Genomic DNA, 244789 nt, shown 5'->3' on the forward strand with positions numbered 1-244789 from the left:
GGACTTGAGGTAAAACAATTCTGTGTAGAAAACCTCAAACCTGCCATAGTGCTCCCTCATAGACTGCAATGGAATGCTGCCTCTAGTGGACACAAAACATTTTTAAAATTTGAAAAATCAATACATTATTTTTAAAATAACAAAACCTATTTTTTTTTTTTTTTTTTATAAGAATTCATTCATAGTTAAGTTCCTTTGATGATTCACCTGGAAAGTTTTAGACAAAATTTAAAAAACAAAATGGACAGCAAATGCCTTACTTCAACTACTGCTAATCCTTTGATATAGCACAAGATAGAGGTAAAGAACTTCATCCTTTTAAGCCAGTATTTGGGATTTCAAATTTGAAATGCATAATATGAAAGGAGAACAGCTTTACAGGAACATGAAGAGACTTGTTTAACAGCACATCACAAAATGTGTCCTGACTAAACAAAGCAATTGTAACATCTCCCGTCCATGAGAACATTTATCTAGAAGATTTCAGTATCTCCGTTTTGTTAATTGTTTTTCATGCAGAATTCAAACATTTCCTTCCTTCTATAAGGACATTTGCAGTGCTTAAAGGGCTTTATAGTAAAGCTGTCATTTCAGGTCTCTGTGATATGGTACAATGAAAAGGTTCTCTTAAGGTGCATATACACGTAACGATTTTTTGAACGATTTAACTAGAACGACGTCGTTATCGTTCAGAAAAATCGTTCCGTTTCTGAGTTATAACGATGATCGATTATAGTTCATGCGCGTTCCCGTTCGTAGTTCATTCTGACTGGCCAACTGAACGATTTTCATTAAGGGAAGTTACAAAAATGGTTTGTAGTTCAAAAAAATCGTTCATTACACTTTAAAAAAATCTGACAATCTGACAGAAAATAGTTCATAAAATCGTTGGTAACAAAATCATTGTGTGTGTATGCAGCTAAAGTTTCCAGGTATGGTTCAGTCAAACTAGAACCTAGAGCTCTACTTCAGGTGAGACAATGAATGTTTCATGATCGTTCAGTCTTATTCCTACCAATTAAATTCAGTGAGCTTTCTTGACACACGGGTCAATTCAGATTCACCTTTTAACCGTTACTACAAATAACACAAATATTGAATTTGGAGTTTGAAAAATTACTTTCAGAGCCTACAGGCTCGCAATAAAAACACTGTCTGGAACAAGCTGTGCAAGTATAATATGTAATACAGACAATACTGTTGACATTAGGGTGATGAATACTTATGTAGACCATTATACAGTATATAGTCATTGAGAATAAAGGCAGAACACAAAATCCATTAAAATATCGTTAATCAGGGCCAGATTAAGGTTTGTGGAGGACCAAGGGCACGGAACTAGCATTGTCAATGTGGTTAAACGTATAATGTGTCAATACTCCCAGCACCACAAATCTGTTGAACACACTGTAGTGACCCAAGTTCATTGTGCCACCCATATCCCCCAGTTAACATTGTGCCACAGTGCCCCCAATTCACGTTATGCCAGTTTCATTTGTTGCAGCCTATGCCCTGCCCCCAACAGAGACCCATCCAATATTTGGGATGTAGCTTTGCATGTGGGGCCCATGGGCGACACTCACCCGCTCTGGCAGGAATAGGAAAGATCAGCACTCACTTCATGAAGAATGTGAGCAGAAATTAACTATGACTGCAGCCTTGGGGGGCTGACCGTGGCTCTGAGGCTCCGGGTACTTTACCAGAGGAAACAGACCTTGTGCATCTGCCAGCAGCTCATTGAACCTGCTCTTCTATAAACTAAAGGTTTCATAATATAGTGAAACATATTTAAAATTCATACTATTTCCATATATTTTGTTTTACAGATGATCTTAATCCTGATAAACTCCCAAAACATTTACATAATTCTTATATCCGGTAACATGTATTTTACATTAATTGGTACTTTAAAGAAATTGCATATAACGCTTAAATGGCGGTTTCTGAACTTACCATATGCCGCCCTCTGCTGCACAGAATGAGCCCTCCCCTTTCCAAACTTTGATCGCCCCTACCACTTTCAGGTGCTTGGCCAATCAAGTACAATTAAAATTAATTGTCAATTTGATCAAACTGTCGCAATGAAAGAAAATCATGTCAGTGATTTCTACTTCAACAATTTAACAAGTATAATATTAAAATTGTCACCTTATTACTGTCTTTTTATATAGTATAGTGTACAAAAAGGTAAACCAGATGCCAAATTGGTTGCTGTGTACAATAGTAAACATTTTCATTATTCTTTTACACCCATTTTCTTGTTTGTAGTATGATTTATCTACAACCCCACAAAGACACATTATACCAGCCTGGATATCTCTGTGCATTAGTTAAAAGGAAACTTGTTGAGTTCCTTTCAATTGATATTGTTGCCAAAACAAATCACATGAGGACCTGCCAAATATGCTGCCAAGTCACAACCTTATCTAGCGAAAGATATTAAAAAATAATGTTCTTTAACATTGACCGGAATGACAAATCACAATCCATTGAATCAGGTAGTAAGCTCCCGAGCTGCATTAAAAGTCATTTAGGATATGTTTAATGTCAACAGGTGGAGATTCCAAGACCAAATGCCAAACAGAAAACAACAGCAATATTTTCATTCCAACGTGTTTTAATACCTTTGTTAATGGGCAATTAGATTGTTACAATTTTAAGGCATTCATATACATTTTAGGTATCCAGTAACCTCCCTTTGTTGTCAAATATACAAGGTAAATTGACAACATAAACTATGTTATATAGTGTTTCCAAAAAAAGAATTGCGTCAAATAGTCAAAAATTGGGAATGTCTTAATAAGCCGATACACAAAATATCACATGGTCAGAGAGCATGGTGACCGGTCTATAAACACATCAGTAAAAAATAGAATTTTTAAATAAATAAGTATAAAAAAATAAATATATATTATAGATATATGCATATTAAGTCCACAGATTGGAAACTGCACCTTTTTTTTTTTTTCCAAGAGATACATGTCTAAAGGGAAGTACTGAACTGCAGTTAATCTGTTTACATTTAAAAAAGTTTCACGCATCTCAAGTATTTGTGGGCAATATTGGCATATTTTATTTGCCTGTCCTATGTTCTTGACCATTTTTCTGGAGTGGGATATGCCATGCAGTTTTCTAAAAGGCCTTGTAAGTCCGTATATAAGCGACACTGGAATCTTGGCTTTCTGTCTTATACACCAGGTACTGCATCCTCTTCCATGATGTACTGTAGGTTGTTCCTACAATGACTATTGAATTTCTTGGTCCTAGTCATGCAAGATATTGGTGACTTTAGTCCTTTAACCGGACTTTGCCTCATGGAAAGCATGGTTTTAGCATAGAAAGCCTTCATTCTTTACATGAATTCTCAGCTATATCCCATGACATCTTTATAGAGTTGAGGAACTTTTTCAGGATCCACTGGTCTGGGCAGAAAATGAGTAAATTTCTGATGTCTCTTAGCTCGGGCACCATCTCTCGGAGTTCCATCTTTATTAAGTGCTACAAAATATCGCCTCCCAGAGTCCCCATGCTTGTATAAGTTCGATGAATAAGTATTATACCAATTTTCTTCAAACTGTTCCCGGAAAATGCACTCAGAAGTCAGTTTCTCCTATTAAAAGACAAAGATAAAAATAAAATGAAGACAACTTGTAAGACGTAGTAAATATGCACATCACAAATATTATTACCTATTAATGTAAAATAATACAGCAAAATTGACATTTTCTTAGAGTGGAGTCATTAAAATGGTTCTGTAAAGTTAAATCAACTTGAACTTTGTAGTATATTTTTGGGGAAAATAATGTCATTTTTAAAATATAGATTTTTATTTAAGAAGTTCAATATATGCTTGGAGTTTACCAATGTCATTATTGCAACGGTGATCTATAGCATTAATTCTCAACCTCAAATCTTCCCAACAGGTCATGTTTTGATGATTTCTGTCTGTGGAACAGGTGGGATAATTACTGACCCAGCAAAATAGATTAGCTCACCTGTGCATGATTAAAGAAATCCACAAAACATGGCCTGTTGGTGGTACTTGAGAACCACTGATCTACAGAAAAGATCTGACATAACTACATATCTCCAAGGACAGCATTGAGAATAGTGACACCTACAGGCTAAGAGAAAGTATTTTACAAAGGCATTAATAAATGTAATGGTAGTGCATCATTCTTACCAGTTGGGCTAGCTGCTCTACTACCAATGTATATGCATCAAATAGTGGTACAGCCTCTTTAAAAGAGTACTACAGTATATGGTACATACAGCTCAGTGCCAGGACAGCACGTGTACTGTAAGCATGGGAAACTGGTCTTCAGTCTATAATATCCTAGTCCTAACTTTTTTTTTTTTTCAGTGCTGGATGATATAATAGCTTTAGTTCTGTCTAGGGCTAGGCTAATTCAAACCACAATACAGTTGAAAAAATGCTTGTCATTCAAAAAGTATGAGCACTTATTATTCCTTTGTCTGATCATCACATTATAAAAGGAGTAATTATTAAAGAATTTGGTGTATTTCCTGCTAATGCCTTTATCTATCCCTGCAGTGCTTCACTTAGGGACAGTTCCTCCTAAACCCATCTTCAAATATGTTCACTGGGAATGTGCATATAAATTATATATGTCCTTTCCTATTAGTGTGTGTCAGAAACGTGTTACTTACCGATCCAAAGAGTTCTCCTTTATCATTCATTCCAAGGTATAGACCGCTGTCCACTCCTCTTATACTGACCAGACCAATCGCCACACTGATGAATTCAAGAATACCTGTTCATTAATAAAGAAATAATGCGTCACATGAAGGATTAGGTTTCATAAGCACAAGCCTAACAAAAAAAATGATCACTAATACTACAATTATAACTAATTATAACGTACAATGCAGGAGAATATTTATAAACACACCTGGTCAAAACTTTCAGTTTGTCACTTTTTTTTTACAAAAAGATTTTTCTGTATATATGGGATTTAATTTTCAGCAGTGCTATTTTCCAAAGTAAAAACTTGGAAACTTTACTATGGAATTTATAGTGGTATTTTGTCTTTATTCTGTTTTTGTTTTTTTTCCTTTCAAAGCACCTCTGAAAAAATAAAAACACAATAAGCAGGTGAGTCAACCCAGCCAGAGACCACATCAGAGGAAGTTGAAATGAGAATAGGGGTTATATAAAAGAGAGCTGTATGAAAGGACAACAGCACATGTTTGATCCCAACCTAATAATTCTTGTTACAAAAATTAATCATGTTTACATACATTATGTTTCTCACTTCACCTACATGCACAAATTGAACCGCACACATCTCAGTTATAATTGCATGTTACCTTCAATTTTTTAAAGGGTTTGAAAGATTAATTAACCCTTGGGCTGACAGCAAGAACTATGTGATGTCTAGCATCAAACGAGTTACAAATAATTGATATGTATTGTCTCAGCTATGGGAAAGTGGTAGAAAACATTTTAATCAGCTTTACAGCAGCTAAATCAATACAGGGGGTAAAAAGTGGTTGTCAACAATAGTTAGTTTGTTCAGATAAAAAGAACATTGAATAAATACCCAGATCATTATTCACTCTTCCTGTCAGATAAGCATTTACATCCTTACCTGTCCTCTGAGTGAAGGCAGAGGTGCCAGTTCCATGCCCATTGTACAATGCCAGAGAGCAAGGTGAGGTGGTGGTGGTGGAGTCCTTACTTTTATTACAAGGCCATAGTTCTTAAAGGGCATTTCAGAGGTGGTTATAATGAATTAAACCTTGTAAAGTTTTCATCCTAATATTATAATGAAAGTGAATAGCAGCTTTGTTTCAAATGAACACTTCTCACCTTTTATAAAAGGACCCTGATTGTGGAATGTGTCTTTTCTCACACATTTTCTTAATTAAAGAGTGTGAAAAAATTACACACCACCATTATGCAACACAGAATGGAGGATTGGTACCAATATCTATGCAAATGTGCCCTTATATATAGGAAAGGTGTAAATAAAAATCAATTATAATGCTATTCTGTCCACGCCTGAAATTGTAACACTACACCTGCATGTAAAGAACGGGCACTATAGTAAATATGCTGCAATACTGCTTTGCAGCTGCACTTTGCTATTTGCACAGAAGTACACCTGTGTTGTATTACAGGATTTGCTAATATCACATCTAAATCATCTCATGGAGCAATACATCCTTAATACAGATAAACATAAATAAATGAGTATTAATAATAATAATAATAATAATAATAATCCCTCTGATAGGATACTGGATTGATCAGACTAGAGGAGCCCATATACAAGACTTAGAAAGCCGGCTAAGGGGTACATACCGAAGCGGCTGTGATCCTGCCGGGTTCCCTGGACGATGCCGTCGGGTAGAATCTGGAGGTGGAATCCCGTCCTGCAGTAGAGCTGGCGGCGGCGCAAAATGCCCTGGAGATGCGCCAAGTCGGAGGGGGCGCCCCGCGATAGGCGATCAGATTGTCCGAGCGGATCGTTGAACAACAGAGGGTTCTCCCGGGCAGGCGGCAGCAAGTAATGAGAACCAACTTGTCCCAAGGCGTCAAGCCCGGCCAAATAAGTGCCCACTTCGGGCACAGGAGCCATGGGTGGCAGGAGAAGAAATGCAGGGCAGTGGGGAAACCTCTTTGTGATCTGACCCAAAGGTCCCTAATGTGGGAGAGAGATGGCCTGAGACCTTTAAGTGCAGACAGTTTGTATATTGGCCAAGTTGACATATGTTAATGCAGCAGGTTGTAGGTCGGTGAGTCTTTAGGTCTCCTCTTCACACTTCGCAAGGCTTGTGTTTAAAATGTGCAAAGTGTCTCCTTCCCAACGCAGGCCCATTCACATGCAATGCTAATCATAATGATCACCATAATCCACATTTCCCTGCAGACTCCCCAGGTTCAGCCCATGGGACATGTTAGGGCCTGGATCTGACTACTCGTTGAGATGCTTTGTAGGAGATTGTTCACATCTGGGATGGAGTGGAGGAGAAATCTCTCGCCGTGATCTGCCGATCAGATTGCAGGTGGCCGCAGCAGGAGAGAGCTGTGCTGCTGGCTGCAGGAGGTCCTCCTAATGCAGAGCCTGGACAGGTGCAATGAAAGGTAGAGAGGGAGGAGGGCGGGCCCCACCACTTAGACCTTCCCAGACTTACAAATTATACAGAGAAAAGCCTCCTAATGCCATGCAAGGTGTTCTGTTCCTTATTCAGCTGCACTTGCATCAGCAGCCATCCCCTGAAATGTGATATTGCATAATTCAAAATGATGTGGCTATATGGCAACTTTGGCACAATCATATTATAGAGGAACTAGATAATAAGAGAGAGTGTAGCAAAATTCACTGAAGGAAGAACGAAATGTGCTTGTTGTCAATATCAGAATGCAGCAGGATAATAAACTACTCACAGGCACTAGATTTACTGTACAGTACTATCCCTATTCTGCACAGATGTATGTTGTCATTTAATAATATAGTGATTATTTATTTTGTTAGTTAAGGTGGGTTGTCACGTGTTGCCCCCTATCAGTATTCAGTTACTTACTGATGTGTTGTTATGTAAATATCTTTAGAGTGGTATCTTAAATGATGTATAATGTTAATCACCCATTTATTAATGTCTTCATTGTATCTGGAGAAAACCAGATTGTACAGTTCTATTTATGAAACAATTCAAAGGGATGCCTGTCAATTTGCAATTTTGTTGCATGAGGAATAAAAACTATCATTAGCATATGGGGTATGCACAGATCTATTGCTGCAGAAATGTCATTCTTAATTTCATACAAAAAAATATCTATTTGAGAATCCTTCATTTTAATATGATTGAAGTTATAAAAATCTATTTAAATATTAATACAACAGGAAAATAATAGTGCATACTTATGTTTTTCTTTTACAACAGAAACCAGAAATGAATAGGCATATCTATCTATCTATCTATCTATCTATCTATCTATCTATCTATCTATCTATGTCACATCTATCTATCTATCTATCTATCTATCTATCTATCTATCTATCTATTTATGTCACATCTATCTATCTTACATCTAGCACTCTATCTATGTCACATCTATCTATCTATCTATCTATCTATATCTATTTATGTCACATCTATCTATCTCACTCACATCTAGCACTCTATGTCACATCTATCTATCTATCTATCTATCTATCTATCTATCTAGCTATGTCACATCTATCTATCTATCTATCTATCTATCTATCTATCTATGTCACATCTATGTCACATGTATCTATGTATCTATCTATCTATCTATCTATCTATCTATCTATGTCACATCTATCTATCTATCCTAATATATATATATATATATATATATATATATATATATATATATATATATATATATATATATGTCACACCTATCTATCTCATATCTATCTATCTATCTATCTATCTATCACCACATCTGCAATCCTGAAAGGACAGTAAAATAAGTAAGTGGAATGCTAGATCCGAGAGATCAAATAGACTTTCATTTTAATGCAGTATGAAATGTTGGTACTAATTATAGAGCAGGTAATGTTACACCTTTCCATCCTTTCAATGCTGAATAGTGCACCTGAACTATAAACTGACTCTTTTAAAGCAGCAATTCTCTCTGTGAGACAGGGCTAGCTCACTAACAAGCTGTAAACTGATAAACCATCCCTCAAAAATGTTTCAGGTTGTCATTGGAATAGCTGTAACAGATATATGTTACATTATTTACCTTGCAAATGACAGGATTCTGTCATGTGGGGGTATCTGCTATACAGTATAGTCGTGATTTCAAAGCACATCTGTGTCAACATTATCACATCAGTGTAAAACACCAGCCAATGAGTTTGTGCTTTGAACAAAATCTGCTTAATTGCTCTGCTAATTCAAAGACACTCAGATCAAAGTTATTGCTCCCAAGCACAGCAATTTCTCCAGTGCTTTGTATCCAAATGAATAGAAAGTGTAGATGTGTAGCCATTTATAACTCACACCAGGGGATCTTTATTGATATTGCTCCAAATAAAAAATAAGGCTTAACACCACTTCAATAAGGTGACAGCTACTGGATGAATTCTGCAGTTGAGAGCTCATATCACCTAGAGGGGCTTTGCCTGCTAATGATATATATGGTAAGAGCAGTTGAGGTTTTTGGTTAATTACTTTTACTGAAACAATAAATCCTGTGACTATACAGTAAAATAGTCTAATGCTCAAGGAAATATAATCAAAGGTAACTAGACTAATACATCAGAAGACATATTTCATATATTAGTCTTTGGATGTCAGTGAGCTGTGCATCTGATGCAGGGTTGGTGGACAATGAGCATAAATGACTCTAAAGTAAAACAGAACACAAACATAGTGTATTTTCACTCATATATGGAGCCGTATACTGGAGATGCTTACTGCGCCACATCGGCAGCATGTTCGCCTGGTGTACTATTAGTCATCATCCTCACTGTGTAGCTGCACCTGCCCTATGGCAGGTGCAAAAGATACACCTCCTAAACGTGCAAGTGCATGTTTCTGTAGGTCCACACAATCTTCATTTGCATATACATGGCCTGCATTAGAACACCCCTTTCCCAGCAGAGCTGAATTAAGGCTTTAGGGGGGCCAGGGGCACTTAAGACTGGGGGCCCAAAATAACAACATTTGGGACCTGGGGATGGAGTCTTTGTGCACAAGCCTTCAGTGAACACACAAAAAAGGGGCAATGGTCACACATTATACCCCCAGCTCATTTCACACTGGAGGCGTGCATATCTCTTCCACCAGCCTCACAGATACAGCATGTGAGAGAGTTAACGCCCTACCTGCACTACAGCCCATGAGTGGGACAGTACCCAAAAACAGGACTGTCCCACCTAAATAGTGATGGTTGTGGGGTATGCATACATACATAGTCACACACATATACACATACATATATACAGTCATACAAATCACACACATATACATATATATATAAATATATATATACATACAACATGTATGTGTGACTGTATGTAAGTATGTATGTGTGTGACTGTATATATGTTTATGTGTGACTATCTATAGATAGTCACATAGATGGACGCTCCATCGTCCTAGTGTCCCTAGACCTTTGGGCAGTGGCACCGGGCGCACCAGCCTCCTCCTCACACACAGGGGTGTATTAAGAGAGGAGGGAGCCTGTTCAGTCTCTGTCCGGGGCCCCCTACTCTCTACCCTGTGGCCTGAAGTGCATTGAGCGCAGCAGTAGACTCTGGGCACTAGTCTGTGCTAGAGTCTACTGTGCATGCATAGGTAACCGGGGAAATGGTGCAGCAGCCAATTTTCCACTGGTTTCCCTACTGTGCAAAACACTGGGAAAATGGCCGCAGCTGCCATTTTCCAGGTGATTTGTACAGCAGTGTAAGTATTAAATAAATGGGTGCAGGGTGTGCGGTGTGGGCCCAGCTGGATTCAGGGCTCGTGTGCACCGCACACCCGGCACCTATTATAACTATGCCCCTGGTCACACATATACATACACACATACAGTCACCCACATACATACAAACATAAAGTCAGACACACATATATATATACAGTCACACACATACATACAGTCACAAAGTTATACATACAGATAGACAATATACTGTACCCCCTCCCTCTTACCACACAGTCTGGTACACACTATCTGCAGCTGCTCCTCCCCTCCTCTCTCCCATGTTGCTGGCAGACTGTACAGTACATTTAGCCCCACCCTGCTGCTCGGACTCCACCCTGCTGCTCGGACTCCACCCTTCCTGTTCCCTACAGCTGGCAAAGCACTGTTGCACTGCTACTGTAATTAATCACAATATTCTGGGGAAGGGGAAACGTGCCCCTTGTGGCCACCCACTTAATCCGGATCTGCTTCCCAGCCACATTACACTTGCCCAATGGAGGAGTTCTATGCGACAAATGTGTTTGGCTCTGCATTTATGCATTTACATGTGTTCACTTCCCGGACATGCTCAGTGCGATAACATACAAGATAGACTATGCATACTGGCGTAGTACTCACCTGCTAATGTCTATGTTGTCTTTACTTAGACAGCATCCTTTTATTCACCTATAACCTCACAAAATAGACTATTTAAATTATTCTATCTTGACACAAACATAGAGGTTCCCAAAGGCTCAAGCTAAACTGTGATGGACTAACATTTAGGACAGATAATATTTTTTGTTGAATACAGTTTCCAAACATTATTATACTGCATCTTGGGAAAGTTTTTAAAAAAAAAAATAGACCATAATTTGGATTGATTCAACTGATGGACGGGCCCTTTCTAAGGGTTTTTATTATTATTATTATTATTTCAAATGTATTTTAATCTAGAGTTCAGTGTGGTAGATTACCAAAAAACAATATTAAATTAATATAAGGAATAATGTCACTATATTTATTTTAAGTCACTTTTAGTAGTAAGAAATGTAGCATGTAGTTGCTGAGGAACAGGCATCGCTCTAAATATAGTGGGGTACCATTCTCAATATTTTATTTTGGCTACAGATCAAGTCCAATACAAACTAGTTTTGATAATGAAAAGAGCTCAGTCAGTTTGCCCTTAGGAAGTACCAGTTCTCTTTCCCACATGAGATCTTTATATATCATATGTCACCTAAATTGTCATTTTACATAACAATTTTTCTGGGTAATAGGCTTCATGGAGGAAGTTTATTATTTTTTTGTCACGATTTTAGTCTATCCTGCCAGCCACCAGTGCCATGATTCCAGCGACTTCTATGGAAATAGAGCTCTAGTGCACCAGCCTCTGAGTTTCTGCGCATGTACTAGTGCTAGTTGTTTCAAGGGGAAGTCCCCACGGACATATGTACATGGGTCCACTCCTGTCTTAAATCGCCACTTAAAGAGCTCTTTGTATTATTTACAGTTGGGAGTGAATTACCTCATGTACAATCAACCCCATACTGCATTTGTAAACCATGCCAGAGATAAATATAGATAGATCTACAATTCAGAAATCTTTTTATTTCCACCATTAAAATGTATCTATTTATAGGTTCCATTCCATGCACAGCACAGCACAGCACAGGCCGGGGAAATGGCTTCTGGCCACTGGGGCAGAGAAAGTGCCGCCCCATGGGCCTAGTGCCTTTGGGCGGTGGCACCAGTCGCACAAGCTTCCTACAGTTATTGTTGTGTATTATCTAATGACTCATTTAAAAAATATAATCTTTCAGCATTTTTATACATTGTTTCCAGTGGCGGCTTTCATCCTCTTGGGTAAGGGGGGCAGTCTGCAGACAGTCACGGTGTTGGGTCTGGCACAATGTGCACAAGCAGCAGTGGGTCCAGCGCATGAACACAACCACCGGCTTCTAGGGACTGCATCGGCTGCAGCCCCTGGAAGCCAGGTAGTGCTGTTGGAGAGGCAGAGGAGTGGCTTCCTATGGGATGCTCTCTTTCTGTTAATCGCAGCCTGGAGTGGCAGTCCCAGAGGGGGAAAACACCTTCCCTAGCACTATCTGTCCTGTGTGTTATTAGCAGATAGTACTTCCTATGGAAAGTCACTGCCAGTGAAGCTAGTGCACAGATTAACTGGCTCACTAGGGGTGGCAGAATTTACAGCGAGGTCTGCAGCTGCAGCCCCTAGGTAAAATCCGCCGCTTATTGTTTCCATCTACTAAAATAAAGGTTTATTCAAATGTATTCCCCCCGCATATCGTCAAGCCAACCTACTGTATTTTGAGTAGTATTTTGAGTAAACATAGAAAGAACATACAAACTGTACACAGCTTATTAGTGAGACTCAAACCAAAGGACCCAGCAAAGCAGAGCTAACCCTTGTGCCCGCATGATGATTATACTGAGAACACATGAGGTTTCTATTATACACAACTAAAGACACATGAAAAGACAAAACTTGTGAGGTCCTGAAAGCTTCTGTTTTACAGTAACTGTGTTGAGTGGTAATTTATGCATGGCCATTGCAGGTGCAATTCCATCAAATTGAACTGTTGACACGTTTATGAGGCTTCAGTTAAGTGATTAATACCACAAAAAAAACTTAACATTTAAAAATGTTAACCCATTGTTACAAAATGGATTTCATTACACCACAGGTTAAAAATGACATAATGGTTTTTTTTGCATTTAGCTCAATGTTGCTTGTCTTAAATCCTTTTTATTATTAATAATAATAATACATTTTTTTGTACTTGCAATATAAGTATTACCATTTATGATCAGCAGGAGGTGATGGTAAAATATAGCTTTTATGCTTTACTAATGTAATATTTGGAATGGGATTGTAAAACCAGTGGCTGTTTAGCCGCCAGTTCACAGACGGTGTAATGGTTAGCGTTACTGCCTCACAGCACTGAGGTCATGGGTCCGATTCCCACCATGGCCCTACCTGTGTGGAGTTTGTATATTCTCCCTGTGCTTGCGTGGGTTTCCTCCGGGTACTCCGGTTTCCTCCCACACTCCAAAAATATACTGCTAGGTTAATTGGCTCCCAACACAAATTACCCCTAGTGTGTATGTGTGTGCGTGTACATTTGGTAGGGAATATAGATTGTAAGCTCCACTGGGGCAGGGACTGATGTGAATGTCCAGATCTTCTCTGTAAGCGCTGTGGAATATGTGTGCGCTATATAAATAACTGGTAATAAATAAAATCCCGACAACGTGAGGCCGAAAGGAGGAAATGTCGACAGCGGAGGTAAGTAACGCAAACCCTCCCCTCCTCCCCCTAACCCTCCTTTAGGGGTGCCTAACCCTAACCTCCCCGCTAGTGCCTAACCCTAACCCCCCCCTGGTTGTTTATAAACCTAACCCCCCCTCCCTGCTCCCTGATCCTAACCCTCCCGGGGAGGGGGTGCCCAACTCTAACCTCCCCCGGGGGTGCCTAACCCTAACCCCCCCTTCCCCTAGCCTAACCCAAACCCTCCCAGGGGAGTGCCTAAGCCTAAATCACCTCGGGAGCCCCCAAGCCTAACCCCCTTCTCCCCGCTCCCTGATCCTAACCCTCTCGGGGAGGGGGTGCCTAACCCTAACCTCCCCCCGGGGGTGCCTAAACCTAACCCCCCCTTCCCCTAGCCTAACCCAAACCCTCCCGGGGGAGTGCCTAACCCTAAGTCACCTCAGGAGCCCCCAAACCTAACCCTCACCCCCGTGGCTAAGAGGACGGGCGCCTGGACTTACCTCGTTTGGTCCCGCGTCGTCCTGTATTCTGACATTCTGGCATCGGGATTGTGACCGGCCGCTGGTCACATAACTACATCCCGTAATATTTGTTGGAGAAAGCACTCTCTGTGCTTTCTCTCTTCTCTTTAGTCTGGGCACTAGGACCCAGAGGCGCGACCTTGGACCTGCCAAGTGCGCTACTGCACTTGAGCGGTCCTCTGCGCATCTTTCTGCTCTCAGCATCCCAGTGTATAGGACGTGACCTCGAGCATACCTGCATAACGGAGGATATATAGGAACCGCATACACCACTGTGTCACCACCACTGTATAATACATACATCCCACTACCACCACTGCATATGTGCTTACAGTGTGTGTGCATCACCCCTATATGCTCCTGGCTGCAATTGTATATCTTGCATCCTGTACCTGCTGCATATTGCATTAACCCTGTGTTATTCTGCATCTGCTTTCTACTGGTTAATAAACCAATCCCTGGTTAAGTTTATCTGCGATGTGGACTAACCTCCATCACTATCACCATCAGGGTCGGACTGGCCCACAGGGCTACAGGGAAATCACTGGTGGGCCCCAGTGACTGAGGGCCGACGCCTTCCTCTAGGGGTCAGATTCCAGACTTTGCACTTGATATATACATTGTTACTGTATTAGAGGGTGAGTTACTTGGTGGAGCAGGACCACTGATGAACATAGGTGCTTGTTTTACTTCTATAGAAACTACACCAAGATTTGCCCTCCTGCCAATCAAAGTGTGCGGTCATGACACAACCCTGTCCTCTTCTCTTGTTGGCTGTGGGCTATAGGATAATGAACACAATTCTTATCAGTTATTGGAATAGAATTGTAGCTTTATACTCATTCACTAACCTACTATTAAGTCATCCCAGTGGTAATGCTTAGATACAGTAGTTGAAATTATTTACAATGCCATGAATTTTGCCTTTACAAGACCTAATGCAGTTCTCATTGAGTTTTAGACACTGGTTGGTCAGACAGAGACAGAGGGGTCAGGAGACTGGAGTGACAGGAGGCAGGAGGCTGAAGAGACGGGGCAGGAACCTAGAGTAATAGGACATAGGGCTGGAAAGACAGATGGATAAAGTGACAGGGGGCAAGAGGCTTGAAAGACAAGGCTGGACTGAAAGAACACTGGAGAGACTTGAGTCATGAGGCTGGATAGACAGGGGTCAGGAGGCTGGAGAAACAGCGGCAGGAAACTGGAGTGATGAGGCAGGAGGCTGGAGAGACAGGGGGCAGGTAGTGGGAGAGGAAGCAGGAGGCTAGAGTAATTGGACAGGCGGCTGGAAAGACAGGAGGCTAAAGTGACAGGGGGCAAGAGGCTGGAAGACAAGGTTGGAATGACAAAAGGCTGGAGACACAGGCATCAGAAGCTGGAGAAACAGACAGGGTTCAGGAGGCTAAAGAGACAGAGGGAGCAGGAGATTGGATAGGGGAAGGAGGCTGGAGAGATGGGGCAGTAGGCTCAAGAGATAGGGGCAGGAGGCTGGAGTGACAGGGGGGGCAGGAGGCTGGAATAACAGGACTGGAGGCTTGTGTGACAGGGGGCCGGAGACTGTAAAGACAGGAGGCTGGAGAGACACAGGAGGCTGGAGATATACAGAGTCAGGAGATTGGAGAGACACAAGGGTCAGGAGACTGGAGAGACATGGGGCAGGAGACTGGAGAGACAGGGGCAGGAGGTTGGAGGGGACAAAGGGCATGAGGTGACATGGGGCACGAGTCTGGTGATAACATTAGTTATATTCCTACTCAAACAGACATTTTCCAGACCATGTGATCTCCTATATGAATAGTGAATACCAACTGAAGAAACTAGGGGGTAAATTTACAAACGTGAGAGTTTTTAGAAGCAAGTTTTAGAAGAGATGTTACCCATAGCAACCAATCAGATTCTACTTAACATTTAACTAGCACCTTCTAGAAGATAATAGCTAGAATCTGATTGGTTGCAATGGGCAACATCTCTTCTAAAACTCACTTCTAAAAACTCTCATATGACCAGAATAAAAAAAGTCTCCCTTTTGCATTCCTTATAAAATAGGACCAGACAGAGCTGCACCATATTTCCATGTATGAAACCTCTGGCAAGTGCCATCAGGGCCAAACCTGACCATTTGGTCTTCAAGCTGGGAGACAGGCATTATAAACTAATGCTATTCACAGGTTATCTTAAAGCAATCATTACAGGCTTTTCCTGTTGTGGCAGAATTAATCAAAGATGAATATATTCGTCAAAATATTATGAAATTTATAAGCTATATTAACTTTTCAACAATTTTCTTGTTCTACTTAAGGGCCTATGCATCATCACATGAAGATTATCACCTGCAATTGTAAAAATTAAGTATTCGGGACATTCATCAAGAAGGTAAAACAGGAGATATCACAGACATCTCCTGCTTACCTTCCTCTGGCAGAATGGCCCACTGTCCCCATACACTAATATGGGGACAGAATTCATCAAGCTCCGAAAATATTATATCTTCGGAGCTTGAGTGTGGGAGCATTCGCCATCTTCAGATGGCGAGTGCTCCCACTTGTGTATCGCAACCCACTCTTTCCCTATGGGAAGGAGGTCTGGGTTGTGAAGAGGGAACCTTTCAGATCCCTCCGCCCCTGTCTGGCTCCTTCCGTCGGACATCGGGGCTCTTGTGTGCATGCGTGACCTGAAGGTCACGCATGCGCACTAGCGTCACTGCTCCAAGCAGTGATGCACTTCGGGGAGACAGCTGATTTTCGGATCAACTGTCTCCACGCCGTAGCAATGATGAATTGCTACGGCGCTCACATTGATTTAGAATGTTATTTATCTGGGTCCGTTTGGATATTAACATCATAAATAGACCCCCTCAGAGCTTTATAGTAGTGGGTAGGTGACCAAGGTTTCCAAAGATATTTCATGTATGAGAAAGTTCCAAGGAAGGCTGCAACTGTCCCTTCTCTCGGTATAATCAAGCTGTTATGTTCCCCACCATACTTAATTAATCCATGATCATTATGGACAATGGGTGGAATATGAGAATACTTTGGCAACGCAGCTTCAATCTACATCTTGACTTCTAAAACGTCCCTTTATCACAAAGACTGTAATCAGGGTCGGAGTAGCCCACGGGGAAAGGGAAATCCCCAATGAGCCCCAGTCCCTGGGCGCCTCTCCTCCTCCCTTTATAGGTCTTGTTCCAGATTGTGCACTCAAATAATATATTGTTACTCTACTAGTGGGTCAGTTACTTGCCAGAACAGGACTATGTACTGGTGGCTGATAAGGTTCCCTATCACTGCATTCCCCATGGTGGGTCCTTCATGCCCCAGTCCAACACTGGATGTAATCAAGGAGAAGCCTACTCTATGACAGTGACAGACTCCCTGATTAGCTCAACTGTGAGGGTGAAATCGGAGTGTGGGCAGTGGATCATCTATATATAGGGCTTTAATGAGAGTGAGAGACACAGACCTCACTGACGAGTCCTCTTTTAAGGCTGGGCAAAGGGCCCAATTCTTAGCAGGCAATTCTGAGAACTTGGTAAACAATGACTTGGATCTGGGACCTGTAGCAACGGCACCACCTGCACCCACTATAGCTACACCCATGATCCAAGGTGTTTTTCACTCTGGGATACAGAAAACCTAGAGTTGCCTGCCTAAGAAAGCAATAAAATCTAGTACTGCAGTATGTTTCTAAAGCCACAGTAGGTTAAGATGCAAAAGAGTAAAGGACATGCATATGATTAAAAAAAAAGGAAGTTTGATTAAGGATACCCTGGGCATGTCTTTCGCTTTCTCCCCCGAATGGGCAATTTGGGACATCTCTGACTCCCCGACAGTCTAGACTTTCTTTGGGGCATCGAATTTTATTAGCTAAAATTGCCGGGGGCAGGAAAGAAAACAGCTCTTTCTCAATGGGTTTCCTCAGACACTCTGACCCTTTGTTAATGCCACAAATTCCCTACTTATTCCGTATGGATTGGCTGGAAATGCTGATTAGAATGTGAGCTCTTACGAGCAGGGCCCTCTACCCTCTTGTGCTTTTCCCTTCTTTAGTTTCATCTACTTCTTACTCACCACTAGGGCACCTAACACTTGGTTGCTTATGCTCTGTTGCTTATCTGGATGTTATGGTCGCTAATGTAGCAATATATATTATCCATGTCCTGTATTGTATTGTTCTGTAAGTCACTTGTCTACAATTTGTTTATGTACTTGTAAGGCGCTGCGGAACACTTGTGGCGCCATGTAAATAAATTATAATAATAATAATGAATAAAGAAAAAAGAGTGGATAATTTGTTTGCAGTATGGCTGCCATATACAGTATATGTACTTTTCCTTCATCTGTGAAGGAAACCCTCTGCAAAGCTGTAGTGAAAACCTCATGGTACAATTTAGAAACGCTTTACCTGGGTTGTCCCCCATTTTAAAATACTTGTCCTTCATTTCTCTAATATATCCTCCTTTAGACCATATATGCTCCTACATGATTTGTTAAATTGCATGCGACTCTCACTCTTTTTGTTTATTTTGTTATATGTGTGAATGGTATTTGTCATTTCCAAGTAGTGTTGGAAACATGTTCATTTTTTTTTACTTTTATTTTTTCTATATGTAAGTACTATGTGGTTCTCCAATAAAATATTTTTTTTTAAAAAAGGAAGTTTGCCCCTTATATAGAATGACATCTTAAAGAATAAGAGAAACAATTTCAATCTGAACAGAACCACCAGTTAGTTAAGCCTTGTTAATATCCCTATGCTGAACCAATTTCTTGCACTATGCAGTGATCCAGAAATGACAGCATATTTGTATAGTACCATCTGTGCCAGAAGTGGTGTTTGCGGCACAGTATTCATGGTATTAGCCAGTTATTTGTGCGTTATTGCACGTGGGAACTCTCTGCACTGGGAACATAGGTGCAGTAGATTCACACTTTTGAGTAAAACTATTCTAGGTGTGAAAACTCACTTTCCCAAAAAGTATTGTATTATGTGAACATCGTTGTAATGCAAAGTGTGAACACACAGTATTGTTTGAAACTAGGTGTCAAAATTAAGTATTGTGTAAAGCTAGGTGTGAACAATCAACGTTGATTAAATCAAGGTTGGAACACTACTGGGTAATGCTCTGTGATCTATTGTATTGTATGGCTATACCACAACTGGACTTGTTGCCTTCTCTACTGCAACCTAATTCTGTGTGGCATATTAAAGGCCGTATTCAATTAAAGGCGTAAAGTCTGAATCCGCGGAAAACTATTGCAGATGACGTCATTTCGCCAGGCGAAAAGTTATCCCTGTATTCAATTACAAAGACTTTTCGCGTACAAGAAAAGTCAATGCAATGTAATTGGCGGAAAAGTTTCGCCTATGAATAGCAGGCAGAAAAAAGTGCAGAATTGCGGATTTGGGGTGCAAACTTCGGGAAACCACCCTGCACCCTTGGATCTGTCCCCCAAAGATAAACTGTGTCAAAAAAAAAAAAAGACTTTAGAACACCCCAAAAAGTACTTTCATTTTGGTATTGGAAAAATTGCAAAGTTGGGGACAATCTTAAAAACTAGCGAAATAGACTTCTGGGGGGTCCCAAGTATGGGGCAGGTGCTTGCAGCAGGTGTATTTTTTCCGTAGTTTAAAACTTCACTTTAGCAACTTAAAAATATGCTAGCACCCATTTTCAAGTACCCCAAATTTGCTGGAAGAAGTTATTTTCTAAAAAAAAAATACTGTTTAATGCTATTCTTCACCACTTGTGTTAATGCGCTAATTGGCACCAATTGTCACAACTTAAGTACCCCAAATACCTTCATTAGGGCATCTATAGTGATCCACAATGCTAGTGCATCTTTTGGGGGGTGTCAGACTGAGTTCCCCATTTTTACAGGCCTTTTCGTCTGTTTCAGTTTCGCCGGGAGCCGTTTTTGCGTCCTTTCTAAATGAATACGAGGAATAGCGGGAGTGCGTCTGAAACCTTCCCGCATGCAAAACATGCGATGTAGGCGAAAAGTCCGGCATGCGAAAGTATTGCGGGTGGGAAACTAATTGAATACGGCCCTAAGTGCTGCAGAAAAACTGATCTTCCTCTCTCCTGCTCCACATCTGCCACACTACTCTGTAAATCCCTACACGGAGCCCTGTGTCTTCTAGAATCCATTTCAAATTACTCACCTATAAAGCCCTAAACAACAACACCCTTTCATATGTCATAGGCTGGGTATATATTATGTGATATATTGAATGAAATGTTTTCAGACAAAATGGAACAACATATCGTTCACATTGCATAGTGGGCCTGATTTATTATGGATTGCTATTGCGGTCGTAGCTGCGATTACTCACGCAGTTCTGTTTAAAAAATATGCCAATACTTTCTCTCACCCCTCTAAGGTCTACCTCTTCTTTGATGAACATCTGTCACTCCTTCCTACAAGGCTTCTTCTGTGCCACTATACACTGATGGAATTCCATTCGGAGCACACTGTGCCGGCTCTCTAGAGTGTGCCCCAACATTGCGCGGCTTTGAAAATGGGGGCGTGGCCTAATTACCATAGACCATGCCCCTACATGACGTTATTTGGAGGCGTACCCGCATGGCACGCCTCCAAATAACGTCAGGCTGGGGGGAGCCTCACTAGCTGGTCTTCCCCCAGCCATCTCCCATCAGTTATTGGATGCCGTGTGCATGCGCGCAGCATCCATTCAAACTCCGGGATCCCCAATCTACTGATTTGACCACCCGTGGGCCGAAGAGGCCCACGGGTGGAACAGCGGGACAGTATTGTCCCGCTGAAATCGGGATGTTGGGGAGGGGTGCGACTTCTATGGGTGGCGCCTCTGTTCGACAGCACTGGTCGAACACTCCTAGAGCCGACCCTGTCCATAACACACACTCTCCTATGTTCTTCAAATCTTTAAACACTCTCTGAAACCCCAATTTTTATATTCACACCTATATTACTTCCATTGGTGCATTGCATCCTCTCAACTGATCCAATTGCCATATTGCCAAGCGGCTGTGCAATTCCGTCCATTTAAAATGCAAATGCAGAAAGTGGTGTCAGACACCTCCTTGTTGCATCTGTATGATTGCAGCACTGCGACAGAGGATGCAGCCTGGAATCACCATCGGAACAATTGCAACCATCAATCGCGATTGTTGTCCCTTCAGCCAGGCCGTGGTAGCTGGAGCTTACCGCAGCCTGACCGGGTCCTGGCAACTTGCGAGGCCAGGAACTCTGCGTGCACCCATGCAGACCCTGGCCTCATCCCTCCCGGAAAATGGAGGGAACATGCCCCCCTTTCCAGGAACGCTGCACAGGAACGCCCCTGCTCTGCCTCCTAAACGCTGCAGCCTGTCAATCAGGCTGAGGCTGAAGACCTGCGAGCACACTCGCAGTCGGAAGGCTGCACATGCGCAGTCCTCCCACCATTTTAGATGTGCACCAACCATCGGGTTAGCGTACATCTCGGAATCAGGCCCTCTATTAGGATCAATCTATGGAATTGGAAAGTATTTTATTTTTATGCAGCTTTTTATTGATAATTATCTCCCAAAATGTTTGAGGTTTGATCATTCTCTTGTATAGATTAACATTATTTAAACTTTTTAACTTTTTGTTAAAATGTTACTATGACAGAGGGGCCTATTCATTAAACGTAAAAATTCAATGGAGATAATTAGCTTTAGAACTCGCATGGAGTTCTAGCTAATTATAGGTGGAATTCATCATTCCACCTCTCCATAAGTATCTATTCCGAAAAGCTTTTCGGGAAATAGATACTTTTCCCTGCCTACACTACCTTATCGCATCTGGAAACAGTGCTGCGCATGCGCTGTTACATCTGTAAAACCAGTGCATGCGCAGCACTGCCTACAGATGCGTTAAGTTTCGTATCCCCCCCGACCCCCCTCCGCTCACCTTCCCCACCCCCTGACTTACCTGTCTGCGCAGCAGCCTCCGGCTCCGTCCTGCTGGTCTGTCATGTGGTTTCCCAGCAGACCACATGACAGATTAGAAGAAAAAAAATTTTTTTTTTTCTTTTTCTAAACTTTCTTGTGCTCTGCTGGGGAGCACACATGTCCGACCAGCCTCCGGAGCCTGAGGACGGAGCAGAGCGCCGGAGGGACTCGTCGGGGGACCTGCACACACGGATACAGGTAAGTGGATTCTGCTATTCGCCACCTCACAGTGGCGAATAGTAACTGCATCAAATTCCGAAAATTGATAATTTTTGGAATTTGATGAATACCACAATTTCCACATCCCTATACTAATGTATGGGGAGTGTGGAAATTAACGCAGAGGAACTTAGCAAGGAGATATCTGTGATATCTCCTGTGTTAAGTCTGTTCATGAATACCAAAATAACGTTATTTAAGGAAAATGTCCTTAAAAACGTTATTTTAGTGTTGATGAATAGGCCCCAGTCTGAATTAAAGACACCCTTTTACCCAATGTTTCAACCACTAATTATTATCAGGTGAAGAGTTTAAATGAGCCCTGATCACGTTTAGTTACCACTTCCTGATGAAGGAGATTAGTGATGCACGAAAGATGGTTAGTGAAGATTTTCACATTTTCTTGAGCTGATTTGACAAAGCTCATATTTATGTTGTGTTTGTTCTCCATGTTTTTGGAATAATTTGGTATTTTTTTATGTCAATATTTTGAAAGTGTTGCACCAATAAGTTTTCTTTATTTCAGAGAAGCTTTTTTTTTCACCCAAATAAGTCTGTCGACTAACTACCTCCCACTTCAAGATGCTTTGTATCCTGTGACTACCAGATAAGCGCCAAACACATCCCCTCTCTGGCTGTCCAGAGTTTGAGCCCAGTGTCTCAGAGGTCAACCTCTGCTCACTACCACAGCAGACGGGTCCACAGTAAGTGGCCAGTGGAGAATTAGCCATCACTACTAAAATAGTGGAAGAGAGAAATCTCTCCTCCTCCAGAGATCCCTGCAAGTCCTGTAGCGCATCAGTCTGGTGCGGAAGCGATGCATCTTGTCCTGATGTGCAAGGCCTCGTATAAAAATGTGAAATATCTTTCGGAATGGACAATGAATGTATGAGAATACTGGCGCCACTGTTCTGGCAGGCACTGCTGGACCCCCTGCACATACTGGCAGGTAATCCAGCTGATAAGTGAAAAAAACCAGAAAGTGTACTTATAGTTGTTTTTAAATAATAGCAGCCTGATTTATGTCAATATAAAACAGTCTGGCGACAGCGAAATCGTTAGTGCTTTTCTCTATGTTATCTCCTTTCATACATGTGTTATTTTTTATAGTGCTTTTAAATATACCCAATGATCTTTTACAGGTGTTAACACAAAGTTTTGGTAGGTGTAGTGGATTTTCAGTTTGGAGCAAATTATTTCAGATGTGAACATTACATTACGTTTTTCTCTAAGGTGTGAACACTGAGGTCTAAGCAAACGGTGTGAACACAATATTGTGTAAAACTAATATAAACACAGTATTGTGCAAAAGTGTGAAAAATTAGTGCAAGATAAGTCAAGCTGGGAACTAAAGATCACTATGGAGCTGCAACATTTATTGATGTGCAATACAAAGGGGACAGTCACAGTAATGTATCTAAATGCTAAAATATTTCATGCTGCAGGATGGGATGCTGAAATAAATGTAAAAAGGTGGAGGCTGCACATTTAGGGGAGCGGTCCTGGTTGAGCTGAACATTATAAAACAAACTTATTTTTATACATCGTCAAAGTATTTGGGTTTTCCTATTGGTTATCACCACTAGGGGCCTATTCATCATTACTAATGGGCCCGTTACACATGTGGAAACACTAGAGTGAGCCCAGAGTCTACTGCGCATGCGCAGATCGCCGGGGAAATAGCGTGGCCAACAATTTCCTGGCGATTTGCTCACTGTGTTTGTGCAAAACGCCAGAAAAATGGCCACCTCGGCCATTTTCTGGAGCAGCGCTAAGACACCCGACGCGGGACCTCAGAGAGGTAAGTTGTAGATAATATGGGTGCAGGGTGTGTGGTGCGGTCCGCCCCTGGACTCAGGGGCTCATGTGCACCGCACACCCTGCACCCATTATAGATATGTCCAATAGTCCTGGGGAGACAGTATAATATATGTTTAAATTAAGTACATGATGTACATAATGGTGATCCTGTCTATATATACCTTATATATTAAGGCATTGTTAATGTGATAGGGACCCCTGCTACTGACGGCCCATGTCTAAAACTCAATGAGAACTGCATTAGGTCTAGTAAAGGCGAAATACATTGCCAATGTAAAAGCTCTTACCACTGGGGTGACTTGATTATAGATCAGTGAATGAACAGCTACAACAAGTGGCGGGCTGGGCCGGGGGGCAGGTTGCCATCTGCCCCCTAGGCCGGTATAATTTCAGTGTTACGGGGCCAGCCAATACGTCGATCGCGATCTACCGGTAGCTCGCGAAGCTCCCGTCGGTAGATCGCAACTGACTTGCTGCAGTACCTGGGAACGCTGGTCTCTGAAGTGATCAGAGACTAAAGAAGCCTCTGATCGTTTCAGAGGCCAGCGTTCCCAGTAATACAGTGTGCGGGTCTCCCGCGATGTGAAGAGCCTGCGCCTGCTGTCCAGTCAGCAGCAGGCATCGGACGTCTCCGTGGGAGCGCTTCCCAGCGTGGAGAGATGAGTACTGCACAGGGGAGGGAGCACAGCATAAGGGGCACTTCTGGGGGCATTCGGTATAAGGGGCACTACTCTGTGTCATAATGTGAAGAGGGGAAAAAGACCAAAGGGTAAATGTAATATGTTGCAATTTGCTTTTTTTTGCAAGTTTGACAGTAAATTAGCATTTTCTGGCTAATCGCAAATGTAATACAGTATGAGTACAGGCATTTTCGCATTTTTCCCCCAAATTTGGCAAATTGACAAATCGCATCCAGATGTTTTTCTAAACTTACAGCTCTTCAAATGTGATAGGTTGTGATTTACAAAATTGCAACCCAAACTTGACTAAAATTCGCCAGAATTTTAGACCAGGTACAGATAGGCGAGTTTAATGACATTTCCCCCCACCCTCTAATTAACCCATGCAAAGTATATAAATCATCAGCACATGCCTAGATAAACCACACATACAGCCATTGCCCCTGTGAGGAGAAATGGAGTTTGTACAGTCTTCATTGGAGCTGTATGCTTGTGGGCTGCTTTCTATGGAGGAGCTGCTAAGGAGGAGGGCGCAGGAGCATCACCAGATCCAGGTCCCTATTCTGCTTCGTGCCAGGCGAGGTTATCTACTAAGGATGGACCTGGACTCCCTCTCAGATCATGAGGTGGTTCAGTTATTTAGATTGAACTGCACAAAGCTCATGACCCTATATGAGCAGGTGAGAGATGATTTGGAGCCTTTGGCTGGTATCAGCTATGCAGTGCCTGGGCTGCATAAATTAATGTGTGCCCTGCATTTTTTTTGCACTGGCTCATTTCAGCCAGTGAGCACTAGAGTGGTGGGTATTACACAAGCCACTTTCTCTAGGCATTTATCTCAAGTGTTATCTGCCCTGAAGAATTTGTGGTGAACATATATCTCATTCCCTCATTGTGAGTCAGAGTGTCAGGACCTTAAGGTAGCTTTCTATTGGCTCTCAGCATTGCCTAATGTGCTGGGAGCCGTAGACTGCACCCACATTGGGATCAGGTCACCACACTTGAGGGGGTATGTCTATGTAAATAGACATGGCTTCCACTCCCTCAATGTGCAGGTGGTCTGTGCTGCTAACCTCAAGATTCTTAGTGTGGTTGTAGGTTACCCAGGGTCTTGCCATGATGCCTATATCCTGTGCCAGTCAGCCCTGTGGGAGAGATTTCAACAAGAACACATGCCGGAGGGCAGGCTACTTGGTATGTTATTTGTCAAGTTACTATTAGTTTACACTAAATTTGGATTTTCTGTGTGTTTCTCTCTATTGTTGTACTCATAGTATGTGTATGTGTTAGCATTGGTTTTAGATCCAAAAAAGGCCAGTAATGCAATTATTACTGTGTTTACATTTACATGTATTCAAAGTGTTTGTCTTGTTACATTGCTATTTTTTTATGTTGAAATTAAGTAATTTTACTCCCTTTTTCTTCATTTAGATGACTCAGGATATGGGTGTCAGACTTGGCTCATGACACCTCTGTTGTGACCACGAGGCCCTTCACAGCACCGGTACAACAACGCACACATTGCTACAAGGTCAGTAATAGAGCGTACCTTTGGGGTGTTGAAAAGCAGGTTTCGTTGTTTGGACCGGTCGGCTGGCATACTCTTTCACTATGTGCATAAAGTGTGTGACATCATCCAGTCGTGCTGCATGCTCCATAACCTGGCCCTTGGGGAAAGCCATGATGACCTTGGGGACATTGCAGCAGTTGTGGAGGAGCCGGACCCTTTCCTATCAGAGGGCGTTGTCAATACAGAGGGCGGGAATGAGGTTCGACAGAGGATCATACAGCAGTATTTTTCACGTACGTTTTTTAGGACACAATGTAAGAGAATGTGTATGTGTAGAGATGTGTAAAAGTTAATTCAAATGTATGTACATTGCACACGGGTCTGAGCTGGAACCGGTGGAAAAGCTGCATGACATACCTTCTTTTTTGCCCAGGAAAAGGCGTCTGATGTGTGACGATTGTACTGACCATTTAAAGGCGTGAGGAGGTGCGATTCCATATGTGCTAAAAAACTCACACCCTATTACATTTGGCCCCAAGATGGGATTGGAGAAAAAGAAATAGCGGAGGGAGAAGATATGGAGAAGAGACAGAGCGGGAAGTGAAAGGGGTGTGGATTATTAGACCATTAAATGGTTGACCACGTTAGTTCGACATGTAGTTTAAATAGACAAAGTATAGATCGACAGTAACAAGTCAGACAGTAATATAGTCGAATGGGACATTAGATTGATATGTAATGTAATATATTGAATATGTAAGATCGAAAGGTATATAAGGGCGACACAACGTAGATCGACAACTAATAGCTAGACAATGTTCCAAGTTCAAAACCAAATAGGTAGACAAATAATAGATCAACAGTTAATAGATCGACACCACACAAATAGACATAATAACAGATCAAAATCAAAGATCGACAGCTACTAGATCGACAGATAAAAGATCGATAGTTAATAGATCGACAGATAAAAGATAGACTAGTCCAAGATCAATGCCAACTAGGTCGACAGTTGATAGATCGACAGATAAAAGATCTACCCGTTACTTTTAGACAATACAAAAAGGTATACATATCCTACACGCTGCCCACTAATAGCGCATCCCCCAACGCTACTTTCAATCGTGGTACTACAGGTCTCAGCCAGCCCTTTCATCCATGCAAGCGCTCCTGGCAATGCTAGCCCCAACGTACACCTTGCAGGCCTTGTCCCTAATTGCTGGGCACCCCCATGCGCTGCAGTGCACCCCTTCATCAACCCCCCCTGTGCTCCCCGCTATCCTGGATGTCTGGACATGGGCGCATCTGTCTAGCTTAAGACGCTGCCTGCTAATAGCGCATCTCCTGATGCTACTTTCAACCGTGGAACTACAGGTCCCAGCCAGCCCTTTCATCTATGCAAGCGCTCCTGGCAATGCTAGCCCCAACATACACCTTGCAGGCCTTGTCCCTAATTGGTCTCAATAGGAGCTATTTAGCGTTTTTGAGCAAGTGGTGAAAGAGTGTTGGGAGATGTGCTATTAGCAGGCAGCGTCTTAAGCTAGACAGATGCGCCCATGTCCAGGATAGCGGTGAGCACGGAGTGGGGGTTGATGAAGGGGTGCACTGCAGCGCATGGAGGTGCCCAGCAATTAGGGACAAGGCCTGCAAGGTGTACGTTGGGGCTAGCATTGCCAGGAGCACTTGCATGGATGAAAGGGCTGGCTGGGACCTGTAGTTCCACGGTTGAAAGTAGCGTCGGGGGATGCGATATTAGCGGGCAGCGTGTAGGATATGTATGCCTTTTTGTATTGTCTAACTGTAACATGTCGATCATTTATTTGTCGATCTATTAAGTGATGATCTATTTAGTTTAGATCTAGGACTCGTTGATCTTTGATATGTCGATTTACTGTCGAACTATTTGGTGTCGAACTTGGATTCGTTGATCTTTTATATGTCGATCTATTAACTGTAAACCTATTTATATGTTGATCTATTAACTATCTATTTAGTTTTGATCTTTCATTATGTCTATCATGTGTATTGTCGATATGCTATGTTTCAGTCATATGTAGTGTCGATCTAATATCCGTGTCGATCTCGTGTTTTTTCGATATAGAGGTGTGGTCGATCTATAGTTTGTCGACCTATAGTACCTGTCGACTTCGATGGAGTCGATATACAGTGGTCGATGTATGTATTGTCGATCTAACTGAGGTCGATCAGACAACCAGATACCAAGTGAAAGATGGATTGAGAAGGGAAAAGTGGAGAGGAGAAACGTGGGTGGAAGAGAGAGAGAAAAAGAGAGAGTTTAAAAATGTAAAAAGAAACCTAGGCAACTTGAACATTAAATCTAGTGTGTGTATAGTGTATATATACAGTGTGTGTAGATATACAGTATATATATGTGCAGTAAGTTTTTAAATGTTCATTCTTGCGTGGATATTTTTTTTGCTGTAATGTGTTTTGGGAAGCCAAATCCATTCTAAGTATACTGAATGCCGATACACACACACACACATGCAAGATCGACACTAAAGGGTCTGTGTACTCATCCTTACAGAGAGATAAAGTGATTGGAGATAAAGTACCAGCCAATCAGCTCCTGTCATTTTACAGGCTGTTTTTGAAATTTGACAAGAGCAGATTGTTTGGTACTTTATATTCATTCACTTTAACTCTCTACAGGGCTTAGTACTGTGCATTGTGATCTGCAGTGACTTAGGGGTCTATGTACAAAGCTTTGTTAGGAGATAAAGTGAACGGTGATAAGGTACCAGCCAATAAGCTCCTGCCATGTCACAGGCTGTGTTTGAAAGATGGCTGATAGGCTTGTACCTTATCACTGTTCACTCTATCTCCTAACACAGCTTAGTAAATACAGCCCTTAGTCACCGATGCTGCTGTGTGCCGGTGCTGCCAGTAGCTGAGGACAAGGGGGAGACTGGGAGCTCCTCTCTCTATTCCGCTCTTCAGCACCTGCAAGTTGAAGTGGCGGTAACTAGTAATTTTGCTGTGTGAATTTGAAAGGTCAGGTCACACTTTTGGAGGGAGGCATGGGCAATGAATGTGTTTTATTTTTTTTCCTCTGAGGGCCATTGCGTTTGATTTGTTTTTCCTGTAGGGGACAATGGGCCTTATTCAGACCCGCTCGCTAGTTGCGACTGCTCACTCCCAACGTATGGAAATTCAGCTAAGTGACGTCAAGGCAGGTGATCACATGGCAGGGCATAAGCACGCCCACTAAGTCTGGGCGAGCGATCACCTTTTGTTTCTAGACGCCCACCAGCCTGTCTTTAGCCGCCCACTTGCGTACGTCATTTCCAGGAAGTATATACAACCATCGGTACATCGGGGATCCATCGAATCTGACTGTAGCACTTGCGGTTGTCTGTACCCTACCACAAGCACAGCGAGCAGTTCAGTGTACAAATCAACCAGGTGACGTGAACTATGATGCTGCCTGTTAATTATGCACGCCCCAGTGAAAACACTCTGACACGCCTGCGTTCGCAACTCCACTCCCCCGTTACTACTGGCCTGGCCCTGTTACCACCCACAAACAGCCTCTCCTGTCACTCATTCCACTGGGCTGTCTTTGCTGGGCGAGCAAGAAATTTGTTACCGCTCGTACTAGTTTGCGCACGCGCACTGCGAACTACATGCATGCACATTACTGAACATTGTCTGCAACGAGCGGCCGCTTGCTAGCGACCGGCTCTGAATGAGCTCCCATGTGTTTTATTTTTTCCATTGAGGGCTATTGTGTTTTACGTGCGACCTCAGGTCGGGGTTGACAACACCAGGGCCACTTGCTTGTGTTGCCCCCCCAGGCTGAAAGTTGCCTCCAGCCCCCAACGCCATTCCAATCACTGGCAGGAACAGGGGTGTATAATGACCACCCACTTTGATTGGCATGAGGGAGAATCATGGGAATCTGTATGATATACCGACGGACGGGATGCCGGCGGTCAGAAGACCGACAGCGGCATCCTGATGGTAAAGATCCCGACATGGGCCGGCAAGTAACCCCCCCCCCCCCGGTGATGCCTAAACCTAACCCTCCCTGGGCGGTGCCCTTAACCCTAACCTCCCCCCGGTGGTGCCTAACCCTAACCACCCACTCCCTGCAGCCTAACCCTCCCCGGTCAGTGCCTAACCATAACCCACCCGGCAGGTCGCTAAACCTAACCCCCTATCCCCAGCCTAACCCGCATACTTACCTTTGTGATGCTGGCGGTTGGGATGCCGACGTCGGCATTCTGACAGGAGCTGGGATTCCGGCGTCAGTAACCTGACGTACGGCATCCCATCAAACAGCATCTTGACTGGATCCCAAATCTTGGTGTAGTTTCCATAGAAGTGAACCAAGCCCCCATGTTTATTTGTGATAGTTCTCCACAAGGTAACTGACCCACCTAATAGAGTAACAATGTATAATATGAGTGCACAGTCTGGAATCTAACCCTTAGAGGAGTGGTGTGCTCCCAGGCAGCAGGGCCCATCAGGGATTTCTCCTTTACCTATATGGGCCAGTCCAACACTGGATGAGGCACACTCTGGGATAGAGCATGGAAGGCTGAGAAACACTGGGGTACAGCAGAGATGAATGAGGCACACTCGACGATAGATCATGGAAGGATGTGGAACACAGGGGTACAGCAAAGATGAATGAGGCACATTAGGATACATCAGGAATAAGACATACTGAGGTACAGCATGGATGGATAAAGGACACTGGTATATTAAAGGCATGGATAAAGTACACTGACTGGGATATATCAGGGAAGAATGAGGCACACTGGGGTACAGTAGGGATGAGGTACAATGACTGGGCTAAAGTAGTGATGGATGAGGCACACTGACTGGGATACAGGGACACTGGGATAAAGTAGGGATGAGGCACACTGACTGGGATAAAGTAGTGATGGATGAGGCACACTGACTTGGATAAAGTAGGGATGGATGAAGCACACCAACAGATACAGCAGGGATGGATAAGGCACACTGGGTGGGATACAGCAGGGATGAGGCACACTGACTGGGATATAGGGATACTGGGATACAGCAGGGATGAGGCACACTGTCTGGGATACAGGGACACTGGGATACAGCGGGGTTGGGTAATACACTGACAGGGCCGCTGATTTTCTTCTCGCGATTTTTCCTCCTCCTCCCCCTCCCTACCCTACTCTCCTCTGTTATTCCCCGCTCATGGCTGCTCTCCGCCGGCTTCTCCGGGGTCTTGGTGCCCAGCAGCAGCAGCTATGGCCCACAGCACCCACACGCCTCATATCCCTGCGGACCACCACGGGGCCCTCTCCCCCTGCCAGCTCTTCCTCCGTGCTACTGCTGGTGTCCGGGGCGGCCGGGGCAGGGCTGGCGCTGGCTTGTTATGCTGCCTATCGCAACGGTAGCTTTCAGCACAGGGGAGAGCGACACTATCGCGACATGGAGCCGCGCTACAGCGGTGTCACGGAGACAGAGGAAGGGTCGCAGGGTCGGAGGGGAGCGAGCATCCTGGTGCCTGTCAGTGCTGCCAAGGAAACGGTAAGAGGAGGAGGTTATAGTACACAGGTCACACAGATCGTTTATCCAAGGGGGGAGGTATCCTATATGTATGTGTCTGTCTATCACCTCCTGGGATATGCACAGAGTGACCCTGCCAAATCCGTGTGCGTGCCTTAAATCCGGTGTACAGGGTCTGTTATTGCAGAGCAAGGACAAAGTGCACATAAAGCAGATGGATGGATACAATGTGCTTTGCTAGTGACACATCCCTTGGTGTAGAAGACACTTGTCATACTGCCACCCACCCCTACCTTCTCCTGTCACTTCAAGCTGTCACCTGTCATCAGTCACCAGACCATATTATTACTAACATCATATTATTTACTCCTATGTGTCACATGTTTATTTGATTTGTATATCTTGGGCAGTGGCGTAACTAGGGTATTTGGAGCCCAGGACAAATTTGAAAAGGGAGCCCCCACACCCCCCCCCCCGATGTGCGCGTGCAGCATAAATTGGGCGTGATCACTTTAAAATGGGGCATGTCAACATGACACACCCCTTTATTTTCACACTGAACATTCCTATCCATATGCACCTTAACCCCAGTAGTACCCCTTATACAGTACCCCCAGTATGCAGTTGTGGTCCCTCTTATGCAGGCCCATAGTGGTGCCCCTTATACAGTATCCCCAGTAGTGGTCCCCCTTATACAGCCCCCAATTAGTTCCCCTTACTCAGTACCCCCAGTAGTGGCCCCCCCAAATGCAGTGCCCCATGTAGTGTTCCCCCTTATGCAGTGCCCCCAGTAGCAGTCCCCACAATGCAGTGCGCCCAGTAGCGGTATCCCCTTATGCAGTGCCCTTTATCTAGTGCCCCCAGCAGTAGTCCCCCCCATGCAGTTTTCCCAGTAGTGGTCCCCTTATGCAGGCACCCAGTAGTGTTCCCCCCTATCCAGTGCCCCCTGTAGTGGCCCTTCCTATTATTGCCCCCCAGTAGTGGTCCCCCGAATGAAGTGCCTCTAGTAGTAGGCCCCTTTTATAATGCCCCCAGTGGTAGTTCCCCCCCCCAAAGTAGTAGTCCCCAGTAGAGGTTCCCCCTCCCGATTAAGTGCCCCCAGTAGTAGCCCCCCCCTCCAGTAGAGGTCCTCCCAATAATGGTGCCCCCAGTAGTAGCCACCCCTCCCCCGTTGTGCCCCCACCCCCAGTAGAGGTCCCCCCAGTAGTAGCCATCCCCCTCCCCCGTTGTGCCCCCAGTAGTGCAGATAGGTTAAAAAAAAAATATATATATAAAAATATACTTACCTGAATCCACGCTGCTGCTCCGGTCCGCGCTGCCGCTCCCGCCGCCCGCCAGTCCTCCCGGGCTCAGCATTATGGGACAGGTGTCATGACGTCTGTCCCATTACCCACTGCAGGAGCCGGACGGAAGCCCGGCTCTTGCAGTGGGTGCTGCAGCAGTCAATGAGAGTCTATCTGCAGCAGTCAATGAGAGTCATCCAAGCGTCCACTTTCACGCCAGAAAAGCCGGGTCTATGCAGACCTGACTGAGGTGCGAGCGGCGCCAACTCGGGAATATCCAGAGTCAGCGCCGGCTAAATTCCGGGTCTGATCTGGATAGGAACCTGTTCCAACTCCGGGTCAGACCCGGAATTTTGTTGGAAAAGGGGTATTAGTGATGTGTTGATGCCTGACTCCGGCAAAAGACACAAGGGCGGACGCAGCAACGTCCACCTCTGAATCAGGCCATTGGCAGTTGTGCAAGGTCACTGAAAGCTATGCAGACATTAATCCTAAGTAGCAGTTTTTTATTGTCATACTTATTCAGTCAGTGAATATAACCATGGATGTATTATATTCCAAATATACTCTTACGTTATACTCTACATTAGTTTTTTGACCTGTCATTTGCCGATTAACCCCCCCTCCTCCTCACACCAGACGGCAACATCTACTTTCCCTGTCCAGCTTGTGGCGGGCATATACTTCTTTATGCTGTTACGGCTCCCACTGCGCATGTTGGAGACAGGATAGACCATCCACGGTTGTTATTATTATATACATTATAACTGCAGAGTGCACATATATTCTTTATACCAGAGTCACACATGCGGGAGGTGACATCTTCCAGTTTGCTCTGGCAGTCTATGCATAACGTGTAAACAGATGCAGCTGTGTGCAGAAAATAGAGACCTATATAGCCATAAATCTCCCTGACAGTTCTGGTGGTGTCAGGCATTGGATGGTTATTTAATCCTAACTGAAGGAAAAGTTGTAGGTAAACTTTAGAAAGAAACATCCAGTAAGATTGTCCTGATGTTTTTGGTGTCAGTGATATATTATATATAATGTGAATAGTAGTTATGGGCACACTGAATTATTTAAAAAGTTAATGTATTCCACTTATAAAAGTAAAACAATATGATTTTGTGACTGACAAAGGATCAGTGTTACGCCGGCTTAAACATAACGGTGTACCCCTTGTCATTGTCTATATTCTGACTGTTGATAGCTTGACTCCATCCTCTTGGCATACAGAGGCCCTTTCCTATTATGGTTCTGTTATATTAGTAAAAGTGTGATTTATATTTTGAAACCAGGAAGTTTTTATTAACTTTTGCATGATGCATAACTAGTTTGTATCATTTTAATAGTTTGAATTAATAATATATTGCACTTAAGCCATTAATGTAAATTATATTTACATGATTCATTGCTACAGTAATGATGAGATTTCTGTTGCTGACTCTGTGACATTTGATCCTTCTGTCAGTAGAGTTAAAGTTGGAGTTTGCATTATTGTTGCTATGGAGTTTATAATAACCCAGAAACAAGGAAGGTTAATCCTCGATGCGTTTGGAGAATGAAACATCAACAGTAAAAAGGTCGACAAGCAATAAGTCGCCACAAGATAGTTGACATTGACAGTTAAAGGGTTGACCGAGACACAAGATCGACACACAAAATGTCGACATGGATGTAGGTTTTCGATGTTTTGTTACCTGAGCCACTAAGTTATCACTTTTGCCTTATGGCAAGGTGCTCCATCGTGATAACTAAGTGGCTTGGGGAACAAAACATTAATCCCATTGAGAACTTGTGGTCTATCCTCAAGAGACGGGTATACAAACAAAAACCCACAAATTCTGACAAACTCCAAGCACTGATTAGGCAAGAATGGGCGGCCATCAGTCAGTATGTGGCCCAGAAGTTGACTGACAGCATGCCAGGGCGAATTGCAGAGGTCTTGAAAAAGAAGGGTCAACACTGCAAATATTGACTCTTTGCATAAACTTAATGTAATTGTCAATAAAAGCCTTTGACACTTATGAAATGCTTGTAATTTTACTTCAGTATACCATAGTAACATCTGACAAAAAGGTCTAAAAACACTGAAGCAGCAAACTTTGTGTGAAAACCAATACTTGTGTCATTCTCCAAACTTTTGGCCCTGGCTGTACATGACATTTCTTGTCAAGTCTTACAATATGATGACAGACCTAGGGACAGTCCTTGTTGTGAGTAACCAGACCTTGTTATTATTTATGAGTGTGGCATAAGATTTACTATAGTCAGAGTTCACATGTTAGTATTTCACAAGCCTTTGTAATCAGATAGTCAGCTTCAAATGTTTGCACCTGAAAGGGAACCCAGTGTAGAATCCCTGGTAAGATCAGGTAGCACACTATGAATAATTCTAATATTTCCATAGCGGTTGGGCGGAAGTGCTCCTATACTGTGGTAGGAGACATTAACAGCACTTTTACAATTTTAATCATATCAAATACATTTAATTTAAAAAAGAGAATTATAATTTTTACCTTTCTATTTTAATGTAATACCCCTTTTACACCAGAGCTAAAACCCGGGTTATTGCAGGGTTAACCTGGCTAGCTCCTTGGTGTAAAAGGGGACCCAGGATTGGATTCCCGGGTGGAGTGACACAGCAATCCAACCCAGGCAACTTGCAGGGTTTAACACAGGAATAACCCGTGAAACCCTGCAGTGTAAACAGCGTGATCCGGTCATGATGACTTGGATCGTGCCGCATGCCTGCCGATTGGCCGGCTTCAGTGGCGCTTGGAGATGACGTCATCTCCAAGCGTCCACTTCAACGCTGGAAAAGCCGGGTCACTGCAGACCGGCTCCGGTGTGAACGGCGCCAACTCAGGAATATCCTGGGTCGGTGCTGGGGAAATTCCGGGTCTGATCCGGATTGGAACCCTGTTCCAACCTCTGGGTGAGACCCGGAATTTATATATAAAAGCAGTATGACATATGAAAACCGACGGCCAGATCTCATTGTTCACATGGCAGAGTGGAGATCTAGCTATTAAGTCGGGTACACACTACAGTTATCAGGTCGATCAGCCGATAACTGGCTGATTGCAGGGCCATAACTAGGGGTGTGTGTCCATGTGTGGTCTCACAGAGCGCAGGACTCTGGGCCTGATTCAGCAAGCAACGCAAAGGAGAGAGCGCACGCACCCATCTACTGCGAGAACACGCTAATCAATGCATACGCACGGAGACAGCAGCACAAGATGCAGACGCCCAGCCCCATACTATGCTGCCCATCTCCCTTTACTCAAAGCCTGATCAGTACGCAAGATAGTGTAAACATCGGTAACATCGAGAACCATCGACCACATTTGCATAATAGTGGTTGACCAGACCTCGCGCAGGATATTGGCAACTTTCGGTGTGCACGGAGTCTCATCACTGCATCCGTCGCCGCACTGGCTTAATTATGGATGCCCCTAAAACGGCACAGACGCGCCTGCGTTCGCCCGACCACCCCCCGTCACCACCCACAAACTGCACTTTCTGTCAATCAATAACGGTTACGCTTACCCGATTGCACTGGCTAGTTCCCGCACACACATAGCGATGCATACGCAGTACAAAAACATCGGCCAAGTGTGTGCGTTCTCTCCTTTGCGTTGCTTGCTGAATCAGGCCCTCTATGGACAGCACTGTCGTTGCCCCACGGCCCCTGCATTTGGCTGGCACATAGAATAGCTGCTGCATTGCTGGCCAGAGCTTCCTTTGGACACTAGGCAAGCACTTTGCATGTTGTACAGCAACCTGGAGCGTACTCAGGACAGTCCGGGCTGTACTGTACTTCCCGGCGCTGGTAGCTCCGACCCCTCAGCGCAATGGCATGCGGTCAAGAGGCAGGGAAGGCACAGGGCGCTTTGCCGCTGTGTTAAGGCACTGGCTGATCCGCCCGATTGTATAGTGTGTATACAGGAGTGTTAGCCCATAAACGGCTTAGAACTCTCCTGCAGCGGTCAGGTCTGATGTGCTGCAAATGCTGTCTCATTCCCTACCTCCCGATCCCATTGGAGAGATCTGAAGGAAGTAACACTGAGCTGGAAAGTGCTCAGGGCCTGATTCAGAGCTGCTCGTAAGTGGCCGCTCGTTCGCTCCGAGCGATGTTCGTACAACTGCGCATGCGTATGGGTTGTAATACGCATGCGCGAACCATTCATTGCGGTCGGAAATTGTGTGCTCGCAAAATAGCGAATGTCTGCTAATTTGAGTGACAGGATGAGACGTTTGTGGGTGGTAACAGGGGAAGGTGCTTGAAAACGGGGAGTGGTGATCCGAACGCAGGCGTGCCTAACGGTCAAAACGGGCGTTTTAAGGGTGTGCATAATTAACAAAGCAGCGTCATCGACCACGTCACTTGGTTGTTTCTTAGCCTGAACTGTTCGCATGATTGCGGTAGGAAAATCCAACCACAAGCACTGCGAGCAGTTCAGATGCCTTTCGATGTACTCGATTAATCAAATAAATAGCGGAGAACACGTATGATGCGAGCGGCCAGGGGGCGTCTTTACAAAATAGCGAGCACATATTTCGTTCGCTCGCTCAGACATAGAGGCGTCAACAGACCGCAAAGAGCGAGCGCTCAATTTAAATAGCCGGCCCCTTTTTCTGAACGAGCGAGCGCAAATAGCGTCCGGCTCTGAATCAGGCCCTCAGTGTGTGCATGTGCACGCCAATCTGTTAATCGCTCTGTCGGATCAGAGCATTTATTGGATTCGCAGAATTTATTTGCTAGTGTGTACACAGCATTACGCTAGTGTAATCCGTCTATCTTCTGCATGTAACCAAAGCTTCTCACTTGTGCCAAATTATTTATTTATGAAGTGTTTCAGGAGGTAACTGTCATTAGTGAAAGTAAAAAACATGAGGGCGTGCAGGTCTTTTCATTTTACAGTAATGTGCCTTGTGCACACATAGGTGCAATCTCACATTAATACCCTGAGTCTGTACTTACTGTATTTTGCAGGATTGCGATTCCAAATGGAAATGTTTCATTTCTATGCATTTTTTGTTATGATATTTCATGCATTGGTTTTATTGTTGCTATATATTAAAGTAGACAGTTTGACTTATCTGTTACTAAATATAATGGATTATAGAGGAAATGGGGTAGGGTACGCGATCCTGGTGCATCCAACGCATGCAGGTAGGTAACGCTACCCCTAACCTTAACCAACCCTTCCCACAGCCTAACCCTAACCCTTCCCACAGCCTAACCCTAACCCTTCCCACCTGCAGCCTAACCCCTAAACCTATCCCTAACCATAATACTAAAGGTGCCCATCCACTAAACGATTAAGTTGAGCGATTGAACGATAACGATCGTTCAATTGTTCATAAATCGTTTGCAAATCGTTTGCAAAAATGTGTAAAACGACCAGCGATGCGCATGCCCGCTGGTCGTTTCCGACATCTATCATCGTGCAAACATGCTGGTCAACCTGACGATAACGTCAGGTTGAGCATGTTTGCAGATGATTGATGAGCCTGCACTGAATGACTGCTTGTTTAGTGCAGGCTCATCACAGACTGACAAATGACTGCATGATTACAATCTTGTTATCGTGCAGTCCTTTTCATGTCTGCTAGTGGATGGGCATCTTTACTGTACGGATCGCAGCCACCGGGATTCTGTGCATTGCGATGCCGACTACATCTCAGGAAATATATCAAACATTCTAACAAGTGGAGAAGATGCTGAAAACATGCCAATCATCTTCTACCTATCATATAATGTACATGATAAATGCTAGCTAGCTAGAAGATGCTCCTCTTGTCCCCAATGCTCCACTCTTTTTGAAATCTTGATACATCTCCCCCTATATCCCTGGTTGCAGAGTGTGATTAAACATTGTCTTTGTTTTGTTTTTGTTCCAAATGATACAAGAAATCATAACTTTGAGTCCATTCGGCAACCATGTGAGAACCACCCCTCTCATCAATTTCATAGTTTCCATGTTTATCCTAAAATACTATTTGATTTCTCCTTATTTATGAACCAAATTGATCATATGAGATGGCCGATCTGCAGTGTCTTTATTACATGTGTCACTTGTGTGTTTATTTTTTTTTATATAGGTTGAAATGCAACAATAAATGTTTCTTTTCTTTATAATGGGCCTGATTCAGAGGTGGATATAATTCATGCATGGCTGCGATTACTTAAGGATTTGCAATTGCAACTGGAAAATATACAAATGCATGTTTCAGCATTCACCTGTAGTAGCGTGCAAGTAAACCCTGAGGCCCACTGCCATTACCTGAGCACAGTGCAAATCAGAACATTCCATCTTCAATGCACAATTGGTCGCACTATCAACCCTTTGCACAGCCTATGGGTCACACAGTGTATCCATACTTGCCTACACTCATGGAAGTCGCGGGAGGCTCCCGATTTTTCCTAGTGAAGCGGGCAGGATGGGTAGATTTAATGTTGAATTTGCGGGTCCGCGAGGAGGGGGCGGGGCGATTTTCATAATTTAGAACTGTCCCTCCCCTTGAAAACCCGCGAATCGAGGATTTTACCAGTTAAAGGGTGGGGCCTAATTACGTCACCAATCCGGCCTTTTCTAAGGATACCGATCTCGTACACAACTGCAACCGCTGTCGTACAGTTATGTTCATGCGTGCACAGTATGGGTTTATCTGAATTTTCGTGCATGCGCAGTAGCAAAACATTGATAAACTGCGCAAACATCGGCACTGCGTCATAGAGCCATATTCAATTTGAGCGGACCCGCAATACTTTTCCACCTCCTGGACTTTTCGCCTACTTCGCCTGTTTTGCGGGCGGAAAAGTATCGCGTGCATGCCCGCGTATCCCTGTATTCAATTTGAAAGTACGCGAAAACGGGACCCGGCGAAACTTGAACAAGCGGAAAGTCTTGTCAGATTTGGGGAAATCAGCCTGACACCCCCCAAAAGATGCTCTGACATGGGGGTTAGCTATGGTACCCCCTGATTTGGCTTGCTGAAGGTATTTGGTGTTTTTAAACGGGCTTAATAGCTGCTAAATTGTGTTTTTGTATAAGTGGTGAAGAATAGTATTCAGGAGTATTTTTTGCAGAAAAGTAACTCATTAAGTTGGTGTATGAATAGATTGCACTTTCTAAACATATGGGGCAGATGTATGAAGCTCTGGGAAGTGATAAAGTGGAGAGTGATAAACGACCAACCAATCAGCTCCCAACTGTCATTTTTCAAACTCAGCCTGTAACATGACAGTTGGGAGCTGATTGATTGGTCGCTTATCACTCTCCACTGTATCACTTCCCAGAGCTTCATACATCTGCCCCACTAGTGTTAGCAGCATGACCGCTTCAAACCAGGCTGAAAGCAGAGTGTGACTGCACTCTGGGCTGATTCTCAGATGGACGTAAATGCCATCGCAGCTGCGATCTCTCATGGATCGCAATTGAAAAAGTATGCCAATGACTTACTCGCCGCTCAGTGCTTAGAGACGCCAGAGTATCTCACATGTGAAGCTCATGCACAAAACTGGAAACATTGAGCACTAGCGGGTCTCCAGATGCGCGGAGGGCTCTCCTACTGCGAGCAAGAAAACACAGGAAACAGTGTTTAAACGGTCTGATACACCTGTGTTTTTCCTAAAACAACACCCGTTACCTCCCTCAAACACTGGCTATCTGTCACTAACTTTGCGAGTGAATCCTCTGTGTGAGCGTATTCGCAATTCAATCACTGCATGTGTGCAGTGCAGCTTACACTCATGCGCAATGGCAAATAATCGCTCAATCTGTGTGAATATCAATACTGCGTCCATCTCTGAATCAGCCCTCTGTACGATGTATATGATGATCACAGAGACCGTGATCAGAGAAAGAGGTGGAGATCGGGGGAACACAGATGAGAGAGGTGGGGTGGAGGAGGAAGATCACAGAGATGGAGAGAATGAAAGAGACACGGGGAAAGGGCATAAGGTTTAGAGACACGGGTGGCATGAGGCTAGACAGACAAAGTGGCATAAGGTAGGAGAGACACGGCAGCCACACAAGCCTATATATATATATATATATATATATATATATATAATATACATATACAGTACCAGTCTAAAGTTTGGACACAACTTTTCATTCAATGGTTTTTGTTTATTTAAATTATTTTCAACATAGTAGATTAATACTGAAGACCTCAAAACTATGAAAGAACACATATGGAATTACGTTGTAAACAAAAAACTTAAACAAGTCAAAATATGTTTTATATTTTAGATTCCTCAAAGTAGCCCCCTTTTGCTTTGATGACAGCTTTGCACACTACCTCATGAAGCTGATTGAAATTATGCCAAAAGTGTGCAAAGCTGTCATCCAAGCCAAAGGCGGCTACTTTGAGGAATCTAAAATAAAAGCATATTTTGATTTGTTTAACACTATTTTGTTTATAACATAAATCCATATGTGTTCTTTCATAGGCCCTCATTCAGAGCCGCTCGTTAGCGGCAGTACGCTCGTTCCGAGCGATGTTTGCACATCTGCGCATGCGTACGCTTTTTAGTACGCATGCGCGAACCAGTCAGTGCGGCCGAAAATCCTTTGTACGCTATATAGCGAGTGCCTGCTATTTTGAGTGACAGAATGAGGCGTATGTGGGTGGTAACAGGGGAAGGTGCTTGAAAATGGGGAGTGGAGATCCGAACGCAGGCGTGCTTAAAGGTCAAAACGGGCGTTTTATGGGTGTGTATATTTAAAACAGCAGCGTCATTGACCACGTTACTGGGTTATTTTATAGCCAGAACTGCACGCAAATTTGTGGTAGCAAACACCAACCACAAGAATAGCGAGCAGTTCATACGCTGGTCGATGTACTCGATTAATCTAATAAATAGCGGACATGACGTAGGATGCGTGCGGCCAGGGGGCGTTTTTAACAAATAAACGAGCGTATGTTTTGCTCGTTCGTTCAGACTTAGAGGTGTGACCACACTGCAATGTGCGTACGGATCATTTAAATAGCCACCCCTTGATTTTAAACGAACGACCGCAAATAGCGTGCGGCTCTGAATGAGGGCCATAGTTTTGATGTCTTCAGTATTAATCTACTATGTTGAAAATAATTTAAATAAACAAAAAACATTGAATGAGAAGGTGGGTGTGTCCAAACTACTGCTACCGCTGTTCCTGCGAGTTCCCGGTAATACATAACCGGGCGAGTTGGACTGTTAATAATTGCGGCAGTACCGCGAGTATTAATTAATACATAGGCCCTTTAGCCTTTCAATTTAAAGTACCAATACAGGTTGAGTCTTCCATATCCAAAATGTTTGGGACTAGAAGTATTTTGGATATCGTATTTTTCCATATTTTGGAATATATGCATACCATAATGAGATATCTTGGGAATGGGACCAAGTCTAAATACAGAATGTTTTTATGTTTCATATATATCTTATACACAGCCTAAAGATCATGTTATACAATATTTTTAATAAGTTTGTGTACATTTAAACATCAGAAACATCATCAGCATCTCAGTTGCGCTAAAATTATTCTGAATTTTGAAATATTCCGTATTTTGGAATATTTGGATATAGGAGACTCAGGACTATATTCAATTAGCCTGCGAAAAGTCGGAATCGGAGATAAATTATCGTCGATGACGTCATTTTCGCAAATTTCAATTATCCCCGTATTCAATTTCAAAGACTTTTCGCCAGTGCGAAAAAAATGGGGATAAGTTTTCACCATGTTTTACATGCCGAAAAAAACTACAGAATTGGGGTTTAGGGGTGCAGGCCTTAAAAAAAAAGCCTGCACCCCTGGGATTAGCCCCTAAAAATGAAGTGTATCAAAAAAAAGATTTTTTTTTTCAAAACTAGGAACACCCCAAAAAAATGAGTTCAATTTTGGGGTTAAAAAATATGGGGAGCATATTTTAAACTAACAAAATAAATTCAGGGGAGATTCCCAAGTTTGCGGCAGGTGTTTTAAATTATGCGGCAGGTGCATTTTTGAAGAATTTTTAAAATGCACCTTAGGGATTTAAAAATAGGCTTGCACCCATTTTCATGTACCATAAATTTGATTTTTTTGTAAAAAGAAAACCTAAGTGCTCTTCTTCACCCCTTCTTCCCTGTCGGGAAAAAACACCTGCCGTAAGATGCAGATGGATGGCTCAATAGGTCCAAAAGAAAGTGCACTGACGCGTTTTGCTCCACAAATCTGGGGCTTTATCAAAGAGTTTCACTCTTACATTGGTCTTATCATCCATTATCGGAACGCGAGACCTGCGGTCCCGCTGGACACTAGCCGGCAGCTGGAGTAGAGGCAGGATTGAGATGCGGCCAGATCGATACCAACAACACCTGACTATTAAGGAGCCGCTAACATCCCGTCTCTCCGGAGCCTCCTCCGCCGCTTGTACAGCTATCAATTCTCTTGGAAATACATTTTTATTAGCGCAGATATTCAGTATATTTTTTACATTATGCATTTGACACCTTCGCCTCACAGGATGCTTCCTTCGGGCGACGGATTCTCCTTTCAGCACAGGAGCGTCCCCACCCTTGAAGGATACTGCTTTGGGACATCCCCAAGGTATCCTGTGGATACCCTATGGACCCTGAAGTAGAAAATATGAGATATGGTAAGAACTTACCCTTGTTGTCCCTATTTCTATTGCGCCCTGTCGCACCTGTACTGCAGATGGGTTTTGATCTGGTCACCGGTTTTTCCGTCTCCTTCTGGTGAAAATGTGATTCTTGTGTGTTCCAGACTTTCTTCTCTCTCTTTCTTCTCCTCCTTCGGCCTGTGGCTTGTTACGTAACTGAGATGCTTTGGCTCGGGGGTGGGGTATTGGAGAGGGATCCCAGTGCATCCTGGGAGGCTGAAATTTAACTCTGAGGTGCCCGATGTCTGCGCCATCGCCTATAACCCAAGGTATCCTGTGGAACCCTATGGACCTCGTAGAAATAGAGATAACAAGGGTAAGTACTAACTATATTTCATATTGTTGCACTTGTTTCCACCGTGTATTGATAGGTCAAAACTTTTTCGCCTATAACATTGCATTGCGCTTTCGCACCGGCCAAAAGACGCTAAATTGAATACGGGGATAAATGAAATCGGCAAAAATGACATCATCGGCGTACAAGTTTCGCCGAAAACGGGATTTCACTCCTAATTTTTTTATTTTGCGCTTATATGACAAAATAGAAGCTGCATTGTCGGCGTGTGTAGGTCATTGGTCGTCATTGTGATAAAAACAGACACTATTGTTTTTATGTACGGTACATTCTTAATCCACTTATAGTATTATTGTTCTACCTTCAACACTGTACAGGTGCAAAACAAGAGCACCTGACTTCTAAAACCGATGTAAGCCTAATGTACAGCAAATATCAGATTTGCAACCATTTAACTAAAACTCGCCAATCTATTTACTTATAGATTCATTATATGTGTTAAGTCTTATGTCAGTGTTAAACTGTAGCAGGGCCTAGGTGTTAATCTGCAAGTGTTACTACACATTCTCACTATTCAGTGCAAATCTTTACTGACCAGTAGCTTGTAGTAGTTTCCTCGCTTCACCTGTAAATCTAATTACCATGCTTTTATCTACTGCAAAGCTGCTGCCAATTAGTGATTTAATACACATCTAAAACAGTATAGTCTGGCCCCAGAAATAGTGTGTGGAACTCTTTGTCATCTAGCGTGGTACTACAAGAGGATTTCTAATAATCTGTATCACAGAACTAAATTGGCCTATATGTGAATCTTGGTCAGCACTCTAATGACATAAAAACATGTAAAGTCACCCCCAAACCTTCCATCGTGACCCTTTTTACCTGTCACTTACAGATTTGCCCTTTATTGCAGTAACCAGAGCTGAATTAATTGCTGTTACTCAGCCCTAATTGGTGCTATATGAATATAAGTAGGAACAGGGAAAAAGGAAAATAAATTGTATACAGTGAAATGAGTCTTGCCGGAAAGGTATGGGGAAATATTCTTAAAAAGTCCTGTGAGTGAGAAATACAGCCGTATTCAATTTGAGCCGAGCCGCGATACTTTTTCGTGGCCCGGACTTTTTGCCTACTTCGCCTGTTTTGCAGGCGGAAAAGTATCGCGCGCGTGCCCGCTTTACCCCGTATTCAATTTGAAAGTGCATGAAAACGGGACCCGGCGAAACTTGAACAAGCGGAAAGTACTGTCAAATTTGGGGAAATCAGCCTGACACCCCCCAAAAGATTCTCTGACATGGGGGTTCACTATGGCACCCCCGATTTGGCTTGCTGTAGGTATTTGGTGTTTTTAAATGGGCTGAATAGCTGCTAAATAGCGTTTTTCTATACGTGGTACAGAATAGTATTCAGGAGTATTGTTTGCAGAAAATAACTTATCCCAGCAAATTTGGGGTACTTGAAAGTGGGGGTCAGCATATTTAAAAGTTGCTAAAGTGAAGTTGAAAATATCGTGAAAAATCCACCTGCCGCAAACACCTGCAATCCAAAAAAACACATGGGGCATAACTGGGGACCCCCCCCCCAGAGTCAAGTTCGCTAGTTTTTAACTTTGTCCCCCAACTTTTTTTTTTTTTGCCCCCTTTTTCAAAGTCATTTTTTGGGGTGTCCTTAAGTGTTTTTTTTACATTTTTTGACACAGTTTACCTTTGGGGGACAGTATGAAGGCTGCACAGGGGTTCCCGCAACGTAAACCTAAACCCCAATTCTGCTGTCGATGGTGATTGACAGCGCGCCCCCTTTGGTGGGCATGCCGGAGGTGTGGCTGCCCAGACGGAGGCGTTCCCATGGGAACGCCTACCGTCTGGGGCTGGCCCCACTGACATCACTAGTGATGTCAGTGGGAGTGCTTTTGGCTCTGATAGAGCCAAAAGCACTCCAAGGCTTGCGGCAGCGAGACCCTACCGCAGGGTCTCGTCGCAAGCCCGATGGTCTTGACCATCGCGACCATCATTTTGGCCGCTCGCTATAGCTGTGGGTGGTCACCCACAGCTATGCAAGCGGCCAGGAGGCCGCTCCAAAAAGGAGCAGGGACGGCCCTGATTCAGAGCGAGCTCTCTGTCAGAGCGTCCAGCTCTGAATCAAGGTCCTACACATTGTGTAGTGTGTACGGACGGTGTGATGTATTGTGCCGTTGCTGGGTACTCACATTGGGTAGTGTGTACGGACGGTGTAATGTATTGTGCCGTTGCTGGGTACTCACATTGGGTAGTGTGTACGGATGGTGTGATGTATTGTGCCGTTGCTGGGTACTCACATTGGGTAGTGTGTACAGATGGTGTGATGTATTGTGCCGTTGCTGGGTACTCACATTGGGTAGTGTGTTCGGACGGTGTGATGTAATGTGCCGTTGCTGCGTACTCACATTGGGTAGTGTGTTCGGACGGTGTGATGTATTGTGCTGTTGCTGGGTACTCACATTGTGTAGTGTGTACGGACGGTGTGATGTATTGTGCCGTTGCTGGGTACTCTTATTGGGTAGTGTGTACGGACGGTGTAATGTATTGTGCCATTGCTGGGTACTCACATTGGGTAGTGTGTACGGATGGTGTGATGTATTGTGCCGTTGCTGGGTACTCACATTGGGTAGTGTGTACAGATGGTGTGATGTATTGTGCCGTTGCTAGGTACTCACATTGGGTAGTGTGTTCGGACGGTGTGATGTATTGTGCCGTTGCTGGGTACTCACATTGGGTAGTGTGTACGGACGGTGTGATGTATTGTGCCGTTGCTGGGTACTCACATTGGGTAGTGTGTACAGATGGTGTGATGTATTGTGTCGTTGCTGGGTACTCACATTGGGTAGTGTGTTCGGACGGTGTGATGTATTGTGCCGTTGCTGGGTACTCACATTGGGTAGTGTGTACGGACGGTGTGATGTATTGTGCCGTTGCTGGGTATTCACATTGGGTAGTGTGTACGGACGGTGTGATGTATTGTGCCGTTGCTGGGTACTCACATTGGGTAGTGTGTACGGACGGTGTGATGTATTGTGCCGTTGCTAGGTACTCACATTGGGTAGTATGTACGGACGGTGTGATATATTGTGCCATTGCTGGATACTCACATTGGGTAGTGTGTACCCAGCATAACATTTATCTGCATAGTACCAACATACTCTTCAGTGCTTTACGGTTGTGAACAAACCCAGAAAACAAATAATGGTAATGTGCATTCCACTCCATAGCAATTATTAATACTCTGGCAAATGTCTCCACTTTGATTTGTAATGATACTTTAGAGGTGTCTTGTTGACTTGAGCCATCCTCCCAGAAAATGTATAGGACAGTTATGTACAATGTATTATCCTGTTATATAATTTCATCTGTATTAGCGTTATTTTATCTTATAAAACACCAGCATATTACGCATCTCTGTGCATTGAGGGGTTTACCATGCAAGTTAGTTACATACAATGACATGAAAAAGAATATTGATGACTCTGGCCAGATGAGCTGACAACCTAAGAGGTGTGGGTAACACTTGATCCATAACTTTGTTAGTTGGTGTTTAGGAAAGTGTATGTGGCTACTGTTAGGCAGTAGTATTATCAGCCACCAATAATGACACAGCCATTGGTGATTTCAGGGGGTACAATACTGTGGCATGAAGGAGATTGAGGAGAGACCAATGGGGAAGTGAAAGATGAACCAGTTATTGTTGAAATTTACAGACAGCTACTGGTTTTGGATAAGCTGCATAGGCACTCGTGTGGTTATCTTCCCGCTTGTGTACCAGGTATATTTGTCTGACATCATGCTCATTAAAGTAGGTATATAAGTCTATCTGATGCCTTTCTCTAGCCTGAATATTTTTTCATTTAAAGTAGCGATTGATCTTCGCATATAATTCCTTTACTACCAGATCTGAGACAAAGTTTCCCAGGATTTAAGTAATGATTCCTGATTTATTGTTCAACTCATCTTCACATTTTTTGTTTACCTTGGAGAGCTAATCTGGGATACTGAATATTCAGGGGCAGGTTAATTTAATTAGCCTGCCTACATTGAGAATGCTTTCAAATGCAAACTGACATTAACATTAATCTGTTTTGTGTGTATTTTAAATTCGGTTCTTTCATTTGTGGGATATACCTAAGTGTCCTCTTTATAAAGGGTTCACTTTAGTCAGCCATTCATTGTCTACAGTTTGTATATTGACCTCCAGGAAAGACAGACAGCTGGGGATGTCTAAGTTCACATGAAGTGAGAAGACTTTGTTGTCGCATTATTAAGCTGTTACCGATTGTCAGGGTACTTGTACTCTAAGCAGTTTGTAAAACCGCATGAACTCTTTTGTAACAAGCTTTGGTGCAAATTGTCGCAGTGACTTTTATTTCCAAATGACTCAGGACAGGAGGAGCTGACAAACCAGTGAGAAACAGGATTTTGTAGAACCCAGACATTTTTTTATGAGGTGCTACTTTTGCCAAGGTAGATATTTGGGAAATATATAGTAGAATACAATATATTCAGACTGAATACCTCAGTCTCCCTTTAATTTTAAGCTATACAGTGCCTAGATGAAGAAAAACAAGGCAGGACGGCCTATTGGAAAGATAACATGAAATATAGGTTTTGGTAAGTAGGGTAGTTTGTAAAGTATACAAGGGAGCATACGGAGAAAGGGTTGATCGGGTGAGGCTGGGTATGCGAGTGGTATGAATCCAGGTCATGGGGATGTTTCCAGAAAGAATCAAAATAGTAACTACACGGTTACAGTTACATACTATTGGCAAATGTAACATATTGCAAATCCACCAGCACAGACATCCGTAAAATTCAGCAATCTAACCAATACTGACACAACCCTTGACTAATCCGCACCCCGAACATTAGTAACACCCATGTTATGCTACAATACGCAGCACTGACAAATTACGCTACAGCCTACATTGCGGAATCAGTATGATTTACCGGCGGACGGGATGCCAGCTGTCAGAAGACTGACAGCGTTATCCCGATGGCGAATATCCTGACGGGCCGGTAAGTAGCCTAACCCTCCCCTTCTCCCCCCCTAACCCTAACCCTCCCCTGGTAGTGCCTAACCCTAACCCTCCCCTGGTGGTGCCTAACCCTAACCCTCCCCTGGTGGCGCCTTAACCTAATCCCCCTTCCCGCACCCTAAACCTAACCCTCCCTGGGCGATGCCTAACCCTAACCTCACCCTGGTGGTGCCTAACCCTAAACCCCCTCCCCCCTCCCCGCAGCCTAACCTTCCCCTACGATGCCTATCCCTAACCCACCCAGGCAGGTCCCTAAACCTAACTCCCATCTCCCCAGCCTAACCCTAACCCGCATACTTGCCTATGGGATGCCAGTATCTTGATCCCTTTGGGATGCCGGCGTCCTCATTCTGACGGGCATCGGGATTCCGGCGTCAGTATCCTGACGTCTGGCATCCCATCTGCCGGCATCTTGACTGGATCCCTACATTGCACTACCACAACATAACACAGACACCTAGACTATGCTACAACCTACACTACACTAGTATGATCAAACAGTACCAATACCCACATTATGCTGTACTATGTACAATATGATCCTACAATGTAATTACACTTTCAGTATTGTACTATTGCACAGGTGGCCAATAATTTAGTAAATTACAGCAGTAACCTGTGCAGTACACATTGACAATTAATGCTGCATTTATGTAAATATACACTTGTGTACAGGGCCGGCTCGAGGGGTAGCCGCGCCCTGTGCCGGATTGATATAAAGCGAGCGGAATTGGGGGTGTGGTCTAATTACCCTAGGCCACACCTACCCTAATGTCAGGCTGGGGGCGAGCCCAGCACTCCGTCACTAGCTGGGTTTCCCCCAGCCCTCTCCCTGCACTGAATGGATGCCGTGCGCATGGCCGTTCCGGGGTCCGACACTGCCTCACATCTGTGGCGGTGGGGGTACCCAGCCTCCCGACCAGACCACCCGCGGGACACTTTGGCCCATGGGTGGAACAGCGGGACAGTGCTGTCCCGCTGAAAACGGGATGTTGGGAGGGGTGCGCCCTCTATGGGGTGGTGCCACTGTTCAACCGCACTGGTGGAACACCCCAAGAGCTGGCCCTGCTTGTGTACCTACTTTATGTAATTGTGGTGTCCATGGGAGTAGCTATAGTGGGTACAGGGGGTGCTTAGGGAGCCCTGGGCCTAGCTCATATCGTTCTCTAACAAGCACCCAAAAATTGACTACTAAGCAATTGGATATGGCTCTTTTGCCCAGCCTGAAAAGGGGGACTTGTCAGCGCACATATGGATGGTGGTCTCTGTCTCCCCCCTTTAGTAAATCTCCACATTGATATGATCCATAGCCTGCTCTCCCGCTTCACCGACACAGACACAGCTGAGCTAATCAGTGCTTGGCACTGTCAGAGAGTGTCCTTGATTACAGCCTCTAAGTGAGTTAGGTGCCCATTTATTAAGGATCGCATTTTGCAATGCGATCAGGGCATGCAGTACCGCCCATGATCGCATTGCAAAATGCAATCATACCGGCCGAATGTATGACCTGGCACATGCAGGGAGTCGGGCTCCGAAAAGAGCCCGTCCCTGCGATGTGGCTGGAGCGCATTCCGGGCTGCTGCGCAACACCCACCTCCGTGCTATCACGGAGGTGGGTGTTAGTCGGCGGGCCGGGGTACATGGTCTGGGTGCAGCAGCAGTAGGATCACACACTCCATTACAAAGAACAAGATAGCAGAAGGCTGTATGTGCTGTATATGCCTTTTGTGTAATAACCTGGGCACCTACATCAACAGCACTCTGCAGCACCCCAGCAGAGCACACAGCGGCAGCAGGGATCGTAGTGCACCTCTCCTTCCAGCACACACTTACACCTCCCCCTCCAGCAGCACACCAGCAGAGCACACAGCGGCAGTAGGGATCGTAGTGCACCTCGTCTTCCAGCACACACTTACACCTCCCCTTCCAGCAGCACCCCAGCAGAGCACACAGCGGCAGCAGGGATCGTAGTGCACCTCTCCTTCCAGCACACACTTACACCTCCCCCTCCAGCAGCACACCAGCAGAGCTCATAGCGGCAGCAGGAATCGTAGTGCACCTCTCCTTCCAGCACACACTTACACCTCCCCCTCCAGCAGCACACCAGCAGAGCACACAGCGGCAGTAGGGATCGTAGTGCACCTCTCCTTCCAGCACACACTTACACCTCCCCCTCCAGCAGCACACCAGCAGAGCACACAGCGGCAGCAGGGATCGTAGTGCACCTCTCCTTCCAGCACACACTTACACCTTCCCTTCCAGCAGCACCCCAGCAGAGCACACAGCGGCAGCAGGGATCGTAGTGCACCTCTCCTTCCAGCACACACTTACACCTCCCCCTCCAGCAGCACACCAGCAGAGCACACAGCGGCAGCAAGGATCGTAGTGCACCTCTCCTTCCAGCACACACTTACACCTCCCCCTCCAGCAGCACACCAGCAGAGCTCATAGCGGCAGCAGGAATCGTAGTGCACCTCTCCTTCCAGCACACACTTACACCTCCCTCCAGCAGCACACCAGCAGAGCACACAGCGGTAGTAGGGATCGTAATGCACCTCTCCTTCCAGCACACACTTACACCTCCCCCTCCAGCAGCACACCAGCAGAGCTCACAGCGGCAGCAGGAATCGTAGTGCACCTCTCCTTCTAGCACACACTTACACCTCCCCCTCCAGCAGCACACCAGCAGAGCTCACAGCGGCAGCAGGGATTGTAGTGCACCTCTCCTTCCAGCACACACTTACACCTCCCCCTCCAGCAGCACACCAGCAGAGCACACAGCGGCAGCAGGGATCGTAGTGCACCTCTCCTTCTAGCACACACTTACACCTCCCCCTCCAGCAGCACACCAGCAGAGCTCATAGCGGCAGCAGGAATCGTAGTGCACCTCTCCTTCCAGCACACACTTACACCTCCCCCTCCAGCAGCACACCAGCAGAGCACACAGCGGCAGTAGGGATCGTAATGCACCTCTCCTTCCAGCACACACTTACACCTCCCCCTCCAGCAGCACACCAGCAGAGCTCACAGCGGCAGCAGGAATCGTAGTGCACCTCTCCTTCCAGCACACACTTACACCTCCCCCTCCAGCAGCACACCAGTAGAGCACACAGCGGCAGTAGGGATCGTAGTGCATCTCTCCTCCCAGCACATACTTACACCTCTCCCTCCAACAGCACACCAGCAGAGCTCACAGCGGCAGTAGGGATCGTAGTGAATCTGGATCCCGGGCTGAAAGATACCGTCAGCTAGTGAAAAAGTAGGCGGACACTGCCAGCCAGCGTCTACCCACTTATCGTCCAGAATGATTAGTTTAGAAAAATCAATCCTGTTTGATTTTCCCAACTAGTTGGAACAACCGTTATTTGGCGTTTTTCAGCGTGTGGGAGCAAAGGAATGATTGTTTGCTCCCACACACTAGACAGTTGTCATTCCAACCAGCCAACTAGTTGACTGGTTGGGACATTATTCTAGTGTATTGCCATCTTAAGTATCCCCCTTAGTTAGGAGCTGTTTGGTCCCCAGTCTTTACATTCACAGGAAACTGCAATCTTCTCAGCCCTAAAGGCCCTGCAGACGTGGGTCTGCCATTTAAGATTCAAAAATTGCCAATAGGGATGGAGTACTTGAAGTATTGCTATCGGCAAATAAGGTGAGATAAATGAAGAGGTTAATGGTAAATAATCATTTACCAGACTCTATGTAGGATAAGACTGCCTAATGCAGTAACAATCTATTTTCAGTAAGTAGTGTGTATACTGGATGTTATCATGATAAGAGGGTGTGTATACTGGATGTTATAATGGTAAGGATGTGTGTGTAGTGGATGTTATAATGTACTGCGGGTGTGTGTAGTGGATGTTTTAATGTACTGGGGATAATATAATATGAAATGGACGTCGTAATGTTAAATAATATGAACTGGGGGTACTATAATGTTTGCATAGTACAAACTGGGGGGTACTAATGTGACACAATATGAACTGGATGCACTATAGAGTGACTTAATATGAAATGGGGGCATTGTAATGTGGCATAATAACTACTAAGGAGCACTGTAATGTGGCATAAAATGAACTGGGGAATTGCAATGTTGTATGAACCGGGAGCACTACAATGTAGCATAATATGAACTACGGCCACTTCCATGTGTCATGATATGTACTGGGGACACTGGACCTCATTCAGAGTCGGTCGTAAGCGGCCGCTCGGTCGTACGCCTAACGACCGCAAAATTGAAAAAGGAAGCAATCGCTTGGCCGGTTGGTCGTAACCAAAGTGACGCCCATACGTGAACAATGCACCTCCTCTAGCTAACGAATGATAGCAGCTAGTGATCGAGTCAATCGTTGTCAGTCATTGTCAGTCGCTGTATGTTAATTTTCTTCTGATGCTTGCGGCCGCTTGTGTTGTGTGCAAATTACTCCAAAAATTACCAAAAAAAAAGCATAGAATTCCCCTGAAATTGATTTATTCTTATTATTCTCTAATGCAAATGCAGCTGAATCAATTACATGCCAATTAGCAGTGTTATTAGCTACAACAAACGATTATTAGCCGCTTGCATTGTGTGGCTCAAAATAGAAACACCTCTCCGAGCATCAGTAACATTCGATAGTATCAATTGTACTCTGGGGCTTGAGAGAGCACATACCCATCCTCAAGCTGTATGATCAGCCAGGCCTCTAACCTGCTCGCAGAGTTACGTTTTACTACCTCCGGCCTTCTATGTCGGTCGTAGCAGGTAATTTATGTACGCCCCTAAAACGCCCTGAAAACGGTGAGGAACGCCTGCGTTTTCAGACCACCATCTCCGTCACCACCCACAAACGGCCTTTCATGTCAATTAACTCTCGGAAGCCACTTCCTGCTCGGAAGCCGTATGATCGACAGCATTTTGGATCGCAACGTCTCGTACACACATGCGCACAACTAACCGTACGCATGCGTGGTTTGGAAGCATCGGATGCGTAGGACCACCGAGCGGCCGCTTACGACCGACTCTGAATGAGGTCCACTGTGTGGGATAATGTGTACTGGCAGAACTACAATGTGCCATATTGTTTACTAGGAGCAATACAATGTGTCATAATATGAAGTAGGTGCACTGTGTGGTATAATGTGAATTAGGGTACTACTATGAGGCATAACATGAACTAGGACACTACTATGATTCATAAAATGAACCAAGGCACTACTAATGAATGGGACATAAACTTAACTAGAGCACTACTATAGTGCATTGGGAATGAAGCCCCTTCAAAATGTTGCTATGTTCTGGCGCGCACTCTGTACCCATTCACAATTCTTAGCTTGCCGTCTGCGCCATAGATATCATCGGGAACACAGCACAAGCACCATGTTTCTGGTGATCAGAGCATACGCAGTAGACTCCTTGACAATCTACTGCAGAAATCCTCCAGTGAGAGAGGAGGGTCCTGCATGGAGGCTGCATGTGGGTTGTCCACTCTCTTGATCCGTCCCTCTTATGGGCACTTTTTTGTGATTCTGGAATATTAGTGCAATAAAGGAATTTTCTCAAGTTGTCCTTGTATTGTATATGCATGTCAAAGAATAGTTATAGGGTAGAAGGGTATAATAGTTTACTATGTTTAAATTGTACAGTAGTCCAGGGGGTCTCAGATATTTTTTGTTATTGTAAAACACATAATAAGAAATAACTTCTCATAGTCATTGAAGCCTCCTTTTGCACCTTGCATTGCCACAGTTACAGGTGGGATGTAGATGGCATCCTGACAGTTAGGATGCTGATGGTCACAATTGTATAGGTAAGTATTAGGGTCAGGGGGAGACTTAAGGTTAGGCGATAGGGGGAGGGTTAGGCTGCGATAGGGATGGGTTAGGGTTAGGCTGCAGGACGGGAGAGTTAGGGTTAGGGTGTGGGATGGGAGGGTTAGGCTGTAGGAAGGGAGAGTTAGGGTGTGGGATGGGAGGGTTAGGCTGTAGGAAGGGAGAGTTAGGGTTACGGTGTGGGATGGGAGGGTTAGGGTTAGGCTGCGTGAAGGGTGGGTTAGGGGGAAGGTTAGGGTTAGGCTGCGGGAGAGGAGGGTTAGGGTTAGGCTGCTGGATTGGAGGGTTAGGCTGCAGGACGGGAGAGTTAGGGTGTGGTATGGGAGGGTTAGGCTGCTGGATGGGAGGGTTAGGGTTAGGCTGCGGGACAGGAGAGTTAGGGTTAAGGTGTGGGATGGGAGGGTTAGGCTGCGGGACGGGAGAGTTAGGGTTACGGTGTGGGATGGGAGGGTTAGGGTTAGGCTGCGTGAAGGGTGGGTTAGGGGGAAGGTTAGGGTTAGGCTGCGGGAGAGGAGGGTTAGGGTTAGGCTGCTGGATTGGAGGGTTAGGCTGCAGGACGGGAGAGTTAGGGTGTGGTATGGGAGGGTTAGGCTGCTGGATGGGAGGGTTAGGGTTAGGCTGCGGGACAGGAGAGTTAGGGTTAGGCTGCGGGACGGGAGAGTTATGGTTAGGGTGCAGGACGGGAGAGTTGGGGTTAGGGGATGGGAGGGTTAGGCTGCGGGAAGGGTGGGTTAGGGGGTAGGTTAGGGTTAGGCTGCAGGAGGGGAGGGTTAGGGTTAGCCTGTTGGACGGGAGGGTTAGGGATAGGCTGCTGGACGGGAGGGTTAGGGTTAGGCTAGGGGTCGGGAGGGCTATGGTTAGGGTGTGGGAGGGGTGGGTTAGGGTAGGGGTTATAATACTTACAAAAATCTATAGGGTTCTGACTTTCTGGATGCCGCTGTCTGTATTCTGACCGTCGGGATTCCGTACCCAACCCTTACAGGTAAGCAGGTCTGTTAATCATTAGTCTAGCTAGTGCTGCATTTGCTGTTATTATCATTATCCTGGTGTGACCAGATTTTACCCAAACCTGCGCATGCATTTCCACTAGAGATATTATACTGGTGTATTTTGCAATTGTAAATAAAACCGTAATACCTGTAGATCAGTAATAAATCAAGACTGGATAATAACAAACAGACAAACATGTAAGAGGGACCTGCTCACAAGCTTATAATCAATAGGATATAGTAAGTTATACTCATCAAGTGTAATAGAGATGTTCCATAATCCCAGGTATGTTTATACACAGAACACATTATTTTTGGATTATGTAATTGTGACATTCCATGGTCGTATTAGTACATTAGTATAACAGAACTGATTTTTATCATTTCTGTTTGTATTCAAGGTAATTGGCATTACAGTGCTGCTTGTTCAAGTGCTTTCTTGCTAAATATAGAAATTAAAATTTATTTTTGTTTGTTTATGTCTAAATATTACACTCTCGTTACTAAATGTGTAATGTGGGCAATCCTCCCATTACTCAACTGGCTAGACTAGAGCCATACTTACTTTAAATAGAAACATATTTGTCATTAGGCCTGTATATGTTCTGATGTATCAAAGAACCACTAAATATAAAATATAAGCTCCATTATAGAAAACATATAAATTAACTATTTATACCTTTCACAAATATGTATGTAAATGTCCTCATAGATTTCAGGACTTGTTATAGTTAACATTATATGTATCTTTGTTGTGAAATTGCATACAATCTATTTTGTGTTTTCAGCCATTTTTGACTCAAGATGGCTAAAGGTAAAGTGTCCTGCTGGGATTACTGACAGGTCTGCCGTGTGTCAGGAAATATCTTCCCCCCACAATTACAATATTACTTCAAATGTCTCTCATTCTGAGAAGCTCCTGATTCCTTTGCAAATATATATATATATAGATATATATATATATAGATATATATATATATATATATATATATATATATATATATATGTGTGTGTATTTCTGAATGTTACTAGTAACTTGTTAATAATACCTGATTTGGAATTTAGGTTTAGTGGTCTGTTAAAGTACTAGAAAGCCTATAATAAATATGTTAGATTTTTTCATGTTAATAATATTTAATTAAAATAAATGTTCTCTCAAAATGTTGTATGTGTAAGTTCTCAGTTGATCCCAGGATAGTGTGTAATTCATATACAGTGGTGAAAACAGGCCTGGTATGCTATACCGCCACTTCTTCCTCTGCGTTGATTGTCAAACTATTAAATTCCATTCAATTCCGTTTTCTATACCGCCACTTCAATGGGCTGTATTCTTTTATGGTGTATACCATACCATGCAAGGAAAAGGGCTGTAGCCTCAGACTTTTACGCCCAGAGCTGTTCAATTACAAACCCTTTTCCTTACCCAGTAAGGAACAAAATAACAGCGCTGTCTTGGAGGTATCCTGGACTCATCTCTCTCCTTCAAACCACACATTCAGACCCTCTCGCAGCCCTGTCGTTTTCATCTCAAAAATATTTCCAAGATCAGACCCTATCTCACCCAGGATGCTACTAAAACCCTCATATACTCACTGGTCATCTCAAGATTGGACTACTGTAACCTCCTCCTATCTGGCGTCCCTAAATCCCATCTATCTCCTCTCCAGTCTCACAGACTTGGGACTGCAAGATGCAGAAATGGATGACGACAAGCTGACAGGATTTGTAAGCGCACAGTTGCCAGATATGTTATTATGAAGCTCATAATACTGTCATTCCATCCCTTTTGTCCCGATTTTGTTTTGAATATGGTCATGGACTTTCATAAACATCTTGTGCAGAGACTTTAACTTGTTCACGACTTGCTGCTGGGACCTTTTTATTTCCCTTGTTGCCAGGATCTTTGTAGTGTTGTGATACACATGGGCATCCTTTACCATTCCCATCATCATATGTCTCCTAATTTCTACCTCGCCTCTCATGCTTAAGAGCTCGCGGACTTCCTTATCAGACCACATTGGCACGCTCTATCTCCACACAGCCTCTTCTCTCTGGGTCTGCCCAGCTCCCTGCCTCCAGCTCTCCAGAAGCCAGCCTCTCCCAGCTCTCTGGGCCTGATTCAGAATTGGGAATAGAGAGAGATATCTCTCTCAACTGTGAACCTGAACAAACCATATTGCAATGTAAGGGGTATAAATAAATAATTTTTTGTACATGTGGGGTAAATACTGGCTGCTTTTGTATGTAGCCCACAAATACTGCACAGCTTTATTATTACTCTACAATTTAGTTGTCAGTTTGGAAACACTCCTCCCAAATCTAAATCTCTCTGCACATTTTAAATCTGCCACACCTGCAGTACAACATGGTTTCACCAAGATGATCAGTTGAGAGAGATATCTCTCTCTATTCCTAAGTCTGAATCAGGCCCTCTGTCTCCACACAGCCTCTCCTCTCTGGGTCTGCCCAGCGCCCTGCGCCCAGCTCTCCAGAAGCCGGCCTCTCCCAGCTCTCTGTCTCCAGCGCCCTGCGCCCAGATCTCCGATGCCTGCCTCTCCCAACTCTCCCTCTCAGTGGCAAACGCAGGATTTTTAGGGGGGGGTTCCAAATCTCTCTCTATATATACAGACACACACATATATATATATATGAGAGATACACCCCCATTTTTAGTTATGTTTATATATATATATATATATATATATATATGTGTGAGATACACTCCCATTTTTAGTTATGTGTATCTGTCTGTATTGTTACTCTTATACAGTGCCCCTAATGCTGTGCCCCCAGTAGTTTTGTCCCATATGCATGGCCCCCTAAAGTGGCCCCCTTAATTAGTGTCCCTTATGCAGTGCCCCTAATGCTGTGCCCCCAGTAGTTTTGTCCCATATGCATGGCCCCCTAAAGTGGCCCCCTTAAGTAGTGTCCCTTATGCATGGCCCTCTAAACTAGTGCCCATTATACATGCCCCCCCTCCGCCCAGTACTTACCTCACCACCACGCTGTCTCCCGCTTCGCCGCTGCTTTGGCTGGATCAGGCTCTTCACATCGCGCGGGTGACGTCATGACGTCCCCCGCGCAGTGCATCACTGGGCACGCTGGCCTCTGAAGCGATCGGAGGCTTCTTTAGCCTCCGGTCTCTTCAGAGGCCAGTGTTCACAGTGCAGGGAGCCACAGAGGTCGGAGACGGAGCGCTGTCTCCGTCTCTGAAAAAAATAATTTTGGATCATCAGGGGGGGTTTCTGGGTACTCAGAAACCCCCCCTGCGTGCGCGGGTGCCTCTCCAGCTAACTCTCACCGATATAGCTCTGCAATGGCCTCTCTGTCTCTCTCCCAACATGGCCACGTGTCCTCTCGGGTCTCTGACTGATGACATCACCAGACAGTGCCTAGGAAGGACCAATCAAGTGGCCTTAGTAGTTACCCGGGAGAGATAACCCGGGTACAGTAGGAGCTGTTTCCACTTCTGAGTTACCAGTTCTTTCCCTGCTCGAGACCCGGGAAGAAATGCCGGGTCAGTCGACTAGGGAATTTGATCTGAGAGTCATTTTCACTGAACCGCTACCCGGGTTGACACGGCAATATCCCGGGTATTTTGGCCGGTGGAAAAGGGGTATTAATCATAGAAAGATGCTGGCACATGAAAATATCGGAGAGCCAGCAGATGCTGATTCAAATGTTGGATATGTTGAAAACACGTTATAAAACATATAATTTTTTATATTTTAGCTGTGATTTTTTTTTAAGTTTACAAAATAACACAAGTACATTTTGTTTAATTTATGCCAACAGAAAGTTTAACTTATTTCTTAATTACATATGTTGAAAGTGTACATATGTTCAAGTAGTTTTTTAGGGAATTTTGCCTGCAAACATGTTATAGTCGATCATGGAGCACCTCAAGGTAAAATAAGATACAACAACTGATTGTAATAGTAATGAGGAACTGCGCGAATATGAATAAAAACCAACCCGATATGGCAGATACTCAAATTATCAAGACATGTTGGATGCACATTAAATATTTTAAAAAATAGTATAAATATAATACAGAGGTGTGCAAAACTCTTTTTGACACACTGTTTACAACTATTAATACTTTGTATGATATCCTTTGTTGTTTATTATCACTTCGCTACGGTTTGGCTGCTGTTCATGAGAGTTTTACAGTTTCTCTTGATGTCTTCATCCCTATGTCACATTCGGATAAGTTCTTCTATGAGACCAGTGTTTGTGGTGGTCGTCTTCTTCATGAGTTTTTCTCTTTACATTTGTCCAAAGATTCCCATTGAATTTGCTTCTGCGCTGTTATCTGGCCAAGGAAGGACTTTACGCTATTTTCTACCAAGGCTGCCACCTTCAAAAAACAAACTTTCCCTATCAATTTATTTTAAATAGAAGACCTAGAACCTTAGGTAACACATGAAAATATCGAATTGCATTGCGAAACAGTTTTACAGTCTAAAACCCCTTTCAGACAGAGAATTTGACCCGGAAATTGTCGGGACAAGTGTGTCAACACGTGTCCTTTGTCTGTGTGGAAGGGTCTACCTGGGCCCAAATTGTCGTGGCTTTGACCCTGGTCGCTACCAGGATTACTCCCAGGTCTGACCCGGGTTGCCTGCTTTCTATTACGACCCGGGTTTTTTCTCCCCGGGTCGTGCTGAAACAAGCTGATTGGCTGAGTGGGCGGGGCGCTGGTGGGTGATGTCATTAGAGAGCTGCACATACACAGACAGCATAGCACACTGGAAGGAGGAGGAGGTCCGTGAGCTGCTGGCAATCAGGAGGAGGAGATCTGCAGGCAAATAACTGGAACTGTGAACGATGCCACAGTCTATTCCAACATGGCATAGATACTGACATCCAGGGGTGTAAATAGGACGCAACAAAAGGTTGGGAACAAGTTATTATGAAAGTACTTCAATAAGGTTCACGAGCACAACCGAAAAAAGAGCAGTGCTGCAAAAATGAAGTGGACATAGCTATTTGGGAATTCTGCACTTATAAATCCTTTTGCTCTTTCATAATCCATCTGTGTTTCATCACGGATGGTGACACCGGACAACAGCCAATGCAGCCCACATTTGATGATGTTTCAGAAATTAGCGACACTGAATCACTGTCTGTGGCCAGTCGATGAAGACATCTGTAAAACTGAAAAGTATACGTATTAGCTGCGTCTTACAATACACATCATGGGCACTGCATATAACTAACATTCAAATACAGCATTATGCTTACCAATATTTGTGGTCCACTACAGCCTGTTGGATGATGGAATGCCAGTATTTCCAGTTATAGTAGCCGCCAGGTTTTCTCTGGGGGCAATAATGGGGATATGTGTCCCATCGATGGCTGCAGCACACTGTGGATATCCACATCGCAGGAAACCTTTTATGGTGTCATCTAGACTCTTACCTTGCCGTAAGGAGATGAAGTGGTGGTAAAGGGTTTCCAGCAATGCCTCCTGTCTGAAAGGCGTCTGAGGTGAGTCGCATCCGGGTTAGAACCCGCGTTCAAAATAGGGTATAAGAAAGGAAAACTATGAAAGGTAAAAATCTGGCGTAGAGTCTAATAATTGGCACGCCTTTTGCCTTTCGCCTCTAACCTTGGAAACTTTATCAAAGACAGAGACACTGGCAGAGAGGAAATAGGGCCTGATTCATTGTGGATTGCTTTTGCGATCGCGGCTGCGATTATGCACGCAGGTGTGCAGCGGAAATATGCTAATGAATGCAATCGCACAGCCAACATAGAGACACATACTACCGCTATCTCACATTCGTAATACCTTGCAGTCCTGCGTGTACATCGGGAATATCCAGTAACATCGGCCCCTCACGCACAATTACAACAGGTCTGACCTTACACAGAAATTGCTAATCTCGCACGCAGTAAGTACTCAAACTGTGTATGCCGTCGCAGTGGGTGGCTAATTTATGCATGCCTATACAACGACGTCCAAGCAGACAGGCACGCCTGTGTTTCTCCAACCACTCCCGCCACCACCCCCAAACTCCGGCGTCCCGTCACTCACTGCGATGGCTTTGTAGGTGATTACTGTGCGATCGCAATGCTAACTAAAGCACACGCACACTGCGCTGCATACGCAGTACGCACCATCGGCCGATCTACGTACGCTGTTGCAGTTGCTATCCCTGATAAAACAGACCTGTAATCCTATTATTCTCCCTCATCTGCTGAACGTGTGTTAAGATTTTCATGATGACTCCCACAAGTCATTAACTTTAGACAAACAATTTAAATGATTGCTTCAAACACAGAACTATTTTTATTAAAAAACACAGCAAATAGCAATCCTCTGTCTCCCGTGCGTTACCTGATTTCCCATGGTGCGACTGAAAGATGTGACGTTGGAGAAAGAAATTATTGATTTGTGTTAGACATAACTGGACACAATTTGCTTTGTGACTGGGACAAAACCATTGCTGCTCCAATCTAATATCTGAATGGCAATGTTCAGGAACAGACCTCTGCTTCCCATGTGCAGTCCTTCTCTTACCACACTAGAAGGGCCCCGTGGTCATTCAATGGTCCTGAATGGCCTGATCTGCACCGTATGGCAATATATAACATATGTTATAAAGAATTTCTTTAAATCATTTCCCCAATATATTATAATCGAAGCACTGTTTAATCATTCCTAAACAACTTATATGAACTTACATGGTAACAGTATATCCACCAACATTACCAAAACTCAACTATAGATTACAGTTTATCACTTGTAATTCTGATTACAGAAGAGTGGCCAGAAAAGGTAGTGAGGGAACATACATACGTAGGTTATGACTTATTATGTTTGTATTTCAGTAGCAAATGTCTCATAATACACTATCATTATTATTTATGTAATACCGAATTCAGAAAATGTTCATTCATGGTACCAGCCCTACTTCATTAATACACTTATACAGTGTCATTGTCCACATAAACAGAATAGGCCTGAAGCATGTTACTAGGCAAATCGCTATGTGCTCGTATCTTATTTTATTTCTGACCAGTACAATTATTACTTTGAACTACATTTAAATATGTCCAATATTAAGGGCTTTGGAAAACAATCCGTGTCCTAATGCATGGGTGACCATCAGAATAAAGCAGCTAGTGTTCAAGTGTGGTTCATTATACCGGACAGTAACTTTACACTAATTCTAGATGAGTACTTTACTGCAAAGTAGGAAGTGATTGTATGTACTAATCCAGCAATTGCATTTTGACACTGCTTTAATGTATTTCCAAGGGCTGACTGAGACTGATAACTTTGTATTAGAACTACACTTGAATACCAGTAACACAGGCTTTATTGTAATAAAATAGGTGCGTGCTGACATTACTTTATGCCAATATACAAAATATTTATTTAAAGGTCAGACAGCAAGAAAAATGCCCGACCATTGTTTTTGTTGTTGGAATGTATGCACTCCTGCTCCTTCAGGTATACGTTTAGGAAGCCGGCGGACGGAATGCCGACCGCCGGCTTCCAGACAATTTAATCCCGACGAGGAACGCATGACAGGCGTCTAAATCTAGAAACCTGTCATTTTACCGACGCTGGGAGACCGGCATCCGGCATCCCGATCCAGCGGATGCCGGGCGCCGCAGCGGACAGCCGCAGGGGGGGGAGGTTAGCTTTAGGGTTCCGGGGGGGGGGGGATTTAGGGTTAGGCACCCCCCCGGGAGGTTAGGGATAGGCTAGGGGGAGGGAGAGTTAGGGTTAGGCACCCTCGGGGGTAGGTTAGGGTTAGGCAGCCCCCTGGGGGACTTAGGTTTAGGCGGCGGGGAAAGGGGGGGTTAGGTTTAGGCACTTAGAGGGGGGATTAGGGTTAGGCACGGGGGGGGGGTTAGGGTTAGGCACTCTAAAGGAGGGTTAGAGTTAGGGGGAAAAATAGGTTCGTTTATACTTACCTAGGGACGATCGGGATTTCCTCCTCTGTCGGCCAGCCGCTGTGGGGATGTGAACCGCCGGCCAGGGGTCCAGTGGTAATTCATACCGATTCCCTCCTTCAGCATCTGACAGGTAGCTCTGAGCCGGTGGTCACTAGGACCTGCCAGAGTCAGACAGGCCCGACCTCCGACGTGCGCAACTGTGCATGTGCGTCTCCACGCCTCTCTACTCCCTTGTGTCCCATCAGGATGGATGGTATATACAATACCACCACCGTTATAGTACAGGGCATCACTGCTACCTTCCACCGGTGTATTAGTCACTACCACGCTAAAATGATTGTAACATACCACTGCAACAAATTCTAAAGCTGCATTCTAAAGCTGATTTTTTTAATAAACGATTTTAGTAAACGATTTTTTCCCTTGAAAAAATTAACTAAAATCGTTTACTAAAGTTGTTCATTTACTAAATGTCATGAATGATTTTTATGAACTACAAACGATTTTTGCATATTCCCTTAATGAAAATCGTTGAGTTGACAAGTCTGACTGAACTACAAACTACAAACGACAAACTACAAACGTGAACGCGCATGAACGATAATCGTTCATCGTTTGACTCAGAAAGTGAACGATTTTTGCAAACGATTATCGTTAAACGATATCGTTTAACGATAATCATTAAAAAAATCGTTGTGTGTGTATGCAGCTAATGGGGTTGATTTTACTAAAGGTGAAAGCTTATTCCAGCTTTATAGATGTATGTTTTATCTCTGTCTTGACCAATCAGGTGTTGGTAAAAAAAATAAAACAACTTTTTTTTCACCCAAGATTAGAAACACAAGTTATTCTGTTTTCTTGGCTAATCCTATTATTTTACTAGTCTTTATCCACTTTTTACAGCAATGTAGATAATGAAGACCAGCGACTAGTCTTATTGCAAATAGAAATGTGAGTTTAACCCACCTCAGTGCTACTTGGGTGAGTGAAACCAGCTCTGAACATGTGGGTGATATGAGTCCAACATCTTTGTCAGAGAATGGGTTTCTATAGCTAGATAAGTGTGAATATACAGTACACCACTATATGTACACTAGTATAGAGAGTCAAACTTGTTTTTTGGCTATCTTAGGCCAGTGATGAACAACAGGCAGCCCTCCGGGCCTGATTTAGACCCAGTCGCAAGCGCTGAGTGCTCGCAACCGGGTCGATGGTGGCCCAGAGTGCATGCGCACGACAGAGCCGGCTGCGTCGTGTGCATGCACGAGACCCGGATAGCGACGGGTAGTCCGTCGCTCCGGGTCTCTCACCAGAGGGGGCGTGCTGTCGATGTTGAGTGACAGCACGCCCCCTTTGCTGGGAGGGTCAGGGGGGTGGCTGCCCAGTCGGAGGCGTTCCCATGGGAACGCCTACCGTTTGGGGGCGGCCCCACTGACATCACAAGTGATATAAGTGGGGGAGCTTTCAGCTCTGTTTGAGCTGAAAGCTCTCTGGGGCTTGCGGCCATGAGACCCTACCACAAGGGTCTCGTCGCACATCGCGACCATCATCCTGGCCGCTCGCATTAGCTGTCGGTGGCAACCCACAGCAATGCGTGCGGCCGTGAGGCCGCTCCATAAAAAAAAAAAAGACGCCCTGATTCAGAGCGAGCGCTCTGTCAGGGCCTCCATTCCTTCCTGCTTGTTGTTTTTTATAGCTTGTAATGCCTGCTGATAGCTTATTATAGAAAGGTGTCCTTTACAGTGATCAAATGTATTCATTTAAATTACTATTAAGATTAAGAGTAACATGATGGGGCCTTTTTGAAGGTTAGAGGGATGCCCAATAAGGCCCCCGAAGTGAATCAGGTTACCTAGGCCACAGGTTCTCAAACTCGGTCCTCAGGACCCCAAACAGTGCATGTTTTCCAAGTCTCCTCACAGAATTACAAGGAAAATAATTTGCTCCACCTGTGGATCTTTTAAAATGAGTCAGTGAGTAATGACAACACCTGTGCACCTGTTAGGTGACCTGGAAATCGTGAACTGTGTGGGGTCCTGAGGACCGAGTTTGAGAACCACTGACCTAGGCTATCACTGTCTTAGGCAAAACTACGTTTTAATACTTTTAAAATTAAATATATGCTATCACTTAGAAAATAAGACCATAAATAAACAATAAAAAACAAGTCAAATATAATGAGTCTTAGAAAGGAAGATTTTAATTAGCATTTTTGCAAATGTACTGTATGTAATGGAAATCGCTGCATTACTATTATCATGTAGTATAAGTCCCTTTTGCTGGTCCTTTGCAGTGTGTTGGGGGAATTTGTATGTTTGTTTCTTGTATCGATTAACCCCTCCCTTACATGCACCTGTGATGGGCCAATAAATTGATTTGAGTAACTACCATTCTTTGGGCGGAATTCAATTGATTTCGCGGCCCGCATCTCCCGTCTAAAGTGACAGGAGATCGCGGGCTGCTATGCAATTGTGCCAGTTTTTCACGCTGATCGCGCCCATAGAGGTCAGGTTTAGCCGCGTAAAGCAGCTAAAGCCGACCAAAGTGCTGGGCGCGATCGCGAAAAGTGATGTCTGGGCGCCCAAACATGTCACTTTTCGCACATTTCAGCTCTCATCCCCCAGGGGCTGCGAGCTGAAATGTAGCACTTGGCAGCTGATCGCGCCCGACAGGAGCAAGAATAGAATAGCTCCATCGGGCGCGATAGGGGCTGGAAAGAATTGAATTCCGCCCTTTGTATCACTGTTCTGAGTGGCATACATGGGATCAGTAGCTAGAGGGAATGCTGATCCTTGTAGTGCCATACTGGAGGATCCTGGGGTGCATCGGCTCTCAATTTAAAAATACATAAAACAAAGTGGTGCTATCAGGGCCGGTGCTAGGTGTCTCGGCACCCAGCCCCTTCCCGTGCTCCCCCCCACCCCTTCCCTCACTGCGCCCTCCCCCAGAGCATAAAAAATAACAGAAGCAGGTGGGTGGAGGACGGGGATCTTCTACAGCTGGACCCTGGCGCCCCTGTGCGGCCGCACGCACAGAGTTTGCCTTGAGCCGGCTCTGGGTGCTATTATCATGTAGTGTAGGACCACCAGATCAGAGACACCTTGCCATGGATGGTGGCTTACCATATGTTTGAAAATATATGTGATACCACTTTTCCACTGCTGCAATAACCCAGGTTATTGCTGGGTCTTCCTGGGTAGCAGCTCAGTGGAAAAGGGTCCCTGAAAAATAACCCGGGTCAAGTGACCTAGCAATCCAACCCAGGCAACTGGGTAATGGTGCAGTGTAAATGGCACGGCCCGGGTTATGCCTGAAATGAGTTGATTGGTGACTGTGGAGCAGCCACCTCCCACTTTTTATGACCTCACAAGTTTAGCAGGGCAGACCCGGGTTCAGTGTGAACGGGTCTGACCCAGGAATAACCAGGTCAAAGGTGCAGTGTAAACAGGGTCTGACTTGGGTTGGAACCATATCAGAAAACCCAGGTCAGACCTGGGTTTTTGGTGGAAAATGGGTATAACTGAGATCTCTGCAATGCTATTATCATGTAGGATGTAGGTCTCTTTTGCTGGCCATTTGCAGTGTGTTTTCTTGTCTAGATTAACCCTTCCCTTACATGCACCTGTGATGGGCCTACACATTGATTTGAGGAACTACCATTCTTTGTATCAGATTTTCATCTGCCAAATCCACATTTTGTACTTCTGTTCAGTTATATAACTAATAGATCTGTTTTTACTTTTATGGTACAGACATTTTCGTTTAGTCTATTTTTTATATATTCTTGAAAAACAGACTGATGCTTGCAGGATTTCCAGTGCTTCAGTTATTTTCTGTAGAATATACAACAGCTTTTGCTTTGGAATGGTTCTGTCTAACCTCATGTGCTGTGAACGCCGGCCACTCTATCCTATTAAGGTTATGTAAAGGCAAGAGTAACATAATCACCCAGATACATGCAGTGGGTATCCCATGCTTGTTTCCTGACCCTTTACTGCACTTTTAAACCTGGGCTTTCAACCTGATCTCTAGTTCAGAGGAGCACCAGCTTTTTAGTATTGTGTTCAGGGAATAGTCTACATGTTAAGTGGGTTAACCAATGAATTGCAAATAAAAATAAATACATATATAAATATATATACTGTGTGTATATATATATATATATATATATATATATATATATATATATATATATACACACACACACAGTATTATGTATATTATATATACACACAGTATTATATTTTATAAACAATTTTGCACCAAGCCTGTTTTATTAAAGGTACTAAGGGATCATTTTGTAGACCTTGGCTGAATGTACTGTAGTACAGTGCTCAATTCTGTTGGAAGTCTCACATACTAATATGTATTGAGTGCAAAATAGCAACCAGAATCTGGCTTTAAGCATATAAATAAAGACTGTATAATCATGTAAAGCCATTATGCTTTACCATTTACATTTGTTAGTGGAATAGCACAGTCAATGTCTGTTCTGTAGCATCACATGTTCACTTTTTTACCATATATGGCCACCTTGATGAATAATGGCATGGATACGCAGTAGGGCATTTTGGGGGATTTAATTGACGCGTGTAAATTGGATGCATGAATGCGACTAACTTTGCACCTATAGGCAGAATATGTAGATATTTGTTTAGTGGTATAAAATTGGGTAAACAAGATAAAGGTACATTTAGGGAGGAAGTCCCCGTCTTATAGGAGGGTGCAGAGCAATTTTTATTCCCGTCAAAGAATTTTGTGTGAAAGTGAATTTACATGTACTCTGAATCCCTCTCTAGCCCATTTATTACTATTTAATATATGCAATTTCTGTCTCTAAATATTACATTTCATTGAACCATTTTTGCAATGTAGGTTGTAGCCTTTTTAGAGTGTAATGTTTATAGTATATAATGTTGTATGTGCAATAAGGAGGTAATTGTAGTACATAGAATCTAAGGGCAACACTACATATTGCATAATATATGTGATTATATTGTTAGATATATTTTTACACGTTTGCACATTTTATTTATAATATTTTAATGTTTTCTTTTATTGTTTGTTATTAAATGTTTTGAATTCTTATACGTCTCCTGACTGACGTTTTTCTGCCAATTGCCAATGTCATTTGTTATTTATTAGTGTAGCACCTCCTATTGTTGTTCATGTCTAAAGAGCTGCAAAAAGGAACCTAGGGGTCCCATTTCTTCGGGTCCCAAAACCTTGTGATATTTATTGCCTGTATTCTAAATATTGGTGACATACCCTTAAATCAGTGATGTGTGCTGCAATATCTCCTTATTCCTGCTGGTAATCCTACTGCAGTGGTGTACCTCTGGTTGTCACATAGCCCGTAAGTGTTAGTATTGAAAACCAGGATTGTACAAAAGGCTTACATGGTAATCACTGCAAATATTGGCGATAAGAAATGATACTTTACCAAACCTTAATGCAAACATGCATAGAGATAAGCCGCATTGTTTCTGATATATCACAATGACCATTCTGGTCATTTAAGCCACACTAGACGATATTTTGAACGATAACGATATCATAATCGTTCAAAATATCGGCTAGTGACCGTGTATGCGAAAAACGACCAGCGATGCGTGCTTTCGGCTGTACATGCAGCCCAATCTGGGGTTATTGTGAACGATGCCATGCGCTAAATGCAGCACCCCCACCGTTATCATTCGCTGGCACCCCCGCTGAGCCCGCTGAATACGTTTTCGCCTCATACACACATCGTGTAGTGTGTATGTGGCTTCATGATTTTGCACATTATGGCAAGCTGCCAGGCCAGTTATGTCAATGGAAATATATTACTACTAATTGCTTGGTTATCTTGGGTTACAGGTGTTGGTCAGTGTCTGAGTGAAGAAAATGACAGCAATACAATTAATGGGAATAACAATTAATGGGAATAGATTTATCATAGACACTGACCTTAAACCTTTCCCACCTTACACCCCCCCTGAGATGATCATGTGCAGGAATCTATGGGATGACAAAACACTAGGTATTGTTTAGGGGCTAGATGACTGATACAATTGTTTCAGTTTACCTGTTTGGTGTATTATCACCTTGTAGGGATCGGTATCCTCTGTCAGCCAGTGAATCTCTTATCTGGCATTTAATCTTGTCTGTATGGGAAAACCAAATATTTTGCCCGCTGAGTGAAACTTTTGAATTACTGACCTAACGTAATGTGAGATAATGCCTTGGCAGTGAACCCTTTCTCTTCTTACCTATAGGATAATGAAGAAACATAACCGTTGAAGACCTAGAGTCAGGTAGATTGATCGGTCTCATGTTTGCTTAGAATCCCTATATTTAACATAGCACAAACTACTTCCAAAAAGTCAACGGAGGAAGGTGCTACACAGGTTGTTGTGTCTGGTTTTCGCAGCCACAAAAATAACATGTAATTATCAATATGTGTAGGCAGCACAGTCTTATCTGATACATTATTATAATTTCCTCTTTTTTATCACCCAGGTCATTTTAATGAATGGGGCCCTGTAACAAAAGACTAAATTGACTTTAAATGTCATGCCCTTAAATTAACGGCAAATCTTAATTTTGTATATTTAGCACGTGATAGACTGTTTTATCTACCACACAGTTATAGGTAACCTGGTTTGCATTCTGTGATGACCCTTGTGTAGTGGAACAGTTGCACACAGCTGGGAAGCCTATGGTATTTGTTTTCTGTTTAGAACTGAGGCTCTAGGTCATCATGAAATATGATCACTGGAGTTACAGCAAAGCAAAGATAATGAGTTAATAAACAAACAATGCTTTTAAAAAAAGAAAAAAAAATGATTGCCACTGCAGCCATAGGCAGGTGCAATGTCCAATGGACTGGCCGATGGTGCATCAGCGGAATTGCATCACAGCCTCAATAGGTGCCCACAGCATCACCATAAAGACACTCTAGTGGCTGGGCCAGAAGACACAGCCACTACTGCAACAGTGCTCATCTCTGAATCACTTCCTGTGCTAGGAAATTACAAAACATAAGCAACCTGATAGCAATGAAATTAGCTGTAATCTAAGTCCGTCACCGCAGTAATTGCAAAGTTCATAGTCTGGTGGGACCTGCCGTAGAGGTCTGGGAAACAATGGTAGTGGACACAGCCAACACTATAAACCAATCTGTATATTCCAGACTACCAGATATATTACCAGCATGTGTGAGAGGTCCATACAATCTCTTACTAGCATTTCTTGCAATGGTTCTGTGGCTGTTAGGACTTCTGTGCTGGAATGGAAACGTTGGTGGAAACTGCTGGTCCGGATGGTAGAAAGTGTACAATCCAATAGTGTCACTGTGGTAGCTTGGCGCGTTTCGCTGAGGTATTAACCCTCAGCTTCCACAGAAACAAGTGTGTGAATGTTTGTATTATGGGCCTGATTCAGACCCACTCGTGAGCGGCTGTCCGCTCGCAAGTGGGTCGATGGTGTGCACTGCGCATGCGCACGAGCGAAGGACTTTTCTTCGCTCGTTGTGTCTGATCAAAGGGGGCGTGCTGTCGATGTTGATTGACAGCACGCCTCCTTTGGTGGGCGTGCCGGGGGCGTGCCTGCCAGACGGAGGCGTTCCCAAGGGAACACCTACCGTCAGAAGCCGGCCCCACTCTGATAGAGCCAAAATCACTCATGGCCTTGCGGTTGAGAAACTCAACCGCAGGCTTCTGCTCGCACTGGCGATGGTCGCGATGGTCAAGACCATCGCGACCATCATCCTGCACGCTCGTATAGGCTGTGGGTGGTGACCCACAGCTATACGAGCGTCCAGGAGGACGCTCCATATTTATGGAGGTGGGCCCTGATTCAGAGCGAGCGCTCTGGTCAGAGCGTCCGGCTCTGAATCAGGGCCTATGTTTTCTAGTTAAGCTCTGGTTATTTAAACCAAGTCATTTTCAAACATCCACACACTTGCTTTGGAGGAAGCTGAGAGTTAATTCCTCAGTGATTTATTATTGTATACAGGTTATATATAGTGCTAACACACAGTGCTTAATATGTTTTTTAACCACTCACATAAGTTTCTGCCCCGCTAAGCTTGCTGTGTACATTATGTAGCACAAACACACACAGAGTAGGGTCAGTTACTTCAAAAGCCAGTTACCCTACCAATATATTGCTGTCCAATGTAATATTTTAAGAGCTTGGGCCTATCAAATGGCAATTCTTTTATTATTGTTCTTGTTTCTAAACACCATTTTTAATATATAATATTATAGATCTAATTTATGTCAGTTATTATCAGTATTACAATTGTGGCACTGGTGTTTATTATATGTGGCACAGTTACTTGGACAAAGAGGGGACAGACTGATTAAAATTCTATTATTTTAAAAGGACAGATGTGTTTTTAATACACAATGATCCAGATAAAATAAATCGATGCATATATGAAAGATACAGTTTAATACTGAATATTACTATTACTGTTAGCCTTTGCTTACATAGCACCTTCCAGAATGTTTAGTCATAAACATTAGTATCTGTCCCAGTGAAATTTATAGTACTTTGGTGAGGACACCAGAGAACCCAGAGGGCACCAACATAAACAGTGGCATATAAATGCCACTCAGGTAGTGCCCGATACCTAAAGGATACTGCCAGATTAAATAGTCATTTACTAAGAAAGTACACTGATCTGAAAATGTATTTTTTCTATTATTTTTTTGATAACTTTTATTATTTTGATTACTTTTTCAGCTGATTAATTAAAATTGTATTCACATTATTTTGTTATATAATGACAAAATATGTCCTCTATTTTTTTCTCAAATATCTAATAATTACTGAAAATTAACTGCTAAAGGTGCTTCCACACTAGATGTGATGCGATGTGGTCACGATGCGATATCGTGTCCGATTTCCCCTGAACTCTCCCTAGCAGTTCCTTGGCAGTCATGGGCAAAATTTGGTGTTAAAAACTGTCCAAATTGACCCACGATCTATCGTGCCTCCTAACTATTCTAGTGCATCGTGTCCGAGATTGTCAGATCTGCCCTACAGCAGGCAAGATCTGAAGATGCGATGTACGACCAGGGGGTACGTGCATCTGCATCGTGATCATGAGTGGACACTCACGATTAGGACATATTTTACATGATATCTCGTTCCGATGCGTCGGAATCGGGCGGATCGTGTAAAATATTGCCTAGTGTGTAGGCACCTTTTACTCATCATTACTAGTGTCCACAGGCCTGATCCAGAGATGGATGCAGTGCAGATATGTACGCAGTTAAGCAGTTGCTTACGGCATCGCTGACACTTGAGAGGGTGTTTGCGATCCCTGGTCATATCAGGATGGCCTAAAGTTATCGCTAAAAGGTGAGGGTGTTGTGGGTGTATCGGGCGTGTCTGGAAACACCAGTGCCTTCCCAATTACAAATGCAATGCTTCAGAGTCCATGTTTAGTTGGATTTGAGGAGAGTAGCTAGACTATAGAGTAGACCCTAGGCTACCGCAACTGATGATGGTGCGATCGATGTTGTGTCGATGTTGGAGTGTCTACAATCTCTATAGCAAATGCGCAGAGCACACAGCATGAAAGTGGACATCTCAGGGCTGGTACACTCCATCACACCGTCCAGCACAAGAAAGTGAATTTAACATTTGCATATTCCCACAATCGCTACTGAGAGAGCGGCTGCTACCACAGCTGCATTACCAACCTGAATCAGGTCCCATATACAGACTTAGAGCCGTATTCAGTTAGCGGCGAAAACTGACATTTTTTTGGCCATTGGCGAAAACTGCTGTTTGACAAAATACATTTTTGCCAAAAAACAGGCAAAAGCAGCAACAGGCGAAAAAAAGTACTAATAGCTTTCTTTTTTTCAACGATTTTTTTTTTCCGCCCAAAATTTGCACGGTTGTTTTTTCGCCAAAGTATGCAACGTACAAATTTTTTTGGGGGTACTTTATCATTAGGGGGTGTCCAATGGGTTCTGAAAGAAAACTTTTCTCCATTTTCTCCAACCCAGACCAGGAGAAAAAAAATGCAAAATCCCTATTTTTGGCTAAAAATGTGGGGATTTCTTTCAGACGCCTTTGGACACCCCCCTAATGATAACGTACCCCCAAAAAATTTTGTACGTTGCGTACTTTGGCGAAAAAACAGCCGTGCAAATTTTGGGTGTAAAAAAAAAAATTGAAAAAAAGATAGAAAGCTATTTTTTTTCCAAGAAATTACTGTTCCACGTAAATTGAGGGTACGTTAAAAAGTATATCTTCCTGTCCTAAAAACGTAATTTTAAAAACCATTAAAAAAAGCCTGCCCGTTATAAAATGGGTGTATCGGCTCATAACACTCTTTTTCTTCCAATATGTCACAACACAGGGTCCCAGAGGTTCTCTATTTTTCACACAACTTCAGTACGTTCTTGGGGTCTGAGGGGTTCCCAACTGATTTATCAAGTGTTGGACGAGCAAATGCTTGAAATTCTTCCTTATGAGCGATTAAGGGAGACATTTCCTCAGATAACCATCCCTTTATTTATATATTATTAAATTCGGAGTTATGTGGCTAATATGCTTTCCAAGTTGATGGAGAATGATAGAACACATGTGCTAGATGGTGTGCTGCACCGCTGCCCAGAGGAGGCGGTTCTACTTCATTATTATATTCTCATATTAAGCGCTCTATAAACTTAGACAAAGTACTATCAGGTATTGTCAACTGGACAAATGATTTTCCCAATATTACACTTAAAACTCTTCTCATTGCCTTTACTCATCTTAACAAAATTCTAATTTCTGCCTCCTACACAGAAATGCACTATAAGCTTCTACATCGTGCGTCTTACACACCTAAGTTACGTTTTTTGATGGGAGTTTCCACTGACTCAGATTCTTTAACATTACCATTACTTATGCCACACATTTCTTATCTATTTCATATGGATTGGCTAGAAATGTCAATTAATAAAGGGCTGAGAAATTTTTTGAAATATGGTTACCATATATTAACACTCTACCTTCCACGATCAGGGACAAGCCTTGATGTGCGATGATATGGACTTCCTGGTACAATTTAGAGGTTATCTCCACTGGAGATCCACCATTTTAGAATGTATGCTCCTGTGTTCTCAGATGTTTAGATGAGTTACCTGCAGTCTTCTCACTTTTTTATTATTCATTGTATTATGTTTTGTACACAATCTTTATTATTGCTGTATTGGATATATATTTTTGTACACAAGTAATTGTGCCATAATATATGTACAACTGTTATATTGTGCAGTTTGGCAATAAAATATTTGTGGGGGGAAAAAAAAAGCTTGTTGCGACAGCCTGCGATGTTTAAAACACTTGACCCATCCCCCTCCCCCCCCTGAAAAATCAGACCCAATTAATTAAAACAATTTTCAACATTCTTTTTTTCTTTTTCGCCCAAAATTCGCGCAGTCGTTTTTCGACAAAGTACGCTACTTACAATTTTTTTTCCTGGTAATTTATCACTTGGGGGAGGGTTATTCAAAGGGTTCTATAAGAAATCCCCACATGTTTAGCCAAAAATAGGGATTTTGCATTTTTTTTTGGAATGTAGAAAACTTTTCTCCAGGTTTTTTTCACCTGTTGCTGTTTTTGCTGACGATAATTTTGCTGTTTTTTTGGGGTGAAAAAATGTCAGCTTTCGTCAATGGCACAAAATTTTTCTGATTTTCCCTGCTAATTGAATACAGCCCTTAGCAGCTACAATTGCACAAATACAGTTTTCTTCACTAGACAGTGCTAAAGACAGGCAATTTCCTTTTACTTATTCCAAGCTTGGGAATGGAGAGCTTACTAACCTCTGTGCCTTGAGATAACTATCTGCCGCTGGACACCGACTGCAAACATCTTTTAAGCTTGTTCCCATTGTTAAACGTGTCTGGTTTCCTCTCTTGCAACAAACTTTTTCTGTGCCCTGCTTTGCGCTTGGCTTAAAAAGCAGCATGGACAGTAGTTCAAAGATCTTCTAATTGCTACCTTTCATTGAATAGCTTGAAAATGAATTAGGTTGCAAAACAAACTCAGAGATATATTTGTGAGGTGACTAAAGCAGGGATGACAGTCAATCTGTTTGCTGAGTTCTTAGGTTAGACAGCGCTGCTCTCCTCTGAGTGCTACCGAGAGTTCATTTAGCTGGTCCCGGGATCTTTAAATGGCTCATCTAGTTCCAACAGCTAAAATTCTATTCTTTATTTGTTGTTGTTTGTTTATATTTATTATTTATTATTTCTATCCAGGCTATATAGATAGGTAGTCAAAAGCTTTACATCTCCATGAAAATCTGTTCACCCCTAATGAAGAGATATCTATTCAATGAAAGCTCTTTTATACCATGTGATAAAGCTGAGTTATCATTACCCACTTACATGTCTATACTACATGTGACTTCAAAGAGTTTAAAGACATAGAAAAAATGCATCCACCGAAGAACCATCTTTATCTCAGATAATGTTTTGACCCCAAAGGCTCCTGAAATGCTTACGTTTATATTTGTTGTTTTCTACAGTATAATGATTTAACATATTTGATGCATATATTCTGGGCATAAGAAACTTCAATCAAAGTGATGGGGAACAGGCGACCCTAGGATCGCATGCGGCTCTCCAAGCATTAACTTGCAGACCTCTTTCTCCTGCTGTATTGTCATATCTTGTAATCTTTGTAAAAAAAAAGCATATTAATGATATGGCTCGCTTTCATTGATTGTGTTCATTTGAATTACTACTGAGATTAAAATGAATGTGTGGCCCCTTTGAAGGTTAGAGGGCCATGCATTGTGGCACCTGGAATGTGTCAGGTTTCTTATCACTGTTCTGTGTGCAGATCCCAAAACCTGCATTGCTGAGCTTTTATTACATCATTGCAGTGTACGGTATACAATCGGGAAACCGGCTGCCTTAATACCGGCAGCCGCCTTCCCGACTGTCATATCCCGGCGAGGGTGAAATGCTGGGCATCTAGATGTAGACGCCTGACATTTCCCCAACACCGGGAGACCGGCGCCCGGCATCCCGATCGAAGGGATGCCGGGCGTCGCGAGCGTACAGCCGCGGGGGGGAGGGTTAGGTTTAGGGCACCCGGGGGGACTTAGGGTTAGGCACCCCCCAGGAGGGTTAGGGTTAGGCTAGGGGGAGGGAAGGTTAGGGTTAGGCACCCCCGGGGGGGACTTAGGGTGAGACAAACACACACACACAGTGCATCCGGAAAGTATTGACAGCGCTTCACTTTTCCCACATTATGTTATGTTACAGCCTTATTCCGAAATGGAATAAATTAATTTTTGTCCTCAAAATTCTGCACACAATACCCCATAATGACAATGTGTAAAAAGTTTTTTTTTTTAGATTTTTGCAAATTTAATTACAATAATACAAACTAAGAAATCACATGTACATAAGTATTCACAGCCTTTGCTCAATACTTTGTTGATGCACCTTTGGCAGCAATTACAGCCTCAAGTCTTTTTGAATATGATGCCACAAGCTTGGCACACCTGTCTTTGGGCAGTTTCGCCCATTCCTCTTTGCAGCACCTCTCAAGCTCCATCAGGTTGGATGGGGAGAGTCGGTGCACAGCCATTTTCAGATCTCTCCAGAGATGTTCAATTGGATTCAAGTCTGGACTCTGGCTGGGCCACTCAAGGACATTCACAGAGTTGACCTGAAGCCACTCCTTTGATATCTTGGCTGTGTGCTTACGGTCGTTGTCCTGCTGAAAGATGAACCGTCGCCCCAGTCTGAGGTCAAGAGCGCTCTGGAGCAGGTTTTCATCCAGAATGTCTCTGTACATTGCTGCATTCATCTTTCCCTCTATCCTGACTAGTCTCCCAGTTCCTGCCGCTGAAAAACATCCCCACAGCATGATGCTGCCACCACCATGCTTCACTGTAGGGATGGTATTGGCCTGGTTATAAGTGGTGCCTGGTTTCCTCCAACTCTTTGGCATTCACGCCAAAGAGTTCAATCTTTGTCTCATCAGACCAGAGAATTTTGTTTCTCATGGTCTGAGAATCCTTCAGGTGCATTTTGGCAAACTCCAGGTGGGCTGCCATGTGCCTTTTTACTAAGGAGTGGCTTCCGTCTGGCCACTCTACCATACAGGCCTGATTGGTGGATTGCTGCAGAGATGGTTGTCCTTCTGTAAGGTTCTAATCTCTCCACAGAGGAATGCTGTAGCTTTGACAGAGTGACCATTGGGTTCTTGGTCACCTCCCTGACCAGGACCCTTCTCCCACGATCGCTCAGTTTAGACGGCCGGCCAACTCTAGGAAGAGTCCTGGTGGTTCGACCTTCTTCCATTTATGGATGATGGAGGCCACTGTGCTCATTGGGACCTTCAAAGCAGCAAATATTTTTCTGTACCCATCCCCAGATTTGTGCCTTGAGACAATACTGTCTAGGAGGTCTACAGACAATTCCTTGGACTTCATGCTTGGTTTGTGCTCTAACATGCACTGTCAAGTGTGGGACCTTATATAGACAGGTGTATGCCTTTCAAAATCATGTCGAAACAACTGAATTTACCACAGTTAGACTCCAATTAAGCTGTAGGAACATCTCAAGGATGATCAGTGGAAACAGGATGCACCTGAGCTCAATTTTGAGCTTCATGGCAAAGGCCGTAAAAATTTATGTACATGTGATTTCTTAGTTTGTTTTTTTAATTAAATTTGCAAAAATCTCAAAAAAACTTTTTAAACGTCATTATGGGGTATTTTGTGTAGAATTTTGAGGACAAAAATGAATTTATTCCATTTTGGAATAAGGATGTAACATAACAAAATGTGGAAAAAGTGAAGCGCTGTGAATACTTTCCGGCTGCACAGTAGGTAAGACTGAATACCAACCCAAGATAACAAAGCTTTTTCATTCATCCTTTGTCCCATCCCTATATTTAGCGACGGAACTTCCAACCTCTGCATAAATAAATACACACACGTTATATATGTTACACACACACTTATTTACTGACTCTTCTCATGCCCCTATTTGTTAGAGATTTTCCATTGTGAAATGTTTAGTTGTCTTATTCCATTACACCTTATTAGATTGTTATCTATAAGTATTAATTCATCCATACAGTCAATATTAGGTCAATTAAGCACAATGTGCAGTTTAATAAGAATACATTTGTACCACTATATTATTAGAACATTGTAAAATGAAGCACTTATGCACACAAGTCAGTCTAACTCGATACAGAGCTATGCTACATATATTCAGTAACATTTAGACATTTTAATAACAGCATTTAGCGACTGCTGACGTCTAGGGCTTCACAAGCAGTTTGTAAATAATTTTATCTTCTCTTCCTGCAGGGCTCAGCAGATCGGCCGGAATTGGAGGACTTGGACATGTTCGCTAGTTCCCGGGAACAGCGCTTTCGTGCATTTGCATCTTTGGAATATGATGGACAGTTGTACATGACCCCAAGAGGCTTCCTAGAATCGGTCACTACAGATGAGCCCAGGAGTAAGTCTCATTTACTTCCTCACTTCAGTATAAAAGTGCTTGGCTGTAGGTATAAGGCTAAACATAAACATCACAATGCACATAATAATCCTGGTAGTTAGGGGAATTGTTAGAAGTATGATAAAAGGTACAACGGAGGTAAAGGTGATGAAACAGGTTTGGTATAATAGATCTAGATGAAAAAATATAGACAATGTGTGGATAGACCCCACTTGGTAGACAGTCAATAGGCAAACAGGGACAAAAGGTTGACATGGATGAAAATAGACAGGTACAAAAGGTCGACACAAAAATGGTCAACATGTGTTTGTTTGTTTTTCCTAACCCTAATCTTTACCCTAACCCTAACTGTCTGGGTAAGTCCCTAACCGTCCCTCCTAGTGCCTAACCCTAACCATCCAACCTAGAGCCTAATACTGCAGTAAGTGCTAACCCTAAAAACACAATACGAACCCCACGTGTCGACCATTTTTGTGTTGACCATTCAATAGTTGATCTTTCGACCCTGTCAGGGTTTAAGGTCTGTGGGGGCCCCAGAGCAACAAAGGTGTGGGTTCCCCTATCCATAAAAGGTGTGTGTGTATATACAGTCAGGTGCATAAATATTGGGACATTGACAGAATTTTCATATTTTGGCCTCTATTCACCACCACAATGGCTTTGAAATGAAACAAACAAGATGTGCTTTAACTGCAGACTTTCAGATTTAATTTGAGGGTAATTACATCCAAATCAGGTGAACGGTGTAGGAATTACAACGGTTTCTATATGTGCCTCCCACTTTTTAAGGGGCCAAAAGTAATGGGACTATCAACTCAAAAGCTATTTCATGGACAGGTGTGGGCTATTCCCTCGTTATTTCATTATCAATTAAGCAGGTAAGAGGTCTGGAGTTGATTCTAGGTGTGACACTTGTATTTGGAATCAGTTGCTGTCGACTCTCAATATGAGATCCAAAGAGCTGTCACCATCAGTGAAGCAAGCCATCATTAGGCTTAAAAATCAAAACAAATCCATCAGAGAGATAGCAAAAACATTAGGTATGGCCAAATCAACTGTTTGGAACATTCTTACAAAGAAAGAACGCATCGGAGAGCTCAGCAACACCAAAAGACCCGGAAGACCACGGAATACAACTGTGGTGGATGACAGAAGAATTATTTCCCTGGTGAAGAAAAACCCCTTCACAACAGTTGGCCAAATCAAGAACACTCTCCAGGAGGTAGGTGTATATGTATCAAAGTCAACAATCAAGAGAAGACTTCACAAGAGTGAATATAGAGGGTTCACCACAAGATGTAAACCATTGGTGAGCCACAAAAACAGGAAGACCAGATTAGAGTTTGCCAAACAACATCTAAAAAAGCCATTACAGTTCTGGAACAACATCCTATGGACAGATGAGACAAAGATCAACTTGTACCAGAGTGATGGGAAGAGAAGAGTATGGAGAAGGAAAGGAACTGCTCATGATCCAAAACATACCACCTCATCGGTGAAGCATGGTCGTGGTAGTGTCACGGCGTGGGCATGTATGGCTGCCAATGGAACTGGTTTCCTTGTATTTATTGATGATGTGACTGCTGACAAAAGCAGCAGAATGAATTCTGAAGTGTTTCGGGCAATATTATATGCTCATATTCAGTCAAATGCTTCAGAACTCATTGGACGGCGCTTCACAGTGCAGATGGACAATGACCCGAAGCATACTGCAAAAGCAACCAAAGAGTTTTTTTAAGGCTAAAAAGTGGAATGTTATCCAATGGCCAAGTCAATCCCCTGACCTGAATCCGATTGAGCATGCATTTCACTTGATAAAGACAAAACTGAAGGGAAAATTCCCCAAGAACAAGCAGGAACTGAAGACATTTGCAGTAGAGGCCTGGCAGAGCATCACCAGGGATGAAACCCAGCATCTGGTGATGTCTATGCGTTCCAGACTTCAGGCTGTAATTGCCTGCAAAGGATTTGCAACAAAGTATTAAAAAGTGAAAGTTAGAATTAGGATTGTTTAGTTTGTCCCATTACTTTTGGCCCCTTAAAAAGTGGGAGGCACATATAGAAACCGTTGTAATTCCTACACCGTTCACCTGATTTGGATGTAATTACCCTCAAATTAAATCTGAAAGTCTGCAGTTAAAGCACATCTTGTTTGTTTCATTTCAAGGCCATTGTGGTGGTGAATAGAGGCCAAAATATGAAAATTCTGTCAATGTCCCAATATTTATGCACCTGACTGTATATATATATATATATCTCTGCAGTTCTTAAACCAGAACTGCAGATTACAGGTGTCTGTAATCAGCTGCCTTCTAGATTCTGATTGAGGCAACACCTGAACTGGAGATTACACATTTTTAAGGCCTCTGCTCTGCCAAACCTGGGAGATCTGGATATTCCACATCTACCTTATATTCCACAGATATCATGTACCTGTCACAATATATATATATATATATATATATATATATAGTGCATCCGAAAAGTATTCACAGCGCTTCACTTTTTCCACATTTTGTTATGTAACAGCCTTATTCCAAAATGGAATAAATTCATTTCTGTCCTCAAAATTCTATACACAATACCCCATAATGACAACGTGTAAAAAGTTTTTTTGAGATTTTTGCAAATATAATAAAAAACAATAAGAAATCACATGTACACAAGTATTCACAGCCTTTGCCATGAAGCTAGAAATTTAGCTCAGTTTGCATCCTGTTTCCACTGATCATCCTTGAGATGTTCCTACAGCTTAATTGGAATCTAACTGTGGTAAATTCAGTTGTTTGGACATGATTTTGAAAGGCATACATCTGTCTATATAATGTCCCACACTTGACAGTGCATGTCACAGCACAAACCAAGCACGAAGTACAAGGAATTGTCTGTAGACCTCAGAAACAGGATTGTCTCAAGGCACAAATCTGGGGATGGGTACAGAAAAATATCTGCTGCTTTGAAGGTCCCAATGAGCACAGTGGCCTCCATCATCCGTAAATGGAAGAAGTTCGAAACCACCAGGACTCTTCCTAGAGCTGGCCGGCCGTCAAAACTGAGCGATAGTGGGAGAAGGGTCCTAGTCAGGGAGGTGACCAAGAACCCGATGGTCACTCTATCAGAGCTACACCATTCCTCCGTGGAGAGAGGAGAACCTTCCAGAAGGACAACCATCTCTGCATCAATCCACCAATCAGGCGTGTATGGTAGAGTGGCCAGACGGAAGCCACTCCTTAGTAAAAAGGCACATGGCAGCCCACCTGGAGTTTGCCAAAATGCACCTGAAGGACTCTGACCATGAGAAACAAAATTCTCTGGTCTGATGAGACAAAGATTGAACTCTTTGGTGTCAATGCCAGGCATTATGTTTGGAGGAAACCAGGCACCGCTCATCACCAGGCCAATACATCCCTACAGTGAAGCATGGTGGTGGCAGCATCATGCTGTGGGGATGTTTTTCAGCGGCAGGAACTGGGAGACTAGTCAGGATAGAGGGAAAGATGAATGCAGCAATGTACAGAGACATCCTGGATGAAAACCTGCTCCAGAGTGCTCTTGACCTCAGACTGGGGCGACGGTTCATCTTTCAGCAGGACAACAACCCTAAGCACACAGCCAAGATATCAAAAGAGTGGCTTCAGGACAACTCTGTGAATGTCCTTGAGTGGCCCAGCCAGAGCCCAGACTTGAATCCGATTGAACATTTCTGGAGAGATCTGAAAATGGCTGTGCACCGACGCTTCCAATCCAACCTGATGGAGCTTGAGAGATGCTGCAAAGAGGAATGGACGAAATTGCCCAAAGATAGGTGTGCCAAGCTTGTGGCATCATATTCAAAAAGACTTGAGGCTGTAATTGCTGCCAAAGGTGCATCAACAAAGTATTGAGCAAAGGATGTGAGTACTTATGTACATGTGATTTCTTAGGTTTTTTATTTTTTTTTATTAAATTTGCAAAAATCTCCCAAAAAAATTTTACACGTCATTATGGGGTATTGTGTGTAGAATTTTGAAGACAAAAATTTATTTATTCCATTTTGGAATAAGGCTGTAACATTAAAAAATGTGGAAAAAGTGAAGCGCTGTGAATACTTTCCGGATGCATACACACACATATATACATTACTGCTTACTTCTCCTGGTTTCAGAGGCAGCAGCAGAAGTTGGATCAGCGCGATTTGCGGGTCATTGAAAAGGGGTGGAGCCAAATGCAGCAGGGGAGGGGCTGAAATGGAGCCCGCTGCAAGCGGCTCTGTTAAAAGAAAAAAAAAAAAGATTCATCTGGGGGATGTGGCTGGGGGCCGGGGACAGTGTGTGGGGGGCCCCTTATGTGTGTGGGCCCCTGGACAACTGCCCCTGTCGCCCTGCCTATAATCCGGCCCTGGACCCTGTCAACCTTTCGTACCTGTATATCTGCATCCATGCCGACCTTTTGTATGTCGACCTTTTGTCCCTGTCTACGTATTGACTGTCTACCATGTGGTGTCTATCTAGACATTGTCAACCTTTTTAATGTAGACCTATTGACTGGAACCCAATGAAACAACCTCAAACTCCATTTTACATGAACCATTACCATACCCAAATGCAATATACAGGATGTACTGTAGAACAGAACATTCAGCATACTGTAAAATGAGTCTGTATAATAATAACTGCAGACATCATACAAATGACACAGCCCAAGTATCAGTCAGCTTTTGTTCCCTATAGATAATTGCAAGCTGTACTGTCTATTTTTAGTAACACACTGGGCCTGCTATAGACATTGCACTTGATTCGTACCACAATATGTCTTGCTTTTACACAGATGCGTGTGGATTGTACGCCTGGCGCACTGCAACCTGCGAAGTTACTGTATTAGAAGTGGGCCTAGGATTGTGGGAAAAATCTAAAGATGTGCACTGTGCAAAAGTCCAAACCCCCCACAGCCCCATCCAACTAAAATCTTCTGTATGCTTACCCTGGTACTGGTACAAATTAGATTGTGAGAGCTCAAGGTATGGTAATGTACATATGTGTTTATGATTTAGGCATGGAAGAAAGCTTGAGGTGACTTAAGGCTGGGGTTATGGAGTAACCTTAACATAAATGTAAAGAACAGGAGAACAGGAAATTGATATTGATGGAGCAGCAAAATACTGCAGTTCACTCTCCACATTATTCTTACACAGCATGTTGGCAATTTATAAATAAAGGGTAACACTATACAATGAGGGGATTGGGATACAAATAAATAATATACAATGACTTAAAAGAAAAGCATAAGGTGGTCCTATCCCAAAGAGCTTACAATCTAAGATATGTGGGAAACCATTGACATGTCATTGTTCTGCCGGATACACACTAAATGATATGTCGGCCGATCCGGCCGGGTCTGACGACATATCGGGCACAGCGTCTAGTGTGTTCCGGCTTTTAGTGGGAAAAATAATTGTAGCTGGAAAGTGTATAAGACAGGAGCATTATCAGCCACCAACATGGCAAAAAAAAAAAAAATATATATATATATATATATAATGTCAATAATATAGGCGGCGCACAAAGCTCAAACAGGCATATATAAAACAATTAAGTGAATAAAAAATAATACAAGTGAAATGAACACTCCCTATTAGAGGTGGCAGCCAATTACTTCCCAGGGATGATCTGTTCAGTAAACCATCAGTAAAATATTGAATAGAAATGTAGAAGACAGGCGCCTTCAGTGTACCAATCAAGTAACAGTGTTCAGAGAGGGAGTTCAAGGATAATAGGGCCTGATTCAGAGCCGCTCGTAAGCGGCCGCTCGTTCGCTCTGAGCGATGTTTGCCCAACTGCGCATGCGTACGGATCGTTATATGCATGCGCGAACCAGTCAGTGTGGTTGAAATTCATGTGCTCGCAAAATAGCGAATGGCTGATAATTTCAGTGACAGGAGGAGGCGTATGTGGGTGGTAACAGGGGAAGGTGCTTGAAAATGGGGAGTGGAGATCCGAACGCAGGCGTGCTTAAAGGTCAAAACGGGCATTTTATGGGTGTGCATAATTAAAACAGCAGCGTCATTGACCACGTCACTGGGTTATTTTATAGCCAGAACTGCTCGCAAAATTGTGGTAGCAAAAACCAACCCCAAGAATAGCGAGCAGTTCATACCCTGGTCGATGTACTCGATTAATCTAATAAATAGCGGACATGAAGTAGGATGCGAGCGGCCAGGGGGCGTATTTTAAAAAAAAACGACCGCAAGTTTTGTTCGCTCGTTCAGACCTAGAGGCGTGAACAGACCGCAAAAAGCGAACGGTTGATTTGAATAGCCACCCCTATTTTCTGGACGAGCGAGCACTAATTGCGTCCGGCTCTGAATCAGGCCCATAGTCCACAAAGTCTTTAGGTTGACTCCTGAAGTTTCCTCACATAACGAACTTCACGATGTGTATCTCAAAAGAAATAAACAAAAAAAAAAAAAGCATAGTGTAGCTGGTATATGAATGTTAATAGTGCTAAACACCCTGATGAAAGTGAATAAATATTAGTGAGAAAGCACTCCACTCGTGCTATAGGATAGACTTTCAGCACCAATAATAGCAAAGCCTCGTACCAACTGTATGTCTTTACAGCTCAGTAAAGATTAAATTCCTTGCTCATATTGGATTACATTCAATTCCATAGGTGGTTCATGTCCACATAGAGAAACACAAGGAACAAAAGCCTCCAATCGTGTAATACGTTTTACAACATACACATAATTTAATACGTTTTACAGTAAAGACCCGTACATAAAATAAACAAGGGAACAGCTTATCTGTCTGGCAGAAGGAGGTGACCAACAGGGGGTCCTGCTCAATGCGTTTCGTCCTGGTGTGGATTCTGGGGACTTCTTCAGGAGTGGGAACAGCGTTGGGATAGTCTGTGGTAATTGGGTGGGAGATTATAATTAGCACCTTTAGATGGGCGCTTTGCAATCCATGATCCGGCACTCATGAATACAAAATGATGATTAGCTGGGTGCCCTCCACAGATGATCCTCGCCAGGGGTAATCCATTATGTACAGTCCACACCCGGGTGCATAAATAAGAACAATAGTCCGCTTCTGATATGCAACGTTTCAGTGCATTTAATCGTACTTTTTTCAAACCAAGTAATAACAACACAAAACACTTACTCACCATATATAGCCACTATCACTCCAGCTCATAAGACACCACTGCACACTTCCGGTGCCCACAGGCAGACGCAGGGGAAGTGACGTCAGAGCTCAAGAAACCATAGCAACCCGCCTATACACTTACAAAAATGATTAAAGTTACAATATAGTACATAATACATCACATGAGACATAAAAAACAGCGAAATTCACAATAATACAAATACTAACATTAGCACCAACAATATAGACAATTTTTTTTACATGACAAAATCAAACACGATAATTTAATATTTTAAAATTACTTGTGCCATTAAAGAACCTATTCACCTCAACCAACAAAGAAAGTTATGTTAGATAACTGCCAAAATGGCATCCACAGAAATCCATATGTCAATAGGATATATCACTCCACAACCAATAACATGTTGTAAAGGCTATATACATATCAAAAGGAGTAAAATATATGCACTACTTACAGTATAACTGAAGGCATTGGATACTACATATCTCCCATGATTAAACCACCTCAATCAGAACTAATAAATGTCAGGCAGATTGAGAGCCGTATTCCAGTTGAGCCGAGCCGCGATACTTTTTTGTGGCCCGGACTTTCCACCTGTTTTGCTGTCGGAAAAGTGTTGCGGCCGTCCCTGCTTTACCCCGTATTCAATATGGAAGTACATGAAAACGGGACCCAGCGAAACTTGAACAGGCGGGAAGTACTGTAAAATTTTGGGAAATCAGCCTGACACCCCGATTTGGCTTGCTGAAGGTATTTGATGTTTTTAAACGGGCTCAATAGTCGCTAAATAGCGTTTTTTAATAACTAGTGCAGAATAGTATTTTGGAGGTTTTTTTGATTAAAATAACTTAACCCAGAAAATTTGGGGTACTTGAAAGTGGGGGTCAGCATATTTAAAAGTTGTTAAAGTGAAGTTGAAAAAATCGTGAAAAATGCACCTTCCGCAAGCACCTGCAATCAAAAATATACTTGGGGCATACTTGGGGACTCCCCCAGAGTCAAGTTCGCTACTTTTTAACTTTGTCCCCCAACATTTTTTTTTCGCCCCCAAGATGAAAGTGATTTTTTGGGGTGTTCAAAAGTGTTTTTTACAATGTTTTTGACGCAGTTTACCTTTGGGGGACTGTCTAAAGGCTGCACGGGGGTTCCCGCAACGTTGCACCCCAAAACCCCAATTCTGCACTTTTTTCCGCCTGCTATTCATAGATGAAACTTTTTCCTCCTAAGCGGAAAGTCTTTCAAATTGAATACGGGGTAAAACCAAAACAGGCGAAAATGACGTCATCAGCGAAAAGTTTCCGCCAAAAACACGCGAAAACTGACTTTTCGCCTCAAATTAAATACGGCCCTTAGACAGACTCAAATAAAACACTGAAGTCCTAATGATTCATTGAGGCCCCGAGGGGACATGGTGTCTAATTTTATAATCCACTGTGTTTCACATTGTAGCAGTTTACGGGACTGATTACCTCCTCTTCTTAATGGGGAGACATGGTCAATGATTTTGTACCTGAGGGATGCAAGATTGTGCCTAGCTGTGCCACTGGTTTTTCACCAGACCCAGTGGCAATGGCTTCCCTATTTGTTAGGGTAAGGACTATATTAATTTACCCTCCGTCAGGTTAAGAAATACTGTATCATCCACATATGTTTATAAATGTAAAATATACAGAGAAGTAAGGTTGTATCTGTAGAATGACTTATGTCCATAAAAGTATTTATTTTTGCAAACAAGTCAAATTTACTCAATAGTAGTAATGTGTTATTTTGTGTTATACAGTGGTACACGTCCTTAGTAAATAAGAAGTAGAACTGTTTACAGTGCGATATTCAAAACACTGTTACCTAATCCCATAGATATTTCTGTACATAATCAAATAGCGTAAACAAATATTAAATGTGAAAACAAAGCTATACTAAACTTTTTGTTATATTGATATTTTCAGGTTCTAAAAAGTGGAAAACACTTTCAAGACAGGTAAGCAATCAAATACATTATATCAGTACACAAATGAAAGAACACAGCTCTGTGCTCCTTTCATATGAGTGACTCATATGAGTTATTAGACATTTACATTGAGCAGTATAAGCTGCCTTGAGATTACCATTGTTTAATCTCTCTGAAATGTCCCTTATAATAATCCTCATCATGATCAGAGTTAATGAGAAATGATAAAAGAAGCAGTTCTGCTCTGGTTGGCGGGTTGGGCAGAGACAGGATTACATGGGACAACACCTTGGCAGGGAATGGCTTTAGAGGAACAATACTCGTACCCCTTATGTATGCTGCACCCCCTTATGAGTGCACAAAATTGTGGGCCTGCAGAATAAACAATATTTATGATGTCATGCACATGCTTTTACATGAGAAATGGATGTACTGCGTTTTCTACCAGCTTTAATTTAACTAAAAAGGAGCCATGGGGCAAATTTGTATCAGATCAATAATATATCTCATTAAAGCAAAGAAGATATTGTTACAGAATATCATAAAAGCTTATATGCTCATTCAAATGTGAAATATAGACATACATAATGCTTTTACATGCATGCTCCTTCTGTGCAAGGGGTGTATAGTAGTGTGTGCCAACATGGTGCTTTTCATGTAAGGAGATGGGTGAATCCCTATGTTTCTTGTTGCATGTGGGTAAAACACGCTTGTGCCCAGTATTTTATCCGTCTGGGAGATTTCATTTTGCAGGACAAGCTATTTTTTTGCGAATCAAAGGTTGGAGAGAGCACACTTTTAGGGACTTTTCCTGCTTAGTGAGGGACCTCAAAGACCTTTCTCCCCACAAAAAGATGTTGTGTTTGTGTCCCTAAATGTAGCAGGGTCAAGTCAACCTGTAAACAAAACGAGATGTCTCATATCTAATGGGAGACCGACATGAGATATATATTTGATATTTAGATTGACAGACAGACTGACGGATAGTATTATTACCTTTTATATCTAAAGCACCATAAAGTGTCCATGGCATGATAGACATATAGATAAACATGAGATAGACATGAAATAGAAATATATATAGATAGCTATGATATAGATGGATTTATAATAAATAGATATGATATAGGTAAGTAGTTCCCAAACTGGGTGCTGTGGCACCTGGTGTGCTGTGGGGCACTGGCATGGGTGCCACGGGTTCATGATCCAGGACCAAATCATTTATGGGTAATGTGATGATCAGAACCAATGCTGGTGACTGCCAATCATAAAATATGTGAACAAACAGAATGTCAGCCCTGTCCATTGCCACACACCGGAGCCTAAGGGTGACACGTAAACATATTTTAATAGTTTTTGCTGAAGAAACTTTTGGCCTAGGGGTATTGTGAAAAAAATTATACATTAGGGCAGTGGTTCCCAAACTTGGCACGTTTAGTGACTCAGAATTGTTTTGCGGCACCCCTAGATGCCAGTGGGGCCAAACTCTGAAAAGCTTTGCTTTTTGGTGTATAGAACACAGTGTTCAGACCATAGTCCCCATTTATAATTACTAATGGGTAGTGCAGTCTGCAGTGCTAATTAGCCTTCTGCAGGAGATATCTGTGAACTCCCCTGCATCAGGCTGTTAGCTTATAGCAACTATTCATAAAATGATGCAGAAACTGCTGTTTCTACGTCATTTTATGGAAAAAAAATGCTTGATACATAGGACCCTAAGGGGTCTATGTACTAAGCAGTGATAAGAGACAGTGAAAAGTGATAAGTAAGTGATAAGGTGCCAGCCAATCAGCTCCCAATTGCCATCTCACAGGCTGTGTTTGAAAAATGACAGTTGGGAGCTGATTGGCTGGCACCTTATCACAGACATATCACTTTTCACTCTGTCTCTTATCACTGCTTGGTAAATAGACCCCTAAATCTGAATCAAAACTTTTAGAGCTATTACTCAGGTATGGAAGTTAAAACACAAGAAGATTGTACTTACCTGCCCTCCTCAGGTTCTCTGTGTCACTTCTGTTCGGCTACCAGCATGACCCAATCACCTCCAGCAGAACAGGAGGAGGAAGGTAAGTGGTATAGAGGACAGAAGTTGAAGAAGAAAAGGGGTGGGGAAGAACAGTGGTTTGTGAAGGGCACAGGGAAGAGGTTGATGGTGGGGGGTAAATGGTAGAAGTATGTGTAGGGACAGATATAATAAGAGGAGTAATTGGAGACATATGCAAAGGATACATATATTGGGAGCTGGATGGGAATGTTGATATACTGGGGGGGATGGACGAACATATAAACATACACACTGGGGCTTAGGGGATGTGGACCTGGTGACGCACACACTGATGCTTGAGGGGGACATGGTGACGCACACACTGGGTCTTAGGGGATGTGGACATGGTGATGCACACACACACTGAGGTTTGGGGGGCCATGGTGACACACACACTGGGTCCTTGGGCGAGATGGGACACGGGCTTAGGGGATGTGGACATGATGACACACACACTGAGGCTTGAGGGGGGACATGGCAACGCACACACACTGAGGATTGGGGGGCCATTGTGATGCACACACTGGGTCCTTGGGGGTGATGGGACACGGGCTTAGGGGATGTGGACCTGGTGACGCACACACTGATGCTTGAGGGGGACATGGTGACGCACACACTGGGTCTTAGGGGATGTGGACATGGTGACGCACACACACACTGAGGTTTGGGGGGCCATTGTGATGCACACACTGGGCCCTTGGGGGTGATGGGACACGGGCTTAGGGGATGTGGACCTGGTGACGCACACATTGATGCTTGAGGGGGACATGGTGATGCACACACTGGGTCTTGGGGATGTGGACATGGTGACGCACACACACACTGAGGTTTGGGGGCCATGGTGACACACACACTGGGTCCTTGGGCGAGATGGGGCACGGGCTTAGGGGATGTGGACATGATGACACACACACTGAGGCTTGAGGGGGACATGGTGACGCACACACACACTGAGGTTTGGGGGGCCATTGTGATGCACACGCTGGGTCCTTGGGGGTGATGGGACACGGGCTTAGGGGATGTGGACCTGGTGACGCACACACTGATGCTTGAGGGGGACATGGTGACGCACACACTGGGTCTTAGGGGATGTGGACATGGTGACGCACACACACACTGAGGTTTGGGGGGCCATTGTGATGTACACACTGGGTCCTTGGGGGTGATGGGACACGGGCTTAGGGGATGTGGACCTGGTAACGCACACACTGATGCTTGAGGGGGACATGGTGAAGCACACACTGGGTCTTAGGGGATGTGGACATGGTGACGCACACACACACTGAGGTTTGGGGGGCCATGGTGACACACACACTGGGTCCTTGGGCGAGATGGGGCACGGGCTTAGGGGATGTGGACATGATGACACACACTGAGGCTTGAGGGGGACATGGTGACGCACACACACACTGAGGTTTGGGGGGCCATTGTGATGCACACACTGGGTCCTTGGGGGTGATGGGACATAGTGACACACAGACACTGGGGCCTGGGGGGGACATGATGACACACACACAGAGGCTTGGGGGAAACATGGTGGCACACACAGGGTCCTAGGGTAGAGGAATAGTGACACACACACACACACTGGGGCCTGGGGGGGGGACATGGTGTTGAATGTACTGGGCCCTTGGGGGGACAGGACATGATGACACACATACTTTAGCCTGTGGAGGAAAGGGAGACAGCTTTACAGTGAGTTACTATAGGAAGCTGAGAAGCTCAGCATAGGGACTGCAGCATCTGCAGAGGAAGCGCTGAGTCCCTATAGAAACAGAGATCAGGGTCATCATAGTTCAGAATTAAGGCACGGCAATCCTTCCCTGTCAGAGCCCGCCCCCACTCTTCGTCGGTACTCGCGGCTCCTGCTCCGCCCACACAGGCAGGCACCAATAACCAAGCCCATACAGACCGGACGGGACCTCCCTGCCATGGCACCCCTGTAAGTGTTCTGTGGTACCCCAGTATGCTGTGGCACACAGTTTGGGAAATGCTGCTTTAGGGTGTTGTGCATCAAGAAAGTTTGGGAACCACAGAAATAGGGGGAATAGAATAGAAATAGTTGAAATATAGAAACTGGCTTTCATAACTTAATATGCACAAAAGTTAGCCTGAAGCTGCTTTCCTGGATTTTTTTCAGAGGGCTTATTGCTTTTAATTGAATTTAATAAATACGACTTTGTAATCCTGTTATAATTTCTTCAAACATTGAAGAGAGGACTGCTAAATAATTCAGCTGCTACATTTTCATTTTTGTGCTGAACGTTTGCTCTAATGAATTATAAATATGTGTCTGATAATGGTAAAGTGCCCCTGAATGTCAGTGTGGAAATCAGCATCTGTCCCATTTGCTGGATGGATAGTCTGACAAATTGGAAAGAGGTGATGATGGGATTTGAGGCCTCCATCTACAGTGTGTCTGTTGTCAGCTCTGTAAATCAGTGAGTGTTCTCCGCAGTGCCAGAGCTCTGCCCATCTCCGCAGATGAAAGACATGTACAGAAGGACTCATTTATATTGGCTCTACATTATGTTTGTAGTACATAGGAAACCAGTTCTATTTTATAAGATGACCAAGCTTAGACAGACCATTACATTTACCTGGGGGCTCATTGATGGTCTCCCTGCCTTAGGGGGCTCTTTCACTTACTTAATAGAAGAAAGCTGTTCAATAAAATCTGTGTATTAATTACAGATTATGTGTGCAGTATATAATACTCGGATGATATCAACTTTATGAATCTTTTAGTTACATCTGTCTGATTTCTGATTGCAGAAAAAAGTTCTTCTTTTGGACTGGATTAAGCACATTCTTCCAATAACACTGTCTTTGATGGAAAAAATAATGTCTATATCTGGAACAATCACTCGAATCCGATATGCCATTCAAAGAGAAACTTAATGTTTGGAGATAGCGGCGCTTTGCATTTTAACAAAGGAGCACCACATAGTAACCCACAAATTATGGCAGGGGAATTGTCTTTGCAGATTCAGGACCTAGGGCCTGATTCAGACCCACTCGCGAGCGGCTGTCCGCTCGCAAGTGGGTCGATGTTATGGACTGAGCATGCGCACGACGGAGGGAGCTCCGTCGTGCGCATGCGCCAGACGCGACGAGCGAAGGAAAGTCCTTCGCTCGTTGTGTCCGATCAAAGGGGGCGTGCTGTCAATGTTGATTGACAGCACGCCCCCTTTGGTGGGCGTGCCGGGGGCGTGCCTCCCTGACGGGGGCGTTCCCACGGGAACGCCTCCCGTCAGAAGCCGGCCCACTGACATCACTAGTGATGTCAGTGGGAGTGATTTTGGCTCTGATAGAGCCAAAATCACTCCGGAGCTTGCGGTTGAAAACCTCAACCGCAGGCTCCGGCTCGCAAATTCGATGGTCGCGATGGTCTCGACCATCGCGACCATCACAATGCACGCTCGTATAGCCTGTGGGTGGTGACCCACAGCTATACGAGCGTCCAGGAGGACGCTCCATGAAAATGGAGCCCGGCCCTCATTCAGAGCGTGCGCTCTGCTCAGAGCGTACGGCTCTGAATGAGGGCCCTAGATGGCTTTAGAGTCACTGGGGAAAAGTTATTCCCAAAGGACAAGTTTTGCAATCCACAGCACATCTCTATATGTGTATTAGTGTATATTTGTATATGTGTCAACCAACTTTGCCCAAAGCTATGGTCATACTTGCACCCTATGGGGGAAATGTAATAGCCTGCGATTCTGGCGCATCTATAAGTTGGTTTTGCCTTTTAAATGATTGCCACTTGAAAACTTTGTGCAGACACCGGAAACTCGCAGATGCCTACAAGTCACAGACTCTTACATTTCCCCCCATGTGTGTGGTCATTGTGGATTGAGACTCTAAAGTACATATTTTGCTGAAATTAAAATTTCACTGCAACACACGGCCTACTAATACATTTTCCCCAACATTAATGTCCTACAATATTCATTTGTTCCAATATTTGTCTTTATGTAGATATATCTGTGCATTGAGTCTAGTAGCTGTATTGAGAAATTAGTCATTTTCAGGTGAACTACTGATGTCTACTATCTCCCTGGAGTTAAAAGGACCACTGGCTCCCAACAAAATCAGGGGCACCCATCATAATTATTCACAGTCTCCATCCTTTCATGATCATTTAAATATCTCATCCCACAAACTGAGATTGAACTTTTAATTGAGTTGCCCAGAAACATAAAAATCACTATTTTGGTAATCTTTTGCTCTCATGAACATTTGCAAGATACTGTGGCCCAGATTTATCACTTAGGGGTCTATTTACTAAGCAGTGTTAGGAGACAGAGTGAAAAGTGATAAGAAAGTGATAAGGTGCCAGCCAATCAGCTCCCAACTGTCATCTCACAGGCTGTGTTTGAAAAATGACAGTTGGGAGCTGATTGGCTGGCACCTTATCACTTTCTTATCACTTTTCACTCTGTGTCCTAACACTGCTTAGTAAATAGACCCCTGAGTGATATTCTTGTTATCACTCGTTACTAATCTTAAATGGTGCTCCAACCAATCAGCTCCTAACTGTCATTTGTCAAACACATGACAAGAATATCACTTGTTGATAAATATTGGCCTAAATGACTTTCCAGACATTCCACATGCCAGAGCAGCAGCTTTCTTATCACCAGTGCAGTAAGCAGTGGTTGCCCAGGGGCCCCGACACATAGGTACTTCACCAGCATGAGGGGGGGCAGTGTTACAAATCAAAAATTCTGTGTGGCATAATGTGATCTGGGGGCACTACAGTGTGTTTAACACATTTGTGGTGCTGGGGGTATTTACACATTATACTTTTAAATAACAGCGCCAGTATATCATATTGATAGTTTTATTGGTAGGGACCCCCACAAGTTAGTTGCCCTGGGGCCCCCACAAACCTTTATCCAGCCCTGCTTATCACACAAACACATACATTAGCCAGCATGTCTACACACACAACCTTCAAATGCAGATTCATTACATCACAACTACATTTGGACACTCCTGCAATACTTGCCCCTTACCTATTGTACCAGTAAAGTGTACAGAGGCATATCAGTACATATACCTATGAGCTGATGCTAACAGAATCTGTGTCCTGAAACATAACTATAATGCTAAACTCTCAACAGAGTGGCTGCACCAGAAGAATGTAGGCATCTTGGAATGAATGAATGGAAGTCATCACCTTAAGGAATAATTATAGTGCATTACGAAAATGCTGTAAAAGACTGAGTTGACTTTTTGGCACAATTTCCCTGTCTGCATTGTCTGTATACCATGGTGCCCATTTCCAGTGGAGCATGTTACATTTTTATCAGTTACATACAGTCCTGAATCCGATTGAGCATGCATTTCACTTGATGAAGACAAAACTGAAGGGAAAATGCCCCAAGAACAAGCAAGAACTGAAGACCTGTAGTAGAGGCCTGGCAGAGCATCACCAGGGATGAAACCCAGCATCTGGTGATGTCTATGCGTTCCAGACTTCAGGCTGTAATTGCCTGCAAAGGATTTGCAACAAGATATTCAAAAGTGAAAGTTAGATTTAGGATTTTTTTGTTTGTCCCATTACTTTTGGCCCCTTAAAAAGTGGGAGGCACATATAGAAACCGTTGTAATTCTTACACTGTTCACCTGATTTGGATTTAAATACCCTCAAATTAAATCTGAAAGTCTGCAGTTAAAGCACATCTTGTTTGTTTCATTTCAAAGCCATTGTGGTGGTGAATAGAGGCCAAAATATGAAAATTCTGTCAATGTCCCAATATTTATGCACCTGACTGTATTTATGCAAATAAATGATATCAATGCATAAACAAAGAATGTAAAAAAAAAACATTGTGGTTTGAGGCATTTTTCATGCAGTGATGGGAAAACGGTAAAATATAACCCATACATTTGATGTAAGCTCCAAAGCCCATATTATAAAGTACAGCTTTCATGCTTATAGTATGCACTGCCCCTCCATGCCCATTATATACTGTTGCCACTCTAGCTCCCTTAGGATACTTTTGCCACTTCCATGGCTACCCAGCGAGGCCCTTCAAGGCAAAGGCAAAGGGACAATGTTTAATATTTTGCATGAAACATACAAATATGACAAAATCAAAGATACTACTCTAGAGAAGAGGAGCTATTTCTCCTACAGGGCCTTCTTCTCTAGAGCAGTGCTTCTCAGGCCCACTCCTCTGACACACTAACAGTGCATGGTTTCCATATCTCCTTGCTTGGTCTCCACCTAACCTCCCTTAGAGTTCAGGTTTCTGCTCTGTCAATCTGGTTCCAGCAAAGGATTGCTCCCCTGCCTGATGTTAGAACATTCTCTCACGGGGTTCTCCATCTTCAACCTCCTTTTGTAGCTCTGTGGGATTTGTCCTTGGTTCTCAGGGACCTCTGTTTGAACCTCTGGACTTGGTAGACCTAAAGTGGCTGACAGCAAAGATTCTCTTTTTCCTCGCTATTTCCTCTGCCCACAGGGTATCTGATTTGGTAGTGCTCTCCTGTCACTCCCCATTCTTGATCTTTCTTCTGGACAGAGCTGTCCTCTGTACTAGGGCTGGGTACCTCCCTAAAGAGGTTTCCTTGTTCCATTTAAATGAAGATATTGTGGTTCCAGCCTTCCAGTCCTCGGATCTTTCTGCAGGTGAAGCATGCTTGGATGTGGTTCATGCTCTTCGGATGTATGTGGATCGTACTAAATCCTTGAGGAAATCAGATTCTCTTTTTGTATTGTATGGCTTGCACAAGCGAGGCTGGCCATCTAACAAACAGACTCTGGCTCATTGGCTCCACATGACAATCTCTCAGGCCTACATGCAAGCTGATCTTCATGTTCCAAACAGGGTTACAGCACATTCTACTCGGTCTGTGGGACCCTAATGGGCAGTTTGATGTGGCGCTACTGCTGAACAGCTGTGCAAAGTGGCCATGTGATTCTATGCCTTTGATACCTTTGCCTCCCAGGATTCTTCCTTTGGGCATCGGATTCTCCTTTCTGCTCAGGAGTATCCTCACTCTTAGGGAAACTGCTATGGGACATTCCTATGCTATCCCTATGGATCCCCTGTGGACCCTGAAGAAGAAATTAAGATTTATGGTAGACTTACAGTACCTTTGTTAACTCTTATTTCTTCACCTCCTCCGCTACCTCTCTTCTTCTGCCTACTCCCATCTTGCCCACCTCCTTAATCTCTCCCTCTCTTCTGGCACTGTTCCTTCTGCATTCAAGCATGACCTTGTCTCCCCCTCTTAAAAAACCTAACCTTGATCCTAACATTCTCTCTAACTACCGACCCATCTCTCTCCTCCCTTTTGCCTCCAAACTCCTTGAGCATATTGTTTACAACCGCCTCACCACATTTCCTCACATGCCCTCCTTGACTTTTCAATCTGGTTTCCGTTCTCTCCACTCCACTGAAACTGCTCTCACGAAAGTCAGCAACGACCTCCTTGCTGCCAAATCCAAGGGCCACTACTCCCTGCTCATTCTCCTAGACCTCTGGTGCTTTTGACACTGTGGACCACCCTCTACTGCTGCATATCCTTCACTCCCTTGGTCTACGTGACACTGCTCTCTCCTGGCTGTCCTCCTACCTCTCTGACCGTTCCTTCTCTGTTTCCTCTCATGATGACTCCTCCCCACCACAGCCTTTTACAGTCGGAGTTCCCAAGGTTCTGTTCATGGACCTCTCCTATTCTCTCTCTATACGTCCTCTCTAGGTAAACTCATCTGCTCTGTTGACCTCCATTATCATCTCTATACTGATGATACTCAGATCTACCTTTCCTCACCTGATCTTTCCCCCTCTCTACTGACTCGTATCTCTAACTGTCTCTCTGCTATCTCTTCCTGGATGTCCCAGCGATTTCTCAAACTTAATATGTCTAAGACTGAGTTGATCGTCGTCCCACCCTCCCACATAACATCATGTCCCACTATTTCTTTATCAATAGATGGCATAACTATCTCATCTAGTCCGAAACTGCGTTGTCTTGGAGTCATTCTGGACTCATCCCTCACCCTCAAACCACACATTCAGAATCTCTCGCAGTCCTGTCGTTTCCATCTCAAGGATATTTCCAAGATCAGACCTTTTCTCACCCAGGATGCCACCAAAATCCTCATACATTCACTGGTTTACTACTGTAACCTTCTTCTATCTGGCCTTCCCAAATCCCATCTCTCTCCTCTCCAGTCTGTTCTGAACGCTGCTGCTCGGCTCATCTTCCTCTCCAAACGCTTTACATCTGCCTCCCCTCTCTTACAAGCCCTCCAAAGGCTCCCCTTCCCTTTCAGAACCCAATTCAAGGTTCTCACACTCACTTACAAAGCCCTCAACCATTCCTCTGCCATTTACCTCTCTGATCTCATCTCCCTTCACTCTCCTGTCCGCCCTCTTCGTTCACTTAATACACTCCGCCTTTCATGCCAATTGATTACTGCCTCCCGCTTCCGCCTTAAAGATTTTGCCCGTGCTGCTCCCCACCCACACAGTACTATACGCCCCTCGTACAGAAGGAGAATGCATGTAAAAGCAAATATCTGCACCAGATTCTCTTCTATGTAATGAAGTCATGTCTGCATTGATGCTTGCCTATTAGACGAGGCGGCATTAAGAGTAAAGCGGCATGCCAATAATCATCACTCTCATTGGTGCTTTTTCCAAAGACAGTCATTGTTGGCATATATTATTTCTAATCATAGCCAGCCTGACTGCAAATGATGATTGAAATAATAACAATTAATAATAATAAAATTAATTGGTTATTTGTAGAGTACTTTGTTTCCTGAATAGGACTCAGATAACTTTATATAATTGCAGAAGGTGAGCACGCTCAGCTGCTGCCCTATGTAATCATACACATCTGTCCCTGCCCCCATTGGACAAGATGAGTCAGATTTAGAAGTACAGTATATGTCTCTAGCAATACGCATTAATGATTGCTCATTCTCATTGTGAAATGTTTCTCTATTATAGGACCTGAATCAGATTCTATTAGACACACCTCCAGTATGGAAGGGGTCATCCAGACTCTTTAGAACTCTTGAAGATAAAGGTAATAATTATATTCTGTGTGTATTCTAACATATATAATTATTTGCTTTTCCTAGAGCAAATCATGCCTAGGTAATTGGTGCGGGATGCCGACACTCGGGATCACAGCAGTCAGAATCCTGACGCCGGCACCTCGACAGGTTTAGGATTACAACAACTTTCGGTCGTTAGCATAACCCTCCCCCTCTCCCCATCCCTAACCCTCTCTCCCCGGTGCCTTACCCCAACCCCCCCCTCTAGTGCCTAAACCTGACCTCCCCCTTCCCGCACCCTAAACCTAACCCTCCCCTCGGTATCTATAGGGGCCCATATACTACCGATGGATCGCCTCGATTCTGCAGCCTGGCATTGCAGGATCAGTGAAATCCAACAGGTTGGATTTCACAGATTTTCCGATCATGACTAATATGTGATCGCGATTTGCACATCGGTGAAATTTAACATGGAGAATTTCACCGATCCTTCGACAGATCACTGAACATCGGTGTCCGCTGGTCGGCATTTAGGTGTTTCCGATCAGATCAAAGGATCGCGCGACTGGTCGGTAGGTGTATGGGGACCTTACGCGCCAGACACTATGGTCAGAACTGCGTACGCAGAGGCTACTCAGACTAATGATAGAGTGATTGACAGGATGTGCCGTTTGTGGTTGGTGATGGGGGCGGGGGGGGGGAGAGGGGTCGGGCGAATGCAGGCGTGCCAGTGCATTTCAACGCCGATGCATGGGCGTGCATAAATTATCCACTGAGCTACCAGACACCTCCTGAGTACTCATAGCGTGCGCAGAAGTTAGCAATTCCTGAGTGAGGTCTGGGCTTCCTTAACTCTGCGTCTGAGTCCGATGTTACTCGATGTTACTGATAGTTTCGATATGTTGGGCAAGTGTACGGATGTGAGTAAGGGGAAGTGGGAGCCCTTATGCCAGGCTGCATCCGCAATGCGAATGCAAACATTTACATGTCACCGCTGATATTAGCATCGCAGTTGTGTGCGTATAAGCAGAATAGCGATCTTTGCTGAATCAGCCCCTCTATGCTGACCACACAAACTGATATAGAAAATTGACAGATCCGTTTTTTTAGTGGTTGGGTCAATAGGACGCATCTAATTGTGCCAATACCAGCAGACATAGAACAATCACTGTCACCGGCCAGCTACAGTTTTGCTTGGGAGCCGTAATACGTATGGATGCTTGGCTATATGAAGGGATCAAATTTAATCTAAAAGGGCCAACTCTGTGGGACACTGCTTGCAATATGGGAATCGGATAAGGTTATTATACACTTTGATAATATTACACAAGGTGTATGATCTATTTCTTTTGCCCCTTAAAGCTGTCTCCCAAAGCTGCAACAACAGCTGTACCAAACTTGTTGTAGATATAACAGCTTAAACCTTAGCTGCTCTTTGAAGTACCTTGTTGTCGGTCTGCGTGTTTTAAAGTTCTGTTTTGTTTTCATAACAGTGAATTAACTACATAAGAGGAATTGGTAAAATACCTGTTATTATAGGATACTGTATTTTATCCCCCTCCCATCCAATAAAGTATGACAGCTCTGACATGAATGGCCTCTGATAGCCATGCCTTCATCGTGCTCTGCAGATGTGTGAACAATCCCTGCTGTTTCCAATCTGTCACTTACTGGCACTAGTACTATTCTGCTTCCAAACACCTGAGAGCAGCCCTCTCTTTACTTTCATGCCAACAAGATGTTATTCTTTTCCTTGTTGTGTTAGGATATTTCTATTGATTGGACTGTAAAATCACAGCACATTCATAGTGTATATTAGCTGCGTGTTAGATTCTGCATGGAAGCATACCAGAGGTACCGTAAGGGCTCGTGCTCACTGTGTTTGTGATTATCTATAGGCAGCTTTTACCTCTGAATAATATTAACATTCTAGCTCTGATGCATATTCTCATACGGTTCTATGGGGTTTAAAAGAAAAACTCTCCAAAATGTATATCGGCATTTTGTAATTCTGAGGTAAATTTACTAAAATGGATTTGAGCTCATGGTAACTGTTCATATAAATTACTTTACTGAAATATACTAACATAAACTGTATATCAGTTATTGTTTTGTTATTTCTAAAATATTAAATTGAAGCATAAAAATTAAACCCATGTTTTGCATTTTTTGTGTCAGACCTGCACCTTTCCGGATTGCTGGATGATCGATATCGATCATCCAGCACACCACCAACCCGCCAACGATCAACGATCGCGGGTCCCTATAGTAACCTGGTTGATATCGCATCGCAGGTCGTTGGTGGGTTGGAAGGGACAAAAAAATGCACGATATGAACGATAACGATATGATCTATATTGTTATCGTTCATATTGTGCATATTAATCGTCCCGTGTGTACACACCATAAAGGAAATTAATAGATTAATAACTGTAAGGGTTATATTTACTGAAGTACGGGTATATAAAAGTAGAAGATGTTGCCCATAGCAACCAATCAGATTCTACTTAACATTTATCTACAACCTTCTAGAAGACAATAGCAGGTTAATATGGGCAACATCTCCACTTGTAAATACCTGAACTTTAGTAAATATACTCCTAAGTGTATCTGATTTAATAAATTGCTAATTTCCCTGTTCATAACATTAGTGAGTCAAACGTGAAGCATTTTATTTTGAGTGAAGAAAGTTTAGGCTCCCTTACATATATGGCCTCTTAATTTAGTCCACATTAGTGGTCAATTTGTAATTCCTGAGCATGAAAGTGATTATCTCGCCACACATTCTAGCATGTTAGTGATGTCATGCTGTGGGGGCTTCCACTTTCTGCAATCACTGTCCATTCTAGCTCATTGTGACTCATGTCCACTGTGTTGCTCCGTGTATCATATCTGAAAATGAAGAAATCTTTACATGTTTCAAGCCAAATTGAGTTATTATCCGATAATGATAATTTGCACCTCACCAGTGCGTGTCCTAGCCTGTGTACACATCTAACATCACTCTAATACTGCCAAAGTTTTTATTTGTTGTTGTTTTTTTATTATTTTATATTAGCCATTAAGAATACTTGAGGCTGTAGCCCTCAATGCTCTTTTATTTCACAGCATAGAATCTTCATATCCAATAGCAAGGAAGCGGTATGAAATACCGCCGGCCGCATGGCCGGGAGTTCGAAACCCGGCAGCGTCAGGCAGACAAATGAAGAGACCGCGGGAACCCGACAGCGCTGGAAATCCCGATTGTCCATAGGTGAGTACTTACTAACCTAACCCCCCTAACCCTCCTTAGGGGTGCCTAACCCTAACCTCCCACCCTGTGCCTAACCCTAATCCCCCCTCTAAGTGCCTAAACCTAACCCCCCCCCCTTCCGCGCTGCCTAAACCTAAGTCCCCCGGGGGGGTGCCTAACCCTAACCCTCCCTCCCCCTAGCCTAACCCTAACCCTCCCGGGGGGGTGCCTAACCCTAAGTCCCCCCGGGAGCCCCTAACCCTCCCCCCCACGGCTGTCCGCTCGCGGCGCCCGGCATCCCTTTGATCGGGATGCCGGGCGCCGGTCTCCCGGCGTCGGAAAAATGACAGGCGTCTAGATATAGACGCCTGTCATTTAACCCTCGCCGGGATAAAGCAGTCGGGAAGCCGGCTGTCGGACTTAAGTCAGCCGGCTTCCCGATTGCATTCCCAATAGCAATAACAATAATAATGATTAATACTAAAACAAAAATAGCACTTTAACCACATTTTATTTCCTCATCAACACGTTTCGCCAGCTGCTGGTTAAGCATCATGGGAAATGCAGTTCAGGAACAGATGAAGGTGGAACATGCCTGGTATAAGCCAGTGCAGTGCGGGCCCTTTAGATTTAGAACATCTACATTAGGATGCTCTGAAGTGTTAATTCTATAATAAAAATGCAGGCTGGCAAATAAGACGATGATCCCTTTAGCCGTCAAATCAAAACTGAACCCCTGCAGTCAGAGGTGAATGTTGTCCACGGTGATCTAAAGCACTGAGAAGCCACATTCACTATGCAAAGTAATTATGTGGCCTAAGTGGAATGTAGTCAAAATGTTGACAATCACAATGTTGACACTTAAAAAGACTGACACCGTAATATGGAGTGTCACAATGTCAACATGGTTAAAATGTTAACACTTGAAAAAATGTTAACCCAGTTAAATGTTTTTAGGGTTGGGGTTAGGATTAGCGTTAGGATTACTGTTAATGTTAAAATTGGGGGTCAGTATGTACCTGCCTACATGTTGACAGCGAAACACGTGTTGAGTCCCCTTCTGATACCTTTGTGCTCACAAAGGATCCCCCTGCAGCACGAACTCTGATCACGATGGGATCTTTACTACGATATTTACACCTGGTATGTAGTCGGGAAGCCGGCGGACCTAATCCCGACAGCCGGCTTCCCGACTGTCATATCCTGGCAAAGGTCTAAAGACAGGCGTCGATATACATCGCGATCGAAGGGACGCCGAGCGCGGATAGCCGCGGGTGGGGGAGGGTTAGGTTTAGGGTTCCTGGGAGGTTTAGGCTAGGGGAAGGGGGATTAGGGTTAGGCACCCCCGGGGGGAGTTTAGGGTTAGGCACCCCCCCGGGGGACTTAGGTTTAGGCAGCGGGGAAGGGGGGTTAGGTTTAGGCTCTTAGAGGGGGGATTAGGGTTAGATACTGGGGGGGAGGTTAGGGTTAGGCACCACTAAGGGAGGGTTAAAGTTAGGGGGTAGAATTAAGTTAGCTAATACTTATCTGAGGACGATCAGGATTTCCACTGCTGCCGGGATGCTGGTGTCGGGATTCCAACCGCCGGACATGTGTCCGGCGATAAATCATACCAATTCCCTAAACCTATCTACCCCTTTATTGTTTCAGCAATACTTTCACCAGAGGAGCATACGTCATACCACCCAGCAATGCCTTGCACTATGGTGTACTGGTATTAGTGAGCTCTGACAGCAGATACCGATCTACTTTATCTTTCACTGTGTCTGTGCTGGTGACGCTCATCTCACACTATACTGCCTCGGCATAACAAGGGGAAGCAGATCACCACATACACATAAGTACCAAGGTTCTGCAATTTCCATCATCTGCATTATCATTGGACATTGTATAGGGTGTGTATTGTCATAGCCTGACTCTACCACTGAATCAATACCTTTCCCTATATGGTCTTCATCAATGTGATATTTATTGTTATAAACAGATACATCGGTTTGTGGTGCTATTTAACATTTTTGTATTTCCACATTTTTGAAACCTTTTATCCTCTCTTATATCGCCCACTTCTCTTTTGCTTCAATTGCTGTGGTTATGCTTAAACTTTACCCCACACACACATCTCTTTGTTTTACCTTATTGCTCCTCACTTTTGGATAGTAGTATTTACTGTGATATACAGTATTATGATGTTTATCAGTGTGGATAAAAACCTCCATTTTTAATGATGTTGATTAAAAGTTACATATTATACTTATATTGATCTTCAGACTTTTCAGAGTTGTGTCACTTCTTGTAGTGTTTTTGTCCTTTGATGACATATTGAACATTTCGGCATGATGGCGTCTATATAATGACTGTCGACATGGTAATTGTGGAGAAAACGTAGTGATCGCACCCAAAGTATCTGCCTTGTCCTTATAAAGTGCCAGGAAATAGGAACTTCCCTGTTCTGCTGTATCTCACTTACATAGATACATGTTTCAGTGGACAGAAAGGAGTTAATGTGTCTGCCTTTCTCGTCTTCCATGTCCCCATTTGTTGTCAGCTATGACAATTACAAAAAAAAACTTTCCAAGAAATCTATCCTTGGAGCCATGAGACAGCCAAGTTCAAACAGAGCTATTTGCTTATCATGCAGTGCAGGTGATTAACACGCTTTGCTGTACTTTATTTGGTGTATCCAGACTCCTCTCATTTCAGATCTTTGAAGATGCAAAGCCCGTGTGCTGTGCATATTTAGGCGGTGGGGAACTTTCTGTACTCTGGCCAAATACCTGTGCTGGGATGAAACCTGTTAATCCTGGTGTTGAGTTTCAAACCAGAGCAAGTCTCCACAAAATAGCAAAGGAGGCTCCCCCAAAACAAAGCGCCTTTAGAAAGGTATGAAAAAATGTTGACATTCTCCTTAGCCTCTTGGACACAGATAGACAGTTGTATGTGATTCCCCCTGATTATCACGGACAGATTTAAGTCAAAGAGAGGCATTGTGTTTCATTTCTTGAAACAAAACTTTTTTTTCTTTTTTCTTTTTTTTCTTAAAGCATTTTCTTCCCTTTGGATTTTTAAGCCTTAACTACATTCATCAAAGCGTTAAGCTAAGCAATTCAGTGCATGGTTTTGAATCACTAAAGAAAAGCAATACCATTATATTAAAGTAAGTGCAAGCTTTGTGTCATACTTAGAGATACTAATCACACTTTGGGATAAGCAAACCTGCTGGATGTTTTCACAACATTTTTATACATAAATGCTCTTGTCAGTCACTTGACAAGGAAATCTCTTGAAGCACAAGCATTATGTGCAGTACAGACATACTAGCCTTGTTATGGTCTGCTAGGGGGCTTTGGGCTTAGCACACTTCTCAATGGCCTCATAGCTTTGATCCGGAAAATAAAAGTCTGACCTTTCCTGCAAGAGTTGCCCACACACTAAGAGTTAGGGTCCTCATTGTACGTGTGAACTCAGCGATGGCGCTAGGAGCATCTCATTAGGCTTTTCTACAACATAATTCATTTTTTCAAAATGCACCTACAGTATTAGCATGAAGACTTCATAAAAGGTCCTCTTATCGATATTCAAATACTTACAGTTGCATCTGGATAAATTTTACTACATTTGATAGTTAATTCCCAAGCTTCCTTTTTGTTCTACCATTTCCGCATTTAGCTGCATAGCAGGTACCCTTGCGTTTCCCAATATAAGGCCCTCTATGCTTTCAGTTCTGAAGGCTTAGCCATCCAGACGTTTCAGCATCGGGCGATCTCTTGGAAGACAATGGTATCCAGGTGGCAGATAATAAAATCTGTCCTAAGTGGAACCGGCAGGTTGTCACCCACCAGCTCGGACACAGTTGGTTACTGGGAACATATTAGTCCACTTTCAGCAAGCAGTGTTGCTTTTATGGAGGTTAGTGGTAGCAGAAAAAGGAACTGTTGAGTGCCGTAAGACCTACTATCTGTCCTACCACAGATGTAGATATGGGTTACAGTGGCAATCAGTTTGACTTTTTCCACTCATTTCAGTTTAGCCCTTGATGTGTGAAATAACTTTCACCAGTTTCCATTAAAGACAGTTGTATCTGAAAGAACAATGACTTTGGCATATTTGAAAAGAACGAAGAGTGAGGTAAGAGTGTGGGTGGTCACTTGCTATAGACCGTTTTGTGTTAAGGCTTGATATATGAATTCAGGCAGAGAAGAACTCTTCAATATTTGTGCCACCAGCCATAAGCTGACATGAAAAGCAACAAATTCCTGTTCCACTGACTTATAACCTTATAGATTTTATTTACATGCACATTCTGCTTCTTCTCGGGAGCAGTGACACGGACAACACAGCTTCACATAGAGGAGCGCAATATAATTGTACACAAAACTGTCACACTCAGATATGCTTTTTATAGGAATTGCATATTGTGCATATTAATGTATTAGACATATTTTCACAGGTTTCTACATTAAAGTAGTGTCCTACGAGCTACAGAATGTTGTGGCTTTTACCCCTGTCCTGAGGTATTCCCCACAATGCACATTGTGTATGAATTGATGTCTGGCTGATTTAAATGATCATGTGCTGGTACTTTTGAATTTGTGATGAATAAGATGTACTGTGTGCTCCACAATCCCAAGCAGAGCTTTTCCTACAGAGTGCTGTGTAGTTATTTAGGCAATATCACTTGTAGCCGTTACGTACCTTACAATTATCTGATCACTTATTACTAGTTGATGCACATTATCAAACTCTAATACCGCTTTATAGAGGTATTACTGCTAGCTGACACTCCCTTATCTTCCAGCAAATTGTTTTAGTTTCCTTGACATTAGACTTTGGTGTCTGCAGATCCCAGCAGTTTTAGGATGTACAAAGCAGGGTGTAATATGGGGTAGGGAACTCTATTTCAATGTGTCCTTGTAATCTAGGGGGATATTTATCACACCTTCTATAGAGGATAAGTGGAGGTGTGGCAGACTCCACCTATCATGTAATAGAGTGTATTAGGTAAATAATAACTAGAAGCTGATTGGTTGCTACGAGTAATGCCACCACTTGTCCTCTTTAGAATGTTTGATAATTCTCCCTCTTATTCTTCCTAACAATTTTTGTATAATAGATTTATGCATTATTGCTAGATATACACTAGATTCTAATGTAGTTACCTAATTGTATAGCCTACAATGTAAGAGGTTGAGTGCATGCTAGTTCTGAATTATGTTGTCAGACTCATGCAGGAAAATATTCCATAAGAGTCCTTGAATAGATTTGTCACTGTATGCACCAGCCAAGCCCATTTCTCAAGTATCAGTCTTCATCTGTAGTCCTCAGAGGCCTGTGTGCTTGCTGCTATATTCACTCCAGAAGGTGAAATCTCTCTGTCCTGTATGCTATTGGAAATGGTCATTATTGGTATTTGGTACCAGCTATCATTAACCAATATTATTTTAGTGCTGAGAGCACATCTATGAGAGAGGTGGACTTGGAAAAGCCTGGGACCCAGAGAAGCTTGGTGTACTCAAACTCTGTAGTTACTGGACAGATCTTTATTGAGAACATAGAAACATAGAAACATAGATTTTGACGACAGCTTATATTTCATTTATCCTTTTGGCAACTTCCACCCTATTTGCTCCTTAGGTCTCTCTTAAGGATATTCTTATGCTTATCTGAAGCGTGTTTAAGTTGTTCCACTGTCTTAGCTTCAACCACCTCTGATGGGAGGTTATTCCACTTATCCACTACCCTTTCTGTGAAGTAATTTTTACTCAAATTTCCTCTGAGCCTACCACCCTCCAGTCTCAGTGCATGTCCTCGTGTTCTTGTACATCTCTTCCTTTGAAGCTTCCCTCCTATACCTTGTTAAAACCTCTGATCTATTTGCAAGTTTCTATCATGTCCCCCCTTTCCCTTCTCTGCTACAAACTATACATATTAAGATCTTTTAGTCTTTCCGGTTAAGTTTTGTGCTGTAGGCCATGCACCATTTTAGTTGCCCTTCTTTGTACCGTCTCTAATGTATTTATATCCTTCTGGAGATATGGCCTCCAGAACTGTACACAGTATTCTAGATGAGGCCGTACCAATGACCTCTACAGTGGCATTATTACTTCTTTTTTCCTGCTACTGATTCCTCTCCCTATGCAACCAAGCATGTGACTTGCCTTCCTCAATGCTTCGGTGCATTGCTTGCCTGCCTTCAAGACATCTGAAATGGTGACTCCTAAATCCCTTTCCTCCTCTGTATTTTCCAATATAGTGACCTTGGTACTATATTTAGCCTTTGGGTTATTGAGACCCAAGTGCATGATTTAGCATTTTTTTTTTACATTAAACTGTAGTTGTCATGTTCTTGCCCATTCATCTAGTCTACCCAGATCCTCAGTCAGCCTGGTGTGTCTACTCTGTTGCCTACTTTTGTATCATCTGCAAAAAGGCATACTTTCCCTTCAATACCATTTGCAATATCACCAACATAAATATTAAAAAGCACTGACCCAAGTACAGATACCTGGGGTACTCCACTGGTAACCTTTCCTTCCAGTGAATACAATGCATTTACTACAACTCTCTGTTTCCTATTCTGCAACCAAGATCTTGTCAAAAGCCTTACTAAAGTCTAGATAAGCTACATCTACACCCCCTTGATCTATTGCTTTTGTCACCCACTACTGATGTAAGGCTCACTGGTCTGTAGTTACTTACTTCTTCTTTGCTACCACTTTTGTATAGTGGTATTACATTTACTCTTTTCCAGTCCTCCGGAATCACTCCTGATACTAGCGACTGGTTGAATAATTCTGTTAGTGGTGTTACCAGGACCCCTTTAAGCTCTTTTAGTATCCTTGGATGTATCCCATCCGGCCCCATTGATTTATCCACTTTCAGTTTTGAGAGTTCTGTTTGGACCTTCTCCTCTGTAAATGTACTTTCATGTACCTCATTTTTACGGATGCCTCTGCAACTTAACTGTGGCCCCTTCCCCTCTCCTTCTGTAGTGAATACTGGACAAAAATAATTATTTAGGTGATCTGCTATTTCTTTGTCTCCCTCGATCATGTACTCACTGTCTGCCTTATTCCTCCATAGTTATAGAACTGTATAGCAGTTTTAAACCAGCTATAATGTAAACAGCTCTAAATTTCAGCAAGAAATTGCCACATCTGACAAACAGCCGAGCTATTCAGGACAGGAGACTAAGTATGTAGCTCTCACACTGCAGATCTGAGGTCTTTGGAAGGAACAGGAACAAGGCCTGAAGTGCCCACTGGTGGTATTCTAAGGTCATTCAAAAAGTGTACACTGTATTTATCAGGAGGTATGGTAATTAACCTTTTATATTGGCAGTAACACAAGACAAACTGTACACTAAAATACTTATTACATTCTATGATATAGGCAGAGGCAGGAGCGGATCTAGACTCTTGCTTTAGGGGGGCAGTGTGTATATATTAGGGATGAGTGGTTTGGATTCTGTGGAATCTGAACCGCTCCGAACATTGGGGATCCGAGTCCACCCGAGCCACGGCTCGGGTGTTCCCGTCTGACTCGGATCCCACAGCGAGGCCGAACGTCATCCTCCTGATGTCGAATTCTCGTGAGAATCCGACTCTACATAAGGGACAGAGACCGAGACTCTGCGTATACAAGCACTGTGACTCCTAGAGCAGTAGCCCTCTGTGTATACAAGCACCGTGACTCCTAGGGCAGTAGTCCTCTGTGTGTATAAGCACTGTGAATAATTAGGCAGTAGCCCTCAGTGTGTGTAAGCACCGTGAATAATTGGGCCTTAGTCCACTGTGTATAAGCACTGTGACTCCTTTGGCAATAGCTCTCTGTGTGTATAAGCACCGTGACTCCTTGGGAAATAGCCCTCTGTGTGTATAAGCACCGTGACTCCTTGGGCAATAGCCCTCTGTGTGTATAAGCACCGTGACTCCTTGGGCCATAGCCATCTGTGTAAACAAGCATCGTGACTCCTTGGGCCTTAGGACCTGATTCAGACCCCTTTTTTAGGAAGCGTTCGCTCGTAGCTGCCGATGGTTCGAATTGTGCGTATGCATCGCAATGTGCGTGCACGAACCAGTGCGAGAGATTGGGAAGCGGTCGCTCGCCGAGTATAGACAGCCCAGCAGAGTGAGTGACAGGACAAGCCGTTTGTGGGTGGTAACAGGGACAGGCCACTAGAAATGGGGGAGTGGAGGTGCGAACGCTGGCGTGCCTGAGTGTTTCAATGCCGTTTCAGAGGCGTGCATAATTAACAGGCAGTACACGTCACCTGGTTGAATTTTACACTGAAGTGCTCGCAGTGCTTGCGGTAGGGTATAGTCATCCTCATGCACTGTGAATGCATCCGATGGTACCCAATGTACTGATGGTTACATACACTTCCTGAAGATGATGTGCGCAAGTGGTTGTCTGAAGACAGGCTGGTGGGCATCTGCATACACAAAGCGATCGCACGCCAAGCCATAGTGGGTATGCATATGCCTTGCCGTGCGATTGCCTGCCTTGCCGTCAAGTAGCCAAATTTGCATACACTGGGAGCGAGCGAACGCATCTAGCAAGCAGGTCTGAATTGAGCCCTTAGCCCTCTGTGTGTCCATAACACGCAAGTACTGTGACTCAGTAGTGAGTGGCAGTGAGTGGCAATGTTTCATAGATGTGCTTTAAACTGCGGTGTCTGTCGCTTAGTAACCAGCCAGCTCACTGCAGCCTTTGGCCAATAATGGTGAAAACAATATTGTAAGCTGTGAGGTGGTCTAAATTGACTGTAAATGACTGGAAATTACTGTTATTGGGGTAAATAATTCTCAAGGAACAAAAAAAGCCCAAATTATGTGATTTTAGTTTTTTTGTTTCAATTTAAAAAAATAAATAAAAATCCAAATCCAAAATCAGCCACGGCAGGTTTGGCAAATTCCAAATCCAAAGCCGGATGACGAATCAGAACCAAATCCAAGTCCAGCAAAAATGCCTAATATGGAAAGCGGATTTGAGTTCTGTCTTTAACCTTTCGAGTGCCATCCTTGATGAAACTCAGTTAAATGTATTGGCTAAAGGCCTTTCATTTGTTCCAACATACAGACATAGTGAGTTCAAAAGTGCTATTGATCTTTACAAATTTGGTAGAACACTAAGGTTGAAAGAATTTTTTTGTAATAAGAGCGCAACCATTGATACCAAAAGGTTTAAGAGATCATCCACTTTCGATCCACCTACCAATAATGCCAGTCTTAAAACCTTTTGTAGGCTAGTTTCAAACGATATCAGGTCGAATGTGGCACCGAAGATGTATAATAATCGAACTACAATTGAAGAAAAAGCATTACAGTCTTTGATAAAAAATCCACATTTGGTTATCAGATCTGCTGATAAGGGAGGCGCTGTGGTTGTACAGGATTGGACAGACTACGACGCAGAGATTATGTCACAACTTGCTGATAAAAACACCTATATCGATGTACCTCAGAGACCTGTTCAAGAAGTTAAGGCTCTGGTTGATGCAGTGGTCAGCGATGCTTTGATTCAGGGATGGATTGATCAGGATGAATTTTCATTTCTGACGGTTGAACATCCAAGATGTCCTATCTTGTACACATTACCCAAAATACATAAAACTACAATAAAACCTCCTGGCAGACCAATCATCTCTGCACAAGGATCTGTTTTGCAACCGTTGGCTATATTTATCGACCATGAACTACAACCACTAGTAAAAAAGCAAGAAACCTACTTAAGGGATACCGGTCATTTATTACAATTATTGAGTGGAATGGGCAATCTGAACAATGTCCTACTTGCAACATTGGACGTGAGGTCGCTATACACGGTCATACCACATGCAGAAGGTCTCGAATCTTTAAGAACTGCTTTGACAACTCGGTCCTCAAAGCGTATTCCTACCGAATGTTTGATTAAATTAGCAACATTAGTTCTTACTAAAAATCATTTTCAATACAAGGATACATTTTATTACCAAATATCCGGCACGGCCATGGGGTCTAACCTGGCACCTTCCTACGCCAACGTAGGAAGCCTACTGACCGGAATTTGGCATTACTACCTTCAAGCCACCATCCAGTTGCCTCGAAAGAAAATCTTCCGGTATCACAATACCTTAGAGTCAGGCGTATCAATACCTCGTCTGAAATGAGAGAGCTTCAGTTGGAAGAAATGACGATGAGATTCCTTGAGAGGGGTTACCATCAAGCCACCTTACATAGATGCCTACACAAAGCTAAACAGATCTTTACTACCCCATTTGAGAAACCATCGTCATCTTGTAAAGATGACACATCTTGTAAAAATTTATACCACTACATACGATGGTCAAGCCAAATATACAGAGAAATCGATCAAGAAGTTTTGGCCGATTCTACAAAGCGACCGGACATTACCGTTTCAACATTTGGCACTGCCTATGATGGCTTATCGAAGAGGACCCAATTTATGGCAAAAGTTAATGAGGCCCACTTTGTACCCCAATAAAAAGAGCGAGGTTTCTGAACTCTTCCTGTCTCGACCAGGCAGCTATTCATGCGGAAATTGTATCACTCGTTCTTCCATGATAATTGGACCCAATTTCCCGCATCCACACACAGGTAAAAAAATAGCTATTAAGTATAGGCTACATTGTGCATTGGACCATCTAATATACATACTCATTTGCCCTTGTGGTCTGTATTATATAGGCCTTACAGCACGACGCTTTAGGGATAGGATGGCTAATCATCGTGCCTCAATTAGGGTGGCACTGCAGACCGGTAAAAGCGACAAACCTGTCGCCAGGCATTTTTATGAAAAGAAACATTAGGCAGCATCACTAAGATGCAAACTCATTGATTGGATTCCCCTGCAGCAAGGATGTGATAGACTCCTTTGTTTGAAACGTAGGGAATGCTATTGGATCCATAGTCTGGATACTGTAATGCCGAAGGGCTTAAATGAACACAATCCCCTAAATGTCTTTCTATAAGGTCAGCCTTTGGGGTTAAAATTAATTACCATTACATTATAATGGTAGATTTAGTTTTTCACTTGCGTTTTTTTTTTTTTTATGTATATATCAACATATTAAATGCATTGCAATAATAATGCTAGTGGATGATTTGTTGATGTTTATTCACTCATTTTGTTTAAGTCAATTTGCATTTACACCTTTGTCAGTCATATCAGGTTCCCCTTCTGTCACTATTTATCAGCATGGCTATAATTAAAGCAGCGCTGATATTGTTTTCACAAGCTTCGACCGTTGCTTAGTTACCATGGTCGGTTACCAGGGAAACGGAAGCGTGGTCTTCACGTGCTTCCTGTTCAGCGGCATATAGCCGCGGGTAGATTTGATCCCACACAAGCGCTCGGTGACAGCGTGTGCGCACACGCCAGACGCTGCTGCCCCTGCTGAGTCCCTATCAGCTACCACACACCAGGTAAGCCAAACCGATGTCCATCTGACACAGTGTCAATTGATGGCTTATTAGCCATACATTACATCTTGGTATTTGCCATATTTTAGGTCCTGATGTCTCTCTTTGACCCAGCTCCCAGTGCTGCCATATAATTCTTATATGCACACAGGTACTAACTTAATCATTATGGGGTTGTGCTTACACGCATTATGGTATGCATTTGTGGTTATGCACTCATGGATAATTCCATTTCATTTTGTAGACATTTTCTAGACATTTATGTCATTGTCACATTGAAGTAAATACACGCGTGTGGTGCATACTTATTGGCTCACTTACTTGGTGTGTGTTGGCTAACTGAGGGTGCATTATATATTAACCCTGCATATGTCACTCAGGTGTTGTATATTAACCCATGAAGTGTCACTTAGGTGTAGTAACACAACAGGAGTGGGTTATAGTGATTGATTTAATCACTGTTGATGGACGGGAGCCTGATAGACAGATCATTGTTTATTTCTTTCATGTTCCACAGATGTTGTTTCATCATTTCTCTATGAAATACCATGTATGACTTGTTGAACTGAGGTCTTGAGAAAGGTACAGCTTTGTACCGAAACGTCGACCATGAATATTGATTTCTTCTGTACAACTTGGATGTTCTAAAGATGAATAAATTGTGCATAAAATTTTAATAAAGAGAGTGCATCCTTCCTTTGGAAATTCTACTCTATGTGTGGACTCACATGTCCGTGGAGGCACCCTGACATTGTCATTTTTTGCAGTGAGTGCGGGACTATCCTGGTGTGTGTGTGTATATATATATATATATATATATATATGCCTAATATATAATATATATATATAAATGTCTAATATATATATATATATATATATACTGTGTGTGTGTATATATATTAGGGATGTGCGCCGGACCATTTTTGTCGGATTTGGATTTGGTTCTAATTCGTTGTCCGGCTTTGGATTTGGATTTGGATTTGCCAAACTGCGGTGACTGGCTTTGGATTTGGATTTGGATTTGGATTTTTTTTACAAAAATTGACAAAAAAAGCTAAAATCACATAAATTGGTCTTTTTTTTCTTCCTACAGTATTATTAACCTCAATAACATTAATTTCCAGTCAATTTAGACCATATCACAGCTTATAATATTGTTTTCAACATTATTGGCCAAAGGTTGCAGTGAGCTGACTGGTTACTAAGCGACAAAGCAGCGGCACAATGACACAGACACCACAGTATAAAGCACATCTATGACACATTGCCACACAGCAGTGGCAGAAATGAAAAGTAGTGCACCCACCCAGTGGGTACGGCCAGCAGAGTCACAGTACTTGTTTACATAGTGGGCTACGGCCCAAAGAGTCACAGTGCACAATCTTATTCACATTACACCGCACATAGGGCCTGATTCACATTACACCATAAAGTAGTGTCTCTTATTTATGTTACGACACACAGTAGTGCCCATTTTACACAATGCCCACAGTAGCGGTGTCCCTTACACAATGCCCCCAGTAGTGGTGCCCCCTATGCAGTCCCCTTAGTAGTAGGGTCCCCTATGCAGTGCCCACAGTAGTATGCCCCCCATTAGCATGCCATCCAGTAGTATGCCCCCCATTAGCAGGCCCCCCCAGTAGTATGCCCCCCATTAGCATGCCACCCAGTAGTATGCCCCCCATTAGCAGGCCCCCCAGTAGTATGCCCCCCATTAGCAGCCCCCCCAGTAGTATGCCCCCCATTAGCAGCCCCCCCAGTAGTATGGCCCCCCCAGTAGTATGGCCCCCCCAGTAGTAGGCTGCCCCAGTAGCAGGCCCCCCTCAGTAGTAGGCTGCCCCAGTAGTAGCCCCCCTGTAGTATGGCCCCCCCTGTTGTATGGCCCCCCCAGTAGTAGTAAGCCCCCCCAGTAGTATGCCCCCACAGTAGTATGGCCCCCCCAGTAGCAGGCCCCTCAGTAGTATGGCCCCCCCAGTAGCGGACCCCCCCCCAGTAGTATAGCCCCCCCCCAGTAGCAGGCCCCTCAGTAGTATGGACGCCCAGTAGCAGACCCCCCCAGTTGTATAGCCCCCCCAGTAGCAGACCCCCCCAGTAGTATAGCCCCCCCAGTAGCAGACCCCCCCAGTAGCGCCCCCGGCCCTTGCACAACTTTCACAAGTTAAAAAAAAAAAAAAACTTACCTGATTCCTGATTCCCCGCTCCCGCGCCGTCCACTCTGCTGAGCCTGTCACACACTGCGGAGGGAGCCGGAAGACGGAGCTCATGTGTGAGCTCCAGCCGGCTCCCTCCGTGCAGCAGCCAATGAGAGTCTGTGTGACTCTCATTGGCTGCTGTAACAAACACACAGCTGCCGCTGGCGGCTGTGTGTTTGTATCTGTGTAGGGCAGAGCGCTATCACAGCGCTCTGCCCTACACAATAGGAGACCTGATGTCGGATTCTCTAGTGAGAATCCGACATCAGGCGGCCGCCGTTCGGCCCCGAACGGGGATCCGAGTCAGGGTTCGGGTGGACTCGGATCCCCAATGTTCGGAGCGGTTCGGATTCCAAAGAATCCGAACCGCTCATCTCTAATATATATATATATATATATATATATATATATATATATATAGATATCTATCCATGATGACAGCATGCTCCCGAACTCCACCACATACCCCCCAGCAACCTACTTGTTGTAACCAGGTCCTTGGAGAGCCGACGTGGGCTGATGAGAAGGGGTCGTGGCCTAATCGCGGGAGGCATGGCCATGCCACCTTAGTCTAAACCCCCCCCACACACACACACACACACACTTTTTTGCAGCATGGTGCGAGCAGCCTGTCCCCGATTCCCCGTGCTCCAAACGGTGTGCATGGAGGTAACCTAAGCAGATCACTCAGGCTGCCAGTACTGTGTACAGTGGCTGTGTGTTACGAGGTATAAGCAGATAAGTAGAAATAGCAGCAAGAGACAAGGATTACAAATGCAGGAGGCCACAGTGCTGTGGTGAAAGAATCCTAATGTCCCAAATCAACAAATCTACAATGCTTTTGCATTGATTAAGAAAAGGTGGTATATCTACCCGAGATGTCACCTTTATAAAGCAGTGCTGTCATTGTCTATAAATCCAATTGTAGTATAAAGCCTGACCTACATTGCTGCTTATGGGAATGTACCTGATCATGAGTTTTATGCATTTTGATCATAATCAAAAAATTTAAACAATGATTGTGTATTTGTGCCCATTTGCCTATGCTAGATGTGTGCAGCTTGTCACTTGTAGCATATGTACATGGGTATACTGCACAATACATCATATACACATTACATTCATGCTTTTAACCCTTTGATTTGTACATGTAGTATGCTTTTACTGTTAGGTTTCAATGGATCTTACAAAACCTCTCAGTAGGTACCACAACTCCCCATCTTGTGCCCAGCTGGTGCAACTCACCATCTTGTGCCCAGCAGATGCAACTCCCCATCTTGTGCCCAGCAGTTACAACTCCCCATCTTGTGATCTTGTGCCCAGCAGGTACAACTCCCCATCTTGTGCCCAGCAGGTATAACTCCCCATCTTGTGCCCAGCAGGTACAACTCCCCATCTTGTGCCCATCTTGTACAACTCCCCATCTTGTGCCCAGCAGGTGCAACTCCCCATCTTGTGCCCAGCAGGTACAACTCCCCATCTTGTGTCCAGCAGGTGCAACTCCCCATCTTGTGCCCAGCAGGTACAACTCCCCATCTTGTGCCCAGCAGGTGCAACTCACCATCTTGTGCCCAGCAGATGCAACTCCCCATCTTGTGCCCAGCAGGTGCAACTCCCCATCTTGTGCCCAGCAGGTGCAACTCCCCATCTTGTGCCCAGCAGGTGCAACTCCCCATCTTGTGCCCAGCAGGTGCAATTCCCCAGCTTGTGCCCAGCAGGTACAACTCCCCATCTTGTGCCCAGCAGTTACAACTCCCCATCTTGTGATCTTGTGCCCAGCAGGTACAACTCCCCATCTTGTGCCCAGCAGGTACAACTCCCCATCTTGTGCCCAGCAGGTACAACTCCCCATCTTGTGCCCAGCAGGTACAACTCCCCATCTTGTGCCCATCTTGTACAACTCCCCATCTTGTGTCCAGCAGGTGCAACTCCCCATCTTGTGCCCAGCAGGTACAACTCCCCATCTTGTGTCCAGCAGGTGCAACTCCCCATCTTGTGCCCAGCAGGTACAACTCCCCATCTTGTGCCCAGCAGGTACAACTCCCCATCGTGTGCCCAGCAGGTACAACTCCCCATCTTGTGCCCAACAGGTACAACTCCCCATCGTGTGCACAGCAGGTACAACTCCCCATCTTGTGCCCAGCAGGTACAACTCCCCATCGTGTGCACAGCAGGTACAACTCCCCATCTTGTGCCCAGCAGGTACAACTCCCCATTGTGTGCACAGCAGTTACAACTCCCCATCTTGTGCCCAGCAGGTACAACTCCCCATCGTGTGCACAGCAGTTACAACTCCACATCTTGTGATCTTGTGCCCAGCAGGTACAATTACCCATCTTGTGCCCAGCAGGTACAACTCCCCATCTTGTGCTCAGCAGGTACAACTCCCCATCTTGTGCCCAGCAGGTACAACTCCCCATCGTGTGCACAGCAGTTACAACTCCACATCTTGTGATCTTGTGCCCAGCAGGTACAATTACCCATCTTGTGCCCAGCAGGTACAACTCCCCATCTTGTGCCCAGCAAGTACAACTCCCCATCGTGTGCACAGCAGTTACAACTCCCCATCTTGTGATCTTGTGCCCAGCAGGTGCAGGTACAACTACCCATCTTGTGCCCAGTAGGTACAACTCCCCATCGTGTGCCCAGCAGGTACAACTCCCCATCTTGTGCCCAGCAGGTACAACTCCCCATGTTGTGCCCAGCAGGTACAACTCTCCATCTTGTGCCCAGCAGGTAGAACTCCCCATCTTGTGCCCAGCAGGTACAACTCCCCATCTTGTGCCCAGCAGGGTAGAACTCCCCATCTTGTGCCCAGCAGGTACAACTCCCCATCTTGTGCCCAGCAGGGTAGAACTCCCCATCTTGTGCACAGCAGGTACAACTACCCATCTTGTGCCCAGCAGGTACAACTCCCCATTGTGTGCCCAGCAGGTACAACTCTCCATTTTGTGCCCAGCAGGTACAACTCCCCATCTTGTGCACAGCAGGTACAACTCCCCATCTTGTGCACAGCAGGTAGAACTCCCCATCTTGTGCCCAGCAGGTAGAACTCCCCATCTTGTGCACAGCAGGTAGAACTCCCCATCTTGTGCCCAGCAAGTACTACATTCCATCTTGAAAAATAAAAAATAATAGTTAAAACACACACACAAAAAATAATAATATATGAAAGCTTTAGGGGTGGATTCGTAATAAGCTGTCGTTTGCTGATGCTGACAACGATCATCATCATCAGCAGTGTGTATTTGCATCAGCCATCAGCCCCCTGTAAGTGATTTGACTCGGACAGGTGTATAAGTGTCTCTATACCGGTCTGCAGCCATTCAGAATTTTGCGAACTTGCCCTTATCTAGTTAGCCTGCCCCTTCCCTCTCCCATCCTGCATCTCCAGGCCAAGTTCCTGATCACACACAGCTGCAGAGGTGCATACTATGCAGCGCTCTTCTGGGCATGCGCAGAATGATTTGCATACTTAACACTACACAAACTGGCGTAAGTCCAAGTCAGCATTAGTTTCTTGGTGATTAAAAGAATCGTAGCTATTTTTCCTCTGCGCAAAAAGCCCAGTACTGTACTTGATAGCAGTATGCTTCTTCAGCCCTGCAGATCTAATACGTTTATTATGTTATTTCGATTATTTGGGTTCCCTCATTTATGACCTCCGTCCCTTCCCTGCAGAGGACCTGCCTATTGAGCCATAACCATTCCAGGATCTTTCTCCCATAACACTCAGAGCAATCAAGCAGAACTATCTCTCTCTCAAGGCCACAATCTGCAAACAAAAGCAGAGAATGCTTTCAGAACCTCTTAGATAGTTGCCTTCACTTCTTCTGACATGTGGCCTGACAGTTGCTCAGCTTGTCTTTGTTTCAAAACAAAGAGAGTGGCATCAAACAAAGAGATCCAAATATAAAATGAATGGGTTTAACATATTCTAAAGTTAGACTTACACCACTTTATCAAAACGTTCCTGTATCTGATATCCCAGAGATACTCTGCTTCACAGGGTATGTCCATTTGGTTTCTAAGTACTTATCTGGTCAATTATGTGGCTAATGTCCTGTTACTGCAAGGTGATACACAAATGTAAGAGTACATATAGTAGGTGGTATGTTTGTGTTTGTTAGAAAACAATCCTTCCATTTAAGGTGTAAAGCCTTGGTAGGATCAGTGTGCTTAGTGTGGCATTATTGACTGACAACATGATCCTTTCTGAAAACCTGAAACATTGTGCAAATGATACTAAAGAACAAAGCATTCTAGGTGTATGCCCCACGGGCTGGTTTTAGGGCAGGGCAAAGAGGGCAGGTGCCTGGGGCTCCCAACATTAGCGGGTTTATGTAAACTGGGCTTTATAATGCTGCTTATTCAACGGCAACATTTGTTTTTATCTATAGGCCGAATCCATCTAATGACGTCTTTTGGAATTTGCAAATGGGTGTATTGCCCAGATCCCCTCAGTTTGTAGATCAAACCCTGTAGAGGATGCTAGGTAGAATGGCATCCAGTTACTGCTAATTACATTATAGTGCACTATTTATTCATTTTTTATACATTAATAACATGTTTAGTATGAACTTATTTTTTTATCCATGTAGTGAGTAAAAGTCTAGCATGATTTTATCCATGTACATTTGAATCATCGGGGGTGCAGTGAAGCCATGAGACATTGCTATGAGATAACAACAATACAAACAATCATCCATCGTCTGTGTTGTGATGTTGCAAAGTTTTGCATCATTCGTTATTATTATCGTTTATTTATATGGCGCCACAAGTGTACCACAGCGCCTTACAAAGTACATAAACAATAAGAAGCCAGTGACTGACAGTAGAATACAATTCATCAATGCATCAATTCAGGAACACCATCACGTACAGTCGGCTTCATTTTTAGCTCGTTAAATACTGTAGCTCTGCTACATATTTCGGACCTGATGGTGAGATGAATGCAAATTGTCCGTAGATTCTACTGCATTGTGTGCTGGGATATAAATGTGTATATTCACCCGTATGCAGACTTGTATGCATCTTTGCTGTGCACCTATAGAAATACTTGGTGTGATAGTCATCATCACCATCAGTGCACGCTTGGACCAGCCTATATATTGTGCTATAGTATACCTGGAAATAGGCGTATTTATGCTTCTGTCCAACTCTGCATGGCCCACAGTTGTGTGGAAACATCCTCACTGAAAGCAAAAGACTCACACACAGACGCTGCAGCGTCCAACTCAGAATCAGGCCCTAAGTGTGTGTGATCCCCTGATGATTTAGAGCCACCCATCCCTTAAGCCACCACTACTGTGACTTACAGAGCTCAGTGTAGTGGAAGGTACAAGGCCTCATTAAGCTATTACAGTTCACTGTCCTGTGTTGATCCTCGTGTATGTTGAAGAGATGATGGGGTTGCACTCAAATGCCCCATTACCCGCCAGTTACGCTCCTACAGCCACAAGTGACGATGCGACTGAGATGCACATGATCTGAATTGCCCCTTGTTGCTAATAGATCCTTATACTCGGGTACGCAGAGCTAAAAATCTCATGGTCCGCTTTCATACTGTAACAATTATACAGAACAAACTTACTGATCGGCATCTTCTTCTGCCTAGGCATGATTTCCTACACTGAGTACCTCTTCCTGCTCTGCATATTAACAAGTAAGTATACACGTTTTACTTACTTTATGCTTCTTATAAGGTGTGTGACAGTTGGAAATGGCACAAGGAATGTGACAGTTGGAAATGGCACAAGGAAATATGCATAGTTATACCAGTACAGGTATAACTGCTTTCACTGTATATTGGGGACTGTTGAGACAGTTGTGCTATACATTATATTTAGAGTCTGTTAGGCATCTCAAATTACACTTTTGTGTACTCCCTGCCTATTATTGTAAAATACAACTAACATTATGTATAAACACCTTACATTTGTACATAGCTTAGCCAGTGTACATAGAAATAATATTTGTATGGGTTGGGTATATGATGACGGCAGTCGGGATTCCGGCTGTCAGAATCCTGACACCGGCATCCCGACAGGGCTAGCATACCGACACTTGTTATTCAGTATGCTAACCCTCCCCCTCTCCCTACCCTAACCCTCCCTCTTTGGTGCCTAACCCTAAACTCCCCCCCCCTAGTGCCTGAACCTAACCCCTAGCCCCCCACTCCCCTACTTACCTTCAGCATCCCGGTAGTCGGGATGCCGTCGTCGGTATTGTGAGAGCGGTCGGGATTCTGGGATACTGATTGTATCCCATTTGTATATGTACTGTCCCCTAGGCGTAAGTTGTGTGTGTACAGTTGTACTCACCTGATAAAACTTGACAGTATTCAGTAAAGCTGGGCATGCACATGCATGACAAGTACAGTATATTGTATGTGTTCCCAACAAGTGTTGAAATTGTATAATTGTGCCACGTTAGTGGTAACATTACCATTCATTGATAATGCAGATAGTATTTATAGAAGCTTATAAACATATCAGATATCAATAGTGCATGTTCTAATAAACACTTAATGATTTATTTTTTTATGAATTAGGGCACCTGCGTATTATAAGGAGTAACATATTCCTTACTAACATGTACAGTGTTGTAGAATATTTGGTGCCCTATATAAAACCAACAATAAAAATGAATATATGCCCTGAATCTAGGCAACCACATGAGGACCCTTGTCAGTGCCTTGTAATATTAGGGTCTCAATGTCATATATTGATGGTAATTAAATTTTTAATGAACTCTTCTAAATGTCTTGCTCCTATACTGTATGTGTTAACTTCACTCTTCTGTCTTTACTGTTTTTAATATTTTATCCCATGTCCCCTTTCACTCGCATTATTCTTCCTTAACATTTTTATTTTTGCTTTATGTCATCAGTTACAAATTCCCCACTTTGAAATGATGAAGCCAGGTGTAGAGTTCTAACTGAAAGACCCAAATATTCCTTATTCCGGCTGTTTATTTGTGATGTACATAATCTTCTATGGCTGATTGATAAGCTCTCAGTACAAACAGTGCCTCATACAGCAATAACAGATTTAATAGTGGACTCAAGTGTTGGATAATCCACCTAATTAATGGCCTCTTATGTCTACAAACCATCCTCAAAGACAGTTCGTGCTTGTCATACAAATTATTATTATCCCAAACCTGAGTTACGTGTTCCCCGGAGAGGAGAGGAGCCATGTATCGTGACACTGTGAGACCATCCAGGTGCACCATTGCAGAACCAAAAGGATGGAGATAAAATGTATGTTATCAGCAGAATAACAGTAACATTTTACACTTATGTGCAGGCACACAACACTCGTAATAAGTATTTTAATAATGACCTTCCATTTAATAGTCCCAGGCAAGCAATATACAGTATATTATTTATATTATATAATTTGGAATTCAAAAAAATTAAACTACTAATATAAAATAATGTGAGAAAAAGCATAATTAGTTATTTTATATACAGATTATATAGATTATCCATACTGCATGCTATTCATATATGTAGCTGAGCAAAATATTTGAAAAGTGTTCCACAAAATTTTGTTCCGAATTTGGCCTTAAGTGTCCCCTGTCTTAACCGAAACACACCACACAGCAGAATGAATTGACTTTCATCATCCTGGCTTTATTGAAAGACTGTTATACCACTTTTCCACCGCCACCAAAACCCTGGTTATTGCCGTGCCAACCCGGGTCATGGCTCAGTGGAAAAGGCACCTAGGAAAAAATCCCTGGGTATCCTGGATCATTCGACCTGGGTCCCGTTCACAGCATAGAGAGATCCGCATTTCCTGACGCGTGGAGATGATGTAATCTCCAAACGCTGGTAGAGTTAAGCCCCGGTAATATCCCAGGTCCAGTCTGCGGTGGAAACGGGGTTCAAGCCGCTGTGACACGGCTTGAAACTAGGGATGTGCAGGCTCGGATAGGTTCGAGTTTGCACGCCGAGTTCGGATTTTTCCCTCCAAAAAAACGGAACTCAGAAAGAGGCAAAACGTCATCTTACATGGACAAACATCATTCCTGGACGTTTTGGGCCAAATGTAATAGGGTGTCTGTTTTAGTAACAGTACAAACTCGCACTTTTAAAAAGTGCGAGTTTGTACTGAAACTCGCAAATTCAATAGCCTGCGAACTTTTCAGCTCGAGGCTACTGCATTTGCGAGTTTAGGCGAGTTTAGGACTATGTAAACTGACACCTTTTAATTCGAGTAGCATTAAAAGGTGCGAGTTTTAGAGAAGTCATCACAGATCAGTGAGATCCGTGATGGCTTCTGTATGTGTTTAAAAAAAAAAAACGTGCACCCCCTCCCCAAAAGCATAACCAGCCCCGGGCTTTATAAAGCCTGTTCTGGTTCTAAAAATACAGGGGCCAAAATGCGTAGGGGGCCCCTGTATATTAAGAACCAGCACAGGGCTTTTTTGAGCTGGTTCTGGAAAATCAGGCGACAAAACGAGTAGGGGACCCCTGTAATCTTGTGGCAACATCACTGATGCAATGTCGTTGACTGCACAGACGGTGTAATGGTTAGCATTACTGCCTCACAGCACTGAGGTTGTGGGTTCAATTCCCGTCACGGCCCTAACTGTGTGGAGTTTGTATATTCTCCCTGTGCTTGCGTGGGTTTCCTCCAGGTACTCCAGTTTCCTCCCACACTCCAAAAATATACTGGTAGGTTAATTGGACCCCAACAAAAATAAACCCTAGTGTGTGTATGTGATAGGGAATATAGATTGTAAGCTCCACTGGGGCAGGGACTGAGGTGGATGGCCAACTATTCTCTGTAAAGTGCTCCGGAATATGTGTGCGCCTTATAAATAACTGATAATAAATAAAATAAATAAATTGATGTAACCACAAGATTAACCTCAATTAATCTTGAGGTTGCGATGTAGCTGCTCCCTGCATAGACTTCTATGGGGAATTCTCACCATAGAAGTCCATGGGAGACACAGGCTGACCACATTCAGCCAATCAAGGAGCTGCTCCGACGGAGATGCTCCCTGATTGGCTGGCAGCCCCTTCACTGACGGGGCACACGTGTGCCCCGGTCATTTACGTGGAGCAAAGTTATGTGTACACACATACCTTTGCTCATTCCGCATGGATCGGGTTTTTTGCGTGTTTGTTATTTTAACCCCTGGATTGCCTACTTGGACAAGTGGACGCGATCGACGCATAGGAGAGGTGAGTATGGATTTTTATTTCAGGTACATCGCTATGGATTACTTCGGATACTAGGTGAGTATGTGTGAGTGTGAGTGTGTTTAATTCAAATTTTACATTCACTGTGTATGTTTGTTTATTTACGTATTTCTTTAGTTGTGGAACTACAAGTGCCAGCGGGCCCGTAATGCCCCGCATGCTGGTATTTGTGGTTCTCCAAATACCAGCACGCAGGGGAGGCTTGCTGGTACTTGTGGTTCTACAACTAAAGACAATATGGAAACTTTATTTTTACACTAACACTATAAACCCGGCACCCATGGCTATAGGGTGCCGGGGATAGCCCCGGGCTAGCAGTCTAGGCCTGGGGTGCCCTGGAGAGGGGGGCCCCTTTATTGGGGGGGTCCCCAACTCCCCAGGGACCCCCGGCCTGGACTGACTAGCGGTCAGGGATAATGCTTTGGCCAGGGAAACCGTTGAAAGGTTTTCCCTGGCTGTGGCATTGTCCCCTCGCTAGATAGAGTTCGATGCTGGTTCTGGAATTTTCAGGGGACCCCTGCTCGTTTTGTCCCCTGATTTCCCAGAACCAGGACCAGCTCAACAAAGCCCTGTGCTGGTTCTTAATATACAGGGGTCCCCTACGCATTTTGTATTGTATTTTTAGAACCAGAACAGGCTTTATAAAGCCCGGGGCTGGTTATGCTTTTGGGGAGGGGGGTGCACGTAATTTTTTTAAAATTTAAAAACATTTTACATAAGTACACACAGAAACATATACATATCTCATGGATATGTGCATGTTTCTGTGTTAATCTGACCTGCTCAGGATATACTCGCTAGCCTGAAGCAGGTCTAATATTTGGGGACTTTTGGTAATCTTTTTTTTGTGAGTCTGAAACAGACACTCTATTACATTGGGCGAGTTGATTGTTTTCAATGTGAAAACATCTGGATGCGAGTTTGAGAATGGGGAGTTTTAGTAACTCTGAAAAATGCGAATTTTAGTGAACAGACACCCTATTACATTGGAGAGTTGTGAAAAATTGCGAATTTAGCACCAAACTTGCAATCTACCAAAATAGACTACCTATTACATTTGGCCCTTTGCCTTTCTGAGTTCCATTTTTTTGGAGGGAAAAATCCGAACTCGGCGTGCAAACTCGAACCTATCCGAGCCTGCACATCCCTACTTGAAACCTGTGTTCAGTGTCCCGAGCTGTTAGGGCAATTGTATGCTTACAAGAAAATGAACCATAGTGTGTACATGTGGTAAGGAAAAGAGATTGTAAGCTCCATTGGGGGAAGTAAATGGTCAAATATTCTCTGTAAAGTGCTGTGGAATATGTGTGCGCTATGTAAATAACTGGTAATAAATATCCCAATCTTGGACAGTTCCTTTAGACAGAACTATTTTTAAATATGCATTTTACTTTTGTTCATATGAATCCTGTTTATTTGGAATACTTTGCAGAACCTCATGCAGGCTTCAAGATTGCTTTCAATATGTTTGACACAGATGGGAATCAAATGGTGGACAGAGAGGAGTTTTTGGTGGTAAGTTTCATGTTGGCTAAATGAGATCATCATGGTTAAACTACAAATACCAGCATTCCTTGAGGCTGATAGAAAGTTGAGTTTTCTACATCCACAACCTCATGTATTAGGAACTTACACCTGTGCCCCATTGCCAACACTGTTTGAACATTTCAACAGCTCTTACAGTATCAAAGTTCTTCCCATCTATAGATGTAACCACATCACAGACTTTTTTTGTCAAGTTCTAATATCAAAAGAAAAGAAAATAGGTTTTAAGTCCATAACTAGAGCAGATTAAAATATCCAGATGAGAAAACAGCTAATTACAGGTACGGTAAGTTTGTGAACAGTAAAGGACATGTAACTCAGTAAAGAAATGCATTTTTCATTCTATTTTGCTATTTGTTCCTAAGGGGTTGGACAGATTAATGTTTACTTGCAATGCTTGGAAACTGGCCATTCTTTATTTTCTAATGGATAATTTCTTGTATAGCTTTATTTCAAAAAGGATTGTCTGTAGTCAAAGTACAGGGCTATTCCCAAGATCAAAAGCAATTATGTGTTATCATTCTGTACAAGATCAGAGAATTATCTTCTTTTAAAAAGTAAATTTAGGGTTACGTGAACATATATAATGTTGGGATGTCTACTTAAAGTGGAATTGTCTATGAAAATATATTCTCAAGGCTCAAACATATTAAACATCTGCAGGCACAGACTGTATTTTGATAGAGTATGACAGCCTACATGTTTCACCATATTAGACGAACTATGTGTGACCATTGTTAAATCTGGCCTGATTAATATGTACAAAGTTTATCCAAAAGCAATACAAAAATGAACCTAATGGACTTTTAATACTTGAGATTATAGAGATGACAAGGAACACTGTAGACCGTTCCACCTACACCATAGAAAGGAGTATCTACTGTTAGAGCAGTGACTAGCATATGATGTATTCCATTGTTCTTCTACTAGACTGAGGGGGGACAGGTGAAGAGGAAGGGCAGGAACAAAACACTGAGCCCATGTATTTGGGCATCTTTACATAGCGTGGACTGGTACATGGGTGAAAAAATGGACAGTGCATATTTTTTATTTCTCTTTTTTTTTTCTAATGCCAGAATAAGAAATCAATGAGAACCATAACATGGAAGACCGTAGTTTATCATATTACTTGAGTTGAGGTGGGATCTGTGTTTAGCACCCTGCTCATTATAGGATTGTTATGAAGAGAGGAAGAAACCCGTGTAGGTCTGCCATTCCTTAATTTGATTTTGCTGTTGAAAATGGTATTAAATTCGGAATGTTTAAAAAATATATACCATTTCTGGGTAATATTCATTCAACTATAATGACTGGTCCAGGCATTGCATTATCACTGGTCGGCATGTACCCAGCTCATCCTGGAGTATAGAAAAGTAAAGGGCAATTCTCCTGGCATAAATACTTGTATGTTGACCCACAAGTTCTTTATTTGTTTTGCTGGCATTTTAGGTTACAACCTGAAGCCAGGCAGTCTTTATCCTGAGTCATGTAGACACATGGCCCCAATTTTGATTGTTTGCTGATGCATGACCTTACATACATGAAGCAGGGAGATCTGAGGCTGCATATTAGATATTGACTGCAAACCATGAAATATTAAAGCTTTTGTCGCCCACCAGCACCCCGGAACCTGTGTTGTGTATCTGATAACTGAAAATAAGGGTTCAGTCACCAGGGTAAAAATCATTGAGGGTAACGGGCACTCTTTTCCGGTTACCTTCCAAAAAGTACCCTAACTTGATCTGTAAATAATACCCCTCAGAAAATCTTTAAATATACAACCTTTATGGTTAGGGATATGTATTTCCAGTACTATCTGTTCAGCGTTAGATAATTTGACTCCAGAGTATTCCACCTCCTGTGCCTGCTATATTATTTATACTTATAGGTAACTGAATTTGACTGCAGAGTATTCCACCTCCTGTGCCTGCTATATTATTTATACTTATAGGTAACTGAATTTGACTGCAGAGTATTCCACCTCCTGTGCCTGCTATATTAATTATACTTATAGGTAACTGAATTTGACTGCAGAGTATTCCACCTCCTGTGCCTGCTATATTAATTATACTTATAGGTAACTAGCTTATTCTTTACTGAATCCTTATGCTATTGTTTCTAATGGCTTATGATTTGTTATAGTTAACATTGTTATAAGGATTCTCTCAGCCTATTGACTGAAGTGAAGGCTTGATTTATTTCTAGCCCCTGATGTTTGGTATGTGTTCCTTGTTGATTTAAGCCATTTTTATTGCTAGCTTCCTTTTGGATGGCCAATGGGTGGTGTTCATTAATTAGTGTCCACACTTGCCTTCATCTCTGTATAAGTGTCAGTATCTAGGCTGGATAGCTGGATGGTGCAGTTTTTCAAAGTGCAATCTTTTTTAAGTGCAAAACTTTAGCGTTAGACCTAGAAGAGAAACAGAAGGAGGAAACTCTAAGTTCCATCAAACAACAAACCTCAACGGTCTAAAGTTTCAGGACTGTTACAACAGGATTCCATGTGCAATCAAGGCACACAACACTTCTATTGCTATTAATAATGCTGGCCTTCTGATTCTCACATGCATCTCAATGTTTATCGTACTTGTTCCCATGTCAGTTTACATCTTTCCACTTTGAAACACTGGGTCTGATTCAGAGCCGCTCGTAAGCGGCCGCTCGTTCGCTCTGAGCGATGTTTGCACAACTGCGCATGCATATGGGTCAAAACAGTCATTGCGGTCGGAAATCGTGCGCTCGTAAAACAGCGAGGGGCTGCTAATTTGATTGACAGCATGTACTGTTTGTGGGTGGTAACAGGGGAAGGTGCTTGAAAACGGGGGAGTGGAGATCTGAACGCAGGCGTGCCTAACGGTCAAAATGGCGTTTAATGGGAGTGTATAATTAGTAAAGGAGCGTCATCGACCACGTCACTTGGTTGTCTTTTAGCCTAAACTACTCATAGTGATAGCGGTAAGAAAATCCTACCGCAACCACTGCAAGCAGTTTAGATGCCTTTCGATGTTCCCGATTAATCTAATAAATACCGGAGATGATGTGTGATGCGAACGGCAAAGGGGCTTCTTTGCAAAATAGCGAGCGCATTTTTCAAACGCTCGCTCAGAGATAGAGGCGTCAACACACTTGCAAAGAGCGAGCGCACAATTTAAATATCCGGCCCCTTTTTTAGAACGACCGTCCGCAAATAGCGTCCGGCTCTGAATCAGGCCCACTGTCTTTTATCTTAGCCATCTTGCCTAGCCTCACATCCTATATCTGCTTACATTCTATATTATTATTAAAATTCTGCACACATTAGAACCCCACTTTTATTCATCTCAATAACAAACTTGTTAATTTGCATACATATTTACCATCACTGTTCTGTCACTTGCATTTCTACAAATCTCGCACTCATATTTCATTTACATTTCCAAATTTCATTCCTCTTGTTTACTTATAAACGCCATGACAAGGTTTTCTACAAATCCCTCCTTCAATCAGTCTCACTCTCTACCTTACCCTCTGTTCTGCCATCCTTTCCCCCTTATCTCTTCCACCTCCTCCTCCCCTTCTCCCCCCTCCTCTGTCTGCCTACTCTTCCCTCCTTTCCCATTACTCCACTTTCTTCCTGTTCTACCCCCCTCTGTACTACTACCCCACCACCAAACCCTCCTCCTACACTCCTCTCCCTGTCACTTCACCCCACTGCCATCCACATGTCCCTCCCTGCCCACCTCCTACAGGTTCCCTTTCTAGCTCAGGTGCACGCACCATCACTAAACTATATTCATATCGGTCCCCCAAATTAATCTTACCTCCACGCAGGAGTGTATCTAGGGGATCCAAGCTCCCCTGGCAATATAATGGACTGGCGCCTGCCTCCCCCCCTATGCAGTGCCCCCAGTAGTAATCCCCCCTATGCTGCACTGCCCCCAGTAGTAGTCCCTCCAAAACAGTGCCCCAAGTAATAGTCCCCTCCTATACACTGCCCCCAGTAGCGGCCCCCCATATACATTGCCCCCAGTAGCGGGCACCCCCCCATATAGTGCCCTCAGTAGCGGCCACCCCCTATACAGTGCCCCCCCCCCTGCTGTGCCAGGCTTACACACACACACACACACACACAGAAGAAAAAAAAATACAACTTACCTGATCCCCGCTCCTGACGTGACTGCCGCTGTCCACTCCGAGCCCCAGCTCTTCTCTTGCACTATGGGAGATATGTCATGACGTCTCTCCCATCAACCGCTGCTGGGGGAGCCAGAAGACGGAGCTCATGAGTGAGCTCCAGCCAGCTCCCTCCGTGGACGACGCAGCAGCCAATGAGAGTCTGTCTGACTCTCATTGGCTGGCTGTTATAACAAACACAGCCGCCGCTGGCTGGTGTGTTGTAAACTGTGTAGGGCAGACCGCTCTCACTGCGGTCTGCCCTACACTTGTGGGTCCGGGGGACTAGCGGAGGTAGTCCACCCCTTGGATGCTGGTGACACTGCCGGACGGCACCCCCCCTTTGGTCGGCACCCCTGGCGAGTGCCATCCTGGCCAATGGATAGATACACCCCTACCTCCACGTTACAGCAACCCGGATAATCTTATTCACATCTCCCCCACTAACGCTATCTCTCTATCCTGCGCCCTCTGGAATGCCAGGTCAGTCTGTAATAAACTGGTCCCGACCCATGACCTTTTCATCTCCAACTCCCTGAATCTCTTAGCCATTACTGAAACCTGGATCTCACCCTCTGACACCATTTCTCCTGCTGTGCTATCCTTTGGGGGCCTCACCTTCTCCCACACCCCCCGGCCTGGGGGTCACCACCATGGTGGTGGTGTTGGGGTCCCTCTATCCACCAGTTATTCCTACCAGCTAATACCCTCTGAACCATGCCTTACATTCCCCACATTTGAGGTTCTTGCTATACGCCTCTTCCAACCAGTAAGCATCAGAGTAGCTGTCATTTACCGTCCCCCTGGCTCTCCCTCCAAATTCCTAGACAACTTTGCTTCCTGGCTTCCTCACTTTATCTCCTCAGATCTTCCCTCCATTATCCTAGGTGATTTTAGTATTCCTATTGACATTCCCACAGAATCCTCTGCAGCTAAACTCCTTACCCTCACTTCTTCATTTGGTCTCGCCCAATGGACCTCATCACCCTCCCAATTGAGTGGGCACACAGTTGACCTGGTCTTTACTCACCGTTGAGATATTTCTGATTACTCCAATTCCCCATTCCCCCTCTCTGACCATAACCTTCTCTCTTTTAACCTATCCCTCTCTCCTTCCCCTCCTTTACCTCCTAAGGCTACCATTACTAAGCGGAACATTGAGGCTATTGACACTGTTGCTTTTTCCTCCCTGCTGGACTCTCTTCTCTCCCCTATCCTTTCTCTCTCCTGTCATGAACAAGCTACTTCACTGTACAATTCCTCCCTTACTTCTGCTCTTGACTCTGTTGCTCCGGCAATAACTACTCACCCTCGCAGATCCACACCACAACCCTGGCATTCCAAATGCACCAGGTAACTGCAAAAGTGTTCAAGAATTGCCGAGCATCAGTGGAGAAAATCACGCTCTAAGGCTGACTTCCTCCATTTCAAATTTATTCTCTCATCCTACAGTGCTGCCTTGTCCCTCTCCAAACAAACATATTTCAACAACCTCATCTCTTCCCAGTCCTCAAACCCCCGGCGTTTCTTTGCCACTTTCAACTCCCTCCTCTGCCCTTACCCTCTTCGCCTCCCCTCCTCGCTCTCTGCACTTGACTTTGCCACCTACTTTACATCTAAAATTTACTCCATATGTGAGGACATCATATCCCATCAGACCCTAAGCACTCATCCCCCTCCTTTCCCTGACTACTCCTCCCCTTCTGCCTCACCAACTCTGACATCCTTCTCCCCTGTTTCTGGAGAGGAAGTCATGGCTCTCATCCGGTCCTCCCCTCCTTCCACCTCCCCTCTTGAACCTATCCCTTCCCGTCTCCTCTGTTACCTGTCTTCTTCTGCCTGTTCCCATCTTGCTCACCTCCTTAATCTCTCTCTATAATCTGGCACTATCCCTTCTGCATTCAAACATGCCCTTGTCTCCTCCATTCTTAAAAAACCTACCCTTGATCCTAACATACTTTCCTACTACCGACCCATCTCTCTTCTCCCTTTTGCTTCCAAACTCCTTGAGCGTATTGTTTACAACTGCCTTACCACCTTTCTTTCCTCCCACTCTCTCCTTGACTCATTTCAATCTGGCCTCCGTTCTCTGCACTCCTCTGAAACTGCCCTCATGAAAGTCAGCAATGACCTCCTTGCTGCCAAATCCAAGGGCCACTGCTCTCTGCTCATTCTCCTTGACCTCTCTGTAGCATTTGACACTGTAGACCACCCTCTCCTCCTGCAAATCCTTCACTCTATTGGTTTACATGGCACTGCCCTCTCCTGGCTTTCCTCCTACCTCTCTGATTGTTCTTTCTCTGTGTCCTCCCATGACTCCTCTCTCCCCCCCCCCCCCCCCCCACTTCCACTAACAGTAGGAGTTCCCCAAGTTTCTGTTCTTGGACCTCTCCTTTTCTCCCTATATACATCCTCTTTAGGTGAACTCATAAACTTCTTTGACCTCCAATATCATCTCTATGCTGATGATACTCAAATTTACCTTTCCACCCCTGAGCTCTCCCCCCTCTCCTTACCCCGTATCTCCAACTGTCTATCTGCTGTCTCTTCATGGATGTCCCAGCGCTTCCTTAAACTTAACTTGTCTAAGACTGAACTGATCATCTTCCCACCCTCTTCCACTACCTCACTTCCCACAATTTCATTATCTATTGATGGCACAACTATCTCCTCTAGCCCCAAAGTGCGCTGTCTTGGAGTTATACTAGACTCCTCCCTCTCCTTTAAACCACACATTCAGCACCTCTCGCAGTCCTGCCATTTCCACCTAAAAAATATCTCCAGGATTAGACCCGTCCTCACCCAGGATGCCACTAAAACCCTCATCCACTCACTGGTCATCTCTCTCCACTACAATCGGTTCTCAATGCTGCTGCTCGGCTCATCTTCCTCTCCAGACATTCTACATCTGCTTCCCCTCTCCTTCAAGCCCGACACTGGCTCCCCTTCCCCTTCAGATGCCAATTCAAGGTTCTTACACTCGCCTACAAAGCCCTCACCAAATCCTCTCCCACATACATTTCTGACCTTCTCTCCCTTCACACTCCCACCCATCCACTTCGCTCAACAAATGCATTCCGCCTCTCTTGCCAACTGATTACTTCCTCCCACTTCAGCATCCAAGATTTTGCCCGTGCTGCTCCCTACCTTTGGAATGCTCTCCCTTTCCCCCTCAGACTCTCCACCTCTCTACAAATCTTCAAACGAGCTCTCAAGACCCACTACTTCATCAAGGCCTTCCAGCTCTCATCCTAACCCACTTCATGCTCTTTCCTCCCTACCTTCCTCTTCTGTGTCACGCCTGTCTGTCTGCCCCTCCCCTTTAGAATGTAAGCTCTCATGAGCAGGGACCTCTTCCCTCATGTGCTTCTCTTTACATTTTCTTCTACTCTTTACTCCCCATAAGGGCACCTAACACATGACTGCTGACTCCCTGCTGCTTATTGTGAGCGCTTTAATCGATATTGCAGCAATGTATATAAATCGTGTCCTTGTCCTGCACTGTAATGTACTGTAAGTTACTTGTTTCTTGTTCACTTATTAGTTCTATGTACTATGTAAGGCGCTGCGGAACACTTGTGGCGCCATATAAATAAAGGATAATAATAATAATAATAAATGTGTTATGCACGCTTGTATTGTCCATTGCCTTACACCCTGGGATGAACCATGGTCATAGTGGGACAGGTCCTATTTTTAAATGTTATCTCCCATCCTGCATTATGTGAAGCACCTGGCTACTGTATGTACATTTATATTCTGCCCATGGGGCAAATGTATGAACACAGAAACCCTTCCGAACACACAGAAGCACACATTATATGGCCCATTTCTGTGCCTAATGCACAGTGAGTACTGTCTACATTAGTGGAGTGTATCGTGTGTGAAATTGCTGTGCACATCCCAGAATAGGAGCTATCCACATATGTACTCATGCAGGTTTATGTATTCCTGGCACATGCACCAGCTTGCGTCTGGGGAAGTGGCATGTGGAAGGGGTGTTCTAATATTGGCTGAACTCAGTAAGGGTGTTTTAATTCAATTGTGAACACACGCATACTGGGAGGCAGATACATTTATATCCGAGATAGCGGCATTATGGGCCTGATTCCGAGATGGATGAATGTCGATGTTTACACAGTTCGAACAATTATCTATAATCAGTGCATGCATGAAGGTTCACATTTTTTATTGTATTTATATATATATATATATATATAAAATCATAGAGTTCGGCGCTTACTGCAATATAAATCATCCACCCCGTTGCCAATTCTATTAATGCAAATATGAACAGTCTCAGATGTGGTGGTGGTGTGCACCAAACAAACACCCAGGATGGCACTCAAGGATTTAGAAAGTTGCTGTACTAAAAAATGAACCTACCTGGGCTCCGGAGAGTCCTGTCTCCAAGATCTACAAGCAACACATTTACGCAAATTTATACAGGGGCTGGTGAGTGTTTTTTAGTTGTATATTGGACAATGAATTACCAGTCGTCTCAACAATGGATGGCATTACATTGGTGTTTTTTTTTCAAACATTTGTTTCCACTTCAACAACTTTGGTTTGTGTGTGTTTTATCAGAACTGAATGTAGAGTCACCCAACCTGTATTGTTTTTAATGATATGTTCCCATTAGAGTTTTCAGTGTCTGCACAAGATGGTCACTTCTCCCTTGTACTTATTTAAGTTTATTTATTAAGTGTATTTAAGTTGTTAGAAGATAATTTTTCTATTTCCTTGGTTCATGAAACGTTTCAACCTCATTGGAGTCTCACTAACAAAATAGCAAGATATATCACTGTTGTAGAATATTAAGCTGGTCACAAACATGGCGATCTGCACACGATCAGCCGATGTGTACGATTTGTGTACGATTTCCCTTGAAACTCTCCCCGGCAGCTCTCTACACGGTCTGCACACAATTTGGTGTCCAATCTTCATACGATCTCTCCTGCAGTCAGACTTTCGATTTGCATCGTCTCCTAGATTGTCAGATCTGCCCTACTGCATGGCAGATCTGACGATGCGATGTGCGACCAGCGAGGACGCGCATCGCATCGTGATCGTGAGTGGGGACTCACGATTTATTGAGGATTTGGCCTTATTTTACACGATCTGTTGTTCCAATGTGTCGGAATCGGCCAGATCGGGTAAAATATCGCTATGTGTGTGGCAGCTTCAGAGTTTGAGCAAGTTCTCAGTATTTCTGAGCTTGTTTTGGAAGTTTGAAAAGTATGATGCTGCTGGTGTTTTTGATTTTGAATTGGTTGAGGTGTTGCCAAACAGCAATTATCCATAAAATATATAAATCTAAAGCTAGGTACACACTATACAAATATGTCAGTAATGAGGTGATCGACCTCATTTATTGTATAGTGTGTATGAGCAATTTTTTTTGTCAACATTTCACTGATAAAATGGTTAGAAAACATTCTCAAACACATTCCTTCGATTATCCGATATGTCGATATCCGAACATCTCGTCAGTTTTCCGATATCGTGCAGTGTGTGGGCATTCTCGATAATCTTCCCATATTTCCTATGATTTTTCCTGATTACCTCATCATCCTTGTGGGTGGACATATGCAATTTCACTGTGAAATGCGCCTGGGTATTTCATTTTAATTGTATAGTGTGCAGCACAGATATTGGGACCGTGATTTTGCTGAAAAATTGTCCCAATTATCAGTATGATCAAAACATCAAATATAATGTACCTAGCTTAAAGCTAAGCCATGTGATCCTGTTTTTTGTTACACATCTTGAATACGCAATATAGAGTCCTGTGATTACACTGACATTCAAGCTCAGAATAACTTTCCCATTGGCTGTGAACCAGTGAAAGTAAGTCCTGAATCTACGCTGAGGGCAGATTGACGAGTCAGCATGTTGGTGTTGGTTGGACTTGGTGTAATTGTCATACTGCAAACATGAGGAAATTCCCAAACAGCTGACAACTTGATGTTGGCACTTGTCCCACACAGAGATGTGTTGACTCACAACAGCCACAAAAATAGCTGACATTTTATGTCCTGGCCAAAAGACTTGCCCCACAATAAACAAAACAGCACTCATAGTGTTACTGTGAAATGCTCTATGCAGGGAAACACACACTGCATTTATTTGACCTACTGTACAGTACAACAATATATGCTCTATAGCCAGCTGTTGCCCACCTTTCTTTTACTTTATTTCCTTTATGTTCTTAAAACAAAGTGTCATAGGGGCCTATGTATTATTAAGCCTGAAAAAAAAGATTTCCTGCTCATTGTGGCTATACAAAATCTTTTTCAGGTCAATTTACCAAGAAAAATGGATAGGTCAGCTCCCCGGCAATAACGGCTGGCAGTAGAAAGAGTATTCTCTAGGCCAGTGCCAGGAGTCTCTGCGCATACATGACCTGGCATTGCCAAGTCACACATGAGCACTGCACTGGTAGTCCAGGCTTTCAGTTGCAGACTATACAAAAAAAATTCTAGAAAAAATTATTATTAAATGTTAAAATGTATAAATGCCTTTCTTATGTTCTAATTTACCATCCATTTCTAAATAAGTATGAAAAACATTGTAGTTTTTCTCAGACTTGGGATTTTTAACCATATTCTAATGGCTAAAAAAAGATTTCCTGCTCATTGTGGCTATACAAAATCTATTTCAGGTCAATTTACCAAGAAAAATGGATAGGTCAGCTCCCCGGCAATAACGGCTGGCAGTAGTAAGAGTATTCTCTAGGCCAGTGCCAGGAGTCTCTGCGCATACATGACCTGGCATTGCCAAGTCACACATGAGCACTGCACTGGCAGTCCAGGCTTTCAGTTGCAGACTATACAAAAAAAATTATAGAAAAAATTATTATTAAATGTTAAAATATATAAATGCCTTTCTTATGTTCTAGTTTACCATCCATTTCTAAATAAGTATGAAAAACATTGTAGTTTTTCTCAGACTTGGGATTTTTAGCCATAGTCTAATGGCTGTGGTGGAACAATGTCTGCGTCGGTATGGTTTTATACAGCCAATGAAATATATGAATCATTTTTGTTTCATACAGTTTTAATCAAACACCACAAAGCCCATTTGAGCAGTACACTACAATACATTCAAGTGGTCAAATGAAAAGAAATACAGATGTCTCCTGACTCAGCTTTGCTCTCAGGGTGACACATTCACTAGAGTGGCGCCAGATATTGCTCTAAGCTTTCGCACTGCCGTCATTACTGTACTTGACTTAACATAGCACTTTATACTAATACTTTATTATGCCACTTTTGGCTGATATTATGCTACTTTTGCTCAAATATTAGTGCAAATTTTGTGTAATTGAAAGTGCTATTTTCTCGACTATTTCATGTAGATGAACAGGCATGTTTTGATAGAACTTGAACATTACGAGGGGCCTATAACATTGTATACCATTTTATCCAATACTATGACAAGAGGAGTCTTTTGCGCGATTTTAGCAAAGCTTAGGGGTCTATTTACTAAGCAGTGTTAGGAGACAGAGTGAAAAGTGATAAGGTGCCAGCCAATCAGCTCCCAACTTTCACCTCACAGGCTGTGTTTGAAAAATGACAGTTGGGAGCTGATTGGCTGGCACCTTATCACTTTTCACTCTGTCTCCTAACACTGCTTAGTAAATAGACTCCTGAGCAAGATACATCTATGCAAAGAGCATTATAATGGAGGATACAAAACAGAGAGCATCTTATTGACCTATATATAATACAGAGACCATCCTAGGGACTGATATACAATACAGAGGCCATCCTATCTTTTGGAAGCACAATGCTGACACTAAATCCCTAATGTCTTTACAGTACAGACCAGTAACTGTCTTTACAATACGGGCACATAAATCTTTGATGCTTTTCCATTGAATCCACCTAAAATTATGGGTGGCTTTATGACAACATGTAGTGGAGTCTGCCACAGTATAATCATAATTTGTTACTACTAGCACTTTATAAGGGTGCTGACAATGAGATCGAACTATATGAATGTTACCCTGGTTTTTTTTTTGCATTTACTGTATATTTTATATTTGTATATTTAACTTTTTTTCTATATTGTGAAAGTTCTAAATACAAACTGTAACTGACAAAATAGTCTTCGATACTGTCTAGCAATCAAGTAATTCTATTTTATTAATTTAATTATCTGTCATGTTACCCCCCTTCTCATTTGCACTTCCTGCTAGTTAAATAATGAGAAAATTGCCTTCCCTCTTTATGAGGATGAATCCATTCATAAAGGTACCAAGTACAGAAAAACAGCTGCAGAAACCCTTTGCCACCAGTCCTTTCTACGTATGTACTCCATCAGCCTGATGTATACTGAGGCAATCCACACAAAACAATTTTAATGACAAAATCTAAGACTGTCCTGTGAAATAGTTGTGTGTTACAGATGCTAATTAGGACACTTTGTTGACCAGCCCTTGTGCTCGTCTCAAAGTGGCGGGAAAAATAGAGGCTAAAGAGTTGCCTATTTGTTTATAATGTGGTTGTCTAATGCTGGCCTCACACGCAGTCTGTGGTGTAACGTGAAGTTATTGTTCTTGGAGAGATCAATTACTCAATCAATGTTATTACAGAGATGTGCGTTTGGCCATAGTACATCAGTGTGCCACTAATTACGGCATTTCCAGCTTGCTCGGTATATATCTTGAGATTTAGAAACGATGGCCCTCCCTCCAGCCACCCCTTCCAAACTCCCCTGACATTGTATAAAACAGATAGGGGGGGGGGGGGGGGGATTAGTATATTATACCAAAGCTGCACTGACAAATGATTTTAAAACATAGTTAATTTTATTGCATGATTTAATCCATTCCGCCATGATGTGCAAAATATTTTGATTTTTGTTTAGTTTAGTTTGATATATATCACTATAACTAATTTCTACCACTGTCTTCCCACACTCCCTGATAATTTTCCAACCTTCTTCTCCATTATCCTTTTTATTATTCACCCTCCCACTCCTGTTACTCATCATGCAACCACCAACCATCTTATCAACCCCCACCCCTATTGCTCATCATCCCAACCACAATACGTCCTCATTATTTCCATTCATCACCTCTCTGCATCTAACAACCCCTATGGAGTTGGCTGGTGTCTAGGCCACTTTAAGGCATGCCTCTAAATCTGTTTGCAGTCAATTGCTGCCAACTTGTGCATGCGGTTATCTTAAATTCCCCTGTGTCTTCTGGTATCTTGTCTCTATGTTCAAAACTGTGTAGTTTGGCCACCAAGTGTGTGTTCATATTTGAAATCAATCCTGTCAAAGGCCCAGACCACTTGTTTCCAGCTCTGCAAGTCCCTTTATGTTGGTAAATCAACCGCAGCCGAAGAACCAGTGATTGACTATCCCAGTACCATTGAGGTTTCTTACTATCGCCTTCAGAGTAATAATGCATTAACGGGATGTATACATAAAAAAACACAGGCTACGTCTGAGTGAGATTAAATTGTCTTCATCTAAATCATGCAACAGTGGCCAAAGGCTGTCAGCGATATCTGTCTGTAATACAAGAAGTTTCTAGAGCTGAGGGAAAGAATGACTCGCAGCAAAAGCACCAGACATGGAAGATGACATCCAAAAAAGTTTCTGCAGTAGTAAATGAACTCTGCAAAAGAAAATAAAAGGATCATTTGTTTGGAAGTGATGGATTATGAAGACTGCGAGGAATGTGAAAAAGAAACATTCTTGATGCTTTCATAGTAGATGGCAATTTAGAGAGAGGTTCCTAAAACCATCACTATACAAGGAAAGTATGAGGTGATCATATTCCAGGAGTGTGTTTTACATATCAGAAGAAATGGAGCTGCAAGAGAAACGTACTAAACCAACAGACAGTTTTCTTTAATTTCCCAGCGACAGCCCCATCGCCGTTTTACATTGGTAAAGGAGAGATGTATTGTTTGCAAATTCAGCTTTTGTTGACTTGATGTCTGAGTACTGTGTTTGCTTCTAGTATGACATGGCTAACTGGATTGTTGGTCCAAATTTCCATCAATCATTGTTCTTTATTCCACTAAGAAGGCACAAGCACAGGTTCCTCCTATTGTCACTGCAAGAAGCACTGGTAAATCATTTCATGGGCCATGACAGGACCAAAATAGGGAAATAAAGGGCTAAACGAGCATATTTTAAGCATGATGCTACAAAGTATCTGTAAAATCCCTAAGCTCTATGCTTTCTGGATAATAGCTGCAAGCAATGCTTGTTTTCCAGTACATACCTGTCATGGAGCACATGGGTCAAGGCACCTTAAACAGTAATTATGTTTATTGTACAATTTGGTGGCAGTGTGTCAGTAATGCCCATCAAATGTGAGATTTTTTTTGTTGCTGTGCAAATGCCTAAAAAGGATTCCCAACAATTAATCAAAAGAAGAACTAAGGAAGGGAAGAGATCATATATGACCGTGTACACGATAGCGCTTATAATGATACTTTGTTATTTGCTTTCACAATCCTGCGCAAACTCCTGTTTCTATGCAAATACGGCCATCCTGCTTCACACACCTTTGCCCTTTGACAGACACATATGCTCTTGCTATAAATTGGGTTAGGATATGACAAGTAAAAAAAATACATAAAATGTTATAAATTCCAAAACAATTGCCTTTCCAGATTTCTATGAGGAAATGCCAGTGGTCTCAGGGGTAAATGTGTTTCTGGTGAGTCTACCCAATGTATTAAAGTAGCAATCATTTCAAAGGCAAAACCAACCTGGTTTTGCCTTTTAAATGATTGCCACTTTAAAACATTGGTCAGACTCACTGGGAACTCGCCGTTACCTGCAAGTCGCGGGCTGTTACCTTAATTCCTCAGGGTCTCTTTTCATTAGTGCACTGGGTATTTTTGACTTTTTCTTGTACAAAGAAAAAGAGTTGATGCAAAAGAGTTAAAGTGAGATTCAGTAGATTTTGTTATTACTTTTGTGACATTACAACAAAATTTTCTGTTCTTGTGAGCTCCCCCCAAAAAGTTGCACATTGGTCATGAAATGATTTAAATCGCACCACACAGGAATCTTATAGACACCCAAAAAATCTTAATCATTTAATTGAATTGTGCTGACAGCATGAAAAGGGATCTGTAGGTATGCTTGGTGCCTTCCATGCAGACAAATGACTCCGTGTGGAGAGATGATATTTGAGTTGCCGGTTCTCAGTGCAGAATTTCCCCAGATTAGCACTAGTTCTTTCAGAATATTAATTCGGACTAAATGCAGAGCCAGATTGGTCGTCAAGAGTTAAATACATATCAAATCTATATATAACCAGCAATGCAAGCATTTTGCAGTGATGGTAGGGATTAAGTACACATTAAATGTTTTGTACCACCAATGCCACCAAGGTAACATATGAATATGTCTTGTAAATGTAAAAAAATATGTATCAATGTCATTATTTTTATTGTTTGTTTGTGGGTTTTTTTACTGTAACTTTGAAGAACAGTACAATTTATACTTTGTAAATAGACTATTTGTCAGAAACTAGATATCTCATTAAACACACCTATTTTTGTTAAAATATACACAACTTAATATATTTACCCACTTAGAATGCATTCAGCACCAACACAGAATGGAGACACTCCTATTTATAGGTCTGACCAAGATTCCCAAGAAGTTCACCTGATTAATAGGCAACATGCTCATTACTTGCCTTGGCCCCAAACTGGGTGTAAGTGACCAGTGCACTTTCATTAGTACATTATTAATTTTGTATTTAAAACAGTTTATTTGCTATAATGAGGGTGCACTAATTTTATGCTGAAAAACAAAACGTTTACAGTATAATGCCAACTATCCAAACACCAATTATCCAGAAACCCACAAAATAATATTTAATGTCATATTAGTCCATAAAAACAAAATGTATCATCAAATTACAAAGAAAACAGCACACGTACATAATTTAATACATGTCCAATTATCCTAATAAACTGATTCTCTGAACTACCCTTGAAGTTGGTCCCAGTTATTTTGTATAATCAGCATTCTACTGTTCTCTACATTACATATTCTCTTCCTTCCTGTGTTATTTTTATTAGTGTAAGGGATACAGTATAGAACTGCTGTTTAGTTGATGTACAGTACAATCACATTGATTTACTTACATACAGTCAGCCGGGCTGTCATTTTACAACTAGTCCCTTTTCATGTGTTTGTTTTCAGTTGCAAGAAATATTCAGAAAGAAAAATGAAAAGAAGGAGCGGAAAGGAAATGAGGAGAAGTGTGCACAGCTGGTAATGTATTTCCCACTGCTGTTTAGGCCACTTTTCTCACACAGTATAAACAAGAAGCGCTTATACCTGCTCAGTCAGCAGTGTTTGGTTGTGGGGGAAACATAGAGTAGATGTATGAGTATAGTGGGTCTCATTCGCACAAGGCACGGCAGTGATCAGGGGATGATGGGAATGTCCCGGCAGCAATGTTAATTTCACATTTTCATGTGAGAGCCTTCTGGGAGGATGTTTGGAAGTGAAGGCGGAGGAAAAGTTTTGATAATAACCAATGTAATGATAAGTGAATAGTTGTAGTAAACATCTGCAAAGGGTGTGATTTGCAGAGGTGGATGGTATCTGTGTTGAAGCAGGTAAGTGAATAGAACATATAAAGTGAAAGATAGAGTCTGGTGCTGTTCTTAGTTAGTAATGCAATCAGACATTTGCAGTGGACTGTGGTATATTGTGCTTTATGATAATAATTGTATCTAAAGGTATTTGGAAATATTTATTTTCGTACAAATGTTGGGACATATTTAAAAGTCAAAAGAAATGCACACATACACCTGCACACAATTTGATATTGCATATATATTGACATATAGTAATATTGGTATAGCATTAATACTACAGAATAAGTATTGTTGTTGGCGGTGCTGCCAAATTACAAGAGGAAATGTTTATAAAGATGGCGCACGAAAATTAAAAATTCTAATTTAAAATAAAAAGTAACTTTTAATAAATATACATTAAAAAGAATCCCAATGATGGGCAAAAATCTGCTAGATATGTTTAAAAGTAAAGATATAGAGATAAGAATAGAGTGTATCATGAATAGAGAAACGTGTAATAAAATCAATTATCTCTCTTAGTAGATATGTTCTATTAGACCTTCATTGGTATAATAATATTATGAGCTTGTCCAGTGAACCATTAACGAGTCCATGTAAAAGCAATTTACAATACTTTATCAGGAAAGTTAGATTTAGAAGGACGTTGGACTATACATCAATTGGATTAGGATCCGCTTATGATAGAATACATCTCATTCTCATAGGATCAAATATTAATATATGGGTACAGTAGTATAGGTCTTGATGTCTGTAACTTAGCCTCTGAAATTTAATAGGCTTTTTTATATATAACCAAACTTTTATATAAAATACCACATACAGATCCTTAAGACAAGAAACAATTAGGAGCAATTCAATTAAGATCCACTTCTGATAGAATACATATCATTTTCACAGGATCAAATTTTAATATATGAGTACGGTAGTATAGGTCTTAATATCTGTAATTTAGCCTCTGATATATTTTTTTTTTAATTCAATCATTTTTTGTTGAATTTTTTTAACATACATACAAAACAAAAACAGAATATACAGCAATTAAGCAGGATTAAATATGGAAAATAAATATAGCATACAATGAGCAAGTGTGTAATATTGCACATAATAGTATATTATGGTATAGAATAACAGGATATATGGAATACTCCTTATCATATATATTTAGAACAAAAGGGACTCAAAGGCGCCATTCGAGCACATAAATCCGGAGATAAGAGAAATACAGTATTCAAAATAAAGTGATACATACAACCTGCCGCAACTAGCTTAAACATAAAATTGCATATCAAAATACAGAGTAAGATCAAAATAATAAAACATCCACATCTACCCAAATATCAAAATAAAATCTATATCCCTAAAAAATAAAAATAATTATTAAAACAACCCCTTCCCTGGACCCACCACCCTGTATAACCCAACCCCAACTCAGGCATACTTGGATCCCTAAATACCCCCCAAACACACTAAGCTACCCTAAGTACCATACACTAACTACCTACCCCCCCTCCCTCCATCCAGAAATACAGGATAACAGAAACCCATGTATCTGATGAGAGCAATAAACTAATGACCCTAAGCTAGGTTCTGCCCAGCTCTCCCACATTTTAAAGGAATGGTGTTTCTTCCATATAAAATACGTAGCATTATACTTTTATATATGAAAACCAAATTAGCAGAGTAATTTAGTAATTCAAACAACTGGATAAATAATAATAAACAAAAATAAAATATCCAAAGACCTTAGAGCAAAATATTAGGTTTCAAAATATTAATCTTAATCTGGCCAGGCCTCAGCCTCTTGTAGGATTATATAAATAGTCCCGTCCCCATCTCCCCAAGAACACACTATGGAGCATGGAAGCAATAAATACTGTAAACTTTCTGGCAGCGGAGAGTAGATAAAAAGGGTCATGAAGTACTGCAAGGATAAGTCCCGGAACTTTAACTTGTCTATTGGAAGCGAAGAACGGATCTCTGTAAAAACCTCATCAAATTTGAAACATCCATAAGCCGAGAGGGCATCCCAATCAGAGGTAAACACAGACCTCGGACAGGATATATCCAAATGTTGCACTGTTGCAGGAGACACGCGGACAGCAGCTGCAGAACTCACAGACACGATCATCACATCCTCAAGCTTGGTAAGCAGCCTCACAGTAAAGGTATTAATAGCCTGGATAATTTGCTGCATAGAACTAGCCATCTTTGAAGTACGTAGCCACCGGTGTAGTAGCCTCAGCAAGACAGGATAACCTGAGCAGCAGCCTCTGATATTTAATAGGCTTATTTATATATGACCAACCTTTATATAAAAATTCCACTTACAGATCCTTAAGAGAAGCAACAATATAGTCTGATATATTACAGTTCTCAGAAATGTGAGACGTTAGAATTAGTACAATCTCACTTGAATATAAGATAAATTGAAGTGTCCCTTATAAGCTGCTAATAAAAAGGGTAAATGGATATTGTGGGAGTATACAATCACTCGACCCATATATACCATACTTACCTTTCTGAGACCTGCCGCTAGAGGCCAGTTCGGGGGGGCGGGGGTGGACTGATGATGTAATTAGGCCCCACCCCTTTCCTGGAAAAGTTTGCGGACCCACGAGGAGGGGGCGTGGCTAAATGACGCATATCACGCCATGTAGCCCCGTCCCCTCCTCACGGACCCGCAAATTCCCCATTAAATCTCCCCATCCTGCCTGCTTCACTAGGTAGGAAGTGGGCAGGATGCGGGAGATCTGACTACACGTGCGGGGGGCTACCCGAAAAATCGGGAGCCTTCTGCGACTTCTGGAATTGTAGGCAAGTATGATATATACAGTATAGATCTTCAGACTATGTGAATGTTACATGTTACTTATGCGAATCCTGACAATATTAATATTTAACCCTATGAGAATGAAATGTATTCTATCATATGCGGATCCTAATCCAACTGACGTAGATTCCAACGTCCTTCTAAACCTTTCTTGATAAAGTATTGGATATTGCTTTTATATGGACTAGTTAATGGTTCACTGGACAAGCTCATAAAATTATTATACCAATAAAGGTCTAATAGATCATATCTACTAATACTAAAGACACACAGTGAGATGATTGATTTTATTGCACATTTCTCTATTCATGACACACTTTATTCTTATCTTTATATCTTCACTATGAAAGTATTTAGCTGAAGTTTGACCATCATTGGGCTTCTTTTTAATGTATATTTATTAAAAGTACATTTTTATTTTGCAATATAATTGTTAATTTTTGTGCGCCATCTCCAAAACAACACTTCCTGTTATCTCTATGAACATATTTAAAAGTCCAATCCACGTAGCCTTTTTTACCTTGAATCATTTTAATTGGATATCCTCATACAATTTGTTTTGTGGGATTGCATGGTGGTTGTGGCAGATTCATTCCTGGACCCACAAACGGCAATCATATAGCCTTGGTATTACTTTTTAAGTACAAATCCTCACAATAATAATTAGGGGGATATTCATCAAACCTTCTAAAGAAGACAAGTGGAGGTGTTGCTTATAGCAACTAGTCAGATTGTAGCTATCATTTGATAGACTACACTAGATTTATGATAGCTAGAAGCTGATTGGTTGCTATGGCCGATACCACCACTTATCCTATTTAGAAGGTCTGATAAATCTTCCAATTAGTAACGATTGGCAGCTGACGATTTTACAGGCGTGGTAAACCAGTGCTAATTTAGTATACAACTCGCAGTGAGTAGCAGCAGTGTATACTAAAATATCAGAGAAAATCAACATTGGTCCAGTGCGGTTGCAGCTGGTCTGCAAATTATCTGTCCTCGTGAACCCTAACACTACTTCAGTAGCAGTGAAACTTTGCACTGCTGGGTCTGACCAGTACACATGCGAGAACGGAGTTCATGCATGCTTATAGAGATACCCGACAGGTTGCAGAGGGATCTGAAAGGATTTTCCCAACTCGTCCCATAGAAAAGAGTGGGGGTGTGGGAACTGTTGCATCTGAAGATTGCGTCCACAAACAAGTCCAGAAAATGTTGTAATCTCGGAGCTTGATGAATTTAGGACCCCATACTATTATAAGGTGATGGCGTACCAGATTGGGACTGAAAGGTAAGCAGAAGGTTTCTGTGATATCTCCTGAATTATTTTTATAATAAATGGCCCCATTACATAGGTGTACAAAAGTGAAAATATGAATTTTCACCTACTTAGAAATGAAGGGATGATGAATAGGCCCCCAATTTAGTACTGAAAGTGATACTTTCATGGTGGACAGAGATGCTAGTTCTATCGTTACAGTAACATATAAATGCAGAATCGTGTAAATGACTTCATTGCATTGCGTGTCATTAGATTGTGAGAGCTTAATTACAAAATGTTAGAAGAGAAGAGACTGTTTGAGACTTTGGAATCACCCGGATTATGGTGCTTGTGGGAACAGTTCTTGGTTTTGCTAACTTACAATTTACAACACAAATAAGCAAAGGATAAAGTTAATATCATTGCAAGTTAATGTAAGCAGAACATCAACATGTGCCTGCCCGTCCCTATTTCTAGGTTACTTACTATTCAATACAGCACAGCAGAAAGATTTATCTTCCACGCATTGTGTCCTTTCCTTAGTACGTCATCACAACAATAACTACATGGAAACTTTTATTCAAGAAACTTTAAAAAAAACTGTCTGGAGTTCATCGACTCCGTTGTACATTGTTTTTGAAAACCATTGTTTGTTTAATCCACAATAGGACAGATGTGTTATCTCAGGCGGGACTATCATTTATGCTCCAGCTGTTTTGCACAGTAGGAAAAGCCAAGTGAGAAAATATACTTTTTTTGTTTTTGATAGAACAAATATTGAATACTGGTTTAATGGGGGGAAAAGGACATTTTTCCCTTATCTTAGGAATTCCTAATTTCTTACTATGCTCAAACCACCCACAGAAAATAGTAATTGAAACACTCAGGTCACAGCAACTTAATAGTTGACATGCACCTAAGCGAGTACGTAAACAGGCCATGTTACTGAGCATTAAGATGCAGTTGGTGCACCTTGTACGTATACACCTAAAGGTAATGCCTGACAGTGTGCATAAGTAGGAGGCATACACCTAAACTGTTGTACAGTTAAGAACCTCACATCAAAAGTTTAAAATAAAAAAATATTAATTATGTAAAATATACTATAGAGCAGAAGGCTTCCCAACAGTTCAGGTTCTAGAAATATCCATGGTTGAGCACAGGTGGTTAAATCAAATTGACTGAGGTACTAATAAGTCACCTGTGGTCAAGCATGGATATCCTTAAAACCCAGACTGTTAGGGTGCCTTGAGGACAGAGTTTGGGAACCTCTGTTATAGAGCTTTTGTAAATAAACTGAAAGCATGTAGACATGGCTGACATACAGTAAATGTACGTAAAACAGTGATACATAACACATTTTCCAATTTTTTTTTCTAAAATATTTTATTTGTATCTTAACACATCTTGAATAATAATAATTGTAAGAGTAAAATGGTGAAAAGCTGCTGCTGATGTGGCTGTATCAGACAAAGAAATGTGGCAAAAGTATCCCATCCAATGGGAAATCAGTTTGCGCAAGTAATTTTGGCAAGTGGGTTTCATTCCTTCTATTTGGGACCACCCAGCGTGTCTAATAGTATTGGCCATCTGAGCAATACAGCAATTAGCTGGAGCATAATAACTGCGCTGTTACAGTTGTACAATCTCACCTTTAACACCACATGGAAAAAACAACTTTGCCACATGAATGAGAAATGTACTCTCTGTATTTCACTGCAGGGGGCAAAGGCTGATATGTGGGATCTCTATTTCCCTATTTTCATCCTTAGAAAGTATATATATATATATATTTGCATAAAGAAAATTAGATTTTCTAAAGGTTGAATTGTGATCATGATTTTGCTGTCATTTTATTGCATAAAACATGATCTTGTGAATCCTGACAATGAAGTTTGCATTTGTCTGTAACTCATAGTGTAAAATGTTTAGCACAAAACATAACCACAGATTGCTTTTGTTCATTTAAACTTAGCTTGTGATAATTATTTTACGTTTTTTAAGTTTAATTTATATCCTTTTACACATTAGATATTATCCTATTGCATCTGCACCCACTTGATGCATGTACATCACATATATATATATTTATATGATCACGCAACAACTGCTTGGAGTGAGATATGTAACTTGTTCAGAGCTTCAGCTACGTCCTATTTTGTCATGTCATGTCATATGTTTTTCCCTTTGGATGTTGCTTGAACAGTACAGACTATAGAAGTTATGTATAAGTTAGTATTTTGTAGGTGCCTTTTGTTCACAAATTTCTGAGTACGCATCATCTCTCAGATCATATCTCCTACCACTCACTGCACCTTCCTGCTCACAAAATACTGTATATTTAATAATGATGAAAAGAATAACAATGTGTCATTTACAAACTGCTCAATCGCTACGTGCGCGCATGCGTCTCCTTGTCCGTTAAGCTCTTTACAAGGTGAACGCCCGCTTCATGGTCTTTGGAAGAATCAAACTGCAACTAGTTTTACAGGTTTGACAATAAGGAATATGCACCTGGTGGACACAGAAAAAACATCACCGCCAAGTTCACTGCTACTTTATGAACCCCGCTACTTCCACACCTCCGTATTCCACCTACAAGGAATGCTTCTCAGTTTTGCCTCATTTATGGCTTAATATAATTATTAGAGGGAAGGCGCTGGCTTTATTAAATGTGTGACACTTTTGTCTGTCTGATGCTATTTATAGCATTGGTGGAAGTGCACAAAATCAGGCTCTTTCCTGCAGAAGGTGCAGGATACATCCTGTTATATGTGTAGCTACCAGGCCCGATGTCCTCAGAGGTGGAGAGGAATTTTTATTGTGTGATGGACTGTAAGGCTGGGTACACACCTGGGACCTCATTCAGAAGCACTCGCAAAATGTGAGCGCTCGCTCTGAATGAGGGTGGCCGCATCTATTTTTTGACCCGGCCTCCTGGCCGCTCGCTAGGCTGTGGGTGATCACCCACACCTTTAGCGAGCGGCCAGGTTGATGGTCACGATGGTCAAGACCATCACGACCATCGGGGCTTGCGACGAGATCCTTGTGGTAGGGTCTCGTCTACCGCAAGCCCCAGTGAGCTTTCGGCTCTATTAGAATCTCTCTCTCGCTCTGGGGCTTGCACGCGTGCAGTGTGGCCGCTGGGCGTGCGCAGGGCCTTTACATTGACCCGCTTATGAGCTCATCTGAGCTTGTGAGCGGGTCTGAATGAGACCCCTGGTACGGCCCAGTGACTCGGTGATGTGATGTAACGATATATCGCATCGCTGTACACGCTACACAAACCGCTGTACGGCGATGTGATATATGGTTACATGCTTCATGTCATCCGTGGCATTGTCCTATTTCATGTGCAGCACATCAGATGGGACGATGCAACCACCCAATTTCTGAAATGATGAATTGTGTGGACTTGCCTGTACACGCTATGTATTGGTTGTTGCAATCTGTCGCGGATCACAAGATTGGCCTATATATCGTTTAGCGTGTACCTACCTTAAGGTTCAGTTACCAAACACACACAAAGAAGCACTACAGGTCTGCAGATTGTGCAGTTCTTTAATATCACTTGGCGAGTCAGTTTCTCCATTCAGTGGACCTTAGTTCAACCCCTGTATTACTACTTCATTAAGATAATATCTCTGCTGATCTAGATGAAGACAGAAAGGAGTTGTAAACTTTAGTCATTATAAATAGAATGTAGAATGTTTCAATTACTGTATGTTGTAAATTGTGCTGCATCTGTCTTGTTTTCTATTGTCTGTAAATATTGAAAGATGTGCATGCCTTAACCTATTCTGTTTGTCCTCTTTCCTTTTATCTTGCTGTTCACGACTTGACTCTGAAATGTGACACATCACTTGGGCCTTATTGGTGTATGTAAGCGTCTACAACTTTATGGATACCTTGCAACAACTAACGGTGTATGTACTTTAACATGCCATGTGCAAACCTTGCTTTTGAATGCTGACCGTATGTACTAAAAAAGCTTGTTTTGTGTAGATAAAGTCACTGTTTTCCTGATGCTACTGGCGCTAAAAAGAAAATTCTCACGTGTGTTAAAACTAATTTGTTGATGTTACTTAACTGGAACTTTAGCATTATTTTTTTAATGTGCTATATAATAGAACAATATGTATAAAGATGTACCAGTTTCACATACAGGAACAGGTGACAGAAGACGTTTCTATTTAATATCAGTGAATTGTGCATGTCATAGGGGAAATTATACTTAATAGCGGCTTATATCTAAAAAAAAAAGTAGGACCTGATTCAGGGGTGCACGCGGTGGCCGATGTTTCCAGTCTGCACATGTGTCCGAGTCACACTGGGCATGGCGTTCCGCTGGTTACCTCCGGGAGCTGCAGGACAAATATTTGGACGCAGAGAAAGGCCATATTGTTGGGCGGTTGTGGGTGGTAACAAGGAGGTGGCTAGCCAGATGCGGGTTTGCATAAGATGCAGTTACATTGACACAGACGGTCGAGGTCAGATGGATAATCTGCGCCTCCATAGGGCTGGTGAAATGTTTGATGGTGCGTCTTAATAAGCACAGTGGCGGACTAGCGCCGCAGCTGATGGGCGCCTCTGTACGAATACCATTGGCTGCCGCATTAGCATAAAGGAGCAGTGGCAGTTGCAATAGCGTGTACCTTTCAGTCGGGTTCTTAAAGAGTAGTTATTTTATTGGCTAAATATAACTATCAACTAACTAGAAACCTGTGACATCACTGCCGCACTACATTCTGACTGTTGACATTCAAAACATATCGATGTTCTGTCGACATTCAGAACCTGCCGATATTCTGATGTTGACATTCTGAGTGTCAACATTCTGACCGGATCCCCTAACTGTGTGGTTTAGGCAATAGTGTTCTCCTACTCTGCATTAGACTTTAGCTTAGTGACGACATATAAGCTATAAGTAAACTATACATACAGGATTAGTTCAGTCATAAACTGTAAAATAGTTTAAAGTGGAGAATGAAATTTGTGCATTTTTAAAAGGTTTATGATCAAAACTGGATTGAGTTGAACAGATTGTCAATACAGCCCTTCAAAGTGGAGACCTCATCAGATTAAATTAATAAAAAAATGTTTTTATTTTTTTCCCAAAGCGCTGTTTAGAGTAAACAGGGCTCAGTTTGTGGTGGTGGGGTAAGTTTTTGGAACTCTAGTTCAAGATGTTTGTGTTTGAGTTACCCCAATAAACTAGCATAATTCCTGTAATATTCCGCTATAGGCCCAGCAAAGTACACATGTAAAATTTAGCCTGAACAAAATTTTAAGATACTTTTACCAATCATCACATACATAGTACTTGGTAATGACAATCCCGCTGGAACGCGAGTAAATGCCCCCGACATGCTGCGACACGTTTCCCAGATGTCAGAAGTTAGTGTTGTGTTCTTGTCTTTTTCTTTTTTCACTGGAGCATTCTGTACAGTCCTTTTTTAAGTGTTTCTGAAGCCGGAATTTAATGAAGATATGTCAATATTTTTACTGCCGCTAATTACTTGTTATTTTTACACAGCGGTGTGCTCCCTCATTCAGAATGACATTGGTAGAACAGGACATGTCCATCTTACTCCTGTTTCCCACAGAGATCTTTATTTATGTTACCATTACATTCCTAGTGAATCACAAATTTGGTAGAGGTCAATTCCAACCCAATATATATTATAAAATTCACAAGCAGGGTGAGAAAATGTAACCTGACATTTTTATCTTTGGTAGAAAATAAAATATGATGCATAAACCCAAATATTCAAGGTACTTACCATGGTAGTCCTGTTTTGGGGATCTACCTCTCATCCCCTGAGGTGGCCCCCAAAAGTTCTGCTCCTATGACACCTGGCAATAGAGTTGCCTGGGCAAGTCATGGTGAGGCAGAGTATTGCCACAGTGGAGGGGAAGGGAATCGATGTTCCCCAGAGAGGGAAAGTTGCCTGGGCAAGTCATGGTGAGGCAGAGTATTGTCACAGTGGAGGGGAAGGGAATCGATGGTCCCCAGAGAGGGAAAGTTGCCTGGGCAAGTCATGGTGAGGCAGAGTATTGTCACAGTGGAGGGGAAGGGAAGGGAATCGATGGTCCCCAGAGAGGGAAAGGTGACAGGGCAAACAAATCCTCCTCTCTGCAAAGACTGAATATGGTTATTACAAGGCAAGATACCTACATGACCTTTAAGGATTTTTGGTTGTTTCTCACATTTAGGGAGCATTGCTAGTTTTCCTGCTGTATGCAGAGCCTTTTTAGTACCACAGAATTATTAGTGCTTTTATTAGGATGGATCCTTTTGCACATGTACACTTTATACACTCATAGATGCATAAATACCATTGTAATAAAATGTACAAATGGGACACATGAAATAAACACAGTCTTATTGCCCCATTTTTTGAAAACGTACAAGCTGAAATGAATGTAAGAGATGGTCCCATGGTGATAATAGAGGTTCACATTCCCATCTCAAAGGTCTGTTATGAAGGTAGACAGCAGAGGGCCCGCAGCACATTTTGTCTCATCATGCACCTAATTTCCAGCAGTCGTGCCTGAAGTTACATAGTGGGCACTTAGGGCCGGATTCAGTGATGTACGTTAATGCAATCGCAACTGTGACCTCTTTCGAATCGCAATTGTGAAAATATGCTAATGACTTACCTGCCATCCAGTGCTTAGAGATTCCCGCTGACGGCATCTCACATCTTCCGCTCACGCACAAAACCGGAAACATCGAACGCAGATCAGACGGCCATCAGCCTTCCTAACATGCCGCAGACATAGCAAGTCTCCAGATACGCAGAGGGACAGATCTCCTGTTGCGAGCAAGGACGCAGTGGCTAATTTATGGGGATGCAGTTATGATGCCGGCAGTCGAAATACCGACGCCGCAATCTAGCCACGCGGCATAATGCAGACGGCGACATCCCGATGGATATCAGGATACCGGCGTCGGCATCCCGAACGTCCGGACGGTGGGTAAGTATGCGCTGTTAGCTGGGGATGAGGGTGGTTAGGATTAGGCACCCCCGGGGGACTTAGGGTTAGGCCCCCACTCGGGAATGTTAGTGTTAGCGTGTGGAAAGGGGGGTTAGGGTTAGGCACCCCTGCCGGGAGACTTAGGTTTAGGGTGCTGGGAGGGGTGGTTAGGGTTAGGCACCACTGGGGGGGAATAAGAGTTAGGTGCCCCCCCTGGGGAGGTTAGGGTTAGGCACCACTTAAGGGTGGGTTAGGGGGGGGGAGGGGAGTGTTAGATTACTTACCTCGTCTCGTCTGGATCTCATTCTGTCGGTCTTCCGGGTTCGGTATTTTAAACGGTGGCTAAAGAACCATCGGTATTTCAATACCATTCCAATTTATGGTCCCCCTGAACACAGTGTTTAAACGGTCAGACACGCCTGTATTTTTCTAACTACCCACCCCATACCTCCCCCAAACGTTGACTATCTGTCACTCACTTTGCGAGTATTCGCAATTCAATTTGCTGTGTATGCGCAGTGCAGCTCCCACGCTGCTCAATGGCCAAAAATCGCTGTATGACCGCTTTCTAGGGGGCGCAAAGTTCAGCTTGTTCTGATTGGAGGGTCTGGGTGGATCTAAGGTGGTAATAAATAAATGTGGGCTAGATACATTCTATGCTTCATTTTACACCGCCATGCACAAATTTTCGAAATGAGATGCAAGGTCGGTAAGTACAAGAGTGTACCCTAGTTTCCATTTCTCTCACCACAAAAGGGTTTGTTTTTTACATGGAGGTGGAAACCAGACCTTGGCCTACATCGTCCAGGGGCACTTTATATGGAGAACCCTTTTGAAGGTAATTTACCAGTATAATATAAACATCCACATGTGTGTGAGACATAAATAAGGCTAAACTGTGACCTATTTCCGGAAAGAAACAGAAAATATAATAATTAAGAAGTTGGTCTTAAAGTACCTGCCATCTCGCAACAGTAGGAACAAATTAATTTTCTAGGGAGAGTTCCCAAGATATTCAAAACAGGATGCGAGTGTACCATGCATACTTTGTGTTAGTAAATCACCATTAGTGACTTGGGATGTAGAACAGACCTTCACAGACGTATGACAGCATACAGTGAGTTCACAGAGCAGTTCTGACATTAAAGAGGTGGGGCGACGGGGGGACACGTATTACAATTTACCATCCTCTACAGCGTATAAAAATAAGGTTATAAATATTTTTATTGAAAATCATTTACAGTTTTTAAAATATACAGTATATGCCTATACAAATATAGGCATATATATTAATACAAATTATAACCGAAACTGAGTGCTTATAGTATATAAAGCAATGACCAGGCACTTTGCCAATTCCTGTGCAATTGGTATTGGTGTGTACCCCACTTTCTAGTTAATCTCTAGATGTGCACCGATCACACAGTAGTAGGCGCCATTTTGTGGGTATAGCAATATTCTTGAGAATGCAGCATATCCATTTATTTTGGATCACCAATGACTAATGATGAGACTACATATACAAAATGGACGTTTGGATAGATAACGGGTGCACTTTATGTTGTAGATCGTAGAAGGGCAATTGCATTGGCAATATACACATTGCATGGGAATAATACATAATACATTGCTGATTATATCTGCGATAACACCACTATAGCACTAGTTTAGATTAAAACTCTATTTATGCCCCATTAAACCCATTGGCCAATAGGACCTCCTGCATGGCTGTCATTTATTACCGGATGCGCTCCCATGTGTACAGGGTAAACCGGCATGTGCTTAGTATTACTGATATCCAGAGGTAGGAGAGTGTTACAGTAAAAGACACATTTGTTTAGCTACAAACAAAGAAAAAAAAAGACCTGTACCTGTTTCTTCAATAAGGAATCCTTTATATTATCTATTCAATAGGTCTCTTTGTGATCACAGATACACTGCACACTCCAGCTTTCCCAGTCCTTGTAAGTAGCTACAAAGTGGTGTTCGGTGCCACAGGATCATGCAGTTGTCAGGGAGCCAGAGCGGAATGTGAGTGCCGTTTGTTTCCATACTGCTCACTTCTGCCTTATCCGTACACATGTCACATAACTTCATCCAGACCATGGCTTTACTTGTGCTCGGTATACAGCACTGAGTTACTAGTATGTCAGCATTTCCTGGTCTGATGTTTTATAAGGTCTGATCCTTTATAATTCTTTCCCTTTTCAACATGTTTGAAATGGCAATTTGCCCATATCTTCATTTCTATTCATTTAATGTAACTTGTCTGTCCATTTACTAATTTAAAAACTGGCAAAGTTTGTGTATTTAGGTTGTTATATTGATTAAATGTACCAATTGATATATACTGTATATGGGCACAAAATTATTACATCTCCCAAAATGGCCACATCGTCATATACTGAGCAAAAGGCATGGGCCCTTTCAGATCCATTTATTGGCCCATCCCTAAAGTAACTCCTCTGTGGATTATGGTCTTTCCCATCGGTGTGACTAGGACTGACCAAAGCTTGAGCCATATGTCCAGCTCTCCATGTACATACCCAGCCTTAGTCATAGGCTCATCCTTTTCATGGAAAACAGTAGCAGCAGTGAAATCTGCAGCTTTAAAGACCAAACTAAACGTTATCAAGGTAATTTACCAACCAGAAAATATGCGGAAGTGCAGTCTGTGCTCCTGTACAGCGATGTGCAGTCAGGGGAGGCTCTGCCTCCCCTGTCATACTCCCTCCCCTATCATACTACTTGTCATGCTCCAGAGTTTTGATATAAAAACTGTTTTTATACTTGTGTGCCTCCCCAGCCATTGACCTCACCACACGTCACTGCCTTCTTCTACATAGACAGGGACACACCTAGCTTTTGCTTTTGGGATAACTTTCTGGCTATCTATCTGTGAATTTAGAAACTCAGGTGATGTTGTGTATGGTGGAAAAAGTTAAATATTTACTTCATTTCCAGCCTTCTATTACATTAGAATCGCACCCTTAATGAATGACAACTTTGCTATTTTATCCCTTAAACATATTATGGCTTAAGTGAGAGTAAAGCTGGATACACTATACAATGTGTGTACCCAGCGACGGAACAAGGTGATGTAACAATACATCGCATGTGCCATACACACTACACGATCAGGTGTACGATGGTGCAATATATTGTTACATGCTGCTGGTAGCAGGGCCGGCTCCAGGGATCTGAGCACCCTGTGCTGGCCAGGGGCGCTGCGCCCTGCGTGACCGAAATTGGGGGCATGGCCTCATTACCATAGACCATGCCCCCTACGAGACGTTATTTGGAGGTGTGCCCACATGGCCAAGTAAAGTCCGGCTGGGGGTAAAGACCAGCCCTCCGTCACTGGCTGGGCTTCCCCCAGCCCTCTCCCGTCTGTGAATGGATGCCGCGCGCATGCACGCTGCATCCATTCACACTCCGGGGGTCCGGCACCGTCGCACAGCTGCGGCGGTGGGGGTCCCCAACCTCCAGATTTCACCACCCGCGGGCCACTTTGGCCCACGGGTGGAACAGGGGGACACTACTGAAATCGGGATGTTGGGGAGGGGTGCACCCTGTATGAGTGGCGCCCCTGCTCGACTGCACTGGTCGAACACCCCTAGAGCCGGCCCTGGCTGGTAGCTGCATGGCATCGTACATCGTCCCATCTGCTGTACAGAGCAGCAGACGGGATGATGTGATGAACAATCATTGCAAAAGACGGATCGGGCATACACACCGCATGATCCATACGATCCGCGACTGAATCATAGATCGTACGACAGCTCGTATAGTCTGTGCCCAGCTTAAGGGACATAGTGGCAGTCTTTATTTCATGTGTCACATTTGTACTGGATAGCACTAGAGTTGTGTCCGTATAGAGTTTACCTCAGTGCATATATTGCCATCACCTCAGAGGAAGTGCACGAATCGTGGCTTTTTTGCAGTTCCCCAAACCAATTAAATACCTCATCCTACAGCAAAGTTTTTTTGCATGTTGGTTGAGTATACGGCCTAATTTTGAACCAAGCCTAAATAACAAAATAGCAACATTTTGCGCTCTTGCATTCGCCATCTTGAAATGTGCAGCCATGTATTCACTCAGGCAAGCTCTAAAGGCGGCAAAAAAACACACAGGTAGCAGATTGCCAAAGGGCCTATCATGCAGAAGCATTATGTACTATGGCCTATCATGCAGAAGCATTATGTACTATGGCCTATCATGCAGAAGCATTATGTACTATGGCCTATCATGCAGAAGCATTATGTACTATGGCCTATCATGCAGAAGCATTATGGCCTATGGCCTATCATGCAGAAGTATTATGTACTATGTTCTGTTTGAACTACAGGTAAAATTTGGGGATTGTTTCATGAGTGTAACTTTTGGTGGCACATGCTCGGCTACATTTAGTACACACAACTAAATAGTACATTTGTGTTTTGTAATAACATGACATTTTCCGTGTGGTAACATTACTGAGTGATTTCTTTTTTTCTGAGCACAATAATTTTCTAGTATTTATTATTTTACTTTAACAATTTCTATTAATAGTACTAACACAATAACTACAGTCATACCAGCACATTTAACGTATTTCCACATTCTTCTTTCCCAGGCTTTACTAATCTTTTAAATAACACACATGCTTTCCTCCTACGTTTTTTTGGGGAATGTAGTACAATGGCGACTTTTCATACACTTCCATAGAGGTTCTCATGTTTGAGATACCTGCGGAAATATCTGATCTAACAAAAGACTATTTCATATGACTCCCTGTCCATCATTACATTTTTACATACAGATCCATCGATAGAGGCCTTAGGTCTACCTGCTATTATTTTCTATGCTCGGAATAATAATAATGCAGTAATTTTAACTCAACACAGAACCACCACTGTGAAGTTTCCTGGCACGTTGCTCAGCCACAAATGGAATGTATATAGTCAGCTATTCTATGAAGTCTGCTGCACTGATCATATTTTATATATAAAATCTTACAAACTTTTTATGATTAATCATTAAAAGGATACATTCTATCTAAAAACTATATATTTTGTAATACATTAGTATTAAGTAACATTAAAAAGACTTCCTGTAGAATATATGGTTGTATTTATTTAATAGCCATGTCATCACTTATATTGGAGGAGCAATAACATCACTTCTGTAAAATATATGTTAATATTTAGTGAGTTGTGATCACATGACTCATTTATAGAGTATTCCGTGATAGAATACATATCTGTCAGTAATAATGATTTATGAGTCACGCAGATCATTTCATTTTAAACAAACATGCCTCTTGGCCTGCCTGTTACATAGTAAGGAGCACTCTCTTATCGGGGTGTCACACTGCACGTACAAAATTTATTTGCACCTATTTTTGCTGAATAGTCCAGCTAGAAATGTATGTACCGTAAGAAGTGAAGATATCTCTATACTTTAGACCATCCTCTACATTAATTACAAAATTATCTCTTTTATTCCTAAAATACTACTCAGTTAAGTTTCATTTATGGCTTATATTATGAGTGTGAGGATATAATGTGACTGTGTTTATTATATGTATTGCAGTCATGCATTTGAGTATTTTTATTATATCGGTATAAATGTTCCTATTAAATGTTCCTTGCAAATAGCAGATACAAAGGTGCCATATTAGTATTGATATTACAGGCCAAGTCCTGGTTTCCAGACACTCTACAGTATGCCCTTCTGCAAAGCGAAACGTGTGGATTAAAACGAGAAGAAATAAATGAAATAGAAAGCACGCCAGCTTGACCTCTAACCTCTGTAATATGTACTACAGGAGGTAGTACCTTAATCCATATTATAGGGAAGTTTTCAAAACTTTTTGAGAATGCACCATTTTGCATTGGATCTTCCAAGTCACATATAGAGCCATATTTACAGTTGGTTGCATTTTGCACTTTGAATGTGAATGTAAAAAATACCTCCAAGAAAGCGTACTTACCCGTGTATGCTGACTATCCATATCTCCAGTTACATCCAACTCATACACAACACTATACTTATTCCCACGATAGGCCAGTGGTGCATCTTGATAGTGTTAGTAGTAAATATAATTGTCATTTTACCCTCTACAATGTAATACAGTGTAAAATTCCAGAGAGAATAGTGCTACTAATAAATGCAAAAGTCACATTTTCTATAGAAAGTCTAAATAAATACAAACACCACATATTAGATGACCCCTAACTTGACATAATAAAAAGCAAACACCAATGAATGACACTAGGGGGTACATTTACTAAAGTGAGAGTTTTCAGAAGTGAATTTTAGCAGAGATGTTGCCCATAGCAACCAATCAGATTCTAGCTATTATCTTCTAGAAGGTGCTAGTTAAATGTTAAGTAGAATCTGATTAGTTGCTATGGGAAACATCTCTTCTAAATCTCACTTCTAAAAACTCTGACTTTAGTAAATTTACCCCCCAGGCCTCCAGTACTCAAAGAAATACGCCTCCTATGAAACATATCTGTGAATGCCTCCAATGTGCATTAGGTAGCATCTCTAGGGGACTGGCTGTACTTATTTGTACATATCCTTTCTGTACTCAGCTCTCTCCACACCCATGGAGCAGTATGTCTAAGCAACACACAAGTCTAGATACCGATACATTATGGGATGCATGTTCAGCATGGAAATGCATATATTTACACTAAACTCTAAATATGGCACTGAGTTTGAGGGAAAGCGAAGAGCCTGAGTAGACTTGGTGCACAGGGCTGACAAACGGGTTGGGTACGGGATCCCAGCGGCCGGGATGCCAGCGGCCAGAATACCGATGGGCATCTCGACAGTCAGAATCATGTCAGAATTAGGTAAGTATCCCTGCCCTAAACCACCTTTCCCGCAGCCTAACCCTCCCCTTCCGCAGCCTAACACCCCCGTCCCCCTGGCAGCCTAACCCTCCCCCCCCCTCCACTGCCTAAACATAACCCTAATACTTACCGTTAGGATGTCAGTTGTCGGGATTCTGGAGCTGGGATTCCGACTGCTGTTGGGATTCTGCTGACTACATCCCCTGACAAACTGTTGCTGTGTAATGCGGCAAAAATAATTTGGAGAGCAATCATCCTATTTAAAACCGTAATAAAGCAGACATTTTTAAAGTGTTTTCTTTAACATTCTCCCTTTTTGTGTTATATCTTTATCGCTAACTTGAAATAGAGCTGTTTAAGTATGTATTTCCAAGTATTTGTGCTTCTTAAAACTTCTGCAGGTACTTAAAACAGATGCACAAGAGCCTGTCTCCAGAAGCTATTGGGATACACTGAGGCGTAGCACAAGCCAAGCCCTCTTTTCGGACCTTGCAGAGGTACAATAAAACCTCTTTGGTCCTAGAAACATTTGTTATGTTACATCTCATTGCATTCATTATCACACGTCATCAGTGTTATTTACAATCTTAATTTACATCCATTTTCAGCATGTTATTCTGTATCTGTTTTTTTTTTCCTTATAAGTAATGTTCTTTTACAAATACTGTCTTTTACTCTTTTCTTTATAGTAAAATATTGATTTACTGTTTCAGCAAAATGGAAAGCATGGTGTTTGTGTGTGCGGGTATTTAATACATATATATTTCACAAGAAGAAAACGACCCCATAGGATCAGATTCCAAACACCAAAATCGTTTATTAAGGCATACAGTGTATTTAATAAGCAACGTTTTGGGCAGCTATGTTACGCTTGACAAAGGGCACATACTGTAGCTGCCCAATATGTCGCTGTATAAAATATGCTGTATGCCTAAATAAACACGTTTGGTGTTTGGAATCTGATCCTGAAGTCCCATTTTCTTCTCGTGAACTACATTATTACTACATCCTGGCGCCCTGCATTTCTAGGTATTTTGGAGTGCCCGCCCCCTGTCGACTGATAGAGCGATAGATAGAGAGATATAGACATGCAATATTTGTAAGGGTACATATGAGAGTAATTGAAAAACTTTACTGTACATTTTTTGTGCCTTTTGGTTGAAATACATGTCAGCAGCTACTGACACAAAAGTGCCGGAAACATTGAAGTTCAAATATTCCTGCTCTGGCTGGTGCGTTATTCTCTGAACTACTAGTTAGTGAAAGGGAAGGGCGGGATTGTAAAGTATTTGCTTGAATGTAATTATTTTTTAGATGCTGTTTTTAACACCAGAAGCCATAAAAATGCCAATAATTGCAAACCATGTTATTATCAATAGGTGAACATGGATTACACAATGTGCAGAGTTCCATTTTAATTCAGAAAAGCAAATTGTTCCATATGAAAACTCATACAACTATTGATGAATAATTCAATCAATGTTAATCATATAATGCCCCCAAAAACATGAGAATGTCGCGTGATTATGGTTTTAATATTTTCAGTCAAATCCTGGCGTATTTGTATTCCTGTAATTGTACATTGTATTCCTTTTAAGTACCATTCACCCAATCCACTGCATCTGATAATAGGAATAGCTGGTTGTTATTTATGTATATGTATATGTACTTTGTCGCTAATCTTTCCACTTGCCGTCTGCACTGGCAAAATCCAATATTCTAACTATGCTTTCCGCCCTCTTGATTCACACTTATGTCTGTTCTTTTATTTTAGTCCTTATTAGTGAGCAATAGAACGAATACCAGGGTCATATAGGCCAGTTCAGGATCAAAAAGACCAAGTGAACATCATTCTGAGACAGCAGTATGATTACAGCACAGAAAGTGGGCAGGTGCTAATTAGCATAGTCAGGCTCAGTAACAGCATAGAAGTGATAGACTAGCACACAATAAGCATTTCTATTCTTGGTACACTGAATAATACCTAAAGAATAAAACCAGGGTCCCACATGACATCATCCCTGATAATGCATGTTAGGTTGTCACACCGATTTACGTAACACAATAGAGTATTTTCATTCTATGCACATGTTAGGTGTTAAAAGATGAGTCTACTTTATCAGATTCTCTAAAATATATACCACACCTACTTTATATGTATTAGATAACCATCAACCACCTTTAGTCGTGTCAGCTCTCAAATCCTAATCGTGTTAGGGTAAGAGAGTTTTCAAGGCTTTAACAGTGCATATAGAAAATTTCTGAACAAGCATGTAACTGGAGACATATACAGTTAGTTCATTAGAACGGCCTAGAAATCCAAACAACGTAACATCTGCATTCATGAACATGGGTATTCTGTATACTGTGTATGGAGCATATTGATTACTTTCCTACTATAAAATCTTCAACACCAACAAATCCATGTAACACTTACTAGGGCTACATTCAAAGACACTTGCTATCATCAGGCACATTATATTCTATTTTCTATATTATGCACAACTCATGGCACCATGTAATTATGTTTGTATTCTGTCTGAAGGGCGCTGATGAGCTTACCAGTTCAATGATACATACTACGCTACTTGTGCACTTTTTTGGGAAGAAAGGAAAAATTGAGCTCAACTTTGAAGATTTTTATAGGTGAGTGAATGTATTAGTATTTTGAAAACTGTTAATGTTTTTGCTGTCAAATACATACATATACATACATACTACTGGTCAGTTTTATAATACACCCATTTTTACAGTTTTTTTAAATTGACACAGTTTAATGTCTCCGTGTACTCTGAAATGAAAGCACAGAGGCAGTAAACAATTGGAGATAATAAAGAAAATAGAATCATGTGGTGTAATCTGTATTTTTGACTCATCATAATAGACACCTTTTGCAGATATAACCACCTTGAATTCTTTCTAGAATGGAAGTCAAATATTGTTCGGGAAATTCTTCCCAGCACTGATGCAGAAGTTCCCACAAATGTGATGCACTTGTAAGTTCTTTGCATTCATCCTTCTGTCCAGTGCATCTCAAACCAGTTCGATGGAGTGTAAGTCTAGAGACTGTGTTGGCCATTCCATTATTTGAAGCCTGTCATCTTCTTTTTCTCTAAAGTAGCTTTGACATAGCCTGGAGGCATGGACATAACTACCATAGATGCAAGGGGTGCAGCTGGTATGGGGCCCAGAGCCGAGGGGGGGCCCCATATTCTTTTTCAAAGTTACATGTGTTATAATAATTTTTCACCATTGGGTGGTACATAGGGTCCATTACAAACTTTTGCTATGGGGCCTTCAAATACCTAGTTACTCCCCTGCCTGGAGATATGTTTTGGGTCATTATCTTGCTGTAAGATAAACCCTTGTCCCAGCCTCGCCACCCTCCAGGCGCTGGCCAGTTGCCAGCCTGCCCGAACCTCCCCCGATAACCGGTGGCTCCCGGGCCCGGACACAGCACCCTGACCCATCGTCACCCGAGTCTAGAACCTCACTGGGAGGAGTGTGGGGTGGTTGCTGCTGGGATATGGTGGTGCTCTCTCACCCCCTGGGGGTGTGTGCACTGTGCACTGCAGTGATTGGGCGGCAGCACTCCGGGTGACACCCCTCCCTGGGATAGAGAGCTGCTGCTATCTGCAGTCACCCAAGAGGAGAGGGGGATCCTGTTTATTGACAGATGTGTTATGAGGGATTTAGCATTTTACAATTTTATTTTGTTCAATTTCAGGACTGAATGACAAGTATGTTTCATGGATGTTAGACGTTCTCTTCTCAGCCAGAGGAAATGTGCAAATTAAGTAACTAGTATGCATTGATTATTATTGGGTAAGAGGGCATGGACTGCACACCCTAGTGCTTTCTAATGGGATGTGCTACGTAACTGAGACTTACAGTAGTACTACAACATAGAAAAAAGGGGGAGAGCAGATGCACCATACAACCATTATTACTTATACATCATATATAAGTTTTTTAGCATAAGTTAAGTGGCTGCTTAGTTAACAACTCCATCACTAAGCAGCCACTTTCACTTACCTAGCACTTCAACATTTTACTGCTATTTTTATTTGTGTGGTGCCCTGGAGTGGTTTGGGGGTGCCCCATGCCCCAGACATGAACCCCCATAATGTTAGGGACTTACCGGATAAAGGTTACCTTGACGTTGGTGGGTAAGCTCATAACTTATGCCAAAAACCTTATATATGATATATAATTAATAATGGTTGTATGGTGCATCTGCTCTCCCCCTTTTTTTCCACGTTGTGATTCATTGGTCCATGAGACCTTCTTCCAGTCTTTAGTAGTCCGCTGGCAATGCTTCATGGCCAAGACAAGCCTTTTCTGCTGCTGCTGGACAGCGGTAAGTTCTTAACCCATTACTTGTTCCATTAAAAAGCCCTTTCTTTATAACTGAAATTTTCAGTTGTTTTCAGTTTTTGCTAATCCAATTTATTTTGAACCTCTAGCAGTTTTCCGCTTACCCGTGTAACCATTTCAGGTTATTCACTGGACTTAAATTACTTAAATTTCAGCGAAAACTGGAAAGATTGGGGTATTCTAAATACAGGCGCACACTTTAGGCACTAAGGGCCTGATTCAGAGCCGCTCATAAGCGGCCGCTCGTTCGTTCCGACCGATGTTCACACAACTGCGCATGCATACGGATTATAATACGCATGCACGAACCAGTCAGTGCGGCCGAAAATCGTTTGTTCGCTATATAGCGAGTGCCTGCTATTTTGAGTGACAGAAGGAGGCGTATGTGGGTGGTAACAGGGGAAGGTGCTTGAAAACGGGGAGTGGAATTAGATCGCTTGGTTTTTTTTTTACCCCGAACTGCTCGCAAAATAGCGGTTGAAAAAACCAGCCACAAGAATAGCGAGCAGTTCATACGATGTTCGATGTGCTCGATTAATCTAATAAATAGCGGACATGACGTAGGATGCGAGCAGCCAGGGGGCGTATTTTTCAAAATTACAACCGCAAGTTTTGCTCGCTCGTTCAGACTTAGAGGCATGAACAGACCGCAATTAGCGAACGGTTCATTTGAATAGCCACCCCTTGTTTTAGAACGAACGACCGCAAATAGCGAGCGGCTCTGAATCAGGCCCTAAGGCAGTGTTGGCTAACCTTGACACTCCAGCTGTTATGGAACTACATAACCCAGCATGCACTGCTACAGTTTTGCTATTAGGGCATGCTAAAACTGTGGCAGGGCATGCTGGGATATATAGTTCCACAACAGCTGGAGTGTCAAGGTTAGCCAACACTGCACTAAAGACATTGGGATTTGTAATAAGAATGAATCAGGGAGGGTATGTTTAGGGCGCAGATCAGATCAAATGTAATAACCAGTATAAAATAGGAATATGATTGTGTGGTCAGATATTATCACAGCAAATGAACCTCAAACAGGTGCAGTGTACGCAAATCAGATGTCAGAAAGTAACAGTTTTATTCAATGTTAATAAAAAAATCACATAAATAATGGAAAATGTTGTTGCATAAATACATAATATTTTTTTTTTTTTAAAAGTAACCATGTAATATGTACATATATATGCATAATATAATTAAATTATATGACCTATATATACCAGTTACATGGTATTAATATAAAAAACGGACACTACAGTTGAAGATTTTATGCATTAAAATAGAGTCAGATACAAGGTTGCAGTTGCAAAATAGAAAATGTCCGTGTCTCCTGTTACATCTAATGTGGCATGTAGATGGGGCACAGTGCACTGAATGGGTATTGAAAGTTTGTTAATTATATTCTGGGTACACGCACCTTTTACCTTCCGGTCAGTTGGTGAGTGTTCCCGTTAGATTCCCGTATAGGGTGTTAATGGCTAGTGGAAGCCAGTTTAGGTAGGGTCTTGTTGTTCTGTGCCGAGGGGCAGGGGTGCCGTAATTGATAATGACTTATCCCTGCCAGTCCCTGTCAGTGTACTTCGGGGGAAGGGGGCCTGGCTGGTGAATCCAGACGTATACATGCCCATCTCGAGTGGTATGATCAGATGGCATTAACTAAGTGGCCAAACTCCAAAAAGCTTGCTAAATCGGGCTTTTACGCAGTCCCCATAGAAAACTTTTTGGTCTACCTTTGCAATCCTTAATGGGGAACAGAGCAGATAGCTGTTGCGTTACACCCGAGTTACAGACGATAGCTGCTGCGTTACACCTGTGTTACAGACGATATCTGCTGCGTTACACCTGAGTTACAGACAATATCTACTGCGTTACACCCGTGTTACAGACAATATCTGCTGCGTTACACCCGTATTGCAGACGATAGCTGCTGCGTTACACCCGTGTTACAGGCGATAGCTGCTGCGTAACACCCGTGTTACAGACGATATCTGCTGCGTTACACCCGTGTTACAGACGATAGCTGCTGCGTTACACCCATGTTACAGGCGATATCTGCTACGTTACACCCATGTTACAGACAATATCTGCTGCGTTACACCCGTGTTACAGGCGATATCTGCTACATTACACCCATGTTACAGACAAGGGCCCTCATTCAGAGCCACTCGCTAGCGGCAGTACGCTCGTTCCGAGCGATGTTCGCACATCTGCGCATGCGTACGGATCGTTATACGCATGCGCGAACCAGTCAGTGCGGCCGAAATTCATGTGCTCGCAATATAGCGAATGCCTGCTATTTTGAGTGACAGAATGAGGCGTATGTGGGTGGTAACAGGGGAAGGTGCTTGAAAATGGGGAGTGGAGATCCGAACGCAGGCGTGCTTAAAGGTCAAAACGGGCGTTTTATGGGTGTGCATAATTAATACAGCAGCGTCATTGACCACGTCACTGGGTTATTTTATAGCCAGAACTGCTCGCAAGATTGTGGTAGCAAAATCCAACCACAAGAATAGCGAGCAGTTCATACGCTGGTCGATGTACTCGATTAATCTAATAAATAGCGGACATGACGTATGGTGCGTGCGGCCAGGGGGCGTTTTTAACAAATAAACGAGCGTATGTTTTGCTCGCCCATTCAGACTTAGAGGTGTGAACAGACTGCAATTTGCGAACTGATCATTTGAATAGCCACCCCTTGTTTTTGAACGAACGACCGCAAATAGCAAACGGCTCTGAATCAGGCCCCATATCTGCTGCGTTACACCCGTATTGCAGACGATAGCTGCTGCGTTACACCCGTGTTACAGGCGATAGCTGCTGCGTTACACCCGTGTTACAGACGATATCTGCTGCGTTACACCCGTGTTACAGACGATAGCTGCTGCGTTACACCCGTGTTACAGGCGATATCTGCTACGTTACACCCATGTTACAGACCATATCTGCTGCGTTACACCCATGCTACAGACAATGGGCCTGATTCAGAGCCGTTCGCTATTTGTGGTCGTTCGTTCAAAAACAAGGGGTGGCTATTCAAATGATCCGTTCGCAAATTGCAGTCTGTTCCCACCTCTAAGTCTGAACGAGCGAGCAAAACATACGCTCGTTTTTTTGATAAAAACGCCCCCTGGCCGCACGCACCATACGTCATGTCCGCTATTTATTAGATTAATCGAGTACATCGTACAGCGTATGAACTGCTCGCTATTCTTGTGGTTGGTGTTTTCAACCGCTATTTTGCGAGCAGTTCTGAGTTAAAAAAAACCAAGTGACGTGGTCAATGACGCTGCTGTATTAATTATGCACTCCCTTAAAACGCCCGTTTTGACCTTTAAGCACGCCTGCGTTCGGATCTCCACTCCCCGTTTTCAAGCACCTTCCCCTGTTACCACCCACATACGCCTCATTCTGTCACTCAAAATAGCAGGCCCTCGCTATATTGCGTACCAACGATTTTCGGCCGCACTGACTGGTTCGCGCATGCGTACTAAAAACCGTACGCATGCGCAGATGTGCGAACATCGCTCGGAACGAGCGTACTGCCGCTAGCGAGTGGCTCTGAATGAGGGCCAATATCTGCTGCGTTACACCCATATTGCAGATGATAGCTGCTGCGTTACACCCGTATTGCAGACAATAGCTACTGCGTTACACCCGTGTTACAGACGATATCTGCGGTGTTACACCTGTAATAGCAGACAATAGCTACTGCGTTACACCCATGTTACAGGCGATATCTGCTGCGTTACACCCATGTTACAGGCGATATCTGCTGCGTTACATCGGTGTTACAGATGATTGCTGCTGCGTTACACCCATGTTACAGACAATATCTGCTGCGTTACACCCATGCTACAGACAATATCTGCTGCGTTACACCCATATTGCAGATGATAGCTGCTGCGTTACACCCGTATTGCAGACAATAGCTACTGCGTTACACCCGTGTTACAGACGATATCTGCTGTGTTACACCTGTAATAGCAGACAATAGCTACTGCATTACACCCGTGTTACAGGCGATATCTGCTGCGTTACACCCATGTTACAGGCGATATCTGCTGCGTTACATCGGTGTTACAGATGATTGCTGCTGCATTACATCAGTGTTACAGACGATATCTGCTGCGTTACACCCATGTTACAGATGATTGCTGCTGCATTACATCGGTGTTACAGACGATTGCTGCTGCATTACATCGATGTTACAGATGATTGCTGCTGCGTTACATCGGTGTTACAGATGATTGCTGCTGCGAATCATCGGTGTTACAGATGATTGCTGCTGCGTTACATCGGTGTTACAGATAATTGCTGCTGCGTTACATCGGTGCTACAGATGATTGCTGCTGCGTTACATCGGTGTTACAGATGATTGCTGCTGTGTTACAGACTTGTTCACTAGTCCCGATTAACCATATTTTTGGTCTTAATAACTATTCCCCTATAGGATGTGGTATGATATATTGACATTCATAATATCAGCATGAGAATGTCACCATGGTCATAATGTCGACATTTATCATGTTGACACTGAAGAAATGTCAAACTCAAATCTAAATAAAGCCTGCATGCAATAATAATACACATATTTACACCCTTTGCATAGCAACATGGTTTGTTCCAGGTACAAAGTTACTTGCTCTTTTTGCTTTTCTCCCACCTCAGGATCAGGACCTTTCCCCGACTTGTACGTGTGAACTGCCGTGTTTAGATATTTTTTTATCCCCATAGGAAAATATAGTATAGACCTGCAGTATACACTTTTTTGTCACATCATATTTAATGTGTTTGGTAATATCTGATGATATGTACTTTCCTCTTTTTGATCTCAACCGTTTCAAATGAAAATAATTGACAGAGAAAAGTGAGTTAATCCTGTTATGTTTCCATATTAGGTTCATGGATAACCTCCAGACTGAAGTGCTGGAGATTGAGTTCCTTTCCTACTCTAAAGGCATGAACACCATCAGTGAGGAAGACTTCGCCCACATTCTTCTACGGTACACAAATGTGGAAAACACATCAAGCTGCCTGGAGAGCGTGCGTTACCGGATGCCTGAAGAGAAGGTGATTACTGTCACCAGGTCACCAGTGTATGACCATTATTTCACCTTACAATTAATTGTAAATAAGGGGCTAAAAATGTGCATCCTTTACTTGGCTATTCAGTACAATTTAACAAATGAACATTTGAAAAAATATACTAAAATGTGTAACCACAAAATTAGTTTGGCGTTGGTCTATGTCAGTACACTGTGTGGTTAGTGATAAGTGGTTATTACGGGCTCATTATAAAGGAATATTTGTGATATAGGCGTCTGCTCTCTAGACCAGTTCACAAAATTGTTGTTGCTATTTTAAGCAAAAAGTCATGTGAGATTAGTTAGAGGGTACAAACAGTGATTTGTAATTTAACTTTGCTGCTATGTACTTTATGACCTGTGGATAGGCTCACTATGACCTATTAGACAAGTTGCTGTTTTGGTTTTTTTTAACAAATCTGCATGCTGAATATTTTATTATGGACAAGATTTTGGTGATTTGTGTCAAGTCCTTATTTGGAATCCACAACATTACCAATATTAATATTATTGTCATTTTTTTTATATAGCAATACCAATTACGCAGCACTGTACAGAGAATGTTTATCACTCACATCTGTCCATGACTCAGGAGCGTACAATCTAAATTCTCTCGCATACAAGTACACACACACACACACACACACACACAGTATACATTTTAGTCAACAGCTATGTAACCTACTAGTTTGTCTTTGGAGTGTGGGAGGAAAGCGGAGTACCTGGAGGAAAGCCAAGCAAACATGGAGAGAGCATACAAACTATACACATATAGGAACCTGATCAGGAATAGAACCTATGACCCCATTGCTATGAGGAAGCAGTTCTAACTACTGTGTCACCTTGCTGTGCACAAATCCAATATATATACCTAAATGTTATATGTTTTACATATTCTGCCCAAGGGGTAATAATATGCAATAGTTATCCAATATGTACATAAAGTAGATAATACAGAGTTGAACCTAAGTCAGTTTTGCATCTATTAGCTCTGTGCATGGTCCGGTGCGGAGACACAATGGGTGATGCACGCAACTCAGTCACATCTATATTTGCAGCTGAAGCGTAACTGGGTGGTAACAGGATGTGCGCACGTAGGTGTAGTGCAGAGAGGGAGTGTAAACGGAATGGAGTTCTGTGTATGCATTAATATGCTGCTTTTCATAAAGGTCGTGTGCACCAGGGATCAGGCTGGTGGGATGGATTTGTGATGTCAATAGTCATTATATCGACAGTGACTATGGGCCTGATTCAGAGATGCGTTATGTCGATATGAGAATGTTGATATGGTCAAAATTTCTGCATGCCGTATGTTGACACGCTTAGCATGTCCACAGTGACCATATAGATATTCATCATGGCTACATGGATGTCATGTTGACATGATAGAATGTTGAGCTAACGTCCCTGGTTGCCAGCGATTACTCACCTGGTCCGGGCAGCAGTGGCACCTCCAGCATCTTCCTCCGCGTCCTGGCTGTCATGTGACCATCATTTCGGACGAACTGATCTGATTCGCCAGCGTTCCAGTAAATATACCCACCTAACCCTGACCTGTCTTCCCCCACCTGCAGCCTATCCCTAACCCTCCCTGTGGCAACTACCCGTCAGCATTCAGAGAATGTCACCATTTCACATGGTGACATTTCAGATGCCGACATTGTGAGCATGTTGAAATTCTGAGAATGTCGACCTGTTGTCTTTCGACATGTTGAACCATGTGGACACAGTGGTGTCATCATGGTAAATGTCGACCATGTGACTGGATACCACTGGTGCCGGCATTGTGGTGTCAATATAGTCACTGTCCACATTCTGTGGACATGCTGACTACTGTACAGCATGGGCTGGTGCAAGTGACAATGATGACGGCTATGAAACCAAGCATGTGGCTAGGGGCAGAGAGATGTGCACAACTCTGCGTATGGGTGAATGTATTCATTTAGTTCCGTGCACGCAGAGTAGGAGCCATTCCAGCTGATTTGTCAGCCTGCACTTGGAGTCACTTGAATCCATTGAGATTGTCATTTCAAGCAATTGTGTAGATTTGCTAATCTGCTCTGAACTTATTGTTATGAAAGCAGAGGTAACGTTATCTTTGTTTCCAATGTCTTAATGCATGTGCTATATAGGAAGGACACTTGTTATGTTATTAGTTGGTCTAGGGGCAAAGATCACAGTAGTTGACCCCATTCCCGTACTCAGGGCCTGATCCACTACGGTTCGCAGCTGCGATTACGCACGCATGTCTGCTACGATAATATACTAATGACTGCAATCGCAAAGCTAGTATAGAGATGCCCAGAGCCAGCATGGAGACGCTCACTACCGATTTCGGACATCTGTAATACCTTGCAGTCCTACGTATACATTGTGAACATCGAGTAACATCGGCCCCTTACGCACAATTACAACAGGTCTGACCTTACTCAGAAATTGCTAACCTCGTCGCACACAGTGAGTACACATGCTGCGTATGTCGTCGCAGTGGCTAATTTATGCAAGCCCATGCAACGGTATTCAAATGGACAGGCACGCCTGCATTTCTCCTGCCCTCCCCTGTCACCACCCCCAGAGGCTGACCTGACGTCACTCACTCTGCGATGGCTTTGTATCTGCGTAGGTGATTGAAGAGCCAGTGAAGCCAGTGACATGTATAGAGTTGTGGAGTACATGTGATCTAAGAGTATGCCACTGCATTTTGTGGTAAGTTGGGGTCTGAGAGCTTGTGGGGAAATGATGGATCCAGTGCTGGGTCTGAATGGATGTGGAAGGTCTAAGGTGCATACAGATGTAGGCACGCTCATCATTGCTGCAATTACGCCATACAGTCGCACCATAAAAATAGCGCAGGTTGGCAGGTTAAGGCGTACTAAGGTGCACTAAGGCGCAAGAGGATCCACAGCATGCAATTACACAGCTTCACCACTGGGTGGTGATTGCTCCACTAATGAAAACTACAGCACAGTGCTGAATAGCAGCGGATGGATATGATAAAGAATACGAGCGCCATTTTCTGCAGTGCGCTCACACAATGCTTGACATGCCTTACAGACAAATGCCGGGCCCCAGGATCGCTTTATAAAGTCATCAGCGCCCGAACTAAAGATGTCAACTTAGAAAAAGATCTGCTCGCATTGAGCTGTCTCTGCCTGGGAAACGCACGCGGGCAATAACAGTGGAAAGCACAATGTACAGTTGGGACACACAGCAGCACTACTGTCTTAAGAAAAAAAATAAAAAACCTTGGCATTCACTGACATCACTATGTCACTGCAGGTGATCATCACCTGCCTCTGTAGCTAACTTGGCCTAGTAGTATCGCCAATGATTACCATGCCCTTTCCCTAGTGTTTGATTCCCGCAAAGGACGCAATGTGTACACTTTTGAAAAACTGTGTAGAATTCTGCACTGTTATTAATTTTACCCTGGATACACTTTACTGTATGTTTTACACTGCAAGTCTAATGTTATTACACATGGGCCTACAAGCGCTGAAGTTGATATCTTCATTTCGGGCGCTGATGACTTGATAAAGCGATCCTGGGGCCCGGCATTCATCTGTAAGGTACGTCAAGCATTGTGTGAGCGCACTGCAGAAAATGACGCTCGGCGCTTGTAAGACCATGTGTAATCTGAGAGGCGTGGTCATTCCCCCTCCTAGAAACAAATAATGGAAAATACTATGTATGGCACTGCAAAGGGGTACTTAGTACCCAATCTAGGCGCCCTTGTAGATACGGCTATGAAACCCTGCGTAAGGGCAAATAACTGCATACTGGGCCTGATTCAGAGCCGCTCGCTCTGAATCAGGGCCGGGCTTTTTTTTTTTGGAGCGGCCTCTTGACCGCTCGCATAGCTCTGGGTGACCACCCACAGCTATTGCGAGCGGCCAGGATGATGGTCGCGATGGTCAAGACCATCGCGACCATCGGGCTTGCGACAAGACCCTTGTGGTAGGGTCTGGCACATCGCAAGCCCCAGAGAGCTTTCGGCTCTAACAGAGCCGGAAGCTCTCCACTGACATCACTTGTGATGTCAGTGGGGCCGCCCCCAAATGGCAGGCGTTCTCATGGGAACTCCTCCGTTTGGGCAGCCACCCCCCCCCGGCCCGCCAACCAAACGGGGCGAGCTGTCACTCAACATCGACAGCTCGCCCCCTTTGGTGCGAGACCCGGAGCGACGGAGTGCCTGTCGCTAGCCGGGTCTCGCGCATACGCACGAAGGAAGCCGGCTCCGTCGTGCACATTCGCTGTGGGCCACCATTGACCCGGTTGCGAGCCCTCGGCGCTTGCGACTGGGTCTGAATCAGGCCCTCAGTTCCTGCACGCAATGCAGGAACAGCTAAATTAGCCGTAATGTGAGGGTTAGAGACAAACCATATGAAACTAATACTAAAATGAATATTGAATGAATATTGCTCAAAGTTTTCAAATGTAAGTGAAATATTATTTTGTGGATTTTGGTATGGGATTACCTCTTCATACCCAGATATGTTTCATACTTTTGTGACCGCAACAAATTTCAGTTTTCTGAAATGTTGGCTATAATTTATCTGCTTTGTGTTCCTTAGTGATTTATTGTCAACATTGACAGATTTGATAGTTTGTTTAGCCCAGTCAGAACAACAGCTTACATGGGCCATCTATGCTGACAGGCAGGGAGATGTGAGGCAGACCTCCCTGGAAGCCACATGGGCTCCGCTACACTCAATGCAATCTCTGATGATGACACTATTCTGACATCACATGACTTCCTCAGCATGGATGTGTGGGCCTCCTGTTTTCATCTGTGCGTAGCATTTACTCTGCACACTACACAGCGATCAGGTGGCCGGGAGATGTAGGGGACACTTACTTTATTCCAGATGGTCACTGACAGTCAGGATCCATTCATGAAAACGGGATCTAGAGTGTGAAGTCCCCTTATTGTGGCACAGTTTATAAATGGAACCACAAATCCCACCGACCTCTGGCAAAAATATAACACTGAGTGCCAGGAACGAGTTAAAGCATGTGGCTCATATGGGTTGAGATTGAAATAGGGGCCTGATTCAGAGCCGCTCGTAAGCAGCAGTACGCTCGTAGCGTTCCGATGTTGTGAAACCACGCATGCGCCGGTGTTACACTGCGCATGTGCGTACGGCTGATTGCAAGCTTTTTTTAAGACGTTCATCGAATAGCGAACAGGAAGTGACATGTCAAATGTGATTGACAGAACAGCCCATTTTTGGGCGGTGACGGGGGTGGAGATGCGAAAACGCAGGCGTGGCGAGGCATTTTGTGGGCGTCCCTAAATTATCTCATGCGAACGGCAAATGTGATCGGAACAAATCATACGTCACTGTCTGATCCACTTTGCGTTCAAACTGCTCGCACAGCTTGTGGTCTGGTATACTCTACCACAATGTCGATGGTCTCGTCCTCCTTCCCGTGCCTCTTCGATGTTTTTTCGATTTATCATTTCATGCCAGAAAAGCAATAAACTTAGAATTGAAAACAAGCTTGTAATGTGTTTAGCAACTAGTTTTTTTTTAGTAGCACAAAACCGTACGCAGGTGAAGTACTCAGCTGCTAATTTCTGGCTTAGACAATCAATTAGCGTCCCAATTTTTCATTTTTTTTTTTTATTTGTTTTTTTGTTTTTGTTTTGTGTTATTGCAACAATATTGGCATCATGTTTGTGTTTTAGCAACATTTTTAATGGTCCCGGAAATTTCTTATCCATTTGGTTTGGGCAAAGTGTTCCTTTAAACTCCTAAATGGTTTTTAACCCTTTGGAATCTGTTTTGTTTTTTTTTCTTTTTTGGGGCCGGGATTACCTAAAAACCATATTGAGAATAATGTCACATTACAGTGGAGCAGATTTTGAATTGTTTTTATTTTTTACACACATTTTTATATTTTCATGTGCCTTTTCCAGTTTGCATGTCTGGCTTACAGCAATAATTGTGCCAAAAAATGAAAACACAAAATTAGTGGTATTTTGCAAAAATAAAATAACACACATTAAAAACAATTCACAAGAAAGGAGAGGGAAGTTTGGCCCTTAAGGAATATGGGGCAAGCACAGAAGGATTGTGGGAAAATTAGCCAGTGCTGTCATCGCTTTTTGCCCCGTTTGGCTGGAGTAGGGTGGGAGCCTGAACGGGTCCGGGATGTCCTTTGGCTGGCCTCTCCAGAGGCAGATGTTGGGGCCTCTGGAGTAGGCAGAGGGCTAGGCACATTTGGAGGGATGGCTGTTGTTGTGCCAGAGGTGGAGGATCCTGATGTTCCGGCAGGAAGGGAGGGCGGCTCCACCATGTGCTGGCGAACGAGCTGCTCCAGGGCATTGGCAATTCGGATGTTGGCCCTGGTATTTTCTGCCAGGGCCTGACCAATGGTCACGTTGGCCGCAGCATTTTGCTCCATGGCCTCCGCCACCCGTAGCAGACTGGCGTCTATCCTCAGCAGAATCTCCGTGTGGTGATCCGATTTAAAATTGAGATCCGTGAGGAGGGCGATTGCCCTGGACTGGCTTCTGCAGGGTCCCCAGCCGGATCTACTGCTTCCTCCCCTGCAGAGCCAGCAGAAATTCTGCGGCCAAGGCTCCCCTCTGGAGCAGACTCATCCGCCTGTGTCTCTGTGCGAAAAATGAGAAAAGAGTAACATTAGAATCTCCATATTGTCACAAACACATTTCTGAGTTGGTAACATAACAACATTTACCTGGGACAACATGAGGAGCCGCAAAGTCTGGCATGTCCGTATCCTAGTTGGACACTCCAAACACCTCCTCATACTGCACACACCCCTGTGCCAGCTCTTCCAAGTCATTCAGCTCCAATGACACAGGGGTGGGACCCCCACCTGTCCCCCTTGCATGCCTAGCCCTCTCTGCCAGTTTTTGTGTCAGCCAATATTTATAATCGGTCCATCTGTGGGTGAAAAAGTTGGCATTATTCCTGCAGTATTTGGCCCTGTAACCACTTTTTCAAAAAATTTCGTTTTTACGTACCGGCGTTTGACATCCCGGGGTAGACGTTCAAACTCACCCACCCTATTGACAGCACTGGCTATCTCATCCCACATTTTCCACTTCTGGCTTGCACCCATATTCCGATCTGCCTGTGGCAGGATGTCAACACACATTTGGACCAAAACCTCCATCTCCTTTCTTGTGAATTGTGGCTGCCTTTTTTTTTGGCTTCTTTTGTGGGCCTACTCGGCCCAGCAGCCTCTTCCATGGCATCCTCAACACCTTTTTGCCAAAACATTGATTAAATTTAGATGTTCAGTTTTCACTAAATTCTGGTTCTAATAAATCATTTAAGCCAAAAGATTCAAATACTTACCGGGCGCCTCTTGGCCATTGTTTTGCTGCTCTGTAGCCATTTTGAGAACACCAACTTGAACTACAGCAGACCGTTTTGATTTTTCCGTGACGTATTTATACATGCGTCCGTATTATTCGTCCGCATCATTGATTGTGCGCTGCTATGATCCGTCCTTAATTGGAGCGGGAAAATAAAGACTATTTATTGCTTTGGGCGACTCGAGTCGAGGTGGCGGGTGATGATTGTTGGAGGTTTCGTGTGTAGTAGTGGATTGTTGGCGGGATTAGTGGATTGAGGCGGGTTTTTGGAGTCGGAGTTGGTTGTTGTTGTTTTTTCCTTAGTTTCCGTTCGCTTTTTTTTATTTCGGTTATTTTCTTTGTCGGTTATTTTTGGAGTAAGTATTTTTTACTACTCCTTTAAAAAATAAGGGATCGACAAACCAAATGTTCTTATTTTTTAATTAATATTTACTTTTTTACAGTTATTTTGGCTGGGCCCCATTGAAGTTTTTGGACTGTGACTTCTTAGTCGAATTTCTGTAAGTTTATCTTTTTTCCTGATTTTCCAATTTTGATGTGTTGGTTTGCGCATATATTTTGGACATTACTGTTTTATTTCTAAGTTTAACAATCATGTATTAACACTAAATATAGCATAATGTTTAGCCAAATATATTTCCTTTGTTTATCCCTTAAAAATGCGAACTATTTAGCGCTCTAATGTTTCCTTATTCCCCATGTAAAAATGCGAACTATTTAGCGCACTAATGTTTCCTTATTCCCCATGTAAAAATGTGAACGATTTAGCGCACTAATGTTTCCTTATTCCCCATGTAAAAATGTGAACTATTTAGCGCACTAATGTTTCCTTATTCCCCATGTAAAAATGCGAACGATTTAGCGCCTGAATGATTTTTAGATTATAAATTTGGGCATTTTTGTTTGTCCACTCAATGTAGGGTGCATTTTCCAAATAATGTCTGCTCCACCCTATCTTTGAACGCATTTAGCCAAATTGTAAAAATTCAAACAACATGAATACGAATTTCTAATTTTGAACTGTAGGTTGTTGCACTCATGACAATACCCCGGCATGTAAGCATCTTTGGATTTTGCGGGAAAGATAAGTATTTTTTTTAAAGTTCATTTTCAACAAACATTAACTACCTGGCTTACCATTTCAGGTTGATGTTGGTCGTCTTATTTTGGCTATGCTTCCGGAACCCGACCAACCTCAACCTCGTCCCAGGCGTAGGCATCGTAGGCGTGCAAGGCCCAAGATATATAGAACACGTGTCACCCTTTTTGGAATGCCCGAGATGAGGTTTTAAGACGATACCGTCTTCCTCCACAAATCATCATAGACACTCTCTCATTAATAGAGAGTGATCTGGAGCGGCAAATTGACAGTCCTACAGCAATACCACCACTTACGCAATTAATGGCGTTGTTACATTTCTGTGCCTCAGGATCCTTTCAAACCACGGTGGGAATAGTGGCCGGAATCTCCCAATCCTCCTTTTCAAGGATCCTGAGGGCAGTGATGGAGGCCCTTTTCAAGCACCTCCATCATTTTATTAACATGCCATTGGATATGGGTTCCCTTAGTGTGGCGAAGGCCAATTTTTACCAAATAGCTGGCTTCCCACACATCATAGGGGTTGTGGATGGTACTCACATACCACTTCAGCCTCCAGCACGGCTGGAGGCAATTTTTAGGAGCCGCAAGCACTATCACTCACTGAATGTAATGGTGGTATGTGATGCCTCCCTCCAGATCCTGTCCCTGAATGCAAAATTACCCGGGAGTGCACATGAATCATTCGTCATCCGGCAATCAGGGATTTGGCATAAATTAGACAACCTACAAGCTGGTGATGCGTGGCTTCTGGGTAAGTGGAGCCCTTTAGTTGAAACCAATGCAAAGCTTGATACACAGTGATCCTGATTGTTGTATTTTTTTTTTCACAGGAGACAGTGGCTACCCTTACACGCCCTGGCTGCTCACTCCTTATTTGGCTCCCACACCAGGGCTACAAAGTGAGTATAATTCCGCACTTACAGCCACCAGGCAGGTGGTGGAGTGCTGTATCGGCCTTTTAAAAGGCCGATTCAGATGCCTCCACCGCTCTGGTGGCGAACTCATGTATTTGCTGGCTATGGTTTCGAAAATTGTGGTCCTGTGTGGGATCTTTCACAACATCGCCATAAGGAGTGGTGTCCCAATGCAGCCAGAGGATGCCTTACCTGAGGATGGCCCCCCCGAGGTTGGTCGGTGGTCAGTATGTAGGGGGCCATACGCGATGATGTGGTGGCCCGATTTTTCAGGTAATTATTGACAAACATTTACTTAATTGTTCCAATGTCTACATGTACGATTGTAATGTGTCTTTTTAATCTTGTTTTTTTTTTTTTTTCTTGTCTTCCTTTTCAAACCATGTAAAAACGATGCCTACTACCTGATCCACTAAATTGTCTACATGTGGCCACATTGGAACTAACTTGTTGAAAAATTATTTCATCGCCTCATTTGTGGATTCATGTTGGCCTGCTACTTATTTCATCAGTTCTTGAGTGTTTTTTTTTTTTTGGAGTTTGGTGTAGGTTGTTTTTTGTAGTGTGTTTTCACTGTGTGAATTGCTTGTCACAATTCACTTTCTGTTTGTGTTTGCTGTGTATTAAAGTTTTCTTTTCCGTTAAAAAGACTGTTTATTTACACCTTACAAGCACGTGTAACCTGGCTCAAAAAATGCCACCTTTCATAATGCCGAATCCTGTAATGTGTGAAATGGTTAAGTCTTTGAACATGCTTTGTGGCTTAGAAAAAACAACAAAGGTATTAGGGTGAATCAGTAGTTTCTAAAAAATAGACCTAAGCAGGTTTCAGTTTCTATTTACATTACCCACCACAAGAAAAACAACAAACTGTTGGTTTTTCAACCAACCTATTGGTATGGTGAGGTGTTTAATGTGGCAGCTTACATACTTTCTAGCGCTTTGTACAATCTAATTTACCTTACTTTAAAGAACATGACCAAATAGTGGACTTCTGGAAGGTTAAACAATGTAATGTTTTCAGGCAAGAAATGAGACTCGTTAACATACAACGCTATTTTATTTTACAAATAATACAAAACAGAATTAACCCCCCAAAAAAAAATCAGCTCTGAAGGAGCGCCGCCATGTGGTCCAGGACCACTAGCATGGCAATGACGTGGCCACGCAAGGCGGCCAAGCCCTCCTGCATACCATGCATCTGCCTCTGGTCCTCTGTTGGTATAAAAAAAAAGGGATCCTTAATGAAATTACACCTTACATTATAAGTTTAATAAACAAACTAAACAAAAAAATCTAGTTGCAAACAAGATCCAGTTTTGCCGAAAATAAACAAGTACTGGCAAATGCGAAGATGGTATCAATACTAAATTATAAATGAACACACAAAAAGGCGAGCCAAAAAGGACGAAGTACCCTTGTTAGGGTAAACCAAAAATCCCTAAGAATGTGTGATATGTATCAGTGGAATATAACCAAGACATTGTATATCCTATTCAAAATTTATTTTTACAACAAAAGAAAGGGAAACATACCGGTCATTGGGCTTGATGGTCTTGGAGCCCCTCCATCCTCCTCCTCCTCGGAGGTGGGCCAGTGCTGGTGGGTTGAGGGAGGGGAGATGGCGGAAAGGGTTGACGGGGCGGAAAATCGAGGGGGTGGTGGAGGGGAGGGGGAAGAAAAGAGAGGGGGTGGTGGAGGGGAGGGGGAAGAAAAGAGAGGGGGGGTTGGAGGGGAGGGGGAATTTTTGGGGGGATGCAAATTGGGAGAGGGAGGGGACTCAGCTATTGGCCGGCCAGAGGTGGAGGGGGAATTGGGGGAAGGTTGGGGAGATGGGCTGGGACTGGTCGTCGGCGTCAGGGGCCGAGCCCGGCGACGAACTCTGCGGCGAGGCCGGCTTCTGCGTTCAGCCCCTAAATGATTAATGAAAAATGTTTTGGTTTTTTTTTTGGAGGGGGGGGGGGTGGAACACAAATTTGCAAGACAAAAAAATTACAAACATTCCAAAAAAGGAAAACATGCACACACAGACATGTCCAAAAAAACCAAACAGGGCTATACTGAAAACAAACATGCACACGCAGATAGGGCCGCAAAAACCAAACAGGGCTAGACTGAAAACAAACATGCACACGCAGATAGGGCCGCAATAAACAAACAGGGATATACTGGAAACAAGCACACGCAGATAGGGACGAAAACAAATCCAAAATAAATTAAAAAAAAACTTACTTGTAGCGATCCGCTGCCGAAAACATGCCAGCAAGCGGGGGGTGCGGCACCACAGATCCGACCACCTGCGCTCTAATTGGCCGATATTACGGCGTGAGCCGAAGGAGCGCATGTGGTGGCGAACCTCCGCATAGGCCAATCGCTTGGCCCGGTTGGTGATGGGGGGAGGCTGGCTGGTGATCCTCCGGTCCATGACCTCGGTGAGGATCAACAGCTCCCGTGTGGTAAATGCGGAGGCTCTCATGATGGCAATGATTTTTTTAACAACAAACAGTTTTAATAAAGGCCAGAGAAAACTTTTGATTGGCTAATATACTTTGTAAATTAACAGGAACCATTGTATTGGTTATTGGATGAGTCATGTGTCCTACAGGCTCCAAAATATAATGTGAGTTATGATAGGCTTCATGCAGTGACATGCGTAAGCTAATTTAAATAAAGAAATGAAAATCGGAAAAAAGGCCTATCATAAACACAGGAAAACAATAGGATAATTGGTTACAACATGTATTTTTGATAAAGTAAACCATTGGTGAAACCGTACGTATTCTGCGGGAAAAATGACACACACGGACAAGAATAAAGTTTATTGAAAATGAAAAAAGAAACGGATTGCAAACATGTGAAGAGCAATTAAGCTAATTAATATATTGATTGGCATGATACGATTAAAGTATGTATGCTGAATGAACGAGCAGGTAATCGAAATCTGACAGGCCCACTTCCGGTTTGGACTTGTGCGAGCGTTCCCTGCAACCAAATTTGGAGATGGACGGTCGCAATTTTGCTCGTTCGTTAGCTATAGGAGGGGTTGGGAGATTTTGGGGCGGAAGATTAGCTACGAGCGAACTTACGAGCGAGCGCTTGAATTTACATTTTCTCGCTTGTTCGTCGAACGAGCGATCAGCCACTTGCGTACGGCTCTGAATCAGGCCCTAAGTTCGCATTTAGCAAAATTGACTAGGGAGACGTAAGGGTTAGCCTTAAGGCCATTACGGTTGGACTTCTTTAGTTTTTACATTTATTTTATTTTGGATATTGTGGTACAGTCAGTACAAGAATAATAAATGCATAGCCATACTGTATATCAGTGCACTACCCATCTAGACATTATTTTTTATAAATTGATACATTGGGCTAAATTTATTAAGCGGTGGTTTTGGTGTCATTTAGAAACCGACGTCAATTGATGGCGGTTTCTATTTCTAATTGACAGCATTTACTAAAGGTCGGTTTTGATGTCTAAACTGAAACCCTCGTCGATCCCCGGCGGTTTCTAAACGACAACCCGCCGCGGTGTGTTCTATCTGGCAGTGGTTTGTATTCTATTTCACTGTGATTTCTGTTAAAACCAGTGCAGATTAGAATCTATTCTATTCATATTCATTTAATAGTGCTTTTATAGACAGAACATTCACCTGACACCATAGAAACAGAACACTGTGAAATAGAAGCTATTCTATTGATAGTCATTCATTTGTGCTACTCTATTTGTTATAGAAAGCAGACAACTATTTTTATCGTAGAAACAGACCACAATGGATTAGACACTATTCTATTCTTTTGCAGAAACAGTATTTACCTGACATCCTAAAAAACAGACATCCGGCTCCTGTCACTTTGTGAGTCTGTGAGGAGTGTTATACCCCTTTTACACCAGAGCAAAACCTAGGTTTTTGCTGGTCTACCCAGGTCACAGCTCAGTGTAAAATGGTCCCTGAAAAATGACCCGAGTCAAGTGACCCGGCAATCCAACCCAGGTAGCTACCAGGGTCGGACCCAGGATGGACCTGGGTAACGGCGCAACCTGGGTTATCTGACCCAAGTCATGCCTAAAATTAGCTGATTGGTGGTTGTGCAGCAGTCACCTCCCACTTTTTATGACCTCACAGTTTAGCAGGGCAGACCCAGGTTTAGTGTGACCGTGGCTGAGAATAACCCAGATCGATGGTGCTGTGTAAACGGTGTCTGACCTGGGTTGGAACCAAGGGCCGTATTCAATTTGAGGCAAAAAGTCCGTATTCAATTTGAGGCGAAAAGTCAGTTACCGCATGTTTTTGGCGGAAACTTTTTGCCGATGACGCCATTTTCGCCTGTTTGACTTTTACTCAGTATTCAATTTGAAAGACTTTCCGCCTAGGCGGAAAGCCAATGCAATGTGATAGGCGAAAAAGTATCGCCTATGAATGGGAGGCGGAAAAAAATGCAGAATTGGGGTGTAACGTTGCGGGAACCCCCATGCAGCCTTCAGACAGTCCCCCAAAGGTAATCTGTGTCAAAAATTAAAAAAAAAATACTTAAGAACACCCCAAAAAATGACTTTGAAAAAGGGGGCGAAAAAAAAATGTTGGGGTACAAACTTAAAAACTAGCGAACTTGACTCTGGGAGGGTCCCCAAGTATGCCCAAAGTATTTTTTTGATTGCAGGTGTTTGCGGCAGGTGGATTTTTTACGATTTTTCAACTGTATTAGAGCCCCTTATGCAATGCCCCCTGTATTAGAGCCCCTTTTGCAATGCCACTGTAGTTGTGCCCAATATGCAGTGCCCCCTGTATAAGAGCCCCTTATGCAATGCCCCCTTTATTAGAGCTCCTTATGCAATGCCCACTGTATTAGAGCCCCTTACGCAGTTACTCAGTAGTGTCCATTATGCAGTGCCCCTTATGCAGTGCCGCTAGTAATGCCCCTTATGCAGTGCCCCCAGTAGTGCTCCTTATTCAATGCCCGCTGTATTAGAGCCCCTTACATAGTGCCCCTAGTAGTGTCCATTATGCAGTGGCCCCTGCATAAGAGCCCCTTATGCTATGTCCCCTTTATAAGAGCTTCTTATGCAATGCCCCCTGTATTAGAGCCCCTTAGGCAGTGCCCCCATTAATGCCCCTAGTAATGCCCCATTAATGCCCCTTATGTTGTGCCCCCTGTAATGTCCCTAGTAGTGCTCCCAGTAATGCCCCTTATGCTGTGCCCCTCCAAGTATAGAACAGGCCCCACTTACCTCTCTCTTACTTACCTCTCTTCACACTGGCCGCTGGGCACTGGTCCCGTGTAGACGCCTGCCGCTCACTGGATCTAACTATCTCCAGCAGGGCAGGCTGCTCACATCACGGGTGACGTGGGTGACATCATGAACTGCATCACCGCTGGCCTCTGAAGCAATCAGAGGCTTCTCTGATCGCTTCAGAGACCAGCGTTCCAAGTTTAAACACAAATATTATGCGGCCCAGTCACTTCCGATCGCGGCAGGGGTGACTGGGAGGCATAATATATGTATTTGGGCCCACATGGTTGGGCCACATAAAATGCTTCTTTGGGATGCATGCGGGCCGCGAGTTTGACATGCCTGATCTACAGTATCCAGCCATCCAGCCTGCCATCCATAATAATGCCTTTGTCTTCCAAGACACCCTAAAATAAATGTATGAAGAGTGAAATAAAGTCGACTAAAGCCGCGTATCCACTACATCAGTGATTCCCAACCTCGGTCCTCAAGGCACACCAACAGTTCTGGTTTTAGTGATATCCATGCTTAAGCAGAGATGGTTAAATCAAAGTAACTGAGGTACTAATTAAGTCACCTGTGCTCAAGTGTGGCTATCCTTAAAACCTGGACTGTTAGTGTGCCTTGAGGACCGTGGTTGGGAACCCCCGCACTACATGATCTAATGAACGATGACATCGCCATCGTTCAGTCGTCCGGAATATCATGCAGTGGATATGTCGTCAACGACCAGCGATGCACGCTCCCGCTGGTCGTTGGCATCGCCCAAACCCACTGTCCAACCTCACAATATCGTCAGGTTGTGCAGGTTCGGGGATGAGGGAGGGTGCCGGCACTGAACGATATATCGTTCAGTGTGGGCTCAATGTCCACTGCACAATATAATGAACGATTGAACGATAACGATGTCGTTATTGTTCAATCGTTCATTATATCGTGTAGTGGATACGCAGCTTTAGGCTTCTCCTGAGATTAAACATGTAAAATACAGCCAGAGCTGCTGTTATAGTGACAGTGATGTTATAAAGAGGTGAGCTGACATATAATGGAATGCTTTGCAATTTCCTGCACAGAACAATTCATTTATTATTTTGTACTATTTTTCCCCTTTTATAGTGTGAGTTTGGTAGGTGTCATTGATGAGTGAGCTCATCTTATCTATTGCTAAAGAGAGAATTACAAAGAGCCCGGATTGGTTGAATGATTGCTTAGACCTTGTGTATCTCATTGGTTCATTGCCTGTGTAACAGATGTATTGTGAGGCTGATAACCGGGCAATAGAATTAACTATTGGCAGAAAAATGCCTCAGTGCAAACCAATAGAGCTGATGTTCCGATTAGTCCTTGAGGCGTGGGATGTTTTGGATCTCCTGCTTGTATTTGTGGTGGGATCAGGTTAATCCTTACTAAGGAAAACTTGCAAACAGTTTGTCTTTGCCTGGGATGGCTACACTTTGACAGTGTTGACAGTGCAGCCTTTGGAACTAGAAAATGTAAAGTGTACTTAGTACAAGACCTATTGTCACAGAGACTTTCATCTTCCTTCGTGGGCACAAGCTGAATGGCCTTTAATTGAGTAGTGTAAATAGTTTCTCATCTTTTCTCACCATATAAAAACAAGAATTGTTGTATCATTTAGGAAAGTATGTGAGACATACTATTTACTGGCTTTCACTCCCATTATAACATCTCATTGTTTTACTTGGCTGTTGTCCTGTAAGTACAACACTTGTTTTTGAAATGTTAATTATTAAGTATTGTTAGTTGATTACTTGTAATGACGTTATGTATACAGCTTATGTAGTACAGCAATGGATGGATAGATAGAAAGATAGATAGATTTTTTTTGTAGATGCCAACATGTCAAGCATGCTAGAGCAAACTGGCACTTGTAGTTCTCCAAGTGCCAGTATGCACTGGCAGCCATTAAGATCGGTCACGACAAGGCTCGCACGGACCTGTAATGCGTCAGTAAATTAAAATAGCATTTCCAATATTAATCAATATTTTCTATGGGGAAGGGGCCACATTTTTTGTGGGCCTGATTCCCTAAGGAATATAGGGCCTTATTCAGACCCGGGAGCAAGCGCTGAGCGCTCGCAACCGGGTCGATGTTTGCCCACTGGGCATGCGCACGTCGGAGCCGGCTCCGATGTGCGCATGCGTGAGACCCGGCTAGCGACGGGCGCTCCGTCGCTACGGGTCTCGCACCAAAGGGGGCGAGCTGTCGATGGTGATTGACAGCTCGCCCCGTTTGGGAGGCGGGCAGGGGGGGTGGCTGGCCAAACAGAGGCGTTCCCGACGGAACGCTTGCCGTTTGTGGGCGGCCCCACTGACATCAGCAATGATGTCAGTGAGGAGCTACCTGCTCGATCCGAGCAGGAAGCTCCCTGGGGCTTGCGCTTGCCGAGACCCAACCTTAGGGTCTCGTCGCAAGCCTCGATGGTCGTGATGGTCTTGACCATCGCGACCATCACCCTGGTTGGTCGCTAAGCTGTGGGTGGTAACCCACAGCTTAGCTAGCGACCAGGAGGCCGCACTAAAAAAAAGAAGCGGCCGCCCTCATTCAGAGAGAGCGATCGCTTCTTGCGACCGCCTCTGAATGAGGACCATAGTCCTATAGTGACTGGCCTAAAGTCCACACACTGTGTCCTCCCTGCTGTATTTGCTAGTAAAGCCTATTACGGATAGTGGAAATTTCAGGTTGACCCCATGTTCTTTGTCCCCCTGTTTTTCCACTACCAGCCTAGGCTCTTTGAAGGGACTCCCACACAATTTTTTATTTTTATTTATGTTTTCTTAGATAATTTTTTATACAAAAAGGCTACGTGTACCCTAGGGATCCATTCAACATTACGGGACTGGTGTTTTAAAGCTGAATGGGTTAGCTGACTGGTTCAATTTGGAAGGTCAAAGCAACCTTAAGTAAATACTGTTGGTTTGACCAGGCAGCGGATAACTTCATTTTCAAAGCTCCAAGATAACCAAAGCTTAGTAATAGTAGCCCTTCATGCCCATCACCATTATATTTTAATAAGTTTTATTATGAAAGCGTGACAGCAGAAGTGACAAATGAAGCACTTGTCTGGCTTATCTGACATGATGACTGTCCCTTGAATCATGAAATGGAAAATAGTGTACGCTCCTCATAACAAGAGTCTGTACAGAAATACTACACTCCTGCTTTTATCTATGGAAATGGTTCATGCGCTGTACCATTCAGATTCTACTCATGAAATGGACCTCTGCCAGGATTTATTATCAATCACTCCTAAACGTCGTAATGGCAAGCTGTACCTTCAGCCACTAAAAATGACATTCACTTTACTCCAGTGTATTTTGCTGTCTTATATTGTAATCTATTATGCTATATATATAGTATGTGGTTTCTGGATTTTGGTATATGAATTAAATTGATAACATATTGGGTCTATCGTTTCTTAGGCATAATGTTATCTTTAATTCATATTGACAGGTCCAGTATCAAAACGCCTTTGTTGAGTCTGGCTTGTGTAATGGTGCTAGAATGTAGAGGAGATGTTTGCTTACATGTTTACTGAGCATGTCTTTGTAGAGGAGATGTTTGCTTACATGTTTACTGAGCATGTCTTTCATGTAAGCAAACACTTTTCCGAAGCTGCCTTTCAAGTTTTCTTTTTTCCTGGCTCGTAAATGACGAAAATACCTGCTCAGCTAAACATCCGTCCCCATTCTTCCTTAACCCTTGTTGTTGGGTTCGGGAATAACAGCTTTTTTCCCTGTAGTCAGAGAGGAACATGGATCATAAAAATTGTAACACCCACCTGCAATATAGATGAAGGTAAACAGAGGCTTGCTCAATGTGTAGTAGGGTAAACATTTCCTTCTATAGCCATCGTCCCTCCTTTACAAACACCATGGCGGCTGTTTCCTTAGAATTTCTGGCCATGGCCATGTTTTTTTTGAAAAAATTTTTTTTTTTTTGTTGTTGAGCAAATGTACAGTACCACTTCCCATTTTGGTGTTTGTGGTACCACTTGTTATATTATATAAATGACAGTGTGTTCTAAATTATTTTTTTAGAGTTTTCTTTTGTCATCCCTGTTGCAATGCCATTAGTAAATACCTGTGTGTTGGTCAATCCCATCTGTCTTCTTCTTAGATGCACTTCTCCATGGATTTCTCAGCATCAGCACTACAATGTGGTAGCTGAGAACTTGTTGTCTTATCTTGATCATTTCCAGAGATTATTATTCATGTCTACATGTCGAAAAAAATCATGATTCTTAAATTAACAGTACATCAAAAGTGGCATTAATTACAGTCAATTCAGCATGACAGAAAACGTACCATGACATGTCCCTGTTCTGTAAGAGAAATGATCTCCACCTACGGTACTGATAAAATGACTTGGAGGCTCAGAAAAGAACATCATAATTCACAGCTCCCATAATACAATGCTGTAGATCCAAGCTGGGGAGGGGGTCGGAGAGGAATCATGCAGAGGAAGTTGGGGACATTTCTAAAAACTTTCGTACTGTAACAACAATTAACAACAATGCAGAAGACAAGTTACACCGCAGTCAGGATGCTGTTGCCAATGTCCTCACCCTCGGTGGAGATCATCATGCCAGAAATCAATGGCAACAGGCTCGAAACATGTAGTGTATCAATGTCACTTTTTTTAAATGCATAAGTCGTTAGGTGTCTGCTTGTTGTCACGTAAGCAAGAATTTAAGCAGAAATAAATAACTGTACACAAATGGCCTATATGTGTACTAATATTATTAGAATGTTGTGTCTGTCTGTTTGTTCCAAGTTGGCGCAAAAATTACTGAATCAAATTTAATGAAAACTAAAACAAAATGTATTGACATCATCAATGCAAGAGATAGGGGTGGCTCCATGCGCACGGCCGGTAAGGGGTGGGGGAGAGGTGTTTTGGGTCCGCGTTCACTTGAATAGGGTAGGCTACTTAGCAGTCTGTGCACAGGGCACACAGTGACATTGGTGTGAGTGGTGGGTGAATAGGATAGGCTACATAGCAGTATGTGCACAGGGCACACAGTGACATTGGTGTGAGTGGTGAGTGAATAGGATAGGCTACATAGCAGTATGTGCACAGGGCACACAGTGACATTGGTGTGAGTGGTGAGTGAATAGGATAGGCTACATAGCAGTCTGTGCACAGGGCACACAGTGACATTGGTGTGAGTGATGGGTGAATAGGATAGGCTACATAGCAGTCTGTGCACAGGGCACACAGTGACATTGGTGTGAGTGGTGGGTGAATAGGATAGGTTACATAGCAGTCTGTGCACAGGGCACACAGTGACATTTGTGTGAGTGGTGGGTGAATAGTAGAGGTTACATAGCAGTCTGTGCGCAGGGCACGCAGTGACATTGGTGTGAGTGGTGGGTGAATAGTAGAGGTTACATAGCAGTCTGTGCACAGGGCACACAGTGACATTGGTGTGAGTGGTGGGTGAATAGTAGAGGTTGCATAGCAGTCTGTGCACAGGGCACACAGTGACATTGGTGTGAGTGGTGGGTGAATAGGATAGGCTGCATAGCAGTCTGTGCACAGGGCACACAGTGACATTGGTGTGAGTGGTGGGTGAATAGGATAGGCTGCATAGCAGTCTGTGCACAGGGCACACAGTGACATTGGTGTGAGTGGTGGGTGAATAGGATAGGTTACATAGCAGTCTGTGCACAGGGCACACAGTGACATTGGTGTGAGTGGTGGGTGAATAGGATAGGCTACATAGCAGTCTCTGCACAGGGCACACAGTGACATTGGTGTGAGTGGTGGGTGAATAGGATAGGCTACATAGCAGTCTGTGCACGGGGCACACAGTGACATTGGTGTGAGTGGTGGGTGAATAGGATAGGCTACATAGCAATCTGTGCACAGGGCACACAGTGACATTGGTGTGAGTGGTGGGTGAATAGGATAGGCTACATAGCAATCTGTGCACAGGGCACACAGTGACATTGGTGTGAGTGGTGGGTGAATAGTATAGGCTACATAGCAGTCTGTGCACAGGGCACACAGTGACATTGGTGTGAGTAGTGAGTGAATAGCATAGGCTACATAGCAGTCTGTGCACAGGGCACACAGTGACATTGGTGTGAGTGGTGGGTGAATAGGATAGGCTACATAGCAATCTGTGCACAGGGCACACAGTGACATTGGTGTGAGTGGTGGGTGAATAGGATAGGCTACATAGCAATCTGTGCACAGGGCACACAGTGACATTGGTGTGAGTGGTGGGTGAATAGTATAGGCTACATAGCCGTCTGTGCACAGGGCACACAGTGACATTGGTGTGAGTAGTGAGTGAATAGCATAGGCTACATAGCAGTCTGTGCACGGGGCACACAGTGACATTGGTGTGAGTGGTGGGTGAATAGGATAGGCTACATAGCAATCTGTGCACAGGGCACACAGTGACATTGGTGTGAGTGGTGGGTGAATAGTATAGGCTACATAGCAGTCTGTGCACAGGGCACACAGTGACATTGGTGTGAGTAGTGAGTGAATAGGATAGGCTACATAGCAGTCTGTGCACGGGGCACACAGTGACATGGGTGTGAGTGGTGGGTGAAGGCACAGTCTGTATAGCGCTGCTGGTCACATGGGACATTTCAGCGACAGTGCCTCTCTGCAAAGCTATACAACTAGAATACCTCAAATAAAAAAAGTCATTACACCATCAAACCTACTTCCACTTAACACCGCCCACTTCATTAAGTGTAACTTTTATGAGGGGCAGAGGGTTTCTTTAATTACTGCTCGGTCTCTTTTATGTCTTAAATTATTCATGAGAGTAACGTCTGGAGTTTTTTTTAACCTGTGTCAATTTTGTGAGTTTGCAGCTTTTTATTACATTGCTTAAACCTGTACTTAGAAATGCACTTTCCCACAAGAGTACAACTGGAAGACTAGGGACACTTAGCAAATGACATACTTGACCAGTCCAATTCCTTCCACGGTACAGCGCAGGCTTTTGCTCCCCTACAGACATCCCCATCTTTAGTCAAAAAGTCACATGCTTACCCATAAGAAGATAAGTGGGTGTTCCTATGTGCATTTCATTGAGTGGACCTGAGCAAAATTTGAGAACCGACCTTAGCATATTGCAATGATACCACTAGACTCACAGTTTCCTCCTGTTTCCAGTTATGAAAGCAAACCAACTTCTCAGATGGGAAGTGATAAAATGTAAAACCTGTCAGATGTAACCTACATCCCACTGATTCCTCCATGTAACTCTGAGACCTGAATGAAAGCCCCTTCTCCTGGCTGATAGGAAAGCTCAGAGTGGTACAGGAAATATCATGTTGCATATTACAATCTTCCTAATGACTTTTATTCATCGCCTGCTGATACTTTCATCTACTTATCTAGATAAAATCATAGTGGAACTAACTCGGCCTTTCTGCTCTGTTTCTCAGGGAATCTCGTTTGATGAATTTAGGTCTTTCTTCCAGTTTCTGAACAACCTAGAAGATTTTGCCATTGCAATGCAAATGTACAATTTTGCCAACCGATCTATTGGTCAAGGTAAGCGATCATAATTGTACCCACCAGCAAGATATGCACTCACACATTATAACTGGTCACTATGCGTGTTTCTCTGAGTTATATTTTGCTGGATTCTTGGTAACACAAGTTATAAGATTATAAACAAGTGAAACTGATGAAATTAGAGAAGAATAATAAAAGCTGGAGAGTTAAGGATGCTGTGATAAAAGTCTCTCATAGTAATCGTTATTGTGCTGTGTATGCTGGAAAATGACACGTGATTATGGGGCTCAATGTTATTTCTGCTCCAGCAGAGTGACTCTTATTTTGAAATGAGTTCGCACAAGCAGGTGTCTGATTGCAGATTTAGGCCCGTATTCAATTTGAGGCGTTCAGTCCGGATTCGCGGTAATTTACCGCCGATGATGTAATTATCGCCTGATGTAGTTTTACCCCGTATTCAATTTGAAAGACTTTCTGCCTAGGCGTTAAGTCAATGCAATGTAATAGGCGGTAAAGTATCGCCTATGAATGGCAGGCTTTAGAAAGTGCAGAATTGGGGTTTTGGGGTGCAACATTTCGGGAACCCCCGTGCAGCCTTCAGACAGTCCCCCAAAGGTAATCTGTGTCAAAAAAAAAAAAAAAAAAGGGACACCCCAAAAATTGACTTTGAAAAAGGGGACGAAAAAAAAAAAAGTTGGGGTACAGACTTAAAAAATAGCGAACTTGACTCTGGGGGGATCCCCAAGTATGCCCCAAGTGTTTTTTTGATTGCAGGTGTTTGCGGCAGGTGGGTTTTTCACTATTTTTTTAAAGTCACTTTAGCAACTTAAAATATGCTGAACCCCATTTTCAAGTACCCCAAATTTGATGGGCATAATTGTTTTGCCCTAAAAAAACTTCTAAATGCTCTTCTGCATCACCTTATTCCAAGCCGCATTTATGCACCTGCTGCGGCTATTAGAAACCCCGACTTGCTTCAAAAGTTAAAAATGGGGGTACCCTTTGTCCTCCCCTATGTCTACACTTCTTTAGGGGGGGCCCCTAGAATATTTACCGAAAATTCTCGTTTTGTTTAACCTGTAAAAAACGGGCTAAAAATTTACAAAAAAAATTACATAAGGACCCCTCCCCCCAAAAGCCAAACCAGCCCCAGGCTTGCCAGCCAGTGTTGGTTTCTAAAAATATGGGGAACAAAAAATGTAGGGTTCCACCATATTTTAGAAACCAACCCAAGGCTGCAGGGACCAGTTCTGGTTTTAAATATAGGGTTAAAAAAAACATGGGGATCCCCCTATATTTAAGACCAGCACCAGACCCAACCAACCGGGATGTAATGCCACAGCCCGGAGACCCAATCACCGGGGTTCCAGGTCCCAAGCCTTAGCACCCCAAATCAGTCAGCGGAAGCCGGTGATCTCGGGGGAGTCGGGGACCCCCAAAAGAAGGGTCGTCCCCCCTCCCGAGCACCACCGGCTTCCCCCCCCTCCCGAGCACCACAGGCTTACGCTGAAGCCCGGGGCTCTTCCCCATACCCCTGGCTTGGTGGGTATGGAGGTAATGGGGGGGCCAAATAATGTAAAACTATTGTGTTTTACAGTGGAACTACAAGTGCCAGTATGCCTGCCATGTCACCTGTAACTTCACTGTAAAATAGATCGTTAAAAAAAGACAAAACACACACACCGTGACAGTATAACTTTATTACACACAGCTACTTACCTATACCACATGACTATGTCCCCTTCTCCAGTAGAAATCCATGGTACCTGGCCCTGCAAGAAAGATTAAATACTCACCTATATCCTGGCACTGGTCTCCACAGCATCCCCGGGACTTGGCAAAACAAAAAAACAAGTTTACCCGATCCACGCAACAGCTATCAGTATGTGTGTTGCCACACATACTGATAGCTCCCGAATGCCAGCTGACGGGACTGTACGGGGCCTTGCAGTCCCATCAGCCAATCAGCGGCCGCGCTGACTGTAGAGTGGCCACTGATTGACTCTGGCTACTGACAGTTCCCGCGTGGGCGAGTCACACCACGTGGGAACTGTCAGTAGCCGGAGCCAATCAGCGGCCGCTCTACAGTCAGCGCGGCCGCTGATTGGCTCTCAGAACTGCCAGCTCCGTGCATGTTCCGTCAGCTGGCATTCGGAAGGTATCAGTATGTGTGGCCTGGGGCTGGTTTGGCTTTTGGGGGGGACCTTATGTCATTTTTTTTTTGTAAATTTTTACTTCTCTTTTTACAGGTACAACACAATGGGAATTTTCGGGAAATATTCTAGGGACCCCCCTAAAGATGTGTAGACATGGGGGATCACTATGGGTACCCCATTTTTAACTCCTGAAGGAAGTCAGGGTTTCAAATAGCCGCGGCAGGTGCATTTTTGCAGTATTTAAAAAATATGCGTTTTGGGACTTAAAAATATGCTAGTACTCATTTTCATGTACCCCAAATTTGATGGGACCATTTTTAATAACGAAAAAAATAAGCTAAATGCTCTTCTACATCACTTCGACACAAGTCGGGAATAAAAACACCTGCCGCGGCTATTTAAAAACCCGACTTTCTTTTGCAGCCAATAACGGGGGTACCCATAGTGATCCCGACATCTTTAGGGGGATCCTAGGATCATTTCCCGAAAATTCCTGTTTTTTTTACCGCCGATCCAAGTATCGCCGGGTCCCGTTTTCGCCTACTTTCAAATTGAATAGGGGATACGCCGGCACGCGCGCGATACTCTAACGCCTGGAAAACAGGTGAAGTCGGCGTTAAGTTCGGGTCGCGTTAAGTTAACGCGGCTTGGCTCAAATTGAATACGGGCCTTAATGGGATCCTTAGATCAAGGAAAATAAAGGGAGATATGATCCACTCAGGTGCTGCCTGTTAAAACCAAAAGCTGCTGTAACTGGGAGGTGCCAGCCTCCGCAGCCTAGGCTGAAGGTAAAGAAAAGGAAGAAAAGAGTGTAACAGCGCTATAGGTTTATAATACTAAGGGGCATATTCAATTAGGTGCGAAAAGACAGTTTCTGCGGAAAAGTATCGCCGGTGATGTCATTTCGCTAGGCGAAAACGTATCCCTGCGGAAAGTCAATGCATTGGAGTAGGCGAAAAAGATTCACCTATAAAAGCTGTAAAAAAAAATGCAGAATTGGGGTTTTGGGGTGTAAACTTGCAGGGACCACCCTGCACCCTTGGGACAGCCCCCAAAAAGGTAAACTGTGTCAAAAAAAGTTTAAAAAATACTTAGGAACACCCCAAAAAATTACTTTGAAAAAGGGGGCAAAAAAGTCCAAAGTTGGGAGACACATTTAAAAACTCGTGAAATAGACTCCAGGGGGGTCCCCAAGTATGCCCCAGGTGTTTTTAAGTTTGCAGGTGGTGGTGGCAGGTGGATTTTTCAAGTTTTTTAAAACTTCACTTTAGCAACTGTAAAATATGCTAGCAGCCATTTTCATGTACCCCAAATTTGCTGGGACTACTTATTTACTGCAAAAACACCTTTAAATGCTATTCTTCACCACTTTGCAAAGACGCTATTTAGCAGCTATTGAGATCATTAAAGTACTCCAAATACCTTCAGGCCTATTCGGGGGTATCTATAGTGATCCCCAATGTCAGTGAACTTTTGGGGAGTGCCAGGCTGATTTCCCCAAATCTGACAGGACTTTTCGCCAGGTCCGAATTCACTGGGTCCCAGTTTTCGCCAATTTCTAATTGAATACGAGGATAAGCGGGGACGAGCACAATACTTTTCTGCATGGAAAACCAGCGATGTCGGTGAAAAGTCCGGCATGCGAAAAGTACAGGACTTTTTGCACCTAATTGAATATGCCCCTAAGTGCGGCTTGAAGTGATATAAATTATATTTAATTTCTTTAAAACATTATACACAAAACAATCAACAGTAAATAATACATAAATAAAACCATGCACAGCATGTGTTAGACAATCTGGATATATTACCCCAAAATCTGGTCACCGATGGTATTGTTGAGCCTCAGAGAGAGTTCAGGGGAGAGATGGAGGTAGACAATTTATATTGAGTCCAGCAGGAGTTTCCAAATAGACAGGCAAACTTTAAAGGAGGGTAGGAAATTAAAATGGGCAGGCCTATTAATCCTAGGCAGACCCCATAATGAAGCCACCCTGGAGTAACTAGCCTCCAGGTCTACCCAGGCTAGGGTATCTTGTGGGGCAAAAGTAGCTGTCACCTGATGCAAATGACTTCTGTATAATAGAGCTTGACTTCAGGCCCTACCGCCTCCTGAGTCTAGGTTGTTTTAGAACATCTAAAGAGATTCTGGTGGGCTAGTCTTTCCAAACAAATCTCAAAAAAGAGCATTGCAGGTCTTTAAAAACCGCACCCAGCACCTTCACAGGGAGGGTGTGTATAATGTTTTAAAGAAATGAAATATAATTTATATCACTTCAAGCTGCACTTTGTATTATAAATACATAATGCTTTTACGCTCTTTTTTTTTTGTTCAATTCAATATGTTGCAATGTAAGATCGCACATATCGGCAATGTGCAGTGTACACAAATCCCATACAAATGATAGGCTTACATTCTATATTTTCCTGTGCACCCTATGGGGCAGCGAGATAACATGCACGACGTAGGGGTGATGTAGAATGCCACACGATGTGCAAACGCCATTACAAAGGCACCTCATCGGCATCGCACGCAATATGTCGACTGCAGCTGTCCCCATATTGCGGCACTAATCTGTGTTCTAGTAAAATATTAGACTGTAAGGAGGTGCATGACGTCACATTACAGAAAGCATGTCCTGTTCTGTGCCTCCATTTTTTTACTGTTGTAAATATCTCCTACTTAGGAGGAGATGTACTAAGCCTTGGGGAGAGAGAAAGTGGACAGAGATAAAGCACCAATCAGCTCCTGTCACTTTACAGACTGGGGTTGAAAAATGACAGGAGCTGATTGGTTGGTACTTTATCTCTCTCCAAGGCTTAGTACATCTCCCCCTTTAGGTAAGAAACAGCGGTGGCATCGGATGCTGTCTTCTCATAAAGATCTTCTCCCTGTTTTCTTTCTCCATGATTAGATTGCATATTAGCTCTCTATGACCAATTAGAATATAAGCACTCTGAGTGGCAGAATAAGATAACTGCTTAGTATAATGATTGGTTTGACTCCTTTCATATCTTGTTCCTCACAGATGAGTTCAAGCGTGCTGTATATGTAGCTACAGGCCTGAAGTTGTCTCCGCATTTGGTGAACACTGTGTTCAAGATCTTTGATGTTGACAGAGATGATCAATTAAGCTATAAAGAATTTATTGGCATTATGAAAGACCGTCTTCATCGTGGGTTCAGGGTGAGCAGCTATTGGTTGCATCCTATTCTGTCTCAGTGGTCACGTCTGCAGCATACAAGAAAATATTGTCTCTAAGAGAAGTACCCTCACTAGTATGCTGCCTAGAACCCTGTGGGAGCTTAATCCGACTTTACTATAGTGCAACAGTAACAATTCTGAAGACATAAAAACAGCCATTGGGGGTTTGTGGCTGCAGAGTTGGTTGTGTTATGCTGCCACCTGCTGTCCAAACCTAAACTGCAGATTTTTTTCCCAGTAATTTTCACCATATATGTTTTCATTAAGACTCATGTTTGATGTATGATAAAAGATAATGGCAAACAATAGGCATATTTACCTTATTGAAATATTGTCCTATAGTTATAGTTGAGTGTAGTATACAGTATATGAGATAATGTCTCCCCTTTTGTGAAGTAAATGGTATAAGAAGTGACAGAGGACTTGTGTTACACACCATGGTCCTGATGCTTAGTTGAAAGTCCGCCTGTTTGCAGGGCATATCATGTGTGTTTTTGCATTGTGCATGCTCCACTTCTAAGCTGCCAAGTATGGGTGACGCAGAGTCATCTGCACTTATGACTGAAGGGGGTGTAACTGGCTTGTAATTGGCATTCTCACATAGGCAAATTGTGGGCCATTCAAAGTGGGACAGAAGTGTAAATGCTTCTGTTTTCAGACGGATATATTGCACCAATTTTAGGCTGGTGCAAGTTTGCCCTGATGATGGAGACAAGTATAAAACTAAGTGTATGTATAGAGGGCAGGCGCACCACAAATATACCTATAATCCTGGTTACAGTTGATTATACACATTTCATTCTGTGCACAAAATACAGGAGCGATTATGGGCGGTTTATGTTCAGTTCTGCATCAGGCCCAATATTATGATGTTAGAGGCTTTGTACAGATCAGAGAACACTGCAGGTCCATCACAATTTGCAGTACCCTGCTGATCACTGTAATGCCATGCATAGTTACATGGAGTACTAGATTAGTACAAAAACATTGAACTTGCTGCAATCTATATTGTTAGGTCTCATACTTCCTCTGTGAGGATTAGAGTAGTAGAGTGACTACACTAATTGTTGCCATGGTTATACTTACAACCTTTTTGCAAATTGGCAGCAAAGACTAATTTTTTGAGTTATCAGCAGGACATGTCAGCATGAAGTAGCAGCAGTTATTCCAGCGGTACTGTAGTACCCAGCATAATTAGTGTACTTGAATGGAGCTGCCTCTCAGTGGTGTACTTTGTGCACTCTCCGTGTGTACTTTACTTACATTGCTTCAGTACCATTACCAAATGGCTACATTTTTCCTGAAGGCTTCAGTATAATTTAGGAGAAAAGTAAATGCTGCCATCATTGACACAGCAAAAACGTGTGTGGGACTGCAGTATTACACGTAGTTACATATGCTGCCCCCTGGATCAAAAATTTTCTCCCTCCCCTGATTGTCTGATGTTTCACATATTAAATATGGGGTGACAGAAGCTTTCAAATGCTGTGGGTGTTAGGCATTAGCAGTCTGAAAAAAAAGCCATGTCCAAATAGGAAAAGGCCTTAAATGTGTTTGTTATTACCTCTAACTACAATTTTAGAAATCCATCCTTGTATATATGTGTCATTCACTGTGCTCTAGTCTCCAAGTCAACAGAGGCAAAGTGTAAAACTGCACACTAATGTTTGGCCTGAATAATCCGCTTACAGTAACCAAGTGTCCTATTCTTCCCAGAACATTACTTCAAGCTCCTACTTATCCAAACCCCTCCAAATAATGATATTCTCATTTCTTATAGCAATTGCTCCAAACCCCGGGAATATGTCTTTATGATACATTGGCCCAAATGTAATAGTTGCCGATTTGCGGCCAATGGCATGATTTTGGTGATATAGCTGCTAGATTTAAAGCGCCAATTAAATTTAAGGCAAATCAAGTTGCTTTTGCCTTAAAACAAATTGCCGCTTTAACTGTAGCAGCTGTATAGCCAAAATAATTCCAGTGCCAACAAGTTGCCGGCTATTACATTTAGGCCAGTGGTCTTCAACCTTGGCCCTCTAGTTGCTGTGGAACTACATATCCCAGCATGCACTGCCACCTTTTTGATATAACAGCATGCTAAAACTATGGCAGTGCATTCTGGGATGTGTAGTTCCACAGCAGCTGGAAGGCCACGGTTGAAGACCCCTGATTTAGGCCATTGTGTTTGGCTAGTTGTTTATAATCATGAGTATTGCTGCTATTAGATGGGCAGATGGATAAATAGATGTCTGATTTAGGTGGGACTGTCCTGATTTGAGAGCTTTATCCATGTCACAAACAGCTTTGCCCTGAGGGTCAGGAATTTGGGAAGTATATCCCGTTCAGCGGGTGTCACACACAACAGCCACTAGTGTGTGTGACAATTAATGGTTGTTAGGAGGTGAAGGGGGAAAGTGCACAAGGCTGTAATTAACCAGGGGGTGTGACCACACCCATATTGTGACCTGCCACGGCCCTTTCCCAAATCCCAGCTCCCCTCAAATTGGTAGAGATGGATAGACATTGGTCGAATAGATACATATTAAGTAGATAGGTAGACAAATAAATAGGGGATAAGATTGGAAATAGAAGGCTTATATCGTTTTTCATTTTAAAGTAAAGGTAGATAATATTTTTCCTGGATTGCTACAAATTCTTTTTTGCATTCACCATTGTTTTTCTCTTGAGCACAGTTGTCACTGAGAATGTAACTAATGTCACTTCTTCTTCTTACAACCTTGCGGCTTTCTTCTCTGCTGTGGCTGCCCCACGATCTATGCATCTGCTCACCTCTATCTCCTGCTTCACAGAGCTACAAAAGTGTGCAGAAATACACCACTTTCAAAGCCTGTGTGAAGAAACAGCTTAATAACAGATAAGTATGTCACTCATTGTATCCAGTGCTCTTGCATGCGCTCTGCAGTGCTGTTCATCCATCGTCCTTCCGTAACTCTGCAATTAGATCAGTTATCTCTACATAGTATAAAATAAAGTCCCTGGTAGGTGTCTGTCTTGTCGGGTTAATCTCGAGAACCACTAGATGGATTTTCATGCAGTTTTCACTATTCTTCAGAGCATTTGTGGAGGAAGATTTAGGTGTATGAAACATTAATGTATGTCAAAAGGGAGCCGAGCAGTGATGATTTTAGTGAAACAAGTCAATGAATAAACGGCCGTCCGAGAGCTTCCTTGGCTAACGCTGCCTAAACCATTAAAAATATATCGCAACAATGGCCCTGTTTACTGATACAAAATGTCAGTTTTTCCCTTTTTTTACCGTCCCTATTTCATTTATGTGAAAAATGATTCTTTAATTTCAAACAAGTCCAATTCCTGGTAAGAGTCTGCTTTGGCATGACAATATATAAAGTAGAGGGACAGACACATAACGTGGCTGGAGTTGACCTAAGTGGACTGATTTGCTCATGGACAACCTTACGTGGCCCTCTTGCGTGTCACGGCAAAACAAATTTTTTTCGTTTTAATGTCAGTAGGAAAAAAAACTACATGTCGTCTACATGTCAATCTTATTAACCATTCATTATATGTACATTTTTCCATACATTGTCAGAATATTTAGGTCAGTATTCAATTAGCTGCGAAGGATTTTTTCGCCGATGTTCTTTCCGTGGTGTCCAATTAAACCCCGTTTTTTACATCCAAAATTATTCTGTTTTTCTCAAGAAAACACATAGGATCCGAGGAAAAGTCGCCAATAAGTGCTGGCATCGGGGCCAAATGGATAGCCCTGGGAGAGGTAATTAGCCGCAGTAATTTACCGTGGCTAATTGGATACCGACCATAATATTAGAAAAGGCACAAGGGAGGAACTTCTTTGTGTACAGTCGGAGGCAGTCAGACGTTTTCCGAGAAGAATATTAATAAAAAACTATTTGGAAAACTCCTGCTAAAATCTTTGTATGTGTATGGTACTAGCCTGAGGTTTTATGGGGCTTGTTGTAACAATTGTTTATCAGGAAATACATCTGTATTGTCCACTAGACTCCAAGACAGAGGTCTGCCTTGTACACAAGTGAATCAAATCTAACCAGGGAATAGGGAAAGTGGAAAAAGAATCTTAAGACTAGGTGCACTCAGGCAATGTGTCAGATATAAAATGTTACTTTTATTAATACATATAATGAAATATAGTTCAGTTTATTTTGCACATGTAAAGCTAGCGAAATAAAAACAAAAATAGGAAAGAATGTGTAAAGAATTAAACAAGTGCTTAAAATATAATTCCGCTGATGTTTATATGAATTAGCATCCAAAATGTGGAAATGAAACATTGCCTGAGAGCACCTAGTCTTAAGATTCTTTTTCCACTTTCCCTATTCCCTGGTTAGATTTGATTTATCTATATGTAATCTTTGGTAGCACCCCTCTCTATTGGACTCTATAGAAAGAATTATTCACTGACATATTGAGATGTGTTTGATGAGAGGCAAAGCAATGGAATAAAATATCTAGAACCCAGTGCAGTGGATATACCTATGGTTTCTACTTGTACACAAGTGGCCAGGAGGCTGGTCTTTATCGTGTACTCTCTAGTAAATAGTGCTTGTAGTGTACACTAACGCCCTAGAATGCATGTATAGATCATGGCATGTAACAGAGGTTTGCTATTAAAAGCATTGCCGCTTAGTAGATAACCCCTTGGTGCTGCACGTCAGTGGCGGGCTGGGCGGGGGGGCAGGGTGCCATGTGCTCCCCGGGCCACAGCGTCATGCGGGCCGCGGGCCGGTGCAGACTGCACCGCGTGTGTAACGCTGACCGGACGTTTCAGTTTTATATCTAAAACGTTCCAGGCTGCTCTGAGGAATATAATAACACTTCAGACACAAAATGAATAAAACCTTCCCCATGCACAGTGAATAATTAGTATCCTGTTTATCAGACAGTCAGTCATATGCAGTCAGTGTGGGAATTGTGTTTGTGATTATCTGGCCAGTTTGAGGAAATCCAGGTGCTTTTTATGGTGATTTATTGAGGTTTAGTGACACTGGATAAGAAGGAATAATAATACAATATTAATAGTTTTATGACCCTATCCTTTATGTTGGGACCCCTGGTATGGAAAAAGTTTCCACTTACTGGTCCCAATTATATCAATCACCTCAACCCCTATGCCATTTTTTTCCATTCCACCACCGCTACCATAGATGCACCAAGCCCTGCGCTAGCCTAGGACTAATTGTCACTATGCGAATGGTGCCCAACACTTCTGTTCTCCCTGTTATAGTGCTGGGGCTGGTTATCACCAGCAGCGGCTCCTGCCATCTTACCTGAGGGGGGCTGCCGCTGCTGCTGCTGGCATGGTTCCCGGAGCCTGCTCAATGAATCGGGCAGCGGTGGCGCACACCTGACCCCAGCTTCTCGGGGCTGCATTGTTTGCAGCTCCGAGAAGTCCTGTAGGGCTGCCCGAAAGGCACAGCAGTGGGTTCCACTGGAAGTCGCTTTCTGCTATGGCAGCTATATCTAACGCTTGTGTTCTCCCTGTTATAATGCTAGGACTGGTTGTCACTATGGCAGGTGTATATAACACTTGTGTTCTCCCTGTTATTGTGCTAGGTCTGGTTGCCACTATGGTAGGTGTATATAACACTTGTGTTCTCCCTGTTATAGTGCTGGGACTGGTTGTCACTATGGCAAGTGTACATAACACTTGTGTTCTCCCTGTTATAGTGCTGGGACTGGTTGTCACTATGGCAGGTGTATATAACACTTGTGTTCTCCCTGTTATAGTGCTGGGACTGGTTGTCACTATGGCAGTGCTACATAACACTTGTGTTCTCCCTGTTATAGTGCTGGGACTGGTTGTCACTATGGCAGGTGTATATAACACTTGTGTTCTCCCTGTTATTGTGCTAGGTCTGGTTGCCACTATGGTAGGTGTATATAACACTTGTGTTCTCCCTGTTATAGTGCTGGGACTGGTTGTCACTATGGCAAGTGTACATAACACTTGTGTTCTCCCAGTTATTGTGCTAGGACTGGTTGTCACTATGGCAGTGCTACATATCACTTGTGTTCTCCCTGTTATAGTGCCAGGACTGGTTGTCACTATGGCAGGTGTATATAACACTTGTGTTCTCCCTGTTATAGTGCTGGGACTGGTTGTCACTATGGCAGTGCTACATAACACTTGTGTTCTCCCTGTTATAGTGCTGGGACTGGTTGTCACTATGGCAGGTGTATATAACACTTGTGTTCTCCCTGTTATAGTGCTGGGACTGGTTGTCACTATGGCAAGTGTACATAACACTTGTGTTCTCCCAGTTATTGTGCTAGGACTGGTTGTCACTATGGCAGTGCTACATAACACTTGTGTTCTCCCTGTTATAGTGCCAGGACTGGTTGTCACTATGGCTATGGTACATAATACTTGTGTTCTACCTGTTATAGTGCTAGGACTGGTTGTCACTATGGCAGTGGTACATAACACTTGTGTTCTCCCTGTTATATTGCTAGGACTGGTTGTCACTATGGCAGTGGTACATAACACTTGTGTTCTCCCTGTTATTACGCTAGGTCTGGTTGTCACTATGGCAGGTGTACATAACACTTGTGTTCTCCCTGTTATAGTGCTGGGTCTGGTTGTCACTATGGCACTGGTACATAACACTTGTGTTCTCCCTGTTATAGTGCTAGGTCTGGTTGTCACTATGGCAGTGCTACATAAACCTTGTGTTCTCCCTGTTATAATGCTGGGACTGGTTGTCACTATGGCAAGTGTACATAACACTTGTGTTCTCCCAGTTATTGTGCTAGGACTGGTTGTCACTATGGCAGTGCTACATAACACTTGTGTTCTCCCTGTTATAGTGCCAGGACTGGTTGTCACTATTGCAGTGCTACATAACACTTGTGTTCTCCCTGCTATAGTGCTGGGACTGGTTGTCACTATGGCAGTGCTACATAGCACTTGTGTTCTCCCTGTTATAGTGCCAGGACTGATTGTCACTATGGCAGTGGTACATAGCGGTTGTGTTCTCCCTGTTATAGTGCTGGGACTGGTTGTCACTATGGCAGTGCTACATAACACTTGTGTTCTCCCTGTTATAGTGCTGGGACTGGTTGTCACTATGTCAGTGGTACATAACACTTGTGTTCTCCCTGTTATAGTGTTAGGACTGGTTGTCACTATGGCAGTGGTACATAACACTTGTGTTCTCCCTGTTATAGTGTTAGGACTGGTTGTCACTATGGCAGTGGTACATAACACTTGTGTTCTTCCTGTTATTGTGCTAGGTCTGGTTGCCACTATTGTAGGTGTACATAACACTTGTGTTCTCCCTGTTATAGTGCTGGGACTGGTTGTCACTATGGCGAGTGTACATAACACTTGTGTTCTCCCAGTTATTGTGCTAGGACTGGTTGTCACTATGGCAGTGCTACATAGCGCTTGTGTTCTCCCACTTATAGTGCTGGGACTGGTTGTCAGTATGGCAGTGGTGCATAACACTTGTGTTCTCCCTGTTATAGTGCCAGGACTGTCACTATGACAGTGGTACATAGCACTTGTGGTCTCCCTGTTATAGTGCCAGGACTGGTTGTCACTATGGCAGTGGTACATAGCGGTTATGTTCTCCCTGCTATAGTGCTGAGATTGGTTGTCACTATGGCAGTGCTACATAACACTTGTGTTCTCCCTGTTATAGTGCCAGGACTGGTTGTCACTATGGCAGTGCTACATAACACTTGTGTTCTCCCTGTTATAGTGCTGGGACTGGTTGTCGCTATGGCAGTGCTACATAACACTTGTGTTCTCCCTGTTATAGTGCTAGGACTGGTTGTCACTATGGCAGTGGTACATAACACTTGTGTTCTCCCTGTTATATTGCTAGGACTGGTTGTCACTATGGCAGTGGTACATAACACTTGTGTTCTCCCTGTTATTACGCTAGGTCTGGTTGTCACTATGGCAGGTGTACATAACACTTGTGTTCTCCCTGTTATAGTGCTGGGTCTGGTTGTCACTATGGCACTGGTACATAACACTTGTGTTCTCCCTGTTATAGTGCTAGGTCTGGTTGTCACTATGGCAGTGCTACATAACCCTTGTGTTCTCCCTGTTATAATGCTGGGACTGGTTGTCACTATGGCAAGTGTACATAACACTTGTGTTCTCCCAGTTATTGTGCTAGGACTGGTTGTCACTATGGCAGTGCTACATAACACTTGTGTTCTCCCTGTTATAGTGCCAGGACTGGTTGTCACTATTGCAGTGCTACATAACACTTGTGTTCTCCCTGCTATAGTGCTGGGACTGGTTGTCACTATGGCAGTGCTACATAACACTTGTGTTCTCCCTGTTATAGTGCCAGGACTGATTGTCACTATGGCAGTGGTACATAGCGGTTGTGTTCTCCCTGTTATAGTGCTGGGACTGGTTGTCACTATGGCAGTGCTACATAACACTTGTGTTCTCCCTGTTATAGTGCTGGGACTGGTTGTCACTATGTCAGTGGTACATAACACTTGTGTTCTCCCTGTTATAGTGTTAGGACTGGTTGTCACTATGGCAGTGGTACATAACACTTGTGTTCTCCCTGTTATAGTGTTAGGACTGGTTGTCACTATGGCAGTGGTACATAACACTTGTGTTCTTCCTGTTATTGTGCTAGGTCTGGTTGCCACTATTGTAGGTGTACATAACACTTGTGTTCTCCCTGTTATAGTGCTGGGACTGGTTGTCACTATGGCGAGTGTACATAACACTTGTGTTCTCCCTGTTATTGTGCTAGGACTGGTTGTCACTATGGCAGTGCTACATAGCGCTTGTGTTCTCCCAGTTATAGTGCTGGGACTGGTTGTCAGTATGGCAGTGGTGCATAACACTTGTGTTCTCCCTGTTATAGTGCCAGGACTGTCACTATGACAGTGGTACATAGCACTTGTGGTCTCCCTGTTATAGTGCCAGGACTGGTTGTCACTATGGCAGTGGTACATAGCGGTTATGTTCTCCCTGCTATATTGCTGAGATTGGTTGTCACTATGGCAGTGCTACATAACACTTGTGTTCTCCCTGTTATAGTGCCAGGACTGGTTGTCACTATGGCAGTGCTACATAACACTTGTGTTCTCCCTGTTATAGTGCTGGGACTAGTTGTCGCTATGGCAGTGCTACATAACACTTGTGTTCTCCCTGTTATAGTGCTGGGACTGGTTGTCACTATGGCAGTGGTACATAGCGCTTGTGTTCTCCCTGTTATAGTGCTAACACTGGTTGTCACTATGGCAGTGGTACATAGCGCTTGTGTTCTCCCTGTTATAGTGCTAACACTGGTTGTCACTATGGCAGTGGTACATAGCGCTTGTGTTCTCCCTGTTGTAGTGCTAGGACTGGTTGTCACTATGGCAGTGGTACATAGCGCTTGTGTTCTCCCTGTTATAGTGCCAGGACTGGTTGTCACTATGGCAATGGTACATAGCGGTTGTGTTCTCCCTGTTATAGTGCTTGGACTGGTTATCACTATGGCAGTGCTACATAACACTTGTGTTCTCCCTGTTATAGTGCTGGGACTGGTTGTCACTATGGCAGTGCTACATAACACTTGTGTTCTCCCTGTTATAGTGCTGGTACTGGTTGTCACTATGGCAGTGGTACATAACACTTGTGTCGTCCCTGTTATAGTGCTGGGACTGGTTGTCACTATGGCAGTGGTACATAACACTTGTGTTCTCCCTGTTATAGTGCTGGTACTGGTTGTCACTATGGCAGTGGTACATAACACTTGTGTTCTCCCTGTTATAGTGCTGGGACTGGTTGTCACTATAGCAGTGGTACATAACACTTGTGTTCTCCCTGGTATAACACTAGTTGAGGATTTGGTGAGAGGTGCACGCTGCTCTTTTTGTTATGGTTATTATATTTTTATTTCTTTAAACAGTACCATGTTCATGGGGGCCAACTTTATTACAGGAAGTAATTTTGTGTGTGAAGAGTGTTACTACATTACTTAGTGTACCCGGAAATCTACTTCTGCCAAAGTGCAACATTTAGGTGCAGGGTCCCATGAAAAGTATAGGAAGAGACCCAATCTCTGAATGTCTGTACAAGACAGGGAATGTCTCTTGAAAAGCACAATCTCCACCTCTTTATCTCATAACAAAAGCCTCACTTCACAAAATTAAATTGAGATTCTGCAGAGCTCCAATAAATAAGGCAGACTGGTGCACGTACTATGTACCTTACTAAGAACATCTTCGCTCCAGTCATCTCTACCCCTCTGCCTGGCAAACTGCTGCTCCTCCGCGAATGCAGACATCTTGATTTAGCGGAAAACAGCATGTAGTGTTGTCACAGTATGTATATTCTCTATTAATCACTGTATCTTTATCACCAGGAGAAACCAAAGCATGGCCTGACGGACTACTATTCGTGTGTGACATCTGTCACAAGAAAACACTTCAGAGAGTTATTCCGGAGCTTCCGGAGTAGAGATATGCTGCGATAAAATGCCGCTGTCACATTATTTATTCATTTTATTTGTGTGGAAGGCACAACCACAGACTCACAATGTAGCACCTCCATCATTTTATTGCTATGGTATTTATTTATACATTTATGCACTGATTGTTTTACTGTTTTGATTTTTAAAGTTTATGAAGTACAATGGAAGGGCAATGCTTTTATTACATGGCGGAATATTTTTAGATTTATATATTTGTGAAAGGTTTGTTCACAAGTATCTTTATTACATTAGTGTGCACTTTATGCATCTTTACATAATGCTTCAGTAGTCAGAGGTAAGATAAAGAGATCATTTATTTAAATAAAGTTTTGTTTAGCAGATTACATTGTAGGGCACATAGTGCTTTGTTCAGTAGTTACTAATGGTTACATGAAGGATCTGGGAATTGTGCATCTCCCATATATCCAGGTCGGCACTACCATTAGGTAAACCTAGGCGTTGCCCTGAACAGTAATGGCTAGGGGGTGCCTAAAACACTGAATGTCACTCATCCAATGGTTTTAATGCCCCTACCGCAGAGTGCAAGCCGCTGACATAAAGGAAAGGCAGCTAACAGTGTCCTACATGTGAGGTTGCTGGCTGTTGCTCCACCATGTCAGTGTTATGAAGGGAGCTTGGCACTTGGCTGTGATGTCCAAGTCAAGGACCACACTTCTAGCCTGAGGAGCCCAGCATGCTGCCCCACCATTCCCCTGCCTAGGTAAGAAGCCGCATGGATGGGGCATTACTTATGAGGTAGGAGGTGCCACCGCAGGGTGAGCGAAGGGAGACACCTACGAGTAGGAGAAGGGGTTACAGCACAGAGCCCCTAGAGCAGGGGTCTTTTACCTTGGCCCTCGAGCTGCTGTGGAACTACACATCCCAGCATGCACTGCCACCTTTTTGATATAACAGCATGCTAAAACTATGGCAGTGCATGCTGGGATGTGTAGTTCCACAGCAGCTGGAGGGTCAAGATTGAAGACCCCTGCCCTAGAGCTTGCACTGTCCCCTAACATGTCCACTTATTAAAATGTACCTGTGCTAATTCCTATACATAGTAGAAGCAAACAGATTTTGGCCGTCTGAATACTCATCTAAAACTATATTACTGAGGCATGAGCCACAAAGGGAAGTCACCAGTCATGTCGCTAGGAATTATAGGTTCTGCCCTAAAAACTACTGTGTAGCTTGTAACTGTGTTTAGGAGACGCGGCATATTTCTCCTAAACCAAGGAGAATGGTCTGTTACAGTTTGTACGCTATTTATGTTTTTGCTGTGGTTTGCACCATTCTTCCACGTGTAATGTGCACTGACTGTAAATACTGTATGCAGGCTTTAAAAAAAAAAAAAAAGTGTAACGCTCCGACTACAACTGGCAGCTGTCAGGGGTAAATAAAATGAACCTCATCTAACTGAACAAATGTATCCAGGTAATGGTCTCCGATCACACGTAACTCTGTGTCCCACTATGCGCAACATCATTACAGATGACCAGTATTGCTCACCAAATTGTTCAGTTATCCCATATTGCGTAATTACATATCTCTGCACATAGTGATAGGGTCACTGAGACCCTATAGGGGGCATAGTATGTTTACACCTCTCCATACAGACATTTCCTCCTGTAGCTGTAACACTGCTGCTTGCATAGAAGGGGGCATTTATAGTGACCCTGGGTAAGTGTAATCAACCCATGACTCTCCTGCTGTTGTGTAAGTACACATTCCAGCATGCTCTGACGCCAGACAACTAGCAGGGCATGCTGGTACATATAGTCCCACAACAGCTAGAGATGCTCAGATTTCTTAACCCTGGTTTGAAAGTAATCTTACATACAGTAGAAAGACCTATCAATGTATTGTTTAATTTCATTTACACTTTGAGCGGTACAAAGTGCTTCCTCTCCTATATTAGTAATATGGAAATACATTACAGTCTTAATACATTACATTATGTCTTCCATCCATATTACTCATTTTGTTACACATGGTTTGTACTGGGTCCTGTAAGTTACAAGTAGGTAGGTGTCTGAGGAATATTTTACATTATGGGCCTGGTTCAGCACGGATCGCTATTGCGGCTGCAATCGCGTACGCAGGTCTACCGCGAAAGTATGCAAATACGTGCAATCGCAAAAGCACTTGCACGGACAACACACGCGGGGGGGGTTCTGAGTACCCAGAAACCCCTCCTGACAGACTGGAGAGCAGGCACCATCTTCTTAAGCTCTGCCCCCTCGCACCCCCCCCTCCCGATTTACCTGCGAATCGCTGCATTTTGTCGCTAGGGGGAGGGGCCTAATTACATGGTGCCAGCCTGCCAGGTCCCATCCTTATCAGGTCTACAACCGGTAGCTGCTGCAAGGTAAGTGTGGGTGTGTGTATGGTATGTGTAACATATAAATATATACACACATACATATATATATATGTGTGTGTCTGTATGTATTATATGTAATATATATATATATATATGCAACACGGACGGCGGCACTCGGATCAAATAAATATCAGTCACAAGCAGGTAGGTTTTACTCCAACGTTTCGGAGCGTTATTTACTGCTCCATCTTCAGGGTACAAAGATAATATAGAAAAATCACTTTACTTTATAACACCGCCACCACACCACGTGCAACGTGGCTCCAGGCATCCGGTAACATCCAGAGGGATGGCGCTCACATGCGGCGTCATCACTCAACATCGGTAGCCATGGAAACCACTGAACATAAACAAGAACATAATACTTGACGGCTGAACACCAGTTAGTATATCCTTAGTGATACCAATTAGGAAGATAACAGTAACATGATCAATATCCACTGAATAGTACTACTAGCGCATGCTAACAAATCATAGCTAATGCTTAAAAGACATATAGAACATGAATCTTCATGAAACATGTACAACATGCAATAATGACAGTGTGACCCATCGTATGAAAAAAGAATAACAGCAGACAACAATATATTAATAATCTTCATATTATATTGTCACCCTTATATACTACTGCAACCCTTCTCAAAACAAGCCACATATTCATAGAAAGCAATGCAACCCCAAGCTCTCATTCAAACCCCTTGGGGCCATAGTGCTTAATCGCTGAATCCATTGCGTCTCACGCTGTAAAAGCTTCAAGGACCTATCCCCACCCTGTGCTAATTTTACAATATATTTCATGGTAGCCACATTATGGCCTGCTTGGGCAAAATGGCGTGCCACCGGCTGGTTACTGCCTCCCGCAGAGGTGGCATCACGAATTGTCAACCGATGCAACGCCATTCGTTCCGTCAGTGTACTATCAGTTTTTCGCACATTGGCAAGGCCACAGGGGCAAGTGAGGAGATAGATAATATACCTGGTAATGCAGGTTACCCTATGTCTGATAACAAATCTTTTACTACTATGTGGGTGACAGAAATTCACTTACAGTCAGTTAGCGACAAGTCAGACAATTCAAACATCTATAGCAGCCATTCTTTGGTCGTAAAAAGTGGCTTCTATCATGTGTGCCAAGTCCCGTAATGTCAGTCTTAACTAACCAGTCTCTTATGTCACGGCCCCGCGTATAGCAAGGAATAATTCTACTATTCTGCAATTTCAATTCCTGGTCAGATGTAACAATGGGCCAATGCTTTTTAGTAGCCCTCTTGATCGCATCACTGTGTATATTATAATGCTTAACCCAAAATATCGTTGCGTCATTAGCAGCTGAAATTTCACACCTACTGCAGATGTGAAAGGCTTATCACGCGGTACCGCCCATGCTTTCTTCATGGCCGATTCCAAAAGGGTAAGACTATATCCCCTCGCTAAGAACTTTAATTTCATAGCTTCCATGTGACTTCTAGCAGATACATCTTCACTATAATTTCGACGTGCCCTAATAAACTGCGAATAGGGCAAGCCAAATTTCAATGGTTGTGGATGAAAACGTTACAATGCAAAATGGAATTTCTGTCCGTGGGTTTATTATAAAGTGATGTAGATAATTTACCATCACAGAATCGAACCTGTATATCCAAATAATTAACACATTCAGAGTCAGCACAGAAAGTCAACTTGACAGGACTATCCGACTCATTGTGTTTCGCAATGAAATCAACCAATTCATCCCTAGTATCGGACCAGATCAAAAAGATATCGTCTATGTATCTGACATAGCAAAAAATCATGTCAGACACATAGGCGCTGCTAAAGAAAATGTCATCTGCCATAAACAAACGCGTTGGGGTACGATGGGGCCGCATTGGACCCCATCGCACAGCCAACGAACTGTAAATATAACTTCCCATCATATAAGAATAAATTATGCGTTAAGATCATCTCCAATAAATCATGAACCAAATTAATGTCATGACCAGTGTACAGTATATCTTACTTCCAAGAATCAATTGGCGTACTGCCCTTAAGCCATCATTATTCCGAATAATAGTATATAGACTAGTAATATCAATGCTGCACAATATACTATTACATGGAACACTACAAGACTGTTGATTTTATTCAAAAACATAGTTGTATCTCAGAAATCTGGGATATTCCATCACACATGGTTGGAGAATTGCATCAAGATACACCGACGTAGCCTGGAACAATGAGCCCCGGCAGAGATAATCGGCCTGTGCGGGGGATTGTCCAGGCTCATGTACATCTTGGGCAGGGTATATAGAATCGGGATAATCGGATGCTCTGGGATCAAAGCTCTGCCCAATTCCTGGGTGATAGTACCCTGATCCACAACCATAGTAATCTATGCCTTAACGCTTGTTTGAACAATAGGGTAGGGTCAGAATCCAACGACCTGACCCCCCGTTTATTGGGTCGTTGATATTCATTATGTTTGCCATGGATCCAATTGTAGACCTTATTGTGTTCGTAATCATCAGTAACCTTTGCCATCTATAATTTTTTGAACTGAATAAGATCATGCCTATATGCAGACACCTGATTACTTAATTTGTCCAGCCACGCATTATTAGTATCAGATTTAAATGCTGTTTTATATGAATTCTCAAATACATCAATCTTCTCACATACAATCGACAATTCCCTTGTGGCCTCTTCTATAACAAGCAGCATAAGGTCATAACTGCACTTATTAAGCACAGAAATCCATTTTTTTACAAAAATCCAAACTATATTGCCCTATAGCAGGACATTTCTTAATGCTGAAACCACGTGGGATACGCTTTTGTTTATAGTAATCACTGAGAGTGACCCCGTGATAACAGAAGTCAATCTCACGCTGCTTGAGTATTAACCACTCACGGTAAAGGCTTTGCAGTCATTTAGTAGCATTGTCATCGCTGAATTGATCTTTGAACAAAATAGACTCAGCTTCTGAGTCTGAAAACATTAATGTACTCCCTTGTGTTAATATGGCTATAGTATAATAGCCTCAAATACCTTATCCAAGCTATCATCATGTCCTTCAGACATCATAAACAATAGTCCAAACAAAAAAGTGAATAAAAAAAACTGCACAGTTATTCAACAGTAGCTCTCCTGAATAAATGTGCTGCACTGTCGGTGTTACACACCTGAATCTTATAACGGGTGCCCAGTCCCAAGGTAGAGTCACTCCTGCTTAGTGAACTCACCTCATGTATATACTGTACTCCAGATAGGGCGGCACTAGAATAATAAGCGTCTCTGGTGCCCTCCATATTAGGACTTACACAAAAGCCCCAACAATATGTAACATGGACGGCGGCACTCAGTCACAAGCAGGTAGGTTTTACTCCAACGTTTCGGAGCGTTATTTACTGCTCCATCTTCAGGGTACAAAGATACAATACAAAAATCCCTCACTTTATAACTCCGCCACAACACCACGTGCAACTTGGCTCCAGGTATCCAGGGGGATGGCGTTCACATGCGGCGTCATCACTCAGCATCGGTAGCCATGGAAACCACTGAACATAAGCAAGAACATACTACATGAAAGCTGAACACCAGTTAGTATATCCTTAGTGATACCAATTAGGGAGACAACAGTAACATGATCAATATCCGCAGAATAGTACTATTATAGCTAACAAATCATAGCTAATGCTTAAAAGATATATAGAACATGAATCTACATGAAACATGTACAACATGCAATAATGACAGAGTGACCCATCGTATGAAAAAAGAATAAAGAATGTTAGCAGACAACAATATATTAATAATCTTCATATCATATTGTCACCCTTATATACTACTGCAACCCTTCTCGAAACAAGCCACATATTCATAGAAAGCAATGCAACCCCAAGCTCTCATTCAAGCCCCTTGGGGCCATAGTGCCTAATCGATATAAAGTAAGTGATTTTTGTATTGTATGTTTGTACCCTGAAGATGGAGCAGTAAATAACGCTCCGACACGTTGGAGTAAAACCTACCTGCTTGTGACTGATATTTTTATAATCTGAGTGCCGCCGTCCATGTTACATATTGTTGGGGCTTTTGTGTAAATCCTAATATGGAGGGCACAAGAGACGCTGTATTTTGATTATTGGAGGGCCGTCCTATCTGGAGTATATATATATATGTGTGTGTGTGGAAACCCCCCTGTAAAAATCCTGCATTTGCCCCTGGACAAAATGCAGACGTCCACTTCCCCTCACGCACATCCATAAAACCTTGCAATCCAGCCATAACATCGAAGTACATCAGAGCCGTTCGCACATTTACAGCAGGTCAGACCTCACTTATAATTGCTAACTTTCCTGTACGCAATGTGCACTCAAGCTGCGTATGCCATCATAGTGGCTAATTTATGAACGCCCCTGCAACGGCGTTCAAACGCACTGGCACGCCTGCGTTTCTCTGACATACCTCCCCAGTCACCACCCCCAAACGGTACTTACTGTCAATCACTCTGCGATGGGTGTGCGTAGTCACTGTGATCACAGTCCCGATTGCAGTGGGGCATTCGCGGACACGCACACTGTGATGCATGTACACAACAATCGGCCATCTGTACGCGATCTCATCAGCGATCCTTGCTGCATCAGGCCCTACAAATGAGCAGGCACCTCTGCCAGACATGCACCTCCCTTGTGAAGATAAATGTAATAAAGGTAATAATAACCTTACTATGTGCAGAATGCAATGTACAACTGGAGGCACAGGAGGTCATGCCCTCGCTGCTGTCATTTACCCTAGATGTATATGTCAGTCTATCTTTTTGCAGCAGTAAATTAAAAGGCAAATTAATTGTAGCCACAGACCTGACCTCTCATATCTTACTCACCACGGTAATTCATACTTGTATGTTGTAATGGTTCATCTAGAGTAATCATGCCTGCGGGTTATCATCACAGGAGATTTCTGTACATGCTGACTCTAATATTGATTTTCTTCAATAGTCTGCATTCAGTTGCTGGACACAATTCCGCTCAGTTATATTGTAACATGAAAAGACAATTACAGTGAGTCAACACTGAAAATAATTAATGCTTTTAGCTCAGCAGTATGTACCAAAAATGGATTTTATACTTTTACCACTTTATTCATATTATAACACTAAAATGTCTGTCAATCCAGCAATGGCCATTTTGATTTAGTAAATGTCTAGAAATAAATAAATATGTGTATTTTAATTACACTGCCTGCTGCAAAGTTACTAAAAGAAACATTGAAAATAAAAACATTAAGACCAAGTATAATTGTTGTGTGTTGACTCTAATAACTGTTGATGACCACGGCATTTTCATTTTTGACTAAATGTATTCTATTGAGGCTAGTTGGGCCGCTAATTGGTGTGGGCTTTCATATCTTTGCCAGCACAATATCCTGCCTGTATAGCAATAAAATGCATATCATTAAAAATCATCATATATTTCGGTGCTGATGGGCATTTGTACTTTGCACCACTGAATTATCAATACATATAAAATATGGAGATTTTGTAAAAGGATAGTGACTTAGGCCCGTATTCAATTTGAGCCGAGCCGCGAAACTATTTCGCCTCCCGGACTTTTCGCCTACTTCGCCTGTTTTGCAGGCGGAAAAGTTTTGCGCGCGTGCCTGCGTATCGCCGTATTCAATTTGAAAGTAGGCGAAAACGGGACCCGCCGAAACTTAAACAAGCGGAAAGTCATGTCAGATTTGGGGAAATCAGCCTGACACTCCCCAAAAGATGCTCTGACATGGGGGTTAGCTATGGTTACCCCCGATTTGGCTTGCTGAAGGTATTTGGTGTTTTAAACGGGCTCAATAGCTGCTAAATTGTGTTTTTGTATAATTGGTGAAGAATAGTATTCAGGAGCTTTTTTTGCAGAAAATAAGATCTCCCAGCAAATTTGGGGTACTTGAAAATGGGGGTCAGCATATTTTAAAGTTGCTAAAGTTAAGTTGAAAAAATCATGAAAAATCCAGCTTCCGCAAGCACCTGCAATGATAAAAACACCTGGGGCATACTCAGGGACCCCCCACCCAGAGTCAAGTTTGCTATTTTTTTTCTTTGTTCCCCAACTTTTTTTTTTTTCGCCCCCAAAATCAAAGTGATTTTTTGTGGTGTCTTTAAGTGTTTTTTAAAAAGTTTTTGACACAGTTTACCTTTGAGGGACTGTCTGAAGGCTGCACGGGGGTTCCCGTAACGTTGCATCCCAAACCCCAATTCTGCACTTATTTCCGCCTGGTATTCATAGGCAAAACTTTTTTGCCTATTACATTGCATTGACTTTCCGCCTAGGCGCAAAGTCTTTCAAATTGAATACGGACTAAAATCAAAACAGGCGAAAATGACATCATCGGCAAAAAGTTTTCACCAAGAACACGCAAAAACGGCTTTTCGCTCCAAATTGAATACGGGCCTTAGGGTCATATTTACTAATTGGCGGGTCCTAGACCTGATAATTATAATTTCTAATCACTTATATTTGCAGCAATAAGGAATTTAGTACCGCCGGGATGTATTATTGAACACATGAATTTACAGGGTCCCTGCGATGTGCAAAAGTAAAGTGATCGCATTCCCGATGGCCGCTGCACTGCCGTGCATGTGTGGTCTGCTGACTGCGCATGTGTAAGTGGTGAGTGCCGGGGACGGATCCTACGATTCCCTCTCCCAGTTTGTTTTGTAACCTATAGGCTTCAATGGCCTACGCCATCTTCAGATGGCATTGGCTATCAGAGCTAAGCTTCGTAAATTTGTCAGGAATGCAGCCCCCATAGGTTTCTATGGGGGCTGCTTTTGCAAACGAAACCAGGGGATCTCGAATATCTGCTGTAGTCCTCCATAAATACATTTGGAAGATTTTTATTATTTCCGGGATATCACGCAAATAATAGTTGATAAATAGGCTCCTTAAAGACTACAATAAAGCAGAGTTGCAGCTCTCCTGGAATGTAGGGAAAACGTCAGAATGAGGGGAAGGTCTGCCTGATTATTGAAGGAAGACTAAGCTTGCTAGTGATGCACTACTTAGGAATTGTATGATGTTATTATTCATTGTGTAACAAACAGTTGTAACTATACGTTTTGGAAACAATCGGCAAACTAATATTCTTTAATAGGAAGATGTGAAAAGATGGATAATGTATATTAAAACTCACCCTCTCGGTTTTTTTTATATCTACAATTAAGTATTCAAAATATGAACTACTCAAAACGCTTATAAAATAAAAAAACAAGCAACAACATATTAGCGTTATTAAACCACTTACCCACCAACCACCTACCCTTGCTGGGAAAGTCACCACTTACCTACCAACCACCTACCCTTGCTAGGAAAGTCACCACTTACCCACCAACCACCTACCCTTGCTAGGAAAGTCACCACTTACGGTAAGTGGTGACTTTCCTAGCAAGGGTAGGTGGTTGTTGGGTAAGTGACTTACCCACCAACCACCTGCCCTTGCTAGGAAAGTCACCACTTACCCACCAACCACCTACCCTTGCTAGGAAAATCACCACATTCATCAGCCTCCTTAGTAACATCTTCTGATAGGGCTGCAGTAGCTAATTTTTCAGGGGAGAAAAGATGGAGAGTCCCAAGCATGGTGGCGATGTATGGAATAGATAACATGTCTATAATCAGCTGCAGTGACATACAGTAACTTCACAGTAACATATGTGCTATAGCCAGAGATGTGCAGCAGCGAAGGAACCCTAGTCTACCAGTGCTGACCTTCATATCTGAATACAATTGAGGCCCTAGGACACTACTGCCCCTCTCTCAAGCCTTCACAGTAAAGATTATCCTTATATCCACAGGACTCTCAGGCTGGCTGCACGTCAGCTAATTTACAGCAAATTAATAGAAACCTATTGACCCCTTTTTTTTTTGTGCAAAAGTAGGAGTTCACACAAACTTGTGGTAACAAGTACAAATAATTTTGTCAGTACAAGAACATGTTATGGTTTGAAATATTGGGAGAATTGTATAACAGCACTTGCTCTCAGATAACCTTAATGAATATGAGCTGCTGAGACATGAGATGTCCAACCTTACTACAATTGATTTGGAAAAATGGGAAATCCAGCGCTACCTTGGACAACCTCCAAGTGAGGATAGTTTTTTTCCTGATATTCTTGTTTTTGTGTACATTATAGCATTACACTTTTTAGTTGAAACATCTGCTCGGTACAGCAGTTCCAATTTGCATTATAAAATAAATGATCGTTTTACCTTAATTTGTTGAATATCCTCCCTTTGTCTACACACGCACAATGCACACTACATACGCACAATGCATACTACACACGCACAATGCACAGTACACATACATCACAGTCAGCAAACCGCTTTGACCAGCTCTAGACGTTTAACACTGGGCTTCCCATTTCTCCTTGATATGGTTCAAACAGACAACATATTTGAGTAATGACGTCTGCGATGTCTAATGTTACAATCACTTTTACATGTAACAAAAAGTTTCAAGGTAAGTTGTTTATCCTCTATTCTAGTGTTATTTTACAGCGTTGCTGCAATTTTGTTGACATTTTATGGCAAAAGGACAATTAGACAGATCCCTGATCAAAGCCGTTGAAAGTTTCAAAAGGTATACTTTCACACTGTATGACTGCCAACTCCAAACAACATCTGGCTGGGAACATGGCAGTATTGGAGTTTGAGGTCAAGTACATACTCATATCATGTGGGATGGGCCTAGTTGGGCATGGGTTGTGATTCATTTGGATACGGAATGGCCATATCTGCCAGTGTTTCTGTATTTAAATCATTTGATTTTTATGACCTATTTTACATTAGGCATTCAGCTATGTATTTGTTTCTTTTTAGGTACATTTTTAAAAAAAAAGTGTTAATTAGTCTGACTTAATTTATACTAAGAGATATGATATAAGTATTAGTAGTAACACACCTCAAATGGTAATGTCTAAATCCCCTTCACAGAGAGGGCCTGACGTCATCAGCCAGTGTCCAGCGTCATTCTCAAATGCCTGCTCTTAACTGCAGATGAACAAAATGAGAAATCTAATATACTGCCTTGAAAAGCATCACCGAGTACTGTCAAACACTTCTAATTTATAAAGTTCATGGGATGCTCTTTTTCAGTTCATATCCAGATGCATGTCTAATCTCCACAAACTAGACGTGTGGAAAATCTGTGCAAAAGTAGAAACTTCACATCAAAGTGAAACCTCCATTGCAATCACAGCCATCTTGTTCCAGGAACCCATGCTCTTTGGCAGCTCACTAGACACATAGTGCCGCTGAAGGGAACTTTGAGCATTGTAAATCAGGTTCATTATTATCTATATTCCATTATGTGTCATGCATGCCCCATTCACAGCTGCACTTCAGCTCGAACTGGACAGGCTTCTCAAGTTAGTGAGTGTTTTAGGGGCAACTAAACACCACGTAAACCAAAATGGGCAGACTAGGTGGGCCAAGTGATCCTTATCTGGCATTGGTTTCTGGTAACAGTGGCACTAGAAAAGCTTGCTTTCATTTGACAAGTTCATTCAGACACGGCAGCCGGTAAGAATGCGTGTACTTCACAATCACATTGTCTCGCTTTGATATGTTGACATAGAGAGCATTGAAGTTTAAATGACACAGGACAAAAATGTTGTAATAGTATATACTACTGAATACCTCTTTGATGGAGATCTATTAAGGGAATTTTGAAGTAGAATTGATTCAGACATTTAATTTAATTTCATTACTTCAGTCTCATTATTGTACTGAGATGTAAAGTTACAGAAGAGACCTGCAACAGGTGATTCACATAATATATGAAATGAATGAATGCTGGTCAATGGAAGATACCGTAGTTAGTTATACAATTTGGCCTACACATTGCACACAGGCTGCACCAATCTATTAATTCAGCTGTTGGATCATACAATAGGAGCAAGGGGCCTATGCACTATTATCTGTACGAAACACTAACAAATGCCAATGCAATCAATGGTCTGTAAATAATCTGATTGAATGTTGGAGAATCAAAGTAATAATTTTGGACCATGTATCTAAGCTGCAATTTAAAACCAAATAAAAAATAAATACATTGAAACATCTACATCTTATTATTACCCACTTATATAAAATAGCATTGTGCAACTGTTTACCTATCACAACAGTCTCCAGGGTATATCACCTAGAATTGAACCATTATTACTCCATTCTCTAGTAGTATTATGAAACTGGGCCTGATACATATATATCATTCAGCATTAGGACAATGATATTTGGTGTATAGGTGAAACTGTTAATTGCAATGGGTGGCATAAGTTACTGACACTAATAGGATGATTTAGTTAAGGATGGTTTTCATTTTGCATGCAGTTTGATGTGTGATTTGCAAACCTTGCAATTTATCATTGAAAAGTGCACATCAAATCACATGAGCATCAATCAGACACAAACAGACCTACAGTAGCAATCATAGAATTTACCAAGTCGCTTTTATAAACTGCCAGATAAAACCAAATATTATAAGCTCAGGCTCTGTGAGATTGCTGAAATCGTATAGGTTTAGCCACATACCTCTCAGCACGACAATTTCCCCCACTTATTCCAGACAGTTTCGTATACCCATGAAATAGTTGATACCAACCAAAGGATGCAGGGGCAAACGCAGGATCTTTACAGGGGGGTTTCCACACACATATATACTGTATCTATGTATGTATGTGCATGTATATATACAGTCAGGTGCATAAATATTGGGACATTGACCAAATTTTCAGATTTTGGCCTATATTCACCACCACAATGACTTTGAAATGAAACAAACAAGATGTGCTTTAACTGCAGACTTTCAGATTTAATTTGAGGGTAATTACATCCAAATCAGGTGAACGGTGTAGGAATTACAACGGTTTCTATATGTGCCTCCCACTTTTTAAGGGGCCAAAAGTAATGGGACTATCAACACAAAAGCTATTTCATGGACAGGTGTGGGCTATTCCCTCGTTATTTCATTTTCAATTAAGCAGGTAAAAGGTCTGGAGTTGATTCTAGGTGTGACATTTGCATTTGGAATCAGTTGCTGTCGACTCTCAATATGAGATCCAAAGAGCTGTCACTATCAGTGAAGCAAGCCATCATTAGGCTGAAAAATCAAAACAAACCCATCAGAGAGATAGCAAAAACATTAGGTGTGGCCAAATCAACTGTTTGGAACATTCTTAAAAAGAAAGAACACACCGGAGAGCTCAGCAACACCAAAAGACCCGGAAGACCACGGAAAACAACTGTGGTGGATGACAGAAGAATTATTTCCCTGGTGAAGAAAAACCCCTTCACAACAGTTGGCCAAATCAAGAACACTCTCCAGGAGGTAGGTGTATATGTGTCAAAGTCAATAATCAAGAGGAGACTTCACAAGAGTGAATATAGAGGGTTCACCACAAGATGTAAACCATTGGTGAGCCTCAAAAACAGGAAGACCAGATTAGAGTTTGCCAAACAACATCTAAAAAAGCCATTACAGTTCTAGAACAACATCCTATGGACAGATGAGACAAATATCAACTTGTACCAGAGTGATGGGAAGAGAAGAGTATGGAGAACGAAAGGAACTGTTCATGATCCAAAACATACCACCTCATCAGTGAAGCATGGTGGTGGTAGTGTCATGGCGTGGGCATGTATGGCTGCCAATGGAACTGGTTCCCTTGTATTTAGTGATGATGTGACTGCTGACAAAAGCAGCAGAATGAATTCTGAAGTTCTTCGGGCAATATTATATGCTCATATTCAGTCACATGCTTCAGAACTCATTGGACGGCGCTTCACAGTGCAGATGGACAATGACCCGAAGCATACTGCAAAAGCAACCAAAGAGTTTTTTAAGGCTAAAAAGTGGAATGTTATGCAATGGCCAAGTCAATCCCCTGACCTGAATCCGATTGAGCATGCATTTCACTTGATGAAGACAAAACTGAAGGGAAAATGCCCCAAGAACAAGCAGGAACTGAAGACATTGGCAGTAGAGGCCTGGCAGAGCATCACCAGGGATGAAACCCAGCGTCTGGTGATGTCTATGCGTTCCAGACTTCAGGCTGTAATTGCCTGCAAAGGATTTGCAACAAAGTATTAAAAAGTGAAAGTTAGATTTAGGATTGTTTAGTTTGTCCCATTACTTTTGGTCCCTTAAAAAGTGGGAGGCACATATAGAAACCGTTGTAATTCCTACACCGTTCACCTGATTTGGATGTAATTACCCTCAAATTAAATCTGAAAGTCTGCAGTTAAAGCACATCTTGTTTGTTTCATTTCAAAGCCATTGTGGTGGTGAATAGAGGCCAAAATATGAAAATTCTGTCAATGTCCCAATATTTATGCACCTGACTGTATATATATATATATTTATATATAATACATATGCACACATAAATACTGTATATAAATATATATATATATATATATATGTATATATACACACTTATGTAACACATACCTTGCACACACATCCATACTGTATGTCACACATACATTATTTATTTTATTTATTAACAATTTCTTATATAGCGCAGCATATTCCGTTGCGCTTTACAATTGGAACATTAACACACACACTTACCTTGCAGCAGCTGCAGGTTGTAGACCCGATAATGATGGGTCCTGGCAGGCTGGCACCATGTCATTAGGCCCCTCCCCCTAGCAACAAAATGCCACGATTCGCGGGTCAATTGGGAGGGGGCAGAGCCAAATGATGCAATTCTAATGGGATCACGTCATATTGGCTCCGCCTCCTCCCAAATGACCCGCAAATTCGGCATTTTGCCGCTTGGGGGTGGGGCTTAAGAAGATGATGCCAGCTCTCCAGTCTGTCATGGGGGGTTTCTGGTTACTCAGAAACCCCCCTGCATGCACTAGTGCGATGGCCAACATAGGCCTGGTGTTGTGATACAAAAAATAGCCCAGTCACCCTGTTCCCCTTCTAGTGACTACCAACACTACAATGAAATGAAATTTTTTTTCTTTGTATTCAGAATGGGAGTGGTGTGTAATCGCCATATTTTGTGGGGCTATAGAATCTCTACAGATCCCCACTAAGCTAGGATCGCCTCTCTAAATGCACAATATACACTCTTCCTTGCCTTTGTACACTGGCAGCCATAATACTGCAGTTATGCACCATTCTACAAGTAACACTAATATATACCCAGCTGCTTCCATCAGGAGTAGATAACACAATCATGCTACATTGACCCAGGCAGGATAAACATGCATGAACCTGTATATAGCTGCATTACATACTAAAAGAGGAAACAACACTGACCTCCAGTTTTGCATATTCCCACATCTGTAATTTGTTGTCTACACACTGTGTTGGATATCGTATATTATCTGTGAAATCACAAAACGTTGAAGCCATTAACATGAGACATGGCCAGAGGTCTGTACAGTTATATCGCCTGATATACCCTGCATCATGTCCATGTTATCGTTCCTGAGACAGATTGTGGTTCCTTATTGTTACACTATAACTGTGTTCTGGTGTCTATTCAGCATTATATTTTTACATAAAAAATGCGGAAACTATCATTTCCACATGTTTTATGTAAATCCACTATTCACCAATTGGATAATGGAGAAGATAACGCAATTATCTTCTCCATTAATTCCCATCTCGCTGAGTACAGCACTGTAGGGATCAGCCATTGATCTCTGCAGTGCTTTAACGCTTTTTGCTATTCAGCAAAGCAAAAAGCGTTAAATTACTCAAAAAATCATTACTTTATATAACGGCATTTCAGAATGGCGTTATATGGAGATAATACATTAATTTCCCCGATAATTGCAGGGACATAGAGACATTTTCCCATAAGTCCCTGCAGCATCGTGTAATACCGCCCAGTCTCCGTCCCTGCTTTGCGGTAACCGCTGATATGTGAGTCACTCTAGAGCCTGTCAAGCCTGCCTAAATTGATTGACATGTGTATACAGGCTTTATACTGGCCTGTATACATGTATATTTATGTGCTTTTATATTTTAAATGTATATAAATTTTAAATATAAAAGCACATAAATATACATGTATACAGGCTAGTATAAAGCCTGTATACACAAGTCAATCACTTAGGACTAGCTGTATTTGGACTTACCCGTCGGTGGTCCCCTCAACGCAGCGACGGAGACTAGTCCCGGGCGCATGACTGAGCATGCGCAGAAGCAGAAACAAGGTATTGTTTTTTGAAACCGATAACAATGCCTTCTGTAACATCGCAGGGACAGGAAGTTACCGCAACCGATGTCCCTGCAGAAAGTATTGCTGAATAGCAGCCATAAATTTTAATAATAAAAAATCATGATGATGTTGCACGATAATATTCTGAGCAACATCGTCACTGTTGATGAATAGACCCCCTGGGGAGAAAATCAACTTAAATAAAAATGTAACCCTATATACACCCACCTAAAAAAACCCTCTTTGATGTCACTTGAATAATGAGTTAGAACCACAAGCGGAAATGGGAGAGATCCGTTTATGGCTCATATGGTATTTAGATGTAAACAGCTAAAGATTTTTACTGCCTGTGACCGTTAGGGACATTCCACTACACAGTGGAGGTCGGCAGGGACATGTTTGAGGACAAATGATCCTGATGGTCTATAACCTAAAAGTAAAACTTCCATCAAAGTTGCACATGTACGTACTAGAATAAACTTTATTCATTCTGATATTTTACCGGTGCTTCTGTGGGTTTCCTCCAGGTAGTCTGCTTTGCTCGAACACACCAAAAATATACCGATAGGTTAATTGGTTCCAAACAAAATAACCCTAGTGTATGTGTTTGTGAGTGTACATGTGGTAGGGAATATAGAGTGTAAGCTCCACTGGAGCAGGGACTGAAATAAATAGCTAAAATATGCTCTATAAAGCACTGCAGAATTTGTGTGCACCATATAAATAACTGGTAATATATAAATAATAATCAGACATAGCACAAATAATGCATATAGGGAAAAGCAATTTCCAGGAACACTTCACAATTGTATATGTACATTCAAATGTGGAACATGATGTAAAATACTTTTTTCTTACGATATAGATACATTGTCACACAAAGCAAAAAGCAGAGATCCGCGAAAAAGTATCGCCGATTGCGACTTTTCGCCAGTCGGAAACTTATCTCGTACTCAATTCCATCCGCTTTTCATGTACGCAGAAAGTCAATGCAATTTAATAGGCGAAAAAGATTCGCCTCTGAACAGCAGGAGAACAGAAGTGCACTTTTTATATTTTGGGGTGCAAAGGTGGGGAAACCACTCAGAACCCTTGGGACAGCCCCCCAAAGGACAACTGCGTCAAAAAATTCCAAGAAAAAACTTAAGAACACCCCCAAAAAGTACTTTGAATTTGGGGGTGAAAAAGCACAAAGTGGGGGGACTAGTTCGCAAACTAGGGAAATAAGGTTCAGGGGGTGCACTAAGGAGGGGTCAAGTGCTTTTGGGATTGCAGGTGCTTTTATGAGGAAGGAATTTCATTTTTATTTAAAACTACACTTCAGAGACATTAAAAGATGTTTGCACCCATTTTCAGGTACCCCAAATTTGATAGGACTACTTATTTTCTCCCAAAAAATACAGCTTTATGCCATTCTTCACCACTTGTGCAAAGAAGCTAATTAGAGGCAATTATGCAAACTTAAGTACCCCAAACAGTTTTATTAGGATCCCCAATGTTTCTGCATATTTTTGGGGGGTTCAGGCTGATTTCCCCGATTCTGACACCACTTTTCGTCTGTTCTCACTTCACGTATCGTTGTTTTTGTGTCCTTTGGAATTGAATAGGGCGAATAGCGGGTACAAGCACGATAAGTTTCCGCGGCTAAAATACGCGATGTAGGCAAAAAGTCCGGCATGCGAAACTTTATCGCGTACATTGAAACTAATTGAATACGGCTCATAGTTGTGTCCTAAATGTTTCAATATTCATTATATAACTTATTCCATTCTCTAAATGTGTGAAAAAAATACAATATGCATTTATTCCACTAGAGGGCAACACATGATGAATTTTGTAAAACACGATAAATTTTAATTAATTAAAACTTAATTTGATAATAATGATACAGAATATTATTTGACATTTGCTTTTTGATAACATGAGCTGCTTTTGTAGTTTGTGTTTTACATAAGATATTCACACACAAGTGCATTGTTAATGGATAGGGCTGTAGTAAGCCTGGTTATTAGTTCTTGTTGCTAAGGAACGTTGTTGTTATTGTTATTAATAATAATTATTATTATTATTATTATTATTATACTAATAACATATGTATAAAGTGCTAGCATATTGCATCGCACTTTACAATTATTAACATGGTAACAAGTATTAAGAGGGCTCTGCTTGTAAGCTTACAATCTAAAGGCAAATAAGAATTTTTATAACTGACGTTAAGGGCTACACATAGAAAGTGCTTAGCGGGCTGTGTGATCCACTCATGCCGCAATGTCAACATATTTGGACTGGGGTCAGGAGGTTGTTGTTGAGCTTGGAAAGAGAACCTGTATATTTTCTTTGAACTGTGTAGAAGGGTGGCATCTAGGTAGAATAGTTTAGGGAGGTTAAGTGGGTGGTTCTAGGATATGAGTTTTAGGGAAAACTTGTGATTTTTAAGGAAGGCTTGAAGGTTTGGGGACTAGAGGAAAGACTTGTGCAAGGGAGGGCATTCTACAGAGCGGGTGCAGCTAGAAACAAATCCTGTAATCGGGAATGGAAGAAGGTAATGAGTTAATAAGAGACAAAGATCTTGTGCACAGTTTTTGGGGCAAGGTGGGAGATATTTTGGGACAAGAGAAGATTGAGGCTGTAAAAGGCCAAATTGGGTGTGGCTCACAAGCCAGCCCTAGTCTAGATATTACTCTTTGTACCTGATTGAGTGCATTTAACTGCAATTTAATGGTGTGATGGGCATATATGCTAGTGTAGGGACTTGTAGAGAATTGGGTCCCTTAATGATGGGCTGCAAGCCTAAATGTTTTTTTTTATCAAAATATTAACAAATTCCCCATGCTTTTATTTTGTAGATAAACACAGATTTGCAGTATATTATTGTTAGCGCTGATAGCAAAATGTTTATGTTTATGACCTTGTATGTTATAAGTATTTTATACTGATTGAGTAAAATACAGGCAGCCAAGGTAAGGCAGCAGTAGAAGAATGTTCTATGAAGTAAAATCAGCCATAGATTGTAGGGGTAAAGTCTATTCAGGGGAATAGCAGTAAGGAGGCTATTGTAATAATCAATGCAGGAGATAATGAGTGCATTAATTACATTTTTACAGTGTCTTGTGTGAAATAATTCGGCAAATATTTATTAGATGTATGTAACAGGATTTGGAGAGAGATTGGATGTGGCCAACAGTCCAGAGTCAAGGATGACACCTAGGCAGCAGACAGGGGGGTAAGGTTTATTGTTAAAGGTTTCAGGTAGGCAGCAGACAGGGGGGTAAGGTTTATTGTTAGAGATGTCAGGTAGGCAGCAGACATGGGGGGTAAGGTTTATTGTTAGAGATGTCAGGTAGGCAGCAGACATGGGGGGTAAGGTTTATTGTTAGAGATGTCAGGTAGGCAGCAGACATGGGGGGTAAGGTTTATTGTTAGAGATGTCAGGTAGGCAGCAGACATGGGGGGTAAGGTTTATTGTTAGAGATGTCAGGTAGGCAGCAGACATGGGGGGTAAGGTTTATTGTTAGAGATGTCAGGTAGGCAGCAGACATGGGGGGTAAGGTTTATTGTTAGAGATGTCAGGTAGGCAGCAGACATGGGGGGTAAGGTTTATTGTTAGAGATGTCAGGTAGGCAGCTTCTGCTGAGTAGTGTGAATATTATTAGCTCTGTTTTTTTAAATCATGAGTTTGTATTGGTGAGATTACATCCAAGATGAAACATCAAAGAGACAGAGACACGGACCAACACAAAGTGTGAGAAATCTATAGATGATAATTAAATCTGGGTATCATCCGCATATACATCTAATGCTGGCCATACACACTACCCCGATAATTGTAGCGTGTGTGCGGGCGACCGAGGGTTAAATATTACTCGGTCGGGCATGCTGGATTGTCCAGCATGCCCGTCCGATGCGATATTTACCCGGTAACTGTCGGCCGCATCGGGCAGTGTATGCCCAGCGCGGCCAACAGACAGACATTTCCTGTGTTCCTTCCTACGGAAGGAACAGGGAAATGTCTCCTCCCGCGGGGGCGGAGCGCGGATGTCGGGCTATACACTGTGAGATTTCTCTCACAGTGTATGCCGGCGACATCTGCGGCTGGCAGCCGGCCAGATAAAATGTCTGTCGGTCTGACAGACATTTTATCTGGCTGTGTATGCCCAGCATTACTGAAATGTGGCATAGATAGAGAAGAGCAGATGACCTAGGACTGAGCCCTGTAAAGGAAACACAGAAGGGATGGATCCAGAGAAATGAACACTGAACATTAGTAGGATGAGAACCAATATAGGACAGTATACTGAAAGGACTAGAGAATGTAGCGTTTGTTTAAGAAGAGAGATACAGGAGAGTTAGAAGTGAATAATGGCCTTTTGAATTAGCAGCCATTTTCCCTGTGATCTGTGCATGCACTATAGACTCTAGGCACACTCTAGTCAGTGCCAGATTAAGGTCCACAAGGGCCTGGAGCTGAAATGTATGAAGGGCCTTTTGTGTGCCGCTGCAAGAGGTGTGTTCAGCACTGCGGTTGGGGATGTAGTCAAAATACCGACGGACGCAGGGGCAGAACTTTGGGAGACAATGGAGACGCCTCCCACCGGGCACCAGCACTGAAGGGGCAACTCCTCCATTGCCTACAATATATTCCCCCCACTTAGGGCTGTAGCTATGTACCCGGAGTGTACTGTCTCAGCCGCCCAATACATGGCACCCCTTCCAGGCACCTGAGAATCCACCATACACTAGTGGAGAGCTCTATGTCAGACCATCAGCTGCCGCCTACTCATTGGTGTCGCTGCTCCTCAGCAGATTCTTATGTCAGTGAGACACGTCCGGTGCCTCCCCTCACCCACATTTTCCGTCGCACTCCTCCCTGGCAGCAGCCCTGGCCTCAGATTTGTGCAGCAGTTCCGGTGCATCCCCTTACATACAACTCCCCATCCCACTCCATATAGCTATGCTCCATGCGCTACAAGTCGCGTTACACATAACTTGTGAGCGCAGAGTATTTCCCTTCAAATGTGTCTTATTTGCACAGCAATGCAAATAGGATGCACAAACAGCTTCTGCTGATTAAAATGATATGTGGCATGCCTATATTCTGTGTGTGACTGCGGGTGCATCTGCATGCAAAATGCTACATGACAATGTCAGGGGCTGTGACGGGGGGCACCAAATTATAACTTGCCTTCGGGCATCTGGGATGAATTTACGCCACTGGACGGACGGGATTCCATCTGTTGAAATCCCAGCGTCGTAATCCCAACCCGGGACTAAACAAAGGCGGCTAAATCCCAAAGCCAGCCTACACATCGACGCCGGAATCCTGACATATGACATTCAGATCAAAGGCAAGCGGGGTGCCCTTAGCTGTTAGTCACGGGAGGGGGGGTTAGGGTTAGGTGCCACTGGGGGTTAGGCACCACTGGGGGGAGTTAGGGTTAGGCACTAAGGGACGACGGTTAGGTTTAGGCACCAAGAGGGGTGGGTAAAGGTTAGGCACTAACTGTTAGGGTACAAGAAGGGAGAGTTAGGAAGAGAAGGGGGGAGGGTTTGTATACTTACCCCACCCCCGTCGGAAATCTGAGCATCGGTATGCCGCTGTCTGCATTTTGACAGCAGGCATCACGACTGCCAGGTAATCATACCCAACCCCTGCGGGTGTGACTAGTGATGTGGGGGTGTAACCAGTATTGTGGGGGTGTTGTCTGCACAGGGATGTGGCCTGTCCTGTGTGGTGTGACTAGCCCCTACCTTTAAAAACCTCAATCTCTTTTCCCTTTTCAATTATATCAATAGCATAAAGCGAGATTCAGCAAAGGAACAACTTAAAATGGCACATGGTGATGACGTAAATCTGAAAGTATCTCTATTAAAGAGCACATGGGTCACTTAGTGATGTCATTAATGTGACATCGATATCTCTCTCTATATATAAAAATACCTTATCTTATTAATAGTTATAAGGGGGAATTCAATTCAATGCAAAGCTGAATAGCGGCGGGAGAGAGCTCCTGCAGCTATTCAATACACTGCGCTGTTTGGGAGGCTAAAGGATTTTTTCTCCCAACCCCCTGGGGATGCGAGGAGAAATCCAACAAAAGTGCCGGGCACGCAGCTGTTTGCCGGCTTAGCACGATGCTAATAGCCGCGCGCCTGCCACTTTAGTTGGAGAATGTCGGTTACAGCACCTTAACACCCAGGTTAAGTCGCGAGAACCGGCTTTCTCTAACTTACCTGCTTCCCTACAAGGCATACAGTGCATTGAATTGAATAGCTGTGGGAGCTCCCTCCCGCGGCTATTCATCATCGCGCTGAATTGAATTCCCCCCATACTGAGGTGTTAGATCTAGAAACCATGGTGAGATCCAAAACAGAGGGCCTGATTCAGACCCGGTCGCAAGCGCTGTGTGCTCGCAAACGGGTCGATGGTGGGCCAGTGCGCACGACGGAGCCGGCTCCGTCGTGCGCATGCGCGAGACCCGGATAGCGACGGGCACTCCGTTGCTCCAGGTCTCGCAACAAAGGGGGCGTGCTGTCGATTTTCAGTGACAGCAAGCCCCCTTTGGTGGGTGGGCCGGGGGAGTGGCTGCCCAAACGGAGGCGTTCCCATGTGAACGCCTCCGTTTGGGGACGGCCCCACTGACATGGCTCCAATCGCCCCCCCCTGGATCCGCCAGTGCCTCCCTGCACACTAACCCTAACCCTTCCCCCTTATTGCCTAACCCTCCCCCTAACCCCGCTAATTACCTTCGGGATTCCAGATGTCGGGTAGCCAGCACCAGGATTCTGACAGGTGTCAGGATTCCAGCGGTGGCATTCTGACCCCTGGAATTCCCGCAGCCGGGATATTTACCGCATCTCCATGCAGGATGGGCACAGGATGCCGGCGCTCAGGATCCTGCATCCCATTGCTTGTGCTGTGTGTAAACTGTGTATGCCCTGGACTGACCTCAAAAGATTATATATTAGATCCTGAATTTAGTAGGAGAAAGGCCTCTCAATCCTCTACACTATATATATATATATATATATATATATATAGAGAGAGAGAGAGAGATAGAGAGAGAGAGAGAGAGAGAGGGGGATGGGGGGAGAGAGAGAGGGAGGGAGGGGAGAGAGAGAGAGAGAGTGGTGGGAGATAGGGGGGGAAGGGGAGAGAGGGGGGAGAGAGAGAGAGAGAGAGAGGGGGAGAGAGAGAAGGGAGAGGGGGGAGAGAGAAGGGGGGAGGGGGAGAGAGAAGGAGGGAGTGTGGAGAGGGAGGGGGAGAGAGAGGGGGGAAGGGGGCAGAGAGAGAGAGAGAGAGGTGGGAGAGAGACGGGGAGAGGGAGGAGAGAGGGAGGAGAGAGAGAGGAGAGAGGGGGGAGAGAGAAAGAGGGGGGATGAGAGGAGAGAGAGAAAAGAGAGGAGGGGGAGGGGAGAGAGGGGGAGAGAGAGAGAGAGGGAGAGAGGGGAAGAATCACCCTTATTTAGTAATGTATGGCTGCACCACAAATATGAGGAAAGAAAGGTGGCACTCTCCAATGTAAAGGTGAAAAAAAATGTTTAAATGTAAATTAACATCGGTACAGATAAGTCAACGTTTCAAATCCTACCGGCTTTTTCATCAGGACTGTACATACTTAAACAAACATCTGCGGGGTGTGCGCTGGCAGCGCAGTGCTGCGACGTCAATCTGGCATTGGAGCTCCCTGGAGTAATCCATGATGAGCAGGCAGACTGTGGACACTGCCCGCCGAGCCATGCTCCAGCCCTGATTCCCCCCTTACTGGTGTGATCCACAGCAGGGGGAGGGGCGGAGCATCGGACAGCAACTGAAGATGGCCACTCGCTGCCTGCTGGGGGTGGATGGGGGGCGTGTCCTAACGCCCCCTTCCTAGTGTGATATGCCGCGGGGGGAGGGGCGGAGCATTGGATGGCCACTCGCAGCCTGCCGGGAGGGAGGGGAGAGTGCCCTGACGCCCCATTCCTGGTGTGATCTGCCGCGGGGGGAGGGGCAGAGCATCGGACAGCCACACACAGCCTGATTGGGGGGGGTGCTCGCGTCCCGTGGTCGGGGGGGGGGGCGGGCATCGGACGGCCACTCGCAACCTGGTAAGAAAAATTCTGATTACAACAGTCAACAGCGCAAGATGCTATGGGCCTACTTTGACAGGGGGCCTGGAGCTGTAGCTCCATCCGCCCCATTGCTAATCCGGCCCTGACTCTAGTGCTCAGAGTCTATCAGTGCGGCGCTGGCAGCTCTGCGCTCAGTACGCTGCCAGCTGCCAGACTGAGAGGAGGGGGTTCGTGACGGAGACTGCACACAGGCCCCCTCCTCTCTAGAAATGTCCCTGGGTTCTGGGAAGGAATTGGGCTGAATAAGACAATCCCATTTCATGTTTTATGTTATCAATTTGTTCTAAGAGTAGGAAGCAAAATCTTGAGCACTGTTGGTGGTTGGTAGGTTTGGGGTGGATGGGGTGTATTAAGAAGTGGTTTAGGGTTAGAGACCTGAGCAGAGACAAGATATTAGGAGTATGTTTGCTTAGTAGTGTCAAAAGCATTTCTATAGGAGTGTTAAATAGCAGTATATGTGACAAAGTCATGAGAAGTACAAGATTAACAGCAATGATGTTCTACTTCACCATATGGGCGTATTGGATCTAATCTAGGATTGTATTTCATTATTATTATTATTATTATTATTATCCTTTATTTATATGGTGCCACAAGTTTTCCCGCAGCGCCTTACATAGAACTAATAGGTGAACAAGAAACAAGTAACTTACAGTACATTACAGTGCAGGACAAGGACACGACTTATATACATTGCTGAAATAGTGATTAAAGCACTCACAATAAGCTGCCGGGAGTTGGCAGTCACGTGTTAGGTGCCCTAATGGGGAGTAGAGAGTAGAAGAAAATGTAAAGAGAAGCACATGAGGGAAGAGGTCCCTGGTCATGAGAGCTTACATTCTAAGGGGAGGGGCAGACAGACAGGTGTAACACTGAAGGGGAAGATAGGAAGGAAAGAGCATGATGTGGGTTAGGATGAGTGCTGAAAGGCCTTGATGAAGTAGTGGGTCTTGAGAGCCCGTTTGAAGATTTGTAGAGGTGGAGAGTCTAATGGGGAGAGGGAGAGCATTCCAAAGGTAGGGAGCAGCACGGGCAAAATCTCGGATGCGGGAGTGGGAGGAAGTAATCAGTTGGCATGCATTAGTTGAGCGAAGTGGACGGGCGGGAGTGTGAAGGGAGAGAAGGTCAGAAATGTATGCTGGAGAGGATTTGGTGAGGGCTTTGTAGGCGAATGTAAGAACCTTGAATTGGCATCTGAAGGGGAAGGGGAGCCAGTGTAGGGCTTGAAGGAGAGGGGAAGCAGATGTAGAGCGTCTGGAGAGGAAGATGAGCCGAGCAGCAGCATTGAGAACAGATTGTAGTGGAGAGAGGTGAGAGACTGGGAAGCCAGCTAGGAGAAGGTTACAGTAGTCCAATCTGGAGATGACCAGTGAGTGGATGAGGAAGGGTCTAATCCTGGAGATATTTTTTAGGTGAAAATGGCAGGACTGCGAGAGGTGCTGAATGTGCGGTTTAAAGGTTTCATCTAAGATATTCTCCAAAATGACTGTATGGGCCAAATGTAATAGGGTGAGAGTTTAGAAAAGTGAGAGTTTCTGACACTTTTTAAACTTTGCCAATATAATAAGAGTCCAAAAACAAAGTAACAGAGTGTACTTGCATGTTTTTTCAGACTTAAAAAACTCTCACGATTTAAAATCTCATTCAGATGTTTTCCCATTTTGAAGATAAAACTCAACCAATGTGAGAGTTTACTGCTAAACTCTCACATTTTCTAAACTCTCACCCTATTACATTTGGCCCTATATCTTCCAACTGTGGGTTTTATATACAGATTGATTTAATGATTATTACAGTACATTGTTTTTATCATTTTGTGGTCTATTTATCATTGAATATTTGCTGCATATCTGGTGTTTTGGGGTTATACCCACAAATATTAAGTATCTCCTGAATGTATGAAGACTGCAGTAGATATCTCTATATCGGCCACGGTCCCTCCATTTCCGACAGCAGCTGTAGCCCCCACAGAGCTGGAAGGCGTCAGATTTGCTAAACTTTGGAATACAAAGCAATGCACAGTATGTCCCCAGCAGCTTAATGCCATCTTCAGATGGTGTTAGCCGCTGTAGCCTACATTTTGCAAAACTTACCAAGAGAGGGTTCCTCCAGAACCCACCCCGGCAATGGCCGCCGCACATGTGTGGTCAGATGACTGCGCATACACAGAACCACGAAGTATAAGTGAAATTATCGCATTCGCAATCATTTAACTTTTACACATTTGGAGTCCCTCTCCCTACATGTGATATTTAGTACATTCAGGCAATGTATAATTTCTTATTGACGCGAATAGCAATAATTAGTAAATATGCCCCTTTATGAGGTTTGTCAGTCCAGTATATAAGTGCACCATTACTATAATTAAATTTATAAGTGACATTTTATATTCATTTATGTGCAATAAATGTGTTGTTTTATATGCATAGCGAAGCATTAATGAAGATATCACAGATCATTTGTTACCTTTTGAAAATATATAGAAGACATCATTAACAGAGCTAGATATCATGTACATACTGCTATAACTCACCATCCGATGACTTATTAATAGGAAATTTAAAGACCTTTTCACCACTTTATTTTTTTTCTACCACTTTTACAAACCTTGATCATCATGGTAAGTTGTTAACCAAATATCAGTCTTTACAAGTTGCACTTATGTCAGCGATCCCATCATATTTAAACTGGTGCATTCATTGTAAATAGATGGGCTAGATTGTGGCAGAGGAACAGTTAGATGGAAAAGTTGATGTGGCAGTTGAAGAACAAGTTGCAAATTAAGGTAATCAGTATATAGATAGTTTATATTTACCTACTTTTTTCCTTCCCTTCCACAGTGGAGCCCAGTGCGAGGCGAAAAGTCATTCGGAGAGAATCACATCATCACACAGCTCATCACACCCATTTCATTAAGAAGTTGACAAAATGCTGTGACCTGCATTAATAAATAACTATATATAGTACACAAAAAAGGGGTAAAAGCAAGAATTTGGGTGGGTAATATAATATATAATATATATAATATATACTGATATATAAGGTTGATTGTGATGTCACCCAGAGTGGGTATAGTGTAATAGTATAGTGTATAACAATATACTTATGCAAAGCACTATAACAAGAAACAATGTCATAAAATATGTTATTTATTTAATTTAACACATATGCAACAATATTCTGCAATAATATTTTTTATCAATATTGTTGCAGGTGTTAAATTAAATATATAACATATTTTAAGACATGTTTTTTGTTATAGCGCTCTTTATAAGTATATTGTTATACACTATACTATTGTTATATACAGTACACACTCACATGCAGCTAACAAGTAAATGGTATGTATCCAGCACCAGCCCTTATACCCACTCTGGGTGACATTACGATCAATCTTGTCAATGCTGATAAACCCTTAGCCTGTCTACATTTGGAAATCACTATGGTTCATAAATATTTTTATGGTTGCAAGTACTTTCTTGTGTTCTGCTAATGGGAATGGGGACACAGAAGTGATATTTGCCCTATGATAATATAGCACACTTCCCTACTCTCCCGGAATATCCTTGAGGCTCCTGAAAATCGGGTGGCACTACCCGGAAAAGTAGGCAAGTCTCCCGCACCCTCCTCCACTGCCTGCAACCCCCAAGTGGCCCCCCACCCAATTACTTGCAGACCTGACTCACGGCAGCCCAGTTACAGAGCAGAAGTAGGCAGTCCTGGGGAAGGTTTTCTGGGCACTGTATAGCGGGGGGGGGGGGGGTAGGGCCATGATGACACGATTCACCACCCACTTTCCCGCCATGCAGAGGGGGGTGGCAGCAAGTCGGTAAGTATGTATTATAATGTTCATTTATCTATTACCTTTTACTCTGTATATAGCACAGCAAATTCCATTACACTTTACAATTGGGAACTAAACAGTAAAAAAATAAAACTGGGTAATAATAGACAGGCAAAGAGGTAAGAGGGCCCTGCTTGGAAGCTAACAGTCTATAGGTGCCCTACATAGACATGTAAATAGCTATGAGAAGTGAGTTGCAGCCCTTCTCCGCATAAAGAGATTTACTTGGAGAACTGATTTTGTTGTTAAAATTCAAAAGAGGAAACAGGGATTCATTTGATTCATTCTGCAACCTCCAGATATCATGGTTACGTTGGCTTAATGTACTTGAGTAAAACATTACTCATCATGGCATCATGACATCACTGGAAATCTTCCAAGAAGAAGTGTTTAGTCTGCAAAAACTATGCCCTGAGCAAGAAAATATTTGCAGCTCTGCAGATCAAAAGAAAGGTCAGTCACACACAATAATGTTCTGCCTCAGTTCATGTACCTCCATGATGGCATGTGGCAGAACCAAGTCCAGGGGTACACTGCTGCAATGTACAATGTTAGAGGTACGCTCTGCGCTGCCTCTGTTACTGCACAGCAGCTGCCAGGACCCAGCAGCTCTCAACGGAGGCACGACCTTCGACATACGCCTTCTGTGCATGCACAGTACCAATGCGTCTCCCTCTACTCTCCATTCGGCATATACGGATGTGCCCCTGAGTATTCCCGCAAGTGTGGGAGACCCCAATATCCACTGTGCCACCACGGCTTGCTATATATATTTAGATCCCACTGCATCAAAACTGCATATAGCAGATCACAGTGTACTACACTAGCGCACTACAATGCCCACAGAGCCTCAGGTTCCTCAAAGGCTTAACCCCCCCCCCACACACACACCTCTCTTTCTTGATATACAATGTTACAATTATTTAAAAGGTAATAGTAGCCAATTAGAAAAAACTTTCCAGACAAATGGGGAAAATAAACCATTTCAAATGGAGCCTAAGGGGTACAAGTTGGGTCCTGCAAGCCGCTATCTTGTGCCTCAAATTTCATTTGGAATCCAATTCCAAACTCGCATTGCATTTTCTTAGAAAATTCCCCATTTTTTTGCTCATATCAGTTTCATGTTTTATATTTACCTACTTTTCATGTGAATTTCACTAAAAACCACAATAATGGGTAAAATGATGTGGGGCTGGTATACGGAGGTGTAAATTATGAGGGGCTGGTATATGGAGGTGTAAATGATGTGGGAAAGGTATGTAGAGGTGTAAATGATGTGGGACAGGTATGTGGAGGTGTAAATGATGTGGGACAGGTATGTGGAGGTGTAAATGATGTGGCCAGATATGTGGGAGTGTAAATGATGTGACAGGTATGTGGAGGTGTCAATGATGTGGGACAAGTATGTGGAGGTGTAGATGAGGTGGGACTGGTATGTGGAGGTATATGATGTGGGACAGGTACGGTGTGGAGGGGTAAATGATGTGGGACAGGTATATGGAGGTGTAAATGATGTGGGACAGGTATGTGGAGGTGTAAATGATGTGGAACAGGTATGCGGAGGTGTAAATAATGTTGGACAGGCATGTGGAGGTGTAAATGATGTGGAAGAGGTATGGTGTGGCGGTGTAAATGATGTGGGACAGGTATGCAGAGGTGTAAATAATGTGGGACAGGTATGTGGAGGTGTAAATGATGTTGGACAGGTAAGTGGAGGTGTAAATGATGTAGGACAAGTATGCGGAGGTGTAAATAATGTTGGACAGGCATGTGGAGGTGTAAATGATGTGGAACAGGTATGGAGTGGCGGTGTAAATGATGTGGGACAGGTATGCAGAGGTGTAAATTGGGACAGGTATGTGGAGGTGTAAATGATGTGGGACAGGTATGAGGAGGTGTAAATGATGTAGGACAGGTATGTGGAGGCATAGATGATGTGGGACAGATATGTGGAAGTGTAAATGGTATGTGGAGGTGTAAATGATGTGGGACAGGTATGTAGAAGTGTAAATGATGTGGGACAGGTATGCAGAGGTGTAAATAATGTGGGACAGGTATGTGGAGGTGTAAATGATGTATGACAGGTATGTGGAGGCTTTGATGATGTGGGACAGGTATGTGGAGGTGTAAATGATGTGGAACAGGTTTGGTGTGGAGGTGTAAATGATCTGGCACAGGTACGGTGTGGAGGTGTAAATTATGTGGGACAGGAAGCTTACTCAGACTGGCCAGTGCTGTTGCCATCACTACTGATGGTCGCAATGGTGATCCAATGCAGCATCTACTGACGCTGCACTTGGATCACAATTGCTGTTAGGAGGCGTCTGCTTCCTATAGACGTCTCCTGCAGTATTTAAATATTTGCTTGACGGGATTGCACAACCGCATCCTTGCGGTTGTTCAAAACCGTCCACAACTGAATCAGGCCCCTAGTCTCTCAGTCCTAATTGACTTGACCTTTAGCAAAATGCTGATTGCAGTAAGTGAAAAATAATTCAGTATGTGGTTGTCAGTGGTTGAGCTGGTACTGCTGTGGATAGTCTCAGTGCCCCAATCCCTTCGAAGCAGACTACAAATGTGACTCTCTAGACTGTATAGGATGCAAAATAAAAACAATTTGGCGAGCAGAGAAGGTGCATAAACATTAGTCAACTTCATCCATAAGTAGTCCTCAGTGCCAAAGCATTTCCTATTCACCAAATACTGCATGCTCTCATGAATCTGTAGGAGTCAAGGATCGTCTGAATTATGAATTTTTGGAGTACCTGTACCTATACTGTGGGAGGAAGAACCATCTTTAGTTTTGAACACAGATACTTTGTCACTGATTTCAGAAGATAGATATTTCAGAAGGTAGATATGAGAGCCAGGTGGATTCAGAAGGAAAAGGATAGCCACAGCCTAAACGTTACCAGGTGTATCTTCCAGATCATTGGGTATGGAGCGATGTGCTAAGGCCTGACTTTCAACACAGGTGATGTTGCGTGTGTACAGCCATGCATTAGCACCCATTGAAAACACTAGCCAGTCCCGTCTTCTCTGATCTGCAAAATTTTTTGGTTAGTTACATCTGTCTTGAGCTGTTCCTGCATCTTCTTCCAGAGTACATGGAGATCCTGCACATGTTTGTCTGCAGAAGGAACCCCAGGGGGTGCATGAAAGAATAGGATGATACCGAGTGGAAAAGGGGGGATACACCAGTGGAGTTATGTATCAGGTTGCTCCATTAGAACTCTGCACAAACAAACAATTAAAACCAGTTGTCCTGGGCATCCAAGACAAAGCACCACCTCTATACAGAAAACCCTCAAGTCAAAGCCATGAACTGGATCCTTTGGAGTCTATCACCAAGTGTAGTCCATGCAACCAGACGGCGTCTTTGAAAGTGGAAGAAGAATTAGCCTAATGCTCACTGGACTTGCCTCCTGTTTTGATGAGCAAAAGTGTCTTCTGATGGCTCAGAACCTAAACGGCCACAATAAAGATTTTCACCAGTCAGGGAAAGAAAAGATTTATAGCTGCATAGGCCCCTCAAGCGCTCGTCTGACACAGCTGGTGAGCTACTGTAAATGTAGATGGTGAGTAGCCATATATTTTCACTGAAACTGATGCTCCTGAAGGTATCAAACCAATTACATATAGTATTAGTTGAGTACGTGCTGCCGGCATTTTGGATCCCGGCAGAATCCTGATGCTTGCTTCCTAACAGGATACCGACACTTGTTGGTCAGTATCCCAACCCTTCCCCTCTCCCTACCCTTAATCCTCTCTAGTGCCTAAACCTAGCAACCCCCTGGTGCCTAAATCAAACCTCCCCCAACCCGCACACTAAACCTAACCCTCCCCCCTTAGTGCCTAACCATAACCCTCCCCCTAGTGCCTAACCCTAACTCCTAAACCTCCCCCTCACCCCCAGTACTTACCGTCGGGATGCCAGCCTGGATTCTGACAGGTGGCGGGATTCTTGCACTGGCATTCTAAGCAACGACATCCCGACTGTCTGGGAAAGCCATCAAAACAGGGGGTATCACAATTTTAGGTTGCTGCGCAGACCTGTGAACTGTGTTTCTGATGTGTTAGATCACCTACCCCCCTGAAAACACCATTTGCATGCCTCACACACCATGTCTGGTGTGCGCAGCGTCCGTTTACTAGAGTTGGCCAACAGAAAGACAAGATCGAATTGTTGACGTGTTTCCGCCACTATTACAAGCTTAACTATGGCATGTAACCATCATTTGTAAAGCATTCAATGGTCTGAGCCATCAATGCGCATGTTCATATGAGAGAAATAGTTTGTGCATACACAAAGGATCACTACCACTGGCTCAGTGTTTCTCCTTGTGGTGTACGTAGTAGGAATTCGATCACTAAACATCAGTAAAAACACATCAGAATAAATCTATCACCATCAGGCTGAACCGTCAGTTACCGATCACCCATCCCTACCGTCCACTAGGGGCCTGACTCAGAGGTACAAGCTATGTTGTTATAGCACAGACAGTGTTTTCAGTCTGTGCATTTGTCCGGGTTGCACTGCGCATGAGTCCTGATGGTTACCGCCAAAAGCCGCAGAGCTAATTCAGACACGCAGAGAGAGGCAATTTCCGTGGACATTTCCGGGTGGTAACAGGGAGGTAGCAGACAGCCGCACTAGTGTTGTGGTCAGCGACTGTGTCTTTTGCCGCAGTTGCACTGATTTTGAAGGCCATGTTCATACGGAGATTCTGTGCTTCCATAGGGCTGGTGCAATGTTTGAAGGTGTAACCAATGTGCACGGCGGTGAATTAGCGCTGCAGCCGGTGGGTGCATAAAGACCGAGTCACTGGGTGGGGGGGGCGGCGTGGCCTGGAGTAGCTGGGAGTAAGCAGCTTTTCTTCAGTTCTCCCGCACAAATCCTGATAAAAACCTGTTTTCCTGGATATATTTGCTTCACAATCAGGGATTTGTTGGTCTATTAATTCCTGTATGTGCTCGAGTGTTGCGGCTGGCTCCTACTGTGTACTTTAAGGCAATATTCCCCGGCGAATTGAGGTGGCTGTTTCCTTCTCCTGCTGGCCCTACTCCTAACTGCTGCTTTTCAAAATAATACTTACCTGTTGGTTTGCTTCCATTACCCGGCCGCCGCTCCTGCTGCCCTGGCGTGCTGAAGACAGCGGCCGCTATTTTGGGACTTCTCCTTACATGAAGCAGCGACGCTGATGGTCTTGCTGTCATGTTGATCCTGCCCTGCTGATCATTACTCTGCGTTCTCTCCCTGCTGTTGATGCCTCTGATCTCCTGCTGCTCCCTAAGGGATCCTGTCCCTCGTTCCTGTCTCCGGTAAACAGATTGGAGAGTTAGCAGCCATTTTATTTTAAGTTCATATGGTGGTGGGATTCAGGTCATCATAACAACAGGTCCTGACATTGGCTGCAGTATATAACTGTTGCTGGTGAACATAGGTGGTATGCTAGCCACCACCATTTTGTCTGTACTAGCTTACAGTAACTGTGGATATTTGTGGCTGATTGCCTTACAATGGCCAGTTCCCTGTAGCTGATTCTTCAAGCTATTGCTGCCTCCACACAGAGGCTTCTCACTAAACTTGGAGAAGTGATGGCTGTGTCCCCAAGCGATGAGGTTACCTTCTGCATGTTTTATAAGAATGAACAATTTTGGGACTTATGCTGCCCACACACAGAGCGATATTTTACCCGATCTGGCCGATTCCGACACATTGGAACAACAGATCGTGTAAAATATGGCCAAATCCTGAGTAAATCGTGAGTCCCCACTCACGATCACGATGCGATGCGCGTCCCTGCTGGTCGCACATCACATCGTCAGATCTGCCGTGCAGTAGGGCAGATCTGACAATCTAGGACACGATGCACTGTAAAAAGTCTGGATGCAGGAGAGATCGTATGAAGATTGGACACCAAATCGTGTGCAGATCATGTGGAGATCGTGTGCAGAGCTGCCGGGGAGAGTTTCAAGGGAAATCGTACACAAATCGTACACATCGGCTGATCGTGAGCACATCGTTATGTTTGTGGGCAGCTTTATCCTCACCTGGGGAAGTGTCTACTCCTATGTTGGATATCCTTTCAAACCCTAGGCGTTCGGAGTCCATTGTATATTTTCCAAAGAGTTGTTCTACATTTCGAGTGGAGAGTTCGAGGCCCCAGGCTTTGCCATTCAAGTTATTATATTTTTCTCTGCGTGCCCTTGGGAGGATGGATGTCTTCAGGATACATCTTTAAAGCATTCCAAGTACTTTTCTATATGTCTTTGGACGAATGGGGATGAAACTATGGGCCTGATTCAGAGCCACTCTCTGCTGGTGAGCACTCGCTCTGAATCAGGGCGTGTTTTTTTTTCACTCCAGCCCGCTCGCAAAGCTGAGGAGTCCGTCGCGATTATCGCGACCATCGGGCTTGCGACGAGACCCTGTGGTAGGGTCTCGACTCCCGCAAGCCCGAGTGGACTTCCTGCTCTAATGTCAGTAGGGCTGCCCACAAACAAGCGTTTGTGCAGCCACCCCCCCTCCCCGCCTACAAAACGGGGTGAGCTGTCACTCACCATCGACAGCCGCCCCGTCTTGTAGCGACTGAGCTTCCGTCGCTGGATGGGTCTCGCGCATGCACACGCCGGAGGCTTGGTTTAGCTTAACTAAGGTCAACAATATATTGCCCTTGTCAGTTATGAGTTTTACTATCCTTTGTCTGTGTGGATGGGGGGAGGGGATTTTATAGGTTAGGAATCATACTGTAGGTTGGTAAGGGGGAACTGGGACCAAATTTTTGCTTGGGTTGAGGTTAGGCCAAACAGGGTGGGGGGTTTATAGGGCGGAGTTTTGGAGGGTTTTGTTTTGTTTTTTGGAGACTATTAGAATTTTTTTATTTTAATTAGTACTATTTTGCAATTATTTTGTATCAGGCTTAAGATGCAAGGTACTTTTATATGCCTC

At 43.2% G+C, this 244789-nt stretch overlaps 2 protein-coding genes across 4 annotated transcripts; one reads left to right on the plus strand and one right to left on the minus strand.

Annotated features, from left to right (window-relative positions):
- Positions 1–2599: 2599 nt before the first annotated feature.
- On the minus strand, positions 2600–7134 carry FGF20 (fibroblast growth factor 20). Its single transcript, XM_088478744.1, has 3 exons — positions 6329–7134; positions 4672–4775; positions 2600–3610 (listed from the first exon to the last, which is right to left on the minus strand). Exons 1-3 carry the CDS (start codon positions 6603–6605, stop codon positions 3365–3367), a joined length of 627 nt encoding a protein of 208 aa, XP_088334870.1. The 5' UTR covers positions 6606–7134; the 3' UTR covers positions 2600–3364.
- A 24428-nt stretch (positions 7135–31562) lies between these two features.
- MICU3 (mitochondrial calcium uptake 3) lies at positions 31563–209287 on the plus strand. Of its 3 annotated transcripts, XM_088478741.1 has the most exons (15): positions 31563–31943; positions 79279–79432; positions 88528–88559; positions 99552–99630; positions 122063–122110; positions 127098–127180; positions 143558–143629; positions 151940–151978; positions 162281–162376; positions 164425–164525; positions 171155–171326; positions 193381–193489; positions 198639–198796; positions 201628–201696; positions 209170–209287. In XM_088478741.1, exons 1-14 carry the CDS (start codon positions 31608–31610, stop codon positions 201694–201696), a joined length of 1548 nt encoding a protein of 515 aa, XP_088334867.1. In that variant the 5' UTR covers positions 31563–31607; the 3' UTR covers positions 209170–209287. The 3 variants fall into 3 exon arrangements, with proteins under 3 accessions (XP_088334867.1, XP_088334868.1, XP_088334869.1); XM_088478742.1 differs by lacking the exon at positions 151940–151978; XM_088478743.1 differs by lacking the exons at positions 151940–151978; positions 162281–162376.
- Positions 209288–244789: the final 35502 nt, after the last annotated feature.

The sequence above is a fragment of the Taudactylus pleione genome, unplaced genomic scaffold, assembly GCF_031769625.1.
Source record: "Taudactylus pleione unplaced genomic scaffold, aTauple2 ptg000218l, whole genome shotgun sequence".
Classification (NCBI taxonomy): domain Eukaryota; kingdom Metazoa; phylum Chordata; class Amphibia; order Anura; family Myobatrachidae; genus Taudactylus; species Taudactylus pleione.

What these genes read in the sequence shown, in the direction of transcription:
- FGF20 (XM_088478744.1), bottom strand. Translation starts at nt 6,605, where the DNA reads ATGGCTCCTGTGCCCGAAGTGGGCACTTATTTGGCCGGGCTTGACGCC. An exon ending in GCAGGATCACAGCCGCTTCG is followed by an intron (nt 4,776 to 6,328) that starts GTATGTACCCCT and finishes ATTAATGAACAG; the next exon opens with GTATTCTTGAATTCATCAGT. An exon ending in AAGGAGAACTCTTTGGATCG is followed by an intron (nt 3,611 to 4,671) that starts GTAAGTAACACG and finishes GTCTTTTAATAG; the next exon opens with GAGAAACTGACTTCTGAGTG.
- MICU3 (XM_088478741.1), top strand. Translation starts at nt 31,608, where the DNA reads ATGGCTGCTCTCCGCCGGCTTCTCCGGGGTCTTGGTGCCCAGCAGCAG. An exon ending in CCTGCTCTGCATATTAACAA is followed by an intron (nt 122,111 to 127,097) that starts GTAAGTATACAC and finishes AATACTTTGCAG; the next exon opens with AACCTCATGCAGGCTTCAAG. An exon ending in AGGAGAAGTGTGCACAGCTG is followed by an intron (nt 143,630 to 151,939) that starts GTAATGTATTTC and finishes GGTGTATGTAAG; the next exon opens with CGTCTACAACTTTATGGATA.